Raw genomic sequence first — 242,795 nt, 5'->3', positions numbered from 1 at the left:
ACAGTTACTCACAAATCCTCCTTCATTTGGAATGAAATACTCTCACATTCAAAAAAAGAATAAGAATCGGACAATCTTCAAACTGTGTAATGCACATTCATGGCGCCAAACGCGGGGCTGACAGGAATTTAGAAAAACACGAAAGCTGCTGAGCGTCGATGAAGTTTTCTTGGATGGAACATTTGCTTTTTAAGGGTTGATGAAAATATTCTTTCTCCTACGAATAAGAATTTGCCCTGAAGCCAAAATGGCTTTCAGAGAAACATTGACTCATTAAATATGAAGGAGAGTGGCAATGAAACATTTGGTAGTATTGCATTTTCTGTTTATAAAAGAAGAAAACTTTTGTTCTTCCTCCTTTATAAACGAAGAATATAAATTCAAACGATTTCATCATTCTAGACTTGAAGGGGTTTCATTGACACGAAAAATGCTTCTCAGAAGATCTGATCTCAAAAGTCTGTTGAAAACAACAACGAACGTGAAGTTATGAACGTTTGAGGTCCCTGATCACCCAATCCCAGATGTCTTTTCTTCAGCAGCTAAACATCCACAGAATCCTGTGCTTATTTACGGATTATCCACCCGGATCGGAACATACGTCGTTTCATTGAGGTGAATTTTGGACTTTATGGCTTCATGAAGTCGAACAGACATGTTAAGTGCACACGGGCAGAGGAACAAGTGATGGCTCTTACCAAAAACGTTTCGCTTCGTTAATGTTTTTGACCTGAAATTTAGCAAACGCTCAAAATTTTTTAAATGCTTCGTGAGGTAAGAAACGAGTCGGCCAAAGGAAATTGTCTTCGATATGTGTGTTTGCATATTGCTAAATGGTACACATTTACAAAATGCATGACACAAATCTGAATTAGTCTGCGAAATATTCACCTTGCCAATATTTGCCACTTGATTTCTTTCAAAACTATTCGTTTTAGTTCCCAGTCTGATATTAATATATCAATGTGCCTAACACAAATGTGGTTAGAAAGTACATATTGGTCAGTGGTTGAGGGCAGGACCAGAATCATAGAATCTGGGAGTTTCTATACACCATTATTTTCAAAACAAATGGATTTTTGTTCTGAGAAAGGGGCATTTGTCTCAGTCACAGTACATCTAAAAAGCCCTGCCAGGTTCCTCCAGAGCCTGGTCTTGGTTTTTTTTCATTTTATTTTTTTCATTTTATTCCCTATTCACTGGGGAAGTGGCCTCATATAGTTGGGTAAACCCTGTTCTTTGATTTGTTTCTCATCTCTGGTGGGGCGGGCAGAGGGTTGCGTCCTTCCCCCCACCCCGTCACTCAGAGACGGCTGCTCTGCTCCAGTTTTAATGTGTCAGCACTCCCCGTCTGACACCAGGAATATCATGGCCTCCTGCTTGCCAATCTCAGCCATCACAGCGGCGAGCTGATTGAGATTTCCGCTGTGGAAGTGCTGGGTCTCCCATAAGTCCAGAATCACTGATGTGGGGCTCGCTTTGGACGCGAAGAAACTCATGTGCCTGGGGAGGGAAAACAGAGGAAAGGAAATGGTCAGAATCTCACTGCGGTGTGGACAGACAGAGCGATAGGTGTTGCATGTTATTATTTTTATATTCTTTGTTAAGATTATTATATTGATATAGAGTCTATCTAGAGACACTTTTATCTTAAGTCTTACATTTAATTTTCCTTTATACATTTTAATTGAAACATTTGTTGAACTTTTTTCTTTGAGACCAAACAATAATTGGGGGAAAAGGTAACACTTCACAATAAGGTTCCATTACATGAACTAACAATGAAAATTCATTAATATTGGTTAGTGTTAATTGCAACATTTAATAATACATTATTAAATTCAAATGTATCTGTTAATATTATTCTATAGACTTCAGACATGTCGAACAGTTGTATTTTTATTAACTAATTTTAACAAAGATTAATAAACACTATAACAAATGTATTTCTCATTGTTAATGCATGTTAGTTCATGCATAAAAAAAAAAAAAAAAAAAACTCTCTTGCAATGGACCAAAATAAATAAATAAATATTAATATTATTTAAATTGTAAAGTACAACTGTAAGCAGGATAGCATTTTGTTGTACTAAACAGAATATCCAAATTAAACACCAATGAAAACCACTGTTAATAATAGAAAACCTTCTGTTTTTCCTTTATAACCAGATGGAACCAGATGTTCCATTGTAAAAAGCTAATCAGGATTGACGGGGAGTCATAAGTTATTATTCCCTGAAATAACATAAAAAAACTTTTCTTACATTGTAAACTAATGTATCAACCTCACCGTCACTCCATTCTCCAAGCGAGAGTAGAAAATCTATGTGCACTGGTCCAGGGAGACACATTAGCTGGACATAGTTACTCCACAGAGGAATACAAAACAATGTTTTCCTCCTCATCTCCATTCCAATATACTAAACCAATGAGCGAATGCTCAGTTCATCAGAACACATGCTTTGTTAACTCCTGAGCTAGAGCAGGCCTGCATTTTCATTTGATGAATTATCTTCTGTGGGTCTCAGTCCTCTAAAAGGGTAAAACCCAGGTTGCATGTGACCTTTTCCATTGACCAGGCTGAACCTTTCGGATCAAAGCTAATCAATAAGAACAAAGCAACCCCTTTTTGCAGCGTATTAGATGTTGCGAGATGCATCTCCCGAAGGAAGCTGAAGTGGGTTGTTCGATCTAACAGCCTTTTTCTGGACCTCAAATGCCTGGGGCTTTAAGTGTTGTTTTCTGTATGCGCTCTGTTCTCAGCGAGAAAAGGTTTACAGTCGGGGGGGGGGGGGGGGGGGGGGGGGTAGTATATTCTCTAGTAGTGCTTTTCTACTTATTAGTAGGATTCTGTGCTTTCCCTTAACTAAGTAAATGAAAATTGATCGTGTTGGGCTAGAGTGCTAATTAAACACACACCACAACACTTCAAATTGTAATTAATTGGAGCAAGTAAACATTATTGGACAAATGAAGTCTGCCCATTATGTTCCATTACCTGGAGGAAGTTCAATGGGACAGTAATTAAATCACTGCCTTGCAATTTCCTGTAGAAGTCTGTGTTTTACATGCAAGTAAAGAACCACACCGAGACAATCTGCTATATCGTAATATTTCGATAACATTTCCATGACCATAATCCTCAGATTTTGTTAAGGCGAGACACTACAGGTGAATAGGGTAAATTTTTTAACTTGCAGATATCACCATGAATCTTTCCCAGTTGATTACCTACATTAAGATGAGAAAAAAATGTATTACAAGTTTTCTGTAATTTAATGTTTAAATATGCAAATCAGGCAATATCTAATCAAATATGCACAAATTTGCATATATTTTAAAAAACGATATCTGAGTATTGGATAAAGCCAGGTTAAAAATTCTTTTTTTATTGTGTTCACATATTAGATGGGAAAAAAAAAACCAGAGGGATTTATGGATATCTACTTTTGTTATCCTGTAAATCAGAAAATACTGTCAATAGCCTTAAACAAATTATTTTCGCCATGTTTTTTGGAATAAAATGTTATATAAATCAGGCTAGGAATAATATATTTACAAATCCCTCTGTAAATGTCTTCATAATATAACTAGGTACAAGTCTGGAAAGTTTGGTGTATATAGGTGCTACTGAAGTGGAGATTTCGGACTTGGAGTACGAGAGGAAAGTCATTTTGAGAAAACGGGCTTTAAAGATTTTTCATCAGCCAATGAGATTGCGCATTCAGCCCTTTTACTTTCACGATTGGTTGCTGATAAAAAGGAAATGACCATATTTGGATCCGACAGGATTGTACAGGAGAGAGAGTGCTTCCTAACGGTGCATGTGATGACAGGCTGACGGCAGCGATCGCGGAGCAGCACGTTGATTAAGAACGCCAACTTTTGTTGAATTTATGAGAAATCTACAGACGCAAACAGACAAAGTGTAATCAAATAAAGACCTAAATGTGTATTTCAGACTTTTTTTCAACACAAGTCTGAAAGAAGACATGTTATTGAAGACAAATATCCAAAAATCTCAAAATTGACCAGTAAAAAAAAAACGATGTTTTTGCCTGCCGTGTCTCGCCTTAAACAGGATCCATCCCCTATCTCAGAGATGCTAAGAGATCCTAGATGTACCTGTCAAGCTTCAGTCTCTGGGCCAGTAGTCTCCAGTCTGCTCCGTTGGGACAGGGGGTGTCCAGACTGCTGCAGATCTTCTGTCGGATGAGATAAGGGATCTGGAATGCGCTCGGACCAGCCAGGGCAGGGGTGCAGTTGTCCATTAACAGGAAATCAGAGTCCAGTGGTCTGATGTCCTGGAGTCAAGAACAGTTCAACCTCATGTGTTACTCATTTTTATCTGAAGATCTATGGTCTTTTGCAGGAGAATCGTTTAATTGAACTTAAAGGTTTGAGAAATGGTTAAAATATGCATGCGTGTAGATTACACTTTATTTTGATGTTCCTCTTTATACATTTTGTTGACTAAAGGTTAGGTTGCACCTACATGTCAGCTGACTTTCATTTGAGTATTAGTTGAGTATTAGCAGAATGTTAGGGTTTGGGAAAGCAGAATAGGTTGACATGTACTTGCAAAGTTACTCATAGTCAGTAGAATGTCTGTTGCGGAGCATCAAAATAAAGTGTTATCAGATATTAAGCAGACAGTCTACGAATACTCTTTTGAGAGTTAGTTGACATGTAGGTGCAACATTACTTATAGGTAACAGAATATGAATCAAAATAAAGTGTTGCTCAGTTCAATTCAGTTCACATTATATTCCACATTCTAATTAGAATTCAATAATCTTAGGCATGTGCAGACCACAGTACAGTTTATTTAATTTATATTCAATTCAAATCCAATCTACAGTGGTGGCCAAAAGTTTGAATAAACCATCAAAACTTTATGAAAATATATATATATATTTGTTTTTAAATATGAGGGAATAACAAAACATTAAACTTGGGTATTTATCTGACAAAAGTACGACATAGTTATTAATATTTCATTTGTTCTCTCATATTGGCATTTCTGTGTTTGACAGCCTGGCCAAAAATGATGTCCACATAATGTGGCCTGTTTCATTGCATTATTAAAAAAAGGACTCCAAGCACAGCTATACAATATGCTAACAAAATGTAACAAATATCTTGAACAAATTTTTTATACTATTTGTATAAAGGATGATGTTTCGAGGCCGGAATTCACTTTTGGCCACTACGGTAGTTGAGCTAGCTTTTGGAGAATGATTAAAAATAATTGTTGGTGTGCGCATAATAAAAAAAAAATAATAATAATAATATATATATATATATATATATATATATATATATATATCACAATACATCTCATATAGCAGCTTTATAGTGTGGTAATACTACAGTCTGTACTGGTATCAGTCACCTTTGAGATGTTGAAGTCCAGTGTGAAGCTCTGCCCCTCTCCTTCGACCTGCCACACACACAGCGTGCAGCTGAGATCACAGGTGCTCAGGCTCTGTCTCTCCAGTGTGAAGGTGCAGTGCAGGGTCCGCTGAGACCCGCTCCAGATGTGGTAGAATGGGATCTCCTAAAGGAAAAATAAAACAATCATTTGTTCATAATAATGTATCAGTTCTGAAATCTACTCTCAGTATCGTCAAAACTGTCAAAATAATTTAAAAAAGCATTAAAATCTAACAATAATGGTATCATCAATTTGGATTATTTAGCTCAAGTTATGTTTAAAAATGTTTTAGTGTACTCTCTCTCTCTCTCTATCCATCTCTCCATCCATCTCTCCATCCATCTCTCCATCCATCTCTCCATCCATCTCTCCATCCATCTCTCCATCCATCTCTCCATCCATCTCTCCATCCATCTCTCCATCCATCTCTCCATCCATCTCTCCATCTCTCTCTCTCTCTAGTGCTCATTGAATACATGAGAGGTAAATATCAGATGAAACAACAAATATTCCAAGGCACTCACATGGTTAGGCATGAAAAGCCTTTAATAAACTAGGCCAAACCATTAAAATTTGCATGCGTGTGCATCGTTGCTGTGTCAAGCCGAAACGCGTTGACCAACACTTTGAATGTTTTAGCACAGTATATTAAAGGATTTTTATGCCTAACCACGCAAGTGCCTGGGAATTTCTGTTGTTTCACACTCACACACACACACACACACACACACATATACATAAATAGCACAAAAAAATATATATATATAGTGTATATTTTATTTATACAACGTATATACTATATATTTATTTTTTTATTTTTTTATATAACACACATATTATGTGTGTGTGTGTGTGTATATATATATACGTTATGTCAATTTTATATCATCTCTGCTTGTATTAAAACATTTTTTAAGATATGATAAGATACTATTAGATTTTCGCAACACAAGAAGTATGCAAAAGTTGCCTGATTTTGGCAGCCTTTGGCAAACTTTGCATCTGATATAAACTTACAAGAACAATTCTGTCACTCGGTAGATAATACACAGCTTCCGTTGCGTTAAAAGTTCTGCACTCGCAAACAATAGATCCAGCTGAATTTGACGGTCAGTCAAAGACACAGACAAAAGAAAAAAACACCTGGTGATTTATGATGCAGTGGCTGCCGGTGCAAGTCTATGAAAGCTTTTCTAAGTCTATTGTAGTCGACATTTTCAAACAAAGCAGAAAAAATTGTTTCTTTGTCTCTGACAACGTCCTTAAAAGTGAATTGTTCACAACAGGGGATTTGGATTTAATTTATGAACGAGCACAATTCAGTAGCTAGAACAGATATGCCTGCATATCCACAGTCAAATAAAATAAGAACATGTATTAAAACAATACATTGCCTGTCGAACAAAACACGTTCAGAGCGTCAGTCTGATTTAACTAAATATTTAGCTTTATAATATGCTCGTCTCATATTGTCTTATTAATTGTGCAGAGCGACACAAAAACAAAGATAAGCACATGCTATTTAAGACTGCACATCAATCATGAACCAATCAAACAGCAAATCAATAAAAGCCTGTGTTATCAGAGAATATGCAGTACCTCAGTTTACTCTAATGGGGGAGCTGTTATACAGACTGAAAAGTCTGTGGGGAAACCAAGCCAAGCAAAACACTTAAATAAAAAATAGGGGATGCTCAGGTGAGAAAATGTTTCCTCTATGCACATTTGTGCTGTACCACTGTTAGCTGGCATCTTTAAATCCTCGGAGGAGCTTTTTACGCCAAGATTCCTCCAAAATCCAGAGACGCTCCTCCGAGGCCCATGCATGGATCCAGGAGGGGAAACACAAGAAAAATCAGGTGTTGCAGCCTTGAGAATTTACATATTGGTCTATATTTAATTTCCTCCACTGGGAGAGAGTCCTGAGATGGGCAGAGTGTTGAGGAAGACATATGAGAAAACTGCACTGCTCTCAATCCTTCTTTACCCAGGAAGCCGTTAACTCGAAGCCAAGGCCGTGCATGTTATTAAGAGCAGACGTTCTAGGGTCCCTGCTCGCCAATTCACCCTATAATGGGCTTCTTTAGCATCCCCGCACGTTCAGAAATACTCTAATGAGGCGAAACCAAAGAAATTTCCAATTACAGCAATCCGAAGGACATACCAGATCACACACCCTGTTAGAAAGCTCAAAGCGGCCACAGAGCACACAAGCCCTTAAAATTCGCCCCCAAGAAAAATAACTTGGCTAGCTAACTCTAACTCACTCAATTAAGTTTGAAAAGACTTTGACAACAGAGAACAAAAAAACAAACATAACATTTGCAGTACATGTTACAGATGCAAACAGATAAAAATAGAGGGAAAACTGCACAAAGCAGGAGAGGCAGAATAATTTCGGTGGTTGCTACGTGGTGTCTTAAGTGTTCTGCATGGATGTTAACAGGTTGCTAGGACTAGGAATGATTGATTCTTAAATATGTATGCAATTCATTTGCCTATTTATTGTGTTCAAGGCATTTTCTTTTAAATATATTTAATGTTTAATTAATACATTTAATATTTGAGGTTATGGGTTTTGAAAAACCACTAACCCCAAGTATAGGAGCGATAGCAATAAATACACTTTCCCCATAAAACACCATTTAAAGGAGAGTTTTCTCAAAAATGAACATTCTGTCATCATTTACTCACCCTCATGTCATTCAAAACCCATAAGATCTTCAAAAGACGTAGGAAAAACATACAGAGCAGCAGCTTTCGCCATGCGGCGTGAGTGTGTGGTAGAAATCAGGAATGGCGAGAGAACATTGTGCTTGGTACGTTTTTCGTCTTCAAATTTGGGTCTTCAGCCGACAGTTTAAATCCCGTCTGGCGAGAGTAGGCGTCTTGTAGAGTAACCTCAAAAGGTTTTAGACCCCGTTTACACCTGTATTTAGCGTCGCCCACTTGTGATCCGATCGACCAAAACGCATCGTAATACCAGGTGTAAACAGGACCTTTTTAGTTCTATGTTTTAATTACCTGGACTTTCAAATGGACAGACAGAAACCAATCAGGTTTCATTAAAAATATCTTTATTTGTATTTTGAAAATTAACCAAAGTCTTTGAGTGAGTAATTGATCACACATTTTTCAATCCCTGTATTTCAAGAAGCGCTGCTGCTGCAAGAGAAGGTGTTGTACAGAAACCCACCTGATAGCCGGCGAGTAGTTTGCTCCTCCAGTGCGCCTGTGGCATGTCGTGAATTGAGAGGCGGAGGTTGTGGTAGCTGTCTTTGAAGAGCAGGACGTGAGGCTCGTCAATCAGTCGACCTCCCAGCTGTCTTTCCATCTGCATCACCTCCTGTGGAGCAACACGGCACAGCACAGTCGGTCAGGCTACGGCCCTCATAACCCCGTTACTTTCCCCCTACGCTCCTTTAATGTCACGCCAAGGTCAAGGCAACTCTGGCAAATGCACTACAAATCCAAGGGTGCTGCAGTAATGAAGGTCTGGGCTGAGCTATTCGTCAAGCGCTCATTGTTCGTGCATCAAAGATTCGCTTAATTTCATTTCTGCGGCTGTGCCAGGAGAAATTTGTACCCGCGCGTCTAATGTTTTCGTCTCAGTGGGGTTGGTACGGCAAGGCCATTTGTTGCCATCAGAACAGCCATCTGGAATTAGGTAATAATATCCGCGCACATCCTGGCTGATCTATCAATTCTTTTTCAGGGCACATCTCTCATGCTAAAGCAGTGCGCAGAGCAGAGGTCTCTGAAAGCCGAAAGACTCCCATCAAAGACCTCTGCTCGCACAGAGGAACTAAAGCTCAAACAATATGATGAATTGGATGCCGAGGTTAGAGGACTGGCAGACCTTCCCAATCAGGATAGCAATCTTTCATAACACTCAAACTTGCTAACAAAACAACAGCACAAATGTAAGGACTAAAAGGAACACGAAACAGGTGAAGCGTTCCTGAGGACCGAGCTGCGGTGCCTATAAAAGAAAGGTACTTGAACGAACAGACAACAAATGAAGGAGAGAGATGGGGGGTGCGGTAATTACCATATGTTTGATTCTTTTCTGTGTGATTGTGGATGCACATGAATTGTGTTTGAGAGCGCTTTTAATTAAGATGGAGAATCTCAGTGATTTTTATCTGCACATGAACGATTCAATTTTCTGCACTCTTTACCAAGTATCGGCAGGCCCAGTTTCAATTAAAATGGTATAGAACCTGTTAATTATTCATTTGCAATACTTGCTGTACATTATCTGCTTAACTACAGTTTCAAAAGTCTATCTATCTATCTATCTATCTATCTATCTATCTATCTATCTATCTATCTATCTATCTATCTAATCTATCTATCGTATCTATTCAAATTTCCCTCACGTTGTTGAGCTTGTCACGATGCATTATGTCTGCCTTAGAATTTGTCCAGAACAAGGTATCTTACAAAAAGTTATTACAAAAAAGCTAAAACTAAAAATTCTAGACACAAGCTTTATCTCCTGTCCCAGTGCAAAACACCATTTTATCTTTTTACAGACAACAAGTGCTTTCATGGGAGACAATGAAAGTAGTTTAAACCATTTTTATTATAAGAGCCAGAAAGTTAAGCCAGTCTCTCTCTATAAGCACAGTAAAGATAGAGACGTTGTCGTCTTTCATGGTTAAGCGGCCCAGCCACAGAGGTGAATTTTAACCCAAAAGATTAGAGGTCAGTGTTTATCTCATTCCATTAGGTCGTACGTCAGTCAATGGCCCTAAGTGCACTAGAATCTGAAGAGGAATATAATCTCTCCTTCACGACAAAAGACACTTTATTTAGACTACAAGCATCTAATTTTATGTTCTTGTCTTAAACACAATCACTCTATGGGCAGAAATTAGCATTGCAAATTGGCACTTGCAGACTTTGATCCTGATTCTGACCTATCAGCACATCTAGCTGCCTAGTACTGGGAGACACCGAAGAGCTTGCCAATTATCCCATTATGAAGAACTAAGAGCATGCATACCAATGCAGACACAGTCCAGCCTGTGTCCACCCTACGTATATTAACAAGGCCAGCTCAAAATGATGAGCAGAAACATGTCAGTCTTGGCCCGCCGCCGCTGCATCCCAGCCAAGAACTGAGCTTGCCATTTGTGTGTTTGCTTTCAACATATGTCTCAGGCTGAGGGAATACTGGCCTTGTTTACACCCCATTGTCTTGTTAATAAATTGTCACAGAATTTCATTAAAACAATCAAACAATTCTTTCCTTCATTGCAAAAAGCACTTGACTGCATAGACCGCACAGAAGTTAAGCAGACCCTAATAAAAAATAAAAATAAAACGTACCTTAGAAACAATACACCATTGTAAGAAAAAAATGATGTGGACGTCGAAGATCTCAAAAATGCAGTTTATTACAGCATAGCAGTGGCAAGGTACACGAAGCACCTTGGGTTCACCGGCGTCAGAATGAACCCAGAACATCCAAATCTTAAACCTTTTATCCTGTTACAGTTTACAACACTTAATGTAAATTAAGTTGCCCTTGTTGTAACAGCTGTGGTCTTGTGTGTTAATGAAGTTGTGAGTGATGGGCATTCCGGCTCTTTTTCGTGAGCCGGCTCGTTTGACTCAGCTCACTGAAAAGAGCCGGCTCTTTTTGACTCACAAACGGCTCTTTAAAAAATATATGTTTTAACTCGCTGAAAGTCCACCACACAACTGTGCAACGTGAATATTCACATTTTTAATTGTCCATAACAACCCAAAAACATGTCTGCTTGCCTTGCACATCTAATTAATGGGCAAACTTATGACTGACTATTTTTCTTACCTTCTTTTTTTATTTTTTATGTGGATGTTATTGAGCTTGTAGAAGTTTAGCTCTTGCGTTCTTCTGAACATCTTGCGCTGCCATTGCCCGATGTCATTTCTGAGTCATATCAGACCATTATCTGTCTCTCTTTTAAATGCCTATTCCATGAGTGGTAGGCTACGACTGGCTGTTTTAAAATATAACTAATATCGAAACAAAAAAACAAAATAACCCAGGCAGTCTCATCTAAGAGACGTTTAGGCCTCCTCCAATAGTACTGACAGCTGGGCTCATAGTTTGCAGGTTTGCTTAGTGGCAAACTTTTTTCATTTGACTGGTTCAACCGCTAACCGCCCGAATTTAATTAAAATATAATTATTTTGTCACGTCATCCGCCCGATCCGCGGTTTATCCGCATCTCTAGTGTGTGTGTGTGTGTGAGAGTTATCTCGGCCCTCCCTCATGCAGTTTAATTGGTTGACAACATCGCGTGTATGATTGACAGGAACAGAATGTGAGGCTGATCAGACAGTCGAAACAAATGTGTGTGCGCCTTTAGGCCTATATAATTATGTTTTTGTTGGTTTTTGAATTAGTCAATTATTTTAAATACAATTAAAATCATTCATTATTATTATTATTATTATTATATTATTAGCCTACATAATGATTTAATTTCTATAGGCTATATTTTTTCAAATAGAGTCGGCTCTTCAGATATGCGAGACGGCTCCCGTCGTTCACCTACAAGAGCCGGCTCTTAGATCCGGCTCATTCGCGAACGACCCATCACTATACCCCATTGTCTGAGAAGGTTCTATGTGTCCCACACCCAGTCCCATTCTACAATTGACTACCATTTGCTCAGGATGTGATCAACCCAAATGGTCAAGAAACAATATAACTTGACTGCCTTAATCTCTATGATAATTAAGCCATTTTGGGGATGAGCTCATTCTAAAAAATATTTAGGAGTGGAATCTGGGTCGAGGCAGACTACAATTTCTTACACCATAGATCCTGTATTTGTACTAAAGTAAAAAAGTGGTAACAAAAAAGTAATTAAAATAAGAGGTAATAATAATAATAATAATAATAATAATAATATTAATATTAATATTATTATTATTATTATTATATATATATGTATATATTATATATAATGTATAATGTATTTATTTTTAAACAAACAAATTAAACAAATGAACAATCAGAATGGCCAAAGAAACAAAAATAACTACTAAATTGTTTTGTTGATACTAAATTGACTAAATGGATTTTTTTTTCATGCCTCGGGCACCAAGATAGCCAGAAATGCCACGAGTTCCCCTTCAATAAAATAAAGTAAATAAAATAAATACAAACAAACAAACAAACAAATAAATAAGTGCAGGACATTCCTTTTTAGCAGAAACTGCTCACCATAGTGGATTTTAGTAAGGAGACGTTTAAAGTGTATACATTGGGGAGACAAAGTGAAGTTATCATGGATGAAGACAAGATAGTGATGACTTAGCCATATAAAATACTCCAGAATAAAAAGACTCTCTATTTTTTTGACAGTGTCTTTAGATATTAGACTTTAGAAAAAGTAGGACGAAGACCACCCTCTGACTTTTTCTTACTTACTAGAAAACCGAGAGCCGGAGCAAGAGAGGGTGAAAAAGAGCGTGAGGGAGCGATATAATACAAAAAAAGGAATGGAGAGGAGACAGAGGCAGCTTAACACTGGTGTCTTCGGGTCAGAAGAGTGGTAAGCTTTAGAGAGACAGATAACAGGATTACGGGAAGCATGGCCACAGTCCTCACGAGCCCACAAACCCTTCATCCTCGCAGGCCTGGACAGCTCCTGTGGTGTGCTGAGCCGGGCTCTGACGGACTAGTGCTGCACTCCATTTGGGAATACAAGAGACTCTTATATAGTTTATCTCCCCTCGCCGTCTTTGACAGAAGGAGGTTAGATGCTCAGCCACAACTCACATGCTACAAACGCTCCTCTGCCAAACACACACAAACAGAACATTTAAAAGCAATTCAGGCAAAAGGGCAATGTGTTTACAAAGTTCACGGTAACCCAAACTTCCATTAAGATAAATCACTTAATGCAACTCTCAGAAGATTGAACCATAGTGGTCAAAAGTTCAATTTGTATTTTATTTTTTGCTAGTGTGCTTTGGATAGTTGCCCTAGATAGATAGACGTCGCTCTATGGTTGCTAGGATGATTTGCTGTTGCTATACTGTTCTGGTTTTTTGCTAGAATGTTGCAAAGTTTTTGCTATGGTGATTTGTGTGGTTGCAAAGGTGAATGTGCGGTTATATATCCGAGTTTACCATTTACAGGTTTGTATGGGTCGTTGCTGATATGGGTCGAGCAAAAGTAATAATGATGCTTCCCTTGCACACTAATAAATTCCTTCAAGTAAATCTACCACAGAGCTATTAAAATAAAAAGATACTAAACGTGAATGCAGAGTGTGGTCTATCCATTTTGTCTCCATTGGCTTGCCAGTAATAGGATACAAGAAATAACCCATCATACCATATAAAATTAAAATGAGCACGCCATAAATTAACAACCACTGAGACAAGTTTGTTACGCAACATCTTAAATCAGTGAACTAAATAAAAAGGCTTTGATTTTAATGACAGTATAGATCCGTTGTAATAGAAGATTTCTTTCAGTCTTTAACAACTTAATCTCAACTGTCTCGCGGAGCATAAAGATATGATAGCTTAACAGAGTGACTGACATTGACTAATTTCCGCCTGGTATCTTCCACGACTTCTCAGCTGTGAGAAAACAGACCTTGCACTTTCTGAGCTGATGAGTAAGTCAGAAAAGTCAGAACAGAGATCTGAATGATGGAGGCAAACATTTCACAGATGTAAATCATCCAGACATATGTCTGTGAGTTTTCTCCAGCTGGTGACGAGGCTATTTTTCTCTTTTTCTCTCGCTCTCTCTCCCACCCAACACCTCAAACATTTCCCCCCTTGCCTCCTCTCTCTGATTAAAAACTAAAAATGCGAGCTGCTTTCCAAACAAGCATGCCAGAGAAACAAATTTGACAATAAATTAGAGCAACAGTAAGTGTAACAGAGGCTTTCTTTCGTCGTCTCCTCTCGCATTGTCAAGTGAAATGTCTTGTTAAATGTTACGTCAGTGATCAAAGCCGTGCACCATTTTGGTTTCTCCCCTGTAGCATGAACGCAAGTCCATATGCGCAAATTATGCTCAGACGTTAGACGAAAGGTCAAAGATGAGAACGCTCGCCCTCCCCTCTCTCTCTATTTGTTTCTAGCCCAGTCAGCAGATAGAAAACACCAGACGTGGCTCCTCAGACATTTGGCTACTTGTCTGGAAGGTCTGGAGGGACAAGAGAATATCACACAGCTCTTGATTAAATGTGAACATCATTTGGAAAGAGGCACCAAAGGTCATCGCTCATCCATCTCTGAAACGAGAGGATATTTTACAATCCACTGTCTGGTGACAAGCCTGATAAACCAGTGAACCCAAAACGTTCCTCTGCTGGTGCTTCAAACTTGCTTCGGAACATGTTGATGCTATAATCTGGATCTTTCTGCTCTTTCTGCAGTGGTTGCATACACTGCCAATCGTGATTTGTTGAAAGGTCAAGTGCTATGGTGAGATCACATTAAGAATGAAAGGGAGCCAGGTTTACAGTTGGAGGTCAATAACTAACCACATTAAAGGAAGTGTCTCAAACAGGTCCTGTAGTAGAGCTTTAGGAAGGTTGGCTATGACATGTCCAGCTACAGTAAAGCCAGCAGTGGAGGCACTTCTGTAACAGACCGTTGTACATTAAATATTCACAAACATATTGAACGCATCTCTGCTAAAATGTCACTGACTCCCAAATGTCATATTTGTGATTAAAGACAATAACATTATTTTAATGTGGTTTAATTGGGAGATTAAAGATTGCTGTTGATTTAGGCACAAGCAAAACTCATGGCTGAGAAAGAATGAATGAACAGGAAAGAAACAGAGTGTTAGAGAAAGGAAAAAGTATTTGTATAGAGCGACAATTTCTTAGCTTAATGGAAGTGTGACAACCATCGAAAATAGCGGTATCTTATTCATTGGTGGCGCATTACTGTGTTTCAAAAGTAATGTAGTAGCCCAGCGGCAATCAAAATGCAATTAATATTCACCCAAGATGATGGTGGAGAAAGACACACACACACACACACACACACAATTCATCTTTGTCATGAACAACTCTTCTAATACTATGCTAATTCCGAAATCCTCTTCTGTTATCAGCAACGATTAGCATAATAATTCCATCACAATAAATCAGCCTCACATCTTTGAAGGAAAGTCAATCATGGAATCATGGATGTAGTTCTCAGGGGGTGAAGCACCTGTTAGACCACAAACATACTCTACATGAGTTCACAAATGCTTGGCCAATGCATTGCGAGATTGTAAACACACTGATTTACATGCATTCTTGCATCAATGTGGCGGATAAAACCCCTCAGTAATTAAAGCAGGTGATGTAAAAGAGAAAACTGGGCGTAGACTTTTTACGCTAAATTTTACGCTCGTTTAAAACATTTTTAAATAAAATGACATATGAAACTGCTGACGTAGAAAGACTTTCTGCATTTTTGTTCCCAAACTTTTTGACCCATGATTTTTTTCATGAACTTTCCAGTTGTTAGTGATTCCTGTATGAGGAGTTTAAGAAATAATTTTGTTGTGATTTGCCAAAGAACTGATTCAACTAAATGAACTATATGCAAGAAAAAATATCTAGCCAATTAAACATTTAAAAGCAGAGTAAAACCATAAAAATGGTTCTACATTAATTAACTTAGCAAAGCAAATAAACGTAAAAAAAAAAAAAATTGGTTCAGTAGTGCTGCAATTACAGTACACACTACAGGCACTTTTACTAAATTTAAAAATCGATATAACAAGGTTTAGCATGAAGCGTTTGCATTCACATACTTGCATGGAGTTTGCATCTGGCCTTAGGAACAAAAATCATCTCTCTTTTCATACTGACAAAGATCAGTATACAGTCCAATCGACTCCCTGCTAAACCCCCTGTAAAAAACTCCCTGTCCTATGAGGACACTGTGGCTTACCACAACGGTCTGTGCATTTGAGGGGAGTGAAAATGCAAATGGGGTGGATTCATGGAAAGCAGCTCTACACGAGAGCACTGCATGACTGAGTCTGTCCACGTATGAAGGTTCCCCTGGAGCAGCCCACACCTGATCAAAGGCAAGGTTAGTAAGAAAGGAGGTCATGGGTTGAAAAAGCATCTATATTGGCAGCACAACACCCTGGCTATAGATAAAAGCACATCCCTCATCCACACCTGCAATCATTAAACAACAGCAACTGGTGTGAAATAAAGAAATACAAAAAATATAAAAAGGGCTTTTTGGGGGGGGGGGGGGGGCAACAAATCACCACTTCAACACTTCACTTTAAAATGACAGAACAGTCAGCGTTCTCGTGAACCCTTCGGAGAGAATTGGAGAGGAGGTGCTCACATCCATCATAGGCTGGAGCACTTCTCATCTCTGCATGGCTAAGAGCTCATTTTAAACAAACTGGGCAAATTCCTGGCATCTCTTTCGCAATCTCTTTCCCCTGTCAGCCCACCCTAGCGGGGCCCAGCGGGCAGCTTTGGGTAAGGCAGGTCATTCTTTCTGGCAGGCTCTCAGAGGCTGGAGTGGGCAGAACAGGGAACGGGACCTCTTACTTTGACAGTGAGAGCCGAGTGGAGCTCAGGGGCCATGGCCAGAGTGTCTCTCCTTTTCATTTGCTAATTAAGAATGCAAATGAAATCTTAACAGTCTGCTCAGACGTGCTCCTCGAGGGAGGCTGCTTTGGCATTAGCTCTTGATTATTCTTGATCTGTTAGGAGGGGAGCAAAAAAGAAAGAAAATTGAATGCGCTGATGAAAAGAAAAAGAAATATGTATATTTTTATACTACTGTGTGTGTGTGTATATATATATATATATATATATACACATATATATATATATATATATATATATATATATATATACACATATATACACATATATATACACATATATACACATATATACAGTGAGGAAAATAAGTATTTGAACACCCTGCTATTTTGCAAGTTCTCCCACTTGGAAATCATGGAGGGGTCTGAAATTGTCATCGTAGGTGCATGTCCACTGTGAGAGACATAATCTAAAAAAAAAAAATCCAGAAATCACAATATATGATTTTTTAACTATTTATTTGTATGATACAGCTGCAAATAAGTATTTGAACACATGTCTATCAGCTAGAATTCTGACCCTCAAAGACCTGTTAGTCTGCCTTTAAAATGTCCACCTCCACTCCATTTATTATCCTAAATTAGATGCACCTGTTTGAGGTCGTTAGCTGCATAAAGACACCTGTCCACCCCATACAATCAGTAAGAATCCAACTACTAACATGGCCAAGACCAAAGAGCTGTCCAAAGACACTAGAGACAAAATTGTACACCTCCACAAGGCTGGAAAGGGCTACGGGGAAATTGCCAAGCAGCTTGGTGAAAAAAGGTCCACTGTTGGAGCAATCATTAGAAAATGCAAGAAGCTAAACATGACTGTCAATCTCCCTCGGACTGGGGCTCCATGCAAGATCTCACCTCGTGGGGTCTCAATGATCCTAAGAAAGGTGAGAAATCAGCCCAGAACTTCACGGGAGGAGCTGGTCAATGACCTGAAAAGAGCTGGGACCACCGTTTCCAAGGTTACTGTTTGGTAATACACTAAGACGTCATGGTTTGAAATCATGCATGGCACGGAAGGTTCCCCTGCTTAAACCAGCACGTGTCAAGGCCCGTCTTAAGTTTGCCAATGACCATTTGGATGATCCAGAGGAGTCATGGGAGAAAGTCACGTGGTCAGATGAGACCAAAATAGAACTTTTTGGTCATAATTCCACTAAACGTGTTTGGAGGAAGAAGAATGATGAGTACCATCCCAAGAACACCATCCCTACTGTGAAGCATGGGGGTGGTAGCATCATGCTTTGGGGATGTTTTTCTGCACATGGGACAGGGCGACTGCACTGTATTAAGGAGAGGATGACCAGGGCCATGTATTGCGAGATTTTGGGGAACAACCTCCTTCCCTCAGTTAGAGCATTGAAGATGGGTCGAGGCTGGGTCTTCCAACATGACAATAGCCGCGTTTCCACTGTCGGGCCAGGGCCGGGCCGTGCTAGTGCGTGCCAGGGCCAGTCGCGTTTCCACTGGCACTTCCGGGGCTGGATTGGGGCTTACTCGGTGCCAACGGCCAGGATTTCTGGCCCGTCGAATACCTTGGGCCAAAGCGGGCCAGCTCGGGCTTGAGGAGTGATTACCAACAGAGGAGGAGTTTACAGTTGGGAGACGGAAGCGCCGGATGATTCTGTCAGCATTAAAGACTTAAAAATAAAATAATTTAACTCGCGTTCATGTTTGAATGCCTTCTGTTTGTGATGCAACCGTTGTGCACCGATGCGACCGATGCGCGCTAACCGTTACCATAGTAAACATAGTAAACGCTTGAAGATACGCATAGTAAAAAAAAACATAGCGAACGCTTGAAGAAATCAGACCAATCTTAAAGGCTATCAGTCATGTTTTTATTTTATAGCCTACGTCTCGTCTCTTTAAACCGGACTATCATAAAATAAAGTAACTTTTTTTTCGGGAGCTTCCTCTGTTTCTCTGACTGAAAATATCTGTATGGGAGTCGAGAGATTGCTAAAGCTCCTCAGGTCGTGGCATATATTTGTAGAAATTATCATTTTTTTCTAAATGTGATGTAAATATGATAAAGAAACAGACGCGACTGAAAAAGTAAGTGTGTCCTCTTTCTTTTGTGAAATAGACCTAACAGTAATTTATTTCTGAGTGACTAATGTGCAATTTTGACATCAATTAATTCATTATGATCAATGTATCACTTAATATTGTAAATCTGTGGTAAAACATAGATGCTTGGGTTTTAAATTCAAGTAAACAAACAAAATAAATTCTAGCAAAAGGCCGCTTTTATCGTGTTTGTTTTCAACACTGTTTCCAGTGATTTCTGAATAGTTTTCTGATAAAACTTCCATTTGTTGGTGAAATGATGGGTTAGTGTGACGTTGTTCCAGAGAGGCGTGTTACGGGCGTGTTTTAGTGAAGCTCTGTGGAGCTTCTGGCCCGACAGTGGAAACGCGGCTAATGACCCGAAGCACACAGCCAGGATAACCAAGGAGTGGCTCTGTAAGAAGCATATCAAGGTTCTGGCGTGGCCTAGCCAGTCTCCAGACCTAAACCCAATAGAGAATCTTTGGAGGGAGCTCAAACTCCGTGTTTCTCAGCGACAGCCCTGGAACCTGACTGATCTAGAGAAGATCTGTGTGGAGGAGTGGGCCAAAATCCCTCCTGCAGTGTGTGCAAACCTGGTGAAAAACTACAGGAAACGTTTGACCTCTGTAATTGCAAACAAAGTACCAAACTACAAACTACTGTACCAAATATTAACATTGATTTTCTCAGGTGTTCAAATACTTATTTGCAGCTGTATCATACAAATAAATAGTTAAAATATCATACATTGTGATTTCTGGATTTTTTTTTTTAGATTATGTCTCTCACAGTGGACATGCACCTACGATGACAATTTCAGACCCCTCCATGATTTCTAAGTGGGAGAACTTGCAAAATAGCAGGGTGTTCAAATACTTATTTTCCTCACTGTGTACACACACACACATATACATAGATACACACTCACCTAAAGGATTATTAGGAACACCATACTAATACTGTGTTTGACCCCCTTTCGCCTTCAGAACTGCCTTAATTCTACGTGGCATTGATTCAACAAGGTGCTGAAAGCATTCTTTAGAAATGTTGGCCCATATTGAAAGGATAGCATCTTGCAGTTGATGGAGATTTGTGGGATGCACATCCAGGGCACGAAGCTCCCGTTCCACCACATCCCAAAGATGCTCTATTCACCTTATTCCGGAAGTAGCACTGGGTGGCGCCATCCGCGTAATCTCACTTCCTGGTTTAGCTACTTAGCGCTTTGTTTGCCCTGGTCCAATCTGTTATCTGTCTTGATATAAGTAGATAGACTATAATATTATAGCCAAATGCGTTGGCCTATGGTTATTAACAACTGCTGCAACGTACTAAAGTACATTTCACTTGAAGCTTTTGAAACAATGCCACAATCAAATTATTTAATAGCTGTGTCTTTCTAATAGCTATTACTTAGTTAGGAAGATGTGCACAAACACTACTACATGTAAAGTTTGAAACATTATTACACCACAGTTTGTTTGCTTAATCACCAGATACATTTGCAGTGTATAGCCAACAGATGAGAAAAAAATAGCCACGAACTGGTGTAGAAAGAAAGTAGAGCCTCAACTAGATGAACAAGAGGGTAACGTTAGCTTAGCTAACTGCTAGCTGCAATTTCTTATGGTTTGATCTCTAACACAAGTAATGGCTGTAAAATAAATCCAGCGACTGAATTCTAGAGGACCATAGCTTTCAAACAAGGTATAGCATGTGTATGTGTCCTGTAGTGAGACCATTACAACATTAGATGTTTGTGGCTAATGTAGGCTAAACACTACACATCGGCCGGGCTGCGATCAGACAGGCAGACGGGTCATATAAACACCTAAAAGTCGTTTAAAAATTACCCCGAGAAACAGTGCATTGCTGTGCTGTTGGTACACACGTACATAGCACATTTGGCACAAATTAGCTTATCTTATGTGACATTTTATCAGTGAGACTTCTCTGCAGTTCTCCTCGAAATTGAATGAGGGTCCGCTAAACCGGAAGTTGGTTTACAACGGAAGTACTGGACAGAAGTAAAAGTGGGCGGGGCGGAATAAGGTGAATTGGGTTGAGATCTGGTGACTGTGGGGGCCATTTTAGTACAGTGAACTCATTGTCATGTTCAAGAAACCAATTTGAAATGATTCGAGCTTTGTGACATGGTGCATTATCCTGCTGGAAGTAGCCATCAGAGGATGGGTACATGGCGGTCATAAAGGGATGGACATGGTCAGAAACAATGCTCAGGTAGGCCGTGGCATTTAAACGATGCCCAATTGGCACTAAGGGGCCTAAAGTGTGCCAAGAAAACATCCCCCACACCATTACACCACCACCACCAGCCTGCACAGTGGTAACAAGGCATGATGGATCCATGTTCTCATTCTGTTTATGCCAAATTCTGACTCTACCATCTGAATGTCTCAACAGAAATCGAGACTCATCAGACCAGGCAACATTTTTCCAGTCTTCAACTGTCCAATTTTGGTGAGCTCGTGCAAATTGTAGCCTCTTTTTCCTATTTGTAGTGGAGATAAGTGGTACCCGGTGGGGTCTTCTGCTGTTGTAGCCCATCCGCCTCAAGGTTGTGCGTGTTGTGGCTTCACAAATGCTTTGCTGCATACCTCGGTTGTAACGAGTGGTTATTTCAGTCAAAGTTGCTCGTCTATCAGCTTGAATCAGTCGGCCCATTCTCCTCTGACCTCTAGCATCAACAAGGCATTTTCGCCCACAGGACTGCCGCATACTGGATGTTTTTCCCTTTTCACACCATTCTTTGTAAACCCTAGAAATGGTTGTGCGCGAAAATCCCAGTAACTGAGCAGATTGTGAAATACTCAGACCGGCCCGTCTGGCACCAACAACCATGCCACGCTCAAAATTGCTTAAATCACCTTTCTTTCCCATTCTGACATTTAGTTTGGAGTTCAGGAGATTGTCTTGACCAGGACCACACCCCTAAATGCATTGAAGCAACTGCCATGTGATTGGTTGATTAGATCATTGCATTAATGAGAAATTGAACAGGTGTTCCTATATATATATATATATATATATATATATATACATACATATGTGCAAAAATCTAACCTTTCATTGAAGTAAAAGAATTGAAAGTGGGGGGTAAATCACATTACAAAATAAATGCTTTTCTCCAAAACACGCTGGCCATAATTATTGGCTCACTGTTATTAAATACTTTTTGCAACCTCCTTTTGCCAAGATAACAGATCTGAGTTTTCTTCTATAATGCCTGATGAGTTTGGAGAGTAACTGACAAGAGGTCAGAGACCATTCCTCCATACAGAATCTCTCCAGATCCTTCAGATTCACAAGTTCATGTTGGTGCTTCTTCTGTTCAGTTCACCCCACTCATTTTCTATAGGGTTCAGTTTAGGGGACTGGGATGGTCATGGCAGAAGCTTCATTTTGTGTTCAGTTAACCATTTTTGTGTTGATTTTGATGTTTGTTTTGGACCATTGTCCTGATGGAATATCCAACCACGGCCCATTATAAGATTTCTAGCAGAGGCAATCAGGTTTTGATTTTTTATCTGTTGGTATTTGCTAGAATCCATAATACCATGTATCTGAACAAGATGTCCAGGACCTCCAGCAAAAAAAATAGGCCCACAACAAATAAGATCCAGCAGTATATTTAACCGTAGGCATGGGGTACTTTTTATCCCTGTTTGCACCAAACACACCTGGTGGGTTTGCTGCCAAAAAGCCCTTTTGTTGTTTCATCTGACCATATAATCTGGTCGCTTTTGAAGTTCCAGTCATGTCTGACAACTGAATATGTTGGAGTTTATTTTTGGAGGAGCGAGGAGGATTTTTCTTGAAACCCTCCCAAACAACATGTGGTGATGTAGGGGTTGTTTGATAATATATTTTTTAGGCTTTCTGACCCCCAAGACTCCAGTATCTCAGCAATTCTCCATCTGTGATCCTTGGAGAGTCTTTGGCCACTCAAACTCTCCTCCTCACCGTGCATTAAGACAATATAGACACGCGTCCTCTTCCTGGCAGATTCGTAACATCTTTATTTGATTGGAACTTCTTAATTATTGCCCTGATGGTCAAAATGGGGATTTTCAATTCTTTAGCTATTTTCTTACAGCCACTTTCTATTTTGTGATGCTCAACAATCTTTTGATGCACATAAGAACTATATTCTTTGGTTTTACTCATTGTGATGGATGATTAAAGAAATCTGGCCTTTGTGTATTCGTCATATATAAACTCCTGTGAAACAAGTCATAGCTAGACAATTTCATGTTCCTAGTCACCCTGGTGTGCTAAATAAAGGTAAATATTAATGGGGATATACTTCAGAGATAATTTACTCGTAAAAAATTCTAGGGGTGCCAATAATTATGGCCAGCGTGTTTTGGAGAAAAGCATTCATTTTATAATGTGATTTCCTCCCCACTTTCAATTCTTTTACTTCAATGAAAGGTTAGATTTTGGCGAATTTTTTTTAATGAAAGATCAAAAGGATAAACAATGCAGATTTATTTTTTACAGCCATTTTTGATCATATTTACCAGGGGTGCCATTAATTCTGACCACCACTGTATATATATATGGTCAAAAGTTTACATACACCTTGCAGAATCTGCAAAATGTTAATTTAACAAAATAAGAGGGACCATGAGCAGTTAAACTGGGTTAAAATATGCAAAAGATGCTGGAAACCAAAGAATTTGCAGGACCTGAAGGATTTTTCTGAAGAACATTGGGCAGTTTAACTGCTCAGAACAAAAAGGGACTCACAAACCACCATAAAAAAAACCCCAAAAAAAACCCAGCCGTGGATCATCCAGGTAACGACACAGTATTAAGAATTAAGAGTTATTTTTATAAATTCAGCTATTTTTTTTTTGTCTTGTGGACTATATGTAAATATCTTTTATGTAAAATATCTTATTCAGAACAGTACTAAATTCTGGCGAGCCCCGGTTGAATGTGAAACATTTCAAAAATTCTTAAAAACGCTAAAAAAGAATTTCTTTCGCAGAAAACAAAACATTTTCATGCTCTTTTCCATGAATTTACATTAAATTGGCATTGAATCATCCTCTAATTTTCTTTTTTCTGTGTTCCACAAAAAACAATGAGGGTGAGTAAATGAGTAAATTAGGTGAACTATTCCTACTACACAGTTGCTCCTTTCGACAGGGTAAAAAGGGACTGCGATTAAGAGACAGAAGACAAATTTAGGTAAACTATTGAAGGGGAAAACCTGGAATTCATTGTCTCTTTAGTATATCTATATCTTTTTGAGTGATTTGATGAGTGATTTACATATATGGTTGACAATCAAGTTATTAATGAATAATCAATATTTTTCCTTCTAAATATCAACAGTTGAATGACTTCTCTAAGCTTATGAGATTTTACTTTGTTATAGAAGTTGCCAGTGTGATTACTGAAATGTTCTTTTCATGTATTCTCTACTGTCTGTATTTGATATCTGAAAAAATATCAAATATTTTTTCAAATATTATAGCAAATATATCAAATAAACCCGGCTTCCAGAAATGAATTATAGACTTCTTTAACGTGTCAATACATCCATCTGCTTTTCTAGGGTACTCTGACAGCTATGGTCACAGGGGTCATGGAAGTCTATAGTTTAAGGGACCCTTTCTTTGTTAAAGCCTTACTTTCAAGTTAGACTAAAGTGTCCTCTCCTTGAGAGAAAGAACATGTTCTTGATGTTTTGATAATACTCTCCTCTTTATAGTTAGAACCTTGCCAAATCCAACCTTGAAGAAGCTGTGTGTCGGTGTGTGTGTTAGTCTTTTTGGTTACAGGTTAAGGAACAACTGCATTATTGGAGATTGACTGACTTCTTGTTCTGGACAGGCTGGCGCCCAGCAACCCAAACCTGCGACCTGGACGGTCACAACGTGCCTAACTGTACATGTGTGGAAAATTACTGTTTATCTATTTCTTAGCCAATCAGAAACTGCAACCTGAAGCAAGGACGTAGCTTAGACCTTGGTGTAGGGTATAACTGCTGTGATCTTTGTAACTGGGCAGCCTACACACTCCTTGTGAGTATTGAAGCTGTCTTCTGCTGATGAAACTGCAAACTATCTTCAGTAACACTTTTCTTCAATGTATTATAATTCTGACTCTGGCTCTTCATTCATCATATCTCGTTCCGGGTCTTTGACTGTAAATCCCCTTAAACTATACAATTGGCATAATTACAAGTACATTTTGAATTCACCTTTAGTAGGTCCTGTGTGTCATCCATGCAGTAGATGCGGATGTTGTACTCCAGCGTGGAGCAGTAGGCGGGACCAAACAGCAGCAGTTTTAGACGTTTAGCGGCAGCCATGCTGAGGGACTCCCCGACCAGAGCAAAGCGGCCCAGCTGCTCAGTGAACACCCGGCACGTCTCCGCCTCCAGCTGGCAGTAGTACGGCTCCGACACCACTTCCTCACCCAGCTGAAGTACATCCTGAGGAGCCAATGAGAAAATGACAGGGGTCAGAGGGGAGGGCAGAGAGCAACTGTGTCAGCGAAGTTACTGGAGAGATGGCCAACTCCTGCCCTGAGGATATTCGGTGTCAGACTGTAGATACAATGAAGTGACTAGGGTGAGAAGAAACTGAAAGATCTGCATAATGAACTGTGTTCTGTGCTCTAATGAGACACTAATAGCAGGAGTTCATTGTGAATCTTCACACATGGTAGTGCCTACTAAGAGATCAGAGCTTCCCTTTCTTTTCCTTACAAGCAGGGGGGAGAAGAAAATCTAAAGCTCAGATTCTCATGTGAAGGAAAAAAGGAGCAATTAAAATACATAAATACAAACAAACAAACAAAAATAAAATGTATTTATTGCACCATTTCTGGTTTGTAAAGAGAAACCTAGATTTTTACATTTTACTACATTTGCTGGTTAATCTAGTCATTTTAAATTGTAATAATATTTCACAATGTTACTGTATTTCTGATCAAATAAATTCAGCCTTAGAATGTACATACTACTCACTAAGGCTGTATTTATTTGAACATTGTGAAATATTATTATAATTTAAAATGCCTGGTTTCCATTTGAATGTATTTTTAAATGTAATTTATTCCTGTGATGGCAAAGCTGAATTTTCATCATTATTACTCCAGTATCACACGATCCTTCAAAAATCATTATTTGATGCACAAGAAACATTTATTATACCTTTATTATCCTGTACTGCTTAATATTTTTGTGGAAACCAAGATACATTTTTTTATTTATGAATAGAAAGTTCAAAAGAACAGCAATTATTTGAAATAGAAATCTTTTGTAACATTATAAATGCAATTACTGTCACTTTTGATCAATTAAATACACCCTTGCTGAATGACGTCTTTAAAAAGAATGTCCTTAATTTTTTATTTTTTTACCCCAACTGAATGGTATAACTTGTGAATGGTATAGAATGGGGGGGATTGATTAATCAATCAATCCTCAAAAACTGCATGATTTATTCCTGGTTCAATTTATTTTAAGATAAATGTTAAATTACTTCATCCATTGCAAAGCCAAAACCAATCCTACTTCATTTTGCAACCCCATTGTTTTGTGTTAATCAATTAGTGACTTTGACAGTTTGAAGTGCTTCTCTACTAATAACCAGGAGAATAAACTAATTAACAGGTTGCCATGTGCAATATGGAGCTCGTCAGGGCATGGCAAGATAATTCCTTTAATTGGATGTACGAATCCTGACTAACATCAGAGATGTCTTCAAGTGTGCCTTGTATAGACTAATGCAAAGAAAATGTATTAAAATCACAAGAAAAGGCATTCTTGTCAGAAAACGTGACTCTAGCAAAGGCCAACACTATTGTGGAGGGAGCATGCCGCTTTCCTCACAGTCTCCGGTCAGATGCAATCACATAATGGCTCCCCAGAGTGGCTTTAATTAGAGAAAAGGCAAGTGGGATATGTGGCGACAGAACCTTCTGCAGGAAGCTCATCAGAAAGATTCCTCACATACCGTCTCTCTCTTTTTCTCTCACTCTCACCATTATCTAATCAAATACAGAGAGGCGGCCCTACTGTCATGCACCTTGGGATCTGGGCCAGGAAATTACATCAGGCAATCAATAAAATAAACCACTATCTTCATCAGTGAAATTAGTATTGGCACAAGCCGTTTTCTGTTTGACCACAATGAAGTCTAATTTTTTTTCCCCATTATATATTTTTTTTCAAATGACTCAAAAAAATCATCCTGCGGTTCAATAACGACACAGACTATATTTCATTCTCTTCTGCTCGCGTTTTGCTGATCTGCGTCCTCTGGAGAAATTAATTGCTGCGAGTCTGTCTGCCAAGGCTCCTTCCAGGACAAACTTCCCTGTGTTTTTTTCCTCTTTTGTCTGCTGTACCTGGCCAAGAACGGCGACCTGCCGCCGATGGGCTATATTTGGGGCAGGGGATGATTAAAAGTGCTGCTCTACCCTCTGTCTAAGACAGGCCTATTCATTCTACTGCCGCCCCATTGCTGCCACACCAAGGAGCCTGAATTATTTATGCACAGTATCAAACATGAAAGAAGACCTTCACTCTCTTCCTCCGCCCTTCCTTCCTAGGTTCCTCCTCTTCCTTGTCTCTGTGCCTGATGTAACTCGCAACGACCCGGCGCGGTTCAGTGCAGATTTGGAAAAGCCATCAGGCATAATGAAGGACTCACCCCGGCTCAGTTTAAAGGTGGGTGCTGATGACCATGGGATGGAATGAGGTAGAGATCCATACAATTAAATGGAGATTAAATGTGAAGGTATGAGAGATAGGTGAAATGAGGAGTGCGCTGATGGAGACACTTCAGGGCTTTATTGTCTGAGAGGCTATTTGAAATGATTATGACGATACAGCCCATTTGCCTCCATAAGATATTCAATTCAGCAGCAGGATGATGAGAGAGAAAGAGATGGGAAAGGGCAAGAAAGGTGAACGTAAAAGCATGAGTTCCTCCTACATACAGTTCAAAACTATCGTATTTATCTATCTTCTGGAGCTGATGGAATTTGTTCCTGTAACTTCACATGGGGTCACCGTGTGGGGTTGGTTTGCACAAGGATGTCAAATGTAATTTTCAGCACCCCCTGCATATTAAAATAAATTAAACTATATTTCGCTTTTTGCATAAAGTTGTTTTATTCCCAAGTACATTTTCTTTCCCAAACTACAAATCTCAATAGTCTACTGTAATGTAATCTATAGAAAAGTCATTAATGTAATGCAAAATAAATACATTTTTGAATATTTATATAAGTATACATTATAACAGTAATTAAGAGAATTGGTAATAAGTATTGATTTTTAAATATTTTAATAGAAATATAATAATTTTATAAATAAATAAATTCAATTATAAAAGAATATATTACATACTAATTATAATTCGATTTTTCTCACATTATGGAAATGGAAATTGAGAGGGGAAATTAGATTTTACCTGTGATTTGGGTGTGAAAAATTACCCGGACATTTCTACACAAGGAAAACCTGCAGGGTTCAAACCTGCATCCTTTCAGTTATCAGCGCATATCTTTACCACTAAAGCTAAACATAAACGCAAATGAACACTGACCTCCCACGTTCCCTCATATGACTGCTTCTTGAGACGGATGGCCCAGTTCTCCAGGCACGCATCAGAGCAATGGTCCATACTGAGGATGACCGGCCGGGTGAGCACCACACCGGGCGGTCCGCAGCTCACCACGGGGCTCAGCAATGTCTGACACCCAGCCAGGGGCAATCTGGAGGGAAGAAGAGGAGAACATGGTCAGGATTCAACCAAAGGTGTCTGGATGGATGGCCAATGTCAAGCACAGAGCAGACCCTTTAACAAGACGAGCTTCCACTATTAATCAGGGCTCTAGTGCACTGATCTGACTTTTCACACTCTGCATTCAAGCACAGTAGGGAGCTGGTCTTGAACACCGCATGAATGCATGAGCAAAAAATAGCCAGACCGTTACCTGGTGCTTCACTCCGACAGGAAAATCTAAAACAGGAGAACATTTCCCTCGCTGCGGCCCATGGCTCATTTGCATATAACAGACAAGGCACACAACACATACACACAAGCTTTTGATATCTCAAGCTAGCATTAGTCATAAATCTGAGCAAACGGCTCAAACACACACACACACACACCAGCATGTGGAGATTAACTTCAATTATATTTGACGCTCTGTGCCTGGGCTTTTTAAAATCTGATTCAAACTGTGCATTCTTTCTTTGTGAGGCAGATCCTCAGACGGGTTCCAGGGACCTACCTCATGTCTTCCTTCGTCTGAATGGTGAGATAAATCTCATAAATCTTCCCTCTGGGAATGGCCTCTGGCGGGATGAGCAGGCTGATTCCTAATGTAAATAGGAACAAAAGAGACAAAGTAGGATCATTTGTTCAATCTGAACGCCGCTTTTGTCACAGCTCACAGTGGGCCTTTATGTGACAAAAGAAAATGTGGTTAACACTAGTCCACAGTCAAGGTCAAAGATGTCATCTACCAGGTGTACCTTGAAAAACTCTTTCACTTTCTGTCCTGGAGATCAGAACAGAGACAGTAAGTGCCTACAGCCCCTGCTGCTGTCTGTCCTGACATAATTACTTCTGTTTATGAAATTAAATGCATAACGTGCGCTTTTAGAAAAGGTATCATACATTTCACATTGGCAGCAAAATAATAAGAAATAATAAACCCTAAATAGTCAAACGTCTGTATTTTTCTGGTAAAAAATCTCAAATAATTAATTGAAATGTAATTTGGATGGATGGATGGTCCACTCTGGAAATTGTGACAAAAAAAAAGGAAAAAATTATTTTATGTGACTAAAATATTACCAAACTAGATTATTATGGTGTCTAAAAAATATCACTATTGCTCATAATTTGGGTTAGTGATTTGAACAAACCCTTTTCCCTAAATATTAAACTATAGTGTGTACCCCCCCCCAAAAAAAAAAAAAAAAAAATTTGCTCACTGCTGCTATGATTATAAGAGAAACTGTTTGGTCACCTCTGGTATAGGGGATGCAATTATGCTGCCTTCATTCACAAAACAGCAGCGGATTACAGGTATCTAAATTTGGGCATTGTATTTTGAAGGACAATGTTCTTAGCAGAGGCCGAGGGAGCCCTGGTTATTTCATTTCCACTGCCTCGTGAGCTGTCTCTTTGACCGAGAGTGATTCATAATGTGACAGCCTGATGAACCCTCTGTCTGTGATTAAGGAGACTAATTGGTTTGAATATACTCTGGTGGTGTCCTTGGAGTGGATAGAGTTGCAGGCACTATGAATGTGCACACTGCCTATCGGCTTACAGTGCCACGGCTGACAACTAAGCCACCGGTTCGGCTCGCAGAAGATGCAGCGAGGTATCCTTCAAAAAAAGAAAGGGAAAATAAAAAAGACGCTCCCCCAATTACAGCTATTTCCGTCGAAAAAAGAAAATGGTTGTCATTGTCATAACACAATCAGTGTATAAATGGAAGCACTTCTTTGCCCCCTCTGCCTTGTTCCTTGAAAAACGTCTTTGGAAGATGTTTGCATTCGCTCGTTCCCCAATTTACATAAAACTGCTTGGATTACCGTGTAATTGGATCACTTCACCCTTCCATTTTGGGCCATGTCAGTATAATAACATTGCAGTTAACAAAGCTCAGGAGTTCTTTCACAACACTCCTGACTAAACACATAAAACATTTTGCACAGTTTGCAGTCGTATAATCTTACCAGTGTTGGGGAGGGTTAGGCGGCCACCCAGGAAATTGAAAGTGCCGTAGGAGGTGTTGACGTTGTCTCTCGGTAGCGTTTTGAAATATGTCTGAGAGGAAAGGCGGTTCATGAAGTCGTTGGGGTCGCTTGGCAGTTTGCCGTTGTGCAGCGTGTGGGAGCCGTTGGGAAGGGGCTCCAGGAGGGGGCCGTTGCTCATGGAGAACTTCCCGGTGACTTCCTGTCGAGAACGTAGAGTTCCCTGGTAGCTAGTGGTGGTGGTGGTCAAATCAGGCTGGATGGTGAGCAAATGAGAGTTTTCTGTAGAAACAAAGAGAATGAAACGAGTGAAAAACCCTTCGAAAGGTCACGCTGGCTAAAAGTACACAGCACAAATTGAAATTCAGTGCAAACGAACAAATCCATGGATGTAGCCAGGCCTTCGCGCTGAGAGAGAATCACTCGTAAATAAATCAATGCCTCCTCCTCCTCCTCCTCTTTAGCAGCCACAATCAATTCCATACAGCGTTTAAAGAAAGCCTGGCAGTCATGGTTTAAATTTCTTACACTTTAAATAAAGCTTACTGTGTGGCTTCATGCAGGTTCAAATCCCCAAAATCCAACTCCATATTTCATGATTTCAGAGCCGTTCACATGTTTTTCCACATTAAACACTTTACATATGTAAAAATAAAAGTGCACAGCAGTAGGCAGATTTGTTTCGTGGGAGGATCAATAGAAATCAGCTTAATGCTACTATTACCAAATCACTTCCCACGGTAGCAGGCGGACGAGTGAAGGTCTCCTCTCACATGCAGCTTCAAAGAGGATCCAAGTAAAACCAAAATCACAATCATTTGCAACTGTGAAGACTTTGACTACCTCAGTTTAACGCAAACAACGCACATACACGGACACATTTGCGAGACTGTGGGCCGGTATGGCCACAGGTGGCACGGGAAGACGGGCACTGATGAAAGGATGAGCGTGAAACACAGTGACGAGGAGTGGATAGTGTAGAGAAACAATAGCCTACTGCTGCGGGCTGCCCTGCGCGGTGCCCACACACCTGGCTTGGTGGGCTTGATGCCCATGGGCTGGAAGCCAGTGGTGAGGATGGAGGAGTCTGCCACATCTGCATCAAGACCTTCCTTCTTCCTGCGGTACACCAGCACCAGGATGATCAGCAGAAGAGTCAGACACAGAGCCACCACCACGATCCCCACGTACAGAGCCACGTCCTCAGCACCTGACGCCGCTGCACAGGGAGAGAAACACACACACATGCATTACTAATAGTCACACAAAATTTGGGTCACCATGTTGTCAATATTCACATTTATAAAAAAAAAAAATCGAAATGTCATAATCATTTGTTAACAAACCAGTATTCATTACTTCGATGAGCTCATTGTTTCTGCCTTAAATTATTACATTGTTTAAATTAATACATTTTTAGCTAACTGTGATTTTGTATGTGTACATTTCTGAAATGCATAACTTTGACAGTTACCTCTGATAACAGATCACTCTAAATCGTAATGTGGACTCACGCATTTTCTGTAAAGCAGCTTTGAAACATTGTGTATTGTGAAAAGCGCTGTACAAATAAATGTGCATTTCATTTATTTATTAGTCAACAATGAGCAGATTAGGCTGATATTAAAAGCTGTAACTACAATGTTTTGATGCCTCATTTTACTTGAAGCATGTCAGCTGCAAACAAGAGTTTACATTTATAATATCAGCAAGTATACTGGTTAAAACAGAAATATCAAATAAGCTAGATTTCCTCTAACACTTTCAAATAATTATTTTTTATTAAGACCATTAACATAATTATGTTACACAATGCTAAGTAGATTATTATACATTTGTTCAAACAGTTAAAAAGGTTTATGTACAGTATCTTCTCCACAGACCACTGAGCTGACAACTACACTACCATTCAAGTTTGGGGTCAGTGAGACTTCTTAATGTTTTTTAATGTCTCTTATACTCACCAAGGCTGCACTTATTTAATCAATATAAATATATTTTAAAGTCTAATTCCTTAGAATTTTCAGCATCATTACTCCAGTCACATGATCTGTCAGAAATCATTCATGCTGATTTCTGATTATTAAAAATGTTGATCACAATTTTCTGGAAACAGTTATCTATTTTGAAGAAAAAAATCCCACACATTTATTTGAAAGAAATCTTATATAAATGTCACTTTTGATCAATTTAATCTGTCCTTGCTGAATAAAAGTTTTCATTTCTTTAAAAAATGCGTGCAGTAAACAAAAGACAACACGGCAAAAAATAAATAAAAATAAAAATAAAAACCGTAAAGAAATAGCACTGTATACTGTGCAATGCATGCAGTAAGTATTCCATTCCAAACATAGCCTGAATAGCTGGTTAAAAACTACTTAAAATGACAATCAATGTCAATTTTAAAATGAAATACCTGTTCTTCCCGTGCATTACTTTGTAATCTGACGTTAACCAAATTTTGCCAGATGCCAGTTTTTTTTAAGCATAAAATTATTTAGCAAACAGAATTACCTAAACCTGACTTGGCTTGGATTGTGCGTACGGGAATTAACTGCTGGGAAAACATTTCAGTAGTTGTGCAGTTTCCCCACTGCCGCCTCCTTAAAAAGGTAATCATATCTGTGCTTCAGTGGGTTGTTCTGCAGTTGGAAAGATGGGAGTGTTTGCTGGCAGCCTGCAACATCAGCATTCTTCAAGCTGCTGGATTTATGGCCATGATTTTGAGAGAGAGAGAGAGAGAGAGAGGCAGCGTGTGTTTGTATGTGTCTGTTTCTGACAAAAAGCAGATTTTCTTATGAATCCACATTTCATGTGCCCTCTCTTGTTGTGGCCTGCAGCTTTATGGCTGAGTACCCAGAGACAATCACATCCAAAATTATTCTAATCAATTGTTTCGGTGGGTAATGGGATTTGAGAAGGGATCTCTGTGGCGTGCTGATTTTTGGGTGGTAGAGGTGTCTGCGCTCACTGCTGGGACAGACCCAGTGGCTCTACATTGTGAAGAGAGACTGAGACATTGTTTAGACGCTCTGGGGACTGACAGCTAAAAGCTATGAGGAATAAGCTACTGAACTCAAAGATGTGCATGTGGGCCATATCACTGAGCATAACACACTGACCTGCATCATAGTCCACTCCTGTACACACGAAGTGGGGGCAACGGAAGGGCAATTAAAAAATAAAGGTGTATGTTTTTAATAGTCTAAAAACTTAGTAAAAAAATTGCTGATATATTTATGATCGTCCAGAAATCATTCTAATATGCTGATTTGCAGCTCAAGAAACATTTATTATTATCAATGTTGAAAACAGTTTTTTTCAGGATTCTATGATGAATGGAAAATTCAAAGGAACAGCATTAATCTGAAATAGAAAGCTTTTGTAACATTATACATTACCGATCAAAAGTTTGGGGTCAGTTTATATATATATTTTTGAAAGAAATGAAAGAACTTAATACTTTTGTTCTGCAAGGATGCATTAAATTGATCAAAAGTGACAGTGAAAGACATTTATAATGTTACAAAAGATTCATATTTCAAATACATGCTGTTCTTTTGAACTTTCTATTCAACAAAGAATCCTGAAACAATACTACAGAACTGTTTTCAACATTGATAATAATATACAAAATTTCTTGAGCAGCAAAATCAACATAGAACGATTTCTGAAGGTTCATGTGACAAAAAATTCAGCTTTGCCATCACAGGAATAAATTACATTTTAAATCATATTCAAACAGAACTAATAAATAACAGTTATTTTAAATTGTAATAATATTCCATACTATTACTGTTTTATTTATTTTTTTATATATATAAATGCAGCCTTAGCAAGCATAAGAGTGCTTTTAATTATTATTATTATTTTTAATACCGACCCCAAACTCTCCAACGGCAGTGTGCATATATATATTCTAATATTTTCTAAGAGTGAAAAATTCCCTTGTGTAGTGATGCATGTATAATTTTTAATTAACAATAGGAGTTGTGGTGTTTATATTTAAGTCAACGCATTGAAAAAAGATGCTACAAGGAACATAGGTAAGTTAATAACAAATTTGTGTTAAGGTTAATAGTTCATAATATCATTCTTGTGTGAATTGTTGCATTTAAAGTGGCAATTTACTTCTGGAGCATTTTTTCTTCTTCTTCTTCTTCTCACACCTTTGTTTCACTTTGACAGCAACAAAGTTCTTGGTGGTTGTTCTTTTTTTAATTATTATTTCTAGCCCAGGAAGTTTGACTCTCCTTGACTCAATCACGATCACACTCACACTCACATCCTCACACTCTCTGTTTGGTTTGTTTGGTCTAAACGAGAGTGAGATTGTCAAAGGAAATTGTTAAATTAGAATCATCCCCAAGCCTAAAATCACACAGACAATTAAAACAGGGCTGTCAATTACCATTATGCCAGCCTGCGTCACTCTAATTAAGCTGTCTTCTAATTGTTCATCACACTCTTAATCACCAGAGTTGCAATAAACACCCTCATTGCTATCAGCGGAGATGTTACTGAAGACAATCTACACTTCTCAGGCCTACAGGTGCCCGGTCCAGTTAATTTCATCCAAATATAGCTCCATTATTCTGATGTGACTTTAGAGTACTGCTAATGGCGCTCAGGAGTCATCGGCAACATGTCTTGACATGTTTTGTGTGAACGCTCCTGACTGATGACTCTGTCAATACGACATGATACCGAGCAAGCAGGAAGTAGCATTTCATCAGGGCATGTTTTATGACAGCTGGTCAATCGTGAATGACTGAGCGCATGCAAACAGGAATCGCTCCTGCGTCTTGGTATCGACGATGCATTAAGTATGTCTGCGGGAAGTGACTTTGTCATGGTTAAAAAGGACTTATGATATCATAAACTGAAAGTCGTCGCACCGACAGATGATGGGGGCTGGGTTTGTGCCTGTAGCATGTGCACTCCAGGTGCTGAAAATAGCATGTAAAAAAAAAAGAAAAAGAAGATTAACAGAATGAAGTGTCTGTAAATCTGTAAAACTCGTACAGAGTTTACTCTCTACTGAATCATGAAACGTAGTTTCTGTGAGGAAAAAAGTAATAAATAAATAAATAAATAAATATTTTATATATTTTTTTCTTCTATTATTATTATAATCATGCAAATAAAATAATAAATAATAGAATTAATATAATAAATTAATAATAACTTAATTTAACCATGCACGGCATGTAACAATAGGGAAAACGATAATAGTGATATTAATAATAATAATAATAGTAGAAAAATTATAATAAATTAAATGTAAATATATAAAAATTTATAAGAAAAAATAAATAAGAAAATATGCATTATAAAATTGTATATAAAATGAAACAACACATTAAGCTGTAGTGCTCACTGAAACACCATGCTAAAAATAAAAAAAATTTCAAGTAAAATAAAAATATCAAGTAAAAATGGATCAATTAATGTTTTATATCATTTAATATAACCAGATACACATGCTTTTCTTTGTGTTTTCAGTTAATTACAGTAATAAAAAAAAAAACTTAATTAAATTAAATTAATTGTTTTCTACAGTACATTACTGTTTTAATGGAAAACAGTATGTTACTGTCAGAATCTGTCTTTTTTACAGTGATAAGATACTGTTATATTTAATGCAATATGCAGACAAAGTATATTAGTATACTGTATTGTATTATCCACTTAATGTGCCAACCACTGTCCACGGCTCCAACAAAATGCAGGATGCGTTTCATTCTCTTAGTACGTTTCTCTCCCCTGCTCATCCTGCTTTTCTTTCACCAACTAACCTCCTTGGACTTATCAGAGCCTCCCTAGTGCAACTTTTTATCGTGTCTTACAGATGTTCTGAAGAGCCAATCACCGAAGTTGCCTATAGACTGGGCTAGTGTTCCCTCTGCCCTGCTCAATAAATGAACAGACATCCATCACACTTTAATTGACACAGTTAATCAGTTTTATAATTGAATGGATTCTGCCTGATTCCACGCAGCAGTATTCTCTCTCTCGCCTTGACACGGAGGCGGTGGGGAGAGAGGCAGTCGATCTGCCATCAGATTCCCACACCCGGGCTCCCTTTTTGCTGTAATCAACACAAAACAGAGCGAGCGATGTTCCTGCTGTTCCTGAGGCTGATGTAAGGTGTGTCGAAACACAGGTTTCTGGAGGTGTAACAGAGTGGGCACTGAACATCTTGTGCTGTCTGACAGTGGGGTGTCAGGCCTGGCCTGAGGGGACCAAACTCAGCCTGTGGGTAAATCTCAGAGAGTACCTTCCCCTCCTCTCATGGTGGGATACAACCTACAACCTGCAATTTTCCTATCATGATTGACATAAACAGGTTGACATTTAAGGAGACAGTCGCGATTCTGTCAGGAAGATTCAGAGTTGAAGTTTATGCTAGGTCTGTGGCCTTGTTTACACCTGATATTAAGATATTTGGTCGATCAGATAGCAGATGAGGGAAACACATCCCTGTTTACAACTGGCATTTTAATCTGTCACTTTTAACCACTTCTGTCCTGATTTCTTTGAGGGGAAGGTCTATAGGCGGGTAAATATATGTATGTGTGTTTTTTTTTCTTTTTTTTCAGATCTTTCGATCAAATAGACAAAATAAGCTCACGCAATTTACATATGAACGTGACTGAAGACGGAAAAAAATATGCAGAGCATCAGCAATCAGGAATGTTGAGAGAACATTGTGCTTGGTACATTTTTTGTCTTCAAACCAAACTTGGGTCTTCAGCCGACAAAGTTGAAATCCCGTCTGGCTAGCGTGCTTCCAATAATGTTTACGCATTAGGTCAGTAGGTGGAGAGTAGGCAGTTATTTGTGGCTGTTCAAACACATTCAACCACATGAGCGTCTACACTAAGAAAGCAATCCAGGACAAGCTCAAAACCTGTATTTTGCGTAATCCACTTGTGATCCGATCGAACAAATCGCATCATAATACCAGGTGTAAACAAGGCCTGTGTTGAACGCGTATTGATAAAACACTAGCATGCAAGCATTTATCACTAAAAGGTGGAAATTTGAAAACGGCAGAGTTATTTGTGAGAAGATAAGTAATGTGGAGGTCTTAAATGGTTACTTTACCAAAAAAATATGTGAATAAAAGCTAAATTAAATGAGTTCATAATTTAAAGCGATCATGTCTCTTCAGAAGTCTTGGATTAAACCTCACAAATTCATATGGGTTTATTTTACGATCTCTTTATGTATGTTTTGAAGCATCAGAGATTTGATTTAATAGACTTTCAATGGAGGGACAGAAATCTCTCAGATTTCATTCAAATATCTTCATTTGTGTTCCAAAGATGAACAAAAGTCTTATGGATTTGTGACAACATAATGGTGAGTAATTGATGACAGAATTGCAATTTTTTGGGTGTACTATGCCTTTAAGGTAATCAAAAAGTCTACAATTGAATCATCTGCATCTTGTAACAGGTAAAAATACAAAATGGGAATAATTCATCATCCTTGCAGTATAGGTATTACTAAATTAGTCCCTCAGCATGAAAGACTTTGCTTATAAAGGTTACAACGTTATTTTCATTATTGCTAAATGGCTACAAACATGGTGCTTTAAAAAGTCTTAAATTTACTCTATTCCACAAATTAGCCTGATTATCAGGGCAGGCTGCATTAATTCAGCAACATGAGTTTTCCTTCCCATCATCACTTTTTACCCAGCAACACCTGGGTGTAATTTCGCCAGGTGGTGATGCGCCAAACTGTTAATTATCCTGACTAGATGAATGTAGGTTACGCGGCGTTATGCAGCATCCACACTGTAGTTTTCCACCGATTCATGAAAATCAAACAATAGACACCTGCAATAAAATACTGTTTGATGACTGTGATTTTGGATCAACACCCTTGTCCATCCTGGAACAATATCCCTATCAACCGATCAGCTGTAATCTCAATGATAGGCTTCAGATGCATCAAAATAGATGAATAATTATGCATCCAACTTTATTTTAACTGGAAATACTTGGTCTAGATTACTTGTATTGATGATGCATTGGTTTAAAAATGACTTGCAATTTTTATTTATTTATTGTGATTAATATTTACTATATTTAAAATATAATTACATAAACATATTAAGTCAGTACTGCTATAACTGTGTAAACATATGGTTCAAAATGTATCAAAAATCTAAATCTAAAATATATAAAATTAGATGCTATGATATAATTTAAAATATAACAATTAAAAAGATAGTTACATAATTAATATTCTTATAAAGTCATTATAAAGTGCTCTTTACATACAGTTAGAAAAAAGTCCAGACACATCACAGCAGGATTTGGTGTAATGGTCAGAAGTTAATTACATTTATGGAGACCTATGAGATTTATAATTAAAAACTGAGCTAACGTTTTTAAAAACGTTAAAAAATTAAAAACGTTTTTGCAAATTCCATCCAAATCAGTACATGAAATCACAGATAATTATTACGATAATAATTAGAACTCAAGCATTGTTTGGAAAGCTAATCCCATCCAACAGTGCTTTGGATGTGAATGTCATTTTAGGACCAACTAAAATGTGTCCAACCTTATAAAAATGCTTATTTCACATGCATGATGGAACCTTAACAGTGTTTCAACCTGTCCTCGACCTCATCCACTGTGCAGAGTAAACAGTCATTCTGATGCTCTTCATTTCACACAGCTGCTTTGGATTTATGTGCTTTTCAACTTGCATTTAACCCATAGCAGGTGCTCTAGGGCTAATCTTCCCTTGAATTATGAGGACACTAAATGCAACTTATTTCAATGAGTTTCCTCTAACAACCAATTAAACCCTCCGAAGAAGAAGAAGAAGAAAAAAACATTTCCTGTGCAGCAGAGTAGCCAAAGCAGGCAGGATTTTCTGCTCATTACAGTTTAAAACAGGTCTATTGTCTGGTGAGAGACATCTGCTGAGAAAAGATTGGGACAAGAATTTTTCTGTGGCCTGCATTCCAATTTTCAGGGATTTTTGCCTATTCAGTGTGCCTGTATATGTGGGCTTAAGAGTTTGAGCTAGTACGTGTGTAAATGGCGTGTGGGAGGGCTCAGATTAAAATTTGAAATGTGAAAAAGCTTAAAGAACGAGGGGAGGGACTCGCCCGGCTGATGTTGTCCCACCCCCCCCCTTTGACCCCAACGCAAAAGTGTCCTAGAGGGGGACTATGTTAACAGGACACTCACAGCATACCCGAATTAAGATGCCAATCCCAACACTTTGATCCGAGAGGATGCGAATACAAGCCCATCTGCTTGGCCGGACCCCCAACTGAGCAAATTTTTCCGTGGCTGCCATCGTACCAGCTTCTGTGCTTTTAATTTGAGCAATATGGGCCAATTAATAACATCCCGACTGCAGCGCAACCTCCCAGAACAGAGAAACGTAAACATCTAATGATGATATCCAGGCCTTGGGCTTGGCTGCAAGGCTGCAAAATTCAGTATCTTCATTCTTTTGTTGTTGCCGATTGCGATTGGCAATTTTTGCACGTAAGATCTCAACGCTGCAAAATATGCTGGAGTGGTTTGAGATGATGCTATGATTGGACATGCCACCATGTGGGCCTTGGTTGAAAAGCTAAGGATTCTAGAACTGTATCGACTCTCAGCATGAGGAATACAAACTCTTTACTCTTGACTTCTACTTCTGCACATACTAATGGGAGTGTTTGCACACATTCTGCCTCCCTTTATCTCTCCTGAAGATTCGTATCAGCAACAGTCGTGGCCATAGCGAGATCAAACGGAATCGCATGTGAAGACGAGTCCCAGATTTCTGCTGCGAGTGAAACAGCCCCAAATCAACTGTTAATAAACAACAAATGTTCGGCTCACCGCGTTTCATGATAACCAGTGGGTAAATTACAGGGCGAGACATTAAAAGAGCAGCTCGTTTCTGTTGTTCTGCTGTCTCTATGGGAGATCTTTTAAATGCGGTTCTTCACAGCTGATATCGCACAAAGAGCTTTGAATGACAGACAGGGTGAATAATTCAACTGTGACGTGAAAAAAATAAAATAAAATAATAATTCAGTGCAAGTCAGTGCGAGCACTTTAAGTTACTTAATGTTATTAATTATGTTCATAATCAAATTAGCTTAATTAAGTACGATTTGCATTGTAACAACTCAATGTAATAACTGCACATAATGTAATAAGTATTACATTATTATTGTAATAAAATGTTCATAATGTAATATTTTCTCACAACATAAAATCTTGAGCTCATAATGTAATAATTTTTACATTATGAGAAATGTATTACATAATAAACTCAGCAAAAACATGTCATATTTTCATAATTGTCACAGCTTTAAAAAAAAAAAAAAAAAAATTAGTATTCCCTTACAGTACATAAAAAAAAAAAAAAAAAAACACCTGTGAAATGCAACAGATTTAAATATTCATGCAATTATTATTATACTTATATTTTTATTAAACAAAGGATTGGCATTCCTTCACAGTACATTTAAAAAATCTAAATCCAGTCTTAACCTGCCAACAAAATCCACCAGACTATTATTATTATTATTATTATTATTATTACTACTACTTCTACTACAACCACCACTTCTACTTCTACTACAACCACCACTTCTACTTCTACTTCTACTACAACCACCACTTCTACTTCTACTTCTACTACAACCACCACTTCCACTTCTACTTCTACTTCTACTACAACCACCACTTCTACTTCTACTTCTACTACAACCACCACTTCTACTTCTACTACAACCACCACTTCTACTTCTACTTCTACTACAACCACCACTTCCACTTCCACTTCTACTTCTACTACAACCACCACTTCTACTTCTACTACAACCACCACTTCTACTTCTACTTCTACTTCTACTACAACCACCACTTCTACTTCTACTTCTACTTCTACTACAACCACCACTTCTACTTCTACTTCTACTACAACCACCACTTCTACTTCTACTACAACCTCCACTTCCACTTCCACTTCCACTAGTAATCTTTCACATTCTTTTTACTGCATTGTTGATCATATAAATGCAGTCTTGGTGAGCACAAGAGACTTACAAAAAAAACTAAAAAATCTTACCAACCCTAAACTTTTGAACAGTGGTGTATTACAATTATAGTGCATTAATAAATCAATTAATTCCAAATTAGCATTTTAAATCACTTAGTGGCCAGAAAGAACAATTCATGATTTAAAGGTCATATTTCAAGCAGGATTTTTCTAGTTGCAACACTTCGCTTTCTAGTATTCATTTAGCACAAATACTTTGGAGCTGTGAAAGCACATTAAACCCTTTGCTCGAGAAGCTCTTCTACCCACACAGAACAGAAAGCATTAACTTCTCCACCATCTACCCTCTGGCATTAGTTTCAACCAATCGTTTCTTGCGGAAACAGTTGATAACGGCCACCAGATGCTCTATTATCAAAAACGATCATCAGAAGAACAGCTATATCGTTGCTGCTACCGAGGACGCCGATGTCGATGCTTCTGTGGTGCCATGGCAACGGCGGCTGCAGGACTGAGAGGTTTAATATCATTAAAAGAACAGAAGAACAACAGGAACGGGAAAGGTTGTGAGAGGGAAGAAGAGCTGGAAAACAAACAGAGAACGGAACCCAGGGGACCATCAAGACCTTGGACAACTCGAGATTCTCTGATCTGGAAAAGTGACCTCCCTGCAAAAAAACACCAACCTACGATACACAAACCCTGCCTGCGCTACACTAAACAAATGTGTTAATGCCAACCTCCAAGGTGCCCTTTCTTCGTTCTTCCCACGTTGTCTAGCGGTAAATGGTCTCTCACTGATGCACCCCAGGCTTCACATCACATTTAGTGTGATCAATAAAGGAAGTCTGTCATTTAATCGATGGATTAATCAAGGGACTGAGGTGGTGGTACTCACTCTGAGGGCATTGCTCGCTGGTACAGTTGAGGGACTGAAGATCCAGGCCCTGGCATTCCTTCCCACCGGTGCCAGGCGTAGGTTGGGTACATTCTCTACTCCTCCACATGCTGCAGTCGGCTCCGCATGGCGACCATTTACTCCATTCACTCCAACCGCCATCCACTGAACACACACACGCACACAGAAGACAGAATTAGCAATCCATCACACATTTATGGCAGAATGAATGTTTATGTACTAAACTCATAGCAGCAGCACAAAGTACTGCTGTACATACATAATGTGCAGTAACTAACTCACTACTCAAGAGGGTGATAGAGTCACCTTGATATTTAGGTATAGCTAGCTATAAATATCTCTAAATTAGCTTACTCACTTATCTCAGCAACACCCATTTGCTCTATCATGCATGCACAAACTCCACATTCCTGCCCTATGCTCATGTCAATCACACACATACAGAGTTTTTAAGGGTTTATGCAATACGAGTGCTGTTATACGGATGTATGCAACACCTTTCTCCATGATACACTCAACTACATACAGATGCGCTGTCTCTGGAGCTGCAAGATTTTACATATGCATGCACATCAACCACCACATTTGAAAACACTATTCTTAGCTTTTTAGCTATGCATTTTTCAACACTTTTGTAGCATTTGATTTTTTTTCCCTGAAGTCATAATTCTGTTTTACATGACCATTCTCTACCCTCTCTCTAAGGATAGATGTCTTAAAAGGTACAGTAGCAAGCAATTTAGTTTCATTATGGGATTAAAGATTATTCTACTGCTGTGCCCTTAAGAATATATACTCCCGTTCACAAATTTGGGGTCAGTGAGATTTATTAATGTTGTGCTTACCAAGGATGCATTTAGGTTTGTTTTAAATACAGTAAAACCAGAATGTGAAATATTACTACAATTTAAAATAACTGTTTTCTAATTTACTATATTTTAAAATGCAATTTATTCCTGTGATGGCATAGCTGAATTATCAGCATCTCTCATGATCATCAATGTTGAAAATTGTTGTGCTGCTTAATATTATACTATATTAACATTATAAATGTCTTTACTGCCACTTTTGATCAATTTAATGCATCCTTCCTGAATCAAAAAGGTATTCATTTCTTTAAAAAAAAAATCTTAATCTGGGTTGGCCAAGTTGCTGAATACTGAACGGTTGTATATCAATGTGGGCAGCAATATAAAAATGTTCTTATGGTTGTGACTTCAAAACTATGCATAACACGTTTGTGCAACTTGGCTTCCATAAATGGCCTGAGTGGAATGAAAAAGGAGCTTAGCATCCACAGTGTTCGAGCATGTTTACAATATCCCGATTACAATTTCAAGTGTGAAAAGCCCATACAAGGATAAAAGGCAGGTGGAAAATTCTGTATGTGTTTGTGCCTAGTAAAAACAACACTCAAATGTCCTATTTCCTCCCAAGCCACGGAAGATGTATTTTATTTCCATTTCTCATTCTCACAGGCCCGCGTTATTCGTCAGCTGGACCGGAGGCCATTTTGGAAGTCTTATTCGGGCTGACGTTGTGCCAGGTTTGGGAAGGTTACTACAGGGCTAATGTGAGCAGCTCTGGTAATGAGCTCTCTAGGGACGCTGAGCTGTGCCCTCACAGGACCAAGAGCAGGGGGTGAATTATGGTACTTGGATACAGTTGGATACAGATACAGAGTTACTGATGACTCCATTTGACAGATCCAAGATCAGACACGCTGGGCTGTTCATTCACCCCTGGCTTTATAGCATATTCACTGTGCAGTTTTGCTCTACTAACCAGACCCTGGGTCACCACTTGGCCAAACAACCAGCTAATAAAGCACTTGCGTGCCTTAGTGATTAGAAATATGAAAAGTCAGCCATCATAAATGGCTGTGAATAAAGACGACAGTTAGTCGTAGCCTGCCAGACGAGAGTGGGTTTTTTCATATTTAAATATGCAGTGAGATCAGTAAGCAATGGCGAATGATATTTGTACTAACAAAGAACGTGTGGAGCGCATCTAAAAGAGACGCTGACACAGCTTTTGATCAAACATTTGTCAGGGAGAGTGGCAAAGAAATAAAATAATTGTCCTTGTTTGCCATTGAGTGGACTCATTTGCGAGCGAGACAGGCTTATATAATCACACTAGTCTGAACAGGGAATTAATGCTAATGAATACATTACAATAAGAATTGTGTTCCTGTCTCTGATTCTCTGCATTCATTTTAAAAGACAGGTGATGAGAGATCAACAGCTATGTGGTGGAGAAAAGACTCTTTCTTCTCTCTGAAAAACTGCACAAAGCAACTGAGAGGATCTCTCTTGACTTATTTGAGAGGAAATGAATTGCAGATAAATCACTAGCAGCAATATAGACATTAGAGTCAACATGAAACACCATTCTCAACCCATTTGACTTTGATAACGTTACATTTTGAAATCAAAAGGATTCGTAAAAGATAAGTGGGACTTCATTTATAATCCCTTGGGAATTGATTGGATCATGAAAAGTGGACATTCTGTGCCATTTAAGTCTGTAGTCAATTGTGAAGGAATACTTCCTCTTTTGTGTTTGTGGCATCATTTCATGTGGTGACATACATAATATTAGGTTGCTTCTAGCATGTTTCACGATACTTTCAAAGTGAAATGTCCAGTGAGTGTCGCTAAAAGTTCGATCAGTTTTATCCTGGCAAAGTTTTATGTTGGTTGCTGTACAAATCTCAGCAGTTTGGAAATTAAATGTCTGGTGAGTGCCGCTAAAAAGTAATGCTCTATCATGTTTGAAAATAAAAAATAAATAATTGCCTAAACCTAATCTATAGCAAACGTGAGAGAAAAACGCACTTGCTGAAGCAACTATGGCAATTTACGTAGCTTGCTTCTACAAGTCTTTGATCTTTTTTATCATGATTCGCGTTTCACTGGACTACTGGATACCGGATCGCTCCGCATTGCGAGTATAAGGTTGTACCAGGTGAGCTCCTGAAACAATTTACTACATCAGAAAAGCCATACAGATGGAGCTGGTTATGTGATACAAAAGTCAAAATGGATACGTTTTGGAAAGAGTATTTTGAGGTCATAACATATTGCCCAAGGAACCATGCAGGAATAAAAGTTTGTTTGTAAAAGTTGTTTTACTGTCTCTAGTGTTCATTTCAGCAGGAAACTTCAGTCAATTCCATGTACATGTACTTTTGCAAAAATGTAGCTAGAGGCACGCTTTTCCAACGAGCCTGTGTTTCTTTTAAGGGTACTCTGATCAAACATTTGGCAGGGAGAGTGGCGTTGAAGCTAAAGGTCAAAGTTCACCTATGAACATCAACCAAATATCTCATCATTTGCTATTGTTGCAGTGAACTTTATTGCATCGAATTGTATTAAATGGTCTTTTATTTTTGGGTAAACTAACCCTTTAAATTGCTGTGTAGACCTCCAACAGTAGTCTTGAACACGGCTTAAACAGCTTTTTGAAAAGTAGTTAACATTAACGAGCCTGCCATAAGTCACATCAGCCTAAAAATAAATTAATTTTAGAGGCACTGCAAGTTATTGATGACAAAAAATAATTTCTTCATAATAACATGCACCGTTTGTGCAAAATAAGACAAGGAACGTTTATTACGTTTATTCATATCGACTTTAAACAAGTAATGTGAGTGAGAGAGACAGAAAGTGAGTGAGAAAAGCAGAAAAATAGACAGTAATGGCCAATTTCCCCTTCAAAATATGCAAAAATCATATCTTAAACCTGCTTAACATGAGTGAAGTATGCACTAATAAGGAACCGAAGCCAGACAAATAATTGTCCATTCCAGACTCCCTGCCATTAAGATATTATCTTTGATTTCCAAAGATTATATCTTTGTGTGTGTGTGTGTGTGTGTGTGTGTGTGTGTTGTGCCAGGGTGCCTGTAACACAATAACGCAGTGGCAGGTCTATTTTGACATCTTGTCAAGGGCACATCTAAAAGACGTCAAACTGCTCTTTAAAAGGCCTGCAGGAAGCCCCATTTCAACTCGCCGTTGCTCAAAATCACAATGGCCAATGCTGGACACCTCCAGCTGCCTCGTCCTTGAGCAGGGAGGAGGAACCGAGCGGGAGAGTCACACAATTACCTTTCAGATCAGCGGGGATGAGACAGAATCAACAACACTCACATCTGTAATCTCACCTGGACCTAAACATTCCATGTTCAATAAAACTGAGACAACAAGATTACAGGTGATTCATGGGCTCTGAGCCAGAGTGGGCAGGGTCAGAATGATGTCGTCATAACCTGCTGCCTATCTTGGATTCAAGTGCATCATGCAACAAATACAAAACAAATTTAGGTCTTTGAATACAGGGTTCTAAAAGGGTTTTGGAATTCAGGAAAGCATGTTATTGAGAAGCTTACTTCATGGAACATATTTCTTGGTTGAAGCTTGACAAAAAAAATGGCTTAGGGTATTTTCACACCAAAAACAAGTTAAGAAAAACATCTTCAGAATTTTTTTTTGTAAGAGCCAGGCACAATATTTAAATGTCCTGGATTTACAGCTTCATGACAATAAACTGCTATGCAAACATCAAGTTTTAAGTAGGACTGGGCAATATATCAAAACTACTATAATAGTTATATTTACGTTGATGCAACGTGTTATCGCAAAGATTTCAGTGCACCTTATATATATGGCCATTATGTTTCATAAAGACCTACTCACAGCTTAACACTTTGAGGGTGACTATTACAGCCTTCTTGTTACTTCAATAACTTCCCAAATACAGCCCTGGCGTACTGTATTCAAGTTAGCAATGGAAGTCCTAAAGTGCCTTGAAACACACAGCATTACTCAATGTTTTGACATAATTTCCAATGAAACAGGAAGACAGGGCGGGACATATCGAACATCTCCTTCCCTTTTTTAAAAATAGACAATAGTGTTTAGTTTATCACAGCATGACCAGAGCCTTTGAGCTCGATAAAGCTGCAGTTTCCTCCTAATCTCGAACTGTTTCTCCTAATGTCTACTATATTGCTTTAAAATATAGCATTCTGTGCAGAATTCAAATGGGTCCGATACGTTTTGTGGTCTGTGCCTATCGTGTCTCTGGACTGGAGCAGACTGTGTGTGTGCGTGCCACAATGGAAAGCATATTTACACTGTCTGAATCTTTCCCTATCCCCTATATAGTGCACTATGTGCTATTCACCATGTAGAAAATAGTAAATGTGTGAACAAGTGACTGATTTTAGCCGCAGCTTCAGCGTCTATTTATAATGTAGGAGTGGGACGCTTTAGATTCTAGAGAGCATTTGATTGGACAGAAAATCTGATGAGAAGCTGAAGCACAGAGTGATCTCATCAAAATCATTGATCCATATTGGTGGAAGTGAGAGACTAAGTTTTGAAAGCTTATATCTTCTAAATGCAAATTTTATCATTGTTTTGGAGCACACTAGCTTTTAGGTAATACTAATATTCATACTATTTCATACTAAAAGCCTTAAATTTTGATTTCATGGGGACATTAATTCTACAAAATGTTTACATATTAATTTGTTACATTTATATAGCGCTTTTCTAGGTACTCAAAGCGCTTCACATGGATGGGGGAATCTCCTCAACCACCACCAATGTGCAGCATCCACCTGGATGATGCGACGGCAGCCATATTGCGCCAGAACGCCCACCACACACCAGCTTACTGGTGGAGAGGAGACAGTGATGAAGCCAATCAGTATATGGGGATGATTAGGAGGCCATGATGGACAGAGGCCAAGGGGCAAATTTGGCCAGGATGCCGGCCAAATTTGCCCCTTGGCCTCTGTCCATCATGGCCTCCTAATCATGAGTGTTACACCCCTACTCTTTTTCGAAGGACATCCTGGGATTTTTAATGACCACAGAGAGTCAGAACCTCGGTTTAACGTCTCATCCGAAGGACGGTGCTCTTTGACAGTATAGTGTCCCCATCACTACACTGGGGTGTTAGGACCCACACAGACCACAGGGTGAGCACCCCCTGCTGGCCTCACTAACACCACTTCCAGCAGCAACCTGGTTTTCTCAGGAGGTCTCCCATCCAGGTACTAACCAAGCTCAGCCATGCTTAGCTTCAGAGGGCAACCAGTCTTGGGCTACAGGGTGATATGGCTGCTGGATACATATATAATATCACATTTTTAACTTGATTTTTGGCAACAATGGCTGTTTCAAGTAAAGAAAAAGCTGTTTCTCAGCAAAACAAAAAAGTAAAAAATTTACTATAACGGATCTCTCAAATATCATCATCAAGGCAGAAAAAGATATGATTTTTACAAGATGTAAAATTTTAGTAATATTGTCTAGTTCTAGTTTTAAGCAGATTCAAGGCTAACAGAAAGTCATACGAGTGAAAAAGAAACTAGAGGAAGCAGCAAACGGACCAACAGCAGCAAAGACTAGCACGTAACGGGTGGGGGAACGAGATTTTTATTTCCTGGCACTGAGCCTTCATCCAAACCTAATTCATATTTATATAGGCCAACATTTTATCTGTTAAAAAAACTTCAAGAGGGAAGGAAATGCTAAGAGATAAAGTTCAGCAGAATAGGCTAGCATCCAGGGAAGAGGAAAACATTTGCTCAGAGTACTGAAAACATACTGCAACGTAAGCTGGAAGATCTGTTTGTTCTCCATCAGTTAAGACACTGCCATGGTTCCACGCTGAATGCATCAGACTAACGATAACACATCAGTGAAAGACTGAAAAATGGTTTTTGTGATGTTAACTTTTGTTTTGTTCCAAATCCAAATTAATCAGCACTTGCTCTGATCTTTAAAAGACCTTGAAACAGAAAAGAGTTAGGCTACTGAAAAGTGAAGATGTCTCTCCTCAGAGACCATTTAATTCATGAGACTCTCCAGTCATAGGTGAGGGTTGTCTGTGTGTGCTGGTTGATGTCGTATGACGTCTCGGGATTAGATGAAGCAGTCTCTTCACCGTGCTAAAGGTCTAACCAGCCAATGATTCAACAAGAGCCAGTAAAAGAGGCTCATCAGGGTCAATTAGCCCTTTAAAGCCCACTTATTACATTAGACTCTTCACAGCTGAACTCATCCAGTTGATTGGCCAATTGTGTTGAGTTACTGATGTGTTCCTTTTGAAAAGATTTGAAGGAAGAAAAAAAAAGTACTATTGATTCTTGAGACTATGGTAATAATTTTCCATGAGAGAAAGGAAGGAGAGAGAAAGGAAGAAATGGTAAGCCAGCACATCATGCGGATTAGTCCTCAGGTTCAGAGCTGGACTCAGAAGGGCTGTACCATTTGGTTTTGGTGTGGAAATCGGAGTATATATGAAGAGTTCAGATGCAAAAGCCTCTAAGTGCCATCTGAAATTTTCTTCTAGAATGATCATTTTTATCAAGCTTGTATATTTAAGTTCAGTAATTTCACTTAAATGACAACTAATAGGTAATCTTCATTGCCATTTAAGTGAAATTACTGAACTTAAATATACGAGCTTGATAAAAATGATCATTCTAGAAGAAAATTTCAGATGGCACTTAGAGGCTTTTGCATCTGAACTCTTCATGTATAGATTTAAGCTGGAATAAATATGATAAATGTATAACATTTTATAGTTTTGCTGCTAAGATATTAAGGCTATACGTACAAAAAGGCAATCACAATCAAACATGCTGAATATGGCGTGCGAAACATTGAAATGTCCAATTAAGTCATGTTTTGCCCATGCTTTGCTGGCAATAGAAAGACTTGCACATCAAGGGCTCTTTCTGCATTCACACTGTCCTTAGACTTGCAAGTGCAGTCTTTTTGATCTACATTAGTTATGATAGTTCTCAGTCCACGTATTCACGTATAAAAAAATTTAATTAGATTATACAACTACTACTACTACTAATAATAAATTGAATTATTTAATTTGACTATACACTACATTTTCAATTGTAATGTATGCATCATTGAGCCAGCAGCCATATCACCCTGTAGCCCAAGACTGGTTGCCCACTGAAACTAAGCAGGGTTGACCCTGGCACCTGGATGGGAGACCTCCTGGGAAAACCAGGTTGCTGCTGGAAGAGGTGTTAGTGAGGCCAGCAGGGGGCGCTCACCCTGTGGTCTGTGTGCGTCCCAACGCCCCAGTAAATTGATGGGGACACTATACTGTCAAAAAATGCACCGTCCTTCGGATGAGACGTTAAACCGAGGTTCTGACTCTCTGTGGTCATTAAAAATCCCAGGATGTCCTTCGGAAAAAAAGAGTAAGGGTTTAACCCCGGCATCCTGGCCAAATTTGCCCATTGGCCCCTGTCCATCATGGCCTCCTAATCGTCCCCATATAAACTGATTGTCTTCATCACTGTCTCCTCTCCACCAGTAAGCTGGTGTGTGGTGGGCGTTCTGGCGCAATATGGCTACCGTCGCATCATCCAGGTGGATGCTGCACATTGGTGGTTGTTGAGGAGATTCCCCTTCTTCTATGTACAGCGCTTTGAGTACCCAGAAAAGCGCTATAAAAATGTTACAAATTATTATTATTATTATTTCATTTAAAAAACATAGTTAAATGTAATTATATTATACTATTGTAATGTACTATTATATAACAATACTAAAATATAATAATAATAATAATAATAATTCAGCACTGTTAACAACAAATATTCAGTATATTACAATAATATAATTAAAGTTAAATGGGTTGATAAATTATGCATAAAAAAATGTAGTGTATAGTAAAATTATATAATTCAATATGTTATTATTATCATCATTATATGACATTTTAATATAATAATAATAACTCCTCTGAGACTGAAAACACTGTCTGTGTGTGTGGTTAGAGTATTTTTGGTAGATTACAGTCACTCATAATAGTATATATATATATAGTGTATATATACATATGTGTGTGTGTGTGTGTGTGTGTGTGTGTCTGTGGTTAATAATCTGATTATTTTATTTCGATTGGTTCTGCAGCCTTGTGACTGAGGATAGCATTTTGAGTGCCTTGGAAATATTATTCCAACCTATTCGCATTACAAAAAGATTTCAGCTTCATCAGCATTCACATGGCATCGCATGCTCGCCGCATTACACAAAGAATCTCGTCACGTCCTTTAAAGTCGCCCTGTCCTGAGGATCAGTAGAACAGCGGCGATGGACTACGTTCACATACAGAGTCGTTTATCAAAGCTCTGCTGTTTCTCTTTCTGTCTCCTGCTGTCTGACTGTGCTCTGGGAACACTGTGCCTCTACCTGCAGCTAGTCAGTAAATGATGATTTATACCTCCTGCAGTCAGAAGTCACGTTTTGATAAATCGGGATGAAGTCTCAGATGTAATTTTTAGGGCCTGCAGTTGTCCGTGCGTGTCTTTGTATGGTGATAAATGGAACGGGATGGTCATTCTCTCTCCTTCTTTTCTCTCGCTGACAGGATTTGGGGTCCTCTGGTGAGCATGCTAAAGCAAGCAAGTGCCCGTTTTTGATTGGGAACACAACTAAGTCATCTTTGGCTAGGACACCGTGGCTCCCTCGCTGCGACCCATGTCAGGATTAATCGGTCGGAGTGCGAGAAACACGAGGGGAATAAAGCCACCACAGGAACAACGTCCAACTCGCTCGCTCGCTCAGCATGACCCTTATCAAAAAAACCTTGCAACTGTGAACCTCATTTCTGGCTATTTTTTTTTTTTTTTCTCCCTCTCTCTGTGCTAAGTTTACAGCGACAAGCAACTGAACACGAAAGACTGATGTGTGACGCAGGAATGACAGGAACTTGGTGCATTAAATCAATGTAATTTTACAATGGCTTCAAATGTAGCTCATCCAATCAGAATTTAGGTTCTGAACTATCTGTATTATAAGCCTCTATTTATATATCGTTTGAATGAAAATGTGAAAACTGAATAATGAAAAAAATAATTGACCGACCAATTTTCCGAATAGCTGTCATACTCTCACTGTTTTCCCATAAAAAAAAAACAAAATCCTACTTTCAGTGTTTCTCTTTAACAGTGTTCACAGCTTTATTTCCTTCTCTGTCTCTTGTCTTCCTCACAGAAATATTATTTGGGTCGTAATCATGTGAAATCCATCCCTAAAGAGCTCCGTCAGAAGCATTCCCACATGCTTTGAGTTTCTGCTCATCAAAACACCATATTTTGAGAGCACGTTACTTACAGAGCAGCGTAAAGGTGGCGTCTTATTCAGTTTCACTGGTTGCTTTGTAATGAAACAGGAGATTGGTTTAAGTAGATAAACCCTCTCACAGGAGGAGTGGAGGAAGAGAGGGGGTGAGCGAGGGAGACGAGCTGCAGCTGACAAAAGCTTCGATTTCCTCTCCTGTTTACCAAGCGTGGATATTTTCCGCTAGTCTGCAGCGCCTGCATAATGCCATTTCTGTCCCTGCTGAAATCCACTCACGGGCCTATCGCAGTAATCAAGAGAACCCCTTCCCCCATCTACCTGAGTCTAATGTCAGCCTGTAAATGAAGCGGCCTGACTTTCATTTCAAACTGCAAGCGATCGATAAACACTGAGGAAAAGCAGCCGTGTTGCTTCCCTGCTTCCTCTTCCTTTCAGTCTGTTCACTCTCAACCCTTGAAAGTTCTACTAGCAATAGTGGAGGTCAGGGAAACTTCTTGAGCACTAACGTAGACACCAGCATCAAATCATTCGCAAATCCTTGTTTTTATGAGATGCGCAGAAGAGTAAATGTCACTGTCTGACTGTGTAAAAGTAATGTTTTCTTTCTTTTCTTTGAGCTTAGAACCAGGGTCTAAAATGAACACTCACAAATTAAAATTAGCTTATTGAATTAGCAACCTCCCACAGGAAGTTGGTTTGTAATTTGTTAAAACAAAAAAAATCTAAAAAGTAAATTTATTAAATATATAATTAATTATCTGTTACAATCCTCAGCATTTTTTCTTTAATAAAGCAATTAATACTTTTATTCAGTAAGGATGCAATAAATTGATCAAAAATGGCATTTACATTGTTATGAACTCTCTACTCAAAGAATCCAAATCAACATATTAGAATGATTTCTGAAGGATCACGTGACGCTGAAGACTGGATTAATGATCCTGAAAATTCTGGAATACATTTCATATTAAAATGTATTAAATTCTGCATCCTGTTTTCTGCCTTAATTCAAATTTAGGAATTTAATTGGAATTTAAAAGGCTGAATAATCTTTGCATTAAACTACCAACTGTACATCACAATGTAAATACAAGGGGAAAAACAGCTAAATATCATTATTGGGACAAAATATATATTTTGACCACTGGCAGGCAAGTTAATTTTGGACCCTGTTTACAACCGAACAATAAAAAAAGACTTCATGCAGCAAAAGCGAAAGCAGCACAGAGCACGAAAAAATCTGAAAGAAACATGATGGCCAGAATGGAGACACAAGCAGTGCTTTAGCTATGAATAATTCAATGGATTTCAAAAGCAAAAAAAACATGAGAATGTTTTGCTTAAGCACAAAAAAGCTAATGCCAATCAAGCTAGCCGTCCTACAGAGAGGGAGCTATTGGTGCCATTAGAGCAAGGGGACCGTGCAAGGGTCTGTGCGCTAATGCTAAACTAGCTCTACTCTGCAGTGAGCGACGCCTGGTGGACGTTACCTGGACAGGTGGCAGTGCAGGCACTTTTCTGGACGCTCTGGCCCTCGCAGGACGTCCCGCCGTTCAGGGGAGTTGGGTTGGTGCAACTCCGGCTCCTCTTCTGCCACCCCCGACCACAGACAGCACTGCAGGCCGACCATGTGGCCCACGTGGACCAGCCACCGTTCACTGCTCGTGCGCCCAGTGCAAAGGAGAGGGGGAAACGAACACAGCGAGTCAGGATTACCCGACAAGCACGAGGATAAAAACAGCCACAAACATGAGCTCTGAACTTAAAGGCAGGCCACAGGGACAACGAAACAACAAACGAAAGCTATGTTAACGTCAACAGTTGTCAATCCTACAATATACTGTTGATTTGAGGCAGTTATGTGGCGGTTGCCATCTGTTTTCGTCCAATCTAAATTCGTGGTAATTTGATGTTTACACAGTTTCTGTATTCATAGAACAGCACTATCAACAAGCGACTGATTCTATAATACTGTTGATATTGGAGGTACGCCACAGAGGATTAAGTTAAATTCCCGAATTTGAATTGAAGCAGCAGACATGATGCAGAAATGGATTTATTGTTAATCTACCGCAATTGTAATTTCAACCACAGATGGCACTAGAGAGCCCAGAATACCATAGTGTAGCTTTAACATTCAACGTTTCCAAGTTGGTGGGTCATTTTTTCAATAAATAACATATCTACTGCAGTTTGACTCATTTAGGCTGATTTGCTGACCAATAGAGTGCTGCAGGGATGACGTATTTTTGGCAAAACCCAGAAACGAGATGTGATTTTAGCACTTCTCTTATTACTGTGTTTACTTGTCTTGAAAAGACGGTTACTAACAATGGGACTACAGAGGATATCAGGGACATTAAATGTCATCTCATCGAACAGGTAAACTCATCTACTCGCTAGTATGCTTTCACAGCCTCGTTGTGTTTATAACAATTCTATAGCAATTCTAACTCAAACTTTCAGGAAAAATGAAAGGAGTTGTTGAAAGCTTAATGCTGGTGGCGTTGAAGTCATGTGACCGTGGTGTAGTTCGTTTACTACCTATGTTTAGATTTTTATTTCTGCCGATTGTATTTAGGTTTCAAAATTCAAAGATCATTTGTGAAGATTAACATGATGGACTAAAGGTGTAAGAATAAACTTTTCGTTTGCCACAGAGCTTATTTTCTGCAATAATCCAAAAGCCAATTGGGTTTTTGTCGAAGGAACCAGGGTGATGCTAACTCACAAAAATACCAACGCTATCTCACGACCAATTCGTACAAATTCGTACGAATGATAAAAAGTTGGCTAATTCGTACGACCTCACTCGTACGAATTTGTACGATTTGTCTAAACCCACGTGATGGGTAGGTTTAGGGGCGGGGTCAGGGGTAGGTCATTCGTATGAATTCATACGAATTGGCCAATTCGTAAAATATGTACGATTTTGCAAAAAACGTACTAATTCGTTCGAGTCAGGTCGTATGAATTCGTACGAATAAGCCACCTCGTAGAATTTGTACGTTTTCCCGTGAGATCGGGCAGAAAATACATCATCGTTGCACATGGTCGGCAGGCATTATGAAATTAACAGTGACATAATAATCAGCCTATCACCGTAGAGTGACATTTTTGCCAGCATTTGGTAATTTCCCCCTCACATTGTCGGCACGGTTGGAGCTTAATGAAAGCCTGAAGAGGCACTTCATCTGCATTCCTGAAACGTCATGGGTTACAGTATGTAATCTCCTGTTTTTAAGTATTTCTTTACATTTTGTGATGTCAAATATTTTCTCATCCAAATTTCTCACTTCATCTGAAAAAAAAAAAAAAAAAAAAATCTGAAAAGATGGCCACATCTAGATGAAGTCAAAGAACTAATCATTGTCAAGTCACAACACTATCACTCAATCTCTCTTACAAGCTATATATTAACCGCTGTCAATGTTAAAGCTACGGAGCAAACCATGGGATACATGGTGGGATGGATGTTTTAAGGGAACAGCCTAGATTTCATCTCATGTGGGGTGTATATTGGTTTTCTGCTTTACACCGACACACAGTATGGTTTTTATGGCACCAATATCCAGGTTGGTGAAATGCATAATCCTGCAAGGATTCCGGGATGATTCTGAGTCCAAAGATCACGCGGGGTTTTTAATCAAGTTCCCAGCCTCCTCTCTCTTGGTGGGAGAATTCAGAGCAAATCTGATTTCTTCTTCCCCCGGTAACTCGAGCGATTTGTTGTCCAGAAGCCTCGATCTCAGGTCAGAGTCTATATTGTGCCTGGAGCTGCACCTAATTCTCCACGAAATGTTGCTCTGGTCAGACCAAATCAATTCTTTAGCCTCTCTGATTGCTCACCACGAAGAAGGAAATTGCGCAGCAACTCGGGTCGTGATTACCTCTTAGCACACCGTTGTGTCAAGTCAAGTCCAGCCTTGTTAAAATTCATCTCACCCTCTGTCCAAAAGCACTAATAACAGTTCTCACACCACCTATAGTTCAGCCAATAAGCAAGCCTGCAAGACTTCAAATTAGTAAACTGACATTTTAATGTGAAGCCATGGGGAAAAAAAGAATAGCATAAAGGACCTAGCCTAATAGTTCTTTTGATCAAAAGGTATTCAACAAGGATTTTTTCTTTAATTAATTTCTACAATGGTAGCAAATTGCTTGGGGAAAATTGCACAACTTGAAACCGCCAAATTGTAAGGCGCCGCGACCCTAGCATTCCTCTTTTTTCCTGTGTGAGGGCTTCATTGATTGACAGCATAAAAAGCAAACAATAGAGCGAAAATTTTCTCTGCTCACTTCTGCAGAGCCTTCCATCAAAATGTCCCCAAATCACGCAATTCAAACAAAATTCAACAACTTATCTAATCTCCATTCATCTGAGAAATAATTGTCAGTTTAGCTCCATTTTTCCCCTATTAAATACAACACACTGATTGTCTCTGCATTAAAAATCACGTCCGCATTTATTCCGGTTTAATGCAAACCATCACGCAGCTGTCCATTGACTCATTGTCTTTATGCTTGATAATAAAACGGATACATTTCCCCTGAAATGAGGCAAAGACTTTCGATTTTCCATTGTTAGCATGTCTGTCTGTGCATTAGGAGTATTCTCAGTAGATCTGTCCCAGTACTGTACTATGTGTCGTGTGTGATTGACTAGGCTGGGATCAGAAGAGAGCGTGTATAGGGTTGTAATGCATGCTACCTTTAGAACACTGCTTGTCCTGGGAACCCTCCGGGGTTAGAGATGCTCTGCTGCTGTGCATTTTAATAAAGGTCAGCTAGCTTATAAACCCTATTCATTAGCCACTTTCTGCCATTAATTCAACAAGCTCAACTACAGTGTGAGTGTTTGTCAGCTCTGCGGAGATTTCTGAGACACTGTCTGGCTGCTTTGCTCCCAAATTGATATGTTGTAATGTTGCTGCAATCATTTACAGCATGATCAGTTTTAGAGGAACTAAGCTAAAGCTAATTCGAAGTAAAAACAGAATGTTCCCAAATTGTAATGCTTAGGTTTAAGGTGGCTACAAGAAATACAGTGGCCTTTAGTATTTAAAACACTGTATGTAAATGTACATTACGTAATGTAAATATATTTATATTTAAATTACATACAAAAATATCCAAGCAAGGAGCATTTATTTTAAATAAAATTATTCAAATGACAGGGTTCCCACAATTTCTGACCAAATTTTTGAGCACGTTCGGTAACACTTTGCAATAAGGTCTCATTTGTTAACATTAGTTAAAGTATTAACTACTATGAACTAACAACGAGCAATATTTTTGTTACAGTGTTTATTAATCTTTTGGTAATGCTAGTTAATAAAATTACAGTTGTTCATTGTTTGTTCATGTTAGTTCACAGTGAATTAACTAATGTTAACTTTTGATTTGAAATGTTGAGATGAACTAAGATTAATAAATGCTGTAGAAGTATTGTTCAGCCTTAGTTCATGTTAACTGAAGTAGTCAACTAATATAACCTTATTATAAAGTGTTTCCACACTTTTTTTGTTTGTTATTTGTGATAAGTGTGACTGAAGAATCAAAAACAATTTTTTTTTAAAACATAAAAAAAATATATAATTTTCCAGATATACATTTCCATATGTCAAGAAAATTATTCACAAAACTTAAATAAATTTGCTCTTAGTGTACAATAAATACAACAAAATTCCCACTTGTCATAACATTTCATTAATTTGCATGACTTTTCAGGCATGGAAATAACACTTTTGAAATTCCCAGATTTTTCTAGGACTGTGGGAACCCTGATAAAAATGTATAATGTTAAAAATGAATTGGACCACAGAGCTACAGGTAATATCATGAATGGAGACTACACCCTATAGTGTTATTATAGTAAAACACGGATACATTTTCAATAGGCAAAGCAAAGTAGTCAGTACGTTTTGATCTCAAAGTCTGATCAAAATAGAGTTGTCCATCAAAGCTAGCCTGACTCTCTCAGTAAATTACCCCTGACTCAGGGTCAGAACCATCCCAAACTTTTGTCAGACTCTTGAAAGGTGAAGTCCATTTATCTGTGATCTAAGAAAGGAACAAAGTATGAGAAGAAACACACCATAGACAATCACAGTAGCCGAGGAGCTCTTGCGTCGAGCCACAATGTTCTTGGCCACGCAGGTGTAGTTGCCTGTGTCGGCCAGACGGGCTTGTTTGATGATGAGATTATGGTCCACGGTGATGAAGAAATTGGGGTCAGTCTTGGGGTCGATCAGCTCCTCGTTTCTCTGCCACTCCACCTATAGATATACACAAGAGAAAACATTTCACAGCTTCAATCTGGCTCAAATGGATGGAAACGCTCTGTGTGCTCTCGGATCCAGCTGCCATTCTGGGCAGATCCCAAGGCCACAGCCAGGGCCGAGGATGTTAAAGTTTGGCAGACACTGCATGGTAGCATGGGGCAGTAGGAACGTTTTTTTATTGTTTTTCTATTGTACACTGAAAAAAAGAAAAAGAAAATTAGAACATTCCTTCTTGCTCACTTTATTAGAAATTTAACTTTTGAATTTAACAAAAAAAAAATAAATAATTTATAAACTTTTTGTGTTGTGGTATGTTCATTGTCACCAAAAAAAAATACATAAAATCATATTTTGTTACTGTAACTATGATTAATGATTATGATAATAATAAACTGCAAGTCAAAATCATTTACGGTAATATAATTTATTTGATCGAACACGCAATGTACTTAAAAAAAAAAAAAAAACTGAATTAGGGGTGGGAATCACAGTGTACCTCACGATACAATACACAGCTCACGATACAGATAATATCACGATACAGCAATTCAGCGATAATCAATAGATATTCCTCTAATGATACATCACAATATCTGTCTATGAAAACAAAATGTTAAGTGCAGGTTTTCCAGACTTTGGACTTAAAACAATTTTTCTTAGGCTAGTTAACTTATGCTCCCGTTTCCCTCATTAATTTGTTGAGCGCCACCTTGAGGACTGGAAAATCTGAAAAAAGGAGGAGGAAAATCTATTTAGAGAGCCCTATTTTTTTTTTTATTAAAATATCGATATTTGGCGCCAGCATATCGATTCTCATATCGCATGGAGAAGGACAACGATATATTGCCCTATCGATATTTTGTCCCACCCTCAGACAGAATGAGTGTACTCAAATATATCCGCCATATTTGTTGTTAAGTTTGGATGGACATTTTGAGTTGAAACAGCTGGTCGCAGGCTGGTCTAGTCCTGCACCAGTGCAAATATACATGTATTATTGATGGGACACCAAGAGCTGCCAAATCACTCTGAATGGTTCCTCATCCAAGAGCAGCTCATCAAACAGATGGAATATGGTGAAAGACATCAGATATCTGGCTCGATGGTATATTTGTACCAGTACATTAATGAGGGGGTAATTAGCAGAGCCATTGGTTGTTAGCATGTTTACTTGTTGCTCTCACCTCTGCAGGAGGAACACCTTCAGGAGGATGACAGCGCAGAAGGATTTCCTGATCAAGTGCCACTTCCTTACCCAGCGGTTCCTCCTCAAAGTTCTTCCTCAGATCTGTAGTGCAAAATCATTTCATTTATTAGGCATTGGGGGCTAGCTATATATATATATATATATATATATATATATATATATATATATATATATATATATATACACACACAGTATCTATTCTGTGCAATGTGCAAAAATAGAAAGCTCTTGTGCACAGTACTGGAAATTTAATATTAAACATTTAAAAAAAATTGTGTAACATTAATCTGGTTACTAAATTGGGTTAATATATTGGAATTTAGAGTCTGGTGGGTGTACTGACATGTTGTGCAGCGGTGCTTATGTGCGTATGATATGCATTATGCACTGCTGCAATTTATATAAAAAGTTTTTTTTGCAAAAGTCTAGAAGAAACGACTAAGATTTGTGTTCAGTCTATGGGTGCGTAGTGTTTCTTTACAAAGTGACGTCGACCAACGACTGGCATGGCAGCAGAATACAGCGTGACAATGTTGTCATCTGTACGTGAAAAACACAAAGGAAAAACTTTTCCATTTTTAGTACATCGTTGTCTTGTAAATGTACTCTTAAATGGATTGCATGTTTGTTTTTATCCTTTCCTATGGGCTCTCAAGCCAGGATATTGACTAAAATCCTCCCTTAGTCATAAAGTGGATCAGAACTTGTACATGTATCACCAGGAAGGTAAACTGCCAAGCCATTTAATCTAACATTATCCGTGTCATATTTAGCAAAGTGTTTTTGGGATTCAGCGCTTCTCCGTATATATGTTTGCACCGTGTATGTTCAACAGGAGCCTTGAGCGGCCTTTCTCTAAGAAGGATCCATATCACAGACCCGAGTGCTTGTTAGACCCTGCTTGGTTGCTTCAGAGAAAGGCTGTCTGCAGCCTCAAGGCAAAGCATCAACAAAAAGGAATTGCATTAACTTCCTCCTCTACTCAATACCGCACAGAGGCTGTGGTATCCACACGACCACCCACTTTACCCAAAACCCCTGGGACAAGTGTTGACGCAAGTCGAATTGTATTTGCTTGTCAAAATTGCATTACTCTTGATGGAGGGCTTTCATGCCCTCCTGACTATGGATGGCAAAATTTCAAAACAACATTTGCATAAACGTTTATAGCTGTTATGACACGAAAAAGCTTTTGGAAGGAGGTGTCCATTGAGACAGCGGACTTGTCTTCAGCTCCGATGCTGGGGAATAAAATCTCTCTCAATAACAGCGACACTGCCAGTCATTTCATTTCCTCAAAACAGATGTCATGCCTGTCTTCACCAATCAGGCCTTGGCAAACATTAAGAGGTGAAGAGGGGTCTTTGACATTCAATTTAATTAAATAGGATTTAATGGGAATAGGAGAGGCACAAAGGATTAGATGGCCATCGAGCACTGAGATGACATTGTCGTGACTTTGAAGGGAAAACTCAAGTTTGTTAAAGGAATAGTTCACCCTAGCGCAATTACAATGAATGGGAACTGAGGCTTTCAAGCTTCAAAAGCAACAGAAACACCATACAAACAACATAAAAGTGCTTCATTTGAATCATGCATTATATGCAGTGCTCCGAAGTCATATGGCACTTTGTGTGAACAGAAAGTTATGTAGCTCACAAAACAAATGAACCACTCTTATAGGCCCTTTCCAGAGCTCCTGGTCACTGTATGCATTCTTGGGTGAGAAAATTCCTTTAAAAGTCCTTTCATTATGCAAAAGTAGAATTTGAGGTGAATACGTTTGGCAAGATAAAATATCCTTTCAGAATATTTATAAGCACCACTCTGAGATAAATCCAAATCCAGTTTAAAATCGCACAATGCTTTTAATCCTTGTTTTAGACACACAAAAAATTCCTTTAAAGGAAGTATGTTTTGTGATGTTTGTTCTGAGTGAGGCGGTGCGGTGGTGCGGTTTCCGTGTGTTTAATCACACAGAGATATCAAAACCACCAGGCCTCTTGAGGCAATTACAAAGTGTTACACTGCAGATTAGCAGATTTCCTTGCCACGGGCTCTTCCTGATCAAACTTTCCAATCAAACATTAAATAAGTCATATAAAACCAACTAAATCAATCAGCCTTGGGGAGAAAACGGAGCATAAGTGGTTAGATTGATTGGCTAAATGGAATTTTGAAATAACTTTTAATAGAAAGTACATCCCTATCAAAACTCTTTGCTGTGGAGTGATGGAAAAAAAGAGCAAATGCTACTGCGTTGTGTAGAGCACTTTAAAAACATTAGGGATAAATGATTTTTACCAGAACACACTGTTTACACAGTATTTGAAAGGTGTATTGAAGTATTCAAATAAACAATGTTAACATCTAAGGCAGGAAACACCTGTTCATGTAGCTAGTGAGCTTTTAAATATAAAGTATATGGTATACAGTATAATACATTAACTAATAAACTGCCTAAACACAGTCTGCTAGACCTGTGGTTCTCAATTGGTTTTGCTTTGGGATTTAGATTTTACACTGGGGATCAAATGATGACAACCCAGTAGGAACAATTTTGCTATAACAAAACATTTTACAAATGCATAAAAACATGTATAAATATTGAAATTTATTATTGGTATTTTATATTAAGCCAATAATGAATTACACAAAAGCCATTGTGGTCATTTAAAACCTTGTTTAAGGTGAACCTATTTTAAATAAAGTTTGGTTTCTCGTATTGTGAAGTAAAGACATTTATAATGTTATAAAAGATTTCAATTTCAAATAAATGTTCTTTTGAACTTTCTATTCATCAAATAATTCTAAATATGAAGCGTAACAATGTTTTTTAACATTGATAAGAAATGTTTCTTGAGCACCAAATCAATTAGAATGATTTCTAAAAGACAATGTGAGACTGAAGACTGGAGTAATGATGGTGCAAATTCAGCGTTGCCATCACAGGAAAAAATTACATTTTAAAATGTATTAAAATATAAACCAATATTTCACTATATTACTATTTTTTACAGTAATTTGTATTTAAATGCCGCCTTGGTGAGCTTAAGAGACTTTAAAATGACTAAACATTCAAATATATTTACATATCTAATCTATAATAATTACAATTAATCTATAATACATTTATTTTGGTACTGTATCTAAACTGCACCATTCTGCTGCATTGTTAGTTGCAATTTATTATTTGCAATTAGGTTTTGCATTCGTTTTTTTCCTCCTGTCCAGATCAATACAGACTTGTGACTCATTTTTGGGAGCAACCCACCAGCTGAGAACCACTGAGCTAGACATTTATCACATGATCAGATTATAAGGTAGCATTTGGTCAAAATGTTTGCACTATAAGATAGCAGAGCTGAACTCACATGCGATGCGTACAAATGCCTTTTGGCTCTTTTGGGTTCCTGTAGTGCTCCAGGCCACACACTGACACCAGTAATCCTCCAGACCAAAGATCTTCTCCACCTGCTGTCTGGAGATGTCAATCTTCACCTGCATCACCGGCAGCCCTGGGACCAAAGCAAACACGTTCAGCGCATCGCTCTAAACATATCCATTGCCATTGACAGAGACAGTCCTTCAGACCCCTGTCAAAAGTTTACTTGTGTCAAACTTGTGGTTAATATGGCAAGTTTGGCTGGCAGAAATTACCAGCACTTCACTGGCAGTGGTGGATCAAAACTTTGCCAACAATGTGAAATCTATCCCAGCTGTCAAACTTTTCACAGACGTGGCAAAAAAGGTTTTTTGGAGGTCCATCACGTCCAGCGAAGAGCTGCCAACCATTTGCAACAAAGGGAAACAAATTAAGTTTTTTGCAAACAAACATTTTTCGTTGCTTGGTTAATTCAGGGAATGTTGACAGATGGTTGAGCAATGTCACGGTCATTGTTTAATAATTGCAGGAAGTGTATGACATGCGAAACCATCTCAAAATAGAAAATCCCAAACTCTTCTGTGGTTTCTTGAGGTGAATTAATAAATAAACAGATATTAATATTTATGTGAGCTTCCAGTGAGAGATATTTTTCGTGGTTACTCAATATGTGCGTTTTCATTCAGACATGAGTGGCTAGGATTATCCAAAGCTCAGGTCTTTTCTGAAAATAAAATGTAAAAGAGGACAAGGAAAAAAAAGGGCATGAAGTGATAATTTGTCAACCGCAGTCGGATGAATAATGTCTATACAACTGGTGTGAAGTCATCCAACAAAATGACTCATTTTCAGCTGACAATTACAAATGAACATTATCAGAGTTAACCAACACCAACAACACAACATGTGTAATGCATAATAAAGCTCTCTTTGAGGATGGAGGGATAGGGTTAGACAAAGATCATTTTTCTTTTCATTATCTCTGGACCATCTCCTCACCCCCTTATAAGCCTCTGATATTTTCCTCCATGGCTATCGCTCATCTCAACACGAAAGCATGACCTTGAAGATGTCCACATCCCCCTTCCTCCTAATTTCTCCCATAATCTCTCCATCCAACCTATTCATTCTTTCCTCTTCCCCTCTCCCTTTTTCTTGTTTTGCTTTCTCCATTAGAACCTAGACCTAGGTTTCAAAACCTAGCGCATTTTGGGGCATTATAGGCATATCATTATGTTCAAATAGATGTAAAAAATGTACTTGAAAAAAATGTAATTGCATGGGTATTTCAAATCTTTTTCTGTGCGCCATAGTTGCATTGAACTTACAATTTGATTTGAAATGTTTGAATCAACTGTTGAGCATCATACAGTAGTTGTGTTTGACAGTTCAAATTGATTTCTGGTGCATCGTATAAACATTTAAAATTATTTTAAATGATTTTGGGGCATGAAATGTTTAAATGGACGTTAGTGCATCATAGATAGATTCAAACACCCTTTTCGGGCATCATAAAAATGTTCGAAGGAATTATTTTAATGCTTGAATCGATTTCTGCATTTCAAATGTTTGAATCTATTTTCGTGCTCCATAGGTAAATTAAAAAAAGGCTCTGAACAATATTTCTGCACAATTTAATATATTATTAGATTCTTTCAAACACTAGAACTGTTTTGGCATCGTTTGAATAGATTTTTTGCAAAATATAGTTGCCATCAAATGTTCAACTTGATTTCTGGACATCATTTCAAAGCTTAAATAGATTTTGTTGGCATCAATGGAATATTTAAACACGTGTGCATAGACTTAAATTGAACATCTGAACTTCCCTATTATGTCCAAATATGGTGTCAAGGTAGACCCAGAGAGGTTCTGAAACTCATACTGCACTGCATGACCAGTTAAGCATTTATTGTCAATGGACCATAAGAAGCACAAAACAACTCCAATAACCACATTCTGCAAATTTGCCACGGTGTGGTCAGACGCTCCAGCTTTGAGACAAAAATGCATCATCTCAAATCCTGCTGGTCAGTTGAGTTCTTGTTCCAACCTGTCTGTCACAAATCTATGTACATCACATCCATCACCACTTGGCAGAGAGTCTCTAGGAGGAGAGAAATAGGGCAGCAGAGAGAGCTTGTGTCTCACTATCTTGGCAGACATTAGGAGCACATGCAATTACTGTTAGATTTAAACCACCCTCCAGTGTTACTCAGGGCGTAAACATCAAAATGGACCTCTCAGACAATCTTGCTCTCCTCTGACTCAACGTCTGGACTTTAATCCTCGCTGATGGCTCTCAACACTTGCGACGGGTCTAAAATATGAGATACAATGCACAAATCTCTGTAGTCCAGACTCAAATAAGTGCATTGAAAAGAACACTTTCAATTAATTGCTCCACTCGCACTGCATTTAATTCAAATTGCGTAACCAATTCAATAGGAGCGGAAACAGTTATGATATTAGACCAGTAATATCATGGTGATTTTTAAGGGGTGATTTTTCTTAGAGAATGTAATTATCGTTCGCATTAAAACGTAAAATACAATTAAGGGAAATAGGCGTAGTCCTGAAATAGTCAGAGGAAAAGCTATCTTAAACACTGATTGTTTTATTAATTGCTTTTTGTTTCTTTTAGTAGCAATTACCCGGATTTCTGACCTCACACTCCCTCTGCGCTTCACGACGGACCGCTGAGGCCGCCGCATTCGGTTCCATTCACTTTTGTGAATATGCCAAACGGCCTGCACTGTTACTCAGGCATGAAAATTCACTTTTCCTGCATGACAGATTTAGCTGCATGATAGGCCAGGATAATACTGTAACGCAGATTTGTATAATTAGTAATTAACCGAGTATGAAGTCTTTGACTAGGAACACCATTAAAATGTTCACCCCTGAGCCCTTGAACGAGGTCGCTGTGGCAACCCTCCCTTTGGGGTCTGAGAGGTCACACAGTTAAAGAATAATTGACTCTTAGAGCGAGTGTCACATGCGAGCACACCCGCTTCCCAGTACTGTTAAACCCCCACAGATGGAGGAAATTATTTCGAAATGAAGACACATTTATTAGACCCCGAAAGAAAAAAGGCCCTGCGGAGATTGAATCATAATTCTGAGTTATTGCTTTATGCGATTGTCGTGTTGTGCGTCTGCATACTCAATACATGCGGCACACCTTCAAAATTAATTGTTAAAAATTCATAACCCGTCCCCATTTTTCTACATTGACATCTAACAAATTATTAAATACAGATGTAAAATTCAGACAAAGAATAATAATGATGCCGCTTTCCATTCTGGGGTTAGCTGAACCCAGTGCATTTTTCATAACAGACCACAAGGTCACTAGTTCCCAGGCATTTCCCAGAATTCAATGGATGCATCATGAGGAATAGTGTGAATGAAAAAGTAATACGTTTTTTTCCCTCCCTAAAAAAAAAATAGTAAAACATTTTAAACTTGATCCAGTGTTTTAAAAAAGCAACACACAGAGAGACGAGACGTTTTGCAAACATCTCATTGCAAAGTTTTATTTTTGGGTGAATTAATTAACCCTTTAAAGCAGTGGTTTTCAACGAGGGGGCCAGGATCCACTAGTGGGCCTCAGCAAATTTCAATGACTAAAAGGTAATTCAATTAATACATTATTATTCATATTTTAAAACAAGCTAGCCCTACATTGAAATGCTAAAAACAAACAAACAAAAAAAAAAACATTTTTTTGTGATCAAATGTTTATTGAAGGAAAAAGAACAACAAGATATTAAGCATTTCAAAATCACAAGCAGCAGTCAACAGAAAATATGTATATATATATATATATATATATATATATACATACATATATACACATGCACAAAAACAAAATATACATATACATTGCAATATACATAAATATGAAGAATAAAATAAAATAAAAAACAAAAACAACAAGGGGAATAACTCAATTTCAGGAACTTGAATTAATGAGTACACAGAATAAACCAACTTTAATTAAATCAGATAAAGAAAAGAGATCATCTCACCCAGGCTTTTAGTGACTCAGAAACAGTGTTCCAGTTACAGAGAGCCTTTTCATTCGCACCATTAACTCGAGCAGTAGACAATTCTAGAAGAGTCACGTCCAAAAATGTAAGAATCCAACATTTAACAGAAAGTGAATGAGGAGGCTTCCATCTCAATGCAATCATCTTTTTAGCAGCTGTGAGGCCAGCTAGTACTGTGCGCTTATGCTAATTATTAAGTTTCAACATTGTTAGGTTATTCAGTAACAGGACAGGCACCGTTACAGGTATCGTTGCTGAAACCAGATCAGATAATCTGGATGCTTTTTTTTTTTTTTTTATAATATAATGAAAATAATAATTAAAAGCTATGGGTTTATTGAAAAACGTACTGTTCATTAAATTTCATAAATCACAAAATAAACTGTGGTTAGTTAATTTAATATAACACTCCTCCTAGTTTCAGATAATAAAATACTCCTACAATACTCCTAGTTTCTGGTGACAAAAAAGTTTGAAAACAAGCAGTCTTGTCATATCTATGGCAGGAATCCCTATATCAGGAAGCCTTCTGATATTGTGTTGAGGGGTCTTTCAGTCAAAAAGGTTGAGAACCACTGCCTTGAAGATGATTCCTCCAGGGAACTTACAGGGTCCTAGTCGGATTCGACGGTGCATTTACAGTAGAATCCAGGGATATGATAACATCCTGTTCCGACACGCTACACCATAACTTCATTTGAGTCCCAGCGTGACTTTGCAATGACTGCTCTACATATTATTGAAGCTGCAAACATCTGTTTGTGTCTGCACCAACAGCTCCCCAAAGTACAGCAAACACTGCAAGTGGAGTGACTATGTGGCAAAGAGATTCATTATTCAAGGATGTTATATATCCAAATGTGTGAGTAACAGTTCTCATTACTGCTATAAAGGACTCTTATTGTGAAGACGATGTAGGCTGCTAAATCAAATAGCGTGTGTGTCTTGAAATACAGACAAGGCTCACAGACCCACAATGACATCGCTGCCCTTATTCCCTTGTGAGTCGATACAGGGGCTTGTCTGGTGAAGAGACTTGATTTTATTTTCGCTCACTCTTGTTTTTGCTGCCGGTGACCTCAATTCCACGGGGGTCATTTGCTTATCAAAGGCGCAGACCGAAACTGGCAGGTTGGAGTAAGTTTTCATTGTGACTGAGGAAATTCAATTAGGCCGCATCTAGAGCGCGAGGAGCTAAGATTCATCAATGGGAGCTGGGATTAAGAGGGAACTGACTTACAGGACGATCAGTCAGAAGGTCAGCATGTGCTCATCACAAGGGACTTATTTATTTTTTCATTGACTTCCCATTGAATACAGCTAGAATAAAGCATCACTCTCCAATGCACTGAATCTTATAGATAATTGCTTCCATCACCTGTATAGCAGTGGCGAGTGGTGACTTCTTTAACCGGCTGTGCTGGGTGGTGCGTTTTGTCACCTTGTAAAAAAATAAAAATAAAAAATAAAATAAATAAAACCGCATTTGCACCGCCATTCACCTCAAATCTGATGAAGCATACGCAATTACGCATCTATAATATAGTTTGTTGAAACACGTAAAACCGACAGACAGAGTTAGGCTAATGTATGTTTCTGTCGATGAATATCAATTCTGGCTTCCCCTAAACTAACCTTATTTAAGCCCTGTCAATGTAAACATTAAAGTGCAAGAAGAGAACTTGGGCGCACGGAAAGCCGGCAAAGCTCAGACACCTTGCAAATATTAAGTTATTGAATCTTGACAAATTCACGCAAAAATGATGTCAACATGACCGTCTTGGCCAGTATCCTAGCAAACATAGTAGGTCATGCCTTAAGTGAATGTAAACATTCGAGAAAACAACACGTTTATCAGTGTCAGTCTACTGGATCCGTAGCCTGGGAAAACCCAGACATCTTCCGGCAAATTTAGATTTGCTCTGCAAGTAGTCTGGCAAAGAGCTCATTCAAGCCCATTTCTAATCCGTCGAAATCGCAGCACCAATCAGAAACGTTGGGGCGGGCTTTACACGATGACAATCGCTCTAATTGGTTTTAGGTCAATCCAATTGCGCCCAGAGGCATTTGAGCGACGTCCGTTCAACTTTTAAATGCATTATTATATTCAAATTGCAAACACATGAGGACAGTCTCCATGAAAGACCCACTGGCAGAAGAACGTGCTACTACATTTCTCTCCGAAACGGTAGGAAATTAAATTAGATTTAATAGAGGGTTTTAACTGTGACAAGATGATTGACAGGGCAGTTTACATGACAGGATCCTATGGACAGGATGCACGCGACAGATCCGTCCGATAAAGATGACGAAGTAGTATGTCCCAAAGCTTGCCTACTTTTTTGCTACACATTCAAAAGTAAATACCTTTTCTTCACAAAAAGAGTACATACTTTTATGGCGTAGTGTAACTTTGGCGAATTGGGACGCAGCATATGGCTTTACACGATGACGATCGCTCTGATTGGTTTTAGGTCTATCCAATTGCGCCCAGAGGCATTTGAGCGACGTCCGTTGGTGACGCCCCTTTGGAAATGAGTTATTAATAAAGCTTTGCCAGACCATAACTCAGTTACTACTGAGAATGGTCTGGTTTTAACCAGGCTACTGGATCCGTGCATTGAAGCTTAAAGTGACAGCAGCCTAGTCAAACAACAAAAGACAAGGAAATCACACACTGCTCCTGACTGAATAGATCTTGTAACTTTAATAATGATTAATCCCTATCTAATTTATACAGTAAAGATTACATGCAATGTTTTACATTTGATTACTTTATTCAATTTGCGTACCTGAAAACTACTGTTAGACCTACCTGAAAAACCCAGAAAGCACTGTTTATTTTATTTGTATCTTTGCTCTGTTGTATTTATTTGTGCTGTTGCTTTTAGTTTGATTATTTTCTTTAATTTTCTTTATTTTTATTTTGGCAGTACAGTTTTATTTGAAGAAAATGACCATAGTTTGGGAAATAAATAATTGACGGACAGTTACATACATATTACCAACATTTGATCACGTAAGCTTTATGGTACGCGTCAAACAACGTAATTTCTAGTGTTAATATTAATTAGCGAGTCCGCGAATGGCTTGGGTATGCAGAGCATTTGCAGCTTATATGGACCGCACGGCCCGGCTGTATAGACACACAAGTGACAATAATGATGTTTATCATTAGTGTTGAATTAGAGAGGTAAATACGCATTTAAAACACATTAGTGTTTTGAACTGTGTTGAATAATGTAATGTTTACCATGTTGTTTGACAAATATATCACTCTCTTTCATTGCATTATACTCTTTTCATTACCCGTTATCGCTTCTGGACGTCTGAGCCCAGAAACAGCGGCCAAAGCTAGAGAGGCAAACAAACACATGAATAATCAGAGCAATTTGAAAAACATCATTAAAACAATGACAAAATTCTGAGCTGTGTGCCGACACATTGAGCCATGATGCTTATGAGGTCAACATGAGTTCAAATCTGCCTCATAACATTTCCCAATCATTCTTTTTCCTTGGGCATCAATACAATTACTCGTATAAACAAAAAGATAAAAAGTAAATAAATGTAATAAAATAATAATAATAATAATAATAAAAAAAGATAAATAAACAAACATTCTCCTAAACAATGCTAAAGTTCAAATCTGACCAAAACTAAATAAATAATAAATAGATAAAAAGAACAAAAGTAAATATTACATAAATGTATTACATTAATTAATCAATTAAATATAATACATACATAATAATAAAAATAATAATAATAAAATAAAAATATAATAATATAGAAAATAATATAGAAATAATATAGAAAAATCTTTTCTATTAGGCTAAGGTGTTGATCACACAGCTACGTGGTTGCTAACTGTCCCTAACAGTCCATAAAAGTCCACTTTAAGTCTCAAGATATGGTTTGGGTTCCCTCCTTCAGTAAATCTACAGGATTTTTTCCAGGTTATATCATCCAGCATGTTAAAAAAATGCCACACGATTTAAGGTATCCATCACAGAATAAATGGTGTGTTGTGTATGATTAGGAATTTGAACACACCTCTTGGGTAGCACCACTAACAATAAACAGTCCCAAATAATGCTGCACATATAGACAAAGGATCAAAACTAGAATCCATCCCATCCCTGCAAAGCCTCTCAAACTCCAAGTAAAACATTCAAACAAACACAAATAAAAAAAATATAAAAAAAAAAATATATATATAAAAAGGCAGGCGCCTCCTCAGGCACACTGAAGCTGGATGTGTGGCCCATGTGGGCCAACAGACAGGATGACTCAGTGAACGGCTGTCTCTTCTCTTGCACATAAGATGCTGTAATCCCCGGCTCACTCCAGCGAGCAGCGAAGAGACAGACAGACTGTTCCAGGGTCCACATTAAATCTATAAGCCACGGAGGTGCCACGCAGGCTCATCCAGGAACCCCTAACCAGTCTGTCCAGCACACATTGTAGGTCAAGGCTTGGCTCAAGGATTCTAGTTATTACAGGAATATTTTTGCTAGTTCTAATTTGATTGAACTGTCCATTTGCGACTGTCAATGCGACATTCAAGGCCTCCCGCTCGTGCGTTCAATTATGGATTATTTAAGGCTGGTGACCCAGCATGTGGCTGCGGCACCAATCAATCCAGTCTACTTCAGGCCAATGCCAGATCAAGGTGAAATGACGTGCAGGTAGGTTAGAAAAACCACTGACACGCATGCTAATGTGTCAATCTGCAGCCTGAAAAAGGGAAAATACAGCAATATTAACGCCTACAGAGTCCTGAAATCGGCTGTGACGTGGAAAGAGCGATTACAAGCGCCATGTATGTCGACTTTTATGTGACTGATATTAAATTGAATGCTAAGTGTCTGCAACCTGAGAAAGCCCTGGCAACAGTGAATACGCAGGTTTATCTAGCAACCGATTTCGTAAACACACCAATCTTGCCTTAAAACACTTTCTTTAAAATACTGAGTTTCCCTTTGTATAAGATTTCTTTTTGTAAGATGAATTCAGCAGGCAGCCAGTGAAGGTTACTCAAGGTGTAATTTGTCATTTGTCTGCTGATTGATTTTTTTATCTTATGGCATCAACACCCTGATCTGTGAGTAGCACCATATTGGCATGTCAGTGTTGATTGCGGTTTATTGGACGTTTGATGCTAAATTGCCTCTAGAGAGAGTCTGTTTGATACGATGTAGGATCAGCATGCGATGAGCATGTATTGTGGCAGAAGGGGGCCGTGTTCTAACATGCATCTTCAGTGAAGAGAGGACAGGAATTCACAGATCTACAAAAGCTGATGAAATGCTAATTTGCTCCAGTATTTTTAGAAAGTCGAGTAAAGAAAACACTGTCAACGCGTACTGACAACATCATTTGCAGGTAACAACAATAGTATCAAAATGTATCATTTTAGCTGTATCATTTAATCTGGTTTGATTATGAATCATAAATCATACACTGTTCGTTTGTTGGCCAGGAGGAGAACTGAGCCTGGGTTCTCCCAAGGTTTTTTTCTCCATTCTGGTTCCTTGCCACTGTTGCCTTGGCTTTTGGCTTGCTTAGTTGGATACATTTAATATTCAACACTATTATTGATCTGCCTTACTTAATGTGGACGATGACGCAATTTTCTTCTAGAAACATACTTTGTTGCATTATTTACATGTTATCACTGTGAAGCTGCTTTGATACAATCTGAATGGTAAAAAGCGCTATATAAATAAAGGTGACTTGACTTTAAAAAAAGTAATCATCCAAGTTGATTGTACTACAAAATGTAAGTCATTCAATTGAAATTACATTAAACTGGCTTAAAAATGATTTGATTCTTGTATAACTCAAAGTTGAAAATTGCTTAACTTATTTTAATGAGTTTAATGAGAAATGTAAAAACATCTTGTCATAACTTATTGATCATATCATTTTTTTACAGTGTAGTGTGAAAAACAGACATTGTTTTCTAACCGTTTAACAAACAACCCATAATAGTAATCAATGAACCAACTGACAGACCAAAGGCTTGAATACAGATTTTTGCAGAATCATCTTGTTTGCATAAAAGTGAAGAAATCATGAAAAATATATGAGGCTATACTGTCATAATGTTCATGTTGCTTTAGCTCATTTTAATATACTGACCAAGAGGTGTGTGTGTATTAGGCTTGCGCTGTAAAAACAATTAAATCATTAACCACAAGTACATGAATCGCAAGCCAACATTTCATATAATCATGACGGTATATGGAGGCAATCTCTTCATGCTTAATTTTCCTAAGGGTCACAGGCAGGTGGGCAGCGCTAAAACTTCAAAGCAGTGTGTGTCAAAGTGAGTGTGTGTGTGTGTGTGTGTGTGAGAGAGCACGAGTTGTTAGTTCATTCCTCTTCCAGCAACATTTACTGGCCGCATGAGCCATGGTTGGTTGTAGCAGGCCAATAACCAAGAATAAATCCAGCTTTGACAGAAGGTATTCCTCTGTTGACAATTTACACCTCAGGTAATAAATTATCAAAGCTAAAGATAAACAGTGAGACCATCCATCTGCTAGCTGATAGCAATGGAGCTAACAAAAATCACATCAACCTCATTAAACTTCCATTTCTGTCTGACTTTATAACCAGAAGGCATCTCTGTCAGGTTAAGGTAAACCAATTAAAGACTGTATGGCCAAAATATTCTGAATAGCTCCAAGCTAAAGACCTACCAACCCATGACAACCAGCTGGCATCACACTATCTTTTGGGTTTATATATTGTAAATGTGTTGCCTAGCAGACAGACGTTTGACAGCACTGCAAGATAAGAGATTTATTAACCAAATGACAAGACAACCAAACGAGTCTCCTGTGAGCACATGTGATTGGATTTTTTTCAAGGGAGGGTCTCTGGCTTTGTGACTATATACATCACTTAACTCATCAGCATGACACTGCATACTGACAAAGCTAAAGAAAGTTTGAAAACAACCAAACTTTGCAGGCTATTTGTCAGCTATTAAGGAGAAAAGTATATATACATACAGAGCTTGACATTAACTTTTTTGCTCACCAGCCACTTTGGCTAATGGTTTTCCAAAAGTTACTATCTACTCAGCATTTTCACTGGACACAATTTTGTTGTTGGGAAATTATATTTTATTTGGGGTGTGATGATACACTTAGCTCACAAGACGAGACAATACACGATACTGGGGTTACGAGACAATACAATATTTTAACACTAAGAAATCTTCAATGAAGAAATATATGACTGGAAAAACATGTGACAATTCACATATTTAGAAACATGTTGATATATTCTCCTGTTTTGGTGTAGATTTATAAATGATTTACGTTACAAATCTGGTGAAATTTCACATATTGAGTTCCCAGATGAGTGTTATAAGCAACTCTAGGAATTAGTTATACTGTGTTATACTGATTGGCTTCATCACTGTCTCCTCTCCACCAGTAAGCTGGTGTGTGGTGGGCGTTCTGGCGCAATATGGCTGCCGTCGCATCATCCAAGTGGATGCTGCACATTGGTGGTGGTTGAGGAGATTCCCCCATCTATGTAAAGCGCTTTGAGGTCTCAGAAAAAGCGCTATATAAATGTAACAAATTATTATTATTAACTCTATAAGCATATGCATGGATGGAGTTAACCGAGCCGCTGAGACGTGCTCCACGCATGTAAATGATAACAGCGCGACACTTCGCTATTTAAACAGAAGTGCGTTAGACTTTATGAGTTCCCAACTGCACGTTATTGGAAAGTTTGTGTGGAGCAGCATTTACTGTGAACAGAGCCGCTCTGAGACGCTGGAAGAAACATGTAACGCATGTAAATAATAAAAGTGTCGCGCTTCACTCTGAAACCCACAGTGTGTCAATGGGGCCCATCAACTTCCTATGAGTTCAGCAGAAGAAAGAAATTCATGTTTGGAACAACTTGAGGGTGAGTAAATGACAGTCTTTTTTTTTTTTGGTTGACCTATCCATTTAATAATAAGATTACTTCACCAAAAAAAAACACACAAAAAAACACAATATTACTGTTTTTACTGTATTTTTGATCAAATAAATGCAGTCTTGGTGAGCATAAGAGACTTCTTTCAAAAACATTAAAAAGCCACACACATACTGAAGGCCCAAGAGGGATGTCAATACCAGATGCAACTGTGCTGAAAAGTGTATTTAGATTACATGATTGATGAACAAAAGATATTTCTGAAAACATCAGCCTTTAGAGGACAGAAATTCAACAACAAACTGACTGCCACAGGATTTCACAGCTGCTGTACCAAGTATCATTTGGCAATCCAGACCTACTCCAAATCCGTTCAGAAACCATTTCCTGTCCCAAATTACCTTCTCTGTCATACTCCTACACGTGTTTGGAGCTGAAGTTGACAAAAAGAGAAGCCGTATGTTTTGATATTTGTTTGAGTGCTAAGTGAGTTTATACTGATTCTTTCCTAAGGGCTAGTGCACACAAAACACAAACTGTCATCCACCCGGTTTCTCTGCCTATCAAAAATCTTCACGGACTATTAAGCTGTCACGTCCCCTCCCTCCTCTCCCAGCGACTGATCTATTTATGAAGCAACGTGAGCTGAACAGGTGTTGATCTGCATCAAAAATCATCTTCCTTGATTGGTGACAGTTAAAAACTGCAACCGTCTTGGTGGATTGTTTATGTTCGGTAAGGCTTGAGTGACAAGCAGAACTCGTCACAAAAGCATCTCTTTTTTTGGATATCTGAATAAATGTATCAACGGCCATCTTTGCAAACAAAATGCTGTATTACAGTATATATACACACTGAATTTGATCATTTGATCTTTGTAATGATAGGTATTAGGGGTAGATGCCAGTTGAAAAGACAGAAAAACAGTAGAAATTTGTCATTGAGTTTTCAGTTTTTAACAATTGTATCTGCCAGCACATGGTAAGGAAACGAGCATTTCAATCAAAGATAGAGGAAGGCGGCGGAGCAGCAACAGATGTCAATCAAATTAGTCGCTGTTGCCCTTAGTTACAGTTGCCATCTCTGTCAAGTGTTCCTAGTAGCACTCATTCTGCTTTAAGAAATATGAAGACAGAAGTGATTGGATTGAGTGAAATAAAATCTGGGGTCAGTTATAAACAGAGCCACTATGTAAAACTGTGTCTTAAAAACTAACTAGCAGTTTTCCAAAGGGTAATCAGTCTTACTTTTTAAATTCAAATTAGACTAATCTAATACTGGTCTTGAAGAATCAAATTAGATTACTAACTTGTAAGACTAATATATTTAGACTTATACAACCGACTGAATTAACAGTGCATTTATATAGTTGACATTGAGGTTATGGTAATACAGCAAAATATGGCATATGGTAATACATCCAAATTAGGCAAAGAAATGCATAATGGAAAGGTATGGTTCAGAATCAATTATGGTTCACCAATTGCTCATGTTAAAAAAAAAGAAAAAAAGACTCAAGTTAAAGGGATAGCTCAATCAAAAATGAACATTTTGTCATCATTTACCCACCCTCATGGTGTTCCACATCGAAAGCAAAAGATGATATTTTGAAGAATGTTGGTAACCAGACAGTTGACGGGAGCCATTGACTTCCATAGTATTTTTTTTTTCCTACACTGGAAGTGAATGGGTGCCGTCAACTGTTTGATACCAACATTCTTCATTCTGTTCAGCGGAAGAAGAAACTCATACAGGTTTGGAACCTGAGGGTGAGTAAATGATGACAGAATTTTCATTTTTGGGTGAACTATCCCTTTAACTTATAACTGAAAATGAACACTCAATTAATTAGTAATCAATTAATTACTATAATATTTTATATAAAAAAAAAAAAATTGTAACACATTTTTAGTAAATTATGTAACTGCTGGTCAAAAAATTATTCTGTCTGATTTCTTTGGACTTTTTTTTTTCTATTTTAATTTTCCAATGTTTACATCTACTGACTGAAATTTAAAAAATAATGTGGCATTTATGGACTTTCTCATTATTGGTGGGCAAACCGTTGAATTAAAGACATGAATCTGGATTCAATTTAAAGAATAACATGTGAAAGCAAAAGCTTCTTCTATCAATCATTGTGCTTCTGTGTACCTTTACAGTGCTAAAGAACTGCGAAACGACAAGCATCCATGACTTGTGCCATTGGAAACCTCCCAATGTATGAATATTTCCAACACCAGCCCGAGGACACCACATCCCATTTTCTATGCCATTTCATGAACATTTTCCCAATCCTGAAATGCATTTCCTCTTTTAGCTCCCATCACTGCCATTTTAATTGTGAAGTAAACAGCTCTCCGGGGCACTTCGCAGCCTCTCTACGGTGTCAATCTTCATTTCCTTCCACAAAAAGCAACACATCTTAATGGTACAGTATTGATAATCCATTGGTCTCCTAGTGCACAGTGAGAAAAATAAATGCTAGAATCAGTACCACAGGCATGTTGTTAGTCTAGATTGCATTCTGTGCAACAACAAGGGCATAGCTCTTGATCAAAAAGTAATTACTTATTAGCTGTAAGCTATGAACTGAGCTGAAATGGATTGTGGGAGAGCAGGCCGTGTGTGTACTGACTGAGACGAGCGGTTTTCTGTTGTGCCACACATTTCTTCTCAATGCAGAAGATTTGGGGCACGTCGGGTCAGTGAATTAAGACAGCCATAATCAGACCTGAATAACAACTCTAACATCAGAACAGCCCTCATTGAACCATTTCAACAACACAAGGCTATGTAGAAAATGTGTAGGCTAAAAATACAGTATCTACACTTTCTTTATACAAATAATTTGATTCAAATTCTATATGAGAAGGAGTTTTGCAGTAAATGAACACTAGAACTTTACTTTACTTTTTAAACTAACAGTTAAACAGTACTGTACACTACACGTTTGGGGTTGGTATGTTTCTTATGCTTACCAAGGCTGCATTGATTTGATCAAAAATACAATGAAAACTGTAATATCACAAATTACAAAATGTAATTTGGTCCAGTCTTCAGTGTCACATGTCATTCTAATATGCTGATTTGGTGTTCAAGTAGCATCTCTATCAATGTTGAAAATGGTTGTTCTGCTTAGATGAATAGAAAGTTCGGTAACACTTTAGTTTAGGGTCCAATTCTGACTATTAACTAGTTGCGTACACTAGCATGCATTTTTCTAGGATATTGGCTGTGTATTAGTACTTATAAGGTACATATTAATGCCTTATTCTGCATGGCCATATTCTACATCCCTTAATCCTACCCAATACCTAAACTTAACAGCTACCTTACTAACTATTAATTGAGGGAGTTTATTGAGGCAAATTAATAGCTAGTTAATAGTGAGAATTGGACCCTAATCTAAAGTAAAGCAAAGCGGCCTGGTAACCTGTAAACAGGGAGCAGGGCATGAAACTGCACACCCTGATTCCCTAGAATTATAAAAAAGCCTGGAATCAGATTTCAAATGCGAGAATTTTGTAAAAAGCTCTCACCATTTTAGTCAGCAATCTACATGATACTCATTGTAAGTGGTTTGTTTGTGGTCCGTGACATGACATCTGAACCTAAGATTAATTTAGGCCAATGTCAACAAAAACTGGTTCTCGCAGACCTATATGAGCATGCCCTTAAGGAAGCCTGATTTATAGGCAGCGATATTACCTTTAGTTTAGACTGTTTGCCTGTGCTCCATTTCTAAACAGTCTCTTTATGAAGCATTTGCAGTAATGCAGATCCCCTGGCTGGTGCTGACCTGGCCAGGCCAGTTAATGGGGCTGTCTGCTTCTGGATTACTGGAGCTGTTGACCTTGCCATCTGCTCCTGATGCCTCAACGCCAAACACTCTCCCTGTCTACCATTCAGACAGGATGAAATACAATTCCCATTAAAGGGAAAGTTGCTAATAATGCCTTATCAATTAGCCCCATTGCTATTGATTGATGTCTAGCAGGTGGTACGAGGTGATTATGTTCATTTAGAGGTACACTGAATGTCCTGGCCTCCTACTCGTTCGTTTGATGCTCATTACAGCCCAGGCCGTATAGATACATCAGCTACTGACTAAATCAGGCCTCTAATAGCCCATTACATGTGGTTTTATCACTGTTGAGTCTAATATTTGCATTTCTACATTGTTACCAAGATGTTCTCAGATGTGTGATAATCTTCATTTGTTGTCTCTATGATATCTGCTGTAAAAGTTTGTATAATACATAATCATACACACACTGCCGTTCAAAGTTTGGGGTTGCTAAGATTGTATTTTAGACTGATAATATTGTGAAACAATATTAATATAATATAATTAATATAAGTAACTGTTTTCTATTTTTATATATTTTTTTAATGTAATTTATTCCTGTGATGGCAAAGCTGAATTTTCAGCATAATTACTCCACTCTTCAGTGTCACGTGATCCTTCAGAAATCATTCTGATATACTGATATGCTGATAAAGATTTTTTAAAAAAAATATATTATCAGTGTCTAAAACATTGTGCTTCGTGATAGGTTTGTGGAAAGTGTTTTTTTTTTTTTTTTTTTTTTTTGGATTCTTCAATTAATAAAAAAGTTCAAAAGAGCATGTGTGTAATGTTTTACAATATTACTGTTATTACTGTATTTTTGATCCAACAAATGCAGCCTTGGTGAGCATACGAAACCTCTTTCTAAAACAAAATATTATACCAATCCCAAACTTTTGAATGATGAATCATTATTAAATAAAGCATTCAAATCATCATGCAGCCATATTCATAGTCATGTTTGACAGCCCTGATAGATAATTATGTTTTATGTATACATAATCAAATTCCTCTTACAATCTGCACATCAACTCTATAAGCACCTTTTCCAGGTAGTTTCAAAAATAACAATGAATAATAATGGGATTTCTCTGACTGGAACCCTGTTTTTTCTTCTTCTTTTCTGTTATTCAGAAAATGTAGGACCAGGAGGCCTGAGGTTTTAGAAAAATCTTAACGTGCCAAAGAATGGGTTCATTTAATCAAACACATTAGAGTTTGCATGAACTTAATTACACTGTTCTGAGAGTATGTGCAAAGGGTGGGAATAATTCTGACAGGTTTCTGAAAATTGCCCATAATTCATTTCACCTTAGGACATGCACTCACTCTCCTCTCTGACAAGTTAAACTATAGATCTATTGTTTATATATGTTCCCCATATAATTCAGAAGGTTAAAAGACCACTGAATTTCACCTTTTCTACCTGAGATCTTGGCAGAATCCTGCCTCATCAATTTAAAAGTGAATGTGCTAATCATCTTAGTTTGTCTGTAGGAACCCAGGAGCTTTACCAGAGAACAGTGAAAACAAGCTCAAAACGTTGGCACGGAGAAAAATCATACTTTGCTCATTTAACAAAATAAAAGAAGGGAATCAGTTCCAAAGGAACTTATTTTACTTAAACAAATTCACTTTCATTAGATTAAGAAAATATGAACAGAAATTCATGCAGCCAACTTGATGGAATGTTAAACTCTATTAAAAAGTCTTGCATAATCAAAACCAGGATCTCTAAGAGGCTAATGGGGAAATTAATATAATACATCTCTACTAGTCAGTGAGATGTCTTATCAAAAGAACTCTCTCTAAAGAGACAAAAACATTTTTTTTGACAATTACTCTCAGAGTGTTGCCACAAATGACCGTGTAAGAGGGAAATAAGATGTTGTCAGGTATGACGGATTTTGTGAGATAAAAGCAATCAAGTTCAGAACCACACTGATCCTTATGAAAACCTTGTGAAGGCAACAAATCAAATATAATCACACAATCCGAAGCATTTGCAATCTTTCCCCCATGTCTGAGACTACAGTGGATATTGCCATAATGGATCAGCCGGCATTCAGGTCTAGTCCATGCAAATCCACTGTCATCATTGATTTCTCTTTGAATGGATATGTCCTCATCTCTCCCCTGTCTTAGCTTATATTCCTCACATGCGAGGATGAGAAACCTGTGTGTGTGTGTGTATAAAAACAGGAGGGGAGAAGCTTTGAACTGGCCAGTGAAATACAATTGAGATAAGTTACTGGAGACAGGTAATGAGAACCAATAGACTCCCAGGAAAGAATCGATTGTGGACACTGATACACTGGAGAGGAAGGACAGATCGCTGCATTATTCTTCATTCGAGTAAACGCTGCAGATATAAGGGAGACGTGCACCAAGCAGACAGATACCAAATAGTTGTCGATAACTTGATATTTGCAAACTAAAACATCCTTCAGTGGGATCAAACTGCCTCAAGGTACCGATGACTGAAACCCTGATAAGAATGAAGAACTCTGAGCGGTCTGAGTCTTAATGCTGAGGGCAGAAACATGATGAAGACTGTGACATTTTAAGTATTGATCGCATATATAACATATTGATCTTGTGGGGCGGTTCTCATTAAGAAATGTCCATGTCATTTTTCACCCCAAAATTAAAAGACAAAAACAAAACTTTTTTTTTTTTTGGAGATATTACATCTCTCATGCTCATTACCGTAATGCAGTAATAGAAAAATTATTTAGTCCAGACACAATGATTTCTTATTTAAATCCACATTCATTTAAATATTGTATTATAAATACTATCATGATGGACAAATATTTTACAATTTAAATAAATATCAATAATTAATTATATAATGTACCCTCTGGTGCTCTTTGGTCATTTTTTAAGAGATACTTGTTTTTGTGTGTATTTTTATTTGTTTGCTTCATCGGAATGGTATGAAACTTGGTAAAGCTTTTGACACTTGCTGTGAACGAACGAATGAACGAACGCACATACACACGATTCATATAAAACAATTTAAATAGTATTTTTGTGCATTTTTCATAACAATAAAAGTTAAATTCTATAACTTTAAGTTAAATTTTTCTAACCGTTTTCTTGTCACCAATAATTTAGTCTTTTAAAAGAAACCAAACTGAAGTCTGTGCTCCAAAGCATTCAATATTCATGAGTTTAAGTTGGAAATTCCATTTTCAGTTCTATGCCCAAAAAGTAAATGGATTATAACTACTGCATAAATATAATTTAGTACCATAAAATCCCCTCAAAATACATAATATTAAATTGAAAACATTATCGAACTAAAAAATATTACATTCATTTAAAAAAAAATAAAAAAATAATAATCTATCATTTTTGACTGCCACACAAAATCCATTAAATTCCACAGATATCCTGTACCACATACTTGGTTTCTTGATGCTTGTCCTGTAGAATATTAAAGCACCCTTAAAACGAAATACGACTGCAATTAATTACAGAGAATATATATTTTATTTGATTAGTTTTGTGTGTTTTTACTCAATACACAACTGAATAGATGAATAGATATATATGAATAAAATTGATATATATTATTAGCACAATGACACTACCTAAGACACAACATCTTGTATACAACACTGATTTATTTTGCACCTGAGCAGGCAAGACAAGTGGAACTACTTTGTACTCTCCGCTTCAATGAGCTGACATATGTTTGAGTTGTTTTTCTAGTCAAAAGGAAAAGTCAGAAGTCTTCTTTACTTAGTTCCCAGCTCTAACTTTGAGCCAGACTTTATGAAACTACACAGGAGACTATGCTTCCCGCTGCTCGCCTTTCAAAACACTGCTGACAGCACAATGTGGAAGTTGGAAGAGATCAATGTGGGTACCTTCGGAAACCTATACCATTGGACATCTGTTTGTCCTTCATCTCTGGCCAAACGCTGCCCATTCATCAGCAACACAGAGGCAAGGGGAATGGGGTGTCATGTTGAGACCTTGTACTGTCTCACTGTTGACAACGGATTGTATTCAAACAGAATGACAGTTACTGAAGTCATGCAATGCTTCAGCTAACACTGCAAAATATTCTTCTTCAGTATTTCCAACGCTATCTCACGACCAATTCGTATGAGTGAGTATGAGGTGGCTAATCGTACAAATTCGTATGACCTCATTCATGCCATTCGTCTAAACCCCAGTGATGGGTAGGTTTAGGGGCGGGGCTATGTGTGAATTATCAATATATCAACTGAGATTTTGGGCTGTGTTGGGCCCTTTTCCCATGTTATTGTTAGTGGAAAGAAAACATGCACAAATTACCTTTAATTGTTTATTTCATTGCACTTTATTTGCTTCTTTAGATTTCAATTACAATATCTTTAAAGGCTGTTTTCTCAAAATCTTTTTTCATTATGCACTGAGCCAGAAATCTGACTGTAGCACTTCCATACGCCATACTTTTACAGTTTTATATATTCGATCTAAAGCATTTTACAGAGGGGTTTGTTACTTTGTTTATATATAATTTGCCTGATTTTACACTCTAAAAAATGCTGGGTTGTTTCATGTTTGAGTCAAATTTGGACAAACCCAACATTTTTTTTAAATTAACCTAGGTTTCAACGGTTTAATATAACCAAACAGTCGGGGTTGGCAGTTAACAGTATTTTCTGTATTTATGTAATGATAAAAAAAAAGATATCAAAGATTTCTTCTGTAAAAAACCTAATATGAAACCTAATAAAATTCTAAGATGTCAACAAAATGAAACAAGAATTTTAAACCTGGCTTTACCCAATGCTTAAATTTCTGTTCTGGAAATATATGCAAATTAGTGCATATTTAATTAGATAATGCCTATTTTACATATTTAAACATAACATTTCAGAAAACTTTTAATTAATTATTATTATTATTATTTTTATTTTTTTTGGCAATTCTTAATGTTATTTAAGGAGAAAGTATCTATTTTTAATTAATTTAGTTATTTTTTACCCTATTCACTGTCTTGTCTGATATTACATTTTTTTTACAGAAAACAAAAACAAAAAAAACAATCATATTTTTGACAGTACAGGGAAAAGCAACATTGCAATGGACATTAAAATCTGACAAAACTCTGTTGTTTTTAATATGTTGTGATCTCGTAAACATGGTCTGAAATGTCAATCTTAGTTCCTTATATTAAAATATGATATTTAATTGTTTTACAGAAAAAAAAAAAAAACAAACATGATAATATTTTTGCCAGTCCAGGGAAAAGAAACATTGCAATGGCCATTAAAATCTGACAAAACTCTGTTGTTTTTAATATGTTGTGATCTTGGTCTGAAGTGTCATAATCTTAGTTTCCAGTGGGCAAACCATACACTAAGTAAGTGATGTAGGTGACAGTCAAACAGACTAACCGACTGAATGAAGAATGTGCGTGTGCATCCACAATGAGACTCACCGCTAAATAAATAAACACAATGTACTGTCTGACAAAAGCAACTGAATGCTAATAGTCTAGCGTGTGTGTGCATGTGTTATAGACAGTTGACAGGAGTTTATGCCTGTCTGCTCTAATACCTAGCGGCACATCCTCCATCTTAAGAAATGCGACATTCCTCTGAAAATTGTTGCAGCTCCTCCGCAACATGTCATCCTCGCGTCAGCTCTCCCAATCAGCTGTCATGCTGTGAATTGGAGGTTTTAAGTAACAGATCACTTCTGAATCCTAGCACACGCGTGACGTGCATCCCTATGCCCCTACACTGCCTCTGCCAAGGAGCGTCAAACAAACACACAAACATCCGAGCCGTACCCGCCTCCTCCTCCTCAGAGAACCAGGGGAAGACGCTGAACAGGAGAGACGGAAAGCCCTTTAGGAAATTCTTTTATTCTATTGACGCATGGAACAATACTTGTAGGAAGCTGAGCTGAGTGCTTGTCAGCAGATCCTAATCAATCATGAGATGAGTAAAATAACAGAAAACACTGTCCACAAAAAAAGAGGTAAAGCTGAATAAAACAAATCAGCCACATCTCCGGCTACATCGCTTAAACCGCTCTCTGAGGGGAGAGTGTGAGAAAACCTCTGAGGAATTACAAAATAAAACGGTCTTCAAAATCATGAAACAAATAGGAAACTGCAGAGAAACCATGCTGGACTTGTTTGAGGGAATTGGCACTTTCATTGTTTTATAACAATAATAAAAAGTTCAGAGATTTGAAGACATAAAACGGTGTTCACGGAAACGCGGCCACAATTGGCTCATTGCTTTCATAAAATAGCCGCAGTTAGAAACAGATTAAACCAATGTTCAATAAATAGTTACATAACTTACATTTATAAATAACAACAAACAATTCTTCTGCCAAGTACTATAAGCCATTAGAACGACCACAGGGACCACTTATAGTTGCCAAGAAAAACAGAATCTAAATACATTAATATAGGCTGTCTCAATCCATCTCTAGTACAAAAGTACGTGTTGTCAGTCATTTTTAGTTCTATCGTTAAAATAGTTTAAAGCACTGAAACATCGTAAAACAACAGTGAGCATCAAAAGATGATCAAAATCCATTCCATCACAGAATCCTATCCAAACGCCGTTAGCATTATGCTAAGCTATTAGCAATACACGAATGCTACTGAAAACACACACAAAGGAACCACACACATATTAAAGGAACCGTAATATGCGATGTTATATTAAATTCATATATAACAATTACACGGTAGCTGTTTATAATCGATTAAACGTTGTCTCAGCCAATGAAATGGCTTTGATATCAGGAAGGGTCATATGATTTAGCAGGGGACAGAATCTTACTTGACAACAAAACTGGTGGAAACCAAGTTAGAAATCTGGTAACAGCTGTTTGAAATCTAATTACAGTGTTAACAGCATCAAACATTTAAATTAATGGTACTATTACAATTAAAGTAACCACCACAATAAATTGAACAGATAAAAAAGGGAAAAAAAACGATGAACTACAGGTTTTAAATTTAAATAAAAAAAATATGTCATTATCTACACCAGTGCAGTATCCAGCGGTACAGGTCATTTTGTGCACCCCCTCAACTTCACACAGTTCCTGTCAAATTAAAGGTAATGTCTTTGGTCATTGCACGTGATAAGATGCCTGTGTAATTCTGGGGCCAAGCTTATGGAACGAGCTGCTTCCATTTATTAGATCATCTATTCTTACCAGCATTTAGGAACTTGCTGAAAGCTCATTTAGCATTGGCAGCTTATAACAGGTCATCTCTATGTGGTGTATGTGATGTTTGATTTGTTAATATGCATGTTTTATATTTTTTCCTTTTATGTAAAGCACTTTGGTCAACCTCGGTTGTTTTTAACAGTGCTATATAAATAAACAAGACAAGACAAGCTTTCAATGTGTTCATTTATCAGGGGCGCAACCTTTTTATTAGGGTGACAATCCATTATTTAAGGCCACATTTATTTATTTATAACATGCCTGTAATCATTGTGTCCCATGGCAAGCCTAATACTTATAAATTAGTGTGCCAAGTTTATAGAATAAGCTTTGACCTTTATGTAGCTTGCAAACCTAGCTTGCAGCCTACGGCTGATCTAAATTATTATTATTATAAATAAATATAACAGTCTTGTATAATGCAGCTATTTCTGTAGTTTTATAAAAGCTTTCACTTTGTGCATAGCAACATCTGGTTAAATCACTGGAAAGCAAAGGATTTTGGCTTTATTATTAAATAATATTATTTAACTAGATTCTAAAACTGACATTTGTTGAAGTTCAATTATTAAAGAGGCCGTTTTTTTTTATTTTCAAACTTCTTTAGTGCAATGCTGCTGTTTAAGCATGGAAAAAAAAGTCTGCAAAGCTACAAAGCACAAAGTCCACTTCAAAGAGGGTTATTCACCTCGAAGGTGGCCTTGAGTTTTCTTCCATGAAAGTGCATGTCACAATATTCCTCATTTAAATAATTTGCGCCCCAAGGCATACACTGCAAAAATAAAATAAAAAAGGGGCAAGGCCTGATTCAGTTGCATTAGCAGTATTGAAACTTGTGGTTATTGTAAGGGGCATGATATTTCCAAAACACGCTCAAATCGGTTGACCAATCACAACACACGTGTCCAGCCGACCAATTAGAGCCCACTACGCTTTTCGGAAGGAAGGGCTTCATCTGGGTTTCTGACAGACTGGGAAGGGAGATGCTGCAATAATGTAAAATGAGAAAAATAAGGCGTTTTTTGAACATTCCAGCATGAAAACCTTTACTAGTAGACCCCAAAAACAAAATCAAGACTTTGAAAAGGGGCATAATATGGACTCCCAAATATATCCGCTTCTGCTACAAAAGCTAAAAAGAAAAATCAAAGCTAAGACCAGCCATTCATTATGCACAGTGCACTTCAGCAACAGACCAATCCTGGAGCAGAAAGCCACCGCTGTTCATGATATGGGAAAAAGGTATTTTCGAAATTGCCTTGAAGGAAGCCCTTGTATTTTGGTATATACTACAAAAAGAAGAAAGGGCGTCAGATCTAGAAAGCATCTTTTATAGACACTCCTGTTCTCCAGTGTCATTTTATAAATGCTGCGGGTCAGACTCAGCCGGCTTTATTGTCGACCTCAAAAAGAGCGCTGAGAGGGTCTACCTGTGGCAGGGTCCACATCACGCTCGATCAAGTGCTGATCCTGGTGAACCCATTCCCCGTTGCACTTGAAGTAGATCTGAGTGGCAGGGGTCGAGCGGCAGGTGAGGGTCACGGGCTTGTTCTTCACGATATAAACATCATCAGGCTCCACCAGGAAGTGTGGCAGCAGGTCGGAGAAGGCCGCAGGAAGTGGATGTGTTACAGTGACCGCGTGCTCTCCACCTGTGAAAGCAAGCCAGAGAAAACTTTAGAGACAGGTTGTGCTTGTTCAGATGCCTAAAACCTTTTAGTAGTGCAAAGAGATAATGAGTGTATCTGATTTAATTTCACACTCCGAACCCCGTGAGCGGACAGATTGCTTTTGACACGCACCTGAGCGCAATGCTAATCCTGTGCATCCGTATTTAGTAGAATACAGATACGCTGCCAACCACAGCTGACAAAACGTCTCCGCTATAGCAGGTCTGAGAAATAATGCTAATGACGTGATCTTAAAAGGGCTTGCTTTTTCTTGAGTGGCATGGGTTTGTATTTCAAGACAAAGTAGTTTTGAATGGACTGCTCATGTGGGCGGGCTGTGATGTCATGATACGGTGAAGAATTAACTCATGAATATTAATAGTTGCACTGACTGGATAGGTTTGATAAATATTGTAAGCAACTTGACAATCACAGAGAAAAACTGATCTGAAATTCTTATTTCAATCATTTAACATAATGGGAATAAATGCAACAAAAAACAACATTGTCGATTTCAAATTTACTGTAATTAAATACACATAAATGCAAGCACAATATTGTCTATTTGCACAGTGATTTGTGAGTTCATTTTCAAATCATAACAGGAATTTGAAACTGAACCTATTATTTCCCATTCAAACTCTGACCAAATTAAAAAAAATGTATTACTATATTTTAATACTAAATACTAACTACATTTTTTCATAAATGAGATTTCTTTTCAAAGAATGAACATTGCTTATGTTTGCTTCAATTTGACTCAAGCAAAAACACACTGCAGAAAATAGTATCAAGAAAATTGATCATGTAAAACATTTAACCATAAATGATTTACACCTGGAGTCCCCAAATACTTGTGTATTTGACATATGATTAAATAGTTACAATCAATTCTCACAAGATTAAAAAGTGTTAAAAATCTCTATTAACTATACATTTAAATGTATAATAGATTTAAATAAGAGTTAAATATAATCAATTACAAGAGAAAGTTTTTTTTTTTTTTAGGTAAAAAAAACTGAACATGGTGTTATTCTATTATACTACAAATAAATAAGTTAACAGCAAAATATAATGAGCAAATAAAATAAACACAAAAAACAGGATTTAAAATGAAATCTTAAAAATGTGATAACAGTAACATTGCTCCTTGCTTCAGTTTGACAGAAAAAAAACACGCTGTAGAAAATTAATATTTTCAGCATGTACAAATTCATTAATTTCAATGCTTCAAAATTCTATATTTTTTTTTAATGGAGGACATATGATGAAATACTTTACAATCAATCATTACAAGATAAAAAAAAAAAGTCATTATCTACCGTTGTTTTGAGAAAATAAAAAAGGTATTGCAGTCTATTTATAACAGATTTAAATGATCAGATTTAGAACAATTTTCAGTCGTTAGGGGCTTAAAAAAAAGAGGTTCAAGAGCCCCTTAATGTCTTATTTTCTCTTGAAAGAGACATGCTATTCCCACACAGAAAAACAATGTGATAGTGTGTAAGAGAGCAAGCCCCCTTGTTAAGAGGCTGAGTAAAAAGCTTCTGAGTAGTATGGCCTTGTCAGGGTTTGCCTACAGCGATGCTGAATCCCGTCTCTACTCTCTCTGCTGTTAATCACAGCCTTTTAAGATCAGAGCTGATGGACTGCAGGCCATAAATCCCTCTTGCTGAATGACCACGGCACTTCAAAACATGCTCGGCGGGCCCTGTATCCAGAGCTTTAACTCAACTCTTTATTACGCCCCGACTGAATGCAGTGACGTGAGTGCCAGCCATTCACTGACTGACGGCCCCCATTGCAAATTGGACGCATTAAATGTGATACGAACTGGCTCTTTATTCCGACGGCCCTCGGTAGCGCGACGAGATCAGGTGAGGAGCGCGTCCTGCTGTTTACGGATCAAAGATCTGCCTGACTTTGTGGGTGGAAATGTTTCTCCCCAGTGTGGATTTATGGAAGCAGCGCAGAGGCGGTCGGATTCATAAATGTGTGGAGATATTCAATGAGAAATCATCATTAATCAGAGCTTGGCCCTGCGACGTGCGGGAGAATGATTCTTTTACGCGGCGTGGAAACGGAGCGCTACCCTATCAGTAATTTTGTTGATTCATTTGTTAGCTGCAATGTTTTTCTGGTCTTTGTAATTAAGAATGAATTGCTAATTTATCCTTTTCCGCCCACAATCCAGAGCAATCAAGCCGCCTCGGCTCGCTGTTTATTCCCTCTTCGTACTGGTGGTCCCACACCATTGTGCATCATACACAAACATACACACTACATGTCTGATAGCCTTCAGGACTGAACTCAATTTTTAAAGTGATCACTTTTAATAATTAGTTATTCCCTCGGCATCTTTCTCTTTACAGTGTTTTGGTTTTTAGGTCCCATGGAAATGCTTGTTTAGTGCAAATAAATTGCTTGCATATAGATTAGATTCACAAAAAAACTAAAGAAAAGAAAACTAACAACCTTGGAATGCTTGCCCAGGAACATATCAGCAGTAAAACACCATCATTTTTGGAAAAGGGCTAGATCAGGTGCGAATGATATTTAATTATATTAGACTGCAAGTTGTGTTTTTTAACCTACCGACACAAGCAGAGGTTGCGTCCGGCTGAGGTGATAACCATAGCAATGACAGATTGCTTGAACGCTTGCGGTGAGGATTAGTATGGAACGGTGCATCAATGTTGCACAATGTTACAGATTTACATTTCACAGGCAGGTTTTGTTTAAGCCTTTCGGAGAGCTAATGTTTGACTAACTGTAGGATGCCAAAACTGTGTTGAGTGAGACGGCATTGTTTTGAGGGCATGCCCCTGAACCCCCCTAGCAAACTCAATTTTGGGAGCTTTGTATAAACCCTGCACACACACACAAACAATTATTATTATTTTAAATCACCTACAGCATCTTTAGCATCTTTTGTTTATCTTCGGAAAACAAATTAAGATATTTTTATTTCTGTCCCTCCATTGACAGCTAGGCAACTACCACTTTGACGCTTCAAAACGTTCGTTAAGAGATCGTAATACTAACCCATATGAATTCTGAGGAGACTCAATCGCTTTATGAACAGATTGAATTTAGGTTTTTATTCACATTTAAACATTGATCAGCGAACATAAACAGAAGCTCAACTGAACCTGCTAGATTGGTAAGAACAAATCTCTTGTGGAAGTTCAAAGTGCTGCGTAACACGAGAATGAACTTCATTGGTTCTTGTCGAAGGTCAAACGTGCTGCGTAACACGAGAATGAACCTCATTGGTTCTTGTCGAAGGTCAAACGTGCTGCGTAACACGAGATTGAACCTCATTGGTTACTGTCGAAGGTCAAACGTGCTGCGTAACACGAGAATTAACCTCATTGGTTACTGTCGAAGCTCAAACGTGCTGCGTAACACGAGAATGAACCTCATTGGTTACTGTCGAAGGTCAAACGTGCTGCGTAACACGAGATTGAACCTCATTGGTTACTGTAGAAGCTCAAACGTGCTGCGTAACACGAGAATGAACCTCATTGGTTACTGTAGAAGGTCAAACGTGCTGCGTAACATGAGATTGAACCTCATTGGTTACTGTAGAAGGTCAAACGTGCTGCGTAACACGAGAATGAACCTCATTGGTTCTTGTCGAAGGTCAAACGTGCTGCGTAACACGAGATTGAACCTCATTGGTTACTGTCGAAGGTCAAACGTGCTGCGTAACACGAGATTGAACCTCATTGGTTACTGTAGAAGCTCAAACGTGCTGCGTAACACGAGAATGAACCTCATTGGTTACTGTAGAAGGTCAAACGTGCTGCGTAACATGAGATTGAACCTCATTGGTTACTGTAGAAGGTCAAACGTGCTGCGTAACACGAGAATGAACCTGATTGGTTACTGTCGAAGGTCAAACGTGCTGCGTAACACGAGAATTAACCTCATTGGTTACTGTCGAAGCTCAAACGTGCTGCGTAACACGAGAATGAACCTCATTGGTTACTGTCGAAGGTCAAACGTGCTGCGTAACACGAGATTGAACCTCATTGGTTACTGTAGAAGCTCAAACGTGCTGCGTAACACGAGAATGAACCTCATTGGTTACTGTAGAAGGTCAAACGTGCTGCGTAACATGAGATTGAACCTCATTGGTTACTGTAGAAGGTCAAACGTGCTGCGTAACACGAGAATGAACCTCATTGGTTACTGTAGAAGGTCAAACGTGCTGCGTAACACGAGAATGAACCTCATTGGTTCTTGTCGAAGGTCAAACGTGCTGCGTAACACGAGATTGAACCTCATTGGTTACTGTCGAAGGTCAAACGTGCTGCGTAACACGAGAATGAACCTTATTGGTTACTGTCGAAGCTCAAACGTGCTGCGTAACACGAGAATGAACCTCATTGGTTACTGTCGAAGGTCAAACGTGCTGCGTAACACGAGAATGAACCTCATTGGTTACTGTCGAAGGTCAAACGTGCTGCGTAACACGAGAATGAAACTCATTGGTTACTGTCGAACCTCAAACGTGCTGCGTAACACGAGAATGAAACTCATTGGTTACTGTCGAACCTCAAACGTGCTGCGTAACACGAGAATGAACCTCATTGGTTCTCGCACGTCAAGCGAAAATGCTTGAGCTTCCGTTTACCACAACTGATGTGCGAGTTGATGAATGTTTATATGTGAATAAAAGCCTAAATTCAATCTGTTCATCATATAAAGTGATTGGTTTAGTCCAAAAAATTCTGAGGAGACACATTCAATTCATATGGATTAGTTTTACAATCTCTTCATGAACTTTGTAAAGCGTCAAAGTTTCAGTTGCGTAGCTGTCAACAGAAGGACAGAAAGTTCTCAGATTTCATCAAAAATATCTTCATTTGTGATTCGAAGATGAACGAAAGTCTTAGGGGTTTGGAATGACATGAGGGTGAGTAAATGATGAAATCATTTATTTTTGAGCGAACTATCCCTTTAAGCAACCATAAACCCCGTAGAAAGGTGGTCACAAGGTCACATTCAGATAATTAAGCACATTTTTGTGGACTGTGATATTCACAAAATAATTATCAATAGCTGGAAGACTGCGGTTGATGACATTTTCTATCACAACGGGCCTGGGGCACTAAGAGCAGAATGCACATCTCTACTAGTGAAACACCAAGACTAAAGCTGACCTTTCCAGCACCTTCCTCATCTCTCCTGCAGAAAACCACAACCCAGGTCACGCAAGTAGCATTAGCCCTAGTAATAAACGTCAGCCTCCACACAAAGACATTACCCAGCCTCGCCAGGCCTGGTGCAACACGTCATAATAATGCTGCTCTGCTCATTTCCTTTTGTCATTTTACGTGGTGTGCTGACTTGCTAATTCATCAGGGTGAAATACAGTGAAGAGCAAAGCTACGGCTACTGAACCTCCGCTAATGTATCGTGTACGTGTTAAACTCTTAATAAAAACTAAATGTTGTGTGTCCAATGAAGGACATACATCACTTTCCAGTTTCGCCCCCCTCTGTTACATTACATTTTGTGCTACGACAGACAAGTAATTTATCTTACAGGGACATTCATTTATTAAAAACATGCTCAAATGAATCGGGAATTCAAGCCGTTCTGTTGCGAGCAGAGGATGGTGCAATCAAGGCAATTACGGCAGGTCAAAATGGCTTTCTATCTGCTGATGTAAGACCAGGCGCCCATGGGATGTGGTCCATCTGATGAGCCTTAATTTGGCACTGTGATGATGGCCATTAGCTACTCCTTGGTGACCTTTTCAACAACATGCGAGCTTGGAAAACCAGCAGGCAGACCTGGCCAAATCAAGACTGAGGTGAGATACATGACTATCATAAATTAGGTGTCAAACTGTGCACATCCATTTTTCGTATTAGTCTCAAAGGTTTTAGGCTATATTGGACAAAATAGAGATGTTTTTTTCCCCCAACATTTCAAAGTATTGCTATATTTTATCCTCACAATACTGAAATATGCCCACATCAAGAATCCATCTTTTTCCTCATAATATATTCATTTATTTATTTATATGTCTACACTGCATTAAGTTACATTTTTGGCTGTACTGCCTTTATTATGAGAGGACAGTTCAGAGAGAGAGGAGAATGGCATCGATAAATGACCAAGAGCCGGGACTCAAACTCTATTGAGCCATATGTCAGAATCATATTTTTTTTACTCAAATGTGCCAATGCTCTATACTATTTTGAAGGTATAAATAAAGTAAAGCAGGAAATTCAGCACTATTGCACAATCAGAAATATAAGTAAAAAAATTGTAATTGCAATACAATGATCTCTCAAAACAAGAAACTGGATATCATATCAACAGAGAAAGAAATTTACTCCAAGAGTTACTTTGAATTAAAAATAATTAAATCAATGAAGAAATTGATTTTTTTTATTATTTTTTTTATCTAAAATATATAATGTACTAATAAAAAAAGAAAAATTCTACCATTCCAGAAAAGAAAGCCTCAGGAAACTGGTGGTGAGACAAATCAAATAAAAAGAAAAAAAACAACATAAAAATGACATTTAAGTTGCATTATTTATGGTATAATGCAAACAGTTTCCAACAGTTATATTCCCACATGCTGTATCCACATATGAAAAGCTGTAATTTATTTTATGTGTATTAATGCAACAGGATCTGTTTTATGTGGATGTGTCAAAACGCAAAACTGAATAAATGAACATGGTTGTAATTCTATATAAACAAAAGTAATTAATAGCAGGAGGTAAAACCACCTTCCCCATAAGCTTGAAAATGAGCCTGTACCAATCCCCACACTTGCCATCTTGGCCACTTGAGAACGTGTGCATGTGACAGGAAATAAGTGTGTCCCAGGTCTGAAAAATGCCAAAGCTCAGTGCCCTTAATGCACACTATATCCACACTATTTATAACACTCCGGAGCGGTATTTGAGGCTAAGCGTATCCCATCATTCATCATGTTCAGGGACTCATGCGCCCTGAAATTGCAAGATTTTAGAGGAAAGCTTTCATATAATTTGGTGGTAAACTGTAAAGTGTTGCACATTTTCCTTACACAGAGAAAAGTATGTGCATTCAATAAAATGTAAAATTAGATGCAACACAATTAAATTGTGTTGTTTGTTATACAGGGCCTACTAAACAGACGTTTAAAAGTTTATTTTAAAATGCAAAGTATTGCGTAAAAGCTCTGTAAAAACACCTTTACTTTAGGGCTGGGCGATATATCGCATGACATTGTTACGCATATGCGCAAGCTGAGCCATTTCGCATTAATTATCGCAGGTGATACGTCCGTGACAATTAATGCGATATGGCTCAGCTTGTCAGTGAACTACGGCTCTGTGTAGTAAATGCCGCTCCATCTGAAAGCAGGTGATGGCGATTTACTACTAATCAAGAAACCGGCTTTACTGATGAGATGCGCATTACAATGTCATGCGATATATCGCTCTGCCCTACTTTACTTGCATGTTGGGCCAAATATAGGGAAATAAGTCAAGTGATCAAGTGCAAAGACTGCAAGCGTGGGAATTGGAACAGGCCCAATGTTTTTACTTCTGCTGGGGTCCTGATCCTCCAAGGTCAAGAATCCTCAAGAATTTGCCTGATCAAAAATAAAAAATAAAAATAAAAATCTAAATTCAAGTCACTCCAAAGACTAATAATTGATCACAAAACAATACAGACTTTTGTTTTCTGTCTTTTTTATTTTTAGTATACAGTAGGCCTATTTATACTGCTCCCAATAAGTGACAAAATACCGCCAACATTTTCCAATTTACATGTTGTGATTTTGTCACTTATTGGGAGCAGTATGCTAGCTGGAGCCGTTTACCTCCAGTCTTTGTGCTAAGCTAGGCTAGCGGTGGATGCGTCAGACAGAGTTACGGCACGCACGGAGATGAAAAGGGTATGGACTTATCTAACTGTGGGGGATATGGTGAACAAGCTAAAGTCCCAAAAAGTCAGCGTGTTCCATTAAGTTCACATTTGAAAAAAAAAAAAAAAAAAACTGATGAGAACCGTCACACATCAGAAATGTGTGACAGTTTTTACATTTAATTTATAGAAAAAAAGTCCAGCTCAATTAAAATAAAAAAATAAATAGTCTTTTTCTTTCAAGACAGTAAAATTACAGGTCATGTCAACTGCCCATGTGTGACTTACAAAGTTGTATTTTTAAACAGCTGGCTCAGAGGAGGGCACCTTTACATCTTTAAATGGACAAAACCGCGTGGGAAGATTTCACGTCTGTTAACACGCGTTCCAGCTAATGACAAAGTTAAATCCTTTATTCATGAGAGCATATTCTAGCCATGCAAAGCTTCAAATTAAAGTCATTCTGTTAGGCTGATTGATGAGCTTCCCACGCTTATGTTGTTATAGAGTTTAATATATTCATCACTCTCTTTGCACTTATTTCATATTCATGCACGCGCACACACACACACACACACAAAGCAGAAAAACAACTGCCAGTCCATGCTTAACTGCCTCCTCATGGATCAATGCACAAATGAAGTAAACACTACATAATGGTTAACATTTGAATTTGAAATCTGATATTACACACAAATAATATCTAATGGATACGATCTTGTGCGAAATCTGATAATGCACTTTCTCATCCCTGAACATTATATCAGCAAAGAAACAAATTTATACGAGCGAGATATTTCTGTCACAGCCATAGAAATGTGTCAGCTCAATAAAAAAAAATAAAAAAAAACACCACTAAAATTACATTTTCTCATACAAACGCCGACAGCAGTAGATGCAATTCATAATGTTCTCAGACCATGAATAATGAATCTAACTGAACAAATTCATTTAAATATACTGCATGAAAAGCACAGTTGTTCGTTATGCATCTCTCAAAGTATATTGCCATGCTGAGCATCTGACCAATCAAAACCACACTGCAAAGAACCAATGAGACCAATCAGAACCATTATCAGAGCACATCTGCAGGACCCAGAGAGCGCCCAATAAACGCCATTCCCCTTCTCTGATCTGATGTGTGACATGCTGGCATTTGACTTCACAGGCAAAATCTTCTGATAACTAGGACCAAACATGAAGATTCTATCAGCTAAATTGGAATAAAACCGCGTCGGACTGTAAATATGGTCTGGTTGTATAGCACTGCATGCAATGGTAGAAAAGGTCATGTAAGGTCTCTCTTCATCGGCCACTCTTTCGTCGGCTGCCCTTTCCAAGCCAATTAAAGTCCTTTATCAGTTCTTTGTCCCTCAAGCAACCGTTGAGCAATCATCCGGCATAATTTAAAATCACAATGATGAACGGCAGCTGTAATGCATTTTATGATGTCATCACCTCTTTACAATGTCATCAGAAATTAATTTTATTAAAATTACTATGCAGATTATTAAGTCATTTCATGTGCCAGTAACTTAACAACATAACCATGGCGACGGTGGCGGATACAAAGCGTTGATACGGGCCTACATTTTGAAGGAAATTAATTTTCTCGATTCCATTTATCATAGCAGTGGGGCCACAAAACAGGCATCTACACTTCCAGGTTCTTCAAGCAAGAAGCTTTCAGCAGCACTGTGTTTCTAATGATCTCATTAACATGGCATTATGCAATAAAGTTGATTAATTTAACTAAAGCCATTTTAAAGTGACTCCCACGGTTTAAAGTGAAGCTATATGCAGTACATAGGCTTTAACAAAAACTGTTTCAACTTTATTCAGTATTTTAATTAATTTGTCCAACATAACAGATCGCAACAATCTCCAAACTTGACAAATGTGTCACAAAAAAAGCTAAATGTCTTTATTGCTCAAATATAACAGTGTTTTATTTGCACTAGGTGTAAATAGTTGTTAGATGCGATTTATGCTTAAAATATTGGCAGATACATTTCAAATATTCTCGTAAATTTTTATTTAAAATAAATGCCTCTCCCAGCTGATATGCAATGGGGAAGAGTGTCAGCGCCACTCGCCTTACTCTCCACACCACAAAGTATGTTATCAGCAGGATTTCTTTTGTAATTTTGTCTGGCTCAATCAGACAGTGGTGGGCAGAGTTAGTGTATATATCCTCTGCCAACAAAGGGGACACTCCATTATTTTATAAATTATTTTAGTCAAATTATACTTCTTGACCCACTTATCTAGATCAAGCCCAAATCTTGGAAATAGTAATTCAGTCAATGATTCTGCAATTCATTTATGTACCTCCTTGTAAATGCAGTGCAGTGTTCCATATATATAATTTCACTTGAAAATGTTGCATTCTGGTGAGTGCATTCTATGCTGTTTAGTTTAATGGTCCTAGTGATTGATAACAGATATTGGAACATAGGCAGCACAGTCTAGACAGGAAATGGTGTTGTCCGAGGCCCTGACTGATGCCTGTTTACCACCAGACAACAAATATTTGCTCTACCATGAGTCCAGGTTTAGTGGAAATATTTCCATCCACAGCCTCTCTTCTCCCAAAAAAGAAAACACTGTGTCTCACATCGCAGGCGACATACACCTCGCCTATGTGACACATTCAGACAATATCCTATTTTTGCATCATGCACAAGGTAGTGTTCGTGTCAAATTAAAAAGTTAAATCTCAAGGGGAGCATTCCTGGGGTAAACTGTCACCAGTTTGGAATTGTATAAAGTTCTGATTAGATGCTTCAAATGATAAACCACAGATATATGAGCTTCTAGGCAATGCAAAGTGAATCCTTATAGATTGACTGGACTTCCAGTACCTTAGCCAGGCTCAATAGTAAAGGGCCCAGGGCCAGTATCTGAGCGTTGTAGATCACTTTACAGAATTTGTACTTGGGCCAGTGTTACAGTATCTTACATTTCACTCATATATGCGCTTTTTATGCTTCAGAAACAAACACAAACAATCTCCATCAGAATGGGTAATGACAGTAATATAGGTGTATAATTTTCAGCTATATCCCATGGTTAATATATTATTATTTATGTTTGTGGTAGTGGTGTCAGAAAAAAGGTAATTACATTTTGATGGATTAATTACATTGCAAGCTTTCGAGACGGATTCTGGGATAAGGTGAATACAAAAGAAAAACAATCCACAAATGACCAGCTGGCTGCATGCAGGGCTGACTTAAAATAGCCAAGATATGCAAATTAAGAGAGAACAAACTCAATCTAGTAATGGGTTTGCCTTTTTTTTTTTTTTTTTTTGGGTCTCTCTCTCTTTCCCTTTCTCTGAACCATAATGTATTGTAGAGGAATGGTTTTGATTTACCCATCAAAACTAATTCGCTCATTAAGCTCATTTGAATCTGTTAAAAGGTCCAATCTGCAATTACCAAAACAGCACTGTGGTAATTGGTCTGCTCAACATACAAATGAGCTATTAACTGATACTTGTAAACAATGGAAGAGGTCAGTATAATGTGGTATCACATGTAAATGTAAATCGATTGAAGGCATCTATTGTAGGCTACTATTTTGAATAGAACACCATGAATAGGATGTCATACATAATAAGTAGACCTAAAATAACAAAATTATTTTATTTTTATTTTTTTGCAGCAAAATGTACATTTGCATTCATGGCAGATGCTACTGCATTCATTGCATTCGAGGGGCAGTGTTTCAGCAAATCCAGCATTTCAGCGTAACTACTCACACACTCTTACAGTCAGACTAAAACTATCAGAGATCTCATTAAAAAGTAAACTTCAGCCCTCCTAACATCTTTTGAAAGGATGTGCAAATGTCCTCTTTCCGTACACAGTAAATGTCACTGATGTGTAAATGTGGACAGTCCTGCCTGATATCAAGTTCAGTTTTTAAAAAAAATGACAAAATTGAGTTATAGTGTGTTGTCACATATAGCTCAATAAACACTTTTAAAGATCAAGGAAAAGTAGATTTTGTTTTATTACATGACCCATTTAAAAAAATACCCTCAAAAGTACTATTTAACAGTGATTCATATAGTCTATAAAAAGCCAAAAACTAAATAATTATTTTAAGTGTCCAATGAAAAGGAGTCTTCACACCTTTTAACTGTAACTTTAAGTACACATTCACACCACATTTACTCTGTGAAAAATTCAAAAGTAACATCACACTCTTCATATAAACTATATCTAATACCTCTAAAGAATGATCGGTCAACTTACCCCTAACTTTCTACTGAAAAGAACTGTGAATCTAAAATAACACATGTAAAACAGTCATGCCAGCAGTGATCTCGGCCTTAAATGCATACGACAGTTCATTTGTTCACCAACTGTCGGAATGAGCGCTGCTGTAAACGTGTGAAGCCTTTAATGAGAATTCCTGTGCTGTGAAACAGATGTCTCAGAATTTCAGATTTCATTTGCTTTTTATCGTTCATCTCATTTACAGTCTCTTTCCTCAGCGAAAAAGGCCTGCAAAGAGGTCACAAGGTGTCAAACAAATCCAGTCAAACAAACCTCTATAACCTAAACTAGTTGACACTGCAGTCCTTGTTTCAGAAACACTGAAAGACAGTGATAGTTTAAGTTTAACACAAACTTTCTTTTCGCTTAAAGTTTCTCATACATGCATGATAAAGGAAGAAAAATGCACAAGAAATAGAAGACATATTAAAGAAAAGATTAGTGAGCAACTATAAAAAGACTAGACTATCTCCTCTCCTTACACACGCAGACAAGAACCAATACGTTTTATCTAGTTTCTTGTCCAGATGTGTCTAATCAATATCCAGGGTCTCTCGAATGTTCCTTGAAAGGAATAAGGGCTTATTTTCCATCGATTCAACGCCCCACGTTAACCCTAAAAATGGTCTAACCCCCCCTTTGAATATGTGGTAATGGACGTTCAAACAAGGGCTTGTTGCGAAAATGATCGTGATTGTTAGCTACCATTCTGGTAATTGCCACTTGTACAATGTGCACTTTGCAAGAAAAGTGCATGCTGTGAATGTAAATGATTCCTTTTCTTATGGTTGTCATTAGCAGCCCAACTTTCCTTTAGAATAACTTTAAAAACAAGACAGGGAAACAATACAGGGTCATTCGCCCAACAGAGAAGATCAGGGGCTGCCCTCTAAAGGTACCACAAATGAAAGACCAGCCTTGTGCTACTGAAGGACTTAAAAAAAAAAAAACTGTTGAAAAGTGTGTGATACACAGGGCTAATATAGCATGACATTTCATTTAGATTGGGTCTTTAAGTTCATACGAAATATCCCTTGAATGGAAATGTTTAATATAGGAAGTGTAGCATCTTAAGCTAGTCCATTATCTCACCTACAGACAAAAAACAAAGCAAACAAAAAAGCGCTATATAAATAAAGGTTGATGACAATTTATGAAATAAAGTACAAACAGACCATTTAACAAAGCGCTTCGAATTTATATGTAAAAAGTCACTTGGTGACTGATTTGAAAAGTTAGTAATCAAACGAATAACAAAGTATCACTACACATTACATAGAAAAAGTGGCAGTCTATTATTTAGCATTTACATTCCAAGACTTAATGCACAGATCATTTGACATACAGTATCACATTGTTTTGTTCTGTCCATTGCTATGGTTATCACTGTCAATCGATTGAAACGCACATTTAAATATGGTTGTCAATCCATAAACTTTGCAATGTGTGTGTATGTAAAATATATATTATACAGAACGCAGAAAGCAAGCAAAGATTACTGCCATTATAATTACGTCAGGTCAACGCGAGGTAAACAAAGCTGCACTCTTGCAAAAACTCCCATTATAATCAAGGAAGCTGTCTACGCTGTTCAATGAATCTCTTATTGAGATTGTTTATACTGGCTAACTTAGACATATCTGTTGAGTGCTTGAACACAGTGTTGTTTGTGATTGGCTAGTAAAGCTGGCAGGTATTGATATTGTCACATTAAATTTTGGTCGGACACATATTTATTTTGGCGGCCACCAAAATATTTTCAATGCAGAAAAAAACTACAAAACTGACATTTGGATCAAAACTAGTTCCCAATGAGGGAACTTATTGGATTTTAAAATTTAAAATCCAATAAGTCCGATAAAATCTTATCGGATTTTAAAAGTTTAAAATCTATTTAAATTTTAATTATTAATGTAACAAAACCACACAAATCAGGGTGGTTTAAACTATTTAGACATTTTAACACAAAACAGAAAACTTCATAAAACGAAAATAAAATAATCTAATTTGACCATATTATACATGACACATGCATAATTTTTAAAGAGTTTCAATCCATAGTGTACCTCAAAATGACTACAGCACACACAAATTCTAAAAAAAAGAAGAAAAAAAGAAAGAAAAGGCAATCCTTGAACCTTTTGGAACGGATGTGAAAGGGATGCATGTGGTAAAAAAAAAAAAAAAAAAAAGATAAAAAAGGCCCTGTGGAAAAAGAGGAAAGTCATGAAACAATTTAGATTAACATTTTAATCCCTTATCTAATTACCCAGCTTCCCCAGAGATAAAAAAGGAATTTAGCCAAACTCGCACATCCATTTTTTTCCCGCCCAATGCGTTTCTCAAATTCCAGCAGCAGAATGCGACAGAATGACACATTCATTTGCAGAAATGTTCTAAAATCACAATCATTAATTGCGACTTTTGAATTTGTCCCTTTTGCATGAGCTTAAAAAATGAGCTTGAGTTAATGTGAGAAAACTATCACAATAATTATATATATAAATGTGCTTGAGTTAATGTGAGAAAACGATCACAATAATTAGCTAATTACATCTAGAGAATGTTTTTCATATTATGATTTCTTTGCGACTACACCAAACGAAAACCAGAGGGATCCTCTTACGACTTGTCAACTTGTTCACCTGAAATCCGCATCCTCCTCCACGCGCAGGCCTGGCTGAGCTTTGAGGAGTCTGACTTCAGCAGTTTAATTAGCGTGACAAAGAAGCAAGGCAAGTACACCAGAGATTCCTTTTAAAAAGGCACATAATATAATACTTAACAAGAACAAGACAAAGGAGCACCTGAGCACCTGCTCGGGCCTAATTATAGCAAAGCTATGTTAATGCAAAACAATAGAGTGCCACGGTACTCTTTTTCCTATGCTTGCACAGTGAATTAAAAAGGTAATTGAACTTTTTTATATAAAACACCCAAAATATTAACCAATTCCACGATGTTGAACCTAACAATGCAAATGAAGTTTTCTTTAACACAAGTTAATGAACCTTCAAGTGTTGGAGTCAGTTTGGGCGCTGCAGTGATTTATTGAGGCTGAATTTCCATGATGTTCCAAGCTGGTTTATGCAAGTAAAAGCTATCCGATAGCATCCCAAAGACTCTTTCTCAGCAGTAATAATGTCAAGATAAATCCACTGAAGTTTTTCTTTTTGAAGAAAAGTCTTTATTCCAGTATATGAGAGATGGAAAACTTGGCACTCTAAAACGTCTGTAATGGTTCAATGATCACATCTGGTCATTAGGAAAACCATGAAAGGTGTTTGACTTCAATCTCAAGATTCACAGATTATTTCATGAATACATTTTGCAGCATGCCGCCACAGTATCATCCTGGAATATGGGAAGAGCGCTAAGGAAAGAGTGTTTGAACCCTAGGGTGCACTTGATGGTGTCAAATGACCTCACATTATTGGCCGTTACAGGGCCATACAGTGCAATGATTGGAGCTAATGACTCCCACGAGATGGCTTCCCATATCATTACAGGCAAAATGCAATGCTTGGTTGGCAATACTGTGCGTTTAAAGGGATAGTTAAATCCTGTCATTATTTACTTCTTGTTCCAAACCTGTGTGACTTTCTTCTGTGGAACACAAAGGAAGATATTTTAAAGATATTTTAGATTTCGTTTTGGAAGCCAATGACTTTGTGTATGGGCAAAACAACACAGGCATTTTTCAAAATTGTTCCACGGATCAAAGAAAGTCATGTACGTTTGGAAGATAATTATTTGGGTGAACTATTCCATTAAGACATGCACACATACAGCCACTAAAACAGACTACCGAACACAACTTTGTGTGTTTAAATACAGAAAAAAAAAAAACTGTCATTTTAATTTCGCAGTAAAATTGACAGAATTTAAAAAAGCTGAGATACGAGTTTCATATCAAAAGCTGTGCCTATTCTCGGTGTCCACTATGTTCTCCGATGTATTTTTCACTGCGTGAGAAAAAGGACGTGTATAGTGTGACAACAGTGTCAATTGCGTGAGTCTGAAAGTGTGAGAGTTGGCAGCCCTGCATATGACATTTCTTGTTTTTGTAGTTATGTTAAACTTCCCCACACTCTACTAGTTTGGCTTTATTGGTAGTTTGCACTCCAAACCGCCATCATTTCTTCTACTGGATTGCATTGCAGTATGTGGCTACAGCTCCCCACTGGTCAAACTGTGTCATTGCAGGCCCTTAACAGAAATATGTAGACACATTTTTATTGTCAATGTCGATAACATCAACCAAGCGTTTCAGCCCTATTTACAGTTTGAACATTCTTGTTTCATTTATTTTCATCTGCTGTGATGAATTATTCATTGTTGCTTTCAGTGTGAGTATAAAGATCACACAATGATATTAAATCTCACATTAAATTACTTTAACATTAAACTAAGCACATAATCAGTACCTGAGAGTATCATTATCATATTTGTATGTTGTTGTTCCAGCCGCAAAGTTGCAGAAATAGAAACAGTTTATGAACTAGAATTGTCACGTACAAAACCTCTGATTAACATAGAAAAGATACTTTTTATTGTGTGTCACATCACATCTGGTTAGGACACGGTGTTAGACTGTGCATGTGAAAGCACCCATTGATTGAGACTATTCCCCTTTACAGGTAAATGATAAGAAAATATTGCTATCAGTATGCCTGCAATTAAGGCACCAACTGCTCTGCTTGAGAAACTCACATTTCTAAGTGTTAATTGACAGACTTCTGTTATAAATGACACATTTTTAATTGGCAGCACATCTAATGTGACTAACTTCAGAGATGCATTTGAAATGAATGTATAATTGTAATTTAGCTGAGGGCAGTTAGCTGATTTAGTTTCCAGAAGAATCAATATTCAATCTCATCTGTCCTAGACTGTCAAATATTCCTATTAGAGCCGTAATGTGACATTAAAGCTCGCACCCCTAAACATTTTAATCTGGAGACTGAGTCCTGGTGAAAGACAGAAAGAGAGAGACTGGATACTCACATGAAAGTGAAATGCAAAACGGGACTTCATGTGATAAGAGTAAAGCCAGTCAAGAAATGAAAGACAAAGCAGGAAATCTGATCCGAGTTTTCCTCGGAGTCAAACAGAAAGGATCAGACTTGCACGCGTGTTTAGGATATCAGCCCTCAGCAGCTGAGGAAACTCAAGCTCCCTTCAAATGCCGTTCTGATCAATTCTATTCATTTCCCCTGCAAACTTCCAGACGGATTGCTCTGATTTCACAAGCGACAGACATATCGTGTCCTCTGACTCCGACCACGCATGAATACAAATGATGTAGAAAGCACATCTTTTATGAGCGGAGACCACCTCTGGAGCATCCCGTCCAAAGCCAGAGATCAAAGATAAACCGGAGTGTGTCGTACCCAGTGAAGCTGCTTTGTTACGATGTGAATAATCACATAAAGGAAATCCATGCACATAAAAATCTCTGCTGTATGTGAACATCACATCTCTGATGGATGGGCTCTGGGTTTAATATGATTGTATTATCTAAGTATTTTCTTTGCCATTTATTACGCACTTATAAATTTCGTTCTCCGTTTGCCAGCACGTGTGACCTCTGGCAGTACGGCGTGATTTATTTTTCACAATTATTAATTTGAAGTTATTGAAGGACAAGAGTTCCTTGTGGATAATGAATTGCTAGCCCCAGAGTCGATAAATTCTGGAGATTATTGCTGACATTTCATGTAACTTCGAAAAGTTACTTCACAAGTCGCCCTTTTCAAATGCTGTAACCAATAAAGTGGTTCAGCAGCCTTTCTCTCAACGGTAACCATGTCAAACATAATGTCTACTTTTATTCATAAGGACGCCATTTAAAGGGAACATTAATTATTAGACTTCTTAAGAGACATACTGGGAAGAAACAATCTATACCTGCTCCAAACGTGGACAGATTTGACCTCAGAACAAAAGATTTTAACAGCAAATGTGGTTGTTATTGTGAATGGCAAGATAATGGCTAAATATATACAGTATGTGTGTGTGAGCTTGAACGAGTGTAGGTTTAACTAGCTATACTTTGGGAACAAAACTGTCCCAGAAATGATCTAAATCTGTCAAAACTTCCCAATGGGGACATCCTCTAAAATGTAAAAATGATTCATAAGTAGGTATGGGAATAACAAGGCATTTACAGTAACAAACCTGTTTAGAGAGATTCTGATTTTTAATGATTCATTAATGACTTTTAGTACGTTTGAGGAAACCACGTGTTCTTTAACAAAATGTTTATCAACTTTATTTAACAATGTTTAACACATAGTTACATTAATATTGTGACATTTAGAATTGGACAGGTTTCTGGTAAATTGGTTCAGTCTGACTGATTCAATAATTGAGTGAATTGGTTAAATTCAGTGCATCAATTCACTGGCAAAGGCCTCAAAGATACAAAGTATCTTTGCAACTGCATGTCAAATAATTCTACTAACCCAAACACTAACACCTAACCCTAACCTGAGTCTAATACAGTCTACTAATACTCTAATGGCTGTTAGTTTACATGTACAGTAGTTGAAAAGTTACTTGTAGTTAGTAGACTGTCTTAAGTTGACCATCGAAACAAAGACTAAAGAAAAAAAACTATTCATAAATGAAGCAAATCATTTTTGTAACTTATAAAATATATATTTTCTGTTTTCTCTGTAAACCCTAGAGATGGTTGTGTGTGAAAATCCCAGTAGATCAGCAGTTTCTGATATACTCAGACCAGCCCGTCTGGCACCAACAACCATGCCACATTCAAAGTCACTTAAATCACCTTTCTTCCCCATTCTGATGCTCGGTTTAAAAGAAAAAGTTAAATCACATGTGTTGTAATAAGCAGTGTGTGTGTATGAGAGAGAGAGAGAGAGAGAGAGAGAGAGAGAGAGAGAGAGAGAGAGAGAGAGAGAGAGAGAGAGAGAGAGAGAGAGAGATCTCATTTGCTTTCTGGGGCTGATGATCCTTTGACAGGCATCAGGATGGGGTGGGACAGTGTAGGCCGTTAATGACGCCTTACCACAAATTGGAGAGAGAGGACAAGCTCTGGCCGATAACAAGGGAACAGGTCTCTGAATGTCTCTGGAATTTTCTTTATCTCCCAATAATACCTCTCTCACTCTCTCGGTCTGTCTCATGCCTTCTTCCTCTCTCTCCATCCCTCTCTCACACATTCACTCCCTTTGGGACAAGCTTATCTCTCCGCTCAGCACAGAAAGAGACGTTTCTTAGTGCTGAAACACAATTTATTTTAATTTTTTTCCACTGCACAGCAGTCATGTCAATGATGGGTAATTTATGGCAACTGTGCAGGCTAACTCACGCAATAAGATGATTTCTCACCAAAAATAAAATATTATTAATAACAGCTTCACCCTTTGGGAACATGGGCAGCAAAGTGCCGCTGAAACGAGTGATGGTTACGATTTGGATTGTGGAATTAAGCCCATGCCTGAAGTGCAGAAAGTCTCAAGTCACAATCATGTTTACTATGGTGTTTGGGGTCGGAGTTGCTCTCTGTAAAAGGGTTCGCTCTAAATGTTTCGGATAAGGAATCAATATCACTTTGTCTGTAATATTAATGAGCCAATAACAGTGAATGAATGCACATTTATTAGTCGATCCTAGAGGCAGATAGTATGAGCAAAATCGAATACCAATGTATGAGTCATTTTGAAAACACGGTGAAGGTATATCTCACAATATAACTATTTAATTCCATAGCCATAGAGTAATCCATAATTTTGACAATCCAGAGAACAACGAACAAAAAGGTACTTATTTATACACATACTGTGTATATGCATGTCTGTATACTGTCCATTAGTGAAATGTTTTATGAAATATATAATATTTTAATAAGATAAATTTCTCCAATTATAAATATACAAACAGCAAATCACTAAATAAGTCCCATGCTTTGGCAAGTGGGGGTGACAAACCGTTCAAAAAATGTTTCATCAACTTAATAAATTCTTCTCCAACTTTTTCACCCTATGTTTTCCACATTTCATGAGAGTGTTGTGAAGTCTACGATGCCAGTGTGACTAAGACCGGACCTCCTGTGGTTGTGCAGGCGAACACCCAGTGTCACCGCCTGCAGAACAGACTTCTTCCTGCCATCCCGGACAGTAGGGGGCCTCGCACGTACCACTTACACACTGTCCTCATTTCTTCCACATCCGAATTTTGCACTACATCCCAGATGACTGCTGCTTAGTACAATTTGTTCCCTCGCATAATACCGTGCTTAAAATAACACATGGAAGACTACCCTCAATATGTAGCAGAACATAACACAGACTGCCGGTTTGCTCACAAGACAGCACAGACACAGACTGGGAATTCAGATTCTTGCTGGCTTGTGACCAATTCAGCCATTGCAAAAAGTAATCATACAAGAAGAGAAAAGCCAAAAGAAAATATTGACTTTTGCTCTGTGTCCATTAATGAAGAACACAAAGTCTGAAACTTTAAGTCTAGATTTAAAAGCAAATTTGCACATTCTACATTGGTAAAAAAAACTATTATAATAATAATAATAATAATAATAATAATAATCAACTATACCAACAACAACAAAACAATTCTATTAATTAATATTTTAATTAGTTAATTACTTTAATTATTTGATTAATTATTTTGGTGTTGTTGTTGGTATAGTAGTTGTTTATTATTATTATTATTATTATTATTATTGTTGTTTTTTATTATTGTTTATTATTATTATTGTTTATTATTATTATTATTATTATTATGTAATTACTATGTAACTTTTTTTCCAAAACTAACAAAATTTTAATGAGTCAATACATAATCAACCATGTCACAGACATGATACAGACAATCATGTCTGTGTTACCCTGATTCACTATGATAAGCCTGTTATAAAGGTTTATATTTTAGACCAGGCCGGATTGTTTTCGTGGAAAAATTCTGTACATGCGTCACTCAGCCGTGCATGTCTCGTCAAATAGAGAAAAGTTACTCCAGCTACTTTGACGCGTGTATGGTATAGGAGGGGCATAGTTTAGTTGTCACAATGAGCAAAAAAGATTTACATGGAAAACACTAAATCTCAACAAATCTCATTTTAAACAAACGCCGAGAGGACAGTCTGCTGGCAAAAAGAGAATGCGACAGAGCTTGTAATAAACCGAGAATCAACAGTGGCTTGGCGTTTCGGAGATGGTGAGAACTGAGGGATTTGAAATGTTAAGTAAGTAAGTAAGTAAGTAAGTAAGGAAGGAAGGAAGGAAGGAAGGAAGGAAGGAAGGAAGGAAGGAAGGAAGGAAGGAAGGAAGGAAGGAAGGAAGGAAGGAAGGAAGGAAGGAAGGAAGGAAGGAAGGAAGGAAGGAAGGAAGGAAGGAAGGAAGGAAGGAAGGAAGGAAGGAAGGAAGGAAGGAAGGAAGGAAGGAAGGAAGGAAGGAAGGAAGGAAGGAAGGAAGGAAGGAAGGAAGGAAGGAAGGAAGGAAGGAAGGAAGGAAGGAAGGAAGGAAGGAAGGAAGGAAGGAAGGAAGGAAGGAAGGAAGGAAGGAAGGAAGGAAGGAAGGAAGGAAGGAAGGAAGGAAGGAAGGAAGGAAGGAAGGAAGGAAGCTTTCTTTAACCGCTAGAGGGCCGAAGGATAGTATACTGTACCTTTAACTATATAATTCTCAATAACATTGTATATTTTTCAATCAAAATTTTCTGAAAGCTCTAACAAAAAACACTCTACAGTCTCGTGGACTTCACATGTATGCAGCAGCAATTGCAAGCCTGCAAGTACACATAAAATGTTGCATGTAAACAGTGACTTCTAACCATTTATTACTCTACAGCAATAACTGATGGTCTGTGTTGGGCAACATAAAAACTATAGAAAAACAGCAATTCATTTTTACAAGGTAAAAGAGTGGTCCAAACAGGCTAGGCAAACAAAAGAATTATAGTACACTGCCGAAGAACTGGTCAACAAAGGGTCTTAACAGCAACATAACACTAGGCTACCCCATTTAAATATTTGAAAAGCACTCTAAAACAAGAGAGAAGAACCTCTGATTGTGGGTTGCCAGGGTTTGAGGCCTATGAGAGCACAAAAACGCAACTACCGCCTTGGCATAATCCCTAAACAGATTTGGTGGAGGGGAGCAGAGGACATGGGAGGAATACAAATAGTTTGTGTTGGCACACTGAACTAAGCTCGCTTACTGACTGAGGGAAAGCTTATTTTTAAAGTGCATCTGTCAAAAGTAAATGCTCAGCCTCTCTCATCGTTCAACGCGTGTCTGTCATTTGTTAGCCTCTGAGCTAATGGCAGCCCGGTAAAAGCAAAAGCAGCGGTCGTTTTCCTTTCAAACATAGATGGGTAGATCCATCACAGAGAGAGTGAAGGTCTGAGGAGCTCTCAGAAAGAATGGCTGGTGCCGGTGCTGAAATGTGCCACGGTGACAAATCTGGGTCCTTGAGGAGCCCGTGAACATATGAAGCTCCTAATGCTAGCATTGACAGCTATTTACAGTGCGCTAGTGTGACAGCGACTCCCTGGGAGTTTACCACAGATCTCAGAGCACGTTTAATGCCAAAATTAAGATTTTCTTTGCAATAGACCCCCTTTCTTTAAAACAAATTCAGAAATATATTTGCATAAATAAACATGCATTAATAAAATGAGTGTTTTGTTTTTAAAGGTAAAATATTTATTAAAACATAAATATCATTATCCAAGTAGCTTTACAGGGGAAAAATGATGCAACATGATTTGAACAAAGAATTGTCCTTCAATTGTACATTGCAAAAAGGTTTAAAGTGAAACAAAGAGATGCAAATCAATTGTTTAGGGGAATTAAATCACAAAAAGTTAAACATCCCCTTACATGAATTTATAGTGCATACACTATAAACATACACATGCCCAGAATGCTAATTCATTAGAATGCTAAAGTACGTGAACCATAATATACCTCCTGTTGGGTGGTTTACGATTCTCCAAGAACAACAGATTTAGACTATAGGTTCCCATTTCATAACTGTAATTAAATTCACATCTGTCCTGAACGCCACAATTATCCTTTCTAGAGATAATCACAAAATTGCATCATTTGGATTTTCAGGGCAACATTACAATGATTAATTTCCTTGTGCATTTTTGTGTTGCTGTTTGCCAGTATAATTCAGACCATTCTGCGCACAACGGGATAGAAAACTAGCAGTGAACTGAACGCCCTTTAAGTGTTTATTTCCTCATTATTATTTCTTTCAATCAATTCATTAGGGCAGCAATGCATAACTTCACACAGGCATGGTTTGTGAATCTTCCACATTGTGACAGGCTTTGTTTTTATTTATTTCATCAGCTATTTATTAGCCCGTTTATTGATTTATTCATCAAGTGATTTGCGTTACGCGAGTCAGCCGGGCAGATTCAGCATAATCGCCTGCCTGCAATATGAAGATTTATACACCCAGCGAGTTCTGCACGAGCTTTTGTCGCAGATGCACAAACAGACTCTGAGCACAACTGCCGAGTCTGTTTATATATCAAAATCCACAAACTAAGCGGTCCACGGAGAACGACCGAGTCTTACGGCTGTATGCGAAAGCTTTTGGAATGCCTATCATTTAAAGAAGCGTTTGAGAATAAGGGACTTCTTTATGGCTTTCTCCCGCGCTCTCTCTCTCTCTCTCCCTCCATCTTTCTTTGGCGAGATGGGCGATTTGTTTTACAGATGCCTTTGTCCGACACCTGGGTGAATAGTGAAGTGCAGAGTGCTCTCCTCGGCTGACGTATGGCCCTGCTGATGTGGTCTGACTGAACCTCGCTGATAGCATCCAGCAGGCATTAGCTTCAACCGCATGGCCTAATCATTCTCCATACATCCCCAATATCCACTGACAGACGGGGCATCAAGCCTTCCCATGCCCTTTAAATGCATCTAGTATCACAAACTCACTGCAAGCCTAATTTGCTTCCTTATCTAAATTAAAGTAAAAGCAGTCTGTTAATTGAGTTGCACGACCCATCAGGAAAAGGTTGAGCCATTATACACTAATTACGATCCTTAGTAGATAACTAGATAGGTTCCTCCAGACAAATAACATGCATAATTTTGCCAGTACACAGGCCATGGACCGTTTACCAGAGGCAAATAATCGAAGCATAGACAAATGTGCAGTTTAATAACCGATGGGGGCGTCGAGGTAAGTAGAAGATCATGATGGTATTGCGTATTCCCCTCTTTAGCCCTATTCGGACGGGACTAGTTTTCCAAACGACGTTTGAGTTACAATTCTTATCAACCTACGTCTGATTTCATGTACGGATTCGGACGGGACTAACATCTCCGTGTTTATTACCGAGGTAGGAGTGTCTGTGTTTTACATGTGGGCATTGCAGAAGATCACGTGTTCAGAATGCATGGATTGCGTATGAAATTTGATCAAATGTATTTTGAAATTAAGTACTTTGGAATGTAAAGTAAAACGTCCTAACGTATTTAGTGTTTTGTAAACATTTTATAAAAATTGTAGTATAAAAAAACCTAAACATACATTTATCATCATGATTTTATAGAACTGGGTTCTTATAATAAACCCACTGGAATAAAAAGTTTTAACTTACATAATTTACACGTTATGTAATTAAGTGCAGAAATGAAAGTAATCTTACCTGAAAATGATATTACAGTAGCCAACAGTTTACGTGATTTGGCTCTTCTTGTTGATTTCATTTTTTTATTTCTTCGCAGTGTACCGAACACATCTACATCAACACTATCTCACGACCAATTCGTACGAATTCGTACGAATGATAAAAAGTTGGCGAATTCGTACGACCTCACTCGTACGGATTTGTACATTTGTCTAAACCTACGTGATGGGTAGGTTTAGGGGCGGGGTCAGGGGTAGGTCATTCGTATGAATTCATACGAATTGGGCAATTCGTAAAATATGTAAGATTTTGCAAAAATACGAGGCCGTATGAATTTGTACGAATTAGCCACCCGTGTACGGTGCGCAAAAAGCAGAAACTTGAATACTGGCGCGATAGCGAGAGATTGTACGGTAGTTCACGTTGACCAAAACACACAAGAAAAAGCGTTTTAGAAAAAAACATTTTCGGCAATCACAGACATTCGCATTCGGACGGGATAAGATTTCTCTGAGGACCGCCGAGTTTGACGAAAAACAGTAGGTAATTTGCTCTGGAATTTTTACAGAGGTCGTGTGAGAAAAAGACAGACGTGGCAGATTCGGACAGGATTAAAATCTCAAAGTACGTCTGTGAAACAGAAATTTCGCTAACGTCCCCCTGTGAAACTAGTCCCGTCCGAATAGGGCTTTTTTGTGTGGGTAGGCAGTCGATGGAGGGGCGATGCTTTTCAAAAGTTCCTGCCTCTGCCCTGGGAAAAGGTCATGGCATGGTCTTGCCTGGAGCAATGAATTCTGCTTTCATTCTTCATCTGTAATGTGCTGCAAATGATGTATGGAGTCATATTTATTATAGACCACCTGGCTGCTCTGTGGCAGCGGTGAAATTAAAGGAGCCGGTGTGGAGCCATAGCCTGCGTTTCTGCAGAGACAAGGAATACGAGGTTCAGCAGGATGGTGTTTCAGAACTGCAATGCATAATTGGCACAAATTGGAGAGGTGCCGCATCTACATCCGTATGATTTCTGAGATGAGAAAAACGTGGACTGAATCGTGGAATCAAGTCATAAAAATGGAATTTAATGTATAATGCGTAATGTCACAGCATTTTGGATGAATAAATGAAAAGTAGCACTGTACAATTAATCAAGCTGCAATATGAACTAGTGTGTGAATATTAAACCACAAAAAGACTGCCATTTAAATATGAAGTCTGCATGTTCTGTGTCTCTCTGTGTGAATGAACGGCGCAGTTTACTATACATGCTAGTGGTGTTTTCAGCATCTGCCGTCTCACAGTTCATGAGCATTTCACTTGATAAAACTAAGATTGATTAAGCTGTAAAAGATTTATGCATTAAATGATTCCCATATATATATATATATATTTTATACATTTGTATTAAACACAGAATCTATAAATAAAACAACAATTTCTTCACAGGGCCCTATTATTGTTCATATTTTAATAAATAAACCATTAAAATATAACAACTTCATGAATACAATTGATGCTATTTCATTATTAAAATGTAATTAAAGGAATGGAAATCAGAAAAAGTAAAACTGCAAACAGAATTTGGGAATAAACAGTCTGTTCCCCTGTAGGGCTGTTTTTCTGACAGACTTATATGATAACAACCTGCCGTTGTTTACTCTTGTATACATTAATATTTGTTGCTGACGTCTGTTAAGATATTACTCACCAAGATCTTATGATATTATAAGACATTACTCACCAAGTCTGTTTATGTCATGAAATGATGCACTCCTAACCCATACACTGATAAAATCGAGCACAGCATCACTGAATTATGGTTTGTTTTTATTGACAGATCACTAAAATTAATTTAATCGAAAGACATCAAACAGTTTGTTATTCAATTGCAAGATGACAAAAACGTTGCTAAAGTGATGAGCATGTCAGACATTACAATCTCAGTAGTGATTCCTGTATTCCTTACACACGGAATGATAACTCAGGGGATTCACTTATGCATTAAAAAGTGGTTGTAACTACCAAAGCATCATAGTGCGTGCGTAGCTGGTGTCAGTCATTTTAAATCATTTTTCTTGATTACATCCATGTAACTTGAGCTAAATCCCCCAACTATGAGCTGGGAGGTTGGATTAAAGTGCCATAACATGAAAGCCTTTATCTGGAAAACAGCCTCTCGGTCAATACTAAGTGGCATTTATACGTTCAAGTCAGATAGCAAGTCCAAAATGACATCATAACTGACATTCATTCTCAATCACATGCCATTAGTAATCAATAAGAACCTAAATACATCCTGGATATCAGCACTCTGCAGTGAAGGTTTGGGGCCATTACAGTCAATCAAGAAAAATATATATCTGAGAAAGCTAAACAAAATGAAATTATTATTCAGATACTGAAAAAGTGCAAGACTTGGGATTTAAAACATATAGTACGTTCTTCCAAATCAGTGTGTTCAATACATCATTCAAGGTTCCTACATTTTACACGTCGTCGATTCTTGCCCTAGGCAAAATAAGTCACTTGCATTCCCTCCCATATATGACGTCAACTTAAGTCAATTCAAGCCCTGAATTGATCTGATCTTAAAACAGTCAATAACCGATATAACTAGCCTCACACCAATAGAAAAGGCAAATTTGACATTCATGTGTATTAGTCAGTCTTAATGAAGTTAGAAAGGCAACAGTCTTATAACCTCCATAAAGTCATCACTGTGCCTGAGAGGTGTTTTTTGACAACTTTAACTTGCCACAATGAAAATTTGTGGTTTTGTTTAATGTCTGAGGAGGGCCAACTTACACCATAAGGAAGCCTGTTTGTTTGACTAAGCTATTACCTCTGTGGGACAAACAAGCCCAGAATCATTTCTGCAAGAGGTGGTAACACAGATCCATTTGGACCCAAAAGAGATGACTCATTTATTCAATCTTTAGCAGAGTGCTGTGTGGTATTCTGAGTGACCCACCTATGCTTATTTCCAATAGCTGCTATTTGAAGAAAAAAAAAAAGAAAAAAAAAGAACGAATCTGCACCGGCAAGTGCACCGCTTTTTCATAGGCAAGAGAATTGTCCATTTTCCACAGGAAATTTTCAAGGCAAATTGGAGACAACATAAAAGATGCTATGCAAAGAGTGCTTCAGTGCATTCAGCTCAGTTGCACAGGGCAGAAATAGCTACCCGGTCACTATTTAACAAGCAAACTACGGACCAAAACAAAATCTATGACCAGAATTGGAAGTTTGCTATGGTAAAATGCAAACAAACTTTTAAAAACCAAATCGGCATATTTTTTTTACAACTTGCACAGTGATAACATTCGTCTGAAGCAGTGTGTAGGCGTTGAGATACTGAGATCACAGTACTTTTAGCCTTGAAAAGCTTCTAAAAAGTACAGTTAAATGCTGATAAGTCATCAACCCGGCTATTTAAATTGAATGCGTGTACAAAGTCGAAATGAAAATGAAGGTGCAAGATGTGGAACATAATAGTTGTTTGGTTTTGCAGACCCCGTCTAAATACTCCCACAGATGCTGTAGTTCAAGCTGGCTTTGTTGAGTATTCTTGTGGTACCTGCTTGCGTGTTTGTGTTTGGGTGCGGATTCCAGTAAAGACGTCTTTAATGAACACCTCATAAATATTTTAACAATTGAAACGCATCTGTGAACGTGCTGAGAGATCGGCCGCCCTGGGAATTAAGCATTCAAATACAGCTTTTTTTCCAAGCGGGGCCCCAGACTGCATCTTTACACAAACTCCTTTGTGAGGTGATGATAGCCTTATGGAAATTCTTTCCTGTGTTTAAGACAAAATGTCTCTCATGGCTTGAATGGCCATTTAATTGCAATTGCGATAAACATGCCTTTGTCTCAAATGTACGGATAAGCACAGGTGAATCGCAACTACAATCCAATTACAGAATACATTTGGAAATAAATAAATACAATTCTGCCACTATTTTGGCACTAGTGTGTGACGGGCACATCTGACACACGGTAAACTGTAGAATACTGTCATAGTCGAGCAAAAACACAGTTGCACTTTCCCGTCGACGTGCTGCGCGCGTGAGAGACAGCGAGAGCTCTTTGATCTCTGTTCCACTTTTACTTCATTCCCTCAAGTATTCGTTGTTATCTTTTTTTATTCCAGAAGAAAATAAGGAAAGTGCAAAGGGGGTGGAAAGCATAGTATAAGCAACCGACAGCTTCTTTCCAACTGAATGTTCTCGTTTCAGTCACAATTGAGTTTATGAAGCAAAAGCGACGAGTCTGTCTGTTTAAAGTCTAAGCCATCCTATCCATAGCAAAGAGATCTCAGTGTCAAAGTGTGGCAAATGAATGCCATTTATTAAGTTAAAGTACAGAAAGTGTAAGTACCACCAAACTGGGCATTTTGGTTGTGAGATGGTCTTTAGACAAGACATCAAGATCCAGCTCGACTGTAAAGCTAATCCTTGTCTTGAAAAGACAACAGCCAAAGGACATCTCTAGTCTGCCAACACAAGTGTCCAGTGACCGGTTGTAGTGACACATGTGCATACATAAGCAAAAAAAAAAAAACACCTAAAATAAACACATGTCTGGTTTCACACACAAAAACCCCCAATATTAACTAGTAGAAGTGACCCTAATATAGGCCTAAAATTGACACTCGCAAGCGCCAAACGAGAGTAAAAAAATTGCCGTTGGCGAGTATGAACGGTCTCAATCACCAGTTGGCTGGTAACATTTTTATGAATCCTAACAATGCAATGTTGTGAGAACATGAACTTGAACATGCGTGTAACACTCGGGACAGTTGATGGCAGTGCTGCATCGTCAATTAAGTTTAAGCCTTGTCAATATATTCAAGCGTAAGAAGATGCAAAAGGAACCTCAATTCAATTAGTTTTCTGTGTGCGCACATCTAAATTACTGAATAGAGCTCTCTTTCACGTCTTGCGCTTGAACGGACAAATTCACAAAAAATAAATTAATTTAAAAAAATGCCCGTCTCGGCAAGTATCCTAGAAGTAAACATATTTGGTTTTGGCTTAAGTTAATGCAACGATTATTTGTGATCTTTACGTTATGTCTTAGTGTATTCCCGCTGCTGTCTGTTTTTAAAGTTAATGTTAATTCAAAAGACAGAAAAGGGAAGACTATATGCAGAGTTATTTTACATTTGATTACCTTTAAATTACTGTTAGACCAACCTTAAAAACACTGTTTATTTCATTTGTATCTTTGTTCTACTGAATTTGTACTATTCCTTGTAATTTGATTATTTGTTCTTTTTTTTTACTGTTAACTTGTCTTTAATAATGTTTTAAATGTGTACTAGTTAGGCTAGTAGTTTTAGCTTTGGAATCGAAACTGGTATAGAGAATTGTGAATTTTCTCTGGTATCTAAAATTTGGAAAAACACCAGCGATTGGCAGGTGTGGCAAAAAGTAATATTAACTATTATTGTTATTAATAAATGATTATGTTTATTCATAGAGTTTTACCTGAGAGGTTAATCTTTAATTTATCCACATAATTTGAAGGCTCTTCAGATATATATACACACACACACAACAACATGGAAAAAAACACTTGCACATCTTGGCAAGCGTGCACCTCTACTATTAAAACATAAGCCCAGACTAATACGATTTTCGTGAAGTTAATTAAAAGCTTTCCCACAGCATAACAATTTAATGAAATGAAACTCCACAAACAGAATAGCTGTCAAGCGAAAGCCATGTGGACATTCCTTTAGGCTGGGCCTTTCTGAGATTTCACACCTTGTTGAGTTAGCTGGCCCAAGGTAACTTGTTAGCGCGCTTGCAAGGAGCCAGGCCAAATTCTGTTCGAGGATTTCAGAAACATCTGGCGTTTATCACTGCACATAAAGCTCTCACACAGCACTGGATCAATGTGATATGCAAATCTGAGCTTATTATGCAGGACACCACCTCTCCGCTACAGAAGAAAAAGGACTGAGTAAACATTGTTGTCCATGATTTGTGCAATTGTACAGAATCCCATCTCGGTATCCCATGGTTTCTTGCCTCGTGAGTGGGAAGCCGCCTTCTTCAAAGTTCCTTAAGTGACAGTGATGAGCAGGAGGAGAAGAGACTCATCTCTTCATCAACTGCTTCAACTTGATCAGGAGGGGATTCATTGCTCCTTTTAACTGTCAAGACGGTAGGAGATCAGGAAAGGATACTTAAACCCCTTCACACTATTTGTTACATGTCCAAAGCTAGACAACATGCGGCTGGGTGTAATTGCGGCCATACATCTCTGACCCTCAGACAACCAATCAAGATGGATCCCTTTCTCAGCACAGGGCCGAGCAGTGGTGAATTTGGGTGAATTAGAGATGGGACATTATTTAACGCCCACCCCGAGTCACATTTAGGTGCATTAGGCTCCATGGTGTTTAAAGTGTTTGTCACACTCTAAGGGCATCCATCTGTGAAATGCTGGGCTTCAATCAATAAGTAAGTAATCTACCGCAATGAGAACAAGTGTGGTGCATTACTCACCCGTTGCCGAAAAGAGGCAGCCACCCGGGGACATGGCAGCCGATGAGCAGACTGGTTTGTTGCAGTGAATGCTTATCTATTACCTGCCCATGACAATATCGACAACGCAGGTCTCCAGGCATGTTCTGTATTGAAACTGCAATCGCTGTCTGCTCTCAAAAACGACAGACTTTCATTGGATTCCATTGCTCCTGGCAGCCATTTTCTTTCATTGCCGTTTGATGCTAGACACTCAGTCGAATCTGAACTTGAGCAATTTGCTCACTTTGAGGACAACCTCCAATGGTAAACAGAAGAGAGTCTAGAACATGCTCTCTGAACAATGGAAAAGAAAGAAGGCTAGTACTCTAAGGTGATTAATAATTAGAAACATGCATGAACATCAAAAGGTATGTTGAATGATACAGTACAACTTACCGAAATTTAAGTAATCGTTCAATCTGTGTTTCAACCGCATAAAGACGTTGATAAAACAGCTTATGAACAATGTCACTTAACCTTGCATTTACCTCAGGAAAGTTATCTAATGTTCACAGTTCATTAGATGGCTATAAAAAACACTAGATGAGCATAGTTACTGTATTATTACACATGCATGTTTGAATAAATTTGACAAGCATTTCTGTGCAACAGAGCATTCATGTGCAAACATTTTAGTTTTTATTTGAGTGTAATTATCTGAAAATAGCAGTTGAATATTATAGTGTTATTTGTTGTTAATTTTAACCTCTATTGTACCAAATGAGAGGTTTCCCTGTATAGTTTAACTTTACAGCATTAGTTGGGTGTGATTTTTTCCCTTGAGAAAGTCAAACTATCGGTATCGGCAGATATCATTCAGATATGAACCAGCTATCGGTGCATATCTAATTATGATATTTTTTTTTAACTGTTCATAATAAAAATTAAAGTTTATTCAGTGAGTTAAAGGGATAGTTGACCACCAAAAATGAACATTCTGTTATCATTTACTCACCCTTGTGTTGTTCTAAACCTGTATGATTTCTTTCTTCTGTTGAACTAAAAAAGATATTTTGAAGAATGTTTGTAACAAAACAGTTGATGGTAACCATTGACTTCCATAGTCGGAAAAAAATATATTATGGAAGCCAATGGGGACCATCAACTGTTTTATTACCAACATTCTTTAAAATATCTTATTTTGTGTTCAACAGGAGAAAGAAACTCGTACAGGTATGGAACAACAAATGCGTGAGTGATGACAATTTTCATTTTTAGGTGAAATATCCCTTTAATAAAGATTCACTGTCCTGAAGTCCTGAGCTTGTCAATTTCTTATTCTTTGTTTGTTTCTTGATTCATATTTTTTTTTATCACAAAGTAATATGCTTGTTGTATGTGAGGACAACTCAATAAAAAGACATGTATTCTTGTAATTCGTCTCATCTCATCACATTAAATTTAGACTGCAAACTTGCACAACACTAAACTGACAATTACAACCTCCCTCTGTGTAAACCTTACTCACATATTTAACTCCTGATGTCTTCAACACCACAGCTAATGCAATAGCCTCTCAATTATTCATGACAATGGTTTATATCACTCGATGAGAAGGAAGACATTTCCTCCCCACGTTTAAAAAAATTACGTAAAAAAAATTCTAAAACCCTTTTGAATTGACAAATACTTCCAGTGGTGTTATATCAGTGTGACATTGAGGAAACCCTGAACCAGTGTTTGTTTACACAGCTCTTGTCTTTTACCACTTTTCATCATGCTCTCAAATATCTCCACATTCTGGAGTCACGGCCCTGGTAATCTATGGTCTACAGCTGACATTTTGAGTGAGGGCCAAATAACTCTAGGAAATACCAGTGAACATTCGGCCATGTCCCAACTCCATCTGCCACAATGAATGATAGTCCTCCATTTCCTGTTAGTGTTCTTTTTTGATAGTGTCCAATAAGACCATTTCTCTTGTAGATGTGCTCACAAACTGGCCATTAATCCAACAGATGTCTATATAATTCTGTGGTAATAGGGGGTGAAGAAAAAAAAAAATTCTTGAGACAAACAAATTTAAAATCATTGCCCTGATTTTTTTTATATTTTTTTTGCATTCAAAATATTGGGGTTGGAAAGATTTTGCTTATGCTTTTAAAAGAAGTCTACTATTCGCGATAAAGCTGCATTTACTTAAAAAATATAGTAAATAATTGTAACGGTCACCAGCTGGAGTGCCCTTGAGAGCCACCAGAGGGCACTCCACATAAGACTATTATCACTCACAAACTACATTTCCCATAACTCACTGCCCGGACTCATCATTACTTATCACTGATCACATTCACCTGTACCTCATTCACTGATTGCATTCACCTGTGTCTCATTATCCTGTTAGTCTCAGTCTATTTATACCATGTTCATTCATTCACTCACCGCAAAGTCTTGTTTAAGTGTTACACTGCATTTCTGAGCATTCTCCTGGTTTTGGATATCTTGCCCTGTTCCCTGGATTACTCTCTTGCCTCTGGTCCCTGCCTGTTTTGTTTCTTTGTTTCTTTGTTGGTTTCTTTGTTTTGACTGCCTGTCTGTGTATGACTCTTGCCTGTACATTGGATTACGCCTCTGGATTGCCCCATACAATAAAGCTGCGTTTGGATCTAAACCTTTGTGTCTCGGAGCAGTTCATGACAATAATAGTGAGTAATACAATTTAAACTAAATTACTGATTTCTATTGTAAAGTTATTTGCTTTGCAATAAAATCATCTGCCAAATTCAAAAATGTAAATGTAAAACTGAACCACAATATACATTATAACACCATAACCCAATTGTTTTATTCTCTCTCATCATGGATTATCTTTCCTTAAAGTCTGGATAAACTGACAAAACACTTGTGTAAATGGCCTATCAGCTGGACAATGTCTTTAGCATCTTAGACGAGCAGAAAAAAAATAGACTGCCCTAAGTAACGCTACACTTGACAGTTTCAAATTGCTGTCTAGATTTGTTCTCTTCGTCCTCCTAAATAGCTGAACATCATTCACCTGCTGACTGTGCGTATTGATTTGTAGTCACAAAACACTTAATATCAGTGAGGTGCATTCACTTTTATGCAGTTGGCTTGTAAGGATTACCTCAATGAACATTTATTCAGCTCTATAGCTCTCTGGCTCATATTTAGTGACTAAAACCCAGTGAACAAAAAACAAACGTCTGGTTTTAGCTGGATTAAGATAGTCTCCCAAACTAAGATAAGAAAAAGGCTTATACACTGTTATTGTTAACTAAAGCTGAAACCATTTAAATAGTTTTTGTTAATTGAAATAAAGCTGAAATATATTAAAAACTGAAGTGAAAATCAGAAATGTTTACTAACTTATAAATAAAAACTTGCCTAACAAAACTGAAATGTATTATCTAAAATATATATATTAAAGCTAAATAAAAAAAATAAAAATGACAAGAGCACATAAAAATATTTAAACTAAAATAAAAAAATGAACTGAAAATATAAATATATAAAGACAGGAAAACCAATACCTTCTGCTCAAAAACACATTCAGTTGAAGAAATAACGAGGTAGTTTGTGACGTCAGAAACACCAGCTATTTCAAACCGTGTTTTTGATACCATCTTTGGTTCACTGCAGTTTTAAGGAGAAAATACACAGCAATGGTGTTGACTTATGAATTTGCACATGGTTTGTCTTAAAGCATATTAAAAACGCCACATAGACATATAAAACAACATTAAAAGCTTGATTTTCACTTAAAGTGTTTTTCAGCAGGGATCTACTATAAAAATGGTGGCACTATTGCTGAACTTAAAACTTTGTTAACAATAACAATTAACCTAACACAAGGACATACTGAGTTATACCGAGCGCTTTATGATTTCTTCTTCTTCTAAAACAATGACACAAGCTATGAATTAAACGTTAGCGTGGCTCACGGTTTCATACATTGGAGAAATTCAATTACGCTCTCCTTTCCACTCCATTAATGGGAGACCACGCAGCACTCAGAACTAATGTGCCCAGAATGATGTGTGACAGAGCACAGGCCTCTCCGACAGCTCGATTATACTTGATTCGGTCAAAACGACTGGCTTTCAGAGCACCTGCACGGACGCCAGCACAGAAAAATAGTGGCTGATTCCATTCTGCGGATAAACAGAAATTTCTGAAAGCAAGATGATGTGCTAAACTAGTTCTGCCTAACACTGATTGGATAAACCGAAGCGGAGAGTCGCTCACGTTCGTATTCATCATTACGGCTCTTGATGCTGCATCTGCCGCAAACAAAGGTCTTTAAATAAGCTCGCACCCAGCTGATGGCTTTTCACGTCCAATCTATGAGCATTCATCATCTACAGATGGCGGTCATCCGTATTAGCGATAGGATAACATTCATGTCCGATATTGTGAAATTGATGTTGTTTGTATTTCCAAACCACCAGACTTTTTAATCGTTCTCATCAATGGGAGTTTTAAAGAGACACACACACACACGCCACAACAACTGCCATCAATAACCTCACACCGGTTTCCAGCACTCTTTCTGAAATTATGCAGTTCTTGTCCGTGCTTTTTAGTCGGGCATTTATGAGCTAAAGCTAGAGGAAATAAACAGGATTATTTCTGGCAAGAAAAGACTCAATAATTCATACAGAATTAGCTGAATCCTCTCAGAAGATAATCTGGTGCACTGACAAATTAGTCAATTATTATTGAAGGAATTGCAAATGCTGAGAAAAAGCTACTTCAAAATGTGTAACAAGGTACAGCTCTTTGCTTTCCCAAACTGTATGTACCAAAATCGAATTTGTGTCAAAATGAACACAGTGGATCTTCGCAACACTCATTTGCAAATTTAATTCCACAGATGGACCCCAAAGCTGTTTACTCAAACGGGAGCAGTCTGGCTGTCGAGAGCCCAGGGGAAGCGTCTCTTTCTGTGTGAGAAGGTTACGTGGCATAGACTGTAACTTTTAAAACGGAGCAAATGTGCTTACAAATCGAATTCCTCCGCATCGCGGCTTTCCAACGCATGGTTTCTCACCCACGTATCGTATGGCACGTGGGACTCTAGCACATCAAGACAAAAGAAAGCTTGTGGCCTCTCCAATAGTTCTAATCACATCTGAACATGAAAATAGGTCAGTACGATGGGCGTGAAGCCAGGGTGTGCTGGCTGTGCCAGCTTTCACAGTCCCTTTTTTCAACCCAATCGCAAACACTCAGTGATAATTGATGTGTGGTGGGTGGGAATCAAAATTTGCACACCCAAGCGTGGCCCCATTGGATAAATTGTAAACATCGGGTCTCATTGGTGGTTTAGAGTTTGCTGACTTGAAGTGAGTAACAGGCGAAACTACGCATTTATAAGTGCATACCTGATGAGTGATAATAGCTATTAAAAACCAAGAGAAATAATTATAGCTTATGCTTCATGGCTTAAATTACAGAGAAATGTTACATCTTATTGTGATCTCAATGGGGTACAAATAGCAACACAGTGCTTAAAATCACACCCTTTGTATAATCAGATCTAGTTGTGAGCTCCTCAAACATACATATATATATATAAAAAAAAAAAAAACGAGAGAGTGTAAAGGTTACATAAAAGCACTTTAGTGACTATAGGAATGAAAGTCCTGCCTCTAAGGCTGTGAAACCAAGCCAAAGGTCAGCCGACAAAAGATGGTACAGACAGAAGGCTATTCTAATTTTACGTCATCTTACCTGAGCATTTCAATATGTAAATATTTTCTTAACAACATGAGTCACCTGGAATGAAGAAAGTGAGCAGCATGTTTGATTTTTAAAATGGTAAGCAAGCGCTACTTTTCTTATATGTAGTTTGAATATCTGCAGTCCTAGTTTCGGTTCCCCCTTTTAAACAACGAATGTAGACTATATTGATACCTGCTGATATAGACCGCTATTTCCTGAAATTAAACATGAAACATAGCTATTACTAACTCTAAAAAAAAAAAAAAAAAAAAGTAATATAATAAAACATTAAAACAATAATAAAATTAATAATAATTCATTAAATAATTAAACAATTTTTTTTTTTTTTTTTTTCAAAATGTTATAATTCAAATTTGATTTATACAATTTTGAAACTTGGATGGAACCTGCTATTAGCTACAACTAAAACAACAGCAAAAAAAAAAAAAAAACTATATTCTTACCAAAAAATAAATAAATACATTTATAAATATATGATGGGATTGGAAATATTGTTATTTACAATAGCACAGTGTTGAGATTTTATTTCTGATCGAAGGAGCTGTACTTTTACGTCAATTGCCTAGAAAAGAGCTGCCTGGAGGTCTTGCCAAAATGGTCTCCAAGTGAACTGACTTGCCTCAAAGAGGCATTGGCTAGGCTCAACCTTTATAGAAGCCTTAAAAAACAATCAAGTGCTTTGACAATATTTCCCAGAGTCTAATGAAAGGAGTATGGAGAACCGCCAATAGAACTCCTCCTACCCTCCAAAGAAGAGGACAAGAATCTAAACCTGGGTCACGCTGTAGGACTCTCCAGATTCACCCAGTCTGCCCTCATCCAGAACAGATGGATTTGGCAAGAACGCAGAGTTCCTCCGAGAGTGAGTGAGTAGAGCGTAAGCAAATGATGAGAGAGGTGGAGGTGGTGTTGCTAAGAGATCAGGGAAGTAGAGAAGAAGTGACGATGGCGTTAGGGACCCCATGCTGGGCTCTGCGGCAGTCAGAACATGATGGGCCATAAAGCAATAGCCACGTTCGGTCACCTTCTCCAGCTGGGAGCCCTTAAGATGAGGATGAGGTTCTAAATTCAGTCACTGTTCTTTATACATATATGATATGACTTTCCCACACCATCTAGGTTTTAATTTCAGCCCACGCTATCATTAACTACTTAGTAGTCAGCGGTGTGGTAAAATCTCATTGCACATGAATCTGTTAGAGAATCCTAAACTGTCTATTTTTGTGCCTTCTCATTTTATGCAACATATTGCAAAATAATACAAAAATATTTTCAGGACATTTGGTTAGGTTAAAATACTCTGACAGTGTCTCCTACAGTAGAACAAAAACAAAGCTTGCAGGCTGAATTGAATGCAACGAGAAAGACGAAGGACTGTGATATAAAAAGTCAACAAACAATGCATTTTTTAGTTGCATGCAAAAAGGAAAAAAAAAAAAAACGGTCTCAAAACAGTGAGTTTGTGGTCTGAACTGGTCGTCACTGGATTTGTTAACCTAAAAATGTGCTTTGTGTGGTAATATCTACATTAACTGATTTCATTCAAGCCCAAAACATTTAACATCAATAAATCAGCCTAAATACACTAGGTTACACCAACAAAACTAAGTTTAAGGTAACAATTGCAGGGTTCCATTAGTATTTTGAATTAGTTTGGATCAATTATCAGGAGATTATTTTAAAATCCTAAAATGAAGTCACATAACCAGTAACGTTAAGCGAAACCGCAATCAAACCGGAATCATTCACTTCTTTATGATTCCCTCTCCTACTTGCAGCACATTTTCTGCAAGCACAGTTTTCTTGATGCATGCTGGGGACAGTGGTTTGCCATAGGCACAGTGGTGCCATCAGCTCACCTCTATACCCACTCGACCTATAAAGAGAAGTGTCCTTTTTGAGAGTGGAAGTTAAAACTCAAAATGCATGCAGGGTTAAGCACCTCAGTCCTCTGCGGTTCTGTAGGCTGCACTGATTGATGGAACAGAAGCTTAGTCATTCAGTCACTTGGCATATAGCAGACGCTTTTCATCCAGAATGACCCAGGGCAAGGGCCTGGCTGAAGGGCACAATGTTTATTGAGCAGGACTGCAATCTCAGTAGCTCTCCAGTTCCTGGGTCACCTCTACTTGAGCATGAACCTTCAGTCACAATCCATAAACATGCGGTTAGCACGACCCCAAGATTAAATGCTACGCTATATAGAATCCATTCTGCTTATTTAAGGAGCCTCCTTGACAAATTCTGCAAAGAGTGAATTCATGTGGTCCATCTCTGAAAACATATATCATTTTCTTTAAAATGCAGTAATTGCCATTTTCTTATTGTGATCTGTTGCTCGTGAACTACAATTACAATCTATTTTATCGTCTTTCAAAAACACTTTTTCAGACATGATGACAGGGGACTAATGCGATCTCGCAACCGTTTCCGTTTTGATGCATGGGTGATTTTAACATGACGCACGTTACTCTGGGACTGTCATCTTTCAGGTTCGAAATTATCCAATCGATGATGCTAAAAGCTCTAATCTGATTGTTAAAACAGCTGATTTGACAAAGCTGTTATCAAACTGATTTAAGCATCAATCAATATCACATTACGGGCCTCTTTTATCTCGCTGAGCTGACGCAATTTTTCCAAGGACTCACTGGTCCTTACAGCTGACCTAATGCAGAAACACACATACACACACACACGTAAGCATGTTTGTGAGGGCAAGCGCAAATTAATTGGTCTGTTCATGTACAAAGTATGCATTAGCGAAATAAGACAGAGGTAATTTAATGGAAACGCATGAAGGCCGCTGAAACCACAAGATCCCTGCATTAATTTCTGCATAGTTTACAGAATATTTGACTCGCTGTAAAAGTCTCATAATTGCAAAGCATATTATTTTATTTACATGTTCCTGCAGTGGGAATTTGTTTTCTGCACTTAAAAATTTTGCACTTCTGGTCAAAAAAAAAAAAACTTGCATAAACTCAAACTTCAAAACAGCCTTCATTTCTTTGGCAGATGTTTTAAAGCAGGAGTGCCAAATCCTATTCCTGTAGATCTACCTCTACCTGTCTGTAATTATCAAGTGCTTCTGCAGTTCTTAATTTGCCTTCAAGTGCGATCGGGATTATCGTAAATACGAGTTTCGGAATCGGAATATCAGTTAGTTGATGACATGGCTAACAAGTTTGTGAATATTTGTAATAAAAAATGAAAAACTAAATAATATTGTGGTGTGTCACATGACAAGCATGACGCGTCGCCATTAAACAGTCACATTAAACTCATGCTGGGGAGTCAGCTAGAATATTTTAAACTTGTATGTGAAAAGGTTAATATTATCTCATAATTTGGCAGCAGGTATATAAGGCTGCTGTCACTTTAAGACCTGACGCACGGATCCATTATACTGTTACACATGCGTTTTCTTTCTCAACTGTTTACATTCACGTAAACACATTTGACATTTTTTAAATGAAGACTCGCCAAGACCGGAATTTTGACATTATTATGTGTGCATTTGACTGTTTAAGCGCAATAAGCAGTGAAAAATCTCAATTTAGTATTGAGAGGTGGCTTTATGTGCACGCACTTTGGGTGTTTGGGCAGCTGGTATCGTGTCTATTATGCGGAAAATTATTGGAAGTATATTTCAGATATTTTAGTACCAATATGAATGTATAAAGGCTATGTATAAAATGTATCTATTATATATAAAATTCAACCCATCAAAGTGGCTGGCGTAGGAGTAACTGCGTTAAACGCCACTGCTGAAATCCACCTGCATTTAGCGATTTGGCAGGTGTTAATGTCAAGCCCTGTATGCACATATTCTATATGCATAGAACACCCACATGATCATTTGACAAAATATGCAGTATATACATATACTACTATTGTAGTATGCTTATTGCATTTACTGTATTCCATAATCCAATGTGCTCAACTTGACTTTCTATTGCCATTGTGACCAATGAACCTGAAATACTACTACTGTGAATTTTAAGTCATGGTTACACTTTATTTTAAGGTGTCATTGTTACAGTGTAATTATATATTTAAGTACGGAGTAATATTAATTAACAACATACTTCCAGTAGGGTTAGGATAGGATTAGGGTTAGTTGCATGTAATTTACTGTAACAAGAAAAAAAGAAAAAAAAATAATTTTCTGGACTGCAAATTTTAGATTTTTTCACACAAAATTGTGAAATAACTAGATGTAAGTGTTGGAATTACACATATAAGGATTGAAGCCACATAGTGCATACAGTTTATATACATACTGTATAGTGTGTAGTTTTCATACGGCAAACATTATGTTACAATATTCCATTCCAAACATACAGTAGCCTATGTGTGGGCATCAAATTGACCTTGAGATTGCTAGCTCCACAAATCTATACAGTGAACTAAGAATGCACACGAGACAACACACACACACACACACACACACACACACACACACACACACACACACACACACACACACACACACACACACACACACACACACACACACACACACACACACACACACACACACACACACATCATGGAATCAAACAGTAAATTATACACTGTAGCAAAAATTAATGTATGACTTTAAATATTCTCTTTTCCTGTCTGGAAGAAGGACGGCTGGTGTTCTCACCTAGTCTTGTGCCTGCATGGGCAGTGATGGCCAATTAGGCTCTCTCTGATGAGCAGTCCAGGGGCTGGGTGGCAATTACGGGAACCGGGAGAGGCATCTCATTACCAGCAGCAGCCGGCTCTATTATAGAGCTCCTGAAGTCTACACCGCAGCCTTCAGATTCCAATAACGCTCATTAGAACCAGCCTTATTGTACCTGCATCTGAATCAAACTTCTATCAATCGCTCTTTAAGTCGTTAAAGGCTGAATAAGGAACATTCCTCTTCGCTTGGTTGTGGTGGTGGGTGAGTAATGTATTAAGCTGTCAGGGGAAAGTCTATAAACTAAGACTAATAATTGAATCTGAAGTAAATTATTTCATTAATCCTATCTGAATGCAAACAGTTCCAGAGCAGGAGACATCAAAATGTAGTTTTGAAGCTCTGTACGTTTCTAATTCATCGAATAAGGACCGATATACTCTGCTTCAATCTTTTTCACAGACAGGTTCCTCCAGTACAGATAACCATACTCACTTTACTGCAGCAGGGCTCCTGCCATTTTGCTGACGCTGCCATTTTTCATCCACAGCCATACTAATTACAGACACAGTCCCCCTGCAGCATTGTGGGACTGAATAACTTGCTCATGGGCACAGTTTAAAGAGCAGGACTGTGGCTTCAGTACATGTCCAGTTCTTGGAATTAAACCTCCAACTATTGATATAGCATCATTATGCCAGCACCATCCACCACAAAAAGTTCAGTTAAAATCCAATGTGAATGATAGTGATGTCTGAAAATGTATGGGAATAATGTATGTTTTTGAAAGTCTTTAATGCTTATTACAATGTAAATTATTGTTTTCTATTTTAATATATTTTAAAACGTCATTTATTCCTCTGATGGCAAAGCCGAATTTTCAGCATCATTACTCCAGTCTTCAGTGTCACATGATCCTTCAGAAATCATTGTAATATGCTGATTTGCTGCTCAAGAAACATTTCTTATATTTAAAAAAATATAGGTTTGAAATGTGCATACACTATGCAGTTACATCTTTAAACATATCCAGGTATTCAGTTATTAATGCGTTTAACTTGATAAAACAATTGTCTTTTCCATTTACAACACTTTTAAAAAGAAAGGCGAGTTATATTTAAAGTAAAACTGCCCTTTGTGGGCAGTGCAAATGCACAGAAAGGTTTTGTAGATGATGAATTCGTAATTCATGCCCATTTCAGATATATGAAATCTAAAAAAAGCATACTTCGCTTGCAAAAACAAAAATATCATTGTATCTCTGCAAAGCTGTGGTTAATAAACTGCGTGGCGAGGTTGACAGACAGCACGTTGCCCACGCAATGAATATATTTAGTTAAAACATTCAATAGTCCTTTAGGTACCTTGAATACGCAACACATTGTTTTTCTCTGACAAAGTAACTAACCCCATCTGTTCTCCTCACTGAATTCATGGCAATCAATGTTACAAAGAGAGGAAATATGCACATTGCTGTTCTGAAAAAAAAGAAAAGAAAAACATATCACCAAGCAGAAAAGAAAAGCGAACGAAAAATAAGGGTGCATGTATGCATGTATCGCTCACCCTGTTTTGAATAAACACATGCACCGAATACTTTCAGCTTCCAGAGATGTTTGTCAGGTCTAGAGGCACAGAAACAGGGGTGCTGCACAGAACCGCAGTGTAACGGAGGCACATCTTGTAGTATCAAGGGTTGCATTTTTTTATTATTTTATTATTTTGTTATATAAACAGAGGCATGTGGGAACCATCGCAAAACACAGAAAATGAGAGTCAGGATAAACGCCTGTGAGAATCTATGCTCTGCCAGCAGCAACATTTCCATTAATTTCTGACTATATATTTATATTTACAATTGCAAACACAAAGAAAATGCACAGCAGTTGTCAGCTAACATCTAACCTTACCAGAACACCACAAAGTTGAACTGCAGTGCTTGAAAAAAATATGAATCTCGATTCATCACCTGACATGAAAACAAACTGAGGTTTGCCACCTTCCCTGCAACAAACAAACAAATATTTGACAACTCTTAACAGAAGACATCTAAGGTTAAGTGCTCAAAAAATTAGTATACAGATTGCTTTATAAATCCAAATGCCATTCCGAGACATTTCTCCTTGAATTCTCATCTACAAAAGGCAGATAATTACGTTTCAGTTGCAGTGGAGAATGCCAGTGCAAAATGCCTTTCAGTTTGTGAAATACTGCACAAAAGAAAGAGTTTGGGCATTTTTTTCTTTTCCTTTTTACTCGCAATATTCATCTAAATATTTAGGATTGCTCATTGCACATTTATATTAGTACACATTTCCGATCAGTTATGAATTCATGCTCATCTGTGTAGCAATTCGCACAGATTTCTCAAGTAGGAGCATTACATTCCACCAAGTTTTGCATCTGGCAAATTAGATTATGCAAACATCTCAAAAGAAACAGGATGAGTTGGCCTTTTTTCAAATGTCTCCCTCAATGAGTTGTTCCCTTAATATTCCCATTAAATTACATTAAAAAAATACTTTTAATAAACTAGGCATGCAAACAGCTCCCCGGGAAAATAGAAAGTCTTAGGTTTCCCCCAAGTGCGTCTATCACATTAAAAGAGTGTAAATGGCATAGCCTTTCTCATAAATGTAATCTGTTTGCGCTAATTGTACATGGCTTACACCTGCTCCACCCTCTGAGGAGAGTGCTTGAAGAAAGCCGGCGTAGATCAGATGTAAAAGAGACAAGCTCGATTCTGCTCATTAGTTGATTCAAGGTGATGTTGCTCAATCTTTGCCAAAAACAAAAAAGGCCTGCCACTCTACCTCACCTCCAAATCCAACAACAACACCCGCCCAAAGGCAGGTGGCAAGAAAACCTCGCCATATGGCATCTGCCGAAAAAACAACTGTGAGGAATTAGCCTGAAATGGCTCAGAGAGCTCCGTAGATGGAGATCAATGATGGTTACTTATCACCTCAGGACACGAGTCATGTGTTATTTATCTAACAGAAAGTGACTGCCGTGTGCCCTCTCTAACCTCTCCCTTCAAACTAAGGTCGGGATGTTCAACCAGTCATGATGTCAGCTAGTTTGTCTAGATGTTTTCATCTGTGATGATTTAAATAATACATTAATAGACAACTTTTCAGAGAGTGTATTAGTGTGATGAGCGTGTTGTGCTTCAACATGCTGTTTGACTGTCAGCACACAAACTCTTTCTGAGAAGTTGTGTCTTTAAAACATCCTCTCTAAAGCACTGCCGTTGGAGCCTTTAAAGCAGCACTTTTAAAAAAAAGTACCATCTAAAGAAATTTCAAGATAATTACTGTAAAACTTCAAATCACCTGCAGTGAATAGTGTTCATGTTATTAAGTTTAATCCACAGGTCGAAGAGGACTATGAAAATTTTGTGCATCTATAAGTGACACTGCTGGATTTTAAAGTTTTTTTTTTAATTTTTTTTATTGAAGTATCATGTCACACTGAAGACTGGAGCAATTCAGCTTTGCAACACAGGAAAAAAATTTATATGCATTTTATTTTTTTAAATAAATAATAATAATAATAAAAAAAAATAAAAAAAATAATATATATATATATATATATATATATATATACATTTTTTTTAAGTAATAAAATACTTACTACCCAGCAATTTTATAACAATATGGAGCTGTGCACATCCCTACTATCATCACTATGACCTTGTTGCTCTAAAAAAAAAAAAAAAAAAAAATTATATATATATATATATATAGGGTCTGCACAGCTTATCATATATATATATATATATGTAATGTAATGTAATGTAATGTAATGTAATGTAATGTAATGTAATGTAAATAAGCTGTGCAGACCCAACCACCACCACTTCCATCAAGGAGTTTTGCATCTCTCTGGCCACACTGCAGTTGCAGCAGACGAGGAAAGCACTTTACAGAAGAACCTGTTAGGTACATCTCCCGTCCTGCTGAGAGAGGGGCAGTGTTGCCCCAACACTCCATCACTACGCTGACACGCCAACAGCGATTCATAATGAGCAGAGCCTGTGAGGGACTGGGACTCGCGGGGGGATGGTTTAGTGTGAAGTGAGAGAAAGGCAGAGGCAGAGAGACCCCATGGAGGAGTGTGGTTTCTTCTACAGGAAATCAAATCAGGCCAGTTTATTAGGAGCATGGCTCCAGAGAACAGAGTTTACAAATAGAAGCCGGTGGGAGTGCTGGAGTAAGGAGGAGAGCGAGGAATCTGACATGAACGCCTCTGGAACACGCACCCACGTACTTACCCAACAACAGGGCAAGGCTGCATGCATAGGTATAAACATTTTTATGATTAATAATTGACAATATTCACCTATTTGCATTTATGACTTGCAAGTTGCAATGCATCTATAAAGGCAGAATACAGCACTCATTCTAACTGTCAAAAGTAGTATTTTGACTTGTTTTCCAGTACACACATGTAAACAATCCTTAAAACCATATTTCCGTAAGCCAAGTTGTGTTAGACTACTTTTTTGTGTTTTAAAGGAGGTTTAAATAAATAAAAGTCTGAACTACTAGTTGGTATTATTAATTGTATTATAATTATCTGTTATATTGCAAGAACAAGTGGTATGCATTAAGATTGTACAATATACACATATCGACTACCATAAAACAAAACAATAGATATATACAATATAGGGAGGAGAAAAAAAGAAAAGAAAATCAGAAACAGAATTTATTTTTTTTTATAATTTTACAGTTTTTGCTTCTCAAGTAAATTGATTTGGTTTTAAATGGATTTTAGATTTTTTAACCGGAAAACAAGACGAAAATACATGTTGTGTGAATAAACATTGAGAGCATTTTGTTTTGTGCTGGCGGTTGGAACCATTTATCTTTTGTTCAATGTTTAATTTTGTTTTCATTCTTTGAGTGGAAAAAGAGGATAATAGAGAGAGAGGAAAAAAAATGACTAAATGTCCAAATGTCGCCTGGATTGATCTGTTATTGAGGTGGGATGTGCTGTGTTTGTATGAGTGACAGAGATAGGGGTGTTTAGAGTGAATGGGGTTCTTTTTGTTTGTCTCAAATGTAATGTCAATTCATCTGTCGGTCAAAGCAATTTCACATATTAGCAAATATTCTAACACAGAGGATGCTAAACAATGCAACTGTCAAGCACTGGTAATTTCTCAGTCAAATATTAAGAGGAAAGTCAAGGAAACATTAGGTAATAAACTATTTGTGTCACATAGATCCTTGGTCATATTCTTTTTTTATGACCAAGTTGCATGTCTTAATAGGCAATTAGTGGCCTTCCTGTCACTTAAAAGCATTCAGAGAAAGATACTTTCTCAAGAGCAAGTGCCGGTTACAATGAAAACATCCATCCTTGAAATGTCCTCAAGATTCGCACAAAATTCAAAACAGGGCAAGTGAGAGCGACCTGCTGTAGCGCCGTTTGTTGATTTGAATACCTCCTATATGTGAATGGATACAGCATGTGTGTGTTTGTGCATGTGTAGATGCAAGGCAAAATTATCAAGCTCGAAGATGAAAAAAGGTGAAACATCTTCAGGGTTGATGTAGGAGCGTCTTACACCGCCGTACTGGAAAAACTCCAGGAGCAATCCACTCAAACAGCATGCAGATGGAAAAGGTAATTACACTACACCTCGAAGCTCCGGCGTGAGGTTCAGCCCTTTCATCAACATGTTTGGAAGTGAAAAAAAACACAGGAGATTGGCTAAACCTCACCTAGCAGAATGCTGTAAACCATCGCTCCTTTTCTACCGTCTCCCCTGGCTTCGCCCAATTCAATTGTTCGGTTCCACATACAGATGTCACAACCCGTCGCCCCAGCACAAGGGTGTCATTTGATGAGCAGCTGCACACTACATGCTCCGCCAATGCTTTACAAAGCAGGAAATGTTGCCCTGCCTCGTACTGTCTCCGCCATTTACATTTGATTTAGCAGCTTGATTGGGTCCACCTGGCCTATGCACCCATCCTTACCTCCACGGCAGCCATCTGTGGAACGACAGATTGAGAGCCACTGACTGAAACTGGGAATGATGAACACGTCTACTGCCACTGTCTCTGTGCAGGCATTCATAGTGTGATGCTATTCAAAGGGAGAGTGTTCCAAATGGAATACTGCACAGTAGCCTACTATATACTGCCTAGTGTTTTTAAAAGCGGTATGTGAAACGTAAACATTATGCAATAATAAATGTTTCAAACTGTATATGCTAAATTGTTGACACATGATCGCATATAATTTGCACATAATCTTCAGTTCATTGAGAGGTGTCTTTTGCATCCATGGATCAAAAATAGGGATGCGTCGCTACCACAATGCTGGCCGATAACAATAATCGAATTACTATTTTCATGTATTATTACTTATGTTCATGTTAAGACCGATAGACAATAAATTGCCCATATTTTGTCCAAATTTGAAAAAATAAAATAAACGTGAAATTTAAACAAATATATATAAATAGAATTTTGGCATCACAACATAATGTACATCAGCAAATCTCAAAATATGTTTCTTTTAAAGATGACATTTGACTGTGTAATTAAATTACTAGTGTTTCTTATAGATTGCCTTTGCTATCATCTGAAACTCAAAGCTAATCTTGTAAAAAAAAAAAAAGGAAAAAAAAAAAAAAAAAAAAAAAAAGGAAAAATAAGCATGCACAAATGAATATTCAATATTGACCAATAACAATAAAAAGTTTAAATCTGATTATTTTATTTAAAAAATATATATACTACATACTAATATATGCATCCCAAGTCAAAACTTTCCACAGTCCAATTATATAAAAAGACAAAAATGTTGAAAGCTTTAGCTACAACTTCTGGCTTATTCTTCACAAGGAAAAAGGAATTGTGTGCATTGCATTATGGGCATTGCATTGTGGGATACAACCCAGAGTGCTCTGTTGCATTCTGCACACTGCCAAATGTAATCCATGCATACAGAAAATATTCATCCCATGCACAGTATGCACACTATAAAATGTAGAAATAGTGTGAGTAGTATGCTTTAAACCCAGCCAATGAAGCTGTACGCTAACAACAAGACCTCAACTTTCAACTACAATGACTGCACATTGCAGCATATGCATAAATACCCCCCACAACAAAACTCCAAAACCAATTAAAAGTTATACTGTGAAGTCTGGGTCAAAATGTCTTTAGCTGGAAAACATGGCAAATGCATGCGAAAAGAAGAAGGGGGAAAAAACTATTTCTAGTGGGAAAACTCTAGCAGATTAGGCTACATCAAACAAAATTACATGCATTTTCTACCTCTCTATTCTCATTGCAAACAACCACTGAATCAAAGAAGTATGTGTGAGACAGCAAATGCTTCATATATAATTATGTTATTTCATCACATTCTTTGAGAAGCTACATTATGCTTAGATCGTATTTTCTGAACGGCCACCAATTTTCACTGCTGAACAACAAAGTGTGTGCCAATTAGAGGCTTATTCTCTCCATCTGTCAACAATGCCTTAGACTTACATGTGTCAGTCTGTTTGGCGGCAATTCCACCCGCCGCACTTATTTCAGACCAATGCTTTTCTGCTACTCCAAACTACTATCCTACGAGACTTACAGTTCAGAATTTATCTAAACGGTAGTAATCTATTAAATGAACTGAATCAGTGTCCCACACCAGTTAATTAGGAGATTTAGCATTTAATTAGCAACATACCTTATTTTTATGCCTTCATAGCGTCAATATACTATGCAAAAAAGTTATACTAAGCCAAAAGGTTAGCACTCCAAATCCGTGATTCATTTAAGCAACGTTCATTCAGCATTCAGATCCATTACTGCCTCTGCTCATCACCGAATTCTATTCTATTTGGAGAACAGCAGACGCCCAACAGATTGTCTTCCCACAGTCCTTTATCCAAGAACATTATCATTGGGAAAACACACGCTTACTTCAGAAACGGACAACTGGTCTCATTTTGGCTCAATTTTAAGGCACGAGATAGCATAAGAGGACAGTTTCAAATTGAGAAACATCATGAACCAATTCTATCAACAACAAATTAGTGCCATATTGCTGTTTGTGAGAGTGACTGTTGGCTGCAAAAAGCCCATGCGCATACAGCTGTACCCTATGAAACAACACTAGGAGTATTATAGCAGAGAAATAGCAGTCTAGGTGATGAAACGGCTCTGTTAAATTCCTCTCTGAAGGTTTTTCTTGGTAGGTTGTCCCTATAGCATTGCTGTTAATGTTGTTCCACAACTGCTGCTAGCAGATGGTAATGAAGAATGCTCCAGTGAAACAGAACTTCAACTAATGGCGCACAGTATTTGACGCTGAAACACAAAGCTGCTGTCCAGCGTAGTCTTGAGATGTTAATAGCACATAGTACAATCGTAGTAGCTTCTTTTGAATGAATAAATCTATTTATAATAGATATTTCTTTACTCAAGAAACACACACACGCCAATTTATATTTCTGCTGGTGGGTGTCCACACTTCCCCCCGTGCATCTTAGGTTTTTCTTAGTTTTCACCATGTTTATTTATTGTAAAATCCCTTTTCTGCCTTCACTAGTTAATTTTAAATGGTCCTGCTGTGTGCCAAATAGATTTTTCTATATCCAAATATTCCTTGTAGTCTTAATAAATAAACAGTCATAAAAGCTGCATGGATTAACATTGGTGAATTGAAAAATGCTCTTTAATGTCATTTTAGATTGTGTATAGCATGTCACACCACATGAAGTGTCAGTTTCCTGCTCTCTCCTCGCCACATGTAGGACTGCACGTTGCGTGACCCCAATTCCCATGTTGAATCGCCCATATTAGAGTGTTTGCAGTTACCAATTACCCCTGCCAATGTTCAATATGATTAAATACAACAGCCATCACTGACTATTATTCATCAGAGGAAAATGACGAGTACAAGTTGGTAGATTAATTAAAGTGTCACATGCAACTCTCCGGTGGATAGTTTGAGCCGTAATTAAGTATCTTATATCATTAGTTAGCGGTTCGTTTCTCTCTGCCTGCTTAGAAAAGGTTAATTTCGCTTCACTTCTTTGATTGAAAGCTGTAACGCTCATTCTTTGTTGGGTCAGTAAATGAATATCACTTCATAAATTTAGTGCGAGCCATCAGAGCTGAAAGATGGGCGTGAAATATTGTTCAACAAGGTTTGTTTTTTTAACAAGATTGCTTTACACCATGATGGTAATGCATATTGTTCTCCATACTAAAGCAAATGTGCTGCCAAATCTTAGACGAGTCACGCATGCTTGTAGAAAGCAGCCAGGACACCTCTATGCAGGGTTCAAAAATCAACCCTCGACAAGCTGTTAAAATTTGCTTTAGCGAATAATTAGCAGGAAACTGCATTACGAAAGTTAACAATACATGGTTTGAGTTGAATTGTATAAATAAATAATAATGCTATAATATTAGAAAATGAAAACTGAAGACACACAAACATCTACAAAAGAAAACGTCTGCCACAACTGCAAGTCTTCTAAAGATATTACAGTATTAAAAGGAACAAAAAGCAAATTGTGCCTCATGAGAGTAACTCAATGGCCTGCACTGTTTGTCCCAGATGTGCAAAACCACATTTGATGTGATGTGAATTTTGATGTCCCAGAATTTATATTAAAAAAAGAAAGAGGCATTACAGTTTCATGGCTGGTAAAAAAATGTCTATGGCCTACAATTTCACTCCTGTCATGGTGCGGCCAAAAAAAAAGAAAAAAAAGAAAAGAATTTAGCTTCCCTCTATTTGGCAGTTTACTCCACCATTCCTTGGTTCCTTGATTTTTCACAAGTACTATATGCTGCTATTCTAAATTAAATGTTTAATTGAAAGTGTTAACTTCATTACAGGTCATGTGGAAATCTGTCTCTGAAATTTGTTTAGTTTAAATCTAATTTAAAACATTTCACACAACATTGCACTTCAATTTCAATAAGTGTTGACCGACCTTCCATTGGTCAATCTTGGATAACGCACACAATTGTTAGCATAGGAGAACAGTTTAACTGGTCTATTTCCCTCAGGAAGAGCAGAGAAAAGGCACATCCAGATAATGCAAATAATGTGTCCAGAAGCTCTCCAATTCAAAACATTTGTTTCCAAGGTCATTTGTGGTTATTCGTTTCCCTGGCCTCTCAGTGCTGGCATAGAACCCTGCAAAAAACCACTATATGACCGCATCTGACCCCACTGGTCTACTGTAACTAAAAGAAGCTTCCTGAGAAAAATATGAATCAAGAAATCTCAGGAGCAATTATAACATTAAGCTCCGAATCCTTGAATTCATTCCAGTAGCCTGTGGGGCAGCGGCAGCAAGGGTCCACGATCTGAGAGCCTCAGCTGTTCTGACAGGTGAGCGGTTGGGTTGGAGAACCTGGGTAAATGTTTGTCTTCGCTAGAGCAGAGAGGCCGAGCTCGATCCTGACCCGCCTGCATTAGGAAAGCACTGATTTACGACGATGCATTTGCTACCTATTGAGTGCAATTACACAGAGCAAGAGCGTGTACAAACAAAGCCTCAAAAAGAGGCCATACCAAGTTCACGAGGTGCAGGGGTGTGAGAAAAAGAGGGCGTCCCTGAACGGAAAGCTTGGGAGAGAGATTTATCACTCCCACTGGCTCTAAATCTAATCTATCTGCGATTCGGTTCGTGCTCCACAGGAAATATACACCATCTAGAGAGGAGATTGCGTAATCATAAGGTAGGCAAAATGTTCAACGCGACTGCTCCTCTCCTTCTCTCCATTGTTCACACAACTCCTTTAAATATCTGAAGGATCTCCATTCAAAACAGCAGACTGACTATAGGGCATGGGTTAATTTCATCTATTTGCATTACGCAGCGAGAGAAATGCGAGACATACAGTACATAGGCTGACAGATTACCTCAGTCGTTTGTTTGTCTGAATAAATGTTGAGTTTTACTTTAGGGCTGAGTCTTTATCCACTCGCTGGATTTGCATACAGCCGACACTGAAGAGTAACAACAGGGAAAAGCACAAAAACAGCTTAGCCAGAACAGATGCTCGACACAAACACATTTTGTCCTCACTACTGTAGCTCTATTGACTCATGCAGACATGCCTGCATTCCAACATGATTTGCTGTGAAAGTAAACGTGGGACTGTAAAGCTTTTGTTATTAAATGTGAAGTGTACTTTTTTTTTTGCACCAGTAGCTGCACCAGATGGAATTACAAAAATAACTTCAGAACTTTTGCTACATATTGCAATGTGATTTTCAAAGATCTTTTCAGTGTTTGCTAAGTGGCTACTTCTGGTTCAAAGAAGCCCAACCGTACCTAGATATAGACTTGGGTCTCTCTATCAAATGTCAGTCTATCATATTTTCTCCCACCAATTATTGTTCTCCAAATGAAATCAAATACAAGGCTTCTGCAAAATTCAGAATATAAGATTTGGGTATAATTTTGCAGTATTTGATTTCATTTTAAAATATGATAGACTGAAATTTAATGAAATTGAAAAAAAACAAAAATATCTACCCATCCATCAGGCTTAAAGGGTTAGTTCACCCAAAAATGAAAATTCTGTCAGTAATTACTCACTCTCATGTTGTTCCAACCCCGTAAGACCTTCGTTCGTCTTCGGAACACAAATTAAGATATTTTTGATGAAATCTGAGAGCTGGCTCACTCCTCCATAGACTTCTAGGTGACCGAAACTTGCTGGCCCAGAAAAGTTATTAAAGACATCGTTAATATAGTCCAAGTGACTACAGTGGCTCAATCTGAAGTTTATAAAGCGACGAGAATACTTTTTGTGCGCAAAAAACAACAAAAATAACGACTTTATTCCACTATTCATTTCCTTCTATCTGGGCCTCGAGTTGGTTCACGTAGTGTTTTTGCGCAGCGCGTCTGTGTTACACGTCACCACGTAGGCTCACTATTGGCCGACGCTGGTCATGTGTGTGATGCGTGTGACGTACAACACAGATGCGCTACGCAAAAACACTACGTGAACCAACTCGAGGCCCAGATAGAAGGAAATGAATAGTGGAATAAAGTCGTTATTTTTGTTTGGTTTTGCGCACAAAAAGTATTCTCGTCGCTTGATATACTTCAGATTCAGAACCCTTACGGGGTTGGAACAACATGAGGGTGAATAATTACTGACAGAATTTTCATTTTTGGGTGAACTGACCCTTTAATAACTTTTAAACGATGTCTTCTTGGCAAGAGTTTGTCTTGGCAAACTTTGCTTTTATAGTTAGAATGAGAGTTATGAATTTCAATTCCTTTTAATTCTACTTCCTTACATTCAAATTCTACAGCAATTCTGCACCCTGTTTGGTAACTCAAATTGAATTCAAATTCAGGAATTAATTGGAATTTAAAATGAATTCTCAATTCAACTCTGAATAAACGGAGCAATTCCAAGAGGGTCCTCACGCCATCGGTGCTCGGGCCCTAATTAAACGATGAACTCTCTCAAACACATTTTCTGGAAATTTTTTAGAAGCACCACGGATCATTTATTAACAAGGCAATCTCTGAACGTCTTATGTTCTTAGCACATGAAACTGTGAAAGAGTATTTAACAGCACAAAAGAAATTACACACTTTGCCTTTAAGTGTGACTAAGACATGAGCTGAAGAGCATTTAGAAGAAAAAAAATGAGAATATAATTTGTAGTAGGAGGAGGACCAGTTCTCAATCATTAATGACTATAATGTTCACCCATTAGTGACTATTCAAAATATGTGAATCAATTTGCAGTGTAAGGAGAAATAACCATTCTAGCTTTATTCATTTCTGAAAAAAAAAAAAAAAAGCCGGGCATCATTATCAAGCCAAGATGGAGTGTGAGAGCCATTCACACAGGAAACAGCACCAAGGTATGAGCATGGGTGGGTAGGAGGTGGTGGAGAAGGGAAAAAAAGGAGTTGAATATGCTAAACGTGTACAGACTAACAAAGAAATGGTGCTCTGTGCTCAGAGTGGAAGATCAGCACAAGTCTACCTCATAAATTTTATATTATTGCCAGAGGAACTTAAAGCCTCAGAGTCCACTAAAGGCAATTAATATCTCCCACACAGATTTGACACAATCCTAAAATCCAACACATCATTATCTGCGTAAAAATGCCACACATTAAATATTTCCTGCAAGCTCTTAACCTGCGTTTGTGAATAATTAGATGATCTTTTTCATTGCATGCTTCATTGGAGAGAGGGGATGGGGTTACGGCCCTGTGGTAAGAAGAAAATTTGACGTCTTGGTAGATAAGACGATGAGTTTTTGTCTGCGATGGCAGATTTAAGACATTTTAGATCTCTTCAACATGTCTTGCTCTCCATTTCACTTTAAACTGGCACAGTCTTGATTCTGTAAGAGCGGAGGTAAAAAGTAGTAAGAGAAGCTTTTGATTTCCAAAAAAAAAAAAAAAAAAAAAGAAGTGAACTGCCTGTCAAATCGTTCTTTGTATTCATAGAGACAGAGATTGAGAGAAAAAGAGTAGCAAAAGAGGGTTGGCATGATTTGTTAGAAACAGGAGTTGCATTTGACAGGTACACATCACCATTTTCTTCCCTCAACAGTTTTTACACTAGCATTGTATACCTCCCTGATTACAGCTTTTCAAAGGGATTGTTTCTGCCAAAATAACTAAATCCTTTTCGGTTTTTGTTACAGCAATAATCAGACTTTACCCATTTTGTAATTTTCCAGTGAAAAGAAAATATTAGGAAAATATTAGCATAGCTCCTCCAAAAGCCACGATTTGAACAATCACAAATGGTGTCAGTTATATGCCAAAGGTTATAGAAGTTTAATAATTAAATCAATAAAAGTTAATTGAGAAGTAAGAGAGTTTGAGTAAACATATAAACAGAATAATTCAAGTTGTTTTGTTTGTGATATTTTACACACATTTTGACATTTCATATGAAGTTTAAATAAGTTTCAATGGTAAGAAATGAATTCACTCAGCACATGCTAACCAATCTCACTTTCGGTTTGGTTGCGAGACCTAAAGGGAGTCACTCCTGTTACAGAATGTGGTTGTCATCTTTTTCATAACCAAACAGTATGTGAACAAAACAGAAAACTTGAATATTACACATTACTCCAATTAATGCACGCGTTTACAAATGCAGTGCTCCATCACAGTATCGCCACTGTCCTGTAATCCAAGTTCAAAATACATCAGGAGTGCAGCAAGAGACACAAAACCGCAGACTGCACTCCTCTCTAACTGTTGAGATTTGTTTACCATTATCTTGTGGTCATTTTATACTCTGTTCTTTGATTAATTGGCCATTTAAAGTGAGTGGTAAAATGAGAAAACCCTTCACTCTCCTCTGTCGTCTTCCTCCCTCTCTCTCTCTCTCTCTCTCGTTCTCTTTTAATTTGTTTAATGCAGTCACTTAAAGATATCTCAGTCAAGTCATCCAATCAGTCTTGATGGAGGGCTGCCGTATATAATCAGTCTGATAGTGGTCTTTAAGTGTGAGCTTTAGAGCGGGGGCATTTCAAGGTTAAATGTGAGCATTCAACTGACTCTCGTACAAAATGGTGGCTAGTACTTCATGCGCTGATTAGAATATGGTAAACATGGAGGGATATGCAAGCTTTGGTTTGATCTCTGTTTGAGCTCTTGTCTTCAGACGTTAGTCAAGGGAGGCAGAAACAGATGTTTGGAATTTAATAACCATGCAAAATATCCACGAAAAGCTTAGGAAACAGACAGTGATTATCTCGAACCTAGCTGTTTGCAGTTATTATAGATGCATTTCAGGCAAAGATTCAGGCAAAATGTTCATACCCATGGAAACACGTATACATGTGTATACACATTAGGGCTGGGCGATATGTCCAATATTGACAATATTTTCAAGAAGTCTGTCAAATGATTTGCGATTATAAAACTGTTTAGACAGTGTTTCTCATTTAAACACCTAAAATGATTGAATACATACGTTTATTTCCCAGAATCATTTCAAACTGTCCATTTCAGTGAACCGATTAAACAATTCTGATACTTTATTATACATTTGAGATTCACTCAAATTATGATTTTTTTTTTTTTTTTTCATTTATTAAGATGTTTTAATAAACATACATGTATGTTAATGTTGAGGTTTGTTGCTATGTATTGTTGTATTAGTCAGTGTAAATAAAAATGGTAATTCTTTTCTCTCTTATGTTCATTTGGTATAAAATGGCGTGGAAAACATGCCTCGGTTATTTTTTTAACTAGATGTTTACTGTGTTTTAGCCCTTACATTCAACATTTTGAATCTAATTGGCTCCAATGGCTGTTTGGTTGAAATCATTTGTAAAGAGGTATTGAACAACGTGAAAAAAAGGAAAATACAGAAATGCTTCATTGCCGCCAAAGCTCTTATGCACATAATACATACAATAAAGAAAAGGCCAGACAAAACATGAACCGAGAAGCACACACACACACAGAGACAATTAAAGAAATGCTTTCCAGACAGAAGGCTGATTGTTTATCTGTGTTGTAGCATAGAGTATTGAAATCTTCAGCGTCAGATAAGACATCAATCTCCCTCTGTGGTCTGCGTACATAAATCTGATTAGGAGCAGAATCATTTCCCCCTTCAGGACTGTTTTATCTGTCCGTCCCATGCCTCAGCGGCAGATAACTCTGACGGAACTCACAGCCAGAGGTTGATGTTCTTCACTCACCACTGAGACAGCACACCAATCCAAATGATGTTATATTTGCCAAACAGGAACATGTCCATCAACTGTGGGCGACTGCTGGTAAGCCGACACTCAGTTAGAAGGAGAGGATAGTTTTGAAATTAGATTTTCCAAGTTATGCTCTTTTGAATTTGGACAAAGGCACAGGTCTGTGTGGCTCATTTCTTGGTTTATTGCACAAAAACAAAACAAAACATTTTTTCTTACTGTTTTTCTCTTTTTCTCAATATAAAATAGCTAAGACAAATTGACCTGAGGGGCATGACTGCACGAGATAAATACTTTCAGGGAATATATTTTTTATTAATTGCAAACCCAATATTGACAACATTTTCAAGATGATTTTGTGGGATTTGTCAAATGATCTGCAATTATAGAACTGTTTAGATGGTTCCCGTTTCAAGTTTGATTCAAAAATTATTTTGAGGTGCAGTCAAAAATGATCCCTGTATAGCATTTATTAAGATTTTTTTAATAAACATACATGTAGGTTAATGTTGAGGTACATTGCTCTGTATTGTTTTATTAGTATATCGGTACCGCAACTGTACTGAATTCACCCAACCGGATATCATTTAATTATCTCCTTTCATTCAAAACTTAGTGCTTCACTTCACTTCCGCCAATATGGATCAATGGTTTTGATGAGATCATTCTGCACTTCAGCTTCTCATCAAATTTTCTATGGCAAATAGTGCACTATATAGGGGATAGGGCAAGATACAGACAATGTAAATATGCTTTCCATTGGGGCGAATGAAGTCTGGTTTCACGTTAGTGTCACGCGAACCACTGCAGCGCGCACACACACAGTCTGCTCCGGTCCAGAGACACGATAGCACAGAGCAGATCATATGTGCCAGTCGGCGCAGACCACAGAACGTATCGGACCCATTTGAATTCTGCACAGAATGCTATATTTTAAAGCGATATGGAGGAGAAACAGTAAGAGATTAGAAGGAATCTGCGGCTTTACCGAGCTGTGACATAAACTTAACACTATTGGCTATTTTAAAAAAGGAAAGGAGCTGTTCAATATGTCCCGCCCTGTCTTTCTGTTTGAGTGGAAATTGAGTCAACACATTGAATAATGCTGTGCATTTCAAGGCACTTGAATACATTTTGATTTGCATTTTTCATTACTTATGATTCTTAAGTAAATGCATTTTTTTTTTAAGGATGTTTAGTCATTTTGTTCCTGTTCTGTTATTTCAAAGCACATAATCAACATGCCATTATATGGAATAGTCCGCAATGCAAATAAAAAAAATGATTGGAATAAAATTAGTGCCAGGTTGCAACCAAATGTCATGGAAAAACAACAATTCTACCTTGAAGATGCATGAGAAGATCTTGGAAGTCAAATAAGGCATGCATGGGAAAAAGGGAGAAAAAGTGGGAAATGCCTGATTTATAAAAAAAAAAAAAAAAAAAAAAAATCGATTTGACAAGACTCCAGCAGAAAAAAAGGAAATCAAAGATAATGAAAATATGAGTAATGCCTCTGATCCGTGCAGATGGGGGTCCACTTCCATTGCCACATACCTCCTCTACAGTGAAAATAAATCATCTTGGTGAAGGACCACAAATAACTGCTGAAAGCAATACAACATAAAGTACTAGTTGGGCTTATCAGCACCAAATATTCTTTGAAGGAACTGCATGTAGTGATCCCCTTCAACAACAACAAATGTTCCTTTTAACTTGAACAGTATTATACGGGATGTAATATAGCATTAACATGCTAGCATTATTAGCATTATTAATCCTATTAAGTCTTAAAGTAAATTCATACTGCTGGTGAAAATATTTTAGCATTTTGGGGGCAATCATTAAAACTTTCTCTGAGAAATACCTACTGTACCAGAGAATTTATTTATAAATTAAATCCACATTAACACAAGAAAAGTCACTTAGACACCCATGAGTGAATACACAGTATTTTAAAAACTGAAATCTTTCCAAGTACCACCTGGAAATTGCTTAAATACACCCTGGTGTACAGCCATCACTAGCAGGGAATCACCGCTCCAACTTTATTGACAATAAATAAAGCATCATAAGTCAGTACAGGCATACCAAAATAAGCCCTGCCACATCTTTGCGCATAACGGACATGGCCTTCAACAATTATCCATCACGTTTCTCCTTTAAAAGAGCATGCAAATTTCTGAAATAGGAATGGACGGTTTTCTCGGTCAGACCAGATGCATCAGGTTATTTCCAGAGGACAATGAGGTTCTGGCAGGAAGCGCAATGGATGAGCTAAAATAAGATGATTATGATGCATTGCTAACAGAGCTGCTGCCGCCAATTATATCGGCCAGTTAAAATGACAGACCACATTATGTGCATTTCTCTTCCGTCACGTTGGGGGGTGTACGGTTAGTTTACTGAAATTCCCTGCATGGGAGAACATCAAAACCACACTACATCAAGACATGCATCTTTATCTTATGGGTTTAATTGTCATGACAACATTAAGAGAGATAGATTTGATGATTATGATGCCAATGAAAGTCCTCTACACTTCCATGAGTGCATGTAGACACTTTTAATGATAGATATATATAGATTATGAGTAGAGTATGAAGGCTATTTTCTCTATATGCACAGCTTATTAGTGATGAATGTTTCTATGATATATTGGTGATGAATATGGTATACACTGGTTATCTATTAAGTACCGTATCAATAACAAAGTATTGCTACTAACCTAATAAAGCCCTAAACGGTTTAGCTCCTGTGTATTCAACTGATCTTCTATCACCCGACAATCCATCTCGCTCTTTAAGGTCACAAAATTCTGGGCTTCTGGTAGTATATCTAAGTCCACTAAAGGAGGGAGAGCGTTTTGGCATTTGGCTCCTAAACTCTGGAATAACCTTCCTGATAATGTTCGGGGCTCAGACTCACTCTCCCAGTTTAAATATAGAATAAAGACACATCTCTTTAGCCAAGCATTCACATAATGCATCTCATAACCTTGTAATCCGGTTATATCAGATCAAATGCACATGATTATCTTTGCTTAATGTTATGAACAGCAGCTAGGCTAATTATTTCCATTTGCTTTTCTGAGAGTACGTCAGCTCCAGAATAGATCCAGCTTCTCATGAGGACTTCAGATGCACCAAAACCTGTGAAGAGATGGATCCAACTCCTGCGAGGACTTCAGATGAAGCAAACTCTGAATCAACATGCACCTATGCTACATTTTCATTTGTTAACAATGTTTTCATTACTTCAATGAGCTCATTGTTTCTGCCTTAAATTAATACAGTGTTTAAATTAATACACTGTTAGCTAACTGAGTGATTTGTATATTATGTACATTTCTAAAATCAATTACTTGGAAACAGTAGCCTCTGATAACAGATCACTCTAAATTGTAATGTACGCACATGCATTTTCTGTAAAGCTGCTTTGAAAGTATGTGTATTGTGAAAAGCGATTTACAAATAAAATCAATTGAATATCTGATTGTGGCAAAAAACAAATACAAATGAAATGAACATAAAACAATGTATGAGGAACAAGAACCATAAAACCGGATCATGGATGGGTCATGATGTGATTAATGAAGTTGGCTGCAGTAACACCAGCAACAGCTTAATTATTAAAGGAACATTCCAGCTTCAGAACAAGATAAGCTTAATTGACAACATTTGTGGCATAATGTTGACAAAAATTATTTCAACTTTTATTTTCTTCCCCCACATTATTTTATTACCTGATAATATCTTTTTTTTTTCTTAGACCACGTGGGTTACAATGAGGCACACATACAGTTGAAGTGGCCAATCTAATAAAATGTTTTATAGCTACAAGATAGCCACGATTTGTGAAAAAAAAGAGCTTTTATTAAATTTTAAAATTATTCCTATTAGAGCTTCTTTAAAACAGAACAACTGACTAATTGTTCAAGCAACCCACCAGATATTTGAGTTTGAAAATCTATGTTGACTTTGTTTGATATCAATTAACATTCTCCAAAAAATTAACACTGCCCTCACTAAGAAAGACAATCTTCATAAACCTAAAAAATATCCCTCTGATACTGTAGCTCTACTGGAAAATATATAAATACACAGTATAAATTTGAGCAGCAGTTTCTAGATCACTGGCTATAACACGCATGAAAGCCCAAAGAAAGACAAAAGAATCCTTTAAAATGTTCTTTAACAAACTGGACAGCAGTCGACATGGGGAAAAGCGGTAAAGTGGATTATTTCCCGGTGCTGAAACTCATCTTGTCATTAGAACACAAAGTGAAAGGATGGATAAGAGAAGAGAGGGGGATAGAAAGAGAGGAGTGCAATGGAACTTATAGTGCATCATTTATCCTCACGCCAGCCTGGGCCTCTTGTGAAGTATGAAAACATAACGCTGATGAAAATCCTATTGATTCCAGTCGATTCTGCTTACATAAATTGCACTCTGCCTCCGAGCTCCAGGCTGTTAGAGGGGAAAAATTTGTTGCATCGCCTAGAAATAGCTTTACTGACGGTCAACAATGACAAGTGGCAATACTGAATGCAAACAGATGCGGTTTTACCACTCAACAAAAGGTCTGACCTTCAGGGCGTTACCGAACAATTCTGCTCGTCACATTAGCTCTTCCTATTCAATGATAGATCAACTTTTTATTTTTATCTAAGGACGGCACAGTGCTGCTTTTATTGTAAGATTTATTATGGTTTTAATTAATTCATGTTCTTGCACAAAGTCCTTTGTTACAAAATGTAGGACACAGCGTGTTTGCTTCTTGCTTATTTTTGTGATAATCTATTCATGAACTAAAAATATTATACAAAATTCAGTTCTCTGTAAACGAATTGATGTGAAAAAGTTGCTTACTTTCATTAAATAAGCTAGACAATGTGAGCTCAATTGATAAAAAAGCTAAAGTTTTTTAATAATACTTTTAATTCCAACTTAAAGGGATAGTTCACCCAAAAACTTTAATCCTGCATCATTTACTCACCCTCATTATCTGTATGCATTTCTATCTTCAGCAGAACACAAAAAAGATGATTTGAAGAATGTTTCAACTGTTTTTGTACATACAGTAAAAAGTAAATGGGGTCCAAACTAAATTGAAATGACAGTGAGGTGCAAAATATCTTCTTTTGTGTTCCACAGAAGAACAAAAGTCATGACATGTGGATGAATAACTTATGAAAATGTTCATTTTCAGGTGAACTATCCCTTTAATATGCTGAAACTATTATAATTAACCTATTGGAAGATAAATTAGAAAGTTAATCTTTTGGCAGTTGAGGTAAAAAAAAAAAAAAGACTTTCACTTCCCTAAGACTCACCCCTTCATCCTGATGCCAAAACATCAAAAGCTGAGTAGCCTCATAAATAAGTCCACTCCAGCCCTGAAAACAAATTCTCGAAGCATCTCATGCTGATCCAGTTATATTTTTTTCATGGTATTTCTGGTGTGTAGAGTCCCAAGGTTGTGCTCCAAAGCTAAATGAGTCTGCAAACCAACAATTACTCTTCATCTTTTCTTCATTTATACGATGAGCAGAAGTCAATCAGATGGGAACAGCAGAGAAGCTGGAGCGGATTTCAAGCAGAGGGGTTGGAAGTGAAAGGGCATTCGACAAGACTGAGCAACATGTATGTTGAGACAAGACAAGACGGACGGTCGGTCCTGATATTTATCTCCCTCTCTTGCGGTCCTGCTGCATTTTTAAATTAAAGATGTTGAGATAGCAGCAGTGGGAGAGTGTTTGAAACCCTGTGATCGGACCGAGTAATGAGAGATGGAGAGGGGGTTAGTATATCAGCCCATCTGGCCTCTATCATGGGGTCAAGGGTTCCTGCAATGCTGTTCCATTATTACCAGCGCTCAGCCTCATTTTATCAGCCTGTGTTTCCAGCAGCAGAATTACCGTTGCCAAGCTCTACGATTAACAGCGATTCCATTTGGATTGTTGCTTCTGTATTGGTGCAGAGACAGAGTATTTAGGGGAATTCTTATTATCTAAAAGCATGTCGTAGGTAAAAAACAACCAAAAATGTACTTGCGTTAGATTACATACAGATTTATAGCAACATTGTTTTCTAATGCGATTTTTTTAAATTCTTTTTCATAGTATCTCACAAATGTACTTATTCTTTGACCTGTGGCGCTCACATGAATAAATGCATGTCATTTCACAATTTTGTTCTTCCCTGTTCTCCACCCTTCCGTCTGCAGTCAATAGAGTGGCGCAGGGATGTCGTCAAAACTCGGAAGTCAAATTCGCCAATGGTTCACTCAAGATTTTGCTATGGTTTTTATAAAGGGGTTTTTCAATTTCTGAGTAAAAAAAGATCTATGGTAAACATAACTTGAGTATTCTTGAACGTTTTGCTCTACAAGGTAAATTACACAGCCATATTGAAATCGTGAATTTCAAAGCTAGTATGTTTATTTAAAAAAAAATAAAAAAAGTTGTGTTTTGTTTCTAATAAGTTACTAGATAAGAACGTTTGGGGTGTGAGCAGTTTACGTTGTAGAACAAAACTTCCAAGTATCATCAAGTTATTTTTACTTGCCTTATTTTACTCCCCCATTAAAACCCCATAGGAAAATCTTGAGAGAACCAGTTACGAATTAGTCTTCCGGGTTTTGACGTCATCACTGCAACGCCCTATAAATTAGCCAAAAAAGGCCTTTCTTTCCCATGTTGACATATTTTCTATTGAAACAGGAAGTTGAAAAGGCTAGTCACACTTTTGTAAATAGCTAATAGGTTTTAGTTTACATTACAACTATGAAGCCTTATTTGCTATTGTTAGTCAGAAGTAGGTATTAGTTCAGGAAGCGTATTCTCAATCTTTAGAATTTCTTTTAAATATATAATTACAATACATACTATATAATTCAAATGCATAAATCACTAAAGATTCTGCAAAAATTTTTTAGGAGTTAATCACACCAAAATCATTTTTCTTTTTCTTTTTTTCAGCAATGCTGTAGAATTTATTGTAACACTTTAGTTTAGGGTCCAATTCTCACTATTAACTAGATGCTTATTAGCATGCATATTATGATATTGGCTGTTTATTAGTACTTCTAAAGCACATAATTAATGCCTTAGTCTGAATGACCATATTCTACATCCCTTAAAGGAATAGTGGAGGATTTTCTTTTTCCGGGTGGATCATCAAGACTATTGGTCCTCCTAGTTGTCAATCATTCTGGTGATATGTTTACGTAAGGCCGTCGTACGTGCTCGTCCCTAGGTAGTTTTCGCTTTCTGCGCATGCGCACTTTCAGGTGTATATGTGTGGTGAGCTACGGTTTCAGGCATTCATTGAAGCTCGCCGTTCTCACCGGGTTTTTTCAAAATGTCTGAGGGTCGCAAGAGAAAAAGTGTCTACGAATTGTATGACAAGAAGAGAAAGGCCTCTGAAGAAAGAAACAAGACCAGAGTGTTTTTGGGAGAATATTTCACACGCTGGCGTGCGCTAAAAGCACAGGTTGGGCTTCCCACTGATGCCTCAGTCGCGAAGTTTCTACTCGACAGGTAAAGTTTGGCATGCTATTTGGAGAAATCCATTTAAAATCACTGCTAGTAAAAGTTAATGTAAGCTATGATTAGCGATGCTAGCCCTGGCACAAGTCACGCACTAGGCTCGTGCATGCTCTCTCGTGCACACGTTTAATAGGCGTTCCCTCTCGGGAGCAGGTAGAGTGTTGTGCATTTTTCAAAAAGTGGAGAGGGCGATTCTTTTCTAAAATTCAGGAAAATCCTCCACTATACCTTTAATCCTACCCAATTCCTAAACTTAACAGCTACCTTACTAACTATTTGTAAGCAGTAATTATGTGTTTAAGGCAAAAAATATATATATAGTAAGTTAATAGTGAGAATTGGACCCTAATCTAAAGTGTGACAATGTATTTAAGAGTGTAGCATATGTACACAAAGTTTAAGGGGTCTCAAACTCAAAAACCTACAACAGTCACATCAAGAACTTTAATCTCCAAAGTACCATATAGCACAAGAACAATCACTCTTACTACTTTTGCTCTGTTTGATATGGTAAAATTGCATAATTTGAGGTAGAATCTTAAAATACAACACAAAAGCACAAGGATGCAGCCGGGAATGCATGACCAAAAGCACGGAGTACAATTCCCCTCACAGTATGTTATTCACAAACAATAAAAATGTGAAAAACGAGATTCACACGCAGACATATGGACCACAAAGGCACAAGGAGGAGAATGTGACCAACACTCTTCAGAAACACCACCGATCAAAGACAGTCCAGACGCTGATACAGACATAGGAGCACAGCAGGACCACACTGGCCTGAAATAACACGATATGTTCCAGCTATTGAGGGTATTACTCGGATATTAAACATAAACCAGTACGAATGGGATGAACTGGCACATGTGCAGTCTCATGTAGCCAGACCTTTGACTAAACCAAAAAACAAAACAAAACATGGTCCACATTGAGGTTCTTCTTGCCAAGAATCCACCCCCTTAGATCATGTTAAAGCGACCAACCACAGTTTTTGTTTTGTGTTGTTTTAGCGGCAGGGTTATCTGAAACAGATTCTAGCACAAAAAAATAAAATAATAATAATAATAATAATAAAAAAATAAATAAAAATATATATAATAATAATAATAAAAAAAAAAAAAAAAAAAAAATTATATATATATATATATATATATTTTTTATTATTATTATTATTATTTATTTATATATATAAATATTTATAAATATAAAAGCATTAAAAAAAAAAAAAGAATAAAAACAGGTAAATAATGATACTGCAGTCTAAGAGAATGGCTATACAAAAAATTGAAAAAAATAAATGGCATAATTAGTATATATTAGGGGTGTGACGGCACAATGTGTCGGTGATGTCGCTCTGAATTTAGGCAAGGCAAATTAATTGTAGTTCCTTATCAATTTAATAACAATACTAGCTTTATAATAATAATAATAATAATAATAATAATAATAATAATTGAATACATGGAAAACGAGCCAATTATCGTATTGATATCGTCAAAGGCATCTGCCATCAGCGATAACTATGACTATCGTCGATACACGATATTATCGTCAATCGGCACAACCCTATACTGATCATTAATATCTAGTAACTCGTTGCCTCAAACAAAACAAAACGGTTTGATGCCACCAACCAGACAAAATTAAGTGATCATTTAATCCTCAAAAGTGTTTGTACCAACCTGGTACCTTTTAAACTTTCATGTTGGGAAAGTACAAGGTTTTTCCTATTTGAAAATTCACAAACTGGGAAAGTACAAGTATTGTGTCCAAAATGCATCAGATGGTCAGCAAATGGGCAGCTCCATGAAGAGTTGTGCAGAGATTCAGGTGCGTAGATGTAGGATGATAATTCCTTGCCTCGATTGTCCCGGCAGAACAGAGGCGACACACTTTGTTCATTGTGACTTGGATGTGATGTGACACGAGTGGCAAAAGCTATAAGCGTATAACCCCAGAAAAGTGCTCACAATGCAAAGTTTATGTGCTGCCGCTCGACAGTTGACAATCTCAACACTCGACATCTAAAGGGCAGATCTCATGTTGCTTCAGCAAAGCAGGTTTGAAGTTTTAGGCCATTGCTAAACACAATTCCTTTCCATGCATACTCATTCATTCCAAACATAGTTCCTTACTTCTAAACCTGCTTTATGTTTCTAGAGTTCTTGGGATTAAACAAGATATGGAGAAGTCTGGAAATGGAATTTCTTATCTAGAGCGCTCATGCCTCAACTCACTCTGCACTTTAACTATGAAATGATGCAAAAGCTTTCGTATGAACTGTAAAAAACGGCACACAAAAAAATTGGCAGTTGCATTAATTCAGAATACGTGAATAATCTTAGCATCTCCTTACAGTGTAAGTCGGTTATGAGAACTGAGAGCAGATTTCAAACACGAAACCAGCTGACTTCAGGCCTTTTTATAAGATTGATAACATCTGTGCATATCTTTGATGCTGATGGGTACAAATATTTTCTGTCATCTTAATATGTACTTTCATGACTAAAAAGCTGCCAGCAGTCGCAGTCAAATGCTGGCAGAAGTTGAGGATGATCAAATCCATACATTGTTTTTGATCATACATTCACTGGGATTTCTGTAACTGAAATGTTTGGTTTAATGTAACGAGGACAAGGATGAAAAATTAAATGTCCATCCCACATTGCATCATTATTAACTCCTCACCAACTTTTTTTTTTCTGAAGGAAAAAAGTAGAAATTTTTGAAGAATGCAAACGCAAACTCCGTTCATAGTGACCAGACTTGTGTGCATTAGTATTAATTCTTCTGAAGTCATATGATAATCTTGCTCTCCTATAGTCTATATAGAGTCAAATAAACTACTTTTAAAATATGTTCATGGTGTTTTTCTAAAACTAAAGTAAAAAAAAAAAAAAAGGCATAAAGCATGAAGGTAAGTAAATAATAGTATAATTCTTACAGTTGGGTGAACTATTTCTTTATCTAAATTAATAGAAATGTGAAAGTCCTCTTAGGCATCACCATCCCATCAGCCACTCACATGTAAATGGAGATTACAGACTTTTTCAGATACTGAAATCAAATGACGAGCAGATAATGCAAATGGGGTTCGTTTATAACTCATTTACAAACCTGCATTAATGTGACAATATTCAGAGCTCTCATTGTCATGCAGAGAAGCGAGAAAGAAACAAATGAGACAAGTTGATTCATTACTTTTGTGTGACTTCTTTTTTTTATGCAATCATTATTCGGAAGCCAATTAGCAACAAACATTATGCTATTTCTCTGGATTCTCTCCAATCACCGTTATATATTGTGATATTTTGTGCATCTATTTTGAAAAAAAAGAGATGAGCAAGTCAAGTCACCTTCATTTATATAGCGCTTTAGACAATGCAGATTTTTTCAAAGCATCTTTACAGTGATAATAGGAAATGAATGCAACTAAGATTGTTTTTTTCAGCAGAAAAAAAAAAAAGAAAAAAAAAAGTTTTTGATTGATTTATTTCCATTGTAAAAATGGAATGCTATTAACTTAGGGGCCATTTACATGACACCATTTTTAACTGAAAACAGAAAACTTTTATTGCGTTCTGTCCATTCATTTACACTACTGCAGCGTTTTGGTGGCCTAAGAATGCAAACATTGAAATAGGCTTTTTGAAAATGAGTTCTGAAAACGACACTTATAATCTCTGTGTAAACTTAAAAAATGTGAATCTGTTAAAACGGTGACGGCATGCACATGCGTATTACATGTTTAGTCTATAGGCATATGTGTTTAGTTAGAATGCATATGTGCGCGGGCGCATAGTCTTTCTTTACAAAGTGACATCACCAATAACTTGTCTACCATGCATAATACAGCGTTTTTGTCGTTTCCGCAGATCCGTGTGAACAGGAATCATTTTGATAACATTCATCTGTGCAAAGGAAAAAAACATTTGTCGTGGAAAAAAAAAGAAAGAAACTTCTGTCGTGTTGATGGGGGATTCAATAGTCTAGTTGACACGGTCTCTGCTGACACTTCAGGGCTGCGTTGTGGTCGTGTCTAGGCACAGGTCTGGCTTCATCTGATCTGGATATGTCCCAGATCCAGCTGACTATGGTAAACCTCAGGATAAGCAGAGAGAATCATATTATTGGATAATAATAATAATTATTGCCAATATTAATAATATTGGAGATTCTTAAAATGTAACGAGTACATCAGGTGTTATGGGAAGTGTTCCCGGTTTCGGCTGACCTAATTTATGCAGCCTAACAATCATTTTACGTGATTTGAACAATAGAAATGTATAATATGTTATGTGTATGCCAGGTTAAAGAGATGTATTTTTAGTCTAGATTTGAAGGACTATAATGCGTTAAGAGCTCGCTAAAGTACTGGGGAGCTAAACCATTTAATGCTTTGTAAGTAATTAGCAAGGTTTTACAATTTATAAGATGTTTAACAGGGAGCCAATGCAATGTTGACATAACCGGGCTAATATGGTCATACTTCCTGGTTCTAGTAAGAACTCTAGCTGCTGCATTTTGGACCAGCTGGAGTTTGTTTATTAAGCGTGCAGGGCAACCACCCATAAGCGCATTACAATAATCTAGCCTTGAGGTCATGAACGCATTAACTAACTGTTCTGCATTTTTTCATTGAGAGCATATGTCGCAACTTAGATATATTTTTAAGATGGAAGAATGCGGATTTACAGATGCTAGAAAGTGGCTTTCAAATGAAAGACCGGTATCAAAGAGCACACCCAGGTTCCTAATTGATGACGAAGACTTGACAGAAAAGCCATCAAGTGTTAGACAGTATTCTAGGTTATTATGTGTTGAGGTTTTTGGTCCAATAATTAGAATCTCTGTTTTCTAATGCTCTATAACCGCAAGCTCTATAATACCAATGTGTGTTGGAATGTAATGGACAACATGCGCTCACACTAGACCATTTACCCAGCCATTAAGATTCATTATCCCAGTTGTAACAGACTAATATACTGAGCCATTAATGTGCAAGAACAGTAACATGTTGAGCAAATGAGCTCATCTTTTCATCCAATTAGCACTGAGTGTGACATCTATTGTGGATCAACATAAAGGGTATCATTAAAAGAGTGGAGAGCGAGCATCACATGATTGTCCACTACAGAAGCATTAAATGTTTACTATGTGAGACCATTACAGATTTGAAATTCAATCGACAAATGCTGAATATCTCATTACTTAACGAATACATGAGGTATTAATGAGAAAAATGTAAATAAAACCAGACGTGTGTGTGTGTCCCAGTAAACCCTATGTTGTGGGGACATTTGGTCCCTAAGATAGTAATAACAGTCATTTCTGGTCCCCATGAGAAAAACAGCTCATAAATCATACTAAATTAGGTTTTGAAAATGTACAAATGCAGAAGGTTTTCTGTGAGGCTTGTGTTTAGGGATAGCATTAATATGTAATATAAAGTTTGTACAGTAAATCACTATGTCTATGGGAAGTCTCCATAAAAGTCCCTGTGTGTGTGTATACTATACATATATTAGATACTGTTTTTATAGTTGAACAGTGATTTTAATGTCTAAAACAAAAAAGTTGAGCAATGTAATATGATCATATATACACACACACACACACTCAAGGTACAGCCTATAATTCTTGATTAACGAAATTACATTTAAAATTTTCTGTGAAAATTAATCTTTGCTTTTTTTAGAACAATAATACAGTTCGCTTTGATCAGAAATATATCACGTATAGCTATGAATTAAGTTTCATGCATTGCAAATGCAGTTTCAACACCACTAGTGGCTCCAAATGGAATTGCAATCTGTTTATTTTACAACTGTCTCAACCAATGTCAAACAAAAGTTTGGAGGTGTCTAAACAATTGAAAATAACGGGAACTCTTCACCTATAAAGTCTGACTTAGAGAAAACTCTTTGTCTTAGAAAATGTCCTGATGTTTTTGTTTGTTTTTTTTCTCCACGCCCACACCACTGGCTTGGTTGCACCTGCATCTCTGCACTTGTGCCTTTAAAGACATTCAGCCTGTGAGCAAACCGCCACTGAAAATTAGAGCTTGAGCCTATGCTCCTCATTCTTTTCTCTCTCGTCCCCTTTCTCGGTCACCGCCACGTCTCCATGTCTGAGGCCACACCTTTGTGTGGGAGCACAAACAAAGGCGGATGGTCTAATAGAGAGGATCTTTGTGATTTCGCCCCTGTAAATCCGCCCTTTGTTCCACACAACACTATTAGGAAATGCCATTAGTGCGGTGCCAGACAGTGATGGGTACTGACAGCCAGCGACTTCTCTGGTCAAGAGAGCAGCCTGCAGCCATAAGTGTGTCACCAGCCTTCTCACATGTCACTGCCTCTGACTTTGGCTCGCAGGGATCACCTTTGTTCTAGCTCCTTCAAACAGGACAGCTAATTGTGTGACCAAAAGTCGAGGACAGGAGACGGGTGAAGGAGGGAGGGGTTGCGGTCCAGACGACCCATAGTTTGCTTAATGTTAACTTCACTTGTTAAACACACTGAGGGAATTTGGGGTGAAATTAGAGACATGCACCCTTTCTCTGTATTGACAGGATTTTTATTTATTTATTTATTTCTGTACACAGCCTTTGTCGGGAAAATTAATGCCATGTGAAAGGAACACATAGGCAATTTTGCCTAGTGGCTGGCTAATATGATAAGACGGCTTCTACAAGGCCTGGTAAGAGGTGATAGCAAAGACTCAGCATATATCACACACCTTTGAGTTGATTAATGTTTTGTCAAATAACACCTTTTCACAGAGTGATCTGCAAGAATGAAAAATTCTAGGGTGAGGAAAAAATGGCATATCTCAGCATTTGAGGGATATCGCACCATAGACATGTTTTAGCAGCTCTTTAGGGGGAAAGAATCACATTGACTCCTGCTGTCCTGAGATCTGGAGGGAAACGTGGGAGGAAATGGACTGGAATATGACTGGTTTTTGTTCAACCAGGCAGACAGGCATGACATATGAATGGCAGAACAATGCTATACTATTCTTTTGCTGTCTTAAGAGGTTTTCTCAATATCAAGCGATCACGAATCTTGACTGATTGTGCCTCTGCCAAAAACGGCTGTCTTACTAGAAGATTAGCAGTTTCCAGGAACACTCGCTAATCAATTGATCATAATGTCTCAACATAAAAATCACTGTTTAAAAAAAAAAAAAAAGGTATAATCAAATACTTTCTTATAAACCCACATTAAAGCAGAACATTGGTTTTAATTAGATTGTGTCTGAAGATCTTCAACAAACTGCAGATCAAAATCTGTTATAGTATGAGCAGGCCCAGATGCAATCTGCAGATGTTTTTTGTGCTAATTTTTGTGTGAAAAAAAACAACAGAATTCTGCTAAATGGATTTCAACATTGTAAAATGTGTTAAGTCATGTCTTTTATTTTTGTTGTTATTATTACTTATTTATGCCTGTTTATTTATTTGATTACTTGCTCTCTTTTTTTTTTTTACCCTGAATGTATAATAAAAAATATAAATAAATCATAAAAAATTAAAAAAATAAAAATGGAGAGAAGAGTACTGAACTCCTATTGGTATATGAGATCAAAATCCCCAAAATAATTAACTCTTTCCCCACCAGCGTTTTTGAACAAAGTTGCCAGCCAGCGCCAACATTTTTTATCATTTTCATGGCCCCCAGAACATTTTGATATATGAAAATTTGAACATGCAATTTATAAAAAGAAAGAAAAGACTCTGCTTTAAAAAAACAAAAAGTTCCATAAATAAAAAATAAAAAAATTACTTTTTTGTCAAAGACTTCTTCTGGATCGGATTCAGAACGATAATAAAAACATAGATGGTATAGATCGCTTCCATCGACACCTCTAAAGCTTGCACAGTCCTACACCTCATCCTAGGTCGACATTTCATTTTGTAACATTAGGCAGTTTTGATTTGATTTTGAGTTCTGATTCCGTTGCAGATTCCAGTGAGGAACAGAAATACTAAAAACACAAATGTATACCTCATACAATGATATTCTTTAAAATACCATGGTAAATCAATATGGTAATAACACAGTACCAAATTATACAATCAAAGTGTGATGGTATTATCATCCGATAGCATCCCTAGCCTGAAGCATGGCAAGCACAACTAAGAAAAGACAAAAATCTGATCTCATTAAAATCAATTCCAACATTAGTCAGAGACATACAAATCTAAACTTTTTACACAATCCTTAGAAATGTGGTGATTAGCTCAGTATTTAGTATCTAGATAAAATTACCAGGCAGAAGATAACAGGACTAAAGACAGTTAGATGTTTATATCGGTGCCAACACATTCACAGAGTTGGCTCTAATATAGTCTGAAATCTTACTGTGTTGGCAGCCAAAATCTTAATGGTTGAACAACATTATACAGTGATGCTGTATACCTTTGATAAAACAACTGATATGTTTTGTAAGCGGCTACTTTCATTAAAAGAGCACAGAGTGGTTCAAGAAAAGAAAGATAAAGCAAACTATCCTACATCCCTCTCCCACCGTATGAGACACTGTCTCATCTAATGCGAAAGGATAGCTAATGTATGGCATTGATTAACTTAATAGAATCTGAAAGGTAAGATGTGCTTGTTAGACTTAGACTGAAGCTTGTAGGTAAGAGAGAGGCCTATGGGAAATCGTAAATCATTTATAAAACTGACAGGGTTTGTGTTTCATTCCTGTTCGTTTCAGAGTCCAATTTTTAATTCCATATCCTTTAAACCCAGAACAAATCTCTCATGTTTGGTTGAGACAAATCCTTTACTACTTTCTAGTAAATCCAAGTAGGAGAGTTGTTGAGGGTACAAAGTGGCCCATGTAAATGACAAAAAGAAGAAAAAAAGAAGCAGAATTAATCAAGAATGTAATTTATCATCGCTGGCAGTGTGGTGTTTAGCCAAACAACATCAAAACTCCTGAAGCAAATCTGAATCAGTCATACCACACCTCTCAAAAATTTCATTTAGATTCTCCACATAAATAGGAATTGTGGCTCTTTTTAATGAAGCAAAAACCAATAATGATGGCATTCTAAGTCTATAAAATGTTATAAGAAGTAATAAGAGATCAAAATCCAATCTCAAAACCCATGAACAAAACTAAGAAAATATGACTTGAACAACATTTAAGTTACAGGTTACAAAAGTTAAAGATACTAATGCAAACAGGGCCGTTTAAGACCATTTTGGCACCCTAAGCGAGATCCATATTAACCCAAACCCAGCACCCCCCAATCTCCAAAAAAAAACACACAAAAAAAACACCTCTAAACATTGATTTGATGCTTTTTACAAGTTATAGGCTTGTTGTTTATTAAGCAGTGAAATTATTTTCTTTATGTAGGTAAACGATTGAAGTCGCACGTCCAAATGATTGTCATAGTAACACTAAAGTGCAGAGATTTTTTAGGAATGAAAATTTCCCAGATTTCGAGTGCGCAGAAGAACACATGGTTCTTAATAGTCCCAATCAGAACACATTGTTCTTAAATTGATTTCTTTTCCAGTTTACTGGATGGCCACTTCTCTCTCTGCCCTATCACTAAGGGTGTGTTCACACTTGGAACGTCTGGTTCGATGAAAAACGAACCCTGGTGCGATTGCACTGTTAGTTAGTGCGGTTCATTTGAATGATCCAAACCCATGGATCAATCAAATGTGCTCCACTGTAAAATTATTTTAGTGTGTATTTAAATAGTAGCCCATCAACCTCTAGGTGCAAGATGTATTAAAGAAAAAATAAATAGCTACTTAGGCTATAATAAGAAATAATACCACAGAAAACGTTGAATTTGGTAAACCTTGCACTATAATTATGTAAATGAAACAAAGGTTTTATTGACATTACCAGTATGTTTTAAACTTTTAAAATCAATTTCATGCGGATTATAATTTACCTACAGCTTATATGGTGATCGATGCATTTGATTAGAATATGATTTAAAATATTTTATTAAAAAGTAGATGTAGGTATTACTGACCTTTAGATTTTATTTCTACATGTTAACAGAAAACTTTATTTGGTTTTCTGGACAGACTTTTTTTTTGCTGTTGTTGTTCTCGAAGCTGTGGTTGTGGCAATGATTAGCCTACCCAACACAAATGTTCAATGTGTTATTTCCCCAATACCACCCATCATTCATTTTTATGCACTAAATATTTGGATTTCTAAAACACTGTATTTCTGATAACACTTCAAAAACTCCATCTTTCTTATGCTAATATTCAGCTTAAAATGTACTTAACAGGTGTTGCATTCTTGCAAAAAAAATAAAATAATACTTGGCGCTCATTGGCACCCCCTACAGCTGGTGGGACCTCCCAACCGCCTAGTTCGCCTAGAAACAGCCGTGAATGCAAAAGTATAGCCTATATACTTTAAAATGATAATTCAGAACCCATTGTGAAATGCTTTGTTGATTAAGAAAAAAAAAAAAAAATCTTATTTTTACTCAGTTTTGTAATCAATTGTGGCACTTCATATTTTTGTGTAAAGAGTGATACATTTGAGTATTTTTTGATGAATAGAAAGTTCAAAAGAACAGCCTTTATTTGAAATCGTGAAAACATTTATAATGTAACAAATGTTTTGTCACTTTTGATCAGTATAAAGCATCATTGCTGAATAAAAGTATCGATTTCTTTAAAAATTTGAATGGTAGTGCAAAGTAAATAAATCAGAAATATTTTAAATATAGTACATTATAAATAAAAGCTTTAAAGACATAAAACTACACTAAACAGCAAAAAAAGTTTCTGAATGCAGCACTCATATTCTAGCCAATCAGAAACAGAAACAAATCTTATGATAATGGTATCATACATCTAGCTGAAATAACACAAAAAACTATTTGATCTATTTCTCTATAAAAAGGTGACTAGCTATTTTAACTGAAAGGTGGGACTTTCATTGAGAGCCAAGATTTCTAGTACAAGTAAAAGTAAAAAGTAGCCAAGTATGCTTTTGAAACGGTTAGGCTACACTTAAACTACATTAAAACCCTTAACACAATCTCTGAATAAGGCTGAATAAAAGGCTTTTCACCATATGTCTAAGTCAGCCAAACAGCTACAATAGAGTACATTTGTGAAGCACCAGTGAATCTCAAAGCTCTTTGTACTCTGGGTTAATTCATGAATGAGAGGCTGAGATTGTTATCACCTGAGCTATACATAACCTGATTTGGCATCAAAACACCTATCCAGAGTGCTTGACTACTGGGAGAAACGAATGTGTATGCATTTAACAGTGCAAGATTTAATGTAATGATTCAGAGGGGTGAAGCGGCATGCTTTCGGCTGGGTAATTAGGTGGCCTGCGTTGAGACAGAGACAGTGCCAGGACACCTCTACTTTTCCCAGCATGGTGAAGTCTTCAGCAACCACAGTGAGTCAGGGAAAGAAGAAAGGAGATGATTCATAGAGCTCTCAATGAAGACGCTTCTTCGCAGAATGCAAGACAGAAATGTTTCTTGCACCAGAAGCTGTGAATGTCTGGGGCTGAAACTTGAATTGTTTTCAAAATAGCAGCAAACCACAAACGAAAGGCTGCCTACATAGGTCATGGTGGACTCTACAGATATTTTTAGACATCTCAGAGAAAGAGAGACATGTAAAGAAATAGCTCACCCAAAAATGAACATCCTGACATTATTTATCCTAATGTTGTTCTAAACCTGTATGCTATTTTTGCCACGGAACACGATACATTTTAAAGAAACTTTACTTACTGGTTCATAGTAATCACTACTGTCAAACTCTGACCAGAAAAAAAAAAAATCCTCCTTAAGAGACCCAAACCTAGGGACCTTTGCAAAAATAAAAATATACAGGCTTTCGCGTGCTCACAAGAAACTTTTGCGGTGTGCTCACCAGAAACTATCGCATGCTCACGTGTCACAGCTGGTGTGTGGTGGGCGTTCTGGCGCAATATGGCTGCCGTCGCATCATCCAAGTGGATGCTGCACATTGGTGGTGGTTGAGGAGATTCCCCCATCTATGTAAAGCGCTTTGAGGTCTCAGAAAAAGTGCTATATAAATGTAACGAATTATTATTATTAATTACAATTTCCGGTTTGCGTTATAGCGTCATTCTTTGTATTGAAGTTTAAAATAGATTTCCATTAATTCATGCGCATCCACATCCATGCTCTTGTTTTCTTCATAGTAAGATGGCAGTGACGCAAATTGTACGCAATCCTGAAATTGTAACGCGTGAGCACGAAATACGTTTCTTGTGAGCACGTGAAAGTCAGTATATTTTTATTTTCGCAAAGGTCCCTTTAGGGGCTCCGTACAAAACAGTAGTCAATGTGACTTTTGAGGTACACTGTTAGAAAAATTTGTAGAAATTACAGTATTACTGGCAGCTACTTGCCAGTAACTTACTGTAGATTTAAATTGATGTTATTTACTGGCAACAATTTGTTCAAAATTAAATGAACATTAAACATTAACAAGTCTTTATCTTTACAGAATAAAACTAAAATAACAGCCTCATGCAAAGCATTCTGGGAACCAAAATCTGAAGGAAAAAAAACTGAAAAAGGTTGATGAAGATCTCTGGTTCCCAGAATGCTTTGCATTAGATTGTTATTTTATAGTTTTATTCTGTAAAGACAAAGACTTGTTAATGTTTAATGTTCATTTAACTTTGAACAAACTGTTGCCAGTAAATAGCATAAATTTAAATCTACAGTAAGTTACTGGCAAACAGCTGCATAACTACAGCACATTTTTTACAGTGTATATGTTCCAAGTCGTCTGAAACCATACAACAAATGTGCAAATATCAATTATTCACTAAAAACAGTTATCTCTGCCACAACTCTGAAATGTTATTCTCTATTCAGGCTATGTTGAGAGAAAAACTTAAATTTCAGTCTGTTCCTGGCAAAAAAAAAAAAAAAAAAAAAACTCCCATAATTTTACAGTTAACAATAACTTTTGACTGAAGCATAGTGTCAAAAACTTTGGTTACCATGACAAACTCATGGTAGAATCTCCAAAAAAAGAATTCCTGCCAAAACTTTTATTATTAAAAAAAAACTACATAATGTCAGAACTAAAATCTAGAGTGAGGTTACAAAAGTCTGAAGTTGGATTTTTTTTAATGAAAAAAAATAATTTTGGCTTGCCAAAAATACAATTTGAGCTGAAAATGTTGTATTATGTTCTTGACACAAAAGTGAAGACAGGAGTACTGTATAACATATGAACCACTTTCAAAGTGCTTTTATGGTTTTTGTTTGTTATTTTTGGTGTTTGACATGGTCACTATGAAACTTCAAAATTCCCTTTTTGCGTTCCACAAAAGAAAAAGAAAAGTTTGGAATGACAATTTTGATAAAGATTGACCCTGCTAAGGTTTGTTGTAAATAGTTTCACAGACCTAAAAAAAAAAAAAATGAATAAATTGAGAATTGTTTAGAATTGTCTTTTGTAAACCACCTGGCAACATCTTGTTTATAGACCATGACTGAAGCTGAAAGGAACATTCAGGGTTAACTTCAACTTAATGTCTAAGGACAGCATTTGTGGCACGCTGTCAATTACCAAAGCAATCATTTCAATGTAATGCACTTACTGGAAGCCTTGCAGGCAAGCTGACAGCGGCACGAATCAACGATTAAAATAAACATTAAGTTGTAAATAACCAGGAATATTCCTTTAAGGCTTTGAAGTTATTAAAAACAGCGAAAATCCATTTACATTGGCAAACTTCCTCACTTTCTCCAGTATGCATTAATCATTATTAACACTGCATTTCTGTACTGCACTTAAATATTATAATTTAAAATGTGCTAAAGATGTATGACAATCACTTGAAGAGCAAGATGGCATGCTGTCCTCTAAGGACAGGATGTGACATAATGAGGAGTTTGGCACTGTACAGCCTTTTATTGCGGTGACATCATATCCAAGGGTTTCAGACACCTCACATAAAGCTTGAAAGAGGTTCACTTCTGCAGTGAGAGCAGAAATTAACAGAAGGCCTTGTTAATTTATATGATCCAGCTCTCAGATCCTTTTGCCCCAAGAGACTCTTGCTGAACATGCAGTACCTCAGCAGGCCATTTCTGAAAATGTGTGTGATTTACACTGAAAATGTATTTGATATGCTTGGCTTTGTTTAGGAGAGGTCAAGAAAGGTTGTAGCGCTCAAATTACATTTAACCAGTCTCAAGAGTTGAATTTGTAAGAATCTCACCGTTTTCCTCTCAGTGCTAAAAGACACATCCTTCACTACAGCTCATTCAAAATGCATGAGTACAAAACGCAAACCTGAGTTCATCCTTTTTTGTAAATGAACCAGAAAACATGTTTATGGCTGAAATAATACAATCAAAGTCCTTTTAGACCACCACCACACACACATTTACAGTAAATACACAGACTGACTGTCTCCATATGCCATTTCACAGAGGCACGAACAGTCAGGTCTCTAAAGAACGACTGTAAGACTAATGAGCCCCCTGGGTTATTATAAACAAAAGAACGCGACGAGAGGACTACCTTTAAAGGTCTTTGAAACATACTGAAATCCTGTGCTTTCAGGGATTTAAAAAAAGTATAGGCTTAAATGGAAAAAGTAAATGACACATTTACAGTAGTCATTCAATTCCATAGGCAGTGCAAAGTCCCAGAATGAGTAATTCTGTCATGATTAATTATACAAGCATGGAGTCTTAAATCTATTTCAACGGCTTCACTGCTCCTAATGTCCTTGCCAAGAAATGGTACTTCTTTGTCTTTCTGAAATCTGAAATCTCGTCCGCTGCGACCACATTTCACACACAAACCGAGCCTAACGCGAGGGCTGGCATCATATTATTCTCTGTTAAAGTAAAGGGAAGAAAATGAAATGTTTTACCCACACACTTTTCTCAAGCAAGAGGTTGCTAATAAAAATGGTTGCCAAAGGAAGTAGTAAGCATGCTAGTTTTCCAAATGAATATACTGTCATTACAAATGCTAGTGTGATGCTGACATCTACCCTCAGAAAATAATTACCATGGTAGCTTCTGCCAAAATACCAGTTACTACTGTTATTTTTCTACTGATAAAACATAATAAATGAAAGCTTTTATAAATATTTTTTTTGGACTACTGTACCATGCATGAAAACTCCCAGATATCACTAAAATATGTATCCCAAGAAGTCACATTTACTTCTGTGAAAACCTTAAGCTTGGTAAACAGCATCTCAATAAAATATGAAACAATGAAATTAATACCTGGTTTCACAGACAAGGTTTAAGGCTAGTCCCAGACTAAAATGCATGTTTAAGCTGTTTTAACTGAAAGCAACTTATACTGACATATCTTAAAATATGTCAGTGCTGTTGTTTTGCCTCAAGATGCACACCAGTAATGTTTTTTTATGGCATGTTTATAAAAGTTACTTAAAATGTCCTCATTTAACTAAGGCCTTAATTTAAGCCCTGTCTGTTAAACCAGGCCTATAAATATAGAAATACAAAACTATTAAAACAAAATTATAAGTTAATATTCAGTGAACACGTCAAATAACATACTGAAATGTTACATTTGTGACCGAATTCTTCCTTATGATGTACTGATATATTTCATATATATATGAACATTGTTTCCGTAATAAACACTTAAACAATTTTATTTTTATTTTTTTTAATGAAAATTGTTTCCCCCACTGTAAAACATTTTGTCAAAACAAACAGAGCTATGAGACTATTCGTTTTGGCTATTGCTTGTTGATTCTGGCAAACAGCTCAGTAAGCTGACAGGAAACAACGTGGCACTGATTGTCATGAAAACGACAAACTTTAATTTTATGCGACATTGCATTTTTACACGGTATCTGAAGCAGGCACAAAAGACACTCCACAAGAAGCTTTTAGATTCTGTTTTATTTATCTGTTTATTGATGACAGTGGTGGCTAATACCATATTTCCATCATTTTACTGCAAACAATAACAATTTAGTATAGTGGTAGATACAGTACTGTGGTTACCATATAGTAAGGGTACAGCCTCCAGACATGCTATTTCTTGATAATGTTATCATTTTAAAACCACAAAATGTCAATACTAAATTAGAGTGGGGTTACAGAAGACAGCAAAGTGTAAAAATCAAGTAGTGAGATTTTAAATATCCTTCTTGTCTCTGAAAAGGGTGAGCAGATGTTTTGAGTTCTCTTGATGAGTGAAGGCTGAGCTACGGCCAGTGTTGACTCGGTTAAAATTGCCAGCCTGAGGCGCAACTGCATGGAATATGACCGTAATGAGCAAAGGTCAATAGGTCGTCTTCCCTGTCAACATCATCACTTCAAGAGGACATGTTTTGGCCGCCTCTCAGCCAACCCGCCCTCAAATATCCTTTCCATTAGAGAGCTCATACCACCTCCAGCCTGCCTGAGGTACTTTGTATTGACTTGAGCCAGGCTCGAACAATCACATGCTAATGCTAAAACACATATGCCAACATACTGTTGTTTATATTATATTATGTTACATATGCCACATGGAAATCTTTCGTACACAAAGAAATTAACTACTTTTTTTTTTTTAAAGAAAATGTCCAAAAATGACATGGCTTGCTGCTATGCAGTTCCTAAAGCATTCTGAGTGTTTCTAAAGACTTGCTATGTGGTTGCTCGAGTAGTTGATCACAGACCCCACCCTCTTTATGATGATAACCATAACAACAGTTATATCAAAAGTACTGTCATTATGTATTACTTTATTATCGATTTGTGTCACAGATAGAACCACAAAAAAATTATATGGAGAAAAAAGATTTGTTTAAAAAGTCTTAAAACTAAATATGTCCGACATTTAATAATTTAGCATACATTTGGGATTTCTTTAAAGAACAACTCACTATTTTAGGTATTATTAATGCCGGAACATATTGCAAACTGAAGTTTAATACTTATGTTATACTATTTTGTTCTTCAAATCCATAACTAGAGCTGCACGATTCTGGATAGATTGAAAAAAAAAAAATCACGATTTTTTTGTTTCAAACAGAGATCAAGATTCTCCCACGATTCTGAACAGACAACTAAAGAAAATAACATGCAATTTACTCTGACGAATGTTAATTGCTGCAGTCTATTTAAAATGATTAATGAATCTGAATGAATCATTTAAAAAAAAAAAAAAAAAAAAAAAAAGAAACGGTTTGAAAGAATGGTTCAATGACTCTCATAAAAGCTGCCTCCCAATTCAGAGGCTGCATCCTTCGAAGGCCGATTGCATCACAGCAGCACGACGAAGGCTGTTCCAATTCGAAGGCTTCTTCAATACGGCCTTCCAAATGTATCCTTTGTATCCCGTGAAACCGCGCCAGTGATGACAGGATTTTTTTGAGAAGACAGAAGTACAAATGTAAAAAAAAAAAAAAAAAAAAAAAAACTTTAAAGCGGTTAAAAGATAAAGTTTATACTCTTTATTAAACACATAAATGGAGAACATATTCATGGTGAACATATTCAGATAGTTTGTGAACCCTGTTTTGTTTTCAGAGTTTAATATAACTTTCAAAAAAATATCAAATGATACCATCACTCAATGGCAGCTGTCACAGTTGCTAGGTGACAAGAACAAACCTTCATAGGCTATAAACTGTCCCATTTAACAGTGCTCGTTCGAGCTTCGTGGCCTTTGAAGTATGCGTCCTTCAAAGGATGCAGCTAAATACTTCACTTGTTTCATTACTGGATGAATCAGCGTTTCTGAACGAATCTCTTGAATGTTTAAAAAAAATTATTTGTCATTGAATCATTCAGTCCCTTGTCACCACCTGGTGGCGTAACAATAAAGCACCCTGTTACTTTCAAAAGTTGATTTACTATTTTGATCACTTCCATAGACATTAGTCTTTTATCCAAGTTCTTCTGTGATATGAATATTTGTAACAAATATAACAATACTGTGTGGTTGAAAAGACTGGTGAAGCTGTTTCATACATGACAACTGCTCTCTCTGGGTCAGCGCAGATTTGAATGTTTGTTGTGATCATACTTGTCAAAGGTTTAATGAACACAGGCGGATCGTTGTCATTTAGGAATAAGATTGCGTGGGTGTTTGAATCGACATTGCGATCTTTTAACGATTAATCGTGCAGCTTTATCCATTACCCTGACCAAAAAAAGTTATAGAGTTAAGAGTTTAAACATTCTTCTATGATCAACCTCCTCTCCTTCCAAACGCAATAATCAAAGTTCACAAAGAAACCTCAATCACCTCCAATATCAATATCTCTTAGTGCCAAAAAAGCTTTGCCTTAATACCCAGAGGTCTAATACATTGAATCCCAGAAAAGCATGTTTGCCTTCATGATTATAATTAGCCAAGAACAGCAAAGACAATTTTGCACTTTGAACTCAGAGAACTCAATGGTCAAGAGTACATTAAGCTCCACAAAACTCATCCAGATTAGCCATTTGTGTAAGAGACAGGCTGAACTCGAGAGTTTCATTAGCCTTGAAGTGGGCAAAATATCAATATGATGCTCTGTCATTTCTTTTGATGCTGGACCAGCTATGCAGTTCAAAAGAAAGCTCCGCCCTTACTTGTATTATGGGCTGACGGAGCGTTCTATCTACATCACGGTAGTAGTCAAGACGACGCTCCCTCGTGGAAGCCCTCTGGAAGTCTCGTGTGCTGCTGCTGCACGGCGCATACAAATAACAAAGCTCTGGAAGCAACTTGGAAAAACTTAATGGCTACAAAAGGCCCCGGAGGACTTGTATAAAAGGCGGGGATTGAGCACCTCCGTGTTTAACTCTACTCTGTCGTTGATTGATGGCCAATTAAACAGTTAGAGAGTTATTGATCACAGGAGAATGAAGAGCATCCCCAAACAACCTTAAATATGCTGGTTGATGAACCACAGATGGGCTGAGAGCAAGCAGAGCGACACAGGAAATTTTTCATGTTTATGTTCGCCGTTGCCACTGAATAAACCCTATGGAGTAATAATAGTTGGAGAAAAAAACAAAAAACGCTTTTGTTGCATTACTATTGCCGTATGAGGCAAAGTGCTCGAGTCTATTGAGTATTCAAGCAAATGGTTCATCATTAAAGCGGACAGATCTTACTTAGATCTTGCAGTCTGTGAGTCAAGCCAAAAGCACCTTGGGAAATGCACTCTTATCTCTTCGGGGAGGGGCATTCACCCAAGGCTTTCATAGACTCTAGTGCTCACAATGTGCTGAGAAGCAGTGTCTGCACATTAAAGGCATCTGCTCTCAAGGTCAACAGTACTCCAGCTTTCTCTGGCCACTGACAGCACCTCAGGGAAGAACACGATTAGTCTCTCTGGTGACAGCGCTGATCTTTGGTTCCTCCTGCTGACCGCATCCTTTCTGAAGGGCGTCGCAACGCTTGCAGGAAGGAGCAGGTGTTGGAGCCCAGGATAGGACCAAAGGGGTCTGGAGAAAGCATCCGTTAGCATTCACGTTCATTTCAAAAAGGCCCTTTTAACATTTCTGGGTTTCTCAGAAGCAGAAGTCATCATAGTTGAGAAAACTTTTATAACTGTTAACGGAAACTACAAATCATTTTTGCATTCCCATTTGCTCCAACAGCAAAAGAAAACATCCTATTTCTAAAAATAGAGACACTGATTACATTGATCAGAATAGAGAAAGATCAGCTGTTGTATTAGGGTGCTTTCACACTAGCATCCAAGTTTCATTGGCATCCTTTGAATGATGTGAATGCTGTTTTCAGAGTTCAGGTGCGCACCGGCAAACCGTACCCGAGTCTGAATAAAAAAAGGTGGTCAATCCTTCTAAATCGCGAAAGAGAACCGTTATTGATGACGTACAATTTGACAAAACTGTGTTTGATTGCGTTCTCACTCGCTTTCCTGAAAAGCGTGACTGACACTGCAAGCAGAGAGAATGTGGCCATTAGCAGAAATGGACTCCTGCATTCTTTAGAGCATTTGCAGTACTTTAGTGGCAGATAGACACAAGTGGTGTTATGTACTGTCACATTTTGAAAATGAAACCAAAAGGTTCAAAAATCAAAATATAAAAATGAGGTGAGCAACGCTATGCATTTTGTCGCCTTCTCCTGCGTCGTTGTTACCAAGCAACAAGCTGCTGCTGCTTTGATTATGCAAATGCACCGTGTTTTGGATCCAAATAATATAATGTGAACACAATCCAGGAGGAGGCGGAGCAATCGAACCTAGTATGAAAGCACCCCTTAAACACTTGTGCAGCAGTGTTAACTAGTTTTCTGTAATTTAATGCAAAGGTAATACAACACAAAGTATATTGGAATAAATGTTCACATTTAAAAAAAAAAAACTTGGAACTGTGGAAACACGTCATCCCAGTCTGTGAAAAGGGTCCATGGTGGCTGCATTTGTTTTGAAATCTATGCTATCCTGCCCTATGATGAAAGACAACAGACAGGGGGAAAAAATCCTTTTCACATCTTTTAAGACATTCCAAAAATAAATACAGCACTCATAAACATCTACTATAGTATAATGAAATCAGGCACGTGCAGGGGGGGCCCCTGCCCTTTTTCAAAATTAATCAAAAGTGCCCTTCTCAAACAAATGTCAAAGATAATATTGTGGTCAATAAAACAAAATGCATTTGATTATAATTAACATGACAATGTGTACAAAACTAAAGTAGCCTAAATTCACGTTTTATTTTTACGTTTCTGTCAATCTGAGGTCGGTGTCTTTGCCACAACGCGTTGCTATAGGTTACGTCACTTATGTCAAGTTGTGAGTCTTGCTTCGGACGAGGGTCTAAAACTCCGGAGTAGTGTGTGTACACGGCAGGCGTAACCATAGCAAAAGTTATGCGTTTTAAAATGAAAATGCACTTATGTAAACGTATGTATTCCACAGTCTGCTCGGGAACCGATGCTCTCAAAGCAAATATATAGGTATTTTGGTGAGTATATGGCTTGATGGCAGGAAGGAATAAACTATTTTTTTACTTTTTTTTTTCAATAATAAAAGGTAGTGTGTCGATTCAATTAAAAATCCACATATTACATTTTTTAAAATATTACATAATTCATTGAAGCCTGTTTGTCATGTATAATACACCGACCAATCGTTATCTGGCACAAGTTTAAATTTCATTGGATAATGTGAAGTGGAGTGGTAATTTTCCAGTCATTCATAAATCGTTAGAAAATTAGCTGGACAGACGAATTTACATTTATGAAACGATCTGAATCTGCGTCGTTTAAACAATGGATGCTAAATGACTACAAAGCAATGCACAAAACCAGCACCAAAAGTCACATTAATGCTAAGTAGTATTAAAGTCACTTTTTATTTAGTCTATGCATATTGATACACCATTTACCATTTGATCAAACTATCATAGTTGGTTAAATGAAGCCCAGGCCTACAGGCCTATTATGTGAAGTGTAGCCGGACAACAACATGCGAAATGGTGACGTGAAAGGACTAACATTTTTGATAATTATGCAGCAATAGTATAATAGTACAGTAGCCTGCTATAATAGTGGTCTCTTATGTGCATCAAGCCTGCATTTATTTGATCAAAAATACAGAAAAATATTATTACAATTTAAAATAATGGTTTTCTATTTTAATATACTTTAAAAAATATAATTTATTTCTGTGATGCAAAGCTGGATTTTGAACAGCCATAACTCCAATCTTCAGTGTCACATGATTTTTCAGAAATCATTCTAATATGCTGATTTATTATCAATGTTTTTTTTTAACCTGTGATACTTTTTTCAGGATTCATTGATGAATAAAAAGTTCAAAAGAACAGTATTTAATTAAAATAGAAATTATTTTATAAGTCTTTACCGTCACTTTTGATAAATTTAGCAGCACATCCTTGCTGATTAAAAATAGCCTATTAATTTCTTCTTTTAAAAGAAAGAATATTACTGACCCCAAATTTTTTAACTAGTGTATATTGGTACAAAATATTTATATTTTAAATAAATGGTTCTTTTTTTTAAACTCCGAATCCTGAAAAAAGTATCAAAGGTTATAAGTATATTATAATAGAAAACCATTATTTCAAATTGTAGTAACATTTCACAATATTACAGTTTTTTTTCTGTATTTTAGATCAAATAAATGCAGCCTTGATGAGCATAAAGGGCTTCTTACAAAATCATTAAAAATAGTAGTGTCCAAACTTTTGGCCGGTACACATACACATATATATAAAATATACCAACACATATACACTGAAAAAAAACGATTTGTTGAATTTAATAAAAATTATCATCGTAAGTGGTTGCACACAAATGATTTTAGCTACATTTAAACAAATGCATTAAGCTGAACTTAATTTTAGTTCAACTTAATGCATTTGTTTATATGTAGCTAAAATCAATTGTGTGCAACAATTTTCAGTATATATATATATATATATATATATATATATATACACACCCCTTTTTTACATTTGAGCCCCTGCCCCAAAAAACACCATGTCACCCCTTTAACAGAAGTCTACAAGTGTTTGAGTGAAGCGAAAGGGCACATTTCCGAGATCTGATGCAGTCTGATGGGAGACTTCCCCCACCCCAAAGGTTCGTGTCACACTTTCTCATTTTCTCTGCCTCGCCTTTCTTTCCCTATTTGCATTTGACACTTAAAGACATATATAGCACCGCGAGATAAGAAAAGACCACATTTGTCATCAAATGGAACATGCTCTTGGATTATGGAAAGCCAGCTGCTGTTGACTTACACTGTTTGCCTTTTCCTCATCTCTGTTACATCATTTCATGCCTCTCCATTCATCAAAATCAAATACGGCTCAACGTATATTATATACAGTATATGTGTAGAAACTGTGTGAGTGGTAGAAATACACCCTCTATTTAAAAAAAAAAAGGAAAAAAAAGAAAACAGGATAAGGCAGTTGTAAAAATTGCAATGTGGCCGGCAAAGAGTGAAATGAAACAACAAAAATGGATTTAATTACATTCTGCTTCGGAGCGCTTGTTGCGACTCCAAAATAACACTGCTCTCAGACATTAATCTGTTCTAATCTTTAATTTTTCGCTGAAATTTTTGTTTCTTGTACATCATGAAAAGTAATTGGTTAGTATAACAGAGACCTCTCTACATCCATCATTTGACTTTATATCTTACAAGCAGAAGGGCAAAAATCGTTTTCCACATTTCTCTTTCCTTTTTAGAAATGCACATCACCATGAAAATACCGTATAGTGACAATCTGGTATGGTTTAGTAGTTATAGGCTTAAATAACATTCAACTTTAAATATTAAAGTTGAATTGATTTAAACCTAACAAAAGACAAGACCACCAAAACGCTAGCTTCATCCTAATTGCAATAATCCAAAAAATTTGAGTAAAATCACATCTCTGGGGTCTGAGGGGCCTTTGAAAAGCTTCTTATCCACATAAGAAAGCCTCAGTTTACTGCACCCCAGAACCCAACCCTTCCAGTGAACAACCAAGCACACTCACACCAGTGCCAAAAATCTCTGAGACAAGCCCACCACAAAATTCAACCACAAAAATCCCCTGCCTCTTTCTCACACAGAAAGAAAAAACAGCAAACCCATTACATATCTCTTTTTCCAAAGAGCTGGGAACAAACAAGAAACCATACTTTACTGCGAGTTGATTGCATGACTGGATTACTGTACTTTCAGATTGTGCACTGAATTTGATGAAGCTGAAGTATGCTGTATGTAACATGAATACATTCCTGTATATACTATACACAATTGTTGTGAAGTACAATTTAACCACAAATAAACAACTTTAGGATTGCAGGTCTGTTCTGATAATTTTTTTTTTTTTTTTTTAAGGTCCTGTATTATGCCCCTTTTCACAAGATGTAAAATAAGTCTCTGATATCCCCAGAGTGTGTATGTGAAGCTTTAGCTCAAAATACCCAACAGATCATTTTTTACAGCATGTTTAAATTGTCATTTTTTGGGGCTCAGAAAAAACACGCTGTTTAAATGCCCTTTAAATGCAAATAGCTGCTGCTGCACGGCACAGGGGGCGGAGCTTCATGAGCTCGCGCTCAGTCTCTCAGGACAATTTCACCTCACGGAATGATGATAATATCAGAAACTCTCAGTAACGGTGTTCATTTCAAGTCGGACAATGATGCCTACAGAGTCAGAGTGCTGTATAGAGATGGAACAGGTATAGTTTAGTAGTTTAATTACGGTTATAACGTATTTGTCATCTGCTTTATATGTATCCATTAATAGCCTACTAGTCTGCTGTTTCGGACCAGGTCCGAATGATGATCAAACATATTCTGATGAGTTTAATAAAGTTTATTGTACATCACACAAAAGATGAAGCGTCAGTTTTACTTCAGAAAATCACCGTAAGAGCTGAGTAAACACAGTAAGTTATAAGAAGTGCGCAAGTACATAAACCAATTTCGGTAGAGTTGAGGGAGCATTTTCTTTAAAAACAAAATAATTCCACCTCGTCTTCAGCGGCTGCCTCAGATTTCGGGAGTAAATAGAGAGAGAGCTATGTGGATTAATACATCCAGCCACACAACACCTACAGCGCTTGGGAGACATTCTCGTCAGTGCAGCAGCTGTGAACTCGATCAGGGCGGGTCTATGTTGAAACGGCAGTGACTGTCAACACTCGTGGGCGGGGCCAGTGCTTAGTGACGTCACTAAAGCCGCATTCTGAAAACAGGTCGTTGAGAGACACTGCTGATGATTTATGGGGATTAATAAAAAAGGAGTGAGTGGATTTTTATCACTATTGGCTGGTTGTGTACACACGCTGCCAACACACATTTATGTCCAAACAGCATGCAAAAGTGAATTTTGCATAATAGGGGACCTTTAAATAAAACGTTTTTTTGCCATGAAAGCTAAATGCATATAAGAAAATGCAGTTGATCGACCCAATTCATTTTTAAGTGAACTATTCCTTTAATAATTTTGCATATTAACAGCATGTATGACTGTATGTATTTCTGTGTAAAAAAAAAAAAAAAAAAAAACAGTATTAGAATAAGAATATTTTGGTTTACTTTGCTACAATAAATAATTTTGGTACTGTATTGAGTCAGCATAAAATCCTGAAGCAAGACCAATAGAGCCACTAACACAGGCTAAAGTATAAAACACACACACACACACACCACAAACATAATGTGCTGATTCCTTTTGTCTACAGACTGATGAAAACCCTCCTGTCGGGTCAACGGTAGCTGATCTCCCTGAAGGCAGCACATTGTTCATGGAAGAGCTATATTCTGTCTCTTGTGTTTTCTCTGATGAAGACTGACAGGGCGACCTTTATTTTTGACCGGATTATGTTTCGGGGAAAGACAAGTTGGCTTTTTTTTATATATATATAGGAAAATTCACCGTCAGCATGTTTCTCCCTGGCGAGAGCACCTTGTGTGATCTTCGGACTAACAATGTCTGCGAGCACACGTGCGTCCATAATTTCCCCTCCATCCAATTTACATTTCCTCATCTTTACAAGTCTGGAGAATGAGAAAGTTCTTGTCTGATCTTTTTTCACTCGGAAGCGAAGCTGGATAAGTGTCCTTGACAAATTAAACAGAGCATGCAAAGATGGTGCAGGGCATTTTTCATGACGCCATGATGTAAAAAAAAGAAGCTTCATTTGAAGGGACGTTTGAATAAATGGAACTGTATTTCTTTGTCACTTTACCTCGTCTTAATTTGTGTGAAATCCTTCTCTAACGAATTCACAAGAAAATTCCTTCTTAATTCAGTTCCCTAACATCATGAAGACTAAAAACACAACATTTAACAAGTTAGCCCTCTGTCCACAGCGAAGAGGAGGGAAAACAATATTAGCCAAGTGAGATTTTTTTTTTTTTACGGTGCTCTCAGGATACTCATCAGCGGTCCCCAGCTGGGCTCTATGGTGATGATTACTCTAAGACCTCCAGAAGCGCAACCCAACTTTCCCACAGTCATGTTTCCCACAGCCAAGACCTACCTTCCTTCTCTTACTCTCTTGACACAATGTAATACAAATCTCGGCAAGCCCAAACTGGTCAATGCAAACGTGTTGTGGGTAGACTAGGTCAGTGTTTTCCAATCGTATTTGTTTTATGGTCATCCACACCCCTTCATCCAAATGCAGCCCAAAATGAGTTCATTTCAACTGATATTACACTGGACATAATTTATCATCATTACTAATATTATTAAAATGGTTATTAAAATCAAATCAATTATGCATTATTTTTAACCTATAAGTTTACATCCTTGAACTTCTGTTTTATAGGTTCAGTAAAGGAAAAAATCCAAGTTCCCCTGGGCTGCACGCATCCCTGGTTGGGAAACACTCCACTAGACGATTGTGATTCCATAACTGTAATTATGTCCAGGCATTGACAACAGGTTAATGAGCTATTTGATGTTATTATAATACGCAACATTCTTTGTTTCATTCCTTTTTCAGTATGAATGCGCACAAAAACAATGACAACACAGTAAACAAAGGTTTGCAATAAATTTCCCACATTAAAAAGATGCAACAAATAAATCTTTATATGCATATCCACACTGATTCTCATGTAGAAACACATAAGCTGGGTATGTAAGAAATGCTCATGACTTAATTTTTGTTGTGGGAGAAGTAACAAAGAGTGATTATTTGAGAACCTGACAATGTGGCATTTTGCTGGCTTGGCAAATAAATATATAAAAACAAGTGTTCATTATGAACATATACATTTAGAACGTTTCATAATTATTAAAGCTTTAAACGTCAAGTAAAGCTGTACTTCTTCCTTTGTATGGCTACAATGGGTAGCCAAGACAAGTGCAAGATGTGTGATGGGAGGAGAGCACGATTATTAGTGCACGTTCTTTTCCACTGAGCTGACCACGACTACATGATTTACCTCATTTTATATCTGCCCTGCACCGCTCAATGATCGCCAGAGCTCACTGTACTTCGCAAAGCTGTCAGAAACACTGCCAATGCAGCAAGAACGGATGAATGTCGCCGCGTGGAAATGTGCGCGTGTCTACTTCATTCAAGCTGACGCTCACGGAAATGTAACATGCAATACAGGGTGCAATATTCAACCTTATTTATTAGTTTAAAGCCTATGGCTTACATTTCTGGTCATTCTGAATTACACAAACCCTTGGTTTTCTGTAGCCTTCATATTTGTTGGAACAGTGCTCGCGCCGTGAGTCTCGTGCTCGCAGAAACATGTCAATCAAACTTACTGCACGTTCAAGTTCTTAAATAGGTTCTTCACGTCTGTTTCTTCGCGGTCTGGTTATTAAAAGTAGCAATAATATCGCAACTTGGGTCAAATGACATATTTCGCATACGAGAGAACACCGTGAAATATTATATTGTTGTTATTCGTGAAACCACATCACAAAAGGAGCCGGCTGCTGGGTGTAAAAGCAATTACGCCCTGCTAACACATGGCTTTATCAGTCGCAACTGAAAGATACGTTTAAACATTAATTAAACTCACCAATGAAGGTAAATCCGGACGAAAACAAGCAGATCCATGTGAGTACAAGCCCGGATCTCCAGCGGACAAAGGGACCCAGGTGTAACGGCATCTTTATCACCTTCTTGTTCAAGTTTAAGTCAGTAATATCAACTGAATGAGCTGCGAGGAGTATCTGCTTTATGGCTGGGTTTAGTTTGTGCAATATTACACCGATCAGCGCATTTATAAGTCCTTTTTCAACACGTATCCTCTTCCTGTACCTTGGCCATCAGTGCGTCTTCGTTGCTCAGAGACAGCAGCGCATCACAGGTGTGGTAAATAAAGACGCCACTCTAATTTCTTCAGCTCACTCAGCCACATACACACTCCAGACGTGTGAAGAGAGAGAGAGAGAGCGCAAACGTCCTCACTCTTATTCGTCTTCTCACTCTCCGCTGCAGAATACTTGCTCCGGTAAAGAGAACGGTGTATCTTGGCTTCAGCGCGCGAACATCTGCTGCTACAGCAATGCAGGAGTGAGGAGACGCGATGTATAGAGCAGTGAGGGAGCAAAACCCGGAGCGGAGTCCGGCCCCTTCACTGGAACGGAGCCTTGGATACGACGCGTCATGTAAGTGAACAAGTGATTTAAACCGCCTAATGTAACAGACGAGAGCGGGGCAATTTGTCACACTTTTACGAAAGTTTTATAGCGTTTTGTCGTGGCTGCAAAAAATCTTGGCAACTAAAAGATAAAGTAAAGCTAAAAAAAAGAAGTTAATTAAACACGTTGCCAAAAATGGATAGTTCACTCAAAAAAGACAATTCTGTCATCATTTTCTCGCCCTCAAGTAAAGTTGTTCCAAAGTTGATCCTTTATGCATTTCTTTCTTCTGCTGAACACAAAATAATATATTTTGAAGAATGTTGGTAACCAGAATACTGGTATACAAAAATACTATGGAAGTCAATGGAGCCCATCAACTGTTTGGTTGCCCATATTCTTCTAAATCTCTTTGTTTGTGTTCAGCTGACGAAAGAAATGTATACAGGTTTGGAACAACTTGAGGGTGAGTAAATGATGACAGAATTGACAGTTTTGGGTGAACTAATTAACCTTTGAACATGTTGTCACACTGCTGTGTGTGCTTTTACTAATGTAGCCTGAGACTATTCTAGGCTTGTCAGCTCAACAGTACAAAAATGATCAAACACAAAATACACAAAACAGTAAATATTTAAGAAGGATCTGCAAAAATGTTAAATCATTGTTTTAGCCCACAAAATAATAATTTGTTGTCTATAGATGTAGCCTTATATCATATTTTAAACATTTTTAGTTGTTTGACATCAAACCTTATAGATACTGACATACAGCCCTTGTGATAACTTGTGTATATTTACAGTATATTATCCCATCAAATGAACAATCATTGAATAAACATATTTATCACTTCATGAAATGTTTATTTTTTAGGCTACACCAAGTGTATTATAGGTGACATTTAAGATTTACAAATATGCTGTCTGTCTATTATTGCCAATGGCTGTAGTTATATAGGCATTGTCAGATTAAGAAGGTTTCCGGTTTTAATGTCCCTAGCCCCCAATACTATGTGTTTTGTATGATTACACATGAAATTTAAATCAAAAAGAGCTTAGCGCTTTCCACCCAACCATTATCCTCTGAATGCAATAATTTCATTCTATTGCACATCATAATTAGATTCAGTCTTAACCAATAGCAGGGCTTGTCAAAGGGCTAGTTCACCCAAAAATGACTTTCCAAACACAATCAGATATATATATATATATATATATAAAAATTAGAGACTTAAGAGCAAAATAGCTCATTATCAATAAGGGCCTCTGAATTGTTTGCGTATTGATCTCATGCTCATTGACTGAAATGAAAACAACACTTGGGTGTTAAGTTGGCAAACATGCAGCAAATACTGTACTTCTACATCTGGGTCTTTTGAGATGAGTATGATTAAAGATTTAGAGACACCACATTCATAATGAATCGTGCATGCCGAAGAAGCTATAGCCATTGATCAATAACAGCATTCAATGCTTTGCCAGCAGCCTGTTCTTTAAGGTGTTTTGCATCCATTCAGTCGATGTTTGTATCAAAGTAAAAGTTACTTCAGCCTTGATGTACTTTTCAATATTTTTCAAGATAGGCTTCTCTGAATTAGCATTATTTATCTGCTCCCCAAAGCAATTAGCTGTAAGGTACGAAGCGGTCAGGATGACTCTTTCTATTCAGTGGCTGCAAATCCAATTTTCCCTCAACCTCTGCCTAAGATATTTCATTGCGGTAACTAGGGCAGTGTTCGATAAACAAAATTAATTATATAATTGCTTAAATATAGTACTCTATTTAATAGACATGCCATTGCTCACCCAATTAAATTGAAGAAACGTCTAAAATGTGTTATTCTGTCTTTGTTTCTTATTCTTTAGTGCCAACATACACATTTATAAAATTATTCTGAGGGTCACAGAGAACAGGAAAAAACAACAATGCTAAATACACACCAATAATAAAACACCATTAACTATGTAATCATGCAGTTAGGAGTGCAAAACAAATAGGCTTACCAACTTTTCAAAAGAAAAAAAAAAATCTTTGTTGACGCCAAAGGTATGCGTCAAATAAAACCATACAGCATAGCAAAATAGAACAATTGACATTTTACTTGCTATAGCTTCATCATCTTTAAAAAAAAAAAAGTCAAAATCGACCCAGACTACATTACATAAAAAAAAAAAAAAAAAAATTTCTCAGTGCATTTTTGAGTGTCTTAGCAAAATAAAGAAGCTGTGTTTGTTTTACACTCAGTACATGTGAAAAAGGGTTTTACAAATTGTTTAAAAAAACTCTTTGATTACACTAAAAAGACTACTGTACCAAGGGAAACCACGCACAGCTGTGGGCCTATGTAACATTTCCTTGTTAAAGCAGGAATGTATATTCAACAAAAAAGAACACCTACAGTAACACACACAGGGGTTTCCATGTTTAATGGGAAATTTCCATAGACATTATGAGTTTTATACTGTACATATTGTATATTCTGTCCCCTAACCCTAAACATACTCATTATAGAAAACTTTCTGCATTTTTTAGATTTTCACTAAAACATCACTTATTATGATTTATAAGCTGTTTTCCTCATGATGACCAAAAAAATGCCCCCAAATGTATTTGGATATTGCCATCTTGGTGGGGAAATTTTGTCCCCGTAGGGTTTACCTGAAACACACACTCACACACAGTAAACCTTTAAGCAAATTAGCTGCATCATATCATCTTCCACTGTGCTCACAGCCTCTCAGTTTGAACTTGTGTTTTATCAAATTAGATTTCAGCGCCACGATGCAGCGGCTGAGAGACTGTGCGATCATAATAGCTAGTCAGTGGATTTCATATTGTAGTGAAAGTCACTTAACCAGACTGCAGGAAAATGATGGGTTTGAATTTGCATACTTCCCTTTTACTCTCGTTGTGTGCCATCCTCAAATTAGCATGGGTAATGTGTAACTGCACATTAGCATAGCATGCGTAATGGCATATCAGTGTTAGATTAAATTCCAAAAGATAAAAAACAAAACAAAAAACGAGATGCGAATACAACCACCAGATAGTAGATTTATATGCAGCCTGACACAGATTATTGCTGAATGGACATTAGCATTATTTGCATAGAGTCAGCCTCATGCACAGATAGACCACAAGTGGTGCTCAAGCACCTGTCCTTTTAGCCTCTGACTATAAGTTCTGGGAGACACATCCACGTCTCCCAGACCCTCCTTTATTGGTGACAGCCAGCCAACGATTGTGTTTGCCCTAAACTTCAGCACTGTTTGTCACCACTGTGACATTAAACCACTATTAAAACATCTCAATACAGCCAGCCTAACATAGTCACTAATGTTAATTGCTTAAAGCAACACCAAAGTACCTTTCCTCTTCGGTCCCCCTACAGGTTGGAAGCGGAACTGTCCATTACCGCTGTCGTAAATAATTTAGCCTTTTAGGCTTTAGAAATAATGATGTCCACAGACAAGTTAGAGTATGTTGCATGATTTTATGAAAATATGATGTATTGCAACATCAGAAACGAAGAAAAACAAAATAATGACATTGCCTGCTATTTTTTTGCTATTGTAACGCTTGCCGTAAAGCACTATAAATCCGCTACCCGATCAGGCAAACTTGCAAAGTGCGGTTAGAGGGTCGCAAAGAGTTGATGAACCACTTGAAATGATTTTGGAAACATTAAGGTACAAAAGAATCTTCGGTGTTGCTTTAACAACAAGCAAGCTGGTCTGGCGTTGATGTAAAATAGCATTGTGCAAGGTCAGAAATGCAGCTAAAATTGATAAAATTGATAAAAATGCCCCAAAATTCAAGGTATGAATTTTCCTTGTAATGAGTTCTTGTATTTTGTTGATAACATAATATAAAGTAATATAACATGAGCAAGAGTGCTATTTTATCGAATAGCAGCATGATTGCAAAATGTGAGATACATTTTATACAACAGTGCAATAAATAATATAAGTTGATTAAATAAACTGGCCCTTTTTAATTACAAAGTTGTACATTTTGACTGTTTTTGATCAATTTTGCCAACAAAATTAGATCCAAACAAATAAAACCGGTTGCATCTCCCAGCAACACACAGCAGTGTTTCGTTCTTGAATGTTTCACCGTTTTTGAATGAATTGGGTGAGTCAATGATTCAATGACCCATTCATAAAGTCAGTGGACACCGATTGGTTCAGCCGGTTTGAACCAATCGGTTTAATTAATGATTCAATGATTCACTTATTACGACTTGCCGCCACCAACTGGTGGATTTAGTTTAATGTATAATAGTTTATCATTGTTTCATATATTCATTGTTTCCCAATACTTTAAAAATGTTAAAGTTAAAACATTAAACATTAAAATATAAACATTAAAAATGTTATATTTAGAACATTAATCTCATAACATTATTTAGACAATTGTAGATGGATTTTTATAAATCGTAGGATGGATTTTGTTGATACTGATTTCATTGAATTGGTATAACAGCCCTATAGTGTTAAATAATGTTATGTAATTAAAATATGATCAACAATATGTAGTAATTATAAGAGGGGTGCCCTTTTTTCACAGGAGCACCTTCTCCCCAAAATGTCTAATATATACAATTATATAAATATTTATATTTATATACTTCATTGCTGTCATTATGAAGAAGTTTCAACACCATTACATCTCAAAACGCATGCAATTTCCCAGTATCCAATAACAAAAAGACCTCTAAGGGATCGGTGGTGCTCCAACATGCATTGCCTTGATCATGGCTGCTCTAGAGTACTTTAGAAGTCTGGAGATTGCTGATGAGACCACTTTCCAATGTCCCATCATTCTCTGCTTCAGCAGTTTCTCCCTTTCACAGATATACAGTATACATGGAAGAATTTCACACACATACACAAAAGGGAAGAACCTGGGTACAACAATCAATGGAAGATCATGCCATAAGAAATTACTGAATGATTTGTTTATATACTAAATTACAATTCAGTTGTTGTTTGTGGGTTCTTGTCTCACTATGTGGTTCCCTAATCCTGTCTGATCAACATACAGAAGAATCAATACTGATATTTGACATTTTCCATCACTTGAGGTGCTCACACAGGGCCCAGAATCCATAAATATTGCCCACCAATGAACTATGTTCTGGATTAATTACAAAATAACTGCAATATAATGCGACTTCAAGTATAAGCCTTCCACTGTAGTAAAAAAAGAAAAAAAAAGAAAAAGATGTTGTTTTCCTTATTCGTATGCAACCCCTTGGCCTCTGACAATCTGTGCTCTACCTGGGCTGAGGATCTTAACATGGAGATAAAGACTGAGACTTGGCAGTCGGTTCTGAAACGCCTTCACATGTCATCTGATAGCATTTGCCATGGGGTTATACAATGTAAAATAGTCCACAGAGTGCACTGGTCTAAAAGTAAATTAACCAATATTTACCCTGGCATTAAACATCATTAAACTAGAAAGAATTAAACACTCCCTTTGTGGTTCCAATAAAAAAGAAATTGGAAAATTAGTTTTCCCATTTTAGAGCATGTTTAATTAGCTGGATGCTGTCTCCATTGACGGAATGAATCCCTGCACTGCACCATTATATGTCTGTAGCACACAGCAGCATGCCGATGTTTAGTTTTTTTTTTTTTTTTGTCTTATGTTTTTGGGTCTCCCCTGCTATCTTAATCTCATCTTAATCTCATAGACCTAGCCAACACTTCCTTTGCTTTTGTAAATGTCTACATTGCGATGTGCAGTTCATTTGAATTATATTGCTTATTGTGCTCAACTTGTTATTCAGGTAGGGGTCTGTGTGCGATGTTGACTAACTGTCAGTAAAGAATAGACAGCCTGTTTAACCCTTGTATGGTGTTCGGGTCTGTAGGACCAGTTTTCATTTTTTATCAAAAGAAAAATGATACGATTAATTATTTTTTCAAACTCAGACTCATTGGCCTTGGCTCATTTTCTGTGAAGAATATATATCTGAACACATTTTTAATGACCCCACACTTAACACCCCTCCTACACATTTATATTACACACAGGATGTTCGGGATGTGTGTGTGTTCTAGTATATGGTTTATGAGGACACAAATGTGTATAATGACATGGGTATTACAACGTAAATATGGTTTATGAGGACATCTGTGTCCTCATAAACCAAACGGCTTAAAAAAACATACTAAATGGTGTTTTTTGAAATAAAAAAAATGGCAAAAGTTTTCTGTGATTGGTAGGGTATTGTAGGGGGATAGATTATACAGTTTGTACATTAGAAAAACCACTACGCCTATGGAGAGTCCCCATAAACCACATATCCAAGTGAGTGTGTGTGTGTGTGTGTGTGTGTGTGTGTGTGTGTGTGTGTGTGTGTGTGTGTGTGTGTGTGTGTGTGTGTGTGTGTGTGTGTGTGTGTGTGTGTGTGTGTGTGTGTGTGTGTGTGTGTGTGTGTGTGTGTGTGTGAGTGCGTGCGTGCGTGCGTGCGTGTGAGAGAGAGATTGTGTGCAAGAGTGAGTTTTGTGTTTCTACCCCTGCCGTTCCCGCACAGGGTTGCAATTCTTCAATGTGATCTAACAAAGGTAAAGAGAAAATATTAACCATATATGCTGTTTATATTGCTTGTAATTGGGATGAGTTGAGTATTTTAACATAAGATTTTTGATTGTGTTGAATTAAAACCCCCAAAATGCAGCAGGTCCAACAGACCCTGAATAACAAAAATATGAACACCACACAAGGGTTAATATCTGCAAACTCTTTGTTGCGATGCTCCCCCAGCAGACATTCTACTGACTATACGTAACTTTGCAAGTACATGTCAACTTATTTGAACCCTAACCCTACCTATCTACTAAAACTCTACTAACAATCTAATGAGAGTTAGTAGATGTGGCGAGCAGGACGAGGCCGATGGCCGTGAGAGGACGGCGCGAGGCTGGTGGCGCGATTGATAATGAGCGACGCCTGCGCGACGCACCGGTCTCGTATCTCTCACGGAGGAGCGGAAGCGTAAAGGAGGAGCGACGACAGTGGAGATGGAGAGAGGCCAGGCCTGGATTTATGTTGTGTTTTGTTATATGTGGCAGCAGTCTTGCTACAGTAGACATGAAGGTGCAACGTCAACAGAATGTGATAATGGGACCATCAAAATAAAGTGAAACTGAAAATTGTATTTCAAAAACAATAAAAAATAAAGATGTTTACTTGACAATCGTGCATGTCACGTACACCAGCAGCAATCTGCCAGTCTAACAACCTTGTATTATATTGCAGTTCCTAATAAAGTTACTTGCCAAGTCATCAAAGCAAACTTTTACTCATGTTTTAATCATGCGTTTATCACTAACACTCATGTGTTCATTTTGGACCCTGTGCACATAATGATGAGTCATAACACATCATGTTACATCCTAAAAGCTTCCTTTGGAGTGATCTTCATAATATTTTCAGAATCAATTTAGCACCACCTCTCCCTATGGTTTGAATTCCATATATAAGTTATAATTAGATTCTATAGCTGCAAGGCCTAAAAATTAAACATAAAAATCAGCAATTTCAAGTTTTCTTTCATGCTTTAAACTCAAGACACAGTGCATATTCTTCCTTAAATGCATTGTGTTAAGAATCTTTTTTCACTTTTAAAAAGCAGAGTTAGCAAGAAAGAAACATATTTCATAAATACATTTTATAAATAAAAGAGGTTGAATTTTTGTTTATAAAATGTTTCTTAACATTTGTTCTCTAAACCATTGAACTATGAAATTCAATTTACAAACCTTATTAAATTGGTTCCACTTTATCTAATCTTCAGGCCATTGACCTTCAGAGAGTGTTTAGTCTGCCTGCAGTTTTGAGGGCCTATGACATCACTTCCTGTTTTAGGGGTTCACTAAATTTGAGTCAAAACAAGAGAACTATCCTCCTTTGCGACTCTTTCTTTCTTTTTAATAAACTCCATTCACATTATTTGAACAACGGGACAAACAATCCATTCAGCAAATGCTCATCTATCACAAAATGGATTTCTTTAATATTACACACCAGAGGGTCGTTTTAGAAGATATGCTGATTTAATTTTCTTCCAGTCTGCAGTATTGTAAATAAATTTGCATGCAAGAAGAATGAAGGACCAATTCCTCTGAATTTATCAACTTCGCTGTTGATGCCGTAGTTCAGCAAGAGGTTACCACATCAGGGGGCTCATGATGTTCCTATAGTGCTACTTCCCAGCTCTAGCATATCCGATAGTGCATAAGTGATCAAGTAATGGCATTAGAAACGAGTGCTGCTGTACAACAGAGAAAGAACAAACAGATTAATACAGTGTTTCCCAAGCTCTTTTGTGATGTGTGACTGTGTGTACCCCCACAGCTCCACATGTACAGCTCAAGTACATTTGATGAAGACTAGAGGGACACCAAACCAGAAATGTGTACACTGATTATTTATATACTGAGCATAATCATTAATATTATTACAATGATTCCCTTTAAACACAAGATAATGTAATTGTTGTGCAGACATGCGAGGATATACAGTATATATAAAAAAAAAAAAAAAACTTACTACTTGCCAAGGCAACATTTCTTATTTTCGTTTAGTTTAAATTTACTAAAATGTACAACTATAAAGGCATTTAAAAAAAAGTAATGACAGAAATGCATGTCGCAAGTCGAAGCTCTCGATTTACCGGTCAATCTGCGTTCCTACTCTCACCTATGGTCATGAGCTGTGGGTCATGACCGAAAGGACAAGATCCCGGATACAGGCGGACGAAATGAGCTTTCTCCGCAGGGTGGCTGGGCGATCCCTTAGAGATAGGGTGAGAAGCTCGGTCACTCGGGAGGAGCTCAGAGAAGAGCCGCTGCTCCTCCACATCGAGAGGGGTCAGCTGAGGTGGCCCGGGCATCTGTTCCGGATGCCTCCTGGACGCCTTCCCGGGAAGGTGTTCCAGGCACGTTCCACCGGGAGGAGACCCCGGGGAAGACCTAGGATACGCTGGAGGGACTATGTCTCCCGGCTGGCCTGGGAACGTCTCGGTGTCCCCCCGGAAGAGCTGGAGGAAGTGTCTAGGTAGAGGGAACTCGGCCCTGGATAAGCGGAAGAAGATGGATGGATGGATGGAGAAATGCATGTTACATGTTTGTAGCATGTTATATGTTTGGCAAAAGTTCTTCTAACCCTAATTCATGGAGTGTGTAGCTTTTCATTTCTTAAACAACCATGTAGGAAGACACATCATAGCCATATTCCAGGAATGTCAAGATTCACCAGGCTCAAATTGAGAAAGAATGGTGGGGAGGGAGCATGAAGAATAATTTTCACATGTGAATTGGCACCTCTGAGGTCAGACCTTGAATTCATTGAACATTGGGATGTGCTGGAGGAGACTTTACAGAGTGCTCGACTCTTGCATTGTTGCATTGCATTGCACTCTTGATGGAAATAAATGTTGTGATGCTATTTCAATCAAGAGGTGCATACATTTTTGGTCAAAATCTTGTCATCCTGGAATATGTGTAATAATGATCCATAAGCATTTGCCTATTTAAATCCAAATAGCGACTTGGCAGTGTATATCAATGACACTAAAATAATACTGGTATTTTAATACACACACACACATTCACTTTTATTAGACATTTTACAAAATAGGAACTGCATGCATTACAGCATTAACAATAAAAATCACTAAATTAATTTAAATAATTGGAAAAAAAATGTACAGCCCTACTTTTTTACTGTAGGTCATAATTTCTGTTTTATAGGTTTAACAAAGTAAAACTGATATCTCTCCAAGTACCCCCTGGATTCTGTGTAAGTACCCCCTGGGGTACACATGCCTGCTTGAGAATCACTCGATTAATCAGATTTTCAATTATGGGGCAGAATACGGAAAAATACGCCTCCGTTTTCTTCTTTATTTTTCTCTACATTTGGGTGATTTTTTTTTTCCTGCAGTTGCAGACGGAAGCATCACCATTCTTCCTGTGAACGACGGGGACGTTGTGATTATAAAAAAGGTGCCTTTCTCAGAAACACATACAGTACGCTCATTTGTGACAGTAACTTCTGAGAAAGACGGAATAAAAATGCCAAGCGCTCAAGACATGTTGCCTGCAAGAACTTCATTGGGATCTTTCCCACTTCAAGCGGTGACATCAAAACGCATAGAAAATGTAACACAACGTGTCAACGCTTAAGCAGGAACAGCATTTTGTGACAGTTCCTTGCCAGAATCAGTGAGTAAAGACACACACGTGTATGTGTGTGAGCCTAGTCGCTGTGCTTCATAGAGTTTTTGCAATATGTTTACAGTAATGACACACAGTGTCTTTTGGAGGATGGCATAAACACCTTTATGAGTTGATACTGAATTGATGGTGTTCGTGTCAACCTCCCTGAGCTAGACCATCCTCACCTATCAAACTGTGGAGAAACCAAAGAAGTTCACAGAACATTTTAGTATTCATCATGTGTTTCTGGATAGGTCGAGGTATTGGATTTATACTAGAAGGATATACCAGCAGAATAGTCAAATTCTTGAGCAAGCATAAAAAAAAAAAAAAAAGCAGAGGCGTATTTTATTTTTGGAGGTTTCTCAAACAACTGAATATGCTTTAATAAGCAAAACTCCACTGAAGACTGTTGTGTTTCAGTTTGCTTGCGTTCCTGAAATTTCCAGTGGAAAAAAGCTTGTGGTTTGTTTCTCTTTATTTCTGTATTCTATTCTCTCTCACCGGTTGAAAAAAATATGTATTTCCTGCTCTATACTTCCTAAGACAGTGTTCCTTTGTTTTCTAAACAATCCTATTGTGTAAGTGCGGGCATAGACCTTGAGTGATGTTGAATGTTTTATGAGTTTGCAACATTCACATCCACTGACTGGGGAAGGAAGGGCTTTAGGAACCGGCATGATAAAGTGTGTTGAAAGACAGAGAATAAAACAAAAGCAACTTATAATAGACAGTAACGCATTTAGTTTAGCAGCAGGCCCTCGATTCTTTGAACAAAGTCATGTGCGAATGCTTTTAGCTTATGTAAAATCACTGGCACACTGGTGAGTTTGTTTACTTCGTCCTTGGCGCTGGTGTCATGGTTATGTGTGCTTGTGCAAAAACAGTTTCTAGAGTTCCCTGCCAGATTTGTGAAAGAGGGACTTGTGTTTGGTTCCCGTTCTGGTTTATCAGCCAGCCATGATGGTCTAAAAGGCATTGGTGGAAAGAAAACAGGGCTGTTGTCCTGAATAAGCAAATTCACATTGGTTGCTGTCAGATTGATTCCACAGTGACTGTCGGAATTCTAGAGATGACTCAAAAAGTAGAAGACAAGAATGATGCTTCATCACTTTTTAATGGCTTCTCGAGTGCTAGTTCTCTTGCTTGAACTGTGATCTTAAAGGCATAGTTCACTCAAAAATGAAACATTCTATCATCCTTTTCTTATGTCGTTCCAAAGCCATATGACATTCTTTCTTCTGTGGAACACAAAAGGAGAATTTTGAAGAACATAATGGCTATTTTGCTCCATACAATACAATACAATGAATGGGAATTGCTGCATTCAAGCTTAAAAAAGGACACAAATCACCATAAAAGAGACAAAAAGTGGCCCATGCTACTCATGCAATATATTTCAAGTCTTCTGAAGCCATACGATAGCTTTGAGAGAGGAACATAGCAAAATGTATGTTGTTATTCACTTAAAATCTTTCTCTCCTGCTGCTAACAGATCATCAGTGATTGACTCAAAAACCAGAAGAGTCAGATTCATAAATAAAACACTCAACCCAGTTCAAATGGCTCATTGAACAGATCCAACTCAAAAGAATGATTCGTTCAAGAATCGGGCATCACTGCTTCAGTCAGTATTTTGATTCTCTAATAATTCTGTATACAGTATATTTTCAGTCAATAATGGCTTTACAGAAGACTTGAAATATTGTTTACAAGTTGTGTGGACTGTTTTTACTTTAGATGTTACAAGATGTTCATCAAACAAAAAAAAGGAAGTCATATAGGTTTTGAATGGCAAAAGCAAATGATGACAAAATACTATTCCATTATCTCAAATAAGGCCCTATTCGGATGGGACTAGGTTTCAAGGTTGCCATTTTAATTTTTTTAATAATACATTTAAAATCATATCAACAAATAATAAATTAAAAGACATATACATGACGCACGCACAGCACATAACCTTCTGTAACGGCACACACACTCCCACTTCTGTAATAAACACGGAGATTTTAGTCCCGTCCATGAAATGACAGACGTTGAGTGATAAGAATTGTGACTCAAACGTTGTATAGAAAACTAGTCCCATCCGAATAAGTCTTAAGACAGATTTCAAAATTGTGCCAGTGTGTATGTGGAGCAAAAAGCTTGTCAAGGTAACCATTAATTAAAAACTCAAAGATTCTGTCATATCCACTCAAAGCTTGTCACATCAGCACTTCCTAATGAAAACAGAGATGTCATAAAAACACAAAGAACGCTTCCCAAGCTAAATCAAACTGCTTTACTGTCAAGAGATCTCCAAAATGTGTATGAATATGGCAGGCCAATGATCTCCTAACTAAAGGGAATAATTAACCAGCATGTACAAATTACAAGATCAGTGCTAGACCAAAAGTAAGGCGACCTTCTGTACATTGCTATCTTTCTCTCTACTTTGGTTTGATCTCTTTTTTGCAGTTTTCATCTTTTTTTTTTTCTTTTCTTGGACCCTGTCCATTTATCTGACCACATTTCCAGAGACATGTCAGATGGATATCGACAGACAGCCCAATCTAGTGGCAAGTGCAGATATTGTACGCTCCACACATCCTGCTCATTCAATTCTGGGAAATTGGTCTCTTTGAAAAAAGCCTGTCATTATTTTGTCACGCCTTGTCCCAAGTGACATTTCCAGCAAACAAGTCTACCAGCCAAACGGCACGAAAAAAGGCTACTGCGAAGTCATGGCAGTTTTGTTGTTCCTCTTTTGTTTCGAAAATATATTTCTTTTTATTGGCGGACATCTCTAATCTCAGTTGTGTATGTACTATACAAAATAGAGAGGTCATAATTCTTTCTTGCTTCTTTGTTTTATGTTATGGCTCCATTTAGGTTTGAATCATATCTCAGACACAGAGTTAGTTATTTTCAAACTTCCTTATCGTTGTCATTGTCTTAAATCAAAACTCATGAGACCGTGCTGTTGGACAGGAAGGTTATTGGCCTGTCTGGTTGGACTCATGCGCTCACTATATCTACCCAGAATGATCGTAGTTAGTTTCCTCTGTGTGCGAATGTTTGGACGCTCTAACTCTGTTTGTCCTCTAAATCATATGTTTGCTTTGATTCTTTATTAGATTTATGTTCAATTAATACCTGGAGAAAGCTATTTGTTATTCCCACATATCTCAGCGGTGGTGCTGGCGCATCTCGTCAACTTACAAAAATGTTTGTTAACAAATGTATTTTCTTTCATTTCTCCAAAACTAATGAAAACTAGATAAAAAGGTGCATTATGATGACCATTTAAATATTTTAATTTAAACAATTATTGTCAAAATATCACAAAACACTGCAAGAAATGATTTAAAAAGATAAATCAAAGAAAATGATGGTTAGACTTCACAATAAGGTCTCATTTGTAAACATTAGTTAATGCAACATGAACTAACAATGAACAATATATTTTTACAGCATTTACAGTATTAACCTTTGTTAATGTAAGTTGATAAAAAATATTTTCATTTAATTATCATTTTAACTAAAATAACTAATGTTGATAAATTAAACCTTATTGTAGTGTTACCTATTGAAAATTTAAAGGTATGGTAGGCAATGTTTTTCATTAACCGTATATGTTATATTGGTTGAAACTTTCTTCACATCCTGATAGCAATCAATAATAGAAGTGGTCTAAATATAAAAAAAAACTTTATTTTTTTACATAAATCTTCTGTGAAAGTCTCAAAAAAAAAAAAGAAAAAAAAAACTAGTCATTGTCATTTAGTCATCGCATGTGGTGGTCCGAATGCAATGATAGAATGTTATACCTGCCTGTCATCATATGTGTTTGCATACCTCCGCGCACCCTGCTCACACACACAGTCACAAAGCACCGCAAACAAACAGCAGCAGATGCTTTGCAGACTCTGCCGTGTGCGTTCATGTGTTTTTCGGAGGAGGCGTGGCTTTGGAGACGCTCTGAAGGGAGGGTGGGTCTGGCAAGCAGGACGGGGCCGAGAGAATGACCTCGTATCTCTCTCATGGAGGAGCTTCGGAAGTATAAAAGGAGGAGCGATGACAGTGAAGGACAAGAGAGGACCAGGCCTGGACTTCACGTTATGTTTATGTGTGTGCTTTACTTCCGTTTTGTGTTTAATTTATATGTTAAAGTGTTAAACCGTTCCCCGGTTCCCGCCTCCTTCTTCCCTCATCAACATACCTCGTCACAGTGGGATCTTATGCTTTCAAAGCTTGCTTGCTCTCCAAAACTGCCTACCCTACCTTTAAGTGTTACCAAAATAATAAATATTATAAAATATCTAGAAAATAGATAAATAAATGCTCCAACAATTTTTTTAAAGAAGAAAAATCTAGAAAAATGTGTTTTAAATAATCTAATCATAGATAAACAGCTAAAGAGTGAATTAAGCTTTGCTGTACTCAATTATTTTTTTTTTTTAAGATTTATGTATTTGAATCACATATAAAATTTCCACATCCTTTTGGTTTACACGGTTTAATTTTATTGTGTTCACAATGAACAGATTTATGCTGATTTATGCATTTTGACAATATGATTATTAAAATAAAATAAAATGAAATAGTTCATAATAATGAAAAAATAATTAATAATAATAATAATAAACTATGCCATGATTCTTATTTTTATTTATTTTTTAGTGCAGAAATCTTACCGGTTTCTTCATTTATGACAAATATGCATCACATTAAGTTGAAAACTGCAGTCCAAATGGATGGAAATTGTATATGCAATTCGGATACATTAATCTTAAATTAAGGCCTACATATTTTTTTGAGTGTAGGGGGTTTATTGACTCACCCAAATGCATCCTGAGAATTAAACAAATTATCTGCTAAAAACATCACACCATGCAGCCACCCCAATGTGGTGGTGTCAATATTAGTTTGCTAATGCTAGTGCCATTGTCCCCTTCTAAACCCTTCAAGGCAACCATTATAAAGTCTATTACTCTTTTTCATCATTTGAAGTCATCCTAATCCAGATAAACAAGAGCATGTCATGCCACAGGGAGTCGCTATCCAGATGCCTGTCACATAAATCAAAAGCCGGTCTTTAATGAACATGCTGGATAAATCTTATAAAGGAGATACATTACATCAGTTGTTGAGAGAGGAAATAAAAGGCGGCTGAGCTCCCTAAAACCTTAGAGCATGCTTTCATTGTTACAGCAGTCACAGGTGCTAAACAGTAAATAGTAAATTATAATGACTCCGATAATAAGTTTAAAGACACAAAGAGGCCCCAAGTGGTGCTGTTTCAGCAGTTATGTTATTACATTTCAGCGATGCAATTTATTTCCTTTGGCTCTCTTTCACTTCTAAATAGATTTAGTACATTTCCTTAAAATTTGCGCTGGTTTATATGGTACAGTACAAGCTGCAGTATCACACAGTAATCAGATTCAAACCTTGACAACAGACGGGGGAAACTGCATCCCCCAGCATTTTCTTTTTTAAAAGAGCGTTCATCCTCAAGTTGTTCTTTTTTTGCAGCAATTGTTGAAAACAAGTCAGTAAAAATAGTTCAAGGAGCCATTGCCGTGGTACTCAGAGGTTCCTTTCATCTTTCATCTTCTGAAGCTCTCCATCAGCAAAACATCCGCCCAGTCTGTCTTCACTCAGAAATGAGGCCCTGAAATACATTAACCATTGGACGGAACAATTGCCCACAACCGTGCAATTATAATATCACGGCAATGCACTTTAAACCTAGCTGAAATCTCTAGTGGAGTACACTTCCGCTTGATACTTAGAAGACAGTGAATAGGTGAAATTAAAAGAAAATGGGATCGGAAAATGACTTGGAATTTAACACCGATTTTCAACATAAAAACAAAAACAAAAAAACAATGAAATAGAAGTCCTTTGAAACCTTGCAACCCATTTAACTTTCATACTATGATATACTTCAGAGTAAATCAGGAAATATTAACAGGAAGAAAAGTAGGACTGGACATAAATTTCATCCATCATTGATTGGATCGTGACTCCTGTGCTATCCTGTGCTATCCTGTAATATTTATAAGATTTTGCATATAATTCTTTATAGCAAACTTTGGTCAACATGAAATCAAAAGTGATCTTGATTTATTTATTCATTTTCGTGAAAAAAATTTTTTTGCTACAATTTTAATTATGTTACATTATTTGATATACAATGCATATACAGGTATTAAAAAGTTTTTTTATTCATATTTTTATTTAGCAAGGTGCATTACAATTATCATAAGTGACAGAAAAGACATTTTTACAAAAGATTTCTATTTAAAATAAATATATTTTTTTTAAACTTTATTCATCAAAGAATCCTGAAAAAATGTATCATGGTTTCTAAAAACCACAACCACAACAAAACCAAAAAAAAAAAAGAATAATATTAAGCAGCACAACTGTTTTCAACATTGATAATAATAAAAAAAAAAAATGTTGTGCACCAAATTACCATATTAAAATTATTTCTGAAGGATGATGCTGAAAATTCAGCTTTGCCATCACAGGAATAAATTCAAATATATTACATGAAAAAAAAAAAAATTTAAAGGGTAACTAAACCCCTGGTCAGAGCCTGACTCCACCCACTGGCAATATTTGAAAAATGCTGGAAAAGTGGGCAGACCCCAGCAGAGATAGAGGGGACTAACCGAGGGCGGGGCTGAGCGGGGGGGGCGTGCACCTGAGACCCGCAGTGACGGATTAATTGACAGCTGCTGTCAGACTCTAGAGCAGGGGTGGGCAACTTCGGTCCTGGAGGGCCACTGTCCTACAGAGTTTAGCTTCAACCCTAATCAAACACACCTGAACATGCTAATCAAGGTCCTCAGGATTACTAGAAAATTACAGGCAGGTGATTTTTTCAGGGTTGGAGCTAAACTCTGTAGGACAGTGGCCCTCCAGGACCGAAGTTGCCCAACCCTGCTCTAGAGTGACTCACAAGCTGTGTCCCAATGTGAAGGCTGCATCCTTCGAAGGACGCACCATGTAGCCTTCGTAGGATTTCCTAATTGCGCAACCAGGTGTTTCTGATCACCGCTCCTGGCGCCAAGCAACGGTGCGAGAGGACAGCTGCCATCCTGATAATTCATTTGATATAATTGAGCAAACAGCTATGGAGCCAGAATTGGCTATTGTCATTTTATGTTTTATATTTTACTGGAGTACATGGTGAGGATGTTTCAGCCCCGGCGCTGCCAGGTCAGGTATTTTCGGTTTAGCCCTGTTTGAATATAAAACCCAATTGAATATAAAAAAGTCCAGTATTTCTCCCGCTTGTCATCGGCAGCTGTCACAGTTGCTAGGCGACAAGAACAATCATCTGTAGGCTAGACCGGTCCGAGCGCTTCAGATGCGCCCTTTGGGACGCAGCTGTAGTTAGCAACAATTTGTTAATATTGTGACAATAGGCCTACATATTGTTACTTTAATTTTCGGAACTGCATATTTCGTTAAGTATTCACGTACAAATGTGAATTAACCTACTGAAGTACTTTTTTTCCCCTCACAAATGATTTTACATTAAACTACACAAAAGTATATAGTTTAAATGTAACAACCTTGAAAATATTCAGAAGTAAAATGCAACATACGCAGTAATGCAGTAGTAGCATAATATAAATGCAAAACTATCATCCACTATCAGGCAGCCCATCCCGGTCCAGCAGCACCACCAGGGTCTCCCTGCTCAGCTGAATAAAAGTCTACATCATTTATTTCTTATTTTATGTACTGTAAATGTAAATGTTTATTTTGATTTTGATATGTTTAACGTATGTTGTTAATAGTTGGAAAAAGTACTTTAAAGGTTGTATCAGTGATTTCAGGCCCAAAAAAAAAATCACATTCATCTAATCTTTCCTAACGATCCGCTAGCTGTCCGCCCCATAAGCATGCCGTCAAAAAAACGCGTCTCTGTAGGCAGCCTAGGCTCTGAGATCTGCACACAGAAACAATTGGTTTCACCAACCACTCAAAACCAAAACAAATAGTGTTCCAACCAATCACCGACAGGGGGAGGGTGTTGTGAGGTTTTGAGCCAGCTTCTTCTTCAGCTCCGACTTCGCGTGCAGCCGTGCACGAGCACAAAACCTCACAACACCCTCCCCCTGTCAGTGATTGGTTGGAAAGTTAGGATTAGCGGATCGTTAGGAAAGATTAGATGAATGTGATCATTTTTTGGGGGGGCCTGAAATCACTGATACAACCTTTAATGTAGTAATTTTAACAAATGATTTTCATTTACCAATTTTATTTGAAAAAGGTATAGAAGAATTTGTTGAATATGTAGAATATGTATTCTCTCAAGAAGAGAAAACAGCCTGTCCATCCTCTCCCTCCTCTCCTGTGCCCTCCTCGCCTCTGCCTCCCTCTCTAGTTGCATGTCTTCTCTGATCAAGTCCAAAACTCGTCCTCTGTCTCGCCGCCTTCGTGCTGGTTCTGGTGGTGGTGCTCCTGCTGGTGCTGGTGCTAGTGCTGGTGCTGCTACTGGTGGTGCTGGTGCTGCTGCCCCTGGCTCCTCCTCACCGTGGGCACCCACTGCTGAACTCGGCCCTGGTGTGTCCTCAGGGATTGAGGCAATGACGACAGGAGGGTTGGCAATGCCTCTGTCCCAACACCTCATCCATGAAGACAAACCAGGGCCAAGTTTCAGCAGTGGGTTTCCCACTCACACCCTCACCTGTCCCAGGACACTTGCAATCCAAAGGGCAGAGCAAATGAACCATGGCTTGTTAACAACAGCACAATATTTCAGCAAAGATGTGTGTATTAATTTTCTTACTTTGTATTTTTTTTTTTTTTTTTTTTTTTTTTTCTGAATTGCTCTAAAAAAGCAGAAAAAGGTACTTAACACAGGGGTGCAATCTTAAGTGCATTGTTAACACTGCAAAATATGACACATATTTATGACACAAGCATACAAAATACTTCAGAAATCATATTTCTGGAAACTCAAATTTGGTTAAAACCTTTGTAGACATAGCTTTCATGACAGCACTACAAAAACACATAAAAGTGAAACCCCATTGCCTTATCTACTGCTTTTCTTATTGTTGTGGGCTTTATAGGGTGAGTGAGATAGACTAGTGCAAATATTACAAATAGGTCGTTAAACTAATATTAGCACAAGTTTTGCCTCAAACTACCTGACAAATGAAGCCACGCAATGGTGACGAAGGAGTTAAGATGAAGTTTATAAGAAACTTTAACTCTGGTTTCGCTAGCTATTTGAGTAAATGAAAACATAATACTTACATTTAAATGTCAATTTGCTGTCCACCACCGAACTCGGCTGCTTTTAAAATTAAATAAAAAATGGTGTCGTCACCGGCGCGCAATGACTTATGGGGTAGGATAGGGTAGGATAGGCCGCTTAGGATCCTTTTATGTATCCTTCCTTTCACGGGGAAACGAAGGGTGAATTTGGCGTCGCTTTTGAATCAGGATAGCCTTCGTCGCGATCGTGACGCAATCGGCCTTCGAATACGGCCTTCCAAGGATGCAGCCTTCACATTGGGACACAGCTACAGGGTCGCAAGATGACGTAAAGTACATGCATCTGATTAGTTTTATCGAGTTGATGTCAATAGCTCTGTAGGCATATTCATATTTTGCCGCTATGTGAAAAAATCCAGCAAAATGCGCCGGCACGTTTGTCAACCCCAGAGGATTAACTTTAGCCTAACCATAAATTGTGATTAATATATATGATCACTCACATCAAGACGCCGCTGCGGTGGTGGAGTCCATGCAGAAGGAGCAGCGTTTGGCACAGGAGAAGCCCATTTCCACCTCTATTGCGTTGGAGAATCAATCCCGCGTAAAATGCAAGTTGCACACTTGAGCTCTAGGCGGGAACTCACGGTCTTCTAGGCCAAGTGCATGCAACCACTGGCACCTAATTTCCAAGTCTGCTGGAAAGCTATGCAGTCCAGCAGTGCTGTTGCAACCAGCAACACTACACCTACGTACCCTCCTGACCACCGTACTAAATACAGATAAATCTACGCTAACTTGAAGCTATCCTAACTGATGCAATATATGCGTGGTAGCTCGTACCAAGGGCGTGGTGAGCTGGAACCTGCTTAAAGAAAATGGTTACGAAAGTTGAAAGGTTGGAGGTTTTTTATTCTTCTGGTCTCTTATTTTGAAAGTTTGTGTTGTCTTCAACTACTTTGATTGTTCACTTGTGGTTTGTCTTTGAGGTGAGAATGTTATTGAAGAGCCTTCTATACATATTATTGACCCTCTTTGTCATTTTAGTCCAATGTTTTAAATGTAACTATTGCAGTAATAGCAGTTGCAACGTGTTTCGTTTTTGTTCAGGCTCTTGTCATGAAAATTATCTATAGATCATCTTGTAAATAAAGCTACACTCAGATGCACAAGACCTGCATTACAATCATGGAGAAATGTTGCTAGCTGCTGTATTTCATAGCGGACCTGCACGACTGAGCTGAATGTCAAGCATCCATCAAGTTCACCGGTATTCAGATTCCACGTACGGTAGTGAAGTTGATTAATGATGTATATAGAAAAGATCTGCTCAGATTTGACTGAGAGAAGGCATCACAGATAGATTCTGGGGGAATCAAATATCAACAGGAAACAGCAATACACTCACAAGCGCGAAGGTTGAGTGTGTCAGAGAAATTTTATACAGCTTCCTGACGGAGTTCATTTTTCTCCCCTCTGTGTCCTTTTATAGTATTTAGTGAAGATGCTGCAAAACAAATTTGACCCGTGGCCTCTCGTGACCTGCCACTGCATCGCTTTAAAGATTGATATGTATCGATGGAGTATGGATATCAAGACAGCAGCTTTCTCGAGTTACCCTCAGTTTGAGTGACTTGACTTGAACGCCTGCCCAGACAAAATCTATACTGAATATATTCAAACACGGTTTATGCCACCGCAAATATAAAACAAAAACCGAATAATATCACACTCTCCAATGAAATAAAATCTTTACAATAGATATTGAATGACTCTCACCTTGAAAAAACAGTCAGACATTGGCATGTTTTCAGCTATAGTCCTCGTTCTTTTATACGTATGAAGCCATCGCAGGTGTGCAGAGCACTTCAGTCAATCCTTACATAAACTAGCCGAACGCTGACTTTTATGAACACTTTATGGAGTATTAAGTAAAAGAACGACAGACAGTGTTCGATTCACAGCTGCGATTGTAGAGGGATATAAAGACAGCACTCCTAAAGACATAGTGCAGCAGGAAGGTTATAAAAACTGACTTCATTTCCACCATCCGCCGCTGTCAGAAAAGCAGCACCTGAGACTGCAGCAAAACAACAGTGCCTTTTAAATGAGAAACTCAACTCCAAAGGACAGTTCTCTGTCTATTACAGCTAATACGATCCACTTAGCTCTTAATTTACAGTCCATCTGTGAAGCATTTGCTTTGTCACCTCTTCAGGCCCTAATAAATCACAGTGTTAGTTCTACATGCCACTGATACACCTTTAAAATGTAAACCCTTTTACATTTACATAACCGTGTCACTAACCACCAAGCAAATCTTGGGAAAGACCCGAAGATACACTTTTGTAGGCTAATTAAACCAGAAAAGAGACATATTGGAGGTCACTAGTGTGAGGTCCAGTGGCTGGATAGACAACTAGTTGTGAGCTGCCTACTTCTAAGGGTGCATCATCATGGGCTCACAACAGAGTTGCTGCTTATGTGTTTCAAATCAAATCAGTGACTTGTGAGGTTCCATGTTTGGTAAGGTAGCTGCCTACGTAGACAGCAAAGAAGCTCACTACTAGGTTTTTAAACTAAGCTTATGTTCCTTCTCTTTACATATTTCTACAGACTATGCAATATTTATTGCTATGACAGCTGTTCTCTGACACACATTTTAATTCGTTGGCTTAAATTCACAAACAGATAAAACACAAAATTGCCACGGGCACTTCCAGTGTTATGAGGTGAACTTACTCCTCTGTAAAACACAGTAGAATTAAATCTCTCAATAAAACATGCACTTCAAACCTCTTCCCTGTTATTCACACCTTCAAACAGTCTAACTTTCAGGGTATTTTCTGTTGAAATGCAAGTTAACCTGCTCTCATGCAACTTTAAAATAAACCCTGCATTGCCTTTTTCAGCTCTACAAATGCTGGGAGGTGCAAATAAACCACTGGGCTCTGCAGACAAACCATTTACCCTGATGAAGAGGGATTCAAAATAAATATGAATGTAGGTAAAATCCCCTCAACTGCTTTAACTCTGTCCACAGAGTGTCCACTTCAAAAGAAAAGCTTAAATGAAGCATAAACGGCTTCAACACGCTATCTTACCGTACGGATTCTGGCCTGCATTTTACAAATTGCTTAAGTGCAAATATATGCTAAACAGTATTGTAAAAGGCAATTTTAAACTGAATGTTTAAACTGGGTGCAACCGAATGCTTTCGTTATTATTTATTTGTACAGCGAAAGACAAAGAACCCATTATGTGGCTAAATGGGCTTTATTATGTGTCTCTTATTTACCATCCATACACTGTAAACAATTTCAACTTAAAAACGTAAGCTCAGATGCTTAAGCTCCAGTTTTTAAGTATAATCAAATTGGCTGTAATCATATAGGCCTACTGATTTAAAAAAACAAGTTGAATCTTAACTTCAAAAAAGTTGAAATTGCTTAAAAAGTTCTTATATGCTATTCATCAGAAGTTTAAGAAGACAACTAAATATTTGGAGTAATATTGACTCAACTCTCTCAAAGAACTAAACGAATATACTTTGTACTTTATGAGATCCGTTATTTGCTCTACATACATTTGCAGCTCTTGTGGCTCTTTTTAGATGAAAACAGCCCAGAGAGTGAAAAACACAATTTTTTTTTTTTACAAATACAGTATAATTAGGAGTTGTATAATTAAAAATGAATATGTTTAGATTTGGATCCTCAGATTTTCTTTTTTAATGCACAGTGAAGTAAGGTCACTTTTTAATGAACAAAGGAAAGTGGCATTGCAGTTTGGTCAGCTCTTTTTGAACGACTTTTAAAGTAATTTTGGAGACATCTGAGGGCTAATCTGACTGACTTTAGAGTCCATGGACTGGAAGTTCACTAACTCATCTCTACCTCTCACATAATCTCTTTCTGGCAGTTTTGTTTCTCCTTTTGACCATTTAAGAACTAAATGTATCTTTTGACTTTATAACTTTTTCTACAGACACAAACAATACTTCAAAACATGTAGGCGTGCTGTTACTTTTCTAAGTTATCAAACTTTACAATTAGCTGTAGCTCAAACAGCAGAACATGCAATAGCAACGTCAAGGTCATAGTTTACATTTCCAGGGAGTGCATGAAATAATAAAATGCATACCTTGAATGTCACTTTGAATAAAAGCCTCTGCCAAATGTAAATATAAATGTTTTGCCTGGTAGACAATTATAAAGGTTGAAAAATCCCACAGACCCGTAGAGGAGTAACCAGTGAAATCTAGAGACAAGATTATCAAAGAGACTCGAGGTGGAATTTGTTGATTTTGCAACCAACAAAAGATCCTAGCAACCACAAAACATCATAGCAACCACATATCAATGCCAAGGAAACCACTCACAACATCCTAGCAGCACAGGTTCTCTAAGAAAAAAGAAAAAACTTTAATGTATATAATAGAATTGAAGAGCAATATCTTTCGTTCACAGCACCTACATTACAAAGAGTGCTTTTCTTTTCTTTTTTTATTATATATATATATATATATATATATATATTTTTTTTTTGGAGATCTCCTTACGAAAAGGCCCTTAATCTTCTGATATGAGACGATGATTCCACCAGCGAGAGCCACTGTGGCAATTCAAACAAATGTTTTTACTTTTATTTTTATGAATTACACTGTTGGGAAGAGTATTGTAAATTACATCACTGCAAGGCATAGTGTCTTTGTTATTAATATATATATAAATAGAAGAGAAAAAAATAAACAGTGTTCAGCAAAAACAAACATCCCCAGTAGCTACGGGTAGTGCTGTGCTGTATTTGGCAGAAGTGTAAGCTTAGGAACAGCTTGTGAAGGATGCGCTCTGCACTTCCCATCGGCACCACAATCTGGCTGAGTGTGTCCCAGCGGACACCATCCACAGCACCACAACGAAATCGGTTCACACCTATACGCTTACGTGTGCAAACTTCCCTGCTGTGCTTGACCTTAAAAAACAAACGCACACACACACACCACAATACACCTGCAGAGAAACATATCCTCATCAGGCTCTGTAATTTCATCTTAATGAACAGAAAAAGGCCAATATTCAGAACTAGTGGATGTCAATCATGAATTTCATAAGAAAGAGCTTATGCTTAGCTTAGCAGGATTAAAAGAATGATTCTACACCCATTGCTTATTGGAATCATTTGAGTCAACTGAGTGTCAGTATTGCTAAAAGAAAACATGCATGCTTTTTATTGACAAACAATTTACTTTGGTGGTTTTTCATTTAGTGGCAAACTTCTTAAAATGGTTTCCTATGTTAAAATATGTATGTCTCCTGGAATAAAAATCTGAGGTTGCACTTTATTCAGATAGTCTACTTTATTCTTTATACTAACTATAAGTAACTATTATGCAACTACATGCCATTAACTCTCATTAATTTGCAACTACAAGCCAACTAACTCTCATTAGAGTATTAGAAGACTTTTAGGCTTATAAGTTGACATTCAGAGTTTTTACCTGCAAAGTTACTTATCGTAAGTAGAATGTCTGTTGTACGACCATCAAAATAAAATGTTAGCATATATTAAGCAGACAGTCTATTAATAATCTAATGACTAGTAGTGGACATGTACTTGCAATGTTACTTATAGTCAGTAGAATGTATGTTAAAGGATCAATAAAAAAACATTTTAACAGATATTAAGCATACAGTCAACAAATGGTATTTGACCTGTACTTGCAAAGTTATAGTTCGTACAATGTCTAAAGTGGACTATACAAAAAAAAAAAAAACTGTGACATTTTGGAGGAAAAAAAAAATTGGATAAGCTTTGGATTTGTTAATTCAATAAATTAGCTAGCAACCAGTTAGCAATTAACTTTGACCTTTGAATCAGTTGTTTCTGGATTTAAATGAATAAGTTTACCACCAGCTGACCCATTTTGCAGTGATACCCCAAATAAAACGCAAGCATTAAAAATAATTTCTGATCTTCAAACTGTCACTGGTGCTCTGGCAGAGATGTGCACTTCTCATTTCCATCTTAATCAAATAGAAACGCTTTTGGAAAAACACATAAAACTGCTGATAATGACAACAGTATGGGGACAGTGATCCTCAGATATAAATATACAGTATACTATAAAGATAAATTGTACAACAAAATTGCAAATTATTTTTTTTAAAGCTGAAATGTGTAATATCTCCACCACTAGCAAAATCAAACAGAAATGCAATCTGTTTGTTTGAGTGGCCAGACTCAACTGGACATAATAACACTGGCCCACCAATTAGTTCATAAGTAGTTTGTCTGACCAATCGCAGACAGGGAGAGAGATTGCAGAAAGCAGTAAACATTTTTGCAATTCTGTTTGGTAATGCTAGTGGCACAAATAATGAAACGCTTTACCTTTAAGATCTTAAAGAAAATGAGTTTTCATATTTCAGCTCTGTTAAAGTGTTGTGTAATTAAAGTAATTTAATTCATCCCAATTTATAATAAATTCTCATGCTAATAATAATAATAATCATAGTTTTGTAAAATCAAAAAATCTTTAAAATCATACAAGGAGAAAGAAGTGACCCTTAAAGAAAAATGATCTTTGTACAGTACATGAGAACTGCCTACAAGATATGTGGCCTACAATATACTGCAACACTTGGATCTATGTCAAGTCACTGACACGTTCAATTCTTGTTGGATGGTTGTGTGCTTAGGCTTCGTTAGAACACAACTAATAGGGACAGATCGCAGAGAGCACACTTCCCCTCCTCTAAGTTTGTTTGAGGCAAGAACAGCTGTTCCGGGCTCGAGAGGCACTGGGATTGAATCATAATGAACCAGTCCTGTAGTTCGTCAAACAGCGCTGTCAGACACAAAACAAAAGAAGACTTGCTACTCACTGTAACGCAAAATGTCACTGAGTCAACGATCAAAGAAGAGGAAGGCTTTTAAAAGACCTCAAATGGCCAATCAAAAGCCTACAACTCATTTGATACACTAAAAATGTGGTGTTTGAACACCAATATGTCACTGCTCTGTGGGTCACTCCTCTTATGCAGTACCTTTTCATCTCTGTAACTTGAAGGAATATGTTCCTGTTGTAAATGATGTCGAATTTATAGTAGACTTTCAGAAAGATGCTCTGGTCAAGCTCAAGCACTTAAATGACAAGAAAATGAACCGGATGGAAATAAAGAACTGAAGTTATTCATTAAGAAGGGATTGACAGTTAGTTTGCAGTGATGTCAAATTGGTTATTTTTAACCATCTTTTGACATTTGATTATCACTATTTCTAATTTAATCAAACTGGATGCAAAACATCACAGAACAGATGTTTGTACAGTTGTTGTCCATCCAAAACGATGTCAGGAAGGAACTGACGTTTGTTAAAGGGATATTTAAAAGATGAACAGAATGGAAAGTGATATTGAGGACACAAGAAAAGCTATAAACAATCCTACGAAAGACAAAAATGGTTTGAACATTTGCTTATTTAAAATTGAGCTCTGTTCACTTAACTGTGATAGTGAAAACAGAAGACTGTGATTACCATCTATAAAAAGTGTGAGTTCTTCCATTTTATCCATATATTGAAACAAACAGGAATATGATAATGTACTGCATAACTGAAATGACCCATGCACTAGATTTGTATCCAAAAGAGTCTATCATCATCCTGAATAAATGATGTGTTTTCTTTTCCAAACAGCCTTCCAAACATCAGAAATCATCTAACTTTGGATTGCAAAATGAAATAAGTGCGTAACATAAGTGTGTCAGTGAATTAATTGCTGTAGACGGAATGTATCATGTGGGAATTGTGCTGTTTCCGGCATGATCTTCCACTATTTTTTTCTCTCTTCTCCAGGAACACGATAAGAGGCAGTTATCAAGGGAATTTCCAGGTATATTCGGGCAAGTGCTCGCCCTAAAAAAACGAGAAGTCCCACTGAACTGTACTTGAATCTGAGAGCCTGCACCATAAGCCTCATTAAAACACTGCACCACAAAGGAATCAACAGTCCTGTGCACTGCAGTACAAGAGTGGGGAGTTTTATTCTTTTCTTTCAAAGTGAAATTACAGGACTTGAGCCCAAAGGAGAATATGCTACACTTATTGCTGGACTGTTGCAATGAACCAGAATCAAAAACCAGCAAAAAATATAGAACATCCACTAATTGACATTTAACGTCCACATGAAATCAGAATTGACCCTATTTACTTTCTTAATGCAAGGTATTTATTGCAAATAAAGAAAAAAATGTATCCAATATGTTATGATAAATGTAGTCATAATATTGTTGTCATAAAATGTGGTCACTACCAGAGTTGTGCACCATTCAGAGTTGAATAATGAATGCCCTTTAAAAGGGACCTATTAGGCTTTTTTACATTTTCAATGTACATTCTTTAGTGTGTAATGGTGCTGTTTGAGCATGAAAAGGGTCTGCAAAGTTGCAAAGCACAAAGTCCAATTTAAAGGGAGTTATCAGTTCTCAGTGTTTCTGAACTCCCTGAAACGCTTTGATTGTAGTCGTGAGTTTTCTTCCCGGAACGTACATCACAATATTTCTCAGATAAATAATTCACGGCCAAAGCATATGCAAAATAAAGGGGACAAGCCAGGGTTGAGTTGCGTAGTAGTGTGTTGTGACATTTGAGATTTGGGAAGAGAGGTTCTACAACAATGTAAAATATGTGAAAAATAATGTGTTTTTTGAATATTCACGCATTAAAAGTCTATCATCCAGACTTTGAAAAAGGCAATACTAGGTCCCCTTTAAATTCCAGTTCAATTCCTGAATTTGAACTGAGAAAACAGAAAACAGGATGCAAATAGTCTTTGATAGAATAAAACGTAAAAAGTAAAAAAAGTATTTTTTATATATATATAAAAACATTAAAATTGCACATTTAATTAATTGAACTTGCTGTTTTGAAACAGTCTATGAAATGTACTACATTTCTGAATGAAATTGTTTGTACACTTTTTATGTATGTATGTATGGATTTTTGTGGACCATGGTGAAATAACTCTTCATTTCCTAGAATGCAATTCATGTATTCGGTTTCTTTAAAGTGCAATTCAATATATTCCTATTCTTTTCATACTGATTCAAATTCACACTTGTGGCTGAAAGGAAGCCAACTGTTTAATTTTGAATCTTGCACAACCCTGGACAATGTATTCCCACATTTATATGTGCTGACTGAACATTTCATTTCAAAATAATTTGCATTGATCCCTTCCATTGCTGCCATGAAAATGTCCCCTAGCCTGTGGAAGCGTCTACTAAGCATCTTATAAACGTGTAGTATACATCACATGAAGGAAGTAAAATGAGTCGTGAAAAAGCCAGTGACTACCACTATATTTTAAATAACACCAACTAACTGAGGGTTGCAAATGCTAGTTGTATTTTGAGTCTCTGAGCTCATCATCTCAAAATTCAATAAAAGTGCATTAAATGTCAATGTGATCACTTTCACTGGAAAGGAGAGATGGCAGAGCAGGAAAGCTATCTATGAGAAATTTCAATCATCGAAACAGGTTATTGCCCGATTCCGCATCTGTTGGTAGCCTATGCAATTACGTACGTTTCAACTCGGATTCGCTCTGGGACAGGAATCAATAATGACCAATTAAATGTATTCATCAGGGAAAAGGGCGAGGCATTTTACAACCCTGACAATCAGGAATAACAAGTGCTGGATTGCATCATGTCGGACGCGCAGAAAAGGAGAACACAAACAAATAATCCTGCATCCTGGAAGTTTATCTCTTCCCTTCCACGAAAGCCAACAATCCGCTTCTTTGTGTGCATGCCAAGCTCTTCATAAATGACATAATCTTCAGCAGCGAGCGTATTGGGTCATTTGCAGCAACAGACATGAAACATCAGCGGCCAGAGAGTGCGGTCTGTACCCAGATTACTGCGGCATGCTGGAAACAAACACTCACTTCACATGCTTTGATATGTCACAGCACATTCGCACGCTGATCACAGCAGAGCGTGTGCACGAGCAAGCGGGGTGCTTGACATGGCAGAACCAGTTTCTAAGAAGATTACAGATTTCTTCAAATGAAATAGGCCTAATTTCTCAAGTGAACAGAACAGATACAACAGAATATTTCCAGACGTTGAATGCTTTCAAAAAATGGCACGCAAAATGTGGCAAATTATTCTAACGTCAGTCTCACCGTGGCCCAAAATTGCATTCATGCTGAAAAAAAAAGAAAAAGAATATATGACTAGTTTTTACACTATCAAAAGCAATACTAAAGTAATGCCTGTCCTTCTATATTCTAATATAAGTATTTCCTTAGTAGAATAAACTGATACCTTTAAAAAATAAAATAAAACTGAGAGCGAGCGACTTGTAATTAGTTTTTCTCAACTAGCAGGGAAGTGGGCAGGACATGTCCCATTAAAATAAAAATGTCTTGACTCGCACACTGGAGGGAAAAATTCATAGATCTGTGCCGCTCAAACACTTTCCCCACCATCTGTAACTGACAGCTGTGAAGATGTGCAAATGAAGCCCAGCAGTCTTCCGAGCAGACTGAGAAGATTTGATAAGCTGAATGATTTATCTGGTTTACTGAACTTATCATTTACATATACATACATAAAATGGCAGGGTCCAAAAGCCTGAGAAGAGGAGTGCAAATGCTTCTGTTTTGCATTATACTCTAACTGAATGCAAACAAATTACCAGCATAACAATTTGAGTGAAAAGTTCATATAAATAAAAACTGGAATATCTTAGTCTTATTTGGTCTGTAACTCTTTGAAAATCTTGGATTTGTGATCTGATTTAAACCTGAAAATGTAATAATTAAGATAAAAAATATAGTTCTTTTGCCACACTTAATGAACAAATCTGTGCAAAACCTGATGATTTTTTTATTTTTATATATATATATATATATATATATATATATATATATATATATATAAATATTGTTCAATTGATATCATAATGAGCCAGTGGCGTAGGTTTGATTTTGAAATTGGTGGGGACGGGGACATCAATATAAATATATTTTAAGTTCTGATCAAAATTATTGCTAAGGATATATCAGTGTCACTGGATATTGGTAGGGACACGTCCCTAGCGTCCCTACTAAATTCTACGCCCCTGTAATGAGCACCAGTATAGGGAAAGCTAGTCTGAAACTGTAGCTTGTCAAGCCAAAGCTGTTCATAGTTTAACTAGGTACTCTTTTGAAGTAGTGGCTACACCAGCAACTAACAAAAAGCAGTACTATTGTTGTCTTTTAAATATATAACAGTATAAACTACCTTTCAAAAGTTTGAGGTGTGAACATTTTGGGTAGAAATTAATACTTTTATTCAGAAAGAATGCATTCCATTAATCAAAGTGACAAGAAGACTTTAATATGAGTGCAAAAACCCCCCATTATTTTCAAATAAATGGTGTTCTTTTTAATGTTCTACTCATCAAAGAATCCTGAAAAAAAGAATTACGGTTTTGACAAAAAAGTTAAGCAGCACTTTTTTTTTTAACATTCATAATACTAAGAAATGTTCCTGAAGGATTTCTGAAGGATCATGTGACACCGGAGTAATGGCTGATGACAATTCAGCTTTGCCATAACATGAATAAATTAGCCTACATTTTAAAAGATATTCAAATAGAAAACAGTTCATTTGAATTGTTATTATATTTCACAGTATTACTATTTTAATGTATTTTGGATCAAATAAATACAGCATTGGTGAGCATAAAATACTTTCACAAAAATATTCTAAAATCTTACCAACCTCAAACTTTTAAAGTGTAGTGTATGCTATATATAATACATCAGTTTCAGAATCAGAATTCAAATCCAAGATTTTCTATGTGGTCTCAGACCTCACTGTATAATTTATGCAGATGTTTAGTGTTGTTTATGAGATGTGGGAAATAAATGTCTTAGCCTCTCGTCTTTTTTCTCGCCTTAAACAACTTGCTAAACATCTCATCTGAGAATCAATCACTCTCTCCGAATTTCATATTTCACTCCCGTTAACATTCCCTCACTCTTACCACATTATAAAGGAGCGCATTAATGCAGTCTCAGAGATAAAATGTATGGTACATCTTTGACTTGCATTTTGTGGAGGCAGGCAATCAATAAGAACAAAATTACAGTGCAGTGGAGTGAGAGATTTTAATCTGGGACTAAATATCATGCAGTGGATTAGTTTTAGACGTTTTCATACCCCCAGTGTTCTTCATGAAATATGGATAAGGCAGGGAGAGGATTATGAAAAATAAAGGCATTTTCCCAAACCTGCCCCCATAAGACGGAGATCAAAAATGGGAGATAATAGGCGGCTAAAGGATTTCTCCACGCTGTTCCGCAGCAGATGAAGCACGGCTCCTCGGCCCCCGTTTCGGGTTCTAGATTAATGAGAAGCCCCCTGGTCTGATACCTTTCAGCAGTGACAGGGCACTTCCTCAAGAGACTCTGCCTTCCTCTCTCTAGGGCATATCTCATGGTCACTCCTGCTATGATGAGCTAAGAAGCTTTTATAGAAGGGGAAAAAACACAAAAAAATGCAAATGCGCAAGCATCATTTACATACAGAAAGATTATAAAGGTGACATTGATACAGCACTGATACGCTGTAATCCTTCCCAAGTCCTTGGACAAGCTGTTTCCTGTGTGCTTGATTCAAGGAGGCATTTCAACCTTCTTGGCTAAAGACGAGGATGTAATTAGGGCCTCTTTTTCCCTGTGTGATCTAACACTACAGATATAATGGGAAATCTGTGTTAGTTCCTTGCAGCTTGTGGACTGTAACTGCTTCATAGTATTACATGAAAGAGGATGATGCGTATTAATATTCATGAGGATGCAAACACAATCCTTTTTTTGGAATGTATACGGCATTTCAGCCCTTGTCACCTACACGCGTGTCTTGCCCCGGGTGAAACAAGTGACCTTTTGCCTGGTGTGTGTGATTTGTTTTTGTGGAAAGGCCTGTGTGTGAACGTGCATGTAAAGTTAATATATGACAACCACTGTTACGAAAGCTAGTTTGAAACTAGAACTTGCCATGCTACAAGCAACTCGTAATAGTAAGTTAAAGGGATAGTTCACTTTGAAATTAATTTTTGATATGTTTTAGCTTACCTCAAGGGCATCCAAGATGTAGGTGTCTTTGTTTCCGCAGTAGTTTCAATTTTGATATTTTTAGGTCAAACCGTTCTTGTCTGTCAGTCATATAATGCAGGTCTATGGTCACTGGCTCAAAAAAACACAAGCACAGAGTCCAAATTAAAACAATTCCCCATCGTCCAAATGAAACAATTCCCCATCATAAGTACACATTGATGGCCTAAGACACGAAACGAGCGGTTTGTGTGAGAAAAAGAACAGTATTTATATCGTTGTTATCTCTTGAAAACAGCACACGTCCAAATGATCTGACGGCGCGGGCGGGTATAGATGCATACACTAGATGTCGCCTTGGCTTCTGCAGTTCATTGGAACGAAACCGTAGCCAAGGCGACATCTATGTATATATCTATACCCGCCCGCGCCGTCAGATCATTTGGACGTGTGCTGTTTTCAAGAGATAACAGTTGGCCATCCTTTAGAAGTAGTTAGCTTCACTAAAATCTACTGTTCTAAGAAAAAGTAATTGGCCAACTTCTTAATAAATAGCGATATATTTCATATTTACAAAAACATTGCCCACTTAATTAGCTTTAAGTTAGATAACTAATTATATATTATTCTCCAACAAGGTTTTCGATGGATGGATGGATTTTAGACAGTTTTCGTTGCTGTTCAAATGAGTGCCAAACCAGAAAATGAAGTTAATAGTGATGCTACTTTTATTACATCAGAAAATCAGAGGAAAAATGGTGATCAGAGTAAATGCATCAAAAAAGAAATCCAAATGGTCCAAGAGTCAAACTCTCAAACAAAATGTTCTCAAATTAAGATTGAGCACATGAAACAGAATTTGACTTATGGGTAGTCCCTCAGAGATAATTAGCTTTGGCTCAAAATCCTCTATTCTCTTGCAAGATGAATTAAAAGCGAGGAATCAATGAACATCTTTGTCTGTTAATGCCCTTTAGTAACACAGATCAGAAACAGTGATTACAATTAGATGTGTAATTGTCTTTGGCAAAATACAGCTGGCGACGGAGATCGATGGGGAGGGTTTTAAAGGGACGCGTGACAGGGAGGAAGATAATAACAGTAATCAGTCTGTCATTATACAGATAATTCTGATTTTACTAAGAACCTCAAAGTCTCCTCTGTGCATCTTAAAGTATTAATACGTTTTCTTTAAATTGCAGCCAAGGTCATTTTACTAACTGCCTCAAGGAATACAGTGCACTGTAAACAAGCTTGTTGGGTGGTTGGCACTTCTCAACTGGGTACAAAATATTTTAGCACATACTCATGCCACATTCGTTGAGCCTTCTGTGGGAGACATCTTGTCTACGCAAGTTAAATGAGCTCAGACGGTGCCAAAAACAGTTAAGTTGAGCCCAACTAGCATATCACCTCATCTTCTCCCAACGTAGGTCAAACCACGTCGTCCCAGTGATAAAGTGGCCAGTGCTTCACGGTCACCCCTAAATCTGTGATTTACCAGCTGAGGGGCTTCTCTAGTCTCCTGGCCGGGCCCATCAGTGCATATGTTTAATTGTTTCCGCACATTTCAAATATATCAACTGACTGCACTACTGAAACAAGCCAAATTGCTGTTCACCCTGCAGTGATTTCATATGACCAAATTGCGTTATCCATTCTCCGTTGATGGCCACGGAAAACTATGAAGGGAAAGTCTGAAATGATGCATTCAGATCTGGAGTTTGTTAGTGTGAACAATTAGTCATCTAAACAGCTTAGCGTTCAAGAGCAGCAGCAAAACAACAAGAACTCCCTCCAAATGGACTGTGCACCATTATTTCACCTCATTACTATGTATACTCCTATTTTCAAGATATACTCAGTTAACTCTACTGTAATGGATCTCATTTAGGCAAGCAGAGAGGCAATTCTCCAGGACTCTGCTGTTCAGTTCTGAGTCACACTCTATACTGTGACTTCTATTCTCCATACCAGTATAACAGCTGCCTGCCAATCAATAGCCTGGATCAATGACACCCTGAAAGTCAACAGTGGTACGCATCGAGACAGACCAGGCTGTACCTGGCTTCTTCAGGACTGCAACATGTTTGCAAATGCATACCACATTCAGGAGCTATAACAGGTGTTTTGAAAATCCATATTTATCTTCTTACCAAATTATTACCATGGTAACATGAGAAGAAATTACTCAAGACTCAGAAGACGTAGTTAACGAGCCAACACAATGATTATATTTTCATTTTTAGTTTTAAGTCAAGCATGTTTGGGTATGGTATTTAACTTAAGGGAAGGCACCCACACACTACAAGATAATCGGGCCGATCGTGGGCCCAGTTCTCCCGTTTCGACATGTAAAGTCCTGATTATCTTGATGGTTCTACAGATTATCTTCTCAGATTTTCCTGTGGTGTGAGGTGTGTTAAGAGTGACTGAATCTGCTCCAACATGTTAAATGTTTACGATCAGAAATATTTTAATCAAATAATATATTAATAAGAAGAAAATATTACTTGACAACAACTTGCAGATCAGCATATTAGAATGATTTCTGATGGATCATGTGACACTGAAGACTGGAGTAATGATGCTGAAAGTTCAAGCTTTGCATCACAGGAATAAATTACATTTTAAAATATATTCAAATTTTAAAGTGTAATAATATTTCACAATATTACGTTTTTTACTGTATTTTTGATCAAAGAGACTTCTATCAAAAACATTTAAAAAATTACCGACCCCAAACTTTTTAACAGAAATGTACAAAAAAACATATACTTACACTGAAGGCAGGAGTTAAATTATATCTAGAGACCAGAATATTGTAAAGATGATGGGCACTTTTGACTTCAGCCAATAAGTGAGTTAAAACCATGTAACCACATTCCCTGCTACAAAAACTGACTAAATCGAATCAGTGAATCGTTTTGTGAATTATCCAAACAAATGTACTCAAATAAATCAGACACTCATGATGAATATGTTGAATATGATGGAGGACAGTTTAAGTGACCATTAGTAGCACATTAAAAGCCACTCAGAACACCCAGAAAGCCCAAGTGTGAGGACCACAATCCACAACACTATACCCACGGTTTACTACAAGGACAATCTCCCTAGAGTACTGTCCTGGTCTAGGGGATTTTTTTGTACAAATAGTTACCAATCCAAAAATCATCGCAGAACATCCAGTAGACATACATATCACAATTTACTCAAAGTATATGGAGAACAATAAACAGATTGAACAATATAAATTGGCAGCTTCATCTAAAATGATCGAAATGTTGTTTCCATGGACAGCGGCGTAACCTTTCCTCTGACAGAGCTGGAGAACGGAATTGCTTAGTTGATGCAGAGGCGTGAATCACGCGGTATAGACTACATGACTCTGCGCTAAACGCTAACAGTGAGGAGCTCAGCAGAATCAAAGTGCTGATAGATTGAGAGCTTTACAGCAAAGAAAAAGGGGTCATCAGAGGCTGAAAGGAGATGTGCATGCATAAACAGCACTGCTGGCCTCAGTTTAGTCACTGCTGTCGGTCGGTTAGCACAAGGAAACATCTTTAATGAAATGTGCACTGCTCTGATGCACCAGACTCATAAACCCACTAAAACACATATGGATTTAATTTACAACAATATATCTTAGCTCACATCTTTTTAACAAGCAGTCTCAAAGAGGTGGAGAGAGAATGATCTTGCTTGATGACCAGCAGTAAAGAAAGATTATGGCCATAGATGCACGCTCTCTCCTGTTTGTCATAGAAAAAAGTCATCCAATCAGAGTACTGCCTTACTCGTTCTCTTTTTCCCGTTCTGAATCTCTCTCACTTTCTCTGTCTGAGTCTTCTTGCCGGCATTAGAATTCCTTTGAACACTCTAATGCCCCATCAAGGATAAATGTTAATTAGATTTGTTTGTAAACTGGAACCCTTCTACAGCTCACTATTTAGGAGGATTAAAAGCATGTTTCTTTGGCCTGTTAAATATTAACGATTGTTTCCTAACACTGAAAGTCCCTCAGAAGAACTTTTGGGGTAATTCTCACAAAACAAATTTGTATTTTGCATAAAAATGAAGCATATTTTCAGCTGTGGCATTATTTTAATTACATTTGTGCACATTTTCCAACTAAATTATCATTACCCTAAAGCTTATAGATGTTTGCTTGATTGTAATTACCATTAGCAAAATGCAGTATTAAAGTACAATATTTAAAACAACGCATTTATTTAATTCAGCATGATTAATACAACAAATACTTCAATTATGTATAAGTACTTTTACATTTAAACATCATCTTATTTTTACATGAAACTAATGAGAATGAGATTTTTTCCCCATTATGGTAATGAGACTTGTGTTTGGGGTGTGTTTAATTGTTAAGAAAATAATGTCACAATGCAAAAAAGTCCTAAAAATAGGCTTCATTAGGTTTTCATGAGATTCACCCTTATACCAGTCCAGAAACTGAAATCATGTCATTAGAGAGCAAGAGAAAGAGAGAGAGAGAGAAGCAAAATAAAGAAAGGTCAGGATCAAATTTTAACATGAGAACTTTTCCGCTTACATCTAAACTCTCCCACATTTCATCTCCCCAATGTGTTCAAAATAAAACAAAATCCATACGTAACCCCTTCAATATACCCAATCCTTCATACTGCCCTTCTGAGATAAACAACGGCAAAACCAAAGACTCTTTAGGCTATTTGGTGAAAAATAAAAAATAATAATAAAAAAAACGAACAAATGCACTGTAAACATGTTAAATAGATAAACTGTATGAGAAATGAGAAGCGAGGAGAAGAGAAGCTTTCTAGGAGGTAAATTTCATGGATCAACATTCTTGCTGGTCTTGGAACAACATTCCTGTCAACTAATCAGATTTCAGGTTTAGGTTTCAACTTATCTTTACCCCCTGAATTTAGATGTATTGAACCGATACATTGTTTGTCTGACAAGACTCAAAAAAAGATGTTGATCCAGCACTTTGAGTGCCGAGAAAAGCGCTATATAAATGTAATGAATTATTATTATTATTATTACAATTGTTTTTGTTTCAGCACCACGGACAGCTCATTTCTACAAGAGCCTTGCAAAATAACAGTTAAAATCAGCCCATAATTAGTATATGAATACCACAAGCTCACAGGAACCTTGACCAAAATATAGCTTATTCCGACCACACTTGGTCTGACAGCAGGTATGGAAGCGTTCACCAAATCTACAGCTGGCAAATCCCTCAAAAGACTTCACAAACTCCGGAAGCTGAAGGTTCTGTGGATGAGGAACTGAGTGGCAGCACACAGTTACTGATTACACGCCTGACAAATCTTCAGGGCAGATGTTTTCACTGCCTCCCCCAGATACGTTCAGCTGCTTTGCCACATTGCAAAAATTAATTAAAATAAAAAAACAGAGGCAGAATTTGGATGTTTCTCAGAGTGAGTCAGCTAGAGAGCACTCTTTGTTCTGATGAGTTTGAATGACAGGTGTCCAGAAAATATGTGCAACCTGCTTGAGTGCGGAAACAACTGGATGGAGTTACAAAGATATGTTATACTTGCTATGGATGTAGACCACTAACTCAAGTTAGTTTGTTGCAACCACACCAACCAGCTTATTGAAACACAACAATACAAAGGTACAAGATGGTGTAATTGAGGTAACAAACAAGATGCAATTTTGTTTTTCATATCTGAATTGAAATGAAATTCAATGAAATTCATTGAAATAAATTAATGGAATTTCAAATAAAATTGTAATATACAAAAAAATGGTAACCTTTATATATAATGCATTATAAATGTATTTTAATACATTATGTATGCCTTGTAATGCAACTTATAATGAATTGTATGGTCTCATGAATAATTGTAACCACAGTTATAATACATAATAATACCCTATTAATTGAACACACTTATAGAAATGATAATGGATTAAAACACATGAAAAACAACCAATTTAACATGTAACAAGGAATCTGCAAGTATAATAATGCATTTTAACTTTGGTTTTATATATAAATCATTATATAAAATAATGATGTTTATAATTTATAATGTACATTATGAACACATTTACACATTACATTAAGGCTTTAAGTAAAGTTACTAAAATCTTTGTCAAGACACATTTTTAATCATTGATGGCTTGACAAAATTAAAAAAGTTTTGAAGGTTTCTTTATATACAATAAACATTACTGATTGTTTCAAAGCAGCTTCATGGTGATAGACAGGAAAATAGCAATCAGTGATGCAAACGTCATCAAATATGAGACCATTTCAAATTCTGACCATGTCGTGTCATTATTCAGTTGAGGTCAGTTCAATGTTAATTCAGTTTTGTTCAATCACTGTGTAAAGTTCATCAATTATGACATGGCAAAAGTCAATGTGGCATAATTTAAGGCCCTGCTATACTTCAAGCGAAATCAAAGAACAAACTGGATGACATCATTTTGAAACAAATTTAGGCCAAAACGTAGATCATATGGAGTTTGTTTCGGGAGTACGAAACAGCTCGCCAAAGCGAACTTTCCGGAAAAGTTTGCTCCGGCTGGTAAACACCTTCGAACTACCATTGGTCCATGGCTATTTCATCATAGGTAGGCGTGGCTCTGAGGCTCCGCCCTCTTTGACGTGGAAATCTTCTCCGGTTCATTTCTTCTGTTGAGTCCGTCGAGGTCAGACGTCCACGAGTGAAAACAAACACTGGAGAGTGGCTTTATAGTAGAAATTGAAGAGTAATTCTAAACGAAAGCATCACTGACACTGTTTTTTTCATGTTTAATACTGCTGGTTTAAAGCAATCTATTGTACACAGTGCTATATAAATAAACGTGATGTGACTTTACTTGACTGCAGTGACTAATTGCAGGGCTTGTGCGAGAGTTTTCTCACTGATGTGTTTATTTTGTTATTGAGAGAAAAGAGAGCAGCACATATTTACATATTCATCTAAACGGCATTCTCGCTAACAGTATATCACGGAAAAGGTATTTCCAACTTCTATTTACCCCTAAACGAAGAACGAAAAAGAACTTCGCTGTAATATTGGGGCCTTTAAGGGGGCCCCTGCACATTTATTTTATATATACCTCTTTATATTTAATAAATGTATGGACCATTTCCAAAATACTGCAAATAATCAGATGCATATGAACATTTATGTTTTTTGAGAGTGCAGAGACAGACTCGATTACGTCACTAAGGTTGAATCACATTGGCTTGTGTCTTTGACAGAGGCATATACCAACAATTAACAACCTCAGAGGTCATGCTAGGTCTGTCTTGAAAGGTTTATATTTCAGCACTAAAATCAATTTCTCTATGGAGACAATGAATGGAATTTTTACTTCTGGAACCCTGCTGTTGCGCTCTATAAGAGAAATATGATCAGATCAGCAAGGATGCCAATAGCACTCTACTGGTGGAAATATAACATTTTTGTTTTTAAATGTAGGGTACTTGTTTCACCTATTAAAGCTACTAAATATCCAAACTATAATATATAAATACTATATTTTGAATATATATTTACGAATGTTTTTTTTTTTTTATTCTTTTTTTCCAATTGCACATAATGCTAGATTTTTTTCCAGGAATTGATTTCAGAAATAAGATGAAATCACAAGCAAGCTTTGAATGTTAAGTAAGGGATAATGTAGAGCGAGGAGGTTGTTTTAGCGAATACAACCCCGACAGGCTGATCAGGACCCCGACACGAAGCGGAGGGATCTTGAATCAGCCTGAAGGGGTTGTATTTGCTATAACAACCGCCTCGCTCTACATTATCCCGCTTATTATATGGCTACCTACCAAATAAATCAATAATTTGACACAAAATATTGATTTAAAAAGGAGTTTATTGATTTAAAAACGACTGTATTGCTTCCGCTAAAGAAAATAGTCCGTTCCGTCTCTACGGTTAGAATCCTGCGTCCATAGCAACGCTCTGTTTTTCATGGCAACGGTGTGTTATACTTAGCAGCGGTCTGTTATCAAGAAATAACAGACCACATTCTACATTAGAATTCAACCAAGCCATGTAATAAATTTAGATACTACACATGACATCTCATAAAAGAAGCTTAGAAATTATGATCGCATTGCATTCATATGAATGATCTAAATCGCACACAAACACACACAGAACCTTGAAAGCACAACCACAATGGGACTTTACATTTTTTAATAAAATAAAAGAGCAAATCTTTCTCTCAAGGCAACATCTACAGAAAAACAACATGTTTTGTATTAGAGTTAGTTTCTATTTCTGCCTCCATGGACCTTCATGGCCTTGCTAAGGTCAGTTTTCCGTAACAGTTTTGCCAATTTATTCATTTGGGGGTTCATTTGCTCTGAATCTTAGTGTGTTTACAGTTATTCATTAATAACTTCCTCTCTCTCATGAATTATTGCACGCACAGACGGTGAGCAACTGTCTACCCATATCACAAATGAAACAGTGCAGTTTGCCGAAATTGCCTCTGATTTATGTGCACCGTAAGACAAGGCTGAAGGTTTTTTTGTCACAAGTCCAAGTCAATTCTCAAATTCTTTTTGGTAATAGTCTCATTTGTTTTTTTTTAGCTGGCAAGGAAGGGATGCGCACCTAAAAATGTATTGGATGAATTGGACAACTTTTAGGCAAGGTATTTTTTCCTCCTGTAAATGTCACTCCTCTTTGATTTCCCTATAGTAAATTAACAGGTAACTATGGTAACAGGTCGATGGCATCATGTTGAAGCCGTTGTGTACATAACAAATGAACGCATCATTTCGCAAAGAGTAATTTCGCAAAAATACTCTTTTTATATTTATAGAAGACATTTCTCTTTGTGTACCTGGACTGTGTTGTTCATGAGTTCGAAATAATCCAAATATGTCAATTTATTTCCACCTGGAGTTTCCATCTCTGCTGTAAAGCTCCAAAAAGCACAAAAATAAATAAATGAATGAAAAGGCAACAGACTTGGAATATTGCACACGAGTAGCATGGACTACTTTGGTGTGGTGTTATTTTGTTCTTTTAGGAGCTCGAGACGGGTGCAAGAAGATTCTATAAAGAAATGTTGTGTTCTGTTGAAAAATAAAAGCATTCAGGTTTGACTTGATATGAGGATGAATAAGCAATGATAACTTTTTTTAACTATAACTTGAAGTAAAACCAAAATTACAGAAGGATTCACAAGAGAATTACAATAGATAAAGTTTTTTACTTTTTCTTTTATTTGTCCTTAAGGCTGAAATCATGTCCTATTTTTTTATTTTTTTTTGTAATCTGTAGTGAAAAGTTCAGAAATTCCCCATCCCTTTTTTCATTAGGTCCAGGACAGGCCTATAGATAGGACTTTCTTTGTTGAAGTACATGTACATATGAAAATCACATTTAAAATGCAGATTACACAGAAATGTAAATTTCTCTTCCATGGTGCACAGCTTTTATTACAGGCCTGCCTGTCAAGATGACAAATGACATGATTTAGCTCTCAGTCAAACCAGTTTTGAGGTGGTCAAAAGGGTTGAAGCATTTTAAGTTTCAACCCCCTGAAACTGTCTCGCTAAAAGTGCAGCAGAAACTTGAATTCCAGCACAAACAGTAGTTTTCTACACTGAACAATCCCCCTCAAGCAACTTTAATGATCAAGTTTTACCCTGCTAACATGTTAACATATCTCATGATAATAGGCCTCACAATAAAAACATGGAATGCGTGACTCTAATGCTTATAAAACAGTCACGGGACACCAAAGTCCAGCATATCTGTGGAAAGTGCCAGCTCTGTTTATTTCCTGTCAAAATAAAATGCACACTCTGGATGTTTATTCAGCTTATTACTCTGTTTGTTTGTACAATATAACAATAACTAATTGCAGTTTACTTATTTGAACAGCACTGTAACCATAGGCTACTGCTTTTGATCACAGAGAAAAAAAGAAATGACAAGATTAAATATCTCTTTTTTAATGTTTTACCTGTTTTTTTTTAACAAATGAGCTAATTATTCATAATTTGACTATAGTGTAACATAACAGATACTGCATGCAGGGGCTTTCCCCAGGGCTGTTGATCTATTAAAATGTTTTAAATCAGATTAATGATATGGTATTCTGATGAATTGATCAAATTAATCAACATTAAAGTGCCCCTATTATGCTATTTTAAAGGTTCCTAATTTTGTTTTGTTATAATATTTGAAAAAGCATAATAGGGGCACTTAAATCACATACTGTATATCAATATTTACTGAGAAAAGCCTCAGGTAGATTCAAATACATTATATTATTATGGTGCATGAAAACATTGAATAGACATAACAAAACAACGTGTGTCCTTTTTTTTGGCAAGGCACATTGCCTACGGTCAGAAGGTGCATGATTAAATGCATTCATTTTTTAATTGGATTTTTTTTTTTTTTTTTTATAAATAGATGTACTAAATTAACATGTTAAATTGACAGCCCTAGTTGTTTCACAGAGTCTACAGTTGCTGCACACCCACACAGGCCAGATATGAGCGTCAACAAGTGTTGTCACACACACTAGTTACCTAAATTGCAATCACATGCAACTTTAGTGGAATATTGCAGAATGTTGCTTGAACAGTTATGCTGCACATAACAAGCTGGCGTGACATGGCATTTGAGGATCTGCAAAGCAGGAAGCCTGACAGTTTTGTCTCCGTCTTGTACATTCTGTCAGCTAGGTTTCGGGATTGAAGCTCTTTAATGATATACCAGAGCAGCTGACTATGGGACGGCAGCCACTTGGTTGCTCATATTTAATTGGATCCACAGAATTGAAATTTTTCCCTCATTTTCAAAGTGTAACAAGTTCCCTGCCACCCCAGGATATAAATTTTATTACACATATTGTTGACAGCAGCATTGCATTATTAAAAAAGTTTTCTTAAAAAAAAAAAAAAAAAGGATGTTTAAAAAAAAATTACGAGCTAAGAAAGAAATTTGAACAAAACACAAGACGGGAAAATGCATATTGAACGCAGTCTCTGTGGGCAACTAACTTGTTACGCTTAATTAATTTCACCAATATTTGTCATGTGCACCCAGCCTGAAGAGTTATGAACTCATCATTTACATACTGAGAAATCATTGATCAGAACAACTGCATTGATTCTTGCCATTTATATAAGCGTCGCGACACCCACGCTCATTGACAGCAGAATCAGTCATGTCAAAGATGACTTCATTAGCGCCAGAACCATTTGCATGCCGAAGAACGAGTCATAATGATGTGAAATATGAGCTAACAGAACCAACATTACAATGCACCACTGATTTCTACCCCCTGCGGTAAAAACAGAACAGAGGACATTTACGAACACATTGTGGATGTAGCCTATATCAGTTGCGGTTTTTTAGACTGAGGACCACAAGAAAAAGCCTGTTGAACCTCCACGGCAGTCCTTGAACTCTAATCCCACATGCCCCTGATCGGGGTACACAAAGGACCCTCGGAAAAGACCATTTCAATTTACAAGGAAAACCCATACTAACCTGCTAGACAAAGGAACAATGGCTTTCTTGGCTCATGAAGACACAAAGATTCATATGGATTTTCTTTTAAAGGTAATACGGCTCTCAGGGGGCCGCCGCAGCTCAGTTTGAATTAAGAGACACAAACGGTGATAATTGAAAGCGACAGCAGGTTGAGTACAATGACTGAATTGCTAACAACAATCATAACCCCGTAATCATCTCAGCAAGGTACGCTCAACTTCATAGGTAAACAAAATTACCAGACTGACACCCACCATCTTGTTTCTTTGCCTCTTTTGGCCATTGATCGCGATCCACACACCAAAGCCCGCAAACAGAAGAGGACCAACGGAGCCGAGAACAGCTTGTCCTATATACGTGCTGGAGGCAGCGACAGCGGGAATGCCATTCGCTGATGCCTCGTCGCTCCACGACCTCAGGGAAGACAAAGGCCACTAACAGACACCCCCTGCCCCACTTTCCCTCCTCACTGATGTTCACCACGGTGTGCAGGTTTGTGTGATTGTAGGACTGAGCGGTATGATAGTCTCCACGTGGCTATCAGTGGACAAGACTGCTTTACACCTGAGAAAATAAAGAAAATAGATCAAATATGATCATATAGAGAGTGAAGTGATACTGTTTTGATTTTTAAATAATGCAACATCATAAATTTGATAAGAAATTGGTTTTGGTTTGTGTACATGCAGAATTCATCTAGCAAACAAAATTACTGGTGAAAAAGTTTGTTTTGAATGTCAACAAAAAAAAAAGATAATTCAATGATTTTAAAGGGGACCTATTATGCACTTTTACAAAGTCTTGATTTTGCTTTTGGGGGTCTACTAAATAGGTTTTCATGCTTGCATGTTTAAAAACATTATTTTTCACAAACATTATTGCAGCACCTCTCTTCACAGTCTGTCAGTAACGCTCCGGTGTGTGTTTCCCGTACAACAACTTGCCACCATATACGATGAATCCTTGTAGAAACTAAGTTAGTCACAACTGTTTCACAAAAACCGGTCGCACCTAGTTTTAGTTTAATAATATAGGGCTACTGTTAATGACATCACATGCAGGTGGTGGAGTAATAACTTCTAATTGATCGATTTGAGATTGTAATGAATGCATTTAATATGATTATAGTTAAATTATATAAACAACAGAAAGCCGTTAATTATTAAATCACGCAGTGTAGGCCTACACTTACTCCCGTATCCATGCGTTCATTCAGTCAGCAGCCATAGATTAAAATGTATGTGTGTGTATATACATATATTTGCCTGGGATTATACCTGTAAAATGTACCAAATGTTAGCTTGCTTATTGTTCCCAAGAGCACTATCTATTTAAGTCCACATGTCATTTAAAAGGGATACTCCACTTTAAAATGAAAATTCTGTCATCATATACTCACCCTCATGTTGTTTCAATCCTTTATGAATTTCTTTCTTCTGCTGAACAGAAAGGAAGATATTTAAAAGAATATCAGTAACCAGACAGTTTCTGGTCTCATTGACTTCCATAGTATACTGGTTACTGACATTCTACTAAATATCTTCCTTTCTGTTCAGCAGAAGAAATAAATTCATACAGGTTTGAAACAACATGAGGGTGAGTATATGATGACAGAATTTTCATTTTAAAGTGGAGTATCCCTTTAACAAGAAACTATGCTTCTAACCACGTCTTGAGAGCTGTAGCTCTAACCACACAAGTTTGCGATGCTGTTTGCGAATGTTAATTGGAACTATGGTTTCGGGAAATGCCAAATCGTTCAAATGGCAATGTGCAACGTGATCGATCGGTTGGAACAGCCTGTTGCAATTGGTCAACCGCTTTGAGAACTTTACCATAACCACAATTTTGTCACATACTGGTAGCGTAACTCAACTAGTTTTTTGTATGCTTTGGGTGGGAAATATTTTGGGAATATTGTGACGTGTCCAGAGACGGTGCTTACTGATACAGAGAATAACTCCCTTTGGAGCAACATTATACACTACAGGAAACTGAAAATGTATAATTAATGAATAAATAAATATTGGTTCTCTTTAATTAAAACATACTTGATTAATATCGGAAACAATACCGCAAGATGAAGCACTTTTCTACGGGGCTGATTAACTCATTCAAATGCATCCTATATGAGAGAAATATTACAACATACATCTGCGCAAGTGAACTTAAACGAAGTTAAACACTATTCAGCATGTGCAAGTCACATTATGATTACACTCTTTTCATAATACGCACACTAGAACACAGATAATGACAACTGTAGGAGAAAAAGTTTGAACTAAATTCTCCTGATCAAGATAGCCCGCTCATCCTCTTCAAACAGCACAAACAATTAAAAAGACAACAGAGTTTTTACCATTACTGAAACTCAAGAATGTGTATGTACCATTGAAGTGCATACTTACTATGCATCGACCAAGCATTAACATTTGTATGTAACCTACTTACTTGCATAGAGTATGCTCTGGTCTTAAGTATAAACACTACTGTTCAATATAAAATGATTCTGAATAACATCCTTCCATCTTATGTGACTGCCATTGTGTTTCTGTACTCTGCTGGTGAGTGATTTTCTGTCTTGAAAAGAACAGATGTTCTGCGGATCCTGTTATGATCATAAAACTAGGTAAGTGAAAATTATTTTTCAATCACCGGTTGCTTAAAATGATCTATCAAGAAGACATATCAAATGAAGGAACAGAGATCCACCTGCAGTGAACTGCTTTTAAAAATAAAATGTATACAAATTTAAACGATAACACTCCAATCTCTAATCTATAATTTAAAACTGTATATAGTGCAAGAAATAATCACCTCAAACGCAATGCATGCTTAAAGGTGAACTTTGTCAATTACAAGGTCAATAATAGCTGAAGAAAGCAATCCATTACTTTCCCCTTCATCTCAACAATATTTCCAAGTCACACTTTTAAAAACATCTACTATACTATAAAAATTACAATTTCAAAGACTGCATTTGATCGACCGTTAATAAAATACACTCTTTTGCAGCACAATGGTGTTTTCGCACTATTTTGCAAAACAATAACTGTTTTTAACACTGGAAGAACAAACCCATGCCATTGGGTGAGTCAGTTTTGCTATTTTCGGCTGACCAAGATGGTCAAACAAACAGATCAATGTTTTAATGACGTGTTTACACGTTTCAGAGAAATCGACCCACAAATGGCTCGCTTACAGTTCTGCATATTAACGTGAGTTAAGGCACTGAAAACATTACACACTTCACCTCTAACAGCTTGTATACAAGTTAATGAGTTCTTATGGGCAAAATTCGCATGACTCATATAGATAAACGTCTGGACTCAACAAGAGAAAACATTGCTACCTGCAGGAATCCTTAAAAATATTCTTGAACAAAGCTACTCTAAATGTGACCTATCTTTTCAGTCTCCTGTATCCTGAGAAGATGTCTGTACGCACGGTGTTGACTCGAGCAACAGGGAAAAGGAATTACAGGTTCACATCCCCTGGCAGTGTACCTTGGCCCTGTTAAGAAAGAACATGCTCCACTCCGCTTCCCAGAACATCAGATCTAGGCTGCGCTGCTTTTACAGGATGTTTACTCCTCAGGGGCTCAGATTCATCCTCTTTGGGTTCAAGTCACCTCTCTTTTTCACTCTTTCTCTCACTCCCTCTGTCCTAACACCGTGTACCAAATGCATTACCAACTCGAAGATGGGTTTCCATTAACATGTACATGGGTATTTTAATGAATTGCAAGGCCCTCAGTTGATTAATGCATAAGGGGCTTGGCTTTTCACTGGGGTTGAATTATTCTTAAAACAGAGTGTCGACTAACATACAAGCTACACTTGGTGCACTTGGTCTTGTGGAACGGCATCAGTTTACGCAAACATAAAATCTCAAAACTGTCCATTTCCCTATACTTTTTTTAATAAATTTTTTTTTTGCCAGTGGCCATTTGCACAAGCAATAGATGCTATTTACACTAAGTGATGCTAGTTACGCTAAGTGAAAATAGCTTTTTTTTCTTGGTGATAGATGCTATTTAAACTAAGCCCAAGTAGCAATTAATTATATTTACACTAAGTGAAAATAACAGCATTTTATTAGCGATATGCTATTTACACTAAGCGAAAATAGCGATTGATTCTATTTACACTGTGTTAAAATAACAGTAGTTTGATGCTATTTATACTTATAAATAGTAGCATATACTATTTGCACCTCTGTGTTGTTGTACATTAAACGTTATGCAATAATAACACAGTGTACATGATTCAGCTTATAAAAATTATTAAATGGATGCCACCTAATTCTAATTAAACACACGTTAGACACTTTATTTCCACTTTTCGTATATTTTCTTCACTTTTATTGAAAATAAATAGTAGTTAGTGTCAATAGCCTCTGCCAATAAGGTGGGCTATTTGCACTTAGTGTGAAAAAATAAAAACTTTTTTTTTTTTTTTTTTTTTATAAACTAAAAGTACAGTGGAGTCTAAACTGGGACCACATTGAAAGTCTTGTAAGTATTTAATCTTGGCACTTTGGTGAAGACCCTAGATGTGTCCTATCTTGGCAGGCACACACACCTGCTATTGCGACACAGATAATAATAAAAAAAAAAAACTGTGATCATCTTTACAGGAACTCAGTTGGGGGCAAATGCCACAGACATTTTTCACACCGCAGCTTGTATAGGCCACATGGACACATGCCAAAACTGCTTAGGAGACATCTAAAGATGAAACGTGTTGCTCATGGGAGAACAGCACTTTTTAAAAGGTGTTTGTACAAGGTCTATTTCACCGTTTCACCCTTAACATCTGATGCAATATAAGAAAAAGTGAGAAAATGACACACAAAGAATTTGAAAAATACAACTGCTATAACAATTATTAAATACTCTTAATACTACATTCCATGACACAACAACAGTATTATTAAAATTACAGTGGGTTTTCTCTTCCACCATTGCCATTCACTGGAACAAATGTTGCCTGCTATAGACCCGTCACTTTTAAGTGCTGTGCTCGTTGTGTTCTGTCTTCTGGTTTGTATTTCCACAGCATGAGGTAAGGTGTTACGGATTTATGAATGAACCGTTCGTTTTAAAAATCTTCCCGTTTTATTGACATTTATTATGACATCCGCTTCAAACATGACAATGCTCATGATAACTCTACAGTCGTTAACTCTACAATTAGTAAAACCAATTCACCAGCTAACTACTCTTTGAAGACGATGCCATAGAAATATACAGAGCTATGACAAAAATGGAAGTTCAAACAAAAGTCTAAATATGGCTGCACGCTTGTTTCTCTATAGAACGCCCAGAGACAAGCGGAGTGAACAAACAGTCCCCGTGCTGATAATGGTGCAATAGCGCACTATGAGAAGGCCTCTCAGCAAATCAGATTCAAAGACCCAAACAAACTGTATTATAAAGAAATATTATATATATATATATATATATATAAATAATATATATGTTGCTGTAGTGTGTCAGTTGAAGATGTATATAACATACATCAGTTTACATTTACAAACATTCCTTTTGTCATTAATTGTAAGACTCCTTGTGCATACGAAAATCTCACTGGATTTTTACAATTAACGGCAAAAGGAATGTTTGGAAATGTAAATTGATATTTCTTACTGACACAAAAAGTGCTAAGACTTTTGCACAGTATATATACACACACACACACACACACACACACACACACACACACACACACACGCGTATACAAAGTACATACTTAAAGTCTATACCATGGATAGCTAACTCTGCTCCAAGAGGGTTACCATCCTGAAGTTTAGCTTCAAACGTAATCAGACACACTTGAACCACCTAATTAAAGGTGAAGTATGTAAGATTTTTACCCCCGGTTTCACAAACAAGGCTTAAGCCTAGTCCCAAACTAAAATGCATGTCTGACCTGTTTTAAAGCTTAAAATATATCTTAAAATATGTCAGTGTCATTGTTTTATCTCAAGATGCACACCAGTAATGTTTTCTTCTAAGGCATGTTTATAAAAGCTATACTTAAATGTCCTAATTGAACTATGGCCTAATCCTGGCTTAATCTAAGCCCTGTCTGTGAAACCAGGCCTTAATGTTTAAATACAGTACATTTTCTTAACCCAGTTTATTGTTCATTGCATACTATAAGCATTCCATTCATAGGCTATCTCCCCCAAAACAATGAGAGTGGTCTACTAAGATCCGTCAATAACTTTCCAGCTCAACCTATAGCGTGAGTTTGGGGCGTGGCAGCTGGAGCAGGCGGAGCCAGACGGTGTTTGGGGGAAAAGACATTCTGCTTCTGTTACCGAAGTGCAAAGTGCACTGCACTTAGACCTTCAAAGTTTAAACAGGTCAAAGCGAACAAAGTATTGCGATGCAACGCGCTACAATGGACACTTCAATACCATACAGCATCATCATGCACACCTCAGTTTCTAATATTTATAATGTTTACAGCCTCAATGTTATTTAAAAATATGCTTTATTACATACTTCACCTTTAAGGTCATCAGAAGGAGTATACTTTAAAACAACAGCCAATTGTGTCTTGGTAGGATTGGAACTGATGTCTGGTAGCCCTCCAGGGGCAGGGTTGGTGAAATTGCAGTATTTATATATAAATCCTGCAAATTGCAGTTTCATTGCCAATATATGCCTGTACATTTTCTTCCTTTGAAAGGTATGGCAAAACATTCATTTTTAGGATCTTAATTATCAGTTTTTTTTAAATGAGAAAACATATTATAATAAAAAATTAAGATTCAAATTAGGAGTTGTTATATTGTGACATTAAATATATCTACAAAATTGACCAAAAGGCCCTGTAAGACTCTGGGTGTTCCTCAAGCCATTAATGGACACTATGGTTTGTTTTAGTAAGCACAACATGTAAGGCTTGCCAATAAATTGCTCAGAATTGCAAGATAGATGATTCAAAAACGCCAGTGATCGCTCTCCAATCTCACTCACAGATGAGCATTACAATTAACCATTGTGCTAGGTGAGAGTCTGCCCAACTCTCGGATTGGAGCCGGGCTCGGAGGAAGAAAAGAGATGAATCCTGCAGTTCGAAGACCAAATACACATCATTACCACCCAGAAAATCTCCTTCTGTCCATCCCAGCCTTCCTTTCTTCTGTCAAAATGCATCTCCATTGAAAACTTTCTGTTGTTATTGACAGTCAGGGGAATCAATGAAAGCCTCGGCAGTTTATTCTCCAGCCCAGCGAGAGCCGTCTACGGGCGGGCTCTCCAATGACGGAGAACAGTTAACATTATAACTCATTTCCTGTGGAGCCACAAAGGGCCTCCTGGTGACACAATGACTTCTGAGTGCTTTCTAGAGCTCTCTGAAAGAAACAGGAAATGTGTTGAAATGACATAATAGGTGCCATGCAGCAGGAGGATGGGCAGACCCTCGTACAAGCAACTATTTGTTGGATCCGTAACCCAGGCTTTCTTCAGATATGCCTTGGTTGACGTTTCGGTTGGGTGAAGGAATAGTTCACCCACAAATGAAAATTAGGATCACTTATTCGCCCACATGTCATTCCAAACCCATGTCTGATTTTCTTCTGTGGAACACAAAAGAAGCTGACACAAATACTGTCTGTTCCTTACACAAAGCTATCCTAAGGCATCAGAAGACTGCAAATAGCAGTGAGCATGGACCACTCACATGATCAGTCATAGGTATTAAGTGCTAAAACTCCAAACAGTCAAATCATATAATGAATCAAAATAAAGATTATTTAGAAAAGAAAAAAAAAGTAAATGATTACAAAACTTAAAATCTGCATGTGCACATGCTACACTAAAAGTTTATGTTTTTAAAAGAAGTTTCTTCTGCTCACCAAGGCTGCATTTATTTGATAGAAATAGTTGTTATAAATGTTAATAATATTTCACAATATTACTGTTTTTAGTCCATTTTAATATAATGGAATAAATAAACAGTTTTCAACATTGATGATAATAATAAATGTTTCTTGAGCAACAAATCAGCATATTAGAATGATTTCTGAATGATCATGTGACCCTGAAGACTGGAGTAATGATACTGAAAATTCAGCTTTGATCACGGGAATAAATTACATTTTATAATATATTCTAATAGAAAACAGTTATTTAAAATTGTAATAATATTTCAATGTTTAAAAAAAAAAATATATATATATATATATATTTCATGAAATGAATGCAGTCTTGGTGAGCATAAGAGACTTCTTTTAAAAACATTTAAAAAAATTACGATCCCAAACTTTTGAATGGCAGTGTATATTTATTTACTTATTTATAGCAAGAAAAAAAAAGTTGCGTGAAATAGTATCAACTATCATAATGGAAAGCCAAAAATATGCAGTGTTCTACTCATATAGCTGCCTTAAATCTGCTGAGGGGCTTTATGATTAGTATTATCTACAAAATGTGAATTTAGATAACCTAAAGGGACTAACCAGCATTGACTTTGAGATCAGCGATCTCACTATTTCTCACTCGAAATAAATGCTTGCATCTTTGCAAAATTGAAAAGGGAGAAGGGAAAAAAAAATTAAAAGAAAAGTGTGCTGCAAATGGATATTGCTGATGGATTCACTTTCACGCTCTGTATTAGGCGGTAAATTGTTGCGCGGCTTCTAAAGTGCGTGGCTTTATCGGCAGGCATGCAGGTCTGCTGAATTTGAATCTGCTGTTTGTAGGCCTGTGTTGTGATGCTGGATGTCAGGCCTGTGTTAATTGACTTTCTGCAGGTGGTTTCCCACATATCCAGCCTACAGAACCCAACTTTCACAGTCTCCATCTGGGCTGATGGGTTTGGATTTTTCACACTGTTCTGCTCTGAAGACTGACTTCAGTGGGAGAAACTCCAGACGCCGCTTCGCTCAGGCTGTTTTTAAAGGCCACCTGCACATCAGCTGCACGGAAGAATATACCGCACATATCGCATTAACTCTCACCCACACGCGCATGTGCGCTTACCCTTCTTCTTCTCAGCCAATACTTCAAACTCATAACTTACATAATTCACTAAACTACAGTGTGCTTGAGTGATTCAATATGATATCGCAAAAGGGATATTTGAGCAGACATCTTGACAAACAATGTATATGTCAACAAGAGAGATACAATTGTTCTGCAAACATGCATTTCAGATAGATGAAGTTGACTTAAGCAGATATTCAACAAAAGTTAAGCCTATTGCTTTGTGCTGTGTAACTGAAAAAAGTTTCATTTGGGCTGTGTTAGGAATGGAGTACTATTATGAATACTGAATAAAGTCAAATTCTGGCTAATTTATTTAGGTAATCCGGGTGTTCTTTGCATATAGAAAAATGTATTGTACACATTGTACACATTCAGAATGGAATTCTAGGTTATACAGTACTGAGTATATACTCTGCCTACTATTTTTAAGTGAAACAGTAGGCACAATGCTGAAACATTTCAAACAGTAGTAGAGTATATGCTACGTTGTTGTGATGTCCAGATATCATCTTGGAAGAGACATGGTTATTGTGTATTTTAGTTCAGTTTTATGTAAAATTATTGAACTGAACTGAATCAACACTGAAATGACTTGACCTGAATAATGCCAATATCTTCTTCTTCAAAATAATAAAAAAAAAAGTATAAAAGATGTTATTTTTGTGGCTGATTTTACTCATCAGTTCATTGGATACACTGAAAATGGAAGGTCAAGTTGAGCAAACTGCATTGTGGGATATAGTATTCCAGTATGCTCACAGTTTGGTGCTCAGAATAAGGCACATTTTGACAAAAGAAGCAGGTCATCCGTTCCATGCATACAAAAAAGGCATAATGTGTGCAGTATACATACTTTATATGAGTAGTATGGTAGTTTGCTATTTTGAACATTCAAAATGGAATACTAGCTTACTACTTACTATTAGGCAATGTGCAGTATATACTCAGTAAGTAGTATTTAGTATGTGAAATTAAACGAGCAGTGATACATGTTTTAAATGCTAGTTTTCTACATTTTGTCATGTTGAATGTTTAATTCAGTATTTCAGGAAATTATCTATTACGAAAGATATTTTGGATTTTTAATCCCGTTTTAAAATTTCAACGAGTCAAGAATATGAATACTGCTCAGATTGACATATGTAATTTCTCAGTCCATGCATATAATATGTGCACCATATCCATACTATACACTAAAATAATATTCTGGAGAAATAGCAAGAGTACTATGTTAGTATGCTTATCACAAAGTACATAATCTTTGCATTTCAAAAGCCCTCAAAAATTGAGCTATTTGAGATATTTTGGGAGCATCAGCTCACTGTCGGGGTCAGATAAACACCCTGCAGTTAGACTACGCCACTGCACCTCTGTCTGAGTGCTGTTGCCTGTTTCAGAGAGCTGTTTCCTTGGCAATTCTCATTGGATGATGATGAGGAAAGCTATCATAAAATCTGTGAGTTTCCACATATACTGTGCAGCTCATCGAATGCAACGTGAATGCAATCTAAAGTGAAAATCCTCAACTTATTGGATCCGATTTCACAGGTAAGAGACATACTGAAATTAGCATCTGTGCTCTTCAGACATGTGAGAGTTCGACCTTGATGAGCATTTAAAAAACAAACTAAAATGCAATAGAGAGACTATAAATCTAGCGTTTCACCCTATCAGAGTTTCATGATACAATCAAGGGAGAGAGAGATGCCCAGAAACCCACTCAGCGGTGATATCTGCTGGCTGTGGAACCTGACCAGAACACTGTGGTATAATGTAGCTGATCAGTAAAACTGACAGACTCTGGGGGTGTGAGAGTAGAGTGAGACAGCTGGAAAGGTCACGGGATACAAAGTAGCTATACCTCTTATTGTAGAATGAATCAGCTTAGTGATGCTGCCCTTTCCTCTCTGTCATCCCGAATCCAGATGGGCTCTGATGGAAAGCCCGTCCACAAATGAGGCTGTGGGATCTGGGTGTACTTCTACAGACATTTAAAAATGGTCATGAAACCACACCTAGTGTCCGTATCAAAATCGTCACACTAAAACATCATATTCATGCTCAAGTTGCTACGCTGATTTGCAAACAGCTGACCAACTAATGAACGTTATTGCATGGATCTCAGGAATATTTGACTCTGATTGGTCAATTACAACATTCAAACCTTTGTTTCCTATAGCTGTGTTCTGTCACTCCAGAGTCTCTACAAGTACAATGATAAAATAATTCAAATAAATATTTCATGTCCAAATATGTATTTATACTTCAAGTAGTTCAGTCAGACAGCCATTATTGAAAAAGAAAAACACTGAACGGTTGATCGGGACTCAAATCAATATTTCATGCCTGCGTTTCATCACAAAATAAACACTTTCTTAGCACTTTGGGTCTTGATAAATCCTGTCAGAGGTTTATTTAGCAATAATTAACATCTGAAGGTATATTATTGTTTACATATTACATGGCGGACAAATGTTGATCATAATATTAATAATTGTAACTTGTACAGCAACTAAAATGTAAATAATACAAATTTGGTGTACATTGCTGTTGCCGTCATTTAATACTAGAAGTAATGATTAACCATTTAACTATGAATAAATAACCAAAAATGAACCATTTAAACATGCATTGGTAGGATAGCAAAATAAACAGGCTTCTCAAGAAAATTCATGAAACCATTGAAATTCAAAATACATTTAGAAAACACATTATTCATTTTGCATATCATTGGTTCTATGCAGCTCACAATAATACTAATAATACATTCAAAATTAATGTATTTTATTATTTTGCATTTTATAGTAGTAGGAAGCTACTCAAGGCCATGCTGTATAGTGATTTTACCACGATTAGTGTGATTTGAGGAACTCCAACTCACATAATGCCACAGGCTCAAAAAAACCTGGGTCCTGCTGGCTGGTCGATACAGCATCCCAAGCAAAAGTCTAGGACTTTAAAAGGATACCGGAGAGGCGCAAGTTAATATATTTGCTTAATAAATGTACCCATTATAAAATCACTATACAATCTCCTCTCTAGGCTTATTGTTTAATTTGAATGTAGATGAGATAGTAGAGTCAAAGTCACCCATTTTGTTCAGCTAAAATCCGAGACATAGTCAGGATAATTAGACTGCATTTGTATTTGAGTGCAGGCAGAAACTGACACCCAAAAATTCTTGAATTTTCCTCTCTCAAGGCATGTTGCATATGGAGGACACGTCACATCTGAGCCACCACAGATCAGAGCATCTACCAGCCCGAGCAACAACACCATCAATAAAATCGGCCGACTTAGCCCGAGAATTTTACATGCTGTGTGCTTAACAATTATCGAACCGCAGGCAGGAAGGAAAGAGAAGGAACACGAGAGAGAGAAAGAGAGCAAGAGGAAAAAAGGGAAATGAGCTTTAATTGGTTATTTAAACCTGCTGGACATCAACAAAGCACAGCCAGCTGAGAGACCCGCATTATTATACGCAGGAAACGTGCACTAATTTTATCCTAAAATGACGGCCCCGCTGGTCAGCTTCGAGCGCACAGGGCTTCTGAAGATTAATCAAATCACTCAGTCATTTTTCCTTCTTATAATCACAAAGCTAATCTACACTTCCGCATTTAAAAGACTCAAATCGCAGGATTTCACATTATGCCTTTGATTCGGCTTTCACATCATGCCTTTGATTCGGCGTCCATTTGCTCGCCGCATGTTAAATTGTTTTAGAAAATGACTGCGGATGTATTTAACCTGCATGTGTCTTACTGCAATCATCACGTCCAGGGCAACAACTCTTGCCAAACACGACTCCAAAATGAAACTAGGATGTGAAAATCATGAAAAAAGCCATCAATACCTGGTTAAGACTGTAAGAGTGCAGATTCTGTGCCTTTTTTTCCCCCTTTTCTTGAGCTAGTGTGGCATTACTCATGGCTGTAAGGGCAGAAGAAAGTGGAGGGATGTCAACTCCATTACTTTGCTACCTGAAATGGACAGGTGACCTTTCTAAAATCAGATCAGATCTGTATGTCACATACTACTCCATGCAGTGCTAGAAAATCATAATATCTCTAAATGGGATGACATTCGTGAGCTGCAATGATATTCCCGGTGATATGTGCGAATTAAGAATTCTCTGTGCAGGCAGAAGCTCAGCTTGAATCGAAGTTTTTGCACAGTGGGAGCTTTCCCTCTAGGGCTAGGCCAAGGTTTTAGAAAGTAATATAGTAAGATTTTAGTTCTTGCACTTGGAGTTAAGATGCATTTCAATATACAGAAACTAGCTTTTATTGCAAATGAATGTGCACATTCCCAACTAAATGATTGTTTTTACATTACTCTTGAACATAGTGTGGTTTTGCACACAAAGAAATATTTTTCCGATGTATGCATCACCAATATAAACATTATATATGAAGGGAGACTAGCGAGATAATGTTGTCAAGGAAACACCTTGTATATTCTAAATTAAGTAATCATAATATGCAGCTGTGTTTTAAACAATACTCTTCACTCATCACAAATCAACATGATGATAAATGTAGCTATACTTTGCACTTTTCATTTCAGGCTATTAGCTACCGTCCAAACACGTCATGTCCGAAAATAAACACAAATGTAATTTCATCAGCTGAACATCACTCGGGCAATAATTAATGAGAACATTTAGTTTCTTCTGCCTTTGACTTCTTCGAAAAAACAATTGTATCAGCACTTTGGCATTAAGGTTAATTTAATGAGTGTGTTATAAAAGCAAGGCTTTAAATAGCAGTCCAGTTGGAGCCAGAGGAGAGTGCAGTGAATGAAAAAGCAAGTCTTTCTGGGATCAATGCAGTAGGTTAACCTATACTGTTGTATCAGTGTAGTCAATGTGGACACATCAAAGGAATATGTCAATGAGGAGAGTTAAAAGAAGTTAAAGGGCAACCCTGTGGGATGGAGATCACATTTGGGTCAAGAAAACATTCCAATTGGGTCAAAAGATGATGTGGCAGTGGTTGAAACAACCCTTCAGACTTACATGAGTCAAAAAGACACCTTTCCTACCTCTAAACAAACCCTTAACCCCAAGATTCAAAGAGGACCTACTGTATTATGCTTTTTTACATTTTCAACTTTCTTTAGTGTGTTGCTGTTTGAGCAATTAAAAAGGCCTGCAAAATTATCCACTAAAGGAAGTTGTTCTGTATATCAGAAAGCACTGTTTCTGAACTCCCTGAAACTCCTTGATTGTAGGCTAGTCTTGTTTTCTTACCGGGAACATATGTCACAATATTTCTCATTTAAGTAATTCCCACTCAACGGATATGCGAAAAATGGGGCAAGGCCTTGTTGAGTTGCATTAGTAGTGTGTTGAAACTCGCGGTGATGGTCAGTGTTGACACTGGTCAGTGGTCAGTGTTAACGGATTACAAGTAATGCGAGTTACGAAATCAGATTACTCTTTACAACTAGTAAAGTACCAAATTAATTTAAAATTTACAACAAAATATCTAAGTTACCTTTTCAAATAAGTAACGGAAGTTATGTTTTCCCATTTATTGACTCACACCACACCTGTCCCTATGTTGAGAGAAATCGGGAGTAAATGCAGAGGATGTTGTGTGTGCTAGGAGGGCAACTTCTGATTTTTTTAAGTCGACATTTATGTGATTACAGTCAAGTCGACGTCGACTAGTCACTGATGACCTCATTAATGAACAAGTAAGCCTGAACCTCGAGCCCTAGACTCGAACGCGGGTTGCCTTGTGCACAGCTACATATAACAGCGCTGCCAAGGCTATTGCTCCTACATAACAGCTTATTTTTTTTTGCCTTTGGGTTGTTAAATTTCTCACAGATTTCTGCTCGTTCTAAATCAGATACAGAAAAAAGTAGCACCGTAAAGATTACATTTATATGAATGCCTTAATGAGAAAGCAATTGAGTGTGAATTAATTATACCTGTGCAGCATCTCTCTACTAATAGTGAAGCTGTGGGTTTTAGTTACTAAGAAATATGCTAGAACTTTTCATTTTCTAAGCTATTTTAAGCTATCTAAATGTTGACAATACATTTCTGCGCAACTGAATGTTTCTGTGGCAATGATCTGCAAGTGATGTGCGAGCTACTGTCTGTATGCATGTGTGTTATAATGCAGCAGCACATTAGTTTGTATCTGCGATTAACTTACGTGTACAATAAACTGTTTAAAATGTGCATTCACACGATCAATTTTGAGCATCCAGATGGTATAATCAAACATATCTTGTGGAGCGCTCTCAGAGGATGCATTGCATTTATTTGTCATTTTAACAATTAGCAATTTGTCAACAATAAAAAAAATATTCATTGACTTTCATTGACAGTGACACCATATCTTTAGACCACAATATAGCCTATTTTGACTTTGGCCGGTAAACGACACCCTAGCAGTCGCACAGCAACACCCTAGTGTAATAGCAATTAAAAACAATATGTTTTCCATGAACAAACATGTTCATAATAAACCTGTGAAAAGTTATCATTAGAAAGCATATTGCATTTTCAAATGCTTTTTTAAATAGATTAATGGAGGTAATGAGGCATTGCTCCAGTTCCTAATGAAACGGAATGGCTCCTCCAGCCGTATGAGGTCCCCGTCCATAGTTTTCATTGCATTCAGCATTTTTTTACAACAACCCATGTGTAAATTAATCTACTCAGCTAAACGGGCATCTGAACATTTGAAAATACATAAAAATGTGCTGGAGCAGGCAAGTCAACACAGTCCATGCTAGTAGAGAGTTGTTAAAGCTTTATGGTGCTTCCTTATTTTTTTATTGGTGTTACTCAAGTCTGAATAGAGAGTATTTTTCTCTACTCTGTCAGGTAGTCGATATCAGCTGAAGTTTGTTCAGATCATCGCCTTCCGAGGTTTGGTTTACGTTTCCCCTCCTGGAATACAAGTAGATGCTCAGTGTTTGGTTGCAACGACAACTAGAACTGGCAAGTTGAACATTCTTGAAAGGAGTGAGACTTTAGTATAACATGAAATGTGTGCTAATGACAAAAGAAGACGAGTTCTTTCCAGCTGAAAATGTCATTGCATTTGACATCTAAAGGTCAAGAGGCAAGACTTGCACAGAGCAGATGAACAAACGCAGTCTGTCTTCATGTTAAGGCCATTACTGTATACATCATATGTAGAATCGTGGAAGGACAAATACTGCCAGTATAAATCAATGAGATATGATAGTTAATTTTCAACAGATCTTGTCAAACAATAAGTCTGTTCCTCAACAAGCCACAAAGGTCAGTGGATCTCAACTGGAGGGTCATACCTCATGTTAGCAATACTAAAAGCAAATACACTGCTCAAAAAAATTAAGGGAACACTTAAACAACACAATGTAACTCCAAGTCAATCACACTTCTGTGAAATTAAACTGTCCACTTAGGAAGCAACACTGATTGACAATCAATTTCACATGCTGTTGTGCGAATGGAATAGACGACCGGTGGAAATTATAGGCAATTAGCAAGACACCCCCAATAAAGGAGTGGTTCTGCAGGTGGTGACCACAGACCACTTCTCAGTTCCTATGCTTTCTGGCTGATGTTTTGGTCACTTTTGAATGCTGGCGGTGCTTTCACTCTAGTGGTAGCATGAGATGGAGTCTACAACCCACACAAGTGGCTCAGGTAGTGCAGCTCATCCAGGATGGCACATCAATGCGAGCTGTGGCAAGAAGGTTTGCTGTGTCTGTCAGCATAGTGTCCAGAGCATGGAGGCGCTACCAGGAGACAGGCCAGTACATCAGGAGACGTGGAGGAGGCCGTAGGAGGGCAACAACCCAGCAGCAGGACCGCTACCTCCGCCTTTTTGCAAGGAGGAGCAGGAGGAACACTGCCAGAGCCCTGCAAAATGACCTCCAGTAGGCCACAAATGTGCATGTGTCTGCTCAAACGGTCAGAAACAGACTCCATGAGGGTGGTATGAGGGCTCTTCACAGATGAAAGCAGGCAGCAGA

The 242,795-nt window shown here is 37.4% G+C and overlaps 1 protein-coding gene across 4 annotated transcripts; it reads right to left on the bottom strand.

Moving 5' to 3' along the window:
• Window positions 1-1,190: 1,190 nt before the first annotated feature.
• On the bottom strand, window positions 1,191-181,661 carry unc5a (unc-5 netrin receptor A). Of its 4 annotated transcripts, none has more exons than XM_084431226.1 (16): window positions 181,112-181,661; window positions 88,354-88,575; window positions 63,846-63,989; window positions 60,449-60,552; window positions 59,078-59,258; window positions 54,471-54,638; window positions 42,821-42,985; window positions 31,910-32,098; window positions 30,862-31,161; window positions 29,400-29,487; window positions 28,709-28,877; window positions 25,348-25,581; window positions 8,634-8,783; window positions 5,396-5,560; window positions 4,126-4,304; window positions 1,191-1,503 (listed from the first exon to the last, which is right to left on the bottom strand). In XM_084431226.1, the coding sequence occupies exons 1-16, from the start codon at window positions 181,200-181,202 to the stop codon at window positions 1,338-1,340; spliced, it is 2,715 nt and encodes a 904-aa protein (XP_084287352.1). In that variant the 5' UTR covers window positions 181,203-181,661; the 3' UTR covers window positions 1,191-1,337. The 4 variants fall into 4 exon arrangements, with proteins under 4 accessions (XP_084287352.1, XP_084287351.1, XP_084287353.1 ...); XM_084431225.1 differs by having other exon boundaries at window positions 31,877-32,098; window positions 181,112-181,610; XM_084431227.1 differs by lacking the exon at window positions 54,471-54,638 and having other exon boundaries at window positions 31,877-32,098; window positions 181,112-181,599.
• Between the last annotated feature and the right edge of the window lie 61,134 nt (window positions 181,662-242,795).

The sequence above is a fragment of the Rutilus rutilus genome (assembly GCF_951802725.1).
Source record: "Rutilus rutilus genome assembly, chromosome: 14".
In the NCBI taxonomy this organism is placed as follows: domain Eukaryota; kingdom Metazoa; phylum Chordata; class Actinopteri; order Cypriniformes; family Leuciscidae; genus Rutilus; species Rutilus rutilus.
Note: the sequence above shows the minus strand (reverse complement) of the source record. Positions and strands in the feature narration are given on the sequence as shown.

Coding starts and splice junctions, on each gene's coding strand:
- unc5a (XM_084431225.1), bottom strand. CDS start 181,202: ATGCCGTTACACCTGGGTCCCTTTGTCCGCTGGAGATCCGGGCTTGTA. Junction 63,990..88,353: donor TGATGTGGACCCTGCCACAG/GTAGACCCTCTC, acceptor CTTTGGTCCCAG/GGCTGCCGGTGATGCAGGTG. Junction 8,784..25,347: donor ACACACAGGACCTACTAAAG/GTGAATTCAAAA, acceptor GTTGCTCCACAG/GAGGTGATGCAGATGGAAAG.